This window comes from Bufo gargarizans, chromosome 4, assembly GCF_014858855.1.
Source record: "Bufo gargarizans isolate SCDJY-AF-19 chromosome 4, ASM1485885v1, whole genome shotgun sequence".
In the NCBI taxonomy this organism is placed as follows: Eukaryota; Metazoa; Chordata; class Amphibia; order Anura; family Bufonidae; genus Bufo; species Bufo gargarizans.
Window position 1 is genome coordinate 296,556,675 of NC_058083.1, and position 288,358 is coordinate 296,845,032.

General features: G+C 43.5%; 6 protein-coding genes across 7 annotated transcripts; 3 read left to right on the forward strand and 3 right to left on the reverse strand.

Moving 5' to 3' along the window:
* Positions 1-20,567: 20,567 nt before the first annotated feature.
* TRAPPC3L (trafficking protein particle complex subunit 3L) lies at positions 20,568-117,292 on the reverse strand. The gene is made up of 6 exons (XM_044291377.1): positions 117,180-117,292; positions 68,411-68,458; positions 66,161-66,258; positions 64,432-64,531; positions 36,771-36,956; positions 20,568-21,516 (listed from the first exon to the last, which is right to left on the reverse strand). Exons 1-6 carry the CDS (start codon positions 117,219-117,221, stop codon positions 21,397-21,399), a joined length of 594 nt encoding a protein of 197 aa, XP_044147312.1. The 5' UTR covers positions 117,222-117,292; the 3' UTR covers positions 20,568-21,396.
* On the forward strand, positions 48,977-52,432 carry CALHM5 (calcium homeostasis modulator family member 5). The gene is made up of 2 exons (XM_044291376.1): positions 48,977-49,555; positions 51,561-52,432. The coding sequence occupies exons 1-2, from the start codon at positions 49,016-49,018 to the stop codon at positions 51,939-51,941; spliced, it is 921 nt and encodes a 306-aa protein (XP_044147311.1). The 5' UTR covers positions 48,977-49,015; the 3' UTR covers positions 51,942-52,432.
* Positions 117,293-132,901: 15,609 nt separating the features above from the next.
* CALHM4 (calcium homeostasis modulator family member 4) lies at positions 132,902-148,132 on the forward strand. Its single transcript, XM_044291785.1, has 2 exons — positions 132,902-133,514; positions 147,541-148,132. The coding sequence occupies exons 1-2, from the start codon at positions 132,954-132,956 to the stop codon at positions 147,961-147,963; spliced, it is 984 nt and encodes a 327-aa protein (XP_044147720.1). The 5' UTR covers positions 132,902-132,953; the 3' UTR covers positions 147,964-148,132.
* A 10,323-nt stretch (positions 148,133-158,455) lies between these two features.
* Positions 158,456-179,013, forward strand: RWDD1 (RWD domain containing 1). Its single transcript, XM_044290550.1, has 7 exons — positions 158,456-158,676; positions 159,802-159,867; positions 162,696-162,826; positions 171,005-171,148; positions 173,359-173,491; positions 175,945-176,007; positions 178,741-179,013. The coding sequence occupies exons 1-7, from the start codon at positions 158,604-158,606 to the stop codon at positions 178,848-178,850; spliced, it is 720 nt and encodes a 239-aa protein (XP_044146485.1). The 5' UTR covers positions 158,456-158,603; the 3' UTR covers positions 178,851-179,013.
* Positions 179,014-201,603: 22,590 nt separating this feature from the next.
* Positions 201,604-223,055, reverse strand: LOC122935386 (amine sulfotransferase-like). Its single transcript, XM_044291157.1, has 7 exons — positions 222,937-223,055; positions 222,677-222,857; positions 217,952-218,163; positions 216,754-216,883; positions 208,293-208,387; positions 205,949-206,129; positions 201,604-201,794 (listed from the first exon to the last, which is right to left on the reverse strand). Exons 2-7 carry the CDS (start codon positions 222,852-222,854, stop codon positions 201,604-201,606), a joined length of 987 nt encoding a protein of 328 aa, XP_044147092.1. The 5' UTR covers positions 222,855-222,857; positions 222,937-223,055.
* Positions 223,056-235,474: 12,419 nt separating this feature from the next.
* LOC122935811 (amine sulfotransferase-like) lies at positions 235,475-274,246 on the reverse strand. 2 transcript variants are annotated; one of them, XM_044291710.1, is made up of 7 exons: positions 274,109-274,246; positions 273,706-273,876; positions 271,379-271,584; positions 269,994-270,123; positions 254,744-254,838; positions 247,941-248,121; positions 235,475-235,753 (listed from the first exon to the last, which is right to left on the reverse strand). In XM_044291710.1, exons 1-7 carry the CDS (start codon positions 274,116-274,118, stop codon positions 235,632-235,634), a joined length of 915 nt encoding a protein of 304 aa, XP_044147645.1. In that variant the 5' UTR covers positions 274,119-274,246; the 3' UTR covers positions 235,475-235,631. The 2 variants fall into 2 exon arrangements, with proteins under 2 accessions (XP_044147645.1, XP_044147646.1); XM_044291711.1 differs by lacking the exon at positions 235,475-235,753 and adding an exon at positions 247,067-247,305.
* Positions 274,247-288,358: the final 14,112 nt, after the last annotated feature.

Below are 288,358 nucleotides of genomic sequence, written 5' to 3' on the forward strand. Positions count from 1 at the left end.
TCTCTAGCTTGCTAATGGCATCATCAAATATGCACATCAGCTTAGCAAGTATGTGAAGCTGCTTGGATGTTTGTTTCAAAACTCCACGCTTAGCAATGTGCAACTTGTCATAGGAATCAGCTTGGTCTACTAGAGATTCCCATAACATTTGCACAGATTCATTTGTTCTAGGCAATACAGGGTTAAACGTACTGTATCTACTTAACTTTAAAAAAAGTCCCATGTCCTGCTTTGTCACTCATGGTTATCCCTGTGATCTGTGTTACTCCTGTTCTCTTGCTTGGGTCCAAGAAAGCCTACCAACCAGCAGGATTCTACTGAAGGACTGGGAAAATGTAAAAAACAAAAATACAAAACAAACACCTCACAGGTTATAATGGGAAATAAAGGAAACAGTCAGTAACCAAGGAACTGCTTTTAAATCGCTTCTCTGTAATTAATTGCTCTCACATTAGGAGTCAGTGAAACTGTGCTACCTGTCCGAATCTCCTAGGTCGAAAAACAAATAAACCCTAAATTCACAGTATATCAGCAATTTCAACACTGTATCCTAATAGAGATTAATTAAACCAGTTGAGCATGGCTCGCCATTGAATACGGATATATATTGCTTATTAATATCAATAATTGTTATTGAAAGCAATATATGACCTTACTGGTATAAAAAGGTGAAATATTACCAATTATCATAAGTCAATGGTCAATATTCCCCTTGCCCCCCTAGCTTGTGGGATTGTTCTCAGTTCATACCACAGCTACAGTATGTTGCCTTGGTATCACCAGGAATAACACACAACCCCCTGTAGATATAACATAAAAGACACCTTGACTTAACTACAAAGTATACAAATACTTTCAATATCATGGTCATATCAGTATACATACACCATGTAACTGGCCAATAGTCTAACAATATAGACAAAAGATACTTAGCCTTAGAATGTATGGTGGTCCTACTTTCTCCACCTAAGACCTCACAGGAAGCTGGTCTTGCTCAGGAAATCCCCAGTGGCCAGGTATATTAACACCTGCCTCCCCCCATTTCATTGTACGTGTGATGTAAGCACAGGAGGGGGCGGGATCATGACTATGGAACCCCATGGCAAAGTGATGTTACTCACACAACCATATGTCTAATTTAAATATCAAGAGTATTGAATCTCAGCCCTGTAATAACTGCAAAGAAAAAATACTGTTTCCGCATCACTGTTGGCATTCCACCTCATTTCTTCAACAGAACAAAAGGTTTCTCCACATGTCAAATGCCAACACAAAAGGAGAATGGTAGCGCAATATGGGATCATTACTGATTACAACAATTTCTTGAAAGAGGTCACAGGGTTTACTACACATTTGCAGTTAAAAAAGCTGGGGGATCTTGACACCTAATAATAAATTTGACTTACCTAAACAAACTTTTTAGTCAAAAACAGATTAAAGATGGAGGCCATTCAGTCTGTCTTACTGTCCAACATGATGATTATGCAGTTCTCAGGGACGCATATCTCCATATTCCTGGTTCTCCAAAATTCAAAAGAATTCTGAACCCTGTGAGTCAACGAGTTTCTTCCTTCTGATTTGCAGTGAAAATTCTAGGGTATCTTACATCCTTAACAGAAGCTGTACCTTGGGTGGATCACAGATTTTTTTTTAAATACTGGAACAAAAATCGCATGTATTTTCACTTGGTGGTTAACTCTACACCATCCCACTCAGGGATACTCCATACAATCCTTTCTTCCAAAGACGCTCACTGAAGATGCCTCAGGCTAAAGGTGGAGTGGCCATATAGAGACTTGTTGGGTACAGAAGAAATGGAGCAGAAGCAGTGCTCTTTTTAAACATGAAAGAGCTCAGAGCAATAAAATTAGCCCTCATGTATTTCCATCTTCTTTAACATCATCATGTCCAAGTCCAATCGGGCAATTGCCTTGCTGTTTTTTACCTAAACAAACAGTAGGCACCTGTCATTGTCTAGCGAGGGTCCTACTGATCCCTAGAACATATCTCAGGCGAACAAACACAAGGCAATTAATCAGACAATGCAAAGGCCAACACAAATACTTTATTCAGAGAGATTTAGACATGGTAGGAAACTGGACCAGCAGGTAAGGGACCAGTAGCAGGACACCATTGGACCAAGTGCACCGGTTTGACTTGGGGCCAATCCCAGAGGGCTGAAACTCAGTGAGCCCCGTTCTTTAAAGAGTCCCTGTTGGTGTGGATAAACTTAGCCGAGGTGGCACCTCTAGGATGGTCCCAATGCACTTGGCCACTTAGCTGCAGAGACAGACGTTGGTGCAAGCTTCAACAGTCCAGAAAGACATAAGGACTGGAATCCATGAACACGAACTGAAACCCAAACACCCACACAGGACGCAGTTCAGACAAGACAAACGAGAACCAGAACACAAGCAGATGTCTGGACCCCATGTGAAACGGATGCATGGCGGTCACAGGCAAAGCTGCCCACACAGGCATACAAGCAGAGGCCTGGACCCATGCGGAATGGATGCATGGCGGTCACAGGTAGAGCTGCCTAAACAGGCAGACAACAGATGCCTGGACCCCATGCAGAATGACACATGGCGATCACAGGCAGAGCTGTACACATAGATGTCCTCCCTCTGGAGAAACCAGGAGTCCCCTCCCCAAAGGCATATATGTACTTGGACTAGAAGATGCCTGTTCCCCATGCCGAGTTAGTCCATGGGCGAACCAACAGAGCTGCACACAAGACACAGAACCAGACTAACAGATGCCTGTTCCCTATGCAAAATTAGTCCATGGGCAAACAGACAGCTGCACCACAAGACACAGAGCCAGACTAGCAGATGGCTGTTCCCCATGAGGAGTAAGTCCATGGGCGAACAGACAGCTGCACCACAAGACACAGAAGCAGACAAAGTGACCTTGATGTCTCACTAGGTGACCACACAGACAGGGCAGAGGGAATATGCCCAAGTCAGGTGCATAGAACCTTCACCCAGCAAAGCTGGAAACAGACTGACCCCAAACCCACAGCACACAGGATATTATAGCAGGGCGACGAGGTCATCTGAACACCTAGCAGACACACCCAAATCAAACCATTAACCCTACAAGAACCAAACAGGGAGGGGAGCATGCATTAACAGAGAACAGTACACACACACAGGCTGCCATCCTGGCAACCAGCCTACACGGAATCCACCGTAGTCAGTATGCCAGAGCACAAACGTTAGTTAGTCTACTTTCACACTCGCGTTTTGGCTTTCCGTTTGTGAGATGCGTTCAGGGCTCTCACAAGCGGTCCAAAATGCATCAGTTTGGCCCTAATGCATTCTGAATGGAAAAGGATCCGCTCAGAATGCATCAGTTTGCATCAGTTCAGTCTCCATTCCGCTTTGGAGATGGACACCAAAACGCTGCTTGCAGCGTTTTGGTGACCATCTGATGAAACTGAGCCAAATGGATCCGTCCTGGCACACAATGTAAGTCAATGGGGATGGATCCGTTTTCACTGACACAATCTGGCACAATAGAAAACGGATCCGTCCTCCATTGACTTTCAATGGTGTTCAAGACGGATCCGTCTTAACTATGTTAAAGATAATACAAAAGGATCCGTTCTGAATGGATACAGACAGTTGTATTATCTCAATGGATCCGTCCATAACGGATACGCCCAAAACGCGAGTGTGAAAGTAGCCTAAAACGGCAACCCCTGTTACAGTGAACTACACTGTGTCAGCACCAAAATCATCTCGCTGAAGAGAGAACTCAGCCAGATTATGCACTGGGCAGAGGCCAACCTACTTTTAATATCTGTAGTGCACATTCATGGGCAGCTTAACTCAGCAGCAGACTGGTTTAGCCGAAAATGCCTGCCTCCTGGTCAATGGAGTCTTTATTTAACACAATGATCTGGTTATTAGTGTTCGGCGGGCATGCTCGGCCGACTACCATTTTGACTCGAGTACTGGCACTCACTGTAATGCCATAGCCATGTTGGTTACTGGCATTACACTGATTGGCTGGCTGGAACGCGTCATCAGGTGCTATATAGAACCCGATGACACGTGGTTCGGCTCAGTCTTAGTCAGGGCGAGCTGCACAGGGCTGGCCTTAGGTGTTCAGGTGCCCTGCGCAAGCTAATCTTTTGGCGCCCCCTCCCCCCCCCCCCCCCGTTCACCTAAACATACACAAAGAGGAAAACAATCTTTGTAACAAACAGTTTTTTTTTATTACAGATAATTTAAGTGCAAGTGCAAACAAGTACAATCATACCCAGTGTCACCCAGAGCCAGTCTCCTGCCCCCCTTAATCATACCCTGTCACCTTTACCCAGTCCCCTGCCCCCTCAATTAGATCCTGCAGGGGACTGGATAAGGGTGACACTGGGTATGATTAAGGGGCAGGGGACTGGCTTTGGTTGACACTGGGTATGATTAAGGGGGGGGGGGGGCAGGAGACTGGGTAAAGGTGACAGGGTATGATGAAGGGGGGCAGGGGACTAGCTATGGGTGACACTAGATATGATTAAAGGGGGCAGGGTCTAATTGAGGGGGGAGGGGACTGGGTAAGGGTGACACTGGGTATGATTAAGGGGGGCAGGGGACTGGACAAAGGTGACAGGGTATGATTAAGGGGGCAGGAGACTGGCTATGGGTGACACTGGGTATGATTAAGGGCACCCTTATCCAGTCCCCTGCCCCCTTAATCATACCCAGTGTCTGTCACCCTTATCCAGTCCCCTGCCCCCCTTAATTAGCCCCCATTTAATGAAAGGTTAAAAAACAAACAAACAAACAAAAAAAAAACAATAAGAACAGGTACTCACTATTTGAAGTCTTCTGCTCTCTCCCTGTCTGCAGAGCACCGGCCGCCGCCTTCACACATTGAGTGGATCCTTCCGCACTTGGACGCTGCGCCTGCGCCCCTAAGCTCCTCCTCCACGCTCCGGAACCTGACCTGGCAGCTATATGCTCGCTTTGCACAATCTCAGGCCAGCCTGCTGTAAGAGACCGACTGCGAGCTGTGTCGGGGGCCGGGCGCCCCTGTTGCCATGGCGCCCTGTGCGGCCGCACAACTCGCACACCCCAAAGGCCGGCCATGGAGCTGCAGCAGAAGGGACAGATAGTGTAGGGACAGGAATTGTTTTTTTAGGCAGGGTTTAGTGTTGATAGGTGTTAGAGACCCAAAAGTCCTTTTAAGGACTATTGTTTTATCTGGCTGCAATATATATTATTAGCGCAACCTGCGCTAAATTGCGTGCAATTGTTTTGCCGCTGCTGACAGTGACACAACCTCTGCTACATCTGTTGTGTTACATTTTCGCATCCTAAATATCTGTGACATTCAGCGCAATTGTTTGGCCGCTGCTGACAGCGACATTACCTGCGCTACATCTCCTGTATAATGTTTGGGCATCCTAAATATCTGTGACATTCCGTGTAATTTTTTGTTAGCCGTTGGTGTCAGCGACATTACCTGCGCTACATCTCCTGTATAACGTTTGCGCATCTAAATATCTGTGACATTCAGTGTCATTTTTGCTTAGCCGCTGGTGACAGCGACATTACCTGCGCTACATTATATTTGCGCATCCTAAATATCTGTGATATACAGTGTAATTTATTTGCGCATACACTCACAAATCCTACGCTACTGTACGTGTGACATACTTGCAAGCATATATACCATTTAATATGCTCAAGGCGAGCAGTATAGGACGGGGAAGTGGCTATGCTGCTGATGGTGCACGCAGAGGCCGTGGCCCTGGGTGCGGTGAAACTGCGCCGGTTGCCAGAGCACAAGAAACACACTCATCCACGATACCTAGCTTCCTCTCCCATTTTGCAGGGCAGCGCAGGACACCACTCTCAAAGTCACACCAGTGCGACCAGGTGGTAGGTTGGATTGCAGCAGATATTGCTTCCAGTCGGTTAAGCACCACCCTGTCTTACACAAACTCCAGTCTCAGTAGCTAAGAGTGTGGTCAACAGAATCCTCACCCTGATCCTTCTTCCTCCCACCATGTAAAGTCTTGGCAAACAAGTGATCCCACACTCTGATCTTCCGAGGAGCTCTTTTCATCACCATTCCTTGATTTGGGCCTCTCGCCAAGCCCGCTTGAAGAGGGACATGAGGAGATCTTGTGCACTGATTCCCAAACGCTTGAGCATCCACAGTCAGAAGAAGATGACGGTGGGAAACGGCAATTAGTGTTTCACCAAGTGGATGATGATGATGATGAGACACAGTTGTCAATAAGTGAGGTTCTTGTTAGGTCAACAAGTCAGGAGGATGATCAGAGGAGGAAGTGGAAGAGGAGGTGGTGGACGATGAAATCACTGACCCAACCTGGGAAGGTAGCAAGGACAGCAGTACAGAGAGGGAGGGATCTGCAGCACAGCAACAGACTGGAAGAGGAAGTGGGGTGGCAAAAGTGAGAAGGCGGGCCACACCAAACAGGCCCGCAACTGTTCTCCGGAGCACCCCTTTGCGCAATCTCCCTTGACAAGGGGTAGGTGTTCCGCAGTCTGGCGCTTTTTTGAGGAAAGTGCAGACAACTAAAGAATTGTCATTTGTAACCTGTGCCGTACCAAAATGAGCAGAGGTGTGAACAATAGCAACCTCACCAGCATGATCCGCCACATGGAATCAAAGCACCTTAATAGGGTCCACAATCAGTGTCTGGGGGTCACACCACTGCCTCCTCTTCCCTGGGTTACGAGCTGGCCAAGACGCAGGCCCGGATGCCTCCCGCCCTGCACCTGAACCTTCTCAAGCACCTTTATCTACCACATCCACTTCTGTGTCCCAGCCCAGCATACAGATGTCCATACCCCAGGCCTTTGAACAAAAGAGCAAATACCCAGCCACCCACCCTCAGGCCATAGCACTAAATGCGCACCTTTCCAAATTGTTGGCCTTGGAAATGTTGCCATTTAGGCTTGTGAACACTGAGGCTTCCTGCAGCCTGATGGCGGCAGCTGTCCCTCATTACTCAGTCCCCAGCCGCCACTATTTTTACTGGTGTGCCATCCCTGCCTTATACCAGCATGTGTCCTGTAACATCACCCGTACTCTGACCAACGCAGTTATTGTGAAGGTCCACTTAACGACTGATACATAGACAAGTGCTTTTGGCCAGGGACGCTACATTTCCCTGATGGCACACTGGGTGAACGTTGTGGAGGCCGGGAGCGAGCCGTACCCTGGGATGGTATAGGTGCTACTTACGCCAAGGATTGTGGGCCCTACTTCCATCAGGATTTCCGCCACCACCTACATTAGTGGCTGCAACCCCCCTTCTCCTCCTCCACCTCCTCCTCCACTTCTACCTCTGAATTCTTATCTTGCAGCACCAGTCAGCCATCAGTCAGTAGCTGGAAGCAGTGTAGCAATGCAGTGGGGAAGCGGCAATCGGCCGTGCTGAAACTAATTTGCTTTGGTGACAAACTGCACACTGTCGCAGAGCTATGGCAGGGTATAAGGGACCAGACTGAGCTGTGGCTCTCCCCACTTAACCTACAACCAGGCATGATTGTGTCTGATAATGGCCGAAACCTGGTGGCGGCTTTGGAGCTCTGCAAGCTCACATACATACCATGCCCACGTGTTCAACTTCAGCGGTTTCTCAAAACCTACCTCAATTTACCTGAGCTACTGGTAAAGGTGCGCTGCGTGTGTGCCTATTTCCGAAAGTCATCTTCAGCTGCCGCCGGTCTGGCAACGCTGCAGAAGCGCTTGCAATTGTCATCTCACTGACTGTTGTGCGACTTGAGCATGCGCGCTCTGGAACTCCACGTTCCACATGTTGGCCAGGCTTTGTGAGCAGCAGAGGGCAGTAGTGGAATACCAGCTGCAACATGGTCTTCGCCTTTGCAGTCAGCTTCCACTCTTCACAAGCGACGAGTGGGCATTGATGTCTGACCTCTGTGACGTTTTAAGCAACTTTGAGGAATCAACACAAATGGTGAGCGGCGATGACGCTATTATCAGCGTAACCATCTCACTTCTTTGTCTAATGAAACGCTCGCTGCTCACAATGAAGGTGGACTCTTTGCATGTAGAAGAGGTGGAAATAGGGGAAGACAGTACACAGGGTGATATCCAGACCACCTTCAGTTCGTCTTCTCAGCGCGAATTGGATGATGATGAGGAGGAGGAGGAGCAGGAGACGGTTGCCTCTGCTACAGAGGGTAGTACCCATAGCAGGTTTATTCCATCTGTATAGCATGGATGGGCTGAAGAGGAGGAAGAGGATGAGGAGATTGAGAGTCATCCTCCTGATCAGGACCGAGAAGTCTTGTCTGTTGGGACTCTGGCACACATGGCTGACTTTATGTTATCAACACCAATCAAAAAATACACCCAAAAGACAATAATGGCTGAAGATAGAAACTGAATAACACCTATAAATGTACAACACAACCGTATGAAGTATAAAATACCAAATCTTTATTGTTACATAAACAACATACTAATAAAAAACATATGTATGCGTGGCAATGTAGACACAGGAATGACACCGGACTACCAATGGTATATCAATACAATAAATGCAGTAAATCCCATATACCCCCGGCGAATACCAAAGAGATAACAGCTCAATAGATAATAATAAAGTGCAAAGTGCATTGGATAGGGATAAACATGGGAGAGATAGCTGCTCAGTATATACAGACCAATAGTCCTGACCCCAGCTGCTCAGTATATACAGACCAATAGTCCTGAACCCAGCTGCTCAGAATACACAGAGGTGGGTCAGGACTATTGGTCTGTATACACTGAGCAGCTATCTCTCCCATGTTTATACCCTTTTCAATGCACTTTGCACTTTATTATTATTTGTGTTCGGATCGGCTATCAGAAAGGTGTCCCTAACCTATCTAACCCTATCTTCAACAAGCAGTAGAATTGTGCCGTAACTGCTGCTGTAGGGTAGCCTAAAGGGGGCCACCCCTATATGAAGTGACTGTAAGATGGCGTGGGTGGGTGGGTGAAATCAGCTGACCCGTCGTCAGCCTAGGCCTACAGGAGCCTATAAATAGCCTAGTACCCACCCAGCCTGGCCTCACAGGTGCAAGTAAGTAGCCGTGTAATCAGCCTCTCCTCTCACAAATACTAGTATTTTGCTTAACACTTGTGTTCGGATCGGCTATCAGAAAGGTGTCCCTAACCTATCTAACCCTATCTTCAACAAGCAGTAGAATTGTGCCGTAACTGCTGCTGTAGGGTAGCCTAAAGGGGCCAAAAAGCATGGACCGTATTTAGAGTAAATATATACATACCATTACGATGCCTGCTTTGAACGCCGAAAACTCTGCCCGATGAAGGTGCGGAATACACCGTACATAACAGCGACTTCTATATACCTTACCTCTTTGTCAAGTGCCGTTGTTTTAGGAGGTAGCTAAAGTTGATGTTTTGAAAGAGCGGTCGGTAGTCAGAAACGATTTACCCCTATGTTGACGATCATATGAACATATTGCAAGAAGGTCTGAACCCGGGAGCTGTGGACTGAAATGACAATGGTGAATGTGATAGAAGACTTAATGAAGTCCAACCATTCGCTAAGGGCCCTGCTCGGACACCAACTATTGCTGGTAGCAAATACTACACCTATACTTATCCCCCAGGCCACTGCTTAAATTATTTCTTATTATTAATATAGGACCCAAAAACTTAGAGGATGGCATATGCCGCTTAACTCTGATAATGGATCGGGACGTAATCGCCTGTAGTCGTGACAGGACCCATTAACCTGTAGACGTGACAGGATTCCGTAATTGCCTGAAGACGTGACAGGACTTATTAACCTGTAGACGTGACAGGATTTCGTAATTGCCTGAAGACGTGACAGGACTTATTAACCTGTAGACGTGACAGGATTTCGTAATCGCCTTTAGTCGTGACAGGACTTATTAACTGCCAGGCGCGAGAGACCCTAATGGCGGGGCCAGGCATCTGCGAGGGAAGAAATGTAACCTGAAGGAAGCAGCTATGTTCATTAGGAGAACGGTATCAGAGCGGTGCACCGACTGCCCCCGAGAAAATACTGAGTAACCATGATGTAGCAATGAAAAGAAAAATGCGGCCTTAAGTGGAAGCCGAAGTGATGTATGAACAGGTGGGTGAACGCAGCTCTGGATGTGAGTAGTGCCTGAAACATGGTATGGGCCCAGCTGTGAGCATGAAGAGCACTGTATAACGCAGCTGTGAATGCAATCTGAGCTAACAGGGTATCAATGTTATGCAACAGCAACGCATGAACGCAGCTCTAGTGGTGAACAGAGTATAAATTGTAAATGCAGACACATGGACATAGCTATGAAGGTAACACCCCCACATAATGCTGCAGGCTTTTTTTTTTTTTTTTTCCAGGATGGTCACCACAGCACCACCAAAAAATAAAACCAAAAAATAAAAACATAAACGTGTATGAACATGAACCTTGAAGCAACGACAATAAGGCAACATAATGCACCTGTCCCCCAGCACAGAACCGCTGACACATGTGTGCCCATAACATACAGTTTATAGATAAACCACTCTTACCTATAGGAGCATCAGAACTCAAATGCAGGCGCCTCGACTGATCTGCATGGATCCCCACATGCAGACCCCTGGTATACATACCCCAACTCCTTGCCTGTTTGGCATTAGCTACGGATGTGCCCCTGCATGTTAAAAACACACATTTTTTTTTTTTTTTTAAATAGAGGAAACCTGCGACCATACCTACACCAGGCGCCTGCTAGGCCAACAACTATATGCAATGACCCCCAACAAGCCCCTGGACAGCCGAGCATTCACTAGACCATAAGCACCCCGCTCTGCTTTGAACCAGAGTACTGCACATCGCATGCCGCCCTGTAGGCACCATGCCATCAAATGCAATACCACAGCATTTTTTTATTTTTTTTTTTTCCTTACCATTGATATAAAACACAGCGTGCATGACTTGAACCAACTAACAACCCTCATTCAACCGTTTAGCACCCGACTCTGCTACATCTCAGAGCGCTACATGTCGCGGACCGCAGCGTTGGTCCCGTGCAAACCACTCCGATCCTACCGTGAATACCAGCGCCCTGCTAAGACATTCTGCCATCGCCCAGCCGTAAGGAGCCTCCACACCATGCTGCTGTATCCTAGAGCTGACTCACAGGTAGTGAAATCAGCTGAGCCGTCGTCAGCCTAGGCCTACAGGAGCCTATAAATAGCCTAGTACCCAACCAGCCTGGCCTCACAGGTGCAAGTAAGTAGCCGTGTAATCAGCCTCTCCTCTCACAAATACAGCCAAATACTAGTATTTTGCTTAACACTTATTGAGCTGTCATCTCTTTGGTATTCACCGGGGGTAGATGGGATTTACTGCATTTATTGTATTGATATACCATTGGTAGTCCGGTGTCATTCCTGTGTCTACATTGCCACACATACATATGTTTTTTATTAGTATGTTGTTTATGTAACAATAAAGATTTGGTATTTTATACTTCATATGGTTGTGTTGTACATTTATAGGTGTTATTGACTTTATGTTATGCTGCCTTTCCCGTGACCCTCGCGTTATACGCATTTTGACCAACACAGATTACTGGTTGTTCACCCTTCTGGCCCCCCGCTACAACGAGAACTTCTCATCTGTCATTTCTGTGGTGGAGAGGACTAGCAAAGTGGTGCAATACCAGAAGGTCCTTGTGGAAAAATTGCTCCAAAAATTTCCAGCTGACAACACTGGCTGCAGAGTATGTAGTTCCTTGGGCAACCGAGGAGGGGGAAATGAGGGGAACACACAGCAGTTCTAACAGAGTCAAGGCAACACTCTCCAAGGTCTAGGACAGTTTCATGACACCCTGCCAGTACCCTCACCCTGATGCACGGCCTAGTGTCACAAGGAGAGAAAAGTTTTGGAAGATGGTAAAGGAGTACGTAGCAGACCGTGTCAGCGCCCTCAGTGATCCCTCTGTGCCTAACAACTATTGGGTGTCCAAGCTAGACACGTGGCATGAACTGGCGCTCAACGCCTTGGAGGATCTGGCTTGCCCTGCCGCAAGCATTTTGTCAGAGCGTGTATTTAGTGCTGCTGGGGGCATAATAACTGATAAGCGCATCCACCTGTCCACTGAAAATGCTGATAGGTTGACTCTTATCAAAATGAACAAGGCCTGGATTGCCCCTGACTTCTCTACTCCACCAGAGGAAAGCTTCTGAACATAAAGACACTTTAAATGTGGCTTTTATGGTGTATTGAATGCACTGTATTCCCATGCACCCCTTTCACCACAAATAAGGGTATATGGTTCAATCTTCCTTTTCTCCTCCTCCTCCATCATATCAACATGCTTATTAGGCTGCCCTCGCTCCTAATGTTTTAGAGCAGGGATGTCAAACTCGTGGCCCTCCAGCTGTTGCAAAACTACAACTCCCATCATGCCTGGGCATACTACACTCATCAGGGAATGATGGGAGTTGTAGTTTTGCAACATCTGGAGGGCCATGAGTTTGACATCCATGTTTTAGAGGGTCAGCTCAGCAACAGACTCTCACCCCTAATGTTTTAGAGCAGTGATGGTGAACCTATGGCACGGGTGCCAGAGGTGGCCCTCTCTGGGCACCTGCCCCCTGGAAAAAGTCTATGGTGTACCAATATGCCTTAGACTTTTCCTGCCATTCATCAGCTCAGGGCGCACTGTGAACAGCACAGGCAGCGCACTGAATGTAGGCAGGCTATTATAGCTACATGATAAAGTACATGGAAGATATACAACATTGGTATTCAGGTTATTGCCGTGTTGGCACTTGGCGATAAATAAGTGGGTTTTGGGTTGCAGTTTGGGTACTCGGCTTCTAAAAGGTTCACCATCACTGTTTTAGAGGGTCACCAACAGGCCCTCGCCCATAATGTTTTAGATGGTCAGATCAGCAGCAGGCCCTCACGCAGGGGCGGACTGGGCCGGGGGGCAGGGAGGCAATTGCCCCCCAGGCCGCCCTAAATAAACGGCCGCTGGGCCGCCCGTCTACAAAAAAAAAAAAAATTTTTTTTTTTTATTCTTCAGGGCCGCACCGCCGATCACCACAGGCGGCGCGGCCCTGGATGTAATTGCGCTGCGGCCGGGCTGTGGGGCAGGGGAGGGAGAGGCGTGTCCCTCCCCTGTTCTTCTGATAGGCCGCAGGCACTAATGCCTGCAGCCTATCAGAGGCCGGCTCAGGAAGCGTGATGACGTCATTATCATCGCGACGCCTGAGCCGGCAGCACACGCTGCTGATGGAGGTAAGTATTTTTTCTTCTTTTTTCTTCTTTGCGGAGATCTGGCACTATGGGGGGGGCGGAGATCTGGCACTATGGGGGGGGGGCGGAGATCTGGCACTATAGGGGGGGAGATCTGGCACTATGGGGGGGGATCTGGCACTATGGGGGGGAGATCTGTCACTATGGGGGGGAGATCTGGCACTATGGGGTGCACTATAGGGGGAGCTGGCACTATGGGGGGCACTATAGGGGGAGCTGGCACTATGGGGGGCACTATAAGGGGAGCTGGCACTATGGGGGGCATTATAGGGGGAGCTGGCACTATGGGGGGCACTATAGGGGGAGCTGGCACTATAGGGGGAGCTGGCACTATGGGGGGCACTATAAGGGGAGCTGGCACTATGGGGCGCACTATAGGGGGAGCTGGCACTATGGGGGGCACTGTGGGGAGCTGGCACTATGGGGGGGCCTATAGGGGGAGCTGGCACTATGGGGGGGGACTATAGGGGGAGCTGGCACTATGGGGGGGGACTATAGGGGGAGCTGGCACTATGGGGGGGACTATAGGGGGAGCTGGCACTATGGGGGGGACTATAGGGGGAGCTGGCACTATGGGGGGGACTATTGGGGGAGCTGGCACTATGGGGGGGGACTATAGGGGGAGCTGGCACTATGGGGGGGACTATAGGGGGAGCTGGCACTATGGGGGGGACTATAGGGGGAGCTGGCACTATGGGGGGGACTATAGGGGGAGCTGGCACTATGGGGGGGACTATAGGGGGAGCTGGCACTATGGGGGGGACTATAGGGGGAGCTGGCACTATGGGGGGGACTATAGGGGGAGCTGGCACTATGGGGGGGGACTATAGGGGAGCTGGCACTATGGGGGGGACTATAGGGGGAGCTGGCACTATGGGGGGGGACTATAGGGGGAGCTGGCACTATGGGGGGACTATAGGGGGAGCTGGCACTATGGGGGGGGGACTATAGGGGGAGCTGGCACTATGGGGGGGTATATAGGGGGAGCTGGCACTATGGGGGGGGGACTATAGGGGGAGCTGGCACTATGGGGGGGACTATAGGGGGAGCTGGCACTATGGGGGGGACTATAGGGGGAGCTGGCACTATGGGGGGGGCACTATAGGGGGAGCTGGCACTATTGGGGGAGCTGGCACTATGGGGGCATTTCTTACTGGCACATTATGCGGGGGCACCATGGGGGAGAGGAGCACTATGGGGGTAACTGGGGGCTCTAAAGGGGCTTTTTAAAAAAATTATTGGCACATTCTGGGGGGCACTATAGAGGAGAGCAGCACTATGGGGCATCTGGTGCTACTATAGGGGCATTATTTGGGGGCACTATGGGGAAGTGGGGGCTCTAAAGGGGCCTTTTGTATTGGAACATTATGGGGGGCACTATGGCATTTGGTGGCACTAAGGGGGCATTTTTTACTGGCACATTATGGAAGGCACTATAGGGGAGAGCGGCACTATGGGGGAGTGGAGCACTATTGGGGCATATGGTGGCACTAAGAAGGGGTATTTTTTTACTGGTACATTGTGGGGGAGAGGAGCACTATAGGGGCATCTGCTGGGGGCACTAAGGGGCATTTTTTTACTGGCATATTATGGGGACACTATGGGGAAGGGGGAGAGGAGCAGTATGAGGGCATTTACTGGGGCACTATATAGGGGTATTTTATACTGGCATACATTATGGGGACATTAGCTCAACTGCGGGCACTAAGCGGGGGTATTTCATGTACTGTCATATTATAGGGAAAATTAGTACTACTAGGGGGTATTATGGGGAGCTTTACTACTACTAGGGGCTATGAAGAACATGATTACTAGGGCACTATAGGGGCATTATTACTACTAAGTGTGCTCTGGCAGAGAATTATTTCTATTGGTGGGATTTTGGGGAGCATTGTTACTTTGGGGGCACCCTGGCATAGTATCAGCTTAGCACAATTATTTTTGGGGGACATTATCTTTATACTATTAGTGTCTGTCTAAATCATCATGGCGGTCTGGTCTGAATGGAGAAGATGAGGAAAGAGAACGTCTACAACAAGGGTGACATCACTGGATGTAAGAGGTATGTGGTGCTATGTAGGAGAGGAGATGCTCCAGCTCCTCCTCCTGCCATTTGCAGAAGGAGGATTCAGAACTGGGTGAGGACGGTCAAAGGGGGGCAGCAGGCCACGGGCGGGTGGCAGATGGTGGGGGGAACCACAGGCCTTGAGCAGGATCAGGGTAGGGAGGAGAGCGGAGGAGCTTCCTGGCTGTAGCTTGTTATATAAGCAGGCAGTGCAGCCAGGACAGACCTCCCCTCTCCGTATGATGTGTAGAGACAGGCCGCAACTATAAAATGTCAGCTGTACAGTGTGTGTTGGGAGTGGCCTATTATATGTAGGAGGGGCTTTTAATGATGGGCGGGGCTAAAAATGGGCCACTTGACTAGATTTGCCCCCCAGGACTAAGGCTGCCAGTCCTCCCCTGCCCTCACCCCTAATGTTTTAGAGGGTCAGCTCAGCAGCAGACCCTCACCCCTAACGTTTAAGATGGTCAGATCAGCAGCAGACCCTCACCCCTAATGTTTTTGAGTGTCAGCTCAGCAGCAGACCCTCACCCCTAATGTTTTTGAGTGTCACCAGCAGGCCATCAATCATAATTTTTCAAGGCTGTGTATGATGCCCTCCTTTATGTGTAATAAAGGGTGTATTGGATTGCCGATTCCTTGTCATTTTTGGCAGCCCTTTCACTTAGTGCATAGGCTTTATGAGTGTAGGAGTCCCACTACCTGAACAATTGTACCACCATGCGAATGAGGCCCTCCTTTATGTGATATACAGGTTGTATCGGAGTGCCTCTTCCTTTAAAATCGATTTTATCTTCGGTTTTGTGCATATTATTGTCAGTCTGTAAAAGTGGCGTACTTCTCGGACAACATCGTTCCCAGCAGCAACCTGGGAGTCCAAGATGCATCCAGACATCCTCCTCCCCATGCTTTTCCCGAACCATTTCAGTGGTGTTTCCTTCAATTTCTGACCTTTTCCTGTGAACCAGACACCCTCCCCTCTTCAGAGCAGAGGGTGTCTGGTTTAATGCTCTAGTTCTCCCATTGACTTATATTTTGCTCTGGTGCTCTATAGCACCCCAAAGTGTTCTACTCGAGCACCAGAGCACTTTGGTGCTCAATCAACACTACTGGTTATCTATTGTGTTAAAACACCTCTTTCTTCAGTCCTTTGAGCCTCTTCAGGAGTAAACCTTAAAATGTATTATAAAATACATATTATTGACATAACTTTCACTACAAGAATCTCTAGTTAAATGCTCAGTCCTGGAAAGAGCCATATCTTAGATGCCTTCCAAATGTCATGTGATTCAAATAAATGTTTTTATTAATATATTTTATTAAGAATCAAACAATAATTTTCAATACATATTATGCAACATCATTAATACTTTTCTCAATTTTTTTTTAACCCACCCACCCAGGTATCCTCCCCACCCACCTCCCCTTTTGCGATGCGTCTCTCTAGAGGAGTAGTTAAAAACTGAAAAACTGATAAGGGACATTATTTCCACATGCCCCATATTCTAGTCCATTTTTCCTCTATGTTTCTCTGTTTGTAGAGAACCCTCTTATATCTCTTGATCTTGTTCACCAAATTTAACCATACAGCTACATTTGGTGTAGTCCGTGAAAACCAGACCAAAAGTCTTGCCAAAAAACATTACTCTTAAAGGGGTTGTCCGGGTTCAGAGCTGAACCCGGACATCCCTCCATTTTCACCCCGGCAGCCCCATGACATGAGCATCGGAGCAGTTCATGCTCCGATGCTCTCCTTTGCCATGCGCTAAATTGCACAGGGCAAAGGCATTTTTAGGAGTTCCGGTGACGTACCGGGGCTCTCCATGGGGCTGACAGGAACCCCGGTGACATCACAGGCACTGATGGGCGGGATTTAGCTCTGCCCTAGCCAGTAAAACGGCTAGGGCAGAGCTAAAGCCCACCCCTCAGAGCCGGTGATGTCACCGAACACCCTGCCGGGCGGAAGTTACCAGCCGGCAGTGTGTTATTGAAAACAAAATAGCCCGTGCCCTGCGCGATTTAGCGCAGGGCACGGGAGCGCATCGGAGCATGAGATGCTCCGATGGTAGGCTCAGGGATGCTGCCGGGGTCAAAATAAGGGTATGTCCGGGTTCAGCTCTGAACCCGGACAACCCCTTTAATAAAAGGATCTTTTCGTCTTTATGGCAATTTACCTTGGAGAGGTCATCCAAGATCTAGCTTTTTATCATGAAGGGGATCACTATTTTCAATTTTTCCGTAATAACTATATCAATTGCTCCCCAATACTGTTCTAATTCTATTTGATTTAAATTTGAGAACCATCATTACTTATCTTCAAGCAACTCAATTTTTCAATCAGAGTCCTTATATCTGCAGTTCCAGGGTCCAAACAAGGGAAAAGGAGCTAGTAAATCATCTCTTGCTTAATGGATGTGACCAAATTAAATGTTGCTATTCCTTGGAAGGTATAGATTCACCACTCCAATCGTATTTAGGCTAGAGGTGGCCCAACAGGGTACTAGAGCCTTCTTTCAATTGTACAGTTTTCCCCAACAAACATATCCTTTCGCTGTAATATTGTAATCACTTACATGTATCATCATTACATTCACCCATATAAAGTTTAACTTGATGCCAACAACTCCTTCTTGGTGCATTTTTTTCAATGAGCACTGGCCACTGGTGAATTGTAGCACTGGTGTCCAAGGTTCAAATCTGTCCAAGCACAACATTTGCATAGAGTTTGTGTGTTCTCCCCGTGTTTGTCTGATTTTCTTCTGGGTACTTTGGTTTCTTCTCACACTCTAGACATTCTGATAAGGAGATTGTATCCTACCATGGTATGTCATTCCAAGCTCTTTCAACTTGGAGTCGGCTGTTCGTTCAGTGAAGGAGACCGTTGCATGTATGCTGCATTTACATGGAGTGATATCCTATACCAGGGATCAGCAACCTTCGGCACTCCAGCTGTTGTGAAACTACAATTCCCAGCATGCTACATTCATTTTTGTGAGAGTTCTGGGCAGAGCAGAGCAAGTATGCATGCTGGGAGTTGTAGTTTCACAACAGCTGGAGTGCCCGAGGTTGCCTACCCCTGTCCTATACAGTATGACGATGTGGGATCGCTATTGTGATCCCTAGTCCCCATACAGAATCATTGTTTCTGGGCAGCAGATCGCTATTTAGACAGCACGATTTGCTGCCCAGAAACAATGATTGATGTGTCTGCACAAACGACAGAATACCCTTGATGAACCTGCATTTCGCTCGTTCATCGGGTGATCTGCGGCACATTTAGATGGGCAGATTGTCCTTAACGTGTGTTTGTTTCTGAAAATCTGCCTAAAGATCAGGCAATCTAAATCTATCTTTGAACTATGTCTCCGCCTGCCATTCATCCGCTTCATCAAAGTTCTTGCAGGGCACAGAGTGTTCAACAGAATTGACATTTAGCAAATGTGATGCCCATATTCAAAAAGGGCTCAAAAACAGCGCCCGGAAACTATAGGCCGGTAAGTTTAAAGGGGTTGTCCGAGTTATTTTTTTGTTCTTTGTATGTTCCTAACTAGGCAAATATAACAACTTTACAATTAACTCACTTTATCTGCAGTGCCTGGTTTATCAGATTTGACTGAGGGTCACATGACTTGTTATGTCAGCTTCTCTCCCTGCTCTGATAAAGGTTGTTGCACAAGCCTGTAAACGAGACGTCACTGTGCTGGCCACGCCCCCTTCACTGCCAGGCTCTCTCCTAGGATGCTTAACCCCTTCAGCTGCACAGACTGGGTAGCTGCAGACAGTGACAATTCTGGGCACAGGAGCTGACAGACTAGAGAGAGCATTGCACAAGAAGGTAGGGGGAAGATCCTGTGTGTATTAGCAGTGTCATTATACAGCTGGGACTTCTACATATACAAGAGGCTGCTGATTCTCCCAGAACTCAGGGCAGCACTTGTATTCACTCCCTTAGCAGAGCGGGGGAGGGGCAGATGGTATTTTTATTGCATGTAAACAAAGGGCCAGAAAAGAACCAGGGAAATGAGGAAATATATATATATTTTTTTTTTTCTTAAAAATTGCTTAGCTTAGTTATATATTGCTGCCCATCACATTTTCAGTGCTATATATTTTTTTTTTTTTCATAACTCGGACAACCCCTTTAACATCTGTTGTGGGTAAACAGTTTGAAGTTTTTCTAAGAGATGCTATCTTGAATTACCTCAATGAAAATAAGTTTATAATACCGTATCAGCATGGCTTAATGAGGGATCGGTCATGTCAAATTAATTTAATCCGTTTCTATAAGGAGGTAAGTTCTAGACTTGACCGCAGTGAGTCAATGGATGTCGTATATCTGGACTTCTCCAAAGCATTTCATTCTGTGCCACATAAAAGGTTAGTATATAAAATGAGAATGCTTGGATTGGGAGAAAGTATGGCTGTATGTGAGTAAGTGACTGGCTCAGTGATAGAAAACAGAGGGTGGTTATTAACGGTACACACTCAGATTGGGTCACTGTCACTAGTGAGGTACCACAGTGGTCAGTATTGAGCCCTCAATATATTTATTAATGATCTTGTAGAAGGCTTGCATAGTAAAATATAATTTTTTTCAGATGACACTAAACTGTGTTAAGTAATTAACACGGAAGAGGACAGTATATTGCTACAGAGGGATCTGGATAGATTGGAGGCTTGGGCAGAGAAGTAGCAGATGAGGTTTAACACTGACAAGTGTAAAGTTATGCACATGGGAAGGAATAATGCAAGTCACCCGTACATACTAAATGGTAAAACACTGGGTAACACTGACATGGAAAAGGACTTAGGAATTTTAGTGAACAGCAAACTAAGCTGCAGAAACCAGTGTCAGGCAGCTGCTACCAAGGCCAATAAGATAATGGGTTGCATCAAAAGGGGCATAGATACCTGTGATGAGAACATAGTCCTGCCACTTTACACATCAGTAGTCAGACCACACATGGAGTACTGTATACAGTTCTGGGCTCCTGTGAACAAGGCAGACATAGCAGAGCTGGAGAGGGTCCAGAGGAGGGCAACTAAAGTAATTACTAGAAAGAGTGGACTACAGTACCCAGAAAGATTATCAAGATGATCAAAATTAGGGTTATTCACTTTAGAAAAAAGATGACTAAGGGAAATCTAATAACTATGTATAAATATATCAGTACAGAGATCTCTCCAATCAACTATTTATACCCAAGACTGTGACTGTGATGAGGGGACATCCCCTCATGTGTCTAGAGGAAAGAAGGTTTCTACACAGACACAGAAGAGGAATTTTTACGAGTTATTCTGATTGCCTGATCGGAGTTGGGAGGAAATGTTTTTCCCTAAAATTAGGAAAATTTGCCGCTAACCTACAGGGGTCTTTTTTGCCTTCCTCTGGATCAACTTGCAGGACAGCAGGCTGAACTGGATGAATGGATGTATGTCTTTTTTCAGCCTTACTGACTATGTTACTGTGTTACTTTGTTGGTTCTACAAGCTTGGTCCAGGTTTTGACCAAGGAACTGACTGGTTTAGATACACAGCTTTTATGGTACAAAATAGGATACTTCTGCAAACCACTGGTTTTCACATTTTTATTTTCAGATTTGTTTAAACATAAATTGATGTCACATAACCTCTTGTTTTGAGTTTTAATGCTATGCAACATAAAATTTACAAAACAAAAAGTTACAAAAAACCCTGAAAAATATTCTTAATTCATAACACTTCTTTTTAATGAGATCTAATCTACTAACATTACATAGCATTGCATATTAACTTTGCCATAATCTTTTTTGTACTACATCTATTTCTTGTGGTGTGATAGGGTGATATAAACAGTACAGGATCCTTTACTATCCTCAAAAACATTTCAATTAAACAAAATGATTTCTTATAATACTTTGATGTTGTTTTTAATGTACTTGATAGTAGATCATATTAGTAATGACTAATCAAACTAATCAATGAAAATTGACAAAAAAAAGTCTTTCTTTGGAAAATACTTTCACAGATAAGGGGCATGTTCTTCTAGCAATTGAAAAGGTGTTCATTTATGTTTCTTTGATCTCTTTTCATCAGTCTTTCTCAGGAATGTTATTCCTATTTCTGTGACATCATCCCCCTTAAGTCTGTCTTGAACAAAAGTGACATCAGCCGGTAAATTAATCTGTAAAATGAAAAGACTGTATTTTATTTTCACGTTCTTCATTCCATGATAAAACAATGAAATAAAAATGTTACCACACTGTATTAGACATTGTATTTGATATCATCTGTCAAATGTTTGCAATGTTATTTAATTTTAAAGCTTCTTAATGCTGGTATTACTACCCAAAATTACTACTCCCAAACCCAGAGATTTACAAAAGGTTTTTTAAGGGATGAAATAACAGCCATGACCATGCATTTACAGTCCATACTTTTGCATAACACATGCATATATACACATAAGGCTTATATACACACATATACACACAACAAACATCTAAATCCAGTGAAGCATAGGGGAAATTTAGTAATCGTGTCTAAAATGTAGGCAGCATTAACTTAAACAAGCAATATAAGAATGTAAGAAACATCCCAGTGGCTTACCGTATGCTGGATGATAAATTTGGTGCATGGCTAGACCACTTAGTGGTTTACTTTGAGAGAGAATTTTGAAATCATTTGCTATTTTGGTGTACATTTTTGCATTTTTGACCACGACTTTTAAATAAATGCCCTGTTCCTGCTTAGTCACCCCCATCATCGAGTGGGGCACAGTAAATTATTCTTTTTGCCAAATTTGCTTCTTAAATACAGTATTTTTAAAACTTAGTGTAACATTTTGCCCCAGAAATGCACTATATTTTAATGCATTATATGTCGCATTCTAAGGTAACAGTAGATTAGTAAATGTGGGCCATAATGTATACACTCTGTGACACATTGTCTTTGCTGCAGGGGAGCTACCAGGACGCTATCTCTTGGAATAGTCTTGGAGTAGTTTGTGACTGACCCACAAGGAACACTCATGGTCAGGAAACAGGGAACAATCAGGGCAGGCAGGCTGTGTGCCTATCCATAAAACAATCTTAGGTTAGGACAGGCAGCAGAGAGTCAACACAGAAAACTGGCAGAAGTCAGGGCAGGCTGCGCAGAATCAGAATCTATAAACAGAAGGACTAGTAAAACCCAGCTTCCAGGCTAGAAGGTGAATGATGCAGTGCCCTTGATATTGGGGCTTCAATGGGCACAAAGTGTTGTCATAACATATATGACATATAGACAGACAGATCTTATACACACTGTGGCACATACTTTGCTGCTCTGCTGGATTTCTTTCACAGAAAGAGGTGAACACAAGACAGGCTAATCGAGCCACCCGTCATGTGAACAGGGCCGGCGCTTCCATAGAGGCAAGGGGGGCAATTGCCCCCGGGCCCCCAACTCCTTAGGGGCCCCCAGCCCCGGCTCGCAACTACTATCTATAATTCTATTCTGTGTGGGACGGACAGGAGTGTGTGGTGGCGCTGCACTGTCTGCAGACAGTGCTAATAAAACCCTGCAGGAGTCCCAGGCGGTCCGGTCTGGAGACGGAGTAATGTAATTAAACTGGACTGGAGGGGCCCCCCTGCTGGGCGCCAGCGGCCGCTCTGCCTGCACTGCGCTGCTTGTCTCTTTAAGAGATTCGAGACTGGAGCGGCATTCATGGCACAGGCAGGCACGTCTCGCGTCTGGCTGACGTTGCCACAGGCTCCACCCCCCAGAGCAGAGAACTTGGTCTTGAAAAAGGAGCAAGCGCCATTCGCAGCCAGCCAGCGACAGCCCAGTCTGACTCTGCCAGTGCCAGGGAAGGCCCGCGGCTGCCGCCCACAGAAGGCAGCCAGCCAAGTTCCACTGACTTCCAAGTAGTGTACAGTCTACAGAACACAGACCAGTTACAGTTACTGTCTGGTAGGTTGGTTATATTGTTGTTAATTAAACTGCATCGGATCCATGATCCATCCATTCCCAGTTTCCCACTCACTTACTTAGTCCCAGGCACCATCTCACCCGTCCGGGCCGTCCCAGTGTACTAATAGACCGCCCTGCGGCCCTGGTTCTGTTTGTGTTTGCAGTCAGTTGGACTGGAGAAATGTGCATTTGGGGGGGTCAGTTACTGGTACTACCAGTAAGGCAGTAACTACCCCCCCCCCCCCCAAATCCCAAATGCACATTTCTCCAGTCCAACTGTCCAAACAGAACCAGGGTGGGCTAGTATACTGGCACTGGGACGGGTGAGATGGTGCCTGGGATGGATCCGATCCAGTTTAATCAACCAACCTACCAGTAACTGGTTGGTTGATTAAACTGGATCGGGATCCATCCCAGTCTGGTAGGTTGGTTGATTAAACTGGATCGGATCCATCCCAGGCACCATCTCACCTGTGCCAGTGTACTAGCCCACCCTGGTTCTGTTTGGAGTCAGTTGGACTGGAGAAATGTGCATTTGGGGGGGAGGGGCCAGTTACTGGTAGGTTGGTTGATTAAACTGGATCGGATCCATCCCAGGCACCAACTCATCCATCCCAGTGCCAGCAGTGTACTAGCCTGCCCTGGTTCTGTTTGGACTGGAGAAATGTGCATTGGGGGGGGGGGGAGGAGAGATGTGCTGCTGCCAAGTGACGTTAAAGTCAACCTTATTGTTTTCCACCCCAGGGCCCCATTTCACCTAGAACCCGCCCTGTTTGTGAAGACACTGGAACTGCAAGGCTTTAAAATGTGACCCTATGCATGTGGATTTCATGTGGATTTCACACAGATTTAAAATTGCTGAAATCCACAAGAACAATGTGTATGTGAAGAAATCCTAAAGTTCTTCCCCACACACTCCTCTCCAGCTCAATTGTTGTCTGCCATCTGCTGGTGAAAGGTGAACATACTCTATATAATCTAGAAAACTCAAAATGGTGGCTCACCTCAGGCGGTCTTCTGGATAAGGTGCTTCTAGCCCAATATAGAGGAACACCCCTCCTCAAATAATAAGTATAACTAAAATTAAAATAAGGGCGAGCACTCTGCACTTGGACAGTATTGGAGTAAAATTTAATTAAATCACAATAGTATAACACGTGTATATTTATACTGTAAAACCTAAAATCTGAAGATAAAATACATAAAATATATAACCACAAATAGGGATGAGGGAATAATGGTAACAGTCTATTATAGAAACAGCTGTAGTATATATATAACTGAATCCAAGGAATTGTTAACAATGTTGCGCTTCACTGTCCAGTGTGCACACTTGAAAAGTTTGTGAGTTTACAGACTCATGTGCGCTACTCCAATGTTAATATGGCACTCGGACAGGCAAACAGAGCAGTTCCTGCTCATATGAAAATGCGTAAATAGTAGATGAGTTTACAAGCTCATATGCGCTAGTCCCATGTTAATATAGCACTCGGACAGGCAAACAGAGCGGTTCCTGCTCAGATGAAAATACGTGTCTTAATATCCTTAGATACCGATAATACAGTTCAGTTGCCGTACATATTAGAATAGTATGCCGGTTCACAGCTGCAATGTTCCTACCTTCCACTCGATGTAATTCGTGGGCGCCTCTATGGACGTAAGCGGTGGATAAACGGCATGGAACAATTCCGGCGTTTAGCTTGTAGCTCCTGCAGTTTGCTGTTCCCGGATCTCGCGGGATTTCGGAAGTGGTCTGAGTCCGGGCAATGAAAAGCAATAATAAGCAGATTCTATGCTCCGTATCCTAAAAAATCCGAATTCTTCCGTTATAGTAGTATTAGCATGGCCATGCTTTGGATGCGGAGATACTTCTTTCACAGGTGTGCAGCCCAGACGCGTTTCGGGAACTCCTTCCCTTCGTCAGTGGTACAGCAACACCTGTGTTCCTCCGCCTTTTATATCCACTACTTATTCAAAGTCCTGGATTACTGGATTACTGGAATTGAATCTCAGCACCAAAAAATCGCATGCGTTTTTTTGCGTGCGTTTTTAATGCGACTTTTTTTTTTTTTTTTTAGCGCTTGTGCGTTTTTCCATCTTTTGGATTCTTTTGGACATACTATATGTCATGCAAGGGTTCAATTTATAATTACCAATTGCACCTAAAGATTCTTGGCATTTTACTAGATCCTTAGCAAAGAATCTAGTATAGTGTCCTTTTGTTGAAACTCTGACATAATTTAGTACAAGTGATTAATATTCCTCCACATTTTTTTACTAAATATGCCATTCTTAGTCTATTTTACCATAATATTCACAATCTATTTGTGGTATAACAATATAAATATAGACATTTAAAACCCTACTTATACTTTAATGTACATATAAATATTTATTCATGTAATAAAATGGATAAAAAAAAAAAAAAAAAAAAAATAATATAAAAGATAGTATAAAATGCATGTAATATGAAAAAATAATAATATGGGTAAAAATGAGTAAAAATGAGTAAAATGTCGGCTGGGAGAGAGAATTAAAAAAAAAAAAAAAAAAAAAAAGGATGTGCGGTCTGGTTTGATTGGAGAAACTCAGGCATTAAGGTTCAAACTACAAAGAGTTTGCTGATGATGTATGAGACTGGGGGCCCACAACCGAGTCCACGACTCAGTGTCGTTAAACGGCCTGACTGAGTCGAAAGAGTCGGAATGGGGGCACCCAGTCTACAAGAACCCAAAAATTTCCAATTCAGCATTCAAACCCACTGGTAACAGAGATCCAAACTGATAAATATGTTTGGATTCTGTCCTAGACATCTGTTTGATGTAATTTCCACCCCTCCAATGTCTGTCTACCTTTTCCAGGGCCATGAAAATCAGGCCGGAGGGATCTTTATTATGTATGTCTTTATAGTGCTTAGATAGACAATGCTTATCATATCCCTTCCTTATATTAGCTATATGTTCAGCCAGCCTGGTTTTCATGGGACGTTTCGTTCTCCCTATATATTGTCTACTACAGGGGCACTGAATAAGGTAGATGACTCCTGACGTATTGCAGGTTAGGCAATCTTTAATCTCCCATATATGTTTATTTTGTGTTGAGGAGATAGTAGTGGTCTTTCTAGATGTGGGATTGACCTTACATGCCATGCACTTCCCACATTTAAAAAAACCTTTTAAATTCATCCAGGTACCCAAAATTGTATTTTCCTTCATTCTTTTAGATGCTTTAATCGAAGGGGCTATTTTTAGACCTAGATTAGGTGCCTTAGTAAATATTAGTGCCGGGGTGGTTGGTAATAGATGACCTATCTTTTTATCACTTAAAATATGATGCCAGTGGGTTTTAATAATTTTCTGTAGCCTCTTGTGGCTATTGTTGAATGGAAGAATGATTTTATTATTGATGGCCTCACTATCTTCCATTTCTCCAGTCCTACCTATCTTATTCGTAAAGAAAGTGCTTCTGTCTAATTTTCTAGTTTTTTCTAGTGCTATATCAATCACCTTTTCTGGATATTTTCTTTCCATAAATTGATCTCTCATTTTAACCGCTTCCTCCTCAAAATCTCCATCTTGTGTACAGTTTCTTTTTATCCTGCGAAACTGGCCGTATGGCACATTTAACAGCCAAGTCGGCAAGTGGCAACTTGAGAACTGTATGAAACTGTTTTTTGAGGTGGGCTTTGAGAATGTATTGCATATATATCTTTGTTCTACTGGTTTTATTTTTAAATCCAGGAATTCTATTTCCTCTGCAATAGTTGCAGTAAATCTCAAATTTAGCTGATTTTGATTGATTTCTTCCAGGAAAGAATCCAGTTCCTCTCTACTTTTATTCCAGATAAAGATGACATCATCTATAAATCTCCGCCACAGGACCAGATCCACCCCCAGCCGGGGCTTTATGATGTTATATTCCCATTCCGCCAAAAATAAATTAGCATAGCTGGGGGCGAATCTGGTTCCCATGGCGGTCCCGCACTTCTGTAGGTAGAAGTTGCCTTCAAAATAGAAGTAGTTGTGGGTCAAGATGTAATTTATACCCTCTAAAATGAAATCAATGCATTTGTCATCCATTGTTCCATCTCTTCTTAATTGTTCCCCTACTGCTAATATACCTTGTTGATGGTCAATCACAGTGTATAGTGACTGAACATCAAGAGTACCCATAATCCACCCTGTCTCAATTCGCATTTCTTCCAATGTTTTAATAATATGAGTTGTATCCTTAATGTAGGAGGCTGTTTTCTTCACTACCGGTTGTATTTGCACATCTATGTATTTGGACAAATTAGATGATATTGAGTCAATCCCCGAAACTATTGGTCGCCCTGGTGGTTTATCCAGGCTTTTATGAACTTTGGGGAGACAGTAGAAGACTGGTAGTCTCCTCTGTGTCCCCAAAATAAAATCATGTTCTTGTTTGGATATTATTAAGTGTTCCAAACCTTTCATACATAATAGCTTCAGGTCTTGCTCAAAGCCATCCAGTGGATCATTTTTCAACTGAATATATGTCTCAATATCTGTCAGTTGGCGTAGACATTCTTCATTATAATTTACTGTATTCAGGATGACCACTGCCCCACCTTTGTCTGCGGGTCGTATCGTGATGGCCTCGTTTTTTTGTAGTTGTCTCATTGCCTGATGTTCTTGTCTCGTCAAATTATCCTGGTATGTGGGTCCTACTTTTAATCTACGTATGTCTTCTTCCACATTCCTTTGGAAGGTAGCCATTTCTACACTGATTTCATTCCTAGGGAAGAATGTGGATTTGTTTTTCAATATGGGTTTGTCCTGGTCTATTGGTGTGTTCCTTATCACTGGATTTTTTAGAAAGTGCTTTTTCAAACATATATTTCTTATGTATTTTTGGATCCCTATATATGCAGAAAATTTATCAATTTTTTCGGTTGGTGCAAATTTCAGACCTTTTTCTAATAATTTGATTTGTGCATTAGTGAGATTAATTGAACTTAAATTAATAATTGTGGTATCTTTATTTATCAGTGTCTCCTGTGCTGTCTTGTTCTTCCTACAGCTTCTTCTGGTTTTTTTCTTGCCTCTGTGTATTCTTGATGATACTTTTTCCGGAAGTCCCTCTGATTCCTTGGGGAATATGTGCTGTGTTCTCTGGCTTGGGAGTTGTGATATTGATAATTCTCTAAAGTCTGTGTGGGATAGTGATTCTTGTGCCTTAAATTGTAGTTGTGTGTTGGTGATTCCTGATTGCGGGTTGGGGGGGTATGTTCCCTGTGTCTTATTCGTGTCTTGTGATGTGCTGGAGTGTGGTCTAAAAAATGTTGATTAGATAGTTGGTCATATCTATTATTAACCGTTACTGCATATCTATTTTGTATAGGATCTTCTTCTAGTTCTTTATTATTAGAGGGATTATCCACAAATACAATAGGGTGTTCCCCACTATTATCTGCCTGATAATTTCTCTGGGAATTAGGATGTTTCCTCCCTTTTCTGTTTATAATTTCACTTTCTGTCTTATCCAAACCCCTACATAATACTTCTTGCCAATTATCAAATTCTTCATTTCTAGGCAATTTCTCAATTTGTTCTTTCAGTATATTAATTTTAATATTGAGATCGCCTAATATTTCAGTTCTTCTTTTGATAATTAGTTTAATCAGTGACACTGAATGTGAAGCCAATAAGGCATTCCATTCCTCTTCAAATTTGTCACTGAGTAAGTCTTGTGCAGGAATTTTATTGCATAGGAGGCCTTTGGGTATATTCTCATTCTCTAAATATTGGTGGAGGGATCTTATCTCCCAATGTTGTTTTAGCTGTTTTTGTAAGAGTCCCTCTAATTCACGGAAAATATCTGACATATCTCTATCTCCAGACCGTGCACCTTTTGTATTATTAAATTTGTAAGTCTCAGCTCGCAGCCTCTTTGTCTCCAAATGCTGCCAAATGTCCATAATCCCGTCTGAAGGAGCTCACACAAAGGGTGATTGGACAGGTGAAAATCTAGAAAACTCAAAATGGTGGCTCACCTCAGGCGGTCTTCTGGATAAGGTGCTTCTAGCCCAATATAGAGGAACACCCCTCCTCAAATAATAAGTATAACTAAAATTAAAAATAAGGGCGAGCACTCTGCACTTGGACAGTATTGGAGTAAAATTTAATTAAATCACAATAGTATAACACGTGTATATTTATACTGTAAAACCTAAAATCTGAAGATAAAATACATAAAATATATAACCACAAATAGGGATGAGGGAATAATGGTAACAGTCTATTATAGAAACAGCTGTAGTATATATATAACTGAATCCAAGGAATTGTTAACAATGTTGCGCTTCACTGTCCAGTGTGCACACTTGAAAAGTTTGTGAGTTTACAGACTCATGTGCGCTACTCCAATGTTAATATGGCACTCGGACAGGCAAACAGAGCAGTTCCTGCTCATATGAAAATGCGTAAATAGTAGATGAGTTTACAAGCTCATATGCGCTAGTCCCATGTTAATATAGCACTCGGACAAGCAAACAGAGCGGTTCCTGCTCAGATGAAAATACGTGTCTTAATATCCTTAGATACCGATAATACAGTTCAGTTGCCGTACATATTAGAATAGTATGCCGGTTCACAGCTGCAATGTTCCTACCTTCCACTCGATGTAATTCGTGGGCGCCTCTATGGACGTAAGCGGTGGATAAACGGCATGGAACAATTCCGGCGTTTAGCTTGTAGCTCCTGCAGTTTGCTGTTCCCGGATCTCGCGGGATTTCGGAAGTGGTCTGAGTCCGGGCAATGAAAAGCAATAATAAGCAGATTCTATGCTCCGTATCCTAAAAAATCCGAATTCTTCCGTTATAGTAGTATTAGCATGGCCATGCTTTGGATGCGGAGATACTTCTTTCACAGGTGTGCAGCCCAGACGCGTTTCGGGAACTCCTTCCCTTCGTCAGTGGTACAGCAACACCTGTGTTCCTCCGCCTTTTATATCCACTACTTATTCAAAGTCCTGGATTACTGGATTACTGGAATTGAATCTCAGCACCAAAAAATCGCATGCGTTTTTTTGCGTGCGTTTTTAATGCGACTTTTTTTTTTTTTTTTTTAGCGCTTGTGCGTTTTTCCATCTTTTGGATTCTTTTGGACATACTATATGTCATGCAAGGGTTCAATTTATAATTACCAATTGCACCTAAAGATTCTTGGCATTTTACTAGATCCTTAGCAAAGAATCTAGTATAGTGTCCTTTTGTTGAAACTCTGACATAATTTAGTACAAGTGATTAATATTCCTCCACATTTTTTTACTAAATATGCCATTCTTAGTCTATTTTACCATAATATTCACAATCTATTTGTGGTATAACAATATAAATATAGACATTTAAAACCCTACTTATACTTTAATGTACATATAAATATTTATTCATGTAATAAAATGGATAAAAAAAAAAAAATAATAATATAAAAGATAGTATAAAATGCATGTAATATGAAAAAATAATAATATGGGTAAAAATGAGTAAAAATGAGTAAAATGTCGGCTGGGAGAGAGAATTAAAAAAAAAAAAAAAAAGGATGTGCGGTCTGGTTTGATTGGAGAAACTCAGGCATTAAGGTTCAAACTACAAAGAGTTTGCTGATGATGTATGAGACTGGGGGCCCACAACCGAGTCCACGACTCAGTGTCGTTAAACGGCCTGACTGAGTCGAAAGAGTCGGAATAATCCCCGGATAATCCCTCTAATAATAAAGAACTAGAAGAAGATCCTATACAAAATAGATATGCAGTAACGGTTAATAATAGATATGACCAACTATCTAATCAACATTTTTTAGACCACACTCCAGCACATCACAAGACACGAATAAGACACAGGGAACATACCCCCCCAACCCGCAATCAGGAATCACCAACACACAACTACAATTTAAGGCACAAGAATCACTATCCCACACAGACTTTAGAGAATTATCAATATCACAACTCCCAAGCCAGAGAACACAGCACATATTCCCCAAGGAATCAGAGGGACTTCCGGAAAAAGTATCATCAAGAATACACAGAGGCAAGAAAAAAACCAGAAGAAGCTGTAGGAAGAACAAGACAGCACAGGAGACACTGATAAATAAAGATACCACAATTATTAATTTAAGTTCAATTAATCTCACTAATGCACAAATCAAATTATTAGAAAAAGGTCTGAAATTTGCACCAACCGAAAAAATTGATAAATTTTCTGCATATATAGGGATCCAAAAATACATAAGAAATATATGTTTGAAAAAGCACTTTCTAAAAAATCCAGTGATAAGGAACACACCAATAGACCAGGACAAACCCATATTGAAAAACAAATCCACATTCTTCCCTAGGAATGAAATCAGTGTAGAAATGGCTACCTTCCAAAGGAATGTGGAAGAAGACATACGTAGATTAAAAGTAGGACCCACATACCAGGATAATTTGACGAGACAAGAACATCAGGCAATGAGACAACTACAAAAAAACGAGGCCATCACGATACGACCCGCAGACAAAGGTGGGGCAGTGGTCATCCTGAATACAGTAAATTATAATGAAGAATGTCTACGCCAACTGACAGATATTGAGACATATATTCAGTTGAAAAATGATCCACTGGATGGCTTTGAGCAAGACCTGAAGCTATTATGTATGAAAGGTTTGGAACACTTAATAATATCCAAACAAGAACATGATTTTATTTTGGGGACACAGAGGAGACTACCAGTCTTCTACTGTCTCCCCAAAGTTCATAAAAGCCTGGATAAACCACCAGGGCGACCAATAGTTTCGGGGATTGACTCAATATCATCTAATTTGTCCAAATACATAGATGTGCAAATACAACCGGTAGTGAAGAAAACAGCCTCCTACATTAAGGATACAACTCATATTATTAAAACATTGGAAGAAATGCGAATTGAGACAGGGTGGATTATGGGTACTCTTGATGTTCAGTCACTATACACTGTGATTGACCATCAACAAGGTATATTAGCAGTAGGGGAACAATTAAGAAGAGATGGAACAATGGATGACAAATGCATTGATTTCATTTTAGAGGGTATAAATTACATCTTGACCCACAACTACTTCTATTTTGAAGGCAACTTCTACCTACAGAAGTGCGGGACCGCCATGGGAACCAGATTCGCCCCCAGCTATGCTAATTTATTTTTGGCGGAATGGGAATATAACATCATAAAGCCCCGGCTGGGGGTGGATCTGGTCCTGTGGCGGAGATTTATAGATGATGTCATCTTTATCTGGAATAAAAGTAGAGAGGAACTGGATTCTTTCCTGGAAGAAATCAATCAAAATCAGCTAAATTTGAGATTTACTGCAACTATTGCAGAGGAAATAGAATTCCTGGATTTAAAAATAAAACCAGTAGAACAAAGATATATATGCAATACATTCTCAAAGCCCACCTCAAAAAACAGTTTCATACAGTTCTCAAGTTGCCACTTGCCGACTTGGCTGTTAAATGTGCCATACGGCCAGTTTCGCAGGATAAAAAGAAACTGTACACAAGATGGAGATTTTGAGGAGGAAGCGGTTAAAATGAGAGATCAATTTATGGAAAGAAAATATCCAGAAAAGGTGATTGATATAGCACTAGAAAAAACTAGAAAATTAGACAGAAGCACTTTCTTTACGAATAAGATAGGTAGGACTGGAGAAATGGAAGATAGTGAGGCCATCAATAATAAAATCATTCTTCCATTCAACAATAGCCACAAGAGGCTACAGAAAATTATTAAAACCCACTGGCATCATATTTTAAGTGATAAAAAGATAGGTCATCTATTACCAACCACCCCGGCACTAATATTTACTAAGGCACCTAATCTAGGTCTAAAAATAGCCCCTTCGATTAAAGCATCTAAAAGAATGAAGGAAAATACAATTTTGGGTACCTGGATGAATTTAAAAGGTTTTTTTAAATGTGGGAAGTGCATGGCATGTAAGGTCAATCCCACATCTAGAAAGACCACTACTATCTCCTCAACACAAAATAAACATATATGGGAGATTAAAGATTGCCTAACCTGCAATACGTCAGGAGTCATCTACCTTATTCAGTGCCCCTGTAGTAGACAATATATAGGGAGAACGAAACGTCCCATGAAAACCAGGCTGGCTGAACATATAGCTAATATAAGGAAGGGATATGATAAGCATTGTCTATCTAAGCACTATAAAGACATACATAATAAAGATCCCTCCGGCCTGATTTTCATGGCCCTGGAAAAGGTAGACAGACATTGGAGGGGTGGAAATTACATCAAACAGATGTCTAGGACAGAATCCAAACATATTTATCAGTTTGGATCTCTGTTACCAGTGGGTTTGAATGCTGAATTGGAAATTTTTGGGTTCTTGTAGACTGGGTGCCCCCATTCCGACTCTTTCGACTCAGTCAGGCCGTTTAACGACACTGAGTCGTGGACTCGGTTGTGGGCCCCCAGTCTCATACATCATCAGCAAACTCTTTGTAGTTTGAACCTTAATGCCTGAGTTTCTCCAATCAAACCAGACCGCACATCCTTTTTTTTTTTTTTTTTTTTTAATTCTCTCTCCCAGCCGACATTTTACTCATTTTTACTCATTTTTACCCATATTATTATTTTTTCATATTACATGCATTTTATACTATCTTTTATATTATTATTATTTTTTTTTTTTTTTTATCCATTTTATTACATGAATAAATATTTATATGTACATTAAAGTATAAGTAGGGTTTTAAATGTCTATATTTATATTGTTATACCACAAATAGATTGTGAATATTATGGTAAAATAGACTAAGAATGGCATATTTAGTAAAAAAATGTGGAGGAATATTAATCACTTGTACTAAATTATGTCAGAGTTTCAACAAAAGGACACTATACTAGATTCTTTGCTAAGGATCTAGTAAAATGCCAAGAATCTTTAGGTGCAATTGGTAATTATAAATTGAACCCTTGCATGACATATAGTATGTCCAAAAGAATCCAAAAGATGGAAAAACGCACAAGCGCTAAAAAAAAAAAAAAAAAAGTCGCATTAAAAACGCACGCAAAAAAACGCATGCGATTTTTTGGTGCTGAGATTCAATTCCAGTAATCCAGTAATCCAGGACTTTGAATAAGTAGTGGATATAAAAGGCGGAGGAACACAGGTGTTGCTGTACCACTGACGAAGGGAAGGAGTTCCCGAAACGCGTCTGGGCTGCACACCTGTGAAAGAAGTATCTCCGCATCCAAAGCATGGCCATGCTAATACTACTATAACGGAAGAATTCGGATTTTTTAGGATACGGAGCATAGAATCTGCTTATTATTGCTTTTCATTGCCCGGACTCAGACCACTTCCGAAATCCCGCGAGATCCGGGAACAGCAAACTGCAGGAGCTACAAGCTAAACGCCGGAATTGTTCCATGCCGTTTATCCACCGCTTACGTCCATAGAGGCGCCCACGAATTACATCGAGTGGAAGGTAGGAACATTGCAGCTGTGAACCGGCATACTATTCTAATATGTACGGCAACTGAACTGTATTATCGGTATCTAAGGATATTAAGACACGTATTTTCATCTGAGCAGGAACCGCTCTGTTTGCCTGTCCGAGTGCTATATTAACATGGGACTAGCGCATATGAGCTTGTAAACTCATCTACTATTTACGCATTTTCATATGAGCAGGAACTGCTCTGTTTGCCTGTCCGAGTGCCATATTAACATTGGAGTAGCGCACATGAGTCTGTAAACTCACAAACTTTTCAAGTGTGCACACTGGACAGTGAAGCGCAACATTGTTAACAATTCCTTGGATTCAGTTATATATATACTACAGCTGTTTCTATAATAGACTGTTACCATTATTCCCTCATCCCTATTTGTGGTTATATATTTTATGTATTTTATCTTCAGATTTTAGGTTTTACAGTATAAATATACACGTGTTATACTATTGTGATTTAATTAAATTTTACTCCAATACTGTCCAAGTGCAGAGTGCTCGCCCTTATTTTTAATTTTAGTTATACTCTATATAATGTTCACCTTTTACTAGCAGATGGCAGACAACATTATACTAAAATGTACATAAATCAGATGAGGAGAACAGATGAGACAAAAGGAGTTAGGACAAATGTGGAAGATCTTAAACACCATAACCCACCTTATGTACACTCTTGCACTAACCGTGACCCTGTCATGACCAACCGATCAGAACAAAGTTAAAATCACAACCATGACCTTGTGTCTGGGTCTTCTACTGTACAGTTGAAATTTTTTAATATTGTGCAAAAGTCCATTTATTTGGGGTTTCATAAGCTGTAAGCCATAATCATCCAAATTATAACAAATAAAGGCTTGAAATATCTCGCTTTGCATGTAATGAGTCTCATATGTTAGTTTCACCTTTTGAGTTGCATTACTGAAATAAATGAACTTTGTACCATATTCAAATTTTTCCAGCTTCACCTGTATATAAGAAAGCCCATTTTGAAATACACTGGTATGGTATTTTGAGTGACTAGAACAGTCTGTACACCACTAGCCAGAGCAGAGAGTGGCGACTGACAAGAATGTCTCTCTCCAGGACGTGACTCATCCATGCATTACATGAACAGTCCATGTGTAATGCTCCATTTCTCCTATACTGGTGCTGCAAGCGAATTGAACATTGGATGCAGACACCTTGTGATCATTTTATTTTCAGGGAGCCCTTTTGACCAAAGTGATTATCCACAGGTCGAAAACTCTATATTTACTCTCAGCAGATGGTATCTTAGGATGAGCTTTTTATAGTATACATAGATTATATAAGCATGATATATAGTGAACGTGTCACTATTGGTAGTTTCATGGCTCCAGCTATAGGGTTTGCAATAGGGCCCAGAACCTGTATCTTGACCTATCCAACCCACAACATCAAAAAGGGGTTTCTAAAGGCACCACAACAAGTTAGCCCATGTGTAGCCCAAACATAGTGGATTGGGGCCTAAAATAGTACAGTATGCTATGCTGCTAATAATACTTTATAATAATCACTTTATGCAAACTGGGTTACACAACTCAGCCCTTTGTTTCTAGGCTGTGGTGTCCTGGAGAAACCTGGGAAACATGCTAATCAAACTACTCATAATATAACACAGAGAAGATCAACAGATAATACTTGAAGGGGTTATTCAGCCTTTAAAAATGTATGTCTTACCTTTAAGCTAAGCCATCAATATTAGAATGGTTGGGGTCCAATTCTCAGCACCCCCTTCGATCAGCTGTTTGAAGAAGGTACAAACCAGCTGTAAACCAATGTAAACATTGAAGAGGCTGTAGGGCTCACCCAAGCGCCATGGCCCCTTCAAAGAAAACTGGTGGATTATAAGAATATTGATGACTTTTCCTAAGGATAGGTCATCAATTTTAAAAAATGTTAGACAAACCCTTTAAAAGTAATAATATTAAGCATAAAAATAGTACCATTTCCAGTGCTCCTCTTAGGACTCCAGAAAGAAGGTTACAGTAGCTCAAGGATGACCTGCCTGTTGGAAGTTCTTCAATAAAGTCAACCAACGGATTTTTATCCAGTATGAGAGAAAATCCATTTCCATTGTCATTACCCCCAATTGTAGAAGGAGTGATCCCAAGATACATTTTGAAGGCCACCTGTGTAATAAATATTTAATATAATACACAAAGTAATGTAATAGTACTTATAATAAACTCAGTCCAGTTACAAAACAGCAATTATGCAGACAGTAATATCACAGTCGTTTTATCATGTGGACACTGATGTCACACTATTAGGGGTAGACACTGACAGGACAGGGCTTCCGTGCACAAAGTATGTTTGGACCCCCCTCCTTTAATTGCTAAAAAAAAAACTGCAATAAGATTTCTACTGTTTTTGTAAAAACTTTGCTTATGATGCTGGCTACCCTTACACAACAACGGCAGTGAGTCCATCTCCACTCCAGTGTCAGACATGTGACCTAACATTGCAGCACTGTGTAACTATTATTTGATCTCCCATTGCATGCAGTTGAATCAAAATGAAATCTTGGTTTAGTTACTGGTTTCCATTGTAGCAGATCATTCGGGTCACCTGTGCTGCCTTATCCAAGGACAGAATAGAGAACAGGGCAGAGGTGCTACCCTGAGCCTGAGACTGCATTCCTCGCCCCAACACCACACAACACAAAATAATAAACACCATTCAAAAGAATAGCAAAGCAAAGGTTTTCACAAACCAGTTATCTCTCTTTACTAAATCTACTGGTAAGGTTGAATGCATACGGACGTGAGCGGTCCGTGGTATCCCGGCCTGGCATCCTGCTGACAGCAGGAGAGCTTGGCGTCATTGGTTGCCATGACTCTGTGCGCTTGATGCCGCCGCTGCACTACAGTAATTCACTCGTATAGATCATACGAGTGTATTACTGTAGTGCAGCGGCGGCATGAATGGCCCAGCGTCATAGCAACCAATGACGCCGTGCTCTCCTGCTGTCAGCAGGATGCCAGGCCGGGATACCACGGACCGCTCATATCCGTGTTCCATGGCTGTGTGCATTCGGCCTAAGGCTGGGTTCACATCATATTTTAGGCCTCCGTTTGACGTATACGTTAGAAAAAAAAGGGTACAAAAACGCAGCACACCATGTTCTTGTATCCTGCAGAGTCCGGTAAAAAAAAAACATATATATTTTTTTTTTACAATGGTAAAATAAAAAGTATACTTTTTTTTTTTTTAATGGAACTCTATAGTGAACGAATTACACTGTATGGCATCAGTCTGAGACATCTGTTTAATGTATACGTTTTTTGTCTTCGTTAAATGGATGGGAAAAAAGCAATGTGTACCCAGCCTAAGTCTTTCTTGAAAGCTAATTCATAATACAGTAAAATTCTTTAATTTTGAAACAGAAATCCTAATAGCTCACCCCTTGTTTCTAGCGCAAAACTTCATGACCTGGAAACTGATCCACAGAAACAAGGCTCCTTCACAAATTTTTCCCTTTACAGCACTGCTCCCATTCACTTGAACTGAATTTTATTGCATGCAACAAGTGGATGAGACCCATGCAATGCAAAGCAAATGCAGAAGGGACTTTTACCTTGGGATCCAGAGGTCAGATTACACCGACCAGGAAGTGATAGCATATCCTCGTGTACACTGTTCTTTTTAGGACATGGTCAGATATCATTTTCAAGTATTAGAATAATGCCAGAGTGACAACTGACCCTGACATCTGACCCTGACCCTGACTTTGTTATTTGACTCTGACTTATCGTCTTCATAGGTCAGGGTCAAAGTGAGAATGAGTTATAGATATACTGTGTATTTGTATGCTAAATCACACAACCAAGAAAATCCTCCAGTTTGCTGTCTGAAGCTATAGCTCAGTGGTTTAGATGCTCGCCTCACATGTAGTGTTTTTGGGTTCAAAACCACTGTCAGTCTTCAAAAATAATTGACATTTTATTGAGCCCTAGAAAAGAGACAAATTCAAGTGATGTGTGAACCTGATGTCTTACTTTTCTCTTCTCACTAGTCAGCGTCACATTGACTTTTAGCTTCATTGTACTTTTAATATGTTCAATCACATACATAAAATAAAATCTTTCAGCTTGCTGTCTGAAGCTATAGCTCAGTGGTTTAGATGCTCGCCTCACATGTAGTGTTTTTGGGTTCAAAACCACTGTCAGTCTTCAAAAATAATTGACATTTTATTGAGCCCTAGAAAAGAGACAAATTCAAGTGATGTGTGAACCTGATGTCTTACTTTTCTCTTCTCACTATTCAGCGTCACATTGACTTTTATCTTCATTGTACTTTTAATATGTTCAATCACATACATAAAATAAAATCTTTCAGCTTGCTGTCTGAAGCTATAGCTCAGTGGTTTAGATGCTTGCCTCACATGCAGTGTTCTTGGGATTTTTTTTTTAACATAAAACATATGACAGAGTACTGTAAGTAGTCCATTTTTATTTTATTAAAGAGTACATAGGCACCACTATAGTAAGGCAGGCACTAATTTACTGTATCTTTATCTAATTACAGGTGACCAAAGGCTATTTTGTTTTCTGTTGTCTTGAAAGAGTCACTGTACAATACATTAATGTATTCTTATTTCTTAGGAAGGGGTCTAAATATCAGATCTGTAAATAACTTTACTGAAATTGTTTGTCGGCATCCACCCAAACATAAGCTGCAAAGATATGACCACTAGGGGTATCACTAGTCCACTTTTTTACCAGTTAGGAGATATGGCATGCCTACCTACTGTCCCTCTTTTCGACCAATGTCACTCTTCCACTTTTTGCAATGTAAAAAAGTTGTCCGAGTTCAGCTCTGAGCCCCTGTATTCACTCATATAGCCTGTATAAGTGGTGCATCAGAGCTCCCCTTTACCCTGCACTGCATAGCGCAGGACAAGGGCTTTTTCTTTACTACCGGTGACCGAGCTCACTGCTAGGCAGAAGTCTCTACCTAGTATACTCATGTGAAGCCCTTTATGACCTGTTTGCAAAATGGCAGTAAATATCTCTTATGGTTTTTTGATTTTTTTTGTACTTGTAAAGATGCATTGATCTAATGGGTAGCAACACCCTAAGCGGAAATGCACGCTATCAGGTTTGCTTACACAGAAGTTCAGGTTTGAGATCGGTGTTGTGTAGATTTTATTATTTTCCCTTATAACATGGTTATAAGGGAAAATAATAGCATTCTTAATATAGAATACTTAGTAAAATAGGGCTGAAGGGGTTAAAAAATTATACTGGTGATGGATCATGTGACGGACCATGTGATGAGCGCAGTGACGTCACCACAGGTCATTTTCCTCCTGCACAGCAAAGAAGAAGAAAGAAGAGAAGCCGGGCTGCGCGAACAAGTGGATTAAGGTGAGTTAAATTATTTTTTTTAACCCCTCCAGCGCTATTTTACTAAGCATTCTATATTAAGAATGCTATTATTTTCCCTTATAACCATGTTATAAGAGAAAATAATAATGATCGGGTCGCCATCCCAATCATCTCTTAGCAACCATGTGTGAAAATCGCACCACATCAGCACAGATTTTCATGCAGCACCATTCACTTTTATGGGGCCTGCCTTGCGTTAAAAACGCACAAAAGATTTGATGTGTGAAAATCACCGCTCATGTGCACAGCCCCATAGAAATAAATGGGTCCGGATTCAGTGCGGGCGCAATGCGTTCACCTCACGCATTGCACCCGCACAGAAATCTTGCGCGTGTGAAAGGGACCTAAGGGTAAATGCACACAATCAGGTTTGCGTGAGGATTTTCTGTGCCGATTTGCGTGCGGAAAATCTGCATCGTAGGTCATGTACATTGTATTCTATGAGAATTTGAAATTCTCATGCACACGATGAGGATTTTTTCCTGGCGGATTTTGACCTGCGGTGCAGCTTTTAAAATCTGCATCATGTGAATTTATTTTATTTTTCCTGACCGGATTTTCTCCATTCACTTCAACGGGAAGAGTAAAATCTGCATCAAATCCACACGTAAATCAGCACCAATTGATGCGTATTGATCGCATGGATTTCCCCGCGAACATCTGCGGATTTCAGTGCAGATTGTCCATACATAAATCCTGAATGTGTGCATTTACCCTTAAGGCTACTTTCACACTAGCGTTCGTCGGTCCGCTCGTGAGCTCCGTTTGAAGGAGCTCACGAGCGGACCAGAACGCAGCCGTCCAGCCCTGATGCAGTCTGAATGGAGCGGATCCGCTCAGACTGCATCAGTCTGGCGGCGTTCAGCCTCCGCTCCGCTTGCCTCCGCACGGACAGGCGGACAGCTGAACGCTGCTTGCAGCGTTCGGGTGTCCGCCTGGCCGTGCGGAGGCGTGCGGATCCGCCCAGACTTACAATGTAAGTCAATGGGGACGGATCCGTTTGAAGATGCCACAATATGGCTCAATCTTCAGGCGGATCCGTCCCCCATTGACTTTACATTGAAAGTCTGGACGGATCCGTACGAGGCTATTTTCACACTTAGCTGTTATATGCTAAAAATAATGCAGACGGATCCGTTCTGAACGGAGCCTCCGTCTGCATTATTATGATCGGATCCGTTCAGAACGGATCCGATCGAACGCTAGTGTGAAAGTAGCCTAAGCTGGGTTTACACATAGTATTTTAAGAGCTTTTGGAGTTCTTTTTTTTACTGCTGATCTAATCTCTGGATAGATCATCTGTTTGAGAAGGAGCGGTGCTCCAGGAGCGCCGCGGCCTCCTCTCTGTTTCCCTCAGGCCCATTGATGTTACAACTAGTATCACTATGTAGCATTGTGGATCTTCCCTTCCCGTGAGGGCGCCTTGCGAGGTTGAAAGTGCTGACCATTCCTAACCATATACAACTAGTATCACTGGCCTGGGGGCGGCTATGCCAAGTTCACTGGAATAGAGCTTAGCCGCGCACAGGCCAGCGATACTAGTTGTGAGTCACTGGGCCTGAGGGAAACAGAGAAGAGGCCTCGGCGCTCCTGGAGCACTGCTGCCTTCTCAAACAGATGATCTATCCAGAGAATAGATCATCAGTAAAAAAAGAACTCCAAAAGCTCTTTAAATACTATGTGTAAACCTAGCTTAAGGGTAAATGCACACATTCAGGATTTATGTGCGGACAAATCACACTGAAATCCGCAGATATTTGCACGGAAATCCTTGTGGTCAATATGCATCATTTGTTGTGGATTTACATGCAGATTTTACTCTCCCCATTGAAGTGAAAGAAGAAAATCCGGTCAGGAAAAATAAAATAAATTGACATAATGCGGATTTTAAAAGCTGCACCGCAGGTCAAAATCCGCACAGAAAAAATCCTCATCGTGTGCATGAGAATTTCAAATTCTCATAGAAAACAATGAACATGACCTACGGTGCAGATTTTCCACACGCAAATCGGCACAGAAAATCCTCACGCAAACCTGATAGTGTGCAGTTACCCTTAGGGTGTTGCTACCCATTAGATCAATGCTGCTTCACAAGTACAACAAAAATCAAAAAACCATAAGGGATATTTACTGCCATTTTACACACAAGTCATAAAGGGCATCACATGAGTATGCTAGGTAGAGACTTCCGCCTAGCAGTGAGCCCGGTGATGTCGCTGGCACAAATGGGCGGTCTACAGTACTGCTCTAGGCTCTAAAACAGCCTAGGGCAGCGCTGTAGATCGCACATTTGTGACGGGGACATCACTGGGCTCACTGCTAGTATGTCACCAGTATGAAATAAAAAGCCCTTGTCCTGCGCTATGTAGTGCAGGGCAAGGGGGAGCTCTGATGCTCCACTTATACAGGCTATATGTGTGAATACAGGGGCTCAGAGCTGAACTCGGACAACTTTTTTACGTTGCAAAAAGTGATAGAGGGACATTGGTCGAAAAGAGGGACAGTAGGTAGGCATGCCATATCTCCTAACTGGTAAAACAAAGTGGCTTATATGATGCCTAAAATGCCTATTATTGCAACTGCACAACAAATTAGAGGAAGCTATACAGTAAAAACAGCATGACTAGACATTTTTCAAAACTACCAGAAAAATCGTGATTCTTGCTCATATGAAACTGCATACACACTTGAGGGAGGTGAATCAATGTATAAGCCGTGTAAGATAGCAGAGGGAGAGCAGACTTACAGTAAGATAAGTTTGTTTGCAGATCTGTGAAGAGGCAGTGAATCTGGCAAGTCTCCTTATCAGCTATTCCAGAACAGGCCCAAACTTCCTCCTGCTTGTATTTGCTGGGAGAGCTGGACCATGCCTAACCACAGTGGACTAGTGAGACCCCTAGTGGTCATATCTTTGCAGCTTATGTTTGGGTGGATGCCGACAAATAATTTCAATAAAGTGATTTACAGATCTGTTATTTAGACCCCTTCCTAAGAAATAAGAATACATTATTGTACAAACCGGATTCCAAAAATGTTGTGACACTATACAAATTGTGAATAAAAACTGAATGCAATGATGTGGAGATGGCAAATGTCAATATTTTATTTGTAATAGAACGTAGATGACAGATCAAACGTTTAATCCGAGTAAATGTATCATTTTAAAGGAAAAATACGTTGATTCAAATTTTCACGGTGTCAACAAATCCCCAAAAAGTTGGGACAAGTAGCAATAAGAGGCTGGAAAAAGTAAATTTGAGCATAACGAAGAGCTGGAAGACCAATTAACACTAATTAGGTCAATTGGCAACATGATTGGGTATAAAAATCACTTCTCAGAGTGGCAGTGTCTCCCAGAAGCCAAGATGGTTAGAGGATCACCAATTCCCACAATGTTGCGCAGAAAGATAGTGGAGCAATATCAGAAAGGTGTTACCCAGCGAAAAATTGCAAAGACATTGCATCTGTCATCATCAACTGTGCATAACATCATCCGAAGATTCAGAGAATCTGGAACAATCTCTGTGCGTAAGGGTCAAGGCTGTAAAACCATACTGGATGCCCGTGATCTCCGGGCCCCTAAACGACACTGCACCACAAACAGGAATGCTACTGTAAAGGAAATCACAGAATGGGCTCAGGAATACTTCCAGAAACCATTGTCAGTGAACACAATCCACCGTGCCATCCGCCGTTGCCAGCTGAAACTCTACAGTGCAAAGAAGAAGCCATTACTAAGCAAGATCCACAAGCTCAGGCGTTTTCACTGGGCCAGGGATCCTTTATTTAAAATGGAGTGTGGGAAAATGGAAGACTGTTCTGTGGTCAGACGAGTCACGATTCGAAGTTCTTTTTGGAAATCTGGGACGCCATGTCATCCGGACCAAAGAGGACAAGGACAACCCAAGTTGTTATCAACGCTCAGTTCAGAAGCCTGCATCTCTGATGGTATGGGGTTGCATGAGTGTGTGTGGCATGGGCAGCTTGCATGTCTGGAAAGGCACCATCAATGCAGAAAAATATATTCAGGTTCTAGAACAACGTCATCTCTTTCAGGGAAAACCCTGCATTTTTCAACAAGATAATGCCAGACCACATTCTGCATCAATCACAACATCATGGCTGCGTAGGAGAAGGATCCGGGTACTGAAATGGCCAGTCTGCAGTCCAGATCTTTCACCTATAGAGAACATTTGGCGCATCATAAAGAGGAAGGTGCAACAAAGAAGGCCCAAGACGATTGAACAGTTAGAAGCCTGTATTAGACAAGAATGGGAGAGCATTCCTATTTCTAAACTTGAAAAAAATGGTCTCCTCGGTCCCCAGACATCTGTTGAGTGTTGTAAGAAGAAGGGGAGATGCCACACAGTGGTGAAAATGGCCTTGTCCCAACTTTTTGGGGATTTGTTGACACCATGAAATTCTGATTCAACATATTTTTCCCTTAAAATGGTAAATTTTCTCAGTTTAAACTTTTGTTCCGTGATTTATGTTCTATGCTGAATAAAATATTAGAAGTTGGCACCTCCACATCATTGCATTCAGTATTTATTCACGATTTGTATAGTGTCCCAACTTTTTGGGAATCCGGTTTGTATTTGTACAGTGACTCTTTCAAGACAACAGAAAACAAAATAGCTTTCAGTCACCTATAATTAGATGAAGATACAGTAAATTAGTGCCCCCCCCCCTCCCCCTTACTATAGTGGTATCCATGTACTCTTTAATAAAATAAAAAAGGACTACTTATAGTACTCTTTGTTAGTAGGTGAATGAGAGTCAGACAACCCACCAGTAAGCTACAACTCTACCTATTGTTAGGTAGTGATTTTCTCTAGCTATGTGATTCAAAAGGCAAATACACAGTAAACTTCAAAGTCTCTTTTCTAGGGCTCAATAAAATGTCAATTTTTTTTTAAAGACTGATAGGGGTTTTGAACCCAAGAACACTGCACGTATGACAAGCATCTAAACCACTGAGCTATAGCTTCAGACAACAAACTGAAGGAATTTCTTTATGTATGCATTAAAAGTACAATGAAGCTAAAAGTCAATGCGACGCTGACTAGTGAGAAGAGAAAAGTCAGATATCAGGGTCACACATCACTTGAATTTGTCTCTTTTCTAGGGCTCAATTAAATGTCAATTTTTTAAAGACTGATAGGCAAGCATATAAACCACTGAGCTATATCTTCAGACAGCAAGCTGAAGGATTTTCTTGGTTGTGTGATTTAGCATACAAATACATAGTATATCTATAACTCATTTTCACTTTGACCCTGACCTATGAAGACAATAAGTCAAACTCAGATGTCAGAGTCAAATATCAAAGTCAGGTCAGGTGTCAGGGTCAGGTGTTAGAGTCGGGTTTTAGGTGTCAGGGTCAGATGGGGAAAAGGGAGTGGCAAAGAGTGAAAGGCAGAGGTGAAGTGGTGGTCCGTGGGGCCAGGCCTGCCCCTCGGTGCTCAAAGCACCTCATTAGCATACAAAGAATATCGGACCTATAATCCATGTATCTATAGCCACACACACCAGATGATAAATTTTGGATCATTAATCGGTTGTTGATGCAACTTTTCTGTGTGCCAGTACCTATGGTTCTGTAGTTAACCATGCTTTATCAGACATGATGTATACCACTGGGTCTAAATCTCTGCATCAAATCTAGTAGCAAATTACAATACACCCAAAGCTTCTGTTTATCTTACACAACTGACACACGGTATGGCTTGAGGTGAAACTATTTCATTACACGTAGTACTCCTGACGTGTGCTGCTGGGATAAAAAAAAAATATTGCCAATGGATCCTGTGTTACACTACTTTCACACCAAACCATATACTGCTTCTTGCTGGAATGGGAAGGTCTGGATAATGACCAGCAAAGCATTGCTATGTTTATTCGAAATAGCTAGTGCATACACAGGTCTCCACCATCGCAGTTCTTAGTTGAATCAAATACGGCATGTTGGGCACATTGTCACAGACCACTACTGCTCTCGGCTGGCAGGAAAGGCAACAGTGGGCCTCATTCATTTCTTAAACTGATTTGGTAAAATGAAAGCTGATATCTGATTGGTTGTTATGGGCAATAAATATAGGTTTACTGTAACCCAGTTTTGATTAATGAAACCTGATAAGAATTATCCTGTACCTGACACACAAGAGTTATTTTTCTTTAGAGGCCTACCCTGTATAAGGCTTGTGTTCAAGCCGATAGTAACCTACACAAGTGTATAAAGATTATTGCCCCTAGTGGTAACAATAGGCTGTTAATATTTTATTTTAAAAAGATATGAGGAAATATAGCAATTCCTATCAGCTTTATTTGTGACACAACTACCATAATGGGAACCACTCTCACAGTGGCCTTCCATTCTGTATTTGATAGCAACAGGTTTGTTTTGGTTCTGTTGGTTCAGGATGCCACCTGCTTGATGAGAAAAATGATTGTTATGCAAGCGAGTGTGGACCCACTGCACCACTGACCGGCTATACCCTGGAGGGACGTGACTAAGTAACTACCTGGTACCACTCCAGAGCAGTCCCCGGAGTAGTGGCAGCTGACCTGGGGATCACAGATACCAGTGCAAAGCACTGAGGGGAAAGACGTGGTCAGGAATTCCAGAATCAGGGCAAGCAGCAAGCAAGCAAAGTCAGTAATCGAAGTCCTAGGTCAGGGGCAGGCGGCAATCAAGCAAAGTCTGATTAATCCAGAAGCAGGGTCCGGTACACAGTAAAGCAGAAACTTCTAAACACCTTCATACAAGGAACTAGACTAGCTAGTGACCAAGATTGCTCAGGCATCTTCCTGAGGCAGGATGTGCCTTTAAATACATCCTACAACCCACCCATAAGCCGGGGAGATAGAGGGCTTGCACATGCTGCCTCACAAAGGAGGACAGACACGCCCGTGCACCCCTTTACAAACAGTACAGGACTCAAAGCAGGAAGGAGGATGGCAGAGACAAACAGCTGTACTCAGGCCAGCAAGGAAGAAAGCTCCTGCACGGGGCGCAGATACAACAATTTAGGCTACCTGCTGCCCACGCTTGTCAGCATGGCACATGGCAGCAGGAGGGAGTAAGGGAGCATGGCGCCTGTGCTCACGTGTAGGGCAAAAATTATTTTGAGGAAGCTTCTGGAGGAATAAAAGATTCTATCACATAGAAAAATAAAAAGGACTGTATCTTATAGAAAAGGAACAGCAAACTGACGTGTATTACACAGAAGTGTAATAGCACATTACACATTGTTAATAAAAACATTTGTAATACCTCCTGTATTTCTTCTAGTATTATTGTCGCTTTGTCATCCTTCTTTTATCCCCAGGTATTAGTGAGACTTTGGTGGGTGATATATGTAAGTGGTCACAATATTAGATCAAAATGGTACATTTATTAAGGAAAACTGTACAATTGAAAGGAGCCTGTTGGGCAACCTATAGCCTGGATACAAGAGATACGGTTGTGCAGTGGTGTAGCTACAGGGAGTGCCTGAGGGGCCCCAAAGACCCCATAATAAGATAAGAAGATACTGGTATTATAGAAAGTGCATGCTGGGAGGGCTCTGTTAAAGATTGTCAACTGGGTCTCAGAATGTTCAAGTTAGTCCCCTGCCTGGAGGGAAGGGGTTAGGTCAAGAATTTGGCATGGGGGGGGGTTGCTGTTTAAATTTTTGCCTCAGGCAGCAGGACTATGTACTCCCCTGACCCTTGACACAAAGCTCTGAGGGAAGGGGGACCCAAGTTGAACTCTTGCACCAGGGCCCAAAAGCCTTTAGCAACGCTCCTGCAGTTGGGCATGGAGGCATACAGGTTTTGTATATTATGCTGTAACACATTTCCCCACAGATGTTGGACCTGTACACTAGTAAGCTGCTGACACTGGCATTCCAGCTGGTCCCATAAATGCTCATTGGCGATAAATCTGGTAAACAGACATCTAGTGGAGACATTCTTGGGAAACTGTTGTTTGTGCTTGCTGGTGGATCAAACAATCCTCTCTACTGGTGGTCTGTCTGGAGCCTGTTCTCATACATATAACCACTGCTACGAACACTTCCTAACAGCTAGGTCAGAATGGCCTAGATGTTGGGTAATTCGTTGAAAATTATTATCCTGCTTCTTTCAGTCCCTTCAAAGTCTGTCAACCTGGCAAAATGTCTTTGGATGCATCGTAGGGACATATCTAGCAGTCAATGATCTCTCACCAAGAGGTACACTACCAAAAAGGAGCCTCTGAGAGACTTTTTATAAGGTAGCAGAGGAAGCACTTTTATGCCCTCCTGTGGTCATTTATCTGCATGAGACAAAACTTTACTCCAAAGTTTTGCAGCAATCCAACATTTCTATCTGGTGTGTGTGTGTTTTCTTTTTGCCAATAAGTGCAATAAGTGAAATCTGGCTGTTGGAGATGAGCATGGTAAGGTACAGGACATTACATGTACATACAGTAAGTGAAGTTTATTAATGATGCTTTTCATGAAGCCTATAGGATTATACATGTACTTATAGCAACACATCATTACTTATCCCAGCTCCATAATTCAATATACAGCACCTATTAGCCATATTAGTAAATGATGACAACAACCCACTCAACAAATTAAAAGTCAATATATATACGGCACAACATGTTTCATAGGCGCTTGGGGGATAGCTTTACTGCAAAGTGACATCAGGTCTGAGGACTTGAAGACTTGACAAACTGGTTTCATACTTTGAATTTCTTGCTGCAGAAAAGCTTATATTACGTGAAGACAGTCACTTTCTAGTACAGCATTCACATTTTAAACATCATGGATGCCTTACATAAATTGCTCAAGCTTTGTGCAGATAAGAAATCTGCCATCGGCTACGGCTTTTTGACCATTCTTACTGCTGGTGGGCAGCATCTGTTTTCTCTGGTAGTTTTCCAGTGCCCATGTACCGAACATAACTTGATGTATGGATGTGTTTTTCTCTTTGCTCCTGCTGTAGTTCTTATGATCATCAGTTATTTCCTAAACAGTAGAACTTGGAAGTTTGTTACAGGATGCTGTCTTAAGCCAAAGAAGATGTGCCCCAATGGTTACCGCTGCTACGGGCTGCATGTTTTCTTACAGCTGCTACTGAATTCTCTGATAGTTCCGGTCATGTGGATTTCTATAGCCTTGCTTCATGGAACCTTCTACACGTGTGCAATGAGCGCCTGGCAGAATGCAGAGTTTGTGCAGCATCTGTGTAGGAACAAATCTGAACAGTGTCAGACACAACTCTACAAAGTGACCTGTGGCAGAGCAACATTGCCCGCCTACGAATCACAAGAGGTTGTCCTGGTTCTTCAAGCCCAGTCTCAGGTACGTAAAAGGACTCCTTAAATATTGACGCATCACAGTGGAGGTTGGTATGGGCTTGTTACTTGGTATATATCACAATTTATGTAGCTTTTATACTACTGCAGGTAAAACTACTACATTATCTTAACTGAGAGTTATCATAATGCAGACTGAAAAACCCATCACTCCTTTCTCGGCACTTCAGTCACAGTTCTTCTATGTGACATACAGTAAGTAAGGGCCCTTCCTGTAGACAGGCAGCATTCTCTAATCTGATCACATTCAAGTACATGGCTATTGTCTCTGATGTTATTTTCTACTAGTTTAAGATTTTCTAATAAAAGTGTGCAAGATGGTGCAGTTTTCTGAAGACATGGCTAAGAAGGTTCTCACTCCTCCTGTCTTTTTTGCTTTGATCGCTGATGACAAGCACAGTTTACGATGACATTAAAGACTTGTCTGCTAGAAGATGACAGGCATAGTTGTTTGCTGCATATTATAAGAAGTACTTACTGCATTTAACAAGAGGATATATTATGCATCTTCTTAGGTACATGGCTAAACTATTAGGTAAAAAATAAAGTTCAATAAGCATTTATATAGCGTCAAAGCTCACATCTATTTATTGTTTTGGGACTGTCTGACCATCAGTAATTTTTAGTAGGGACAGCAGAGCAGCTTTACGTCTAAAGAGGACAATGTTAGGCTGAGTTCAAATCACTGTTTCCTTCAGAGGAGCAGATCAATGAAAATAATGGAAGTGCTGGATAGGGCACATAACTGATCAGAGCTAAACAGACTTCATGGATTACAATGACTACAACTCCACTGACTACAATGGAGTCTGATTCCAGTTTTTTTTTTACTGGACAAAAAAGTCCTGCATGCAAGACTTTGTTGTCCGGTCTCTTTGACAGAATCTGCAAATAAGGTGATGTAGCAATTAGGGGCTGGCCTAGTCACCGATGATGGCATTTGCAGATCCCAGTGGTAAGAGCCTCCAGAGATCATCTGCACATGAGCCATTGAAAACTCACCTGTGCAAGCACAAGATTTCAGAGCCAGGCATCTGAGCAGTGAGGATATCTGGCCCTGTCAATCAGGCTAGGAAGATTAGTGGTGATGGGGAGAGGGGGAAGTGAAGCTGTGAGGGTTAATTTTATTCACCATAGCCAGACAGCATGCCTGGTTTAATAGGGTTGATCATGGTGACAGGTGCTTTGTCAATAGCTCTCTTAGACCTAATGAGGCTGGTGTACTTACTTTAAAAATCAGAGTCAGAATGGCTGTATAATCCTTTTTGAACATGTCCCTGGTAATAAAATGAGGATTTTAGGAAAAGCAGGAAACATGACTGTTCTGTGTCTACAGTAAATAACAGGAGCTTTGAAGGAGTCTTCGCACTTTCTACTGACCATGTGATGCCTAAGACACAGGGTACAGGGCTCTAACTTTTCTAATGGTTACAGGAGTGTACAGCACATGTGTCTGTGCTGATCAGTGATGGCCAGTTCGCCGTGTTCGCCCGCATGTGTGCCTGTGCGCAAGCCAGTCTGAAACAAATGCGGTTACCAGGTGCAGGCAGTTTAGAAAACAGCCTGATGAAGGCCCCCGGCGGCTGTTCTCGGAACTGCCTGCTCCCGGTGACCGCATTTGTTTCAGTCCGGCTCGCGCACAGACACAGGTAAGGACTTACCTGTGCTTCGCCGGACTTGTGAGTTAAGATGGCAGCCCGCGTGTGTTCGCGGGCGAACACGGCGAACTGGCCATCACTAGTGCTGATACAGCTTTATAGTTAGTTGCTGGAGTGTGCAGCATACTTCTGGAGCTCATCTAATCAACTACATTGCAAACCTTATAGCAATTACTGTAGCATAAGATGATAAGAGTCTCACTGGTAAAATGTTCTGATATGCTGCATGTGACTCAGAAGTGACCTTCACTTTAATATGATGATCAATGTGAGCTAATCTACTTAAACATGATATGTAACTTTATGTTAATGCTGTTCTCATGCATTTTCCAGGTTCTAGGCTGGTGTCTCATTGCTGTTCTGGCGTCAATTTCTCTTCTATGTACATGTTGGTCTAGTTGTTATTCTAAAGTAAGTTCAATCCAAATGTCATTCTGGAAAATTTATATTGAGAAAGAAAAAGATAAGTTTGATCGACTGGCTCAGGAATACGCAGACAAACTTGCAGAAAGGAACCTTAGAAGTTTCTTTGAAAACAAAGAGCCGACTGCATTTGAGTTGCCCAATAATAAAGCATGGGAGAAGATCTCTGCACTATATACATTTAATGCAGATCACCAATACTACAGTACTCTCCACAAGTTTGTGGAACATGGAGTCGAAAATTTCAGTGGAAAAGAAGTAATGATGGACTTTGTAGATGCACAAGTATGATAGACGTTAGGACATCAAAGAAGAATATGACTACAAGTGAGTTGATGTGTTCTATGTCAGTTCATTGAAACACATAGCAATATTTGTAAAATGTGTGGAATATTAATTTATGTTTTTGATCTGAGTAAAATACAGAAATAGACATTGTCTGGGATTAGGGGAAATTATCAGACTGTTTTTCCCAGAAACAGCGCTATTTTGTCCACAAACTATGCTATAAAGAGTCTTCTTAGTAAAGCTTAGTAAAGAGTCTGTCTTCAGTCTTCAGTTCTACTGAGCGCTGAAGATGCCTGTGTGTAACATACAGAGGCTTCCAGCCTGCCTCTTGTCACTACCTCCCTGGCTGTACCCTATCACTGTCCATCTCTCTACCTACCTGACTTGTTACACACAGGTGTCTTCAGCGCTCAGTAGTAACTCCTTAGTAACTCTCAGTTACAGCTTTGCTAAGAAGACTCTTTAAACCCTGTTTTCTATAATAAAGAAACATCTTTCCCTAATAAAAGTATACTAAAACATTTTTAACCCCTTAGTGACCACACACATTTTTTTTTTTTTATCACATTCCAAGAGCTATAACTTGTACGAGGTCTTATTTTTTGCAGGACAAGTTCTAGTTTTTAATACACCATTTTGGGTACATGTAAACATTGATTAAAGCCAGCTGTTTAGCTAAAACCCCCTATGTTTATGTCAGTAAAAAGGCATATTAGTGGTCACTTAGGGGTTAACATCTCTGCCGTCCATATACAAACTGAAATGCCAAATTACATTTTAAATTGAGCTGACATACCAGCCACAGCCCATCGACAATAGTGCTGCTGACTATTTTCTATTTGTTCAATGTATTTTAACCTATATATACCCAAAAACTGTATTCTTCTAAATAACATTGTGGACTATATGATGTTCACTAAACAAAGAGCATGGCAAACAGGTATAATGATTTAGCTATATTACTATGTGGGCAGATGATGAAGGGGAACTTTTCAGGAACCACAGATATAGCTGATACTGATTTGGTAGATGATGATACTGATGGTGATGATGATAAGGTTAATGTGGACAACAGAAGAACAGTTGGTGATAAATACTGTATATTATACTGTGATTTTGTCATCCTTTTTTGGGAATATTTTTTGTGTCTTGCGATATCAATAGCCATAACAATGGGGTTACCTCCCATCTGTAAATTCATGGACAGTTCTAAAAATAGGGGTCTATTAAACCGTGTATCCTTAGTTTAGATAGAGATGATTCTTTGACTTTGTGAAGCTAGAAGAGCTTTTGAAGGTTTATGCATTAATAATTTTCATCACTTTACATCCCATAAGTTTCCAACTTTCCTTTTCCTCATCAGTGCAATATCAAGTGTGCTCAGCAAACATGGGGCCCATAACGAAACCTGGAATGGGGCCACACTCCATCATGACCACCATCATGAAGCAAATTCAGAATGTAGAAGGTTAAACTATTATTTTGGTTTTGCTAGTGCACAGAGATAATGCACACAGCAATATCACAGTGAGGGGATAATTCTCACAGTGATTTCACAGTATGGGGAAAATGCTGACAGCGACAGGAACGATGTCACACTAGTATAATAATGTGCACAGGTATGTCATAATAGTGGGATAATGTTCACACTGATGTCAAAGTACAGGAACAATGCACATAATAATGGAATAATGCTTACAGGTATGTCACAGTACAGGGATAATGCACACAGTGATGTCACAATACTGGGATATTGTGCACAGTGATCGTCTACTTGGTGATGTTACATCACAAGAATTATACAAACACACAAGGATAATGTACAACATGATATAGCAAACAATGTAATGCAAAACAAAAAAAAGTCACTATGGGGCACATTTATTAAGACCGGCGCTTTAGAAGTCGGTCTTAATAAAGCCTTAAAGTGTTTTCTTACATATATAATCTGACAGAAAAAAACATGAATTAACAAATTGGATGTCATATTAGAGTAATCCCTCTGTGGGGAGAATTTCCATACCATGGCACTATATGATGCACCATACAGCAGCACATGGAGTGCTGCAACTGACATGCATCTCTTATCTACAGCATAGGCTATGTGTGTTATTTGCTAGGGGGGCCACCGTTGGGAACCCCGCAAATCATGAGAATGAGGATACTGTATCTCCTGTTCCTCCTAATTATAGTCCACAAAGTAAGGAGGAGATTCAATGGAACCGCGGTCAAGTATAAATGTCGCCATTCCATTCTAGGGTATAGCAGTGATGGTGAACCTTTTACAGACAGAGTGTCCAAACTGCAGCCCAAAACCCACTTATTTATCGCAAAGTGCCAACACATCAATTTAACCTGAATATAGTTCAATATAGTATATCTTCCATGTACTTTATCATTTAGCTATAATGGCCTGCCTACATTCAGTGTCCTGCCTATTCTGTTCATAGCGTGCCCTGCGCTGATGAATGGCAGGAAAAGTCTAAGGCATATTGGTACACCATAGACTTTTTACAAGATGTGGGTGCCCACAGAGAGGGCTCTGAGTGCCGCCTCTGGCACCCCTGCCATAGGTTCGCCACCACTGGTCTATAGGAATGATGCAGTGAGGAGCAATGGGGCGGGGTTGGGGAATGGGACCCCCATTCTTTTGATCAGTAGGGGTCCATCAGTGTGGCTCCCAGTGATCAGACAATTATAATCTTTTCACTGTGGATAAGTGATCAATGTCAATTCCGCAAAAGCCCCTGTATGGTCCCCTTGCATCTTTATGAAGCAAAAATAAAAATAAATGGTGCCATGAAGGTAGAAGGGTTTCTGAAATGAAGGCTGCCTTGTATGACAATTTAGCAATGGTAGGACCCCAATTTCGGCCCAAGATCACCGGTCAGGACAGATGTAGATATAATAAATATTTCTTCTTTAATGGAAATTGCTTATCAGATAAAACAAATAAAACAATGCGTTTTGGGGGTACTTAGGCCCCCTTCATCAGGTTAAGAAGAAGCATATAAATGTATTCAATATTGCATATATTTATACACAAAAAAACGTACCTGTGGGCGGTACTATGGGGAGGGAACACCCACAAGGTGTTTGCATATTTGCATAAATTGTGACTGACTCATATATTATAAAATATTATATATACAGAAATGTGATGCATTCATACATCTTTTATTTAAAAAAAAAAACAACTAAAAATGGTGTGTATAAGGGGGAATAAATGTATATTTTTGGAAAAGGTCACGCGATCGTAGTCCCGGTGACCACGTGGCCTTTCTAGTTGGTGTAGCATGGCTTCCAGGAGGCAGGGGAAGGTGAGCACGTGATTGATTAGTCACGTGATCACCCCTCCTCTAGTTGTCATGGAGAGGAAGGAAGCTAGGCCCAGACGCGATTCTCGCCGGGCGAGTCACGTGATCGCTGTGGTCGCGATCACCTGACGCTGCAGCGCGATCACCCGACTTGTTGTCAAGGTGATCGACGCTGTAGCATCAGTTAGAGAAACAACACTGGATCTTATTAGGACTAAGAAGAGATACCAAGAAGTTGCCTATTTAAAGAATATTATTTAGTATACCCTGTATATATTTAGACATTTAGATGTTATACCCTGTATATTATTTGGTATATTTAGACATGAGTTAGACTACTGGTAAAATGCATTATTTGTTAGCATGATAAAATGTAAATTGAAAGTATAGGAAGAAGAATGTATAAAAGATGGTTATTAAAATAAATTGTTTTAAAAATATTTTTTGACTTTTTTTATATATTATTTAAAAGGTTACTGGATAAGGTACTATTATCATGCTAATAAAGGGAGATCCTATAATAGCGTGATAATTTTTTTATTTTTATAAAAAATACATAAAGAAAATATATAAAGAAAAATAACAAAAAAAACATAGTGAAAGAAAAAAAGGCTTAGTTCGTGAAATATTATATACTTAAAGAGATTCAAAGATTGATCTCAAATGCTTAATTTAGACTGTATGGGTTAAGACTGTTCAATTTGTAGATCCAGTACATCTCGCGACGTCTTATACATTGTAAATTCTTACACTGATGTACTGGTATTTGTTCAATGGGGTTAATTTTTAAGCTGAAAAAGCTACCCCCATTATAGTTTGCAGCAAGTCTGGAAACACAATGTTTTTTAAATTTCTTTTTTATGTTTGACCTGTGTTTATTAAGCCTATTGTGCAATGTTTGGATAGTGTGCCCAACGTATTGTAGGCCACATGGGCATTCTAAAATATAGATCACGTATATGGAATTGCAGTCTAGGGACCCATATATTGGAAATGTTTCTCCATCTCTTTTGTTTGTAAAAATAGTTGTTTGACAAATAGTTTCATAGCACAGGCATCTAGATTGTCCACATTTTTTACTGCCTTGTTTTTGTAGGGTATCCATATATTTATTCATTCTGACTGCATTTTTTATTTCACTCGGAGCTAGAATATTCTTAAGGGTGCAGGCCCTTCTATAGGTAAGGAGGGGTACTCTCAGTATAATTTAACGTAAGATAGGGTATTTTCTTAGTAAGTGCCAATGTTTATTTAAAATAGATTTCCCCAAACTGTGATTCTGATTGTAAGTCCTAATGAAGTTAAGTGATTGCATACTCTCCTTCGGAGTTACTTTGCTTTGTTTTTCAAAGTCCCTCTCCAGGGTGCAGTTCCGTCTAATACTCTTAAATTGACATTTTTATAATGTGTACTTTTGTAATGGAGATAGTTATTGCTGTCGACTTTTTAGAAAACATGCAAGTCAAGATTTCGCGGCCTTGTATGAAGAGCTCCAGATCAAAATATTATTTTCCAATATTGTGGTGGGTACCCGTAAATGAAACTTAGTCCCCACTCCTTGTCATTCAAATGTGACACAAATTCATCGATGCTTACATTGCCCCCTTTCCAGATAATGATAAGATCTTCGATGTACCTTTTAAAAAAGATGATGTTATCCATCCAGTATTTGGTTTGATATATATAATTCTCCTCAAATTTACCCATAAATAAATTAGCAAAACTGGGCGCGAACTGTCTATAGATCTGGTCCTGGAATTTAATTGTATTGTGTGTTAGTACAAATTCAATACTATTAGTAATAAATAGTGTTGGTCAAGCACCAAAGTGCTCGGGTGCTCGAATAGAACACCTCGGGAGGCTGGGGTGCTCTACCGAGCACCTGAGCACAATGGAAGTCAATGGGAGAACCCGAGCACTAAATCAGGCACCCCCTGCTCTAAAGAGGGGAGGGTGTCTGGTTCATAGCAAAAGGTCAGAAATTGATGGAAACACCACTAAAATGGTTCAGAAACAGCATGGGAGGATGTCTGGATGCATCTTGGACTCCCAGGTTGCTGCTGGGAACAATGTTGTCCGAGTAGTATGGCACTTTTACAGACTGACAATAATACACACAAAACCGAAGATAAAATCGATTTTAGAGGAAAAATTGTTAGGAAACATTTTTTTCTGTATATTTACTTGTATATAAAGTGCAAGTGCTGCCAAAAATTACAAGGAAGAGGCACTCCGATACAACCTGTATATCACATAAAGGAGGGCCTCATTCACATTGTGGTACAATTGTTCAGGTAGTGGGACTCCTACACTCATAAAGCTTATGCATTAAGGGAAAGGGCTGCCAAAAATTACAAGGAACCGACACTCCAATACACCCTTTATTACACATAAAGGAGGGCATCATACACACCCTTGAAAAATTATGATTGATGGCCTGCTGGTGACCCTCAAAAACATTAGGAGCAAGGGCCTGCTAGTGACCCTCTAAAACATTAGGGGCGAGGGCCTTCTGCTAATCTGACCATCTAAAACATTAGGGGTGAGTGCCTGCTGCCAAGCTGACCATCTAAAAATGTTGTGGGCAAGGGCCTGCTGATGAGCTGACCATCTAAAACATTATGGGCAAGGGCCTGCTGCCGAGCTGACCATCTAAAAAATTTTGTGGGCGAAGGCCTGCTGCCGAGCTGGCCATCTAAAACATTATGGGCGAGGGCCTGCTGCCAAGCTGACCATCTAAAACATTAGGGGGTGAGGGCCTGCTGCCGAGCTGACCATCTAAAAACTTTTGTTGGCGAGGTTCTACTTCCGAGCTGACGATCTAAAACATTAGGGGGGGAGGGCCTGCTGCTGAGCTGACATCTAAAAAATTTTGTGGGCGAGGGCCTGCTGCTGAGCTGACCATCTAAAACATTATGGGAGAGGGCTTGCTGCCGAGCTGAACATCTAAAACATTTTGTAGGCTAGGGCCTGCTGCCGAGCTGACCATCTAAAAATTTTTGTTAGCGAGGGCCTGCTGCCGGGCTGACCATTAAAAACATTAGGGGTGAGGGCCTGCTGCCGAGCTGACCATCTAAAAAAAATTGTGGGCGAGGGCCTGCTGCCGAACTGACCATCTAAAACATTATGGGTGAGGGCCTGCTGCCGAGCTGACAATCTAAAACATTATGGGCGAGGGCTTGCTGCCGAGCTGAACATCTAAAAAATGTTGTGGGCGAGGGCCTGCTGCCGAGCAGGCCATCTAAAACATTATGGGTGAGGGCCTGCTGCCAAGCTAACCATCTAAAACATTAGGGGGTGAGGGCCTGCTGCTGAGCTGACATCTAAAAAATTTTGTGGGTGAGGGCCTGCTGCTGAGCTGACTATCTAAAACATTATGGGAGAGGGCTTGCTGCCGAGCTGAACATCTAAAACATTTTGTGGGCGAGGGCCTGCTGCCGAGCTGAACATCTAAAAAATGTTGTTGGCGAGGGCCTGCTGCCGGGCTGATCATCTAAAAAAATTTGTGGGTGAGGGCCTGCTGCCGAGCTGACCATCTAAAACATTAGGGGTGAGGGCCTGCTGCCGAGCTGACCATCTAAAAAAAATTGTGGGTGAGGGCCTGCTGCCGAGCTGACCATCTAAAACATTATGGGTGAGGGCCTGCTGCCGAGCTGACAATCTAAAACATTATGGGCGAGGGCTTGCTGCCGAGCTGAACATCTAAAATATTTTGTGGGCAAGGGCCTGCTGCCGAGCTGACCATCTAAAAAAATTTGTTGGCGAGGGCCTGCTGCCGAGCTGACCATCTAAAACATTATGGGCGAGGGCCTGCTGCTGAGCTGACCATCTAAAAAATGTTGTGTGCGAGGGCCAGCTGCTGAGCTGACCATCTAAAAAATGTTGTTGGCGAGGGCCTGCTGCCGAGCTGACCATCTAAAATATTTTGTGGGCGAGGGCCTGCTGCTGAGCTGACCATCTAAAAAATATTGTGGGCTAGGACCTGCTGCCGAGCTGACCATTTAAAAAAAATTGTGGGCGAGGGTATGCTGCTGAGCTGACCATCTAAAAATTTAGGGGTGAGGGTCTGCTGCTGAGCTGACCCTCTAAAACATTATAGTTAAGGGCCTGCTGGTGACCCTCAAAAACATTATGGGTGAGGGCCTGCTGGTGACCCTCTAAAACATAATGGGTGAGGACCCGCTGCTGAGCTGACCATCTAAAACATTAGGAGCGAGGGCAGCCTAATAAGCATGTTGATATGATGGAGGAGGAGAAGGAGGATGAGAAAAGGGAGATTGAACCATATACCCTTTTTTAGTGGTGGAAGGGGTGCATGGGAATACTGTGTATCAATACACCATAAAAGCCACATTTAGAGTGCCTTTATGTTCAGCCACTTTCTTCTGGTGGAGTAGAGAAGTCAGGGGCAATCCAGGCCTTGTTCATTTTTGTAAGAGTCAACTGGTCAGCATTTTCAGTTGACAGGCGGATGCGCTTATCAGTTATTATGCCCCCAGCAGCACTAAATACATGCTCTGACAAAATGCTGGCGGTGGGGAAGGCCAGCAACTCCAAGGCGTAGAGCGCCAGTTCGTGCCACGTGTCCAGCTTGGACACCCAATAGTTGTAAGGCACACAGGGATCACTGAGGACGCTGACACAGTCTACTATGTACTCCTTCATGTAAACCTAAAAGTGTTGCTAAAAAACAACCATAGAATGCCCAATTAAAAATATAAATACTTTATTATATCATAAATTGATCAAAAATTCATAAGACATTTTCACAGAATTAATTTGGAGAGCAGTCAGCCAAACAACCTGGATGCCGTAGTCCCCCCCGCCGGTGTCTCAATAACCCGCCAAACAGTTAGAATACATGTAAGATGTATGTACGATATGCAGTGAGGTGATTTACGAGTAGATAATATCTGGTACATAGCACCTACAAGTAACTGTGATATTCACTACACTGCATAACCTTGAGGAGAGTCAGTATATGGTAATAGGGCCCTAAATGATATATAATATAAAGCTTTATATTATATATCATTTAGGGCCCTATTACCATATACTGACTCTCCTCAAGGTTATGCAGTGTAGTGAATATCACAGTTACTTGTAGGTGCTATGTACCAGATATTATCTACTCGTAAATCACCTCACTGCATATCGTACATACATCTTACATGTATTCTAACTGTTTGGCGGGTTATTGAGACACCGGCGGGGGGGACTACAGCATCCAGGTTGTTTTGCTGACTGCTCTCCAAATTAATTCTGTGAAAATGTCTTATGAATTTTTGATTAATTGATGATATAATAAAGTATTTTTAATTGGGCATTCTATGGTTGTTTTTTAGCAACACTTTTAGGTTTACATGATTGGTTCTCTGTTTGCCCTGAATTATGGTGTTATAGTGAGGCCTTTTTCTTTTTTCGGTTCTATATGTACTCCTTCAGTATCTTCCAAAAAATTTCCCTCCTTGTGACACTAGGCCACCCATCAGGTTGAGGGTGCTGGCAGGGTGTCATAAAACTGTCCCAGGCCTTGGAGAGTGTTGCCCTGCCTCTGTTGGAATGGCTGTGCGTTCCCCTCATCTCCCCAGCACAACCGAAAGCGAAAGCTTTCAGGATTGACCACGGCATCTGAAGGGTTTAATGTCCGCGATCAGCATTACTGCCGGTTGCGGACATTAGCCGTGGGTGTCTTCTAGAAGAAGCAGGTGGCCAACTGCGTCTATGGCTCCCGCAGCGGGTTAATAAAAGATGTATGAATGTATCACGCTTCTGTATATATGATATTTTATGATATATGAATAAGTCACAATTTATGCAAATATGGGAACACCTTGTAAGTGTCCACTCCCCCATAGTACCGTCCACAGGTGCGTTTTTCATGGCGTTTTTTTTGTGTATAAATATATGCAATATTGAATATGTTTATATGCTTCCTCTTAACCTGATGAAGGGGCCTAAGTACCTCTGAAACGCATTGTTTTAATTGTTGTATCTAATAAGCAATTTCCATTAAAGAAGAAATATTTATTATATCTACATCTGTCCTGACCGGTGATCTTGCGCCAAAACTGCGGTCCTACCATATTGCTATTACACTGACTTTGGAGAGAAGGGGCCTCTTCTCCTGAAGAAACCGACGCTTTGGCTGCACACCCGGAGACTGGACAATTGCTCATAATAAGCCTGCAATAGTGTTGTGCCTATGCTTAGCACAACCACTTAAAGTGAGTCTCCACTTTTCATTCTATCCACCAGTACTTTAATCTGGAACCTACTTCCCTATGGTGCGCTTTTTTGTATATATCGCCACAGTTTCTTTACGCCTAATTATTTAAGTTATATGAAAATTTTACGCCCTGCCCATTCTGAAGATGAGAGAAATTTCTAATTGTGTCAAATGAGCCATTTTGACACTAGACTAGCTTTGATTGAAAGGGTTTTGCCTGGTAACAGTACCTTTACATCTCTGTCACCGCACACATAATTTGTTGACTTGGTAGTAAATGGTAATATTTTCAGGCAGGAATCATCCAACAAGATGTAACGCAACTTCAAAGTTGTTAATCTGCGTTTTCATATGAAAGACTGTAATGACTTAAACTGTAAATGAATAAGGTGTATATAACAGCAGAATTAAGATAATTGCAGTGTTTCTGACATAAAATATCAGATGAGAGTATTCTCATACAGACAGGTTTATTGCTTATGTTGTGCTTGAGAACCAGCTTTATAGGTTAGGCGTTACTGAACAGAATGACAACACAAAATGCTATTAGATATTTAATCCTGGATACAAAAAATCATAAGGGGTTTAGGTTGGGATTCTCAAAACCATCCGTCATAAAGGTTTATGATTAATCATGCATCATTATGGTTGGGATATGTGCATTTAGGAGAGAACACACAATGGAAGACAATGTGGTCATGTGGTTTCAGGTCCACTTGATTGCTCCCTGACTGACCTCTGGGAATCCCTTATGATCAAGTTTAGAGAGATGCTGCTTAAATACTAATTTTGAAACAAAAATGTAAATGACACTCGGCATACCAATAATGTAATTCTGCTGGCTACTCTAAAGACCGGTAGTTATTCTGAGCAAAGGGCTCTCTTGGTGAAAGGACTCCCCTCTCATATACCATCTCCCAGTAAGGCACATAAAAAGAGGTTACCGAAGACAGATGACTTCTCAGGGACTATGGTATCAGACAGGGGACTTTAGTATACTGTATCAGATAAGGTATTTTGTATCAGATAGGCGCTATGGTTGTGTAGGGACAGGTCAGCTGAGGTACATGGACAGAGTACTCCTACCATCAAGGCATATCTCTGGGCTGAGCAGTTTCTCCAAGAAAAATATAGGGACAGAGAATTTCCCCATTTTAACTGTGTTTCATCTGCGGTACCAAGGTTACCTACTGCTGACCGTCCTCATGTGACAGCTTTATCGACTTGGCTGCTGTACTACAATTATATTGGTCCGGATTGAATTTTGTTGACTGGATGTTTTTTTGACGATATTTAACTTAAAAGTGATGTTTTAGGTAGTTGCCTTCAGCCTTCTCTTCCTACACTTGATTGGCAGGGGTGCCAGGTGTCAGAACCCCGCCGATCCGATATTGATGAACAGGGCCGGCATCAGCACCCGGCATACCCAGGCAAGTGCCGGGGCCCATTGCTCCTGGGGGGGGCCCACTGAGCTGCTATGAGCACTTCCATCAATGACACTGCTGCCATTTCACTTACGCAGTACCACTCTGGTGGGCCCTCTGATGTGCTGCCTGAGGAGAGAGACCGCAGGGCTGCAGCAGAAGTGTGAACACAGTCTGTGAGTCTGCACTGAGACTGTCTTCTTTGTGGGACAGGAGGGTGGGCAGGCTGAACTCTTCGAGTTGCTGCTGGATGCTGTATACCAGCAGCTTCATGCTATTTGGTTGTTTTACTGACTCATTAAGTAGTTTGCCTCCATTACACCTGCCCCCCCCCCCTCCTTCATATCCTGTCCTATCTCATCCTCATGGAGCCCCCTGCTGTCTCCTGTCCTCCCTCATGTATCCAGAGCTCCTGTTCCACCCTCCTATCTCGCATTGCCCTGCACAGACCTCCTGCCCCTACGTCTTGTATGAATTCCCCTCAGGGCCCCTTCCACCTACTTGCTGTGTCCACCCAGGGCCCCGGGCTCCTGTCTCACTCCTCTGCCTCTCATTATGGTGTGTCTAAACTGCATGCACCATAAGGACCTTCTAACATCACATGGTCACGTGACTGTGCCCCCCATCCCGTACTATGCCCCCTTATACCCTGCATTGTGCCCTCTTACCACACCCTGTACAGTGCCCCTCGTCATTCCCTGTACTGTCTTGAGAATAGGTCATCAATATTAAAAAGCCTGGAAAATGAGGAATAATAAGAATATTTTGGATCAAATAATGGTACAGCCACATAACGCTTTGGACATGGTTTCTGCTCAGCCAAGTACCGCATGGCAATGCAAGCGGCAGCAGGATCATAAGGGTGCATTCACACAAAATACGGTTATGTGAATGGAGCCTTATTGATTAGAACCAAACTGTTTATTCTGTCTTTATTGTTAATGGCCAGGCATGCAAAACCTAATGGACATTAACTAGGAAACTTAGGTGGGTTGCATGGTTTCTGCAACCCAGCCATGGCACAGACGCACTGTGTACACAATCCTTGCAAAGAGGCCATCTATAAATCAGTTACTCTTGATTGTTTCTCTTGTGAATCAGTTACCTTTGTAGGGGTGGAACAATTTACAATCTTGGAAGGCAACAAACTAAAGCAAAGTTTTAATCTGTCTGCTAGACCATATCTAAATATACAGGAAATACAGAGGGGCACATTTATTAAGACCTGCGTTTTAGACTCCGGTCTTAATAAGCCCCTGCGCTGGCGATCATCCCACTGTTCTCACCACTAGGGGAGCTTTTGGTGTCATTCCCAGGCATGGCAGCTGAGATGAAGTTTGGGGGGTGAATGTGAGACATGTACAGTATGTACTGAACATATGATATACAATATTGCGGCCCACATATACGGCCAAGTTTGAAACCCCTGCACTAAATTATGGCCATATTATGCAATGTGAAAACAGCCTAAAATGAGTTTTATATTATAGAATATATATAGCATGAACATGCATTTACAGTACCTTTGCAATTATGTCCACTGTTTCACTATAACTGCGACACTTTTTTATGCCAGAGTTAGCCAAAAAGTCTTCTACTAGTCGAACTCCAATATTATATCCCCTAAAAGTAAAATAAATAATGATAAAAATGAGTGCTATTAAATAAAAGGCTAATACAACTGTACTTAAGGCATAAAGCATTTATAGCTATAATTGAGTATAAAGGTATTTTTACGCCATGAGTCATGCTCCTTTTATGCACCATTCTGGGTTCTAATCTGCATTTTTGCTTGGACTCTAGCAGCTACACAGTTTCTTTAGGCCAGTGGCTATATGGAAACCACTTATGCTACCTTAGCCCATCTGCCAGCTTCTGCATGCAAGCTGATACGTATTTGTTCAGTGTTTCGCAGGTGTTGGATTCAAATTTTTAACAACAGGTTCCCTACTCAACGGCGGACACGCAGAGTCACAACACACGTTTACATATACATACACCATATAAATGCAACACACATAAATACACCATATACATGGTACACACACCGCCTGAGCACCAGATCAGGATGCAGCTGGTAATACGGTTCTCCGATCCAGTTGTAATTTTAACAACCGAATCTGGGAAACTAGAGGGAACTGGCTGAATCCCATGCCTGGTGTCTCATCTTCAGTCGGTCCATAATTCCCAGCATCCTCCCTTCCTATAGTGGTTTGCCTTAGCATATGGAGATGCTGCTGCATTTTGTTGGGCCTTGTGCTAGTGTCCAGCTCCAGTTTGCAATTTCGTGATCCTACAACCACTTTTGGTTTGCTCGCTATGTATGTAAACTACAGTACAGATCAATAAATTCATTGTTAAAATCAGATCATTAATTTTGTATAGAAGTAAGGAACGTATTACAGATTTCTGGCATGTCACCAGCACAATTTATGACTTTTGCTTGTTTAAGGACCTTCACACTAGCAGATAATTGCCCAAATGAACAGCCATATAACACTTCAGTTATTTGGTTAGTTATTTCCATCAGTTATTGTAAGCCCAAACCATGAGCGGGTCAAAAACACAGAACAGGAGGAAATCTTTCCCTTATACCTTATCTCTGAGTAGGCTCCACTCTTGATTTTGGCTCACAATTACTGATGGAAATCACTGACCAAATAACTGAAATGTGTACTAGGCCTAAGCATCGGGTCATTTCTGTGGCATTACAGTCAGCAGCATATGCCCTGTTTAGGCTACTTTCACATCATAGGATCTCAATAGCGGGGGAAATGCTTCAGTTTTGTCCCCATTCATTGTCAATGAGGACAAAACTTAACTAAAGGGAACAGAGTGACCAGAATGCATTCTGTTCCATTTCATTGCGTTCCCATGACGCACACAAAAGTGCTGCTCGCAATGTAAGTTAATGGTGACGGATTTATTTTCTCTGACACATAAGAAAACGGATCGTTCACCCCTTGACTTACAATGGTTTTACAGACTGATCCGTCATGGTTCTTTTAGTGATAATACAAAAGGAACTGTTCATAACGGATGCAGACAGTTGTATTATTATGATGGAAGAGTCTTTGCTGATCCATGATGGATCCAGAAAAAACGCAGATGTGAAAGTAGCCTTACAAAGAAATACTGGTATAAAAGATATCTTCAGGTCTTGACATTTTTAAAAATATTAGCGTTATTACTAAAATATTTGTTCCATAAAGCAAAGTGTGTTATAAAATAAGTCATACACTACATACTTACATTGCATCCAAGTATTTGTTAACTTCCTCATCACTGTCATAGTCTTTGCACAATTGTGCTACTAAAGTACCATAAGTGAGAGCAAAAAGATCTCTGCTCTAAAAACAAAGGAGAAAATGTGTGGTGGTAAGTCATATGCATTTGTAACAGGGCCATAGAAAAATATGGTCACGTGAAAAGCTGTAGCAACAAACATAAGCTTACATGAGGATTTTCTTGTGTGAAAGTGACCTTAGGCTACTTTCACACTAGCGTTCTGCTGTCCGCTCGTGAGCTCCGTTTGAAGGAGCTCACGAGCGGAGCAGAACGCCTCCGTCCAGCCCTGATGCAGTCTGAATGGATGCGGATCCGCTCAGACTGCATCAGTCTGGCAGCGTTCAGCCTCCGCTCCGCTCGCCTCCGCACGGACAGGCGGACAGCTGAACGCTGCTTGCAGCGTTCGGGTGTCCGCCTGGCCGTGCGGAGGCGTGCGGATCCGTCCAGACTTACAATGTAAGTCAATGGGAACGGATCCGCTTGAAGATGACACCATATGGCTCAATCTTCAAGCGGATCCGTCCCCCATTGACTTTACATTGAAAGTCTGAACGGATCCGCTCAGGCTACTTTCGCACTTAGAAATTTTTCTAAGTTATTAATGCAGACGGATCCGTACTGAACGGAGCCTCCGTCTGCATTAATATGATCGGATCCGTTCAGAACGGATCCGATCAAGCGCAAGTGTGAAAGTAGCCTTAGTTAAAGGGGTTTTCAAAAACAGAGAATGTAGTCAATGAGAAAAAAAATGGCAGATCAGACAGAGAGGAACTAAAGCACTAACTTACACACTGCAATAGATGGGCATGCGTGCAGCTATAAAATAGAGACAGTAGTACTTCACATTCGTATTTTTCAATTCTTTTTAAGCTCGTAGACCTTATTTAAGACATTTTAGTTATGAGCTTTACATCATTTTTAATTTTCCAGAACAATGATGTTTTTCTTTCATACATTTCTCAAATAAAAACACACCTCATTGTATTTACAACCTATTGTCCAAGAATGTGTACTAATAAAGTATCTTATCACAGACACTCCCTTCTGGCCACTTGTTGTGACAGTTATAAAGTGCATCATCTTGGACTGCTGAAGAAAGCTTATCACAAACACGACGATACAGTACAAAATAAAGTCCTAGAAGGAACACAACCTGTCTTTGTATCAATCTTCATACAGTAATAAGTCTTTAAGGTTGCATTCACAAGTGCAATATTGGTGTGATATTGTAGCCAAAAGTGCACTGTGTGTAGGAGCAATGCAGAGGAAGTCTGTCTCTTATGTTGGAGATATTCTACCCCAAGAGCAATCTAAGGAAAAAGAGCAGAGACCCACAAAAGTTTTATTATATCTCTGTACAAATATAAAAGTAGCCCCATGCTGTAGGCGGGTCCAAATTGACTGAAGAAGGGCCAACACAAGTGGGCAGGGACAACAGAAGTAGGTGGGGCCTGCAATACCATAGTGCAGCACAAAATACCACCCCAGCAGAACCAAATATCACAGTGCAATGCAAAATACTGCTGCCCTCGCCATAGTATTCAACTGTATAACTGTCCTGATGATGGTGATACAGATGAGTTCAGGAGGGCACCTACGGCCGTTGGACAGATGCATAAGTAACTGATGCTCCCAGCATTAATTAATCCTGAGAGTATCAGATCACTATGTTCCCAGCCAAAAGGTGCAAAAAGTCATATTCAGAAATCAGACACATAGCAATGCCAATAGTAAAATCCACATCTGTAGCACTTTTCACCTGTGCTTTGCAATATTGCCACAAAATGTGAGCCCGAACCTCCCAAATGATGGGTCGGAACATGTAATAATGGCTATATGGTATGTGCCATTTTAAAGTGCATGATGATGCAAAACCTGTCTGTGACAGTGTTTATAGAGTAGATGTTTTCCATGGCAAACCTAAAAAAAGAGGTTTGTAAGAACTAGTTTTTTAAAATAAGAATTCAGCATTCAGACAAACATGCTCCATTTAAGTACAGGTAACCAAAATTTAGCAAGAAAGTAAATAAAAGTTGATTTATCTAGTGCAGGCATGCTCAAGCTGCAGCCCTCCAGCTGTTGCAAAGCTACAACTCCCAGCATGCCTGAACAGCCTACAGCAGGGCATTGTGGGAGTTGTAGTTTTACAACAGCTGGAGGGCCGCAGTTTGAGCATGCCTGATCTAGCATAATAAACAAGCAGAAAATACTTACAATATTATGTGCTGAGGCGGAGGTTGAGATAGCTGGTAAATGCCAGTCCTGAATCAATAATAAAACAATATAGATTAGTAATTATTTGGTTTTGGTTACACACAAACTTGCAATAGAAACTGTAACTGAGCAATTGCAGTCCATTTAATTGCTCAATTTAAAATAAATGAAGTGAAAAAGTAATGCAATAAAAACTGTGTGGTGGACATTGAAAGTGGATTAAGAACTCAAAAAGAAGGCACCGCTTGGCTATAATCCCAAACATCACCTTTGGAGGTGGCTTGTCTTTAGTGAGCATAAAGGATCCAACATGCTCAAGTCTTCTCTCATTGAGGGAGAGTCAGGACAGCCCCAAACTCATTAGATGGTTGGGCTGGTCTTGCTGAAATTAGTAGGTTCAGCTATCATTAATCTAATGTGTTGGGCACCTTAAATTAACATGGACATATGTATATGTGTTTATCGTACCATAAAGGAGTTAGTCTACAGCATCAATTCTGGCAGGCTGCTCCGGCAGAGAACAGCCTGCTGGAGTTCTCTGGATCTGGCACTGGTGGATTCTACTGGAATGCCCGTTGGTCCCATTAAGTATAATGTGGTCCGGGGGAGATCCGGGAGCAATCCGGCAAAAATGTCAAGAATGGCTGAATAGAAACCGCTGCACATAGAGTTTTTTGTCCAGCCAATTACCGTGATTTCATGCAGGAACAGCCTGCAGGAAGACTGTAGCAGACATGTGAAAGTACACATTCAGGTTTTCAAACTGATGGCCTGTCCTCTATATAGGCCATCAACATTAGATTGAGGGGTCCAACTTTTAACACCCCAGCCAATTAGCTGGTTGGATAGGAAAAAGCTACAATATCAAGCAGAGCCACTATGAGAAGTAAAGTTTTGTGCAGTACAGACAAAAGTAAATAATGAAGAGGCCACAGCACTTACATAAGAACCACTAGGGGTGCATCATCCACGAGGCAACCCCTTGCCTCAGGCTGCACTATGCTAGGACTGCAGGGGGTGGTAATTTAGATTACAGGCCTGCACACATGTATGTACATAGGGTTGTGTCTAAGCTTAATGTACTCCATATGACATGCTAAAGTCACATGGGTTTGAAGCAGTTGCGGGGTGTACCAGCAGGAATATAACTACATCCCATGTGCGTTGGTAATAAAGATTAGTAATATGAAATAATAATAACTAAATCTATTGATGTTGTTAGCGGTAAGGCGCATGGTCACTTTGGGATTGAGGCTTCTAATGTCACATGACCTTGAGACGTCAGAAGATCCTTGGGGCACTGGAGTTTAGACACTACTACCCATACCAAGTGTGGTGAAGGGTAAAGGATCTTTGGAGATCACACATGAATGCCACATGATCATTCATCTCAAACCACCTAAAAGACCATGTAGAAATAGCACCAAATGGGGGAAATTTACTATTCTGAAATATGCCTAAATTAGGCGTATTTCAGGTGCAGATGGCAGCGCAACTTTTAGTTACACCACTATCTGCGATTTCGCCCTGCTCAGATCTAAAATTGTGGGCGTGGCGTGCGTGGAGATGGGGATGGGCTCGCAGGTCCATCTCATTTACCATTCTCTACGCCTGTACGCGTAAAAAAAGGTCTAGGAAGCTGTCTTACATGTAGAACTAGCGCTGGATGCGCCAAAGTTATGGAGAGGCCTGTGAGTGCAAGCAAGTGCAAAAAGTCACAAAAGCCTTATTTTTTGTGACTTTTTGACGCCAGAATTCTGGAGTAAAGGTATGATAAAGTTTTTACTACTTTTACTACTTTGCAAAAATAACTTTTTCACACACACAAAAAATTAAATGTTTTTTTCCGTCCTTGCATCCGAAGGTCCATAACTTTTTCATTTTTCTTTTTACAAAGCTGTATGGGGGCTTTATTGTTGCATGGCAGCTTGCAGTTTTCAATAGTCCTATTTTGGAAGGCACATAAGCAAATACATTTTTGTACACTTTGCAAGATAAATAATATTATAATTGTATAGTTCAGATTGTTACAGATGCGACAATACCAAATATGCTGACGGATTTTTATTTTTTCTACATTTTTTTATTTAAAAACTCTTTTCAAGGCGAAAGGTGGACATTGTAGTACAATGTAATATGTAATATGCTGTCAGTGGCAAAATGGCAGTCTATAAGGCGGTGCCTCTGGAACCATCTAATAGGCATTTACAGAAGGCAGCCATGGGACTTCATTTAGACCCAGAGCTGCCATGTAAAGGTATCAGCATCTAGCAATCACATTTGTGAGGAGGTGATAAGTGGCAAAAGGAGCCCCCTCCCTGTAAAACCACTTAGATACTGTTGTCATTATTGACTGCGGCATCTAATGGGGTAAATTGTTGAGTTTGGAGGTTTCTACACTTCTGACTATTAGAGCAGGTCCACGGCTGTCCCCAGACAGCCAGACACCTGCTCTACACGCCTGCCAGGTTTAACTTGCACCGTCATGAAAATGCGTATGCGCAGGTTTAAAGCCCATTAATAAGCAACATAAAAACAAATACTGGTATGCGCTTTTACTTTGCCGTCAATAACAATCACAACACAGCTTCCATTTTTCAAGAGCAAAATAAGACAAAAGCTATGCTGTGATTAGATGCTGAGGGCAAGAAAGTCGAGATTTGTTTTACACCATTTTACAAATCTTTCCAATTGAATTGGAAAAGGGGATTCTTTCTTTTTCCCATGACTCTATTTAAATGCATTCATTGATATAAGTTAAATCTTCTGACACGTGAATGATAAAATAAAGAAATACAATTCTAGTGAAATCTCCCTTTTGTTCATAGTAAAACCCATGAATGTAGTGTGCACATACTGGGCAGATCACATGGCTGACGTGGGACTCTCATGCAGGTTAGCACCCACAATGCAAGCTTTCAGATACTACATTCATCTCAGAGTGTAGATAATCACTTTACATCAGTACGTCAGGAACCTTTCAATTCTCTCAAGCTATAAAAATCTTTATAAATCTGTTTAATGAGCATATTTAAATTAATGTTAAATAAAGAAGCAATATACAAGCATTTGCTGCAGATATTTAGTTATCCAACCCCTAGCATGGGGTAAGAATTATCTGATACTTTGGGGATCATTTATCACACTGGTATAAAGTAGAACTGGCTTAGTTGCCCAAAGCAACCAATCAGATTCCTCCAAAGGAGCTGTCCAAGATGGAATCTGATTGGTTGCTATGGGCAACTAAGCCAGTTCTACTTTATACCAGTGTGATAAATGACCCCCTTTGTGTTTAAACCTAAAGGACACTGTATTAAAATGCACTGAGCCCCTGCTCTACGAATGAACTGTAACTAACAACTTTGGTTCTTAGAGCAGCCTTTTTGCTCTACAGTCAGAATCAGAGGTAGCTCCAATCCCAACTGTTAACCCTCTGATTGCCACGGTCTGTGACCACAGAGTGATCAAAGGGGATTTCCTCCTCTGATTGGGCCCTGTGTCCTGATCTAAGCTGGTTAAGTCCTCTGCAGTCAGCCATGGGGATTTAGAAGGAACCCGAGGACTGCAAGTCCAGTAATCCTACTGGAAAATAAGTTATACAAAATGTAAATAAAAAAATAAATCTTGCAAAAAATATTAAATAAGTAGTTATTTCTTATAAATACATTATTGTGCACAGATTTGGTATCCACATGACCAAAATGTCCTGCACAATATCTGTACAATGTAAACAATAAGGTAAAAAAAGCAATGCTAAAAATCACATTTTTTTATTTGCAATGCAAAAAATGGAAGTGTATGAAAAGTGAAATTTTTCTTGCATAAAACTAGGCCTTGTACAGCCATGTGAAATGAAAAATAACAAAACAAAAGTTATGCCCGCTTAAACATGGAGAGGCAAAAAACTGGAAAAAGTTCATCATTAAGGGGTTAATAAGCCTGGGGCTATACATACTTTTAGCACATGACAGTTTTAAGAGCAGATGTTACTTTCTACCCTCTGTCCTTCTTTTTGATGTTTGTCACTTGTCAGTCACATGAAAGTTCCACATGTTCCATGTTTCAAAGAATGCACATCTGTCAAGCCGCCATCAGTGTGCTTTCCCATCCTCAAAAAACGTATTTAAATCCACTGTGATTCAATGCTATTAACTAAGCATTAAAACATGGAAAAGTCCACAGAGATGAAGCTTTTTTAAGGATCTGAAACAGGCCGAGAGATAAATGAATGTCGACAATACAGTTTCATGAAGGTGCAGATCTGCAGATCTTTCGATTTTTGATGGTCTACAAAAAGGTTTAGACCATTGTAAAACAAACACTGGGCCCCCACACTAGTTATGCCCACATTGCGCCCTCATAGTAGCTTTGCCCCTTTTTCACTATTGCCATTCCTGTTAATAAACAAATACTAAATCTCGATGATCAGGGTACATCCTGCTCTCCGTAGCAGACATGACGAGGTCAAGCACAGGCTGATTCCCAGGCCTGCACGATCCTCCTAAACAGCCCAGCAACATGATATGTGTGTGACCGCATCATGTCTGCTATGGAGTGCCAGAAGTTGAATGGTGAAGCATGGAGCGTACAGCTCCCTGCTTTTACATTGCAATCAACTGTGGGCATACCTCTGCCCTCCTGGGACTGCGGGACATCTGCCGAAGTCCAGGACTGTCTTGTTGCATCTGGGAGAGTTGGGGGTACGTAAGAGATTTTAATAAAAAAATTAAAATAAAATAAAAATTGCAAAAGAAAAGTCTCTCTCTCTCACTCTCTGCCTCACTCACTTTATCAACTTCTACAGTATGTTGGAAAATGTGGAACTGGTGGTTCATAAATATGTTGATCATTCTGACATTTCACTAATTTACTCACATAGTAACCTGCAATATTGCTAAAAGGCCTCATGGACATGAGTATATATTGGACTGTTAATTAACTACAATATTAGCAGATCGCACACTGAACCATTCATTTCCATGGGGCAGAAAACAATGTGGACACCACATTGATATCATCCGTGTGCTGTCTACATCTGTGCGGCCAGTCCACAAATTATAGAATATGTCCTATTCTTATACGTTTTCTGGACAAGAGTAGCTAGTTCTATAATAGGGACCAAGGAATGTGAGGGATGCATATGGCCAGTATCGCCATTTTGAGGATCTGTGATTTGTGGACTGCAAAATACATACTGTATAGTCATGTGCAGGACGCCTAAGGAGGAGACCTAGGGACTAAAGTGATGTCTTCAATTGAAAGTCTTGGTACCTCAGGCAGGGTTTTTTCAAATCCCCCTGCCAAAGGAAGGACAGAAACTTAAAGTGGCCCTAGAAAAAAGCTAAAGGTGGCCCCACATTATAGACGAGTCCACATTGACAGAAGGTGGGGCAACATAAGTAGGCAGGGCTAACAAAAAACACAAGTAGGCAGGGACAACAGAAGTAGACAGGACCAGCAATACCATAGTGCAGCACAAAATACAGCCCCAGCAAATACCACAGTGCAGCATAAAATACTGCCTTATCACCATAGAGAGGAGAGTGCTACAGTTGAATTCAGAAGGCTACATGGTTGATGGCAATGTGCATAAGTACATAATGCTTCTAGCATTAATTAACACTAAAAACATCAGATCATTATGCACCTGGACAATGGCCATAAGTAGGGCTTGGGCCACTCCCCAGGAAATTTCCCTGTAAGGAAACAGGTTCTTGGCAATAACCAAAGACAATTACCTTTCGCAACTGGTTCAGGACCCAACTAGAGCAACGGTCATACTGGACTTAGTGCTAACCAATATACCTGACAGGACAACAGATGTGCAGGTTAGGGGACACCTGGGAAATAGTGACCATAAAATAATAAACTTCCAATAGTAATTCAAAAGAGTGTTTCTTCAGGGTGACACAAAAATACCAAACTTCAAAAAAGCTAAATTTAGCCAACTAAGAGAGGCCATTGAGCTAACTGTCCTCAAAAATAAAAATGCAACCACAAAATAGGATATTTTTAAAAGCATCCTAAATGCTAATTGTGAGAGGTACATACCTTGAGGGAATAAAAGGGTAAGGAACAAGAAAATATAAATAAATGACAAAAAGAAAGCATTTAAATAACTAAAACAGGAGGGTAGCGAGGAAGCATTGAAAAATTACAAAGAAAAAAATGGAATATGTAAAAGACAAATAAAAGCAACCAAACTGGAGACAGGGAGATTCATTGCCAAAGAGAGTAAAACAACCCTAAAACATTCTTCAATTATATGAATGGAAAAAAGTATAAATCTGAAGGTGTCAGACCTTTGCAGAGTGATGGGGAGGAGTTGCAGACAGTGATGAGGAGAATGCAAAGCTATAAAAAAAATTTTATCCATTGCATTCACTGAAAAAATAAACTGTCAGATGAAATGCAGAATGTAAAACTATGAGGAGGTAAGTTCTAGATTTGACCGTGGCAAATCAATGGATGTCGTGTATCTGGACTTCTCCAAAGCATTTGACACTGTACCACATGAAAGGTTAGCATATAAAATGAGAATGCTTGGACTGGGAGAAAACGTCTGTATGTGGGTAAGTAACTGGCTCAGTGATGAAAAACAGAGGGCGGTTATTAACAGTACACACTCAGATTGGGTCACTGTCACTAGTGGGGTACAACAGGGTCAGTGTTGGGCCCAATTTTCTTCAATATATTTATTAATGATCTTGTAGAAGGCTTGCATAGTAAAATATAAATTTTTGCAGATGACATTAAACTGTGTAAAGTAATTTACACTGAAGAGGACAGTATACTGTATATATACTACAGAGGACCATATACTGTATATATACCATAGAGGACAGTATACTGTATATATACTACAGAGGACAGTATACTGTGTATATACTCCAGAGGACAGTATACTACTGCAGAGGGATCTGGATAGATTGGAGGCTTGGGCAGATAAGTGGCAGGTGAGGTTTAACACTGACAAATGTAAGGTTATACACATGGGAAGGAATAATGCAAGTCACCAGTAGATACTAAATGGTAAAACACTGGGTAACACTGACATGGAAAAGGACTTAGGAATTTTAGTGGACAGCAAACTAAGCTGTAAAAACCAGTGTTAGGCAGTTGCTGCCAAGGCCAATAAGATAATCGGTTGCATCAAAAGGGTCATAGATACCTGTGATGAGAACATAGTCCTACCACTTTACAAATCAGTAGTCAGACCACACATGGAGTACTGTGTACAGTTCTGGGCTCCTGTGAACAAGGCAGACATAGCAGAGCTGGAGAGGGTTCAGAGGAGGGCAACTAAAGTAATAACTGAAATGGGTGAAATACAGTACCAAGAAAGATTATAAAAATTAGGGTTATTCACTTTAGAAAAAAGACGACTGAGGGGAGATCTAATTAATATGCATAAATATATCAGGGCTAAGTACTAGTGATGAGCGGCAGGGGCAATATAAAAATTTGCGATATTTGGTAGAATATTCATCATATATTTGTAAATTCGAGAATTCGCGAATATGGTTTTGATTGCGAAAATCAAAAATGTAATATGTACGTAATGCGCACGCAATACAGGCGTGGGTCACTATAGCTACATTTTTTCAAGCTGCTAGAAGTTTCCTGAGACTGGAGAAAATGGTTGGCATGGCAGAACTTTACAATAGCTTTATATGCAGATAGAGTGCTCCGATATATTTGCGAATGCTCCAATATATTTGCAAAATCGGCACTAATGATGCGAATATTTCGGCGCAATACGTGCAACTTCACATTTTAACAGGTCTGACTACAAACCAGATTCCAAAAAAGTTGGGACACTAAACAAATTGTGAATAAAAACTGAATGCAATGATGTGGAGATGGCAAATGTCAATATTTTATTTGTAATAGAACGTAGATGACAGACCAAACGATTAATCCGAGTAAATGTATCATTTTAAAGAAAAAATACGTTGATTCAAATTTTCACGGTGTCAACAAATCCCAAAAAAGTTGGGACAAGTAGCAATAAGAGGCTGGAAAAAGTAAATTTGAGCATAACGAAGAGCTGGAAGACCAATTAACACTAATTAGGTCAATTGGCAACATGATTGGGTATAAAAAGAGCTTCTCAGAGTGGCAGTGTCTCTCAGAAGCCAAGATGGGTAGAGGATCACCAATTCCCACAATGTTGCGCAGAAAGATAGTGGAGCAATATCAGAAAGGTGTTACCCAGCGAAAAATTGCAAAGATTTGCATCTATCATCATCAACCGTGCATAACATCATCCGAAGATTCAGAGAATCTGGAACAATCTCTGTGCGTAAGGGTCAGGGCCGTAAAACCATACCGGATGCCCGTGATCTCCGGGCCCCTAAACGACACTGCACCACAAACAGGAATGCTACTGTAAAGGAAATCACAGAATGGGCTCAGGAATACTTCCAGAAACCATTGTCAGTGAACACAATCCACCGTGCCATCCGCCGTTGCCAGCTGAAACTCTACAGTGCAAAGAAGAAGCCATTTCTAAGCAAGATCCACAAGCTCAGGCATTTTCACTGGACCAGGGATCATTTATTATGGAGTGTGGCAAAATGGAAGACTGTTCTGTGGTCAGACGAGTCACGATTTGAAGTTCTTTTTGGAAATCTGGGACGCCATGTCACCCGGACCAAAGAGGACAAGGACAACCCAAGTTGTTATCAACGCTCAGTTCAGAAGCCTGCATCTCTGATGGTATGGGGTTGCATGAGTGCGTGTGGCATGGGCAGCTTGCATGTCTGGAAAGGCACCATCAATGCAGAAAAATATATTCAGGTTCTAGAACAACATATGCTCCCATCCAGACGTCATCTCTTTCAGAGAAGACCCTGCATTTTTCAACAAGATAATGCCAGACCACATTCTGCATCAATCACAACATCATGGCTGCGTAGGAGAAGGATCCGGGTACTGACATGGCCAGTCTGCAGTCCAGATCTTTCACCTATATAGAATATTTGGCGCATCATAAAAAGGAAGGTGCAACAAAGAAGGCCCAAGACGATTGAACAGTTAGAGGCCTGTATTAGACAAGAATGGGAGAGCATTCCTATTTCTAAACTTGAGAAACTGGTCTCCTCGGTCCCCAGACGTCTGTTGAGTGTTGTAAGATGAAGGGGAGATGGCACACAGTGGTGAAAATGGCCTTGTCCCAACTTTTTGGGGATTTGTTGACACCATGAAATTCTGATTCAACATATTTTTCCCTTAAAATGGTACATTTTCTCATTTTACACTTTTGTTCCGTGATTTATGTTCAATTCTAAATAAAATATTAGAAGTTGGCACCTCCACATCATTGCATTCAGTTTTTATTCACGATTTGTATAGTGTCCCAACTTTTTTGGAATCCGGTTTGTACATATTACTGATTGGTGCACTAAGTATTGTTGTGAACGTGTGACATCACAGCACTATGTATGTATGTATGTAGCATACATACTTTACATACAGACAGCATTATGTATGTAGCATGTATGTATGGACAGCAGACAGCTACACTATATCATTATCTAACCTACACTGACTATCTCCCACTATCTGTATTATATATATAAACTAGCTAACTATCTAATGTAATGACACAGGAAAGCAGAGAGCACAGCAATAACACTGCTGTCTCTCTCAGATGTGCAAAATACTGCATACAAGGGCTGCTGGGGAGGTTCTTATATAGTAAGGGGTAGAAAACATTCCTATTGGTTGCTAGGGATGTTGCTAAGCTCAGACAAAGACATTGCAGACTTCTCATTGGCCCACAAGCAAGAAGGGAGGTTACTGATGAAAAAAAAAAAAGTAGAATATTCGAAATTATTAATATATATCACTATATTCCAAAAATTTGCGAATTCTAGAAGTTCCGATATTTTCGCGATTAATATTTACAATTCGAATATTTGCACCCAACACTATTAAGTACAGAGATTTCTCCCATCATCTATTTATCCCCAAGACATCCTCTGCGTCTGGAGGAAAGAAGGTTTGTACACAAACATAGAAGAGGGTTCTTTACGGTAAGAGCAGTGAGACTATGGAACTCTGTGCCTGAGGAGGTGGTGATGGTGAGTTCACGAAAAGAGTTCAAGAGGGGCCTGGATGTATTTCTGGAGTGTAATAATATTACAGGTTATAGTTACCAAAGATGGGTTGTTGATCCAGGGAGGTATTCGGATTGCCTGATTGGAATCAGGAAGGATTTTTTCCCCCTAAAGTGAGGAAAATTGGCTTTTACCTCACAGGTTTTTTTTGCCTTCCTCTGGATCAACTTGCAGGATAACAGGCCGAACTGGAAGGACAGATGTCTTTTTTCAGCCTTACAAACTATGTAACTATGTGTTTAATACAGCCATTTTTAACTAATTTATAGCAATCTGGAGATGCCCTTTAATATATGGACAGATACAGTCTATTGTCTAAAAATATGGATAAAAGACAAGCTCTCTATTAAATGCAGAGGCTTACAGTATTTCCTCACAACACCCAAAATGCACTTGTTCTTTTATTAATACTATCTATGGTTAGGCAAAGGAAGTATCAATATTTAACAAGCTACAACTAAAAGCATTTGGATATGACACAGCAATATAATTGTTCTTTTTGCTACATGACTTGAATATAATCCATATCTAGACACTTGCTGCAGAGTTCAGGGTAAATTAAATGTCCTTGAAGAAATGTAGACTTTAGAAAATGTACATATATGCAAATGTATAACATATATATGTTAAAATAAATGTCTTAAAACTGACAATGGCAACAAGGTCCCTGCATGCTACTAATGAACAACCAACCAAAAACCTTACGTCTATTATGTCCAACACATAGGTCTTTCAGATGATTTGTGGATTGTGTGTACTAGACCTTCATTGGTAAGATTGTTAATGTTAAAGCTTCTATGTGACAGAGGTATTAGTGGGCACATCTGTATTTTGAAGCCTTTTTTATGGCCACTCAGCTACTGTACAGTCACATTGTAAAACTTGGTCTGGAGTACTCTACTGAAAATATATAGCAGTGGGTTCTCTATCTGTCTCTAAGAATTAATTTGCTACAGGACAGATACCACATCTTTGTGATTGAGATGGTGGTCAGCTTCAAGTATGTTCCTATTTTTAGTGGGCATTTTATCCTTTTCAGTGCCAGCTGTCCGTGTGAAAGACATTACTCTGCCAGCACAATGATATTCTCGTATCAATCTTCTACAACATGTGTTATCTTTAGAGATGGAACTGTTAAAGAAAAATGCTTGGGAAATTATACTTTTAGGTACCAGGGTTCATTCAGGTTTTTTGTAGGGTCACTCTTTGCCATATGGATGTCTTATAGAGGGCTATGGGTGAGGGTCTTTTTTCTCCAAAGGATAAGGGAATTATCATTATGGAACTGACCTCTCAGGATCTTATTACTCCAAAGGATAAATTAATTATCATTAAGGAATTGACCTTTCAGGTTTGCACACAAGATGTTCTTTTATATTTTTTAAGTAATACTTTAACCTAGTTGGTTTACAATGGATTCTAAGGTACAGGAATACATAGGCTTAAACAATAGCTAAGTGAATAAAAAGTTTACTAAGCAGTAATAAATACATATACAGAAAAGACATATACAGATCACATACAGCATAAGATACAGAAACAGTCACTTAACCTGCACTCGATTCTCTGGAGGCTCTTCACCAGCCAGTGCCCAAGATAGTGGAATACAACGAGAGAGGTGGGTAGTCTCAGAGACATCTTCATTGGAGCTTAGTTCTCTGTTACATACATACAGCTTTATAGCTTCTAGCCCAGTGGCCCTCATGTACACTGCCCTAAGCTATTACGAAGACTCATGGGTATAAGTGTAACCACATGAACTATACTATATATGCTTTTTGTTTAATTACTTTTCAGTGTGTTGCACTTTATTCATAGTGATTGTGAAGAAGAGTTCTGTTTTACCAGGAAAGAAAACACTACATATATTTTAAACAATTTACTGAGTATGTTATTTCATCAGGGAGGTCACCTGGATTGAGTCACCAGATGCTGAAACGGCAAGAATAATGAGCGAGTGCTAAGTGGATCAACATAGGCCACTTAAACACTAAGCAAATTTTAGTTTACTTGGTCATAAGAAAATTGTGATAGGTGATAATTCGAGATGAGCAAATTTCTCAAAAATTCGATTCGGTCGGTTAGGCGAATTTTCTGAAAATATTAGATTTGGTCTGAATTTATTTGTGGCGATTCATGTTAAAAACAGCTATTTCCTGGCTGCAGAGAGACTGTATAGTGGTGTAGAACACTGTGCCTTGTAGTACCGCTGGTAGTTATTTGTAGGTTTTATGTTATATAGTATACAACAGGCTTATGTGTGTAGTTCTATTCATGTGTTTGAATAGTCAAGGAATCGCTGGTTGGGGCATATATTGGTCAGTATGACACGCAGATGACAGGCGTCACTTTTAGAATCACTGCACACTTCATTTATTTGGGCAGTTATAGGGCCAAAACTGACCAAATAACTCAAGTGTGAACTCAGCCTTACAGGTCAATGTTAGCGTCAAAAAGAAGTGACTCGTTTTACACCATCATCAGCTGATTCCACATAGATGTCTACAGAACCTGTTCTATTAAACACCTATACAAGTAGAGCCCCCGACAGACTAGAGAGGTTGTCAGCAGAAAGTTTGTGTTGACGTCAATGATTATTTTGCCCTCCCTCTGATCCGTCAGAACAATAACCCCCAAAAAACAGATCCTGTCTGTTGAGCATCCATTCACTATCACTCGGTCAACATTTGGTCAGTAATTCATCAGTATTGCTAAAGCCAAAATAAAACAGGAGTGGATCTAAAACAGAGATGACACGTTAATTACATTTTTGCATGTCTTCAGTGTTTTGTACCCGCTCCTGCTTTTGGCGACCAAATCATAAGCCAATTCTGAGGCAAAATAGGGACCATGTCATACGGCCTTACAGCTGCTACATAGACAGGATCTGTTGTGCGTCTCATTTTTCCTTCCTTCTAACAGATCAGAAGGATCAAATAATTGATTATGTCAACCAGGCCAAAAAGGCAAATAATGGCCCAGTCATGGAGTGGGGAGGGTGGGAACAACACGAGAAGTCCACAGAGTGGCCAAATGACAGAGTAGTTAGGTGGCAGAAGCATGAGTAGACCACAGAGTGTCCCTATGACATAGTGTTGAGGTGGCAGCTGCATGAGAAGACCACAGAGTGGTGGAGTGGCAGCAGCTTCAGGAGACCACAAAGTGGCCCAGTGACATAGTGTTGAGGTAGCAGCAGCAAGAGGAGACCACAGAGTAGTGATGTGGCAGCAGCATGAGGAGACCACAGAGTAGTGATGTGGCAGCAGCATGAGGAGACCACAGAGTGGCACAGTGACATAGTGGGGATGTGGCAGCTGCATGAGGAGACCACAGAGTGGTAAAGTGGTAGCAGCATCAGGAGGCCACAAAGTGGCCCAGTGACATAGTGTTGAGGTAACAGCAGCAAGAGGAGACCATAGAGTACTGATGTGGCAGCAGCATTAGGAGACCACAAAGTGGCCCAGTGACATAGTGTTGAAGTGGCAGCAGCATGAGGAGACCACAGAGTGGCCAAGTGACATAGTGTTGAGGTGGAAACTGCATGAGGAGACCACAGAGTGGTGAAGTGGCAGCAGCATCAGGAGACCACAAAGTGGCCCAGTGACTTAGTGTTGAGATAGCAGCAGCAAGAGGAGACCACAGAATAGTTATGTGGCAGCAGCATGAGGGGACCATAGAGTGGCACAGTGACATAGTGTGGATGAGGCAGCAGCATGAGGAGACCACAGAGTGGTGAAGTGGCAGCAGCATGCAAAGTCCACAGAGTGGCCTAATGACAGAGTGGTTAGGTGGCAGAAGCATGAGGAGACCACAGAGTGGCCCAGTGACATAGTGTTAAGATAGCAGCAGCAAGAGGATACCACAGAGTAGTTATGGGAAGCAGCATGAGGAGACCATAAAGTGGCACAGTGACATAGTGGGGATGAGGCAGCAGCATGCAAAATCCACAGAGTGGCCCAATGACAGAGTGGTTAGGTGGCAGCTGCATGAGGAGACCACAGAGTGGTGAAGTGGCAGCAGCATGAGGAGACCACAGAGTGTTGAAGTGGCAGCAGCATGAGGAGACCACAAAGTGGCCCAGTGACATAGTGTTGAGATAGCAGCCATATAAGGAGACCACAGAGTGGTGATGTGGCAGCAGCATGAGGAGACCACAGAGTGGCACAGTGACATAGTGGGGATGAGGCAGCAGCATGAGGAGACCACAGAGTGGTTATGTGGCAGCAGCTTGAGGAGACCACAGAGTGATGATGTGGCAGCAGCATGAGGAGACCACAGAGTGGTGAAGTGGCAGCAGCATCAGGAGACCACAAAGTGGCCTAGTGACATAGTCTTGAATTAGCAGCAGCAAGAGGAGACCACAGAGTAGTGAAACGGCAGATGCATGAGGAGACCACAAAGTGGCCCAGTGGCATAGTGTTGAGGTGGCAGAAGCATGAGGAGACCACAGAGTGGCCCAGTGACATAGTGGGGAGGTGGCAGCTGCATGAGGAGACCACAGAGTGGTGAAGTAGCAGCATGCATGAGGAGACCACAAAGTGTTGAAGTGGCAGCAGCATGAGGAGACCATAAAGTGGCCCAGTGACATAGTGTTGAGGTAGCAGCAGCAAGAGGAGGCCACAGAGTAGTGATATGGCAGCATCATGAGGAGACCACAGAGTGGTGATGTGGCAGCAGCTTGAGGAGACCACAGAGTGATGATGTGGCAGCAGCATGAGAAGACCAGAGTGGTGAAGTGGCAGCAGCATAAGGAGACCACAAAGTGGCCCAGTGACAGTGTTGAAGTGGCAGCAGCATGAGGAGACCGCAGAATGGCCCAGTGACATAGTGGGGAGGTGGCAGATGCATGAGGAGACCATAAAGTGTTGAAGTGAAGTGGGATATTATAAGAAATTCTCAAAAATTCTGGCTCCCCACCTTGCTGCCTGGTGCAATGAGCTCCTGGGTGGCTCACGGTTACATAAACAGTCCCTGGAGGCTACAGTCACTATTCTCCCCAAACCCGGGAAAGACCCTAAGTTGTGTGGCAGCTATAGACCAATTTCGCTTTTGAACGTTGACATTAAGGTCTGGGCGAAACTACTTGCAAGTAGAATCAGTGCCCTTCTTCCGAAACTCATTAATCCTGAACAAGCAGGCTTTGTCCCCGGCAGGGAAGGCAGTCACAACTCCTGCAGAATCCTGTCTACCATACAGCTAGCAATGAAAAAGCGTCTCCCTCTGGTCCTGTTGGGAGTAGATGCGGAGAAGGCCTTCGACCGGGTGAATTGGGCTTATATGATAAAAACCTTGCATAAGTTTGGCTTTCCTGCGCAATTTCAGAGAGCTATCATGTCATTGTATAGCGACCCTAGCGCCCGGATCAGGGTTAATGGCACCTTATCACCTCCCTTCCCTATCAGGAATGGGACGAGGCAGGGATGCCCCCTATCCCCTGCCCTGTACATATTAGTCATGGAAACTTTGCTACAAGCCATCAGAGATCATCCTGGCATCAGGGGACTTAAGTTAGAGAATAGCCCTACAGAATATCTTAATGCAGCTTACGCAGACGACCTTCTAGTCATGGTCTCCAACCCGGTCGGGGCCTTCCCGTGTCTGTTATCCCTGTTCGAACAGTATGGACAAGTGTCCAATTTTAAAGTAAACTACACAAAATCAGAGGCCATGAATATATCAGCTCCGACCAAACAGATCCACTTGCTGAAAAAGAAAACTCCTTTTTATATGGCAAACGTCCCACTTGTCCTACCTAGGGATTAAGATCCCTTGTAGAATGGATGAGCTTTTCCGACTGAACTATGCTGCACTGCTGAACGACGCCCAACAACAACTGCACACGCTGAGAATTCCGTATATTTCATGGATGGGTCGAAAAAATCTGCTTAAAGCATTTATTATGCCCAAAATACTATACGTCATGCAGATGCTGCCTGTCTTTCTCCCCTCCTCCTTCTTCACATAACTTAGAAGGCTCTTCAGCACTTTTCTTTGGGGGGGAGCGAGACTGGCACATCGCACGCTGATTCTGAGGAAGAATCAGGGAGGTATGGCGTTACCTGACGCCCAGTTATACTACAAGGCCATTCATCTGAAGAGGTGGCTGCATATCCATGCCCCCTGGTCTACTATCCTGGGTAGAGAGCTTGAGATGTCCCAGCTTGACAAAAAACAGAGAGCGGGGCTATGGGGTCTGAACTCATCCTCACTTCACTCACATGTGCTGCTTAAAGGCACAGCGGCCGTTATCAGACAACTGAACAAGGACAAAGGCTTGTTACATACTCTATCACCACTGATGCCGGCTGACCTTGCTCCATTCATTGTAAGACCCACTGCTGACACTGTATCACCTGTGTGGAATAAACTGCGCAGTTACACTGTCACAGAGTTTTTAGATGGGGCTTCGGGAGCTCTCCCTACCTATCACCCACTGAATCACATTTTATACTCTAGCAACTTTCTGGACACCATAGAATATAACTCTGTCAGTAAACCATTATTAGCTTCTAGACAGCCCGCTCCAGAAACAACATGGTTTGAGAAGTTGCTACACTTAAAATCCTCCCCTAGCAAAATAATATCTAAGCTGTATTTGGCTCTCAATGTCCAGACTCCTATGGGGGTCCCACAGTACCTGAAAATCTGGGCATCCGAGCTCAATTTAGAATTCTCGGAAACAGACGTATTACGAATACATGCTCATTCTCACGGATTCTCAAGATGTGTGAAAGTGCAAGAGCACTCATACAAAGTGCTGACCCAGTGGTATCAGACCCCTAAACAACTGTTCTTGAAAGGTTTTAGTCAGTCCGACACGTGCTGGAGGTGTAAGGAGGCGTCAGGGACGCAAACACATATTTTTTGGTCCTGCTCAAAGCCCCGCCAGTATTGGGACGGGGTATCAGCTATGATAAATAAAGTAATGAATGCTAGTATTCGGCTATCGCCTGAACTGGTGCTTCTCTGGCTTCCCACACCAGCCCTAACACCATCTAAAAAGAACTTAGCAACGCATTTGATACAGGCAGCGAGGCTACTCATACCACAGAAATGGCTCAGCGAAGATCCACCGACACTTCCACATTGGGAGCAAAAAGTAGATCAGATATGCAGACTGGAGGAGTTGGCTGGTTGGGAGGCCAGACAGCACGAGAAATACCTAAAAGTTTGGGGACCATGGCTGGCATTTCGTAACAATAGAGAGGGTTGCACAGACCCACTGAGCATTAGTGTGACAAGTTAGCCTGATATTGCCTGTGATCCCCCCTGTGGTCTTGCCACAATGCCATTTGACCTCACCCACGGCTGCTAGAATAATGCTTAGATCAAAATGCTTGAACGAGAAACATCATTATTGTGCGTGCACAGGAGGGCCTCATTTTGGGGCCTGTTCACCCCGTCCCTCCTTCCAACTCATTCCAAGTGGCAGGAATGTAGTGTTACACCCTCTCCCCTCCTTCCTCCCCCTTTCCTACCCTAGTTTGGGTTTAAACCCACATAAGGTTGTTCTTAGTTGGCTGACATAAGGACTGACAAGATTCGCACAACCTGCACTTAACAGATATCTACTGAATAAAGTCTTTAAGCGTCTTTTGCACATTAAGTTCTTTAACTAACAGCATTTGATAGCACCTTACAATGTATAATTTAACCTTGCAAAGATTTATTGGTCTTCATCAGAATTGTAAACACCATGAAGTTAGCATCTGTATACATTGCCATGTGCTCTGTATGTGCAAATGTGGTATGGGGTTGGATCCTTCCACCCGATTTTGTCATTGTCCAATAAAAAGAAATTTGACAAAGTGTTGAAGTGGCAGCAGCATGAGGAGACCACAGAGTGTTGAAGTGGCAGCAGCATGAGGAGACCAAAGTGGCCCAGTGACATAATGTTGAGGTAGCAGCAGCAAGAGTAGACCACAGAGTAGTTATTTGGCAGGAGCATGAGGAGACCATAGAGTGGCACAGTGACATAGTGGTGATGTGGAAGCAGCTTGAGGAGACCACAGAGTGGTGATGTGGCAGCAGCATCAGGAGACCACAGAGTGGTGAATTGGCAGCAGCATGCAAAGTCCACCAAGTGGTTCAATGACAGAGTGGTTAGGGGGCAGCAGCATGAGGAGACCACAGAGTGGCCCAGTGACATAGTGTTGAAGTGGCAGCTGCATAAAGAGACCACAGAGTGGTGAAGTAGAAGCAGCATCAAGAGACCAAAGAGTGTTGAAGTGGCAGCAGCATCAGGAGACCACAAAGTGGCCCAGTGACATAGTGTTAAGGTAGCAGAAGCAAGAGGAGACCACAGAGTGGCACAGTGACATAGTGGGGATGTGGCAGCAGCATGAGGAGAATACAGAGTGGTGATGTGGCATAAGCTTGAGGAGATCACAGAATGGTGATGTGGCAGCAGCATGAGGAGACCACAGAGTGGTACAGTGACATAGTGGGGATTTGGCAGCAGCATGAGGAGACTACAGAGTGGTTATGTGGCAGCAGCTTGAGCAGACCACAGAGTGGTAAATTGGCAGCAGCATGAGGAGACCAAAAAGTGGCCCAGTGACATAATGTTGAAGTGTCAGCAGCATGAGGATACCACAGAGTGGCCCAGTGACATAGCGGGGAGGCGGCATTAGCATGAGGAGACCACAGAGTGGTGATGTGGCAGCAGCATGATGAGACCACAGAGTGGTGATGTGGCAGCAGCGTGAGGAGACCACAGAGTGGTGATGTGGCAGTGTGGCAGCAGCATGAGGGGTCCACAGAGTAGTGATGTGGCAGCAGCATGAGGAGACCACAGAGTGGTGGAGTCGCAGCAGCATGAGGAGTTCACAAAGTGGCCCAGTGACATAGTGTTTAGGTAGCAGCAGCATGAGGAGACCACAGTGTGGTGAGGTGGCAGCAGCATGAGGAGACCACAGAGTGGCCTAGTGACAGAGTGGGGAGGTGGGGGGGGGCAATACCAGTACCAGCTGAAGATGGTCGCTGACAGTAGGAGCACCTGGCATCGGGAAGGGTGCAAGCATCAGAATAGTAGCTGTAGCAGGTAGCCAGAAGAAACAGGTCTCTTTTGTCAAAGTGTTGGTGTGGCACCATGGATGATCTAGTCTGATGAATTAGGCACTGGTGTCTGAAAATCCTGGCTGATCCACGCCTGATTTATCTTCACAAAGGTCAGTTTCTCCACATTTTGGGTGGACAGGTGAGTTCTCCTTGGGGTAACTATGGCTCCCGCTGCCACAATGCTGGCAGGCAGGAAAGCTTGTCCAGGGTAAACTCGGTCAGTTGCGGCCACAAATTCAGTTTGGCTGCCCAGTAGTCCAGGGGATTTTTGATGTGGGGTGGCAGGGTGCACTCCAAGTATGCCACAACCTGCTGGTTCAGGTTCTGCTCTATGCCTAGCTGCTACTGCTGGTGAGTACTTTCTTCAGTAGGAGGGTGAAGAAAACTGTTCATCAGCGACTCTAGACTTAAGTTGCTGCTGATGGAGCTGATACTGCTCCTGCCCCCCCAGCAGCCATGGCAGTGTAAAGTGAGCACAGAGGGACCCCCCAGTCAGACCTGTGTGAGGATGGGAGATGGTGCACATAGGCAGCGGCCAACTGACTACATAGGATGTCTCGATAGTAGTTTAGGGCTCTTTCACACTTGCGTTCTTTTCTTCCGGCATAGAGTTCCGTCGTCGGGGCTCTATGCCGGAAGAATCCTGATCAGTTTTATCCTAATGCATTCTGAATGGAGTGAAAGCCATTCAGGATGCATCAGGATGTCTTCAGTTCCGGAACGGAACGTTTTTTGGCCGGAGAAAATACCGCAGCATGCTGCGCTTGCCGCAAGGCCGGATCCGGAATGAATGCCCATTGAAAGGCATTGATCTGGATCCGGCCTTAAGCTAAATGTCGTTTCGGCGCATTGCCGGATCCGACGTTTAGCTTTTTCTCAATGGTTACCATGGCTGCCGGGACGCTAAAGTCTCTGACGTCATTCTGGAGTATACTGCTCTGACGTCATTCTGGAGCGCCCCAGGAGCTGCACGGACTGTAAGTATACTGCTCCCCCGCTCCTACTATGGCAACCAGGACTTTATTAGCATCCTGGGTGCCATAGTAACACTGAAAGCATTTTGAAGACGTCTTCAAATGCTTTCAGTACACTTGCGTTTTTCCGGATCCGGCGTGTAATTCCGCCAAGTGGAGTACACGCCGGATCCGGACAACGCAAGTGTGAAAGAGGCCTAAGTTTGTCCTCCCTCTCAGTGGGTGTAAAAAAGGCCCCCATTTTCGACCGTTAGAGAGGGTCTAACATAGTGGAGAGCCAGTAGTCATCCCTCTGCCGAATGGTGACAAAAGTCACTATGCAAGCAAATAAGCATGCATCAGGCCATTTGCACAACTGACTTGGAGGGACTCCCTGCCCCTATCTCCACTGCATACTAACACAGTGTGTCTGAATCCTCTGCCTCATCTTCCTCATTGCCCTGTAGCTCCTCGGTATGGTCCTGCTCCTCCTCTTCTGTCACCTATGTAGAAAAACCACCCATTTCTCTACACATTGCTTGTGCTCAAATGTCCCCCTCCTCGAGTTCAGCCCCCACAGGACTCATGTGGCCGTGAGATGTAAATCGCCACATCTCCTATCCCCTGGCCAGCCAGATTTAGCAGCATCTGTTCCAGGACATGAAGCAGTGGAATGACGTTGTTCATCCCGTAGTCCTGGCGACTGACAAATAAAGTGGCCTCCGCAAAGGGTCCGAGCAAATGGCAGGTGTCACGCATGAGCTGCCACTGGCTAACATCGAAGTTACACAGGGGAGTTCCTTTGTCTGCCTGTATCATCAATAAAATCGTTTATGGCCTTTCTCTGTTCATATAATCGGTCCAAAATATGCAGGGTGGAATTCCAATGGGTGGAAACTAGTGTTGGGTGAGCATACTCGGCCGAACACCATTTTGACATTTTTGAGTCTCCTCCCCGCATGTTTGATGGCTGCTACGCAGCTAATAAACGTGCGGGGAAGTACTGGCACTCACTGTAATGCCGTAGCCATGTTGGTTACTGGCATTACAGTGATTGGCTGGCCGGAACGCGTCATCGGGTGCTATATAGTACCCGATGACACATGGTTCGGCTCAGTGTTAGTCAGGGAGAGCTGCAGCAGAAGGGACAGATAGCGTAGGGACAGGAATTTTTTTGTAGGCAGGGTTTAGTCATGGAAGGTGTTAGAGACCCAAAAGTCCTTTTAAGGACTATTGTTTTATCTGGCTGCAATATACACTCACCTAAAGAATTATTAGGAACACCTGTTCTATTTCTCATTAATGCGATTATCTAGTGAACCAATCACATGGCAGTTGCTTCAATGCATGTAGGGTTGTGGTCCTGGTCAAGACAATCTCCTGAACTCCAAACTGAATGTCAGAATGGGAAATAAAGGTGATTTAAGCAATTTTGAGCGTGGCATGGTTGTTGGTGCCAGACGGGCCGATCTGAGTATTTCAAAATCTGCTAAGTTACTAGGATTTTCACGCACAACCATTTCTAGGGTTTACAAAGAATGGTGTGAAAAGGGAAAAACATCCAGTATGCGGCAGTCCTGTGGGCGAAAATGCTTTGTTGATGCTAGAGGTCAGAGGAGAATGGGCCGACTGATTCAAGCTGATAGAAGAGCAACGTTGACTGAAATAACCACTCGTTACAACCGAGATATGCAGCAAAGCATTTGTGAAGCCACAACACGCACAACCTTGAGGCGGATGGCTACAACAGCAGAAGACCCCACCGGGTACCACTCATCTCCACTACAAATAGGAAAAAAAGGGCTACAATTTGCACAAGCTCACCAAAATTGGACTGTTGAAGACTGGAAAAATGTTGCCTGGTCTGATGAGTCTCGATTTCTGTTGAGACATTCAACTGGTAGAGTCCGAATTTGGCCATCCCTCATGACCATCATGTACCCATCCTCTGATGGCTACTTCCAGCAGGATAATGCACCATGTCACAAAGCTCGAATAATTTCAAATTGGTTTCTTGAACATGACAATGAGTTCACTGTACTAAAATGGCCCCCACAGAAACCAGATCTCAACCCAATAGAGCATCTTTGGGATGTGGTGGAACGGGAGCTTCGTGCCCTGGATGTGCATCCCTCAAATCTCCATCAACTGCAAGATGCTATCCTATCGATATGGGCCAACATTTCTAAAGAATGCTATCAGCACCTTGTTGAATCAATGCCGCGTAGAATTAAGGCAGTTCTGAAGGCTAAAGGGGGTCCAACACCGTATTAGTATGGTGTTCCTAATAATTCTTTAGGTGAGTGTACATTATTAGCGCTAAATTGCGTGCAATTGTTTGGCCGCTGCTGACAGTGACACAACCTCTGCTACATCTGTTGTGTTATATTTGTGCATCCTAAATATCTGTGACATTCAGCACAATTGTTTAGACGCTGCTGACAGCGACATAACCTGCGCAATCATATATACACCATTTAATATGCTCAAGGCGAGCAGTAAGGGATCGGGAAGTAGCCGTGCTGCTGATGGTGCACGCAGAGGCCGTGGCCCTGGGCGCGGTGAAACTGCGCCTGCTGCCAGAGTACAAAAAACACACTCATCCATGATACCTAGCTTCATGCCCCAGTCTGCAGGGCAGCGCAGAACACCACTCTCGAAGTCACACCAGTGCGACCAGGTGGTCGGTTGGATTGCAGCAGATAATGCTTCCAGTCGGTTAAGCACCACCCTGTCCTCCACAAAGTCCAGTCTCAGTAGCCGAGAGTCTGGTCAACACAATCCTCACCCTGATCCTCCTACCTCCCACCATGTAGAGTCTTGGCAAACAAGTGATCCCACACTATTTTCATCGCCATTCCTTGATTTGGGCCTCTTGCCAAGCCTGCTTGAAGAGGGACATGAGGAGATCTTGTGCACTGATTCCCAAACTCTTGAGCATCCACAGTCAGAAGAAGATGACGGTGGGGAACAATTAATGTTTCACGAGGTGGATGATGATGAGTCACAGTTGCCAATAAGTCAACGGCGATTAGTGTCTCAAGAGTTTGATGATGAGGTTGAGACACAGTTGTCAATAAGTGAGGTTCTTGTTAGGTCAACAAGTCAGGACAATGACCAGAGTGAGGAAGTGGAAGAGGAGGTCGTGGACAATAAAATCACTGACCCAACCTGGGAAGGTGGCAAGCCGAGCGAGGACAGCAGTACAGAGGGGGAGGGATCCGCAGCACCGCAACAGGCTGGACGAGGCAGTGGGGTGGCAAAAGGGAGAAGGCAGGCCACACCAAACAGGCCTGCAGATGTTCCCCGAAGCACTCCCTTGCGGCAATCTCCCTTGCCAAGGGGTAGGTTTTCCACAGTCTGGCTCTTTATTTAGGAAAGTGAAGGATAAAAGAATTGCCATTTGCAACCTGTTCCGTACCAAAATGAGCAGGGACGTGAACACTAGCAACCTCACCACCACCAACATGAGCTGCTACATGGCATCAAAGCACCCTATTAGGTGGGCCGAACGCCTGGGTCCACAATCTGTGTCTGCGGGTCACACGACTACCTCCTCTTCCCCTGTGTTACGTGCTAGCCAATCCCCTGTCCAAGAAGCAGGCCCGGATGCCTCTCGCCCTGCACCTAGACCTTCACAAGCACCATCATCTACCACATCCACTTCTGTGTCCCAGCGCAGCCTACAGATGTCCATACCCCATACAAAAGCGCAAATGCCCAGCCACCCACACACAGGCCGTACCACTAAATGCGCACCTTTCCAAATTGCTAGCCCTGGAAATGTTGCCATTTAGGCTGGTGGACACTGAGGCTTTCCGCAGCCTGATGGCGTTGGCCGTCCCTCATTACTCAGTCCCCAGCCGCCACTATTTTTCCCGGTGTGCCGTCCTTGCTTTACACCAGCATGTGTCCCGTAACATCACCCGTGCCCTGACCAATGCAGTTATTAGAAAAGGTCCACTTAACGACTGACACATGGACATTACAAGTGCTTTTGGCCAGGGACGCTACATTTTCCTGATGGCACACTGGGTGAACGTTGTAGAGGCCGGAAGATCGCCTTGGATGGCACAGGTGCTACCCACGCTAAGGATTGCGGGCCCTACTTCCATCAGGATTTCTGCCAAAACCTACATTAGTGGCTGCAACCACCCCTTCTCCTCCTCCACCTCCACTTCTACCTCTGAATTCTCCTCTTGCAGCACCAGTCAGCCATTAGTCAGTAGCAGAAAGCAGTGTAGCACTGCAGTGGGGAAGCGGCAACAGGCTGTGTTGAAACGAATTTGCTTAGGTGACAACCAGCACACCGCCACAGAGCTGTGGCAGGGTATAAGGGACCAGACTGAGCTGTGGCTCTCGCCACTCAACCTACAACCAGGCATGGTTGTGTCTGATAATGGCAGTAACTTGGTGGTGGCTTTGGAGCTCGGCAAGCTCACACACATACCATGCCTAGCCCACGTGTTCAACCTAGTGGTTCAGTGGTTTCTCAAAACCTACACCAATTTGCCTGAGCTACTAGTGAAGGTGCGCCGCGTGTGTGTCCATCTCCGAAAGTCATCTACAGGTACCGCGGGTCTGGCAACACTGCAGCAGCGCTTGCAATTGTCAGCTCACCGACTGTTGTGCGACGTGAGCACGGACTGGAACTCCACGTTCCACATGTTGGCCAGGCTTTGTGAGCAGCAGAGGGCAGTAGTGGAATACCAGCTTCAACAGGGTCATCGCCTTCCCAGTAAGCTTCTACTCTTCACAAGCGATGAGTGGGCACAGATGTCTGACCTCTGTGAGGTTTTACGCAACTTTGAGGAATCAACACAGATGGTGAGCAGCGATGCCGCTATTCCATCCTACTTCTGTGTCTACTGAAACGCTCGCTGCTCACAATGAAGGCGGACGCAGGGTGTCAACTGAAAATGCTGACAGGTTGCCTTATCAAAATGAACAAGGCCTGGATTGCCCCTGACTTCTCTACTCCACCAGAGGAAAGTGGGTGAACATAAAGGCACTTTAAATGTGGCTTTTATGGTGTATTGAATACACTGTATTCCCACGCACCCCTTCCACCACAAAAAAGGGTATATAATTCAATCTTCCTTTTCTCGTCCTCCTCCTCCATCATATCAACATGCTTATTAGGCTGCCCTCATTTCTAATGTTTTAGAGGGTCAGATCTGCAGCAGACCCTCACCCCTAATGTTTTACAGGGTCACCAGCAGGCCCTCGCCCATAATGTTTTAGATGGTCAGATCAGCAGCAGGCCCTCGCCCCTAATGTTTTAGAGGGTCAGCTCAGCAGCAGACCCTCACCCCTAATGTTTTAGATTGTCAGATCAGCAGCAGCCCTCACCCCTAATGTTTTAGAGGGTCGGCTCAGCAGCAGACCCTCACCCCTAAAGTTTTAAATTGTCAGATCAGCAGCAGCCCTCACCCCTAATGTTTTAGAGGGTCAGCTCAGCAACAGACCCTCACCCCTAATATTTTAGATGGTCAGATCAGCAGCAGGCCCTCACCCGTAATGTTTTAGAGGGTAACCAGCAGGCCTTTGCTCCTAATGTTTTTGAGTATCACCAGCAGGCCATCAATCATAATTTTTCAAGAGTGTGTATGATGCCCTCCTTTATGTGTAATAAAGGGTGTATTGGAGTGCCGGTTCCTTGTAATTTTTGGCAGCCCTTTCACTTAGTGCATATGCTTTATGAGTGTAGGAGTCCCACTACCTGAACAATTGTACCACAATGTGAATGAGGCCCTCCTTTATGTGATATACAGGTTGTATCGGAGTGCCTCTTCCTTGTAATTTTTGGCAGCACTTGCACTTTATATACAAGTAAATATACAGGAAAAAATGTTTCCTAAACAATTTTCCTCTAAAATCGATTTTATCTTCGATTTTGTACGTATTAGGTTACATGCACACGAACATTGTTTGTTTCCGTGTCCGTTAGTTATTTTTTTTGCGCATAGTATGCGGACCCATTCATTTCAATGGGTCCGACAAAAATGCGGACAGCACACCGTTTTCAGCAGTGACCTGGGAATCCAAGATGCATCTAGACATCCTCCCCATGCAGTTCCTGAACCATTTCAGTTGTGTTTCCTTTAATTTCTGACCTTTTCCTGTGAACCAGACACCTTCAGAGCAGGGGGTGCCTGGTTTAATACTCTGGTTCTCCCATTGACTCCCATTGTGCTCGGGTGCACCAGAGCAGCCGAGCACTTTGTTGCACGATCAACACTAGTGGAAACATCGCATATGAACCTATGTTAGCAGATGCCGTTCTGCCGCTGCGGCTCGAAGAGGGTGTGCTTTACAGTGTACGAGTGGCTGAAGTGCATGCAAAGATTCCTGGCCATGTTCAGGATGTCTTGCAGATGGGGTGGAGACTTCAGGAACCGCTTTACAACCAGACTGAACACGTGCGCCATACAGGGCACATGGCTCAGCCCTCCTTGACACAGCACCGACCCCATGTTCTTCCCGTTGTCGGTCACCATGGTTCAGATTTTCAGTTGTCGAGGAGAAAGCCAGTGTAATAGATCCCCCTGTTTAAAGTTAAAGATGTTTTTAGCCAGGACCTTGGATACCTACTTTTAACAATGGAGCAGACATCTATGTGTATCAGGTACATAGGTGTAGACGCACTCGCAGACAGTCAGTCTACTCTAACCTCAAGACTGACCTACTTAATTACAATACACAAGATAACACTCTGGTCTATTGTCTGGGTAAAGACACAGTGTCTACTTGTAAGCTATGTGACCAAGCCCCTGTTTGTGAGTGCATTATCTGTTACTGTATATTGATTGGTTGCTGTAGTTTGTGTTCCTGCATAAAAGGCCGAGCTGTGGCCATCAATAAAGAGAGTTCTTCTTCACCCTCAATCTAGAGTCTTGTCTCTTATTGGGGGTAACAAATATACAGCTATCACACTAGCACTTTAAAAAGCTTCTTCACTTGGATCACTACTGGATGCTGAGCAGACTCCTCAACGATCGGAAAAAGGACACCCTCCAGAGGTGGAAAACCCTCTATGCTCCAGGGGTAGCCGCTACATAGGTGGCAGCAGTGGGATTTGTCCTATCTTCCCAGAGGAGGTACTACATCCATGGAGAATCGGTATGAGAAACTGAAACGGCTAACGTTGAAGGATTTGCTGGAGAGCCGTGGATGTTCGGCTAGCAACCGACCACGACAGGAACTAATAGCTGAATTGGCTGAATTGGACCAAAACAACACCATGGCTAACTCCAACCCACCGAACAGAGAAGAGGACGAGATCCAGAGAATCGTACAAAGGAGGCTGACACTCTATGGGCCAAATCCCCCTGTGGAACTGGTAACCCAACTTCTCAATGCAGCGATAGAGTAGGCAAGAGAGAAAAGAGCCTATCACCTACAGGTACTGATCGCCTAAAGACCAGAGAGCTCAACGGTACTACCGATTGTGACCCCCAGCGAGCGGAAAAAGGTACCATTTGGAGCATTTAACACATACCAAGAGACAGATGGGGAGATAGATGGATATTTGGCCGACTTTGAAAGGCAATGTGCGCTACATCAGGTGCCACCCGAGGAATGGGTTACAATTTTGTCGGGCAATCTGTCGGGAAAGGCCAATAAAGCTTTTCGTGCCATCCCAACCGAGGATGTTACAAATTATGCCACGGTAAAGGAAGCATTACTGTTCTGGTATGCTTTAACCCCTGAAGCATACAGGCGACGGTTTAGGGAGTCCAAATGGAAAGGAGGAGATACCTACTCAGAGTGGGCCTGTACGCTACACAGGGCTGCATCACATTGGGTACATGGATGCCAAGCCACAACAGGAGAAGGAGTTTTGCAGCTGTTCCTGCTCGAACATTTCATAGGAGCATTACAACCAGGCCTGAAGGAATGGGTTCAGCATCGACAGCCACTCACCCTACAAGACGCAGCGCACCTGGTAGATGAATATACGGATTCCCGACTGCCAGAATCAACCGCTGTACGTCCTCATCCTGAGCCGTCCATTACAAAACCACCTCCTAGGGCAGAGTTCCGTGACCCCCCAGGTTCCAGCAGAACCAGTCCCGAGTACAGTGCCATGGATGTCAACAGCGGGGACACATCAGGAGCAACTGCTCCCTGGAACCCCCCGGGTCCAACTGGGGACGACCCTCCAACCGGCCCCAACCTACACCAGCTGCCCATTGTCTGGAAGCTGAAGCCGAGGCGGAGGAATACTTAGGGGTCCTATACGAGGCCAACGCCATCCAAGCCGCTGCTCATGACAACAGACAACAGCACCGCCAAGAGGTACTGGTCAATGGGCAATCAGCGCATGGCCTGCAAGACTCTGGGGCCACCCTGACTCTCATACAGCGACACTTGGTCCACAACAATGATTGCATCGGGAAGATTGTTGCCGTCCGAGTCGCCAGAGGAGCTATTTATCGTCTCCCCACTGCCCGGGTTCATCTAAACTGGGGAGCTGGATCAGGTATTGTACAAGTGGGAATAATGGACAACCTCCCAGCCGAAGTATTGCTGGGCAACAACCTTGGGCCCCTCGTCTCAGCCTATTCTCCTACTGCAGCCGCTCATCCAGTCACCACCCAGTGCTCAAATCCGCACCACAGAGAACAACCCACCAGTCGGGGAGACCCAGATAAGACATACTGACTCCTTGACTAAGATATTAGCCATGACGACCCTAGAAGAATTTGGTAGGGAGATTAAGGCTTACTCCTCCCTGCAGAAGTATCTCCTTAGGGCTGAGACAGGTCAGCCAGGTTCAGAAGGGGAAAAATATGTATGGGAACAAGACAAACTATACCGGGTGTCTAAAATCCGTCACCCTGGGGGCGCCCCTTGCCAGGCACCAGTTTGTAGTTTCAAGAAAGTACCGACGGGAGCTTCTCCGAATAGGGTATGACATTCCCTTAGCAGGACATTTGGGAATGACTCGCACCTCTCACCGAGTAACCCAGCACTTCTTTTGGCCGGGTGTCTCCACAGATGTGCGACATTATTGCCGGACCTGTTTGCCAGCAGGGTTGGAAAAAGGGGGGATCTACCCCAAGGTGAAGCTGCTATCCATGCCCATCCTAGAAGAGTCCTTCAGCCCAATAGCAGTCGACCTAATAGGGCACCTTAAACGACTATGCCACCCGCTGTCTCAAAGACGTTGCCTTATCCAATATTCAGGCAGACACCGTTGCCAATGCCTTGGTCGCGATATTCGCTAGGGTGGGTTTCCCTAGGGAGATCCTCCTCGACCATGGGAGCCAGTTCACCGCTGAACTGAAGAAACAATTGTGGAAAGTCTGCCAAATTAAGTCCCTACTTAGCTCCCCGTACCACTCCCAGACCAACGGCCTCTGGGAGCGCTTCAACGGTATCCTCAAACAAATGTTGAAAACATTCACAGACGAATACCGTGATTGGAAACAGCTCCTGCCTCACCTCCTGTTTGCGTACAAAGAGGTGCCACAGGAATCCACAGGGTTCTCCTCTTTTAAGCTACTGTATGGGCGAAGTGTGCGAGGCCCCCTGGACCTCATCAGGGAGCACTGGGAGGGAACCACCGAACAAAAGGGAGCCCCCATTGTGTCATATGTGGTGCAGCTCCGGGACCACATGGAACAGCTGACATGGATGGTTAAGGAAAACCTCCAGGTGACCCAGGAGCGGCAGAGGGTATGGTACAATCGGGTGCTCGTTCCAAGTAGGACAGAAAGTCCTAGTGTTGAAACCGACCAAACATGATAAATTGCAAGCAGCCTGGCAGGGCCCTTACACGGTGATAGACCAACTCTGCGATACCACATATGTAATCGCCAGCGACAAAGATGAGAGGGTACATAAAGCATTCCACATTGATATGCTCACAGCATATCAAGAAAGACCCGAGGAAATAGCAGCCGTCTGTGCCCCTGCCACTGACGATCCAGACAGCTCACGTTACCTGACCTCTTGAGTAGACAGCCCCAGACCAATCCCCTTAGTCAGATAAAACATGGGGACCAACTGACGGCCACAGAGAGGGAGCAGATAAACTGCTTAATAGCCAGTAAGAGCCACACGTTCTTCCAAAAACCAGGGTTCACCACTCTAGCTACTCATATGGTAAAAACCCTAAGCCAGGCGCTGAATAGGCAACCCCCATACCGGATACCTGACGCCATCAGAGCCGGCATGAGTGAGGAGATACAGGAAATGTTAAGGCTAAGAGTCATTGAGCCCTCCGCTAGACCCTGGGCATCCCCAGTAGTCCTGGTACCAAAGAAGGATGGGACTACCCGATTCTGTGTGGACTATCGGCGGCTAAATGACAAGACTGTGACAGATGCCTACCCCATGCCCCGAGTGGATGAGTTATTGGATCGCATTGCCAGTGGACGATATCTGACCACTATTGACCTCTGTAAGGGGTACTGGCAGATTCCCCTGGCCGAGGAGGATATCCCTAAGTCGGCTTTTGTCACCCCGTTTGGCTTGTACCAATTTAGGGTCATGCCATTCGGGATGAAAAACGCCCCAGCCACGTTCCAACGCTTGGTGGATAGACTCCTTGATGGCTTCCAGGATTTTGCTTGTGCGTACCTGGATGACATTGCGATCTATAGTGAGTCCTTGGAGGAGCACTTGAGGCATTTGGAGCAGTGCTGGATCAGATTCAGACTCTGAAACCAGACAAATGTCATACAGGCATGGCAAAGGTCCAGCATTTGGGCCACCGCGTCCTGGCCTTCCTGGCGACAGCAGGGTATTACAGACAGTTTGTACCAGACTACAGCACCCTAGGTAAGCCCCTGACTGACCTCATGAAAAAGAACCTTCCCTGACAGGTCCTATGGTCTCCCGCCTGTGAAACTGCTTTTCAAGCCTTGAAAGATGCTCTTGTACATGCTCCTGTGTTGTCTGACCCAGTCCCTAACAAACGTTTTACCGTCCACACAGACGCTTCCATGTTCGGACTGGGGGCAGTTTTAAGCCAAGTGGGAGAGGACAGAGGAGAGCACCCGGTCGCCTACATCAGCCGCAAACTATTGCCCCGGGAAGTGAGCTATGCGGCAGTTGAAAAGGAGTGTTTGGCTTTAGTGTGGGCACTGAAGAAACTCACCCCCTACTTGTATGGGCGAGAATTCACATTAGTCACGGAACACAACCCCTTGGTTTGGTTAAACAGGGTGGCCGGAGACAACGGACGATTATTGAGATGGAGCCTGGCACTACAGCCATATAACTTTAACATTCAGTACCTCCCCAGGAAACAGAACGGTAACGCTGAAGCGCTGTCCCGCCAGACTGAACTCAGTCCTTGATCTACCATGAAAAAGAGTGCAAAACACACCATTAAAGAATCATAAAATGTAATATTTATTGATAACAATAATTAAAAAATATATTATTCACAATACTAGCTTGTGAATGAGCAGGGACAAAAACACAGTTGCACACCACTGCGATTGTGGACTCTCAACTAAAACAAGTTGCAACAATGAAAACGACCTCTAAAGATATTAATAACAGATCCCAATACAGGGTAAAGCGGTCAAGTATATATAAAGTGCATATGCATTAGAAAATGTGCCAAAAAGTGACTAGTGCATATTAAGAGCAGCGAAATAACAAACAAGTATACTCGCTAATCTACAAATGCGACATGAATGGCGACATACTAATGGAAAGAGAGGTAAAGACAGGGTGGTGGCGCTCCTCGACAAGGGTTTTGCGTGTGATCGCTTCCTCAGGAGGAGTGAAAAGTCAGGGGGAAATGACAGGTTTAAAAAGGTAAGCCTACCTATGGATGAACAGAACCATAGACATGTGATAATTCACAGGTGTCCTCGCCACACAAACAGCGCATGACCAATCAACACCAGCCATGTCATACAGCTTCCGCCATTCCCCTAAGGCTGGTGGAGGAGAGGGCAGTCACACCGTGATGACGTGGATCGCCGTCGCCACCATCGCATCTGAGCGGAGAATGGGCAGAAGCAGACGTGCGGGCCGAACAGTCATGCGCACAAGTGACATCTATGTTAGAAGCTGCAATTGGAATCAGAAGAAATTGGAAGTCATGCGCACAAGTGACATCTATGTTAGAAGCTGCAATTGGAATCAGAAGAAAGCCAAAGGAAGTATCTTATATTGTGAAATTAGGTATATTAAAGATGGGGTACATCCTTAGATGACTACAAACCGGCTAAAAAATCATATTCAAACCAGACAAGTCAAAAATTACACCATATCCTATACATAATACATGAATTACGAACATTACATGATAAGTGAAAGTGCATGAGTGCTAAAGTATACCTATTCAATGACAAACGTGCTACATTATTTGATCATACAACCGTGATAACAGAACATATTTACAATAATAGTAATGCAATAATAACAATTGATACAATTGTGATATATAAATACATAAATAAATACCATTATACCAATTATCGTGATACATAAATTATTTAATGATTGAATAATATAATCAAGATGCAAATACTATAAAATACTAAACACCCTATATTCCTGATACCTGCACATAGGCTGGACAGAGTACCAATTATACATAGAGTAAAATATCACTACACAAAGTGCCAAAAACAAAAATAAATAAAAAATTAATTAAAAATTTGTGTTGTTCACTGCCAATATAGGATTAATGACGTTTTCTGATACCCAACAAAAAAGGAAGGGATTTCATCCAGTTGTACAATTGGCTTCACCTCCAAAGACGGACATTCATGAAAAAGATCAAGTTCATAGTAAGTAGGCAAGCTAAAAATGGAAAAATAATACAATAATATGTGCGAGTTAGTCATAAGGCAATACCACTGTTACTTAAAAATGAAAAAATAAAAAAAGCCTTAAAACTACATATAACCCCATATACCCCTAAAATAATGCCACTGTTTAAAGAAAGGAGCCAAAGCCAAGACTTTCATTCAGTCCCTTAGGGGTCAGGGTCTTGAGCCTAAATATCCACTTGCTTTCTATCTGTGCCAGGATTTTACTGTAATTGCTCCCTCTAATACCTAAATGTACTTGGTCAATGCCCCTGAATCGTAATCCATTTGGATTACTTTGATGATGAAGCTTAAAATGTTTAGGTAAGGTCTTCAAATCAATGAGATCCTCTATGTCTTTTGCCTTTTCTATGTCCCTAACGCGCTCCTGTATTATTTTTCGAAATTCTCTAGTTGTTAAGCCAATATCAATTTTATCACAAGGACATATCGCATAGTATATAATCCCAGTCGATGTACAGGAGATTTACTCTCTGATGTCGAACGTTCTTGCTTTATCAGATTCTGTAAATTGCGTGGATTTATCCATGTTGATAAAGGCTTTACAGGAACCACACAGAAAGGACCCTTTGATGGATGTTTGGCCCTCTGTTTTCGTTGCTGGTACATAGTGGCTACGGACAAGAAGGTCCTTCAAATTTCTATACCGTCTAGCAGTCATCAATGGTCTCTCAGGGATGCACGTTCTCAATTTGGGATCTGTTTTTTATATGCTCCAATGTTTATTTAAAATCTCAGAAAGGAGCTTCCATTGATTATTAAAATTGGTAATAAATCTGATATCCTGTCTTTCAATTTTTGTTGTTTTTTTCTCATTAGGGCATAGAAGTTTTTCTCTTTTGCGTGCATTAGCCATCTGGATACCTCTTTCTATCTGTCTATTGCTATATCCTCTTTCTTTAAATCTTCTTTTCAGTTCTTTTGATTCAGCAAGAAAGTTTGTTCTATTGGAACATATTCTCTTGAGTCTCTTATAAACTGACCTTTCAGGATTCCATTTAGTGTTGATCTTGGATGTGCCAAATTGGCATGTAGAATGGAGTTAACAGCAGTTTTCTTCCTGTAAATCTCAGTCTGTAATTTTCCCTCAACATCTGCTTTGATCTTCAAATCCAAGAACTCGAGTTCCTGTCCTGCTTTAAAAGAAAGTTTGATATTAAGCGTATTGTTTTTCAACATACACATAAATTTATTGAGATCTTCCATGGTTCCCTCCCATATAAACAGATCATCGATATATCGAATCCAATTGTGTACTCTATCGATGTGTTCTAGGGGTCCATCATGAAAGATCAGTCCTTGATCTGTCATCCAGGCAGCCTCCAGTTAACCCGAAAAGGATCAAACCGGGTCTGCTGGAGTATTCCACAAAGAGGGAGCCATGTAACAGATCCCCCTGTTTAAAGTTAAATATGTTTTTTAGCCAGGACCTTGGATACCTACTTTTAACCTCAAGACTGACCTACTTAATTACGATACACAAGATAACACTCTGGTCTATTGTCTGGGTAAAGACACAGTGTCTACTTGTAAGCTATGTTACCAAGCCCCTGTTTGTGAGTGCATTATCTGTTACTGTATATTGATTGGTTGCTGTAGTTTGTGTTCCTGCATAAAAGGCCGAGCTGTGGCCATCAATAAAGAAAGTTCTTCTTCACCCTCAATTTAGAGTCTTGTCTCTTATTGGGGGTAACAAATATACAGCTATCACACTAGCGCTTGGAAGAGCTTCTTCACTTGGATCACTACTGGATGCTGAGCAGACTCCTCAACGATCGGGAAAAGGACACCCTCCTGCGGTGGAAACCCCTCTACGCTCCAGGAGTAACCGATACAGCCAGGATTTGATTTCTTGATGAAGGACGCAGAGCAGTTTCTCCCCTGTGTGACTCCGCTCGCTCAGGCAAACTAGGTGCAGAACAGTGTGACATCGCCGTGCCCTGCACATATGGTATGCTGGAAGGGCACTGTGAATTGTCCCTGCAGTGGAGGCTGAAGACATGGTGGAGGATAAGGAGGCAGAGGCAGACATTGTCGCAGGACCAACAGCGTGAGAACGTGGAGGCAGAAGCGGAATCACCTAGCCAAGTTGCTTGTGTGGCTGGGCAGGAACCACATTTACCCAGAGGACCATAAAGGACATATATTGTCTTTGACTGTAGTTACAGCTCCACACGTCGGCGCTGCCGTGCACTTTGGCAGACACCGACAGGCTAAAGGACTGGCCCACCTTCTGCTCTACATATTTGTGCAGGGCTGGTATTGCCTTTTTGGCAAAGAAATGATGGCTTGGGACACTCCCACTTGACTTTGCACAAGCCATCAGTTATCTGAAACGTGCAGGGTCCACCACTTGGAAAGGGAGGGACTGCAGCACCAGCAACTTGGACAGGAGCGCGTTCAGCTTCTGCGCCATTGGATGAATGCTCGCAGACAGTTGTCTCTTGGCAATCGCTTCAGTGATCGATTGCTGACAGAATGACTGACGAGGAGTAGGAGGAGCAGGAGCTTTAGGACTAGCAGATGATGGGAAGGACAGACAGCTCCCTTCAGCTGAGGTGGTGGAGCCTTGACTGCATGAAATTGTGTGTTTGCCACTGGGTGATGCAGCGGTTGCTGTGGCAGGCTGAACCACCACATCGGAGCCACGGTTCTCCCAAGCCACTTTATGGTGACGCTGCCTGTGTTGACGCACGGCTGTGGTGCCAACATTGGCACCCTGGCCATGCTTCGCCTTCTGCCCACAAATTTGGAAAATGGCCATGTTCACCTCCTTCGACGGCCTAACAAAAAATTACCACACCGCCGAGTATGGCATTTTTACCGCAACACTCCACGCTGACTGCCTGCTACCGCTGCTTCCGTAAACCCCTGGACCGCCACTTTCCGGGCCGGTAGGCTCCTGTGAAGTGGGTGGTCTACCCTGGGCACGTTTGGCTCCTGACCTCCCACTGCTGACACCCTGCTGACTCACAGCCACGTGCCACCCTGCTGACTTAGCCTCTGCCTCACGCACAAGCAGCCACCCTCTTCTCCTGATGATGAAGTCCCTTCTTCTCCTGGCTCCCAAGGGCGATCGGCTACATCATCATCATCCGCTACTGTCTGCACGTCATTGATGTCCCCCTCAACGATCTCAGGGCCAGGAGCATGACCACTCACAACAACATCTCATCATCACTACTTGCCCGCCTACCGGAGGAAGCGGTGGATGTCTCCTCCAGATCTTGCCTGGGCAGTAGCTGCTGACTGTCCTCACTGAAAAGTGGAGCCGAGCATACGGCATATAAAACTTCTTGCGCCGACTCTTGGCTGGGGGTGTCTGATGTCACTTGCAACAAAGTCGAAGACCGAGTCATCGATTCAAGCACCGCTGGGTTGCTGGTCAAGACACGACCGCTAGATGACACCGGGAGCTCAGGCCTCTCGCTGCGGCTCCTGCTGCCAGCCCCCTCCCCCTTCTTCTGGTGCCTGCGACAGAAACATTTTAGCCACTGCCCGTTCCGTTCGAAGGGCCTGTCATCTGTCTGTCTGACATGCTGTATAATAAAATAATTAAATTAAAATTAAAATAATACCCCTTAAAAAAGGGTGTAGTACAATGTTACTTCACAGATGAACGGCAATTAAGACATATATTTTTTCTGATTAATAAACTCCCCCCCTCAAAAAATAAATAAAATAATAATCACAATTTACTGCAGAAGGTCAATTAAGACGTAATCTTTTTCCTATAACTACACCTCAAAAAAAGAAATATAACAATCACAATTCACTGCAGAACGGCTAACGGGACGTACGTATATTTCCTTTTTCTACACCACGTAAATGGCTGTAGTACAATGCAACTTCACAGCTGAATACCAATTATAACATAAATATTTTCCATTTTTTTCCTATTTCTACTCCCCAAAAAAAGAAATATAACAATCACAATTCACCCTAGAATGGCTAATGGATAGTGTTGAGCGAACCCAAACTGTAAAGTTCGGGTCCGTACCGAATTTAAAGATTTTTGGTACCCGGACCCGAACCCTAACTTTGCCGGAAAGACAGCCAATCAACAAGCTTTTAAGCTGTGTGCCCTTAGAAGCCATCACAGCCATACCTACTAATGGCATGGCTCTGATTGGCTGGTGCATCATGTGACCCAGCCTCTATATAAGCTGGATCACTGTAGAACCACCCATAAGCTCTCAGTAGTGAAGTGACAGAAAGCAGGCAGCTGAAGTGAGGGACAGTGTTAGTGCGATTTTTTGTAGGTGCAATACACCATCTTTGCACCCCTGACACAGGAAGAGAATCATAAATCTGGCTGTTAATTCTGTGGGTGATGTACAGCGATTTTTTATGTGGGTGCAATGCCACATTGTACTTTGTACCCCTGACACACAACTAGAATAGTTAATCCATCTGTTAGTTAGACGCACGTCATATACCCATTTATTGCATGAAGTACACCTGCACTGCATACGTGACAGGGAAATTGATATAGTTAATCCGTCTGTTAGTTAGGCCTAGTTCACACGAACGTATGGCTTTTATAGTTTTTTGCGGTCCGTTTTTCACAGATCCGTTGTTCCGTTTTTGAGTTCCGTTGTGTTTCCGTTTCCGTTCCGTTGTTCCGTTCCGTTTTTCCGTATGCCATGTACAGTTTACAGTAATTACATAGGAAAAATTGGGCTGGCCATAACATTTTCAATAGATGGTTCAGAAAAAACGGAACGGAAACGGAAGACATACGGATGCATTTCCGTATGTGTTCCGTTTTTTTTGCGGATCCATTGACTTGAATGGAGCCACGACCCGTGATTTACGGCCAAATATAGGACAAGCTCTATCTTTCAACGGAACGGAAAAACGGAAAAACGGAAACGGAAGGCATACGGAACACATTCCGTTTTTTTTGCGGAACCATTGAAATGAATGGTTCCGTATACGGACCGTATACGGAACACAAAAAAACGGCCCGTACACCCGCAAAAAAAACGTTCGTGTGAACTAGGCCTTAGGTGCACGTCATATACCCGTTTATTGCATGAAGTACACCTGCACAGTAAAAAAAACGGAATGTACTCTGTATGCATTCCGTTTCTGTTTTTCCATTCCATTCAAAGATAGAACATGTCCTATTATTGTCCGCATAAAGGATAAGGATAGTAGTGTTCTATGAGGGGCCAGCTGTTCCGTTGCGCAAAAAATGGAATGCACACGGAAATCATCCGTATTTTTTGCGGATCCATTTTTTGCGGACCGCAAAATACTGAAAAAGCCATTCCAGTGAGGCTGTCAGCTTGACATAGATCTAGCAGAGCAATGAATGGGGAGATCTCTGGAATCCATGTGAGGTACAGGGCTGGTTCTAGCTTTGTTGTCTAGAGGTTGTCATGTAATATATGAAGTCTGATTTTAATTTTTTACATTATTCATGGAATAACGCTTTTAATTGAACTAGGCCCATCCTCTGACAATCCGTGCGCCTAGATTGAATCTGCTCCAGCCTCTAGGTGAAATAGATTTCAGTCATCATTTATGCTAGGAAACTGGTTTGAATAATAGTGAATGTGCAGGGCAAGGGTGGGATAGTCAATGTGCCCAGTGGCGAGGGTGTTGTAGAAATATCACTTGCACATAAATTCAGGTCCAGTGGCTTTCAAAGTCATAAACCAGGGGTGTAGGGTCATAATAAATGACCTGCTTTCTCTTTGTCTGCATTTTAGGCCTCTTTCACACGACCATTTTTTTTTTCCGTTTGCGGGCCGTTTTATGCATACTATTTCCGTTCCGTTGAAAGATAGAACATGTCCTATCATTGCCCGCAAATCACGTTCCGTGGCTCCATTAAAGTCAATGGGTCCGCAAAAAAAAACTGAACACATACGGAATGTACTCCGTATGTCTTCCGTATCTGTTCTGTTTTTGCGGAACCATCCATTGAAAATATTATGCCCATCACAATCTTTTCTATGTAATTACTGTATACTGTATATGCCATACAGAAAAACGGAACGGAAAAACAGAACTAAAATGGAAACACAACAGAAACAAAAAGTGTAATAACGGATCCAGGAAAAACGGCCTGCAAAACACTGAAAAAGCCATACGGTCATGTGCAAGAGGCCTTAAACAGGATTAGTAAATCTGCCCCAATGTGTGTGAACTGCAACTGGCTCTATGCTAGTGTTTAGGTCTCTGGTATTGGTGCTTTGGTGCTTGTACAGGTGTAATCTCTGTCTGCGTCACATCTGTAACTCTTTTGTTAAAAAAGTCCCATCTTTTTATATAACTGTATATTTTGCTGTTCCTTTATTATTCCGGCTAAATCTTTATGCAAGGGGTTATGACTGGGTGTAAATAGTTGGGTGTGGGGGGGTGTCCCTGTATAGCCTCACACTGACAGTACTGATTGACTGTGCAGGGACAACTCCTCAAATGGTAGCACCCAGTTGTACCTTTATTCAAAGTTCTAGAAGGAATAATAGAGGAACGGAAAAACATACAGTCATAAGAATAAATGCTCCACAGTTGTCATGTCATGTAGAATATGATTATTTACTAAAACATACATGGCAGGAGAGGTGACAGCTCCTCTTTTGGTATACTCACCTACCTATTTGGCTATATCCAGTAAATGTACACAATCTACTGTAGGTAAAGTATGCCTTAGGCCTCTTTCACACTTGCGTTGTCCGGATCCGGCGTGTACTCCACTTGCCGGAATTACACGCCGGATCCGGAAAAACGCAAGTGTACTGAAAGCATTTGAAGACGGATCCGTCTTAAAAATGCTTTCAGTGTTACTATGGCAGCCAGGACGCTATTAAAGTCCTGGTTGCCATAGTAGGAGCGGGGAGCGGGGGAGCAGTATACTTACAGTCCGTGCGGCTCCCGGGGCGCTCCAGAATGACGTCAGAGCGCCCCGTGCACATGGATGACGTGCTTGGGGCGCCCTGACGTCACTCTGGAGCGCCCCGGGAGCCGCACGAATGGTAAGTATACTGCTCCCCTGCTCCCCACTACACTTTACCATGGCTGCCGGGACTTTAGCGTCCCGGCAGCCATGGTAACCACTCTAAAAAAGCTAATCGTCGGATCCGGCAATGCACCGAAACAACGTTTAGCTTAAGGCCGGATCCGGATCAATGCCTTTCAATGGGCATTAATTCCGGATCCGGCCTTGCGGCAAGTCTTCAGGATTTTTAGCCGGAGCAAAAAGCGCAGCATGCTGCGGTATTTTCTCCGGCCAAAAAACGTTCCGGTCTGGAACTGAAGACATCCTGATGCATCCTGAACGGATTTCTCTCCATTCAGAATGCATTAGGATAAAACTGATCAGGATTCTTCCGGCATAGAGCCCCGACGACGGAACTCTATGCCGGAAGAAAAGAACGCAGATGTGAAAGAGCCCTTACACATCAAACCTACCACCCAAAAACAATAGCACTATTTGTTTTCAGTCTTATAGGCACAATTGCTAGTGTTAGGGTACTTTCCCACTTGCGTTTTTATTTTTCCAGTATAGAGTTCTGTCCCAGTGGCTCTATACCGGAAAAGAACTGATCAGGTATATCCCCATGCATTCTGAATAGAGAGCAATCCGTTCATCAGGATGTCTTCAGTTCAGTCTTTTTGACTAATCAGGCAAAAGATAAAACCGCAGCATGCTACGGTTTTATCTCCGGCCCAAAAAACTGAAGACTTGCCTGAAGGACGAATCCGTCATTTTTTTCCCATAGGAATGTATTAGTGTCGAATCCGTCCTTCCAGTCTACGCATGTGCAGACCGGTAAAAATGTGAAAAAAAAATCTAAACGGATCCTGATACGGATCAGTATCCTTATCCGTCTTAAAATGCAATCAGTTTGTATGCGTTTTGCCAGATCCGGCAGGCAGTTCCGGCGACGGAACTGCCTGCCGGATTCCTCTGCCTCCTCTGTGACAGACAGCCATGAAGAAGCAGAACTACCCTCACTCACCCACACCCGCCTCTGAGCACCATTGCTGCCTGCCTGCCTGTCAGTCAATGCCACAACCTCCTGCTTCAGACTCCCAGCCTGACCAACATTAGTGAGTCTGATACCCTGTACGGTGCCCCCTACACTGTACTGTGCCCCCTTATAATACACTGTAGGAGGTACAGTACAGGGTTTTAAGGGGATTCCCCTGTACTGTGCCTCCTAATCTTTACTATGCTCCCTTATACCCTATATTGTGCCTCCTAATCTGTACTATGCCCTCTTATACCCTGCATTGTGCCCCCTTACCATACCATGTACAGTGCCTCTAGTCATACTCTATACTCTGCCCCTTTATACTCTGTTATCCAGTCGCTGTATGGCGGTGTTATCCAGTCACTATATGGCGGCATTATCCAGTCACTGTATGGCAGTTAAATCCAGTTACTGTATGGTGGCGCTATCCGGTCACTGTATGTTGGTGCTATCCAGTCACTGTATGGAAGTGTTATCTATTCATTGTATGGCGGTGCTATCCGGTCACTGTATGGTGGTGTTAATAAAAAAATGAAAAAAACTTTTTTTAACCAGACTCTGTAGGATAAAAAAGAGTGGTTTGCTGCGTTTTTCTCAACATATACATCAAACGGATGGCAAAAACGTGATGTGAATCCACCCTTACATATGAACACATGCAATGCCCATATGGTCATGGGGGGGGGGCATAAAACAAAATTTTCTGTGGGTCCCAGTCAATTCTAGCTATGCTCCTGACTCCTCTCGTACGACCACACGTTCAGCTTTCCGGATGCAATTTTGGAAGTCAAAACCAGGAGAGAGTTAGAAATAGAGAAGTCCAATCTGTCCTTTATACTTTTCTTTTATGATCCACTTCTGATTTTGCCATCCAAAACTGCATCAGGAAACCTGACCGTGTCGCTGTACCCTAAGGCCCCTTGCAGACGAGCGTGTCCGGATTAGGTCTGAATGCGTTCACTGAAAAATGCGCAATTTCGCAGGCAAAGTCATTCAGTTTTGCCTGCGATCTCTTAGCAACCATCCGTGAAAAACGCATTGCATCCGCACTTTCTTGCGCAGCTCCATTCACTTCTATGGGGCCAACGTTGCGTGAAAATCGCTGAATATAGAACATGCTGCGATTTTCACGCAACGCACAAGTGATGCATGAAAACCAAAGCACATGCACACAGCCTCAATGAAGTGAATGGGTCCGGATTCCGTGCGGGCGCAATGCGTTCACATCACGCATTGCACCTGCGCGGAATACTCACTCGTCTGCAAGGGGGCTAAGGCGTGCAATATTTTAATGCTTCCTTTACGGTCACCTTTAAAACAGATTGATCAATAGGATCCAGTGTGAAAAAGCAGTGTTCTTCTGATCTAAAGTCTAAAGTTAAATGTACTTGAGGTCTGCCACTTAATAAATAATGCATATTACATATAGGCAGAAAGTACTTATTTCCTTAATATTGAAAGAAGGATTTACACAAAGGATGGTCAGAAAGCAAAAAAACACAACAAATGAATATAGATATAATATAGTATTGGATAGTATTATATACGTATTAACCTCCTTGTTTAGAGGGGATTTCTGGAATTACTATAGTAATTAAGAGAAATGCTCTTGTAGTATACCTGAGCATGTTTTTTTTCATGTTTAGACTCTCCTGATCCATTTTTACCATATAATCACATCCCTGTTTTGTTTCCATCCTGTATGCAACAATTCTTGTTGCTGTATCCAACCAAACCCATGATGCACTTCTCCTTTCTCTGGCACAGCTCCAGCACCGCCCCTAACAACGCCCAGCAAGTTTATAGCTCCTCCCACCAGCTGGCTACATAGACACTCCCCTATCACTGTGTAGTGTCCCACTAGGTAAAGGTGGGCACTACACAAAAGGGGTTAACGTGTATGCATTTTCTATGTGTTTTTACATGCAATGTTTTCCCTGTATTGTGCATGTCAGGCCTGTCAGGGTGCAGTTTAGCCTCCCAGATGCTAGAGGGAGCTAGAGAGCTAGACATATATAGGAAGGCCCAGACAGAGGAGTGAGTAGTGTATTCCAGGGGACTAGAGGAGTTACCTCGTCAGCCTGAAGCTCCTGAGGCTAAGGATAGCTCAGTTGAGACACCCCAGTGGTAGGACAGCACCTCCTGGGAGCAACCTGCAGTCACCTGTCAGCGGAAGCAGAGAGAGAGATACAGCTAGGAAGCAAAGGTATTTGTAACCTTAAGCAAGCGCCAATACTGGAGGAAGGAATTCATACCAAGGATTTAAGCCAGCGAATAGGCATCCGGGCCTTGGGATACAGCCAGCTAGAATAGCTGTGGGGATAGAGCAGCATAGCACTGCCAAGCATTAACTATATACCCTCCAAGTATCTTGCAAGATTGCAACCTGCTGTGATATCAACCTGCTGTGCTTTTGGAACTGTAAAGGACTGCATTAACCTCTTCTGTACTTGATGTATAAAGTTGGACTGTTAAGTAAAGCAACGTTTGTTTCACTATACCACCTGTGTACCTCACTTATTCCAACTATAAACCGGTGTGCCACCGTCACAGGCACTGGCGTCACGAACCTTAAAGGGACCTTGCCTCAGGCACTCTAAACACCTGCAACAACCAGGGCACCTCATCCAACATCAGGCCAGGTCTCCACACCCAGAGTGTGCCCCAGAGGAATTAGTGTCTGCCTCTCATTCACTGCTACATGCCTGCCCAGGGTCCTCCAGAAAGTGGGTAACCCTCGATTGCCCATACCGTGACCTCACTGTCGCTATACCCTGCAGGTCTGGTGTGCTGCAACTGTCCCTAACACCCAGCTAGTTTATAGCTCCTCCCACCAGCTGGTTACATAGACACTTCCCTATCACTGCTCCTGTTGCTTCTTTGACACACCCATGGACAGAACATCACAGGAAATAAGAAAGAGCTGCATGGACATGGTCATGTGACCACAACCCCGAACAGAAGATAGGAGCAAGAAAGGTAAAAGAAATACATTCTTTAAAGTGGTTGTGCATTCATTTCCAGACCTCTCAGGTTGGTGGGACCCCTATTGGACTGAGGAGGGGGTGATGAATTCACTAAAAGAGTTCAGGAGGGGCCTGGATGTATTTCTGGAGTGTAATAATATTACAGGCTATAGCTACTAGAGAGGGGTCGTTGATCCAGGGAGTTATTCTGATTGCCTGATTGGAGTCGGGAAGGAATCTTTTTTCCCTAAAATTGCCTTCCTCTGGATCAACTTGCAGGATAACAGGCCGAACTGGAAGGACAGATGTTTTTTTTTAGACTTAGCCTTAGCCAGTTGGGGTTTGCGCTAGCCCTGCCCACTTTTGGCCTTGGATAGTGCAAATTTGCCAGGACTGTCTCTTAACCCCTTAAGGACCGAGGACGTACCGGTACGCCCTATTTCCCGAGTCCTTAAGGACCGAGGACGTACCGGTACGTCCTGACTTAAAATCTGCATTCCGGCGCCGCGGGGGTTAATCGGAACGGGACGCCGGCTGAAATCATTCAGCCGGCATCCCGTAACAATGCAGGGGGGGGTCATTTGACCCCCCCGTGTCGGCGATCGCAGCAAACCGCAGGTCAATTCAGACCTGCGGTTTGCTGCGCTTTTTGCAGTTTCTGATCCCCGCGGTCCCTGACCGCGGGGATCAGAAACTTCAGAGTGCCTAAAATCAATATTGCGCACCCCCCCCCCTGCACCCCTGCATGATTTGATGGCGGCGGGTGGTGCAGGGGGGGTGTCGCAGGCAGTGGGGGCGTTGCGGGAGGCGGGCGGTGCGGCAGGCGGGATCGCGATCCCCCGCCCGCCTCCCATTGCATAATCGTTGGCGTCTAGTGGGTTATACCAGGGTGCCAGCACATTGCTGGCACCCTGGTATAAACGGCTGACATCGGTGATGCGATGTCAGCCGTTTAACCCTTTCCATGCAGCGGTCCGTACGGACCGCTGTATGGAAAAGGTTAACAGCGCAAGGAGCTCCCTCCCTCTCCGATCGGGGGGCTGCTGTGCCTTTGCAGCCCCCCGATGGGAGAGGGAGAGAGCCCCCAGAGAGCCCCCCGAAGCCCCGTCCTCACCCTTCCCCGTCTGCGAAGTTGTGACAGACGGGGAAGGTTCCCATGGCAACAGGACGCCTGCTCAGGCGTCCTGCTGTCCATGGTGCTGAACAGATCTGTGCTGAAAGCATAGATCTGTTCAGTGTAAGTAAAATACAGTGCAGAAACCTATATAGTTTCTGTACTGTATTTTACAGACATCAGACCCACTGGATCTTCAAGAACCAAGTGGGTCTGGGTCCAATTTTTTTAAAAAAAGTGAAAAAAGTTAAGATAAAATAAAAAAACATTTATCACTGAATAAAAATAAAAATAAAAAAATACACTACACATATTAGGTATCGCCGCGTCCGTAACGACCTGATCTATAAAACGGTCATGTTACTTTCCCCGCACGGTGAACGCCATAAAAATAAAAAAATAAAAACTATGAGAAAATTGAAATTTTGCCCACCTTACTTCCCAAAAAAGGTAATAAAAGTGATCAAAAAAGTCGCATGTACGCCAAAATAGTACCAATAAAACCGTCATCTCATCCCGCAAAAAATGAGACCCTACTCAAGATAATCGCCCAAAAACTGAAAAAACTATGGCTCTTAGACTATGGAAACACTAAAACATGATTTTTTTTGTTTCAAAAATAAAATAATTGTGTAAAACTTTTATAAATAAAAATAAAGTATACATATTAGGTATCGCCGCGTCCGTATCGACCGGCTCTATAAAATTATCACATGACCTAACCCCTCAGGTGAGCACCGTAAAAAAAAAAGAAAAAAAAAGTGTAAAAAAAGCAATTTTTTGCCATCTTACGTCACAAAAAGTGTAATAGCAAGCGATCAAAAAGTCATATGCACCCCAAAATAGTGCCAATCAAACCGTCATCTCATCCCGCAAAAAATTAGACCCTACTCAAGATAATCACCCAAAAACTGTAAAAACTATGGCTCTTAGACTATGGAGACACTAAACAATTTTTTGGTTTTAAAAATGAAGTTATTGTATAAAACTTACATAAATAAAAAAAATTGTATACATATTAGGTATCGCCGCGTCCGTGACAACCTGCTCTATAAAATTACCACATGATCTAACCTGTCAGATGAATGTTGTAAATAACAAAAAAAAAAACGTGCCAAAAAAGCTATTTCTTGTTACCTTGCCGCACAAAAAGTGTAATATAGAGCAACCAAAAATCATATGTACCCTAAACTAGTACCAACAATACTGCCACCCTATTCCATACTTTCTAAAATGGGGTCACTTTTTTGGAGTTTCTACTCTAGGGGTGCATCAGGGGGGCTTCAAATGGGACATGGTGTCAAAAAAACTGTCCAGCAAAATCTGCCTTCCAAAAACCGTATGGCATTCCTTTCCTTCTGTGCCCTGCCGTGTGCCCGTACAGCAGTTTACGACCACATATGGGGTGTTTCTGTAAACTACAGAATCAGGGCCATAAATAATGTTTTGTTTGGCTGTTAACCCTTGCTTTGTAACTGGAAAAAAAATATTAAAATGGAAAATCTGCCAAAAAAGTGAAATTTTGAAATTGTATCTCTATTTTCCATTAAATCTTGTGCAACACCTAAAGGTTTGACAAAGTTTGTAAAATCAGTTTTGAATACCTTGAGGGGTATAGTTTCTTAGATGGGGTCACTTTATGGAGTTTCTACTCTAGGGGTGCATCAGGGGGCTTCAAATGGGACATGGTGTCAAAAAAACTGTCCAGCAAAATCTGGCTTCCAAAAACAATACGGCGCACCTTTCACTCTACGCCCCGCTGTGTGGCCGTACAGTAGTTTACGGACACATATTGGGTGTTTCTGTAAACAGCAGAGTCAGGGCAATAAAGATACAGTCTTGTTTGGCTGTTAACCCTTGCTTTGTTAGTGGAAAAAATGGGTTAAAATGGAAAATTAGGCAAAAAAATGAAATTCTCAAATTTCATCCCAATTTGCCAATAACTCTTGTGCAACACCTAAAGGGTTAACGGAGTTTGTAAAATCAGTTTTGAATACCTTGAGGGGTGTAGTTTATAGAATGGGGTCATTTTTGGGCGGTTTCTATTATGTAAGCCTCGCAAAGTGACTTCAGAGCTGTAGTGGTCCCTAAAAATTGGGTTTTTTGTAAATTTCTGAAAAATTTCAAGATTTGCTTCTAAACTTCTAAGCCTTGTAACATCCCCAAAAAATAAAATATCATTCCCAAAATAATTCAAACATGAAGTAGACATATGGGGAATGTTAAGTCATCACAATTTTTGGGGTATTACTATGTATTACAGAAGTAGAGAAACTGAAACTTTGAAATTTGCTAATTTTTCAAAATTTTTGGTAAATTAGGTATTTTATTATGCAAAAAAATTATTTTTTTTACTTTATTTTACCAGTGTCATGAAGTACAATATGTGACGAAAAAACAATCTCAGAATGGCCTGGATAAGTCAAAGCGTTTTAAAGTTATCAGCACTTAAAGTGACACTGGTCAGATTTGCAAAAAATGGCCTGGTCCTTAAGGTGAAAATGAGCCCGGTCCTTAAGGGGTTAAAATCATGGAAAGTCCCACCAAATTCGTCCAGGCTGCTGCACTGTGTGCTTTAGCAGGTCGGTACTCTAAAAGTACTGAATCCCATCACAGCAGTACCAGACTGCAGAAATCAGTGCGTATGTCACCACACTGTACTGACCTCAGTGGTGGCAGCATAAAGGAGCTGATGGGTTCCCTTTAAAGGAGGTTGTCCATGATTAGAAAAACATGGCTGGCATGGGTTTTGTCTGGTATTACTGCTCAGCTCTACTGAAGTGTCATACCACACTCAACCTGTGGACAGGTGTGGTGCTGTTTCTGGAAGAAATCAGCCATATTTTTTCAGATACTGGAAAATCCCTTTAAACATTAGATACTTTCGAAAAAAGGAAGACTAAATTACATTCTATCAGACACACATTTTGTTGGGCTATATGCAGTTTTTTTGTTGCTCTTGTTCTCCGGAAGTTATTTAAAATGGCTGCCAGCAACCTGCCCTAGTATTTGAGGGGAACTGGTTGCTAGCACTTGCAGAGCTGCAGCTCACTACACATTACACTCTGGCACTAGCGTATACTACATATCGGTAAGTTTTCCCATCAGGCCCCTCAGCCATGAAGACATATCGTAGTCAGGACCACATCATTACCATCTATTGTAGAACAGAGTAGTGTGTAATGAGGCCCTGCCTCCTCCGCCCCCCAGGCAGCTTGGCTAGTGGTGGCAACTAGTTCTGCTCATTTTCTAGGACAGAGATCAGCAACCATGGGCACTCCAGATGTTGTGAAACTACAGATCCAAGCATGCTCTATTCATTTCTATGAGAGTTCTTAGAAAAGCAGAGCAAGTATGCATGCTGGAAGTTGCAGTTTCACAACAGCTGGAGTGCCGGAGGTTGCCTGCCCCTGTTCTAGGACATGTTGCTAGCGGCCATTTTGAATCATTCCCAGAGACCCCCTAATTACAACAATCAAATTAATATGGCACATGGTTATTAGAATCACTCTAACCATAGGATGTCCAATACATATGGTCTACGCTGATGTCTACATTTGTCATGAAGAAAGACTCCGACTCCTACGAATTATGCAATAGATTCAAGTAAGTGAGATTCCTTCACATGGTTTGTAGGCCATATGTAATGAAATGAAATCATGGAAGCAAATTGCAGAGACAACAACAAAGATGTAAATGTAATATATAGTATATCATCACAATCTTGTCATAGAATGCTAGCTGTACAGTCTTACGATTTTGAAGATTTCTTGCTTTCGGTTTGATGACCTTGCCATCTCAAGGATCTGTAAATAGGACAGTAAGGGGCTCGTCGGTACTTTGCTTGTCTGTATCCTCTGCTTGTTTTTTGTTCATTGCATTGATCTAGCGTTTCGTCTTGTCTCTGGTGATGTTGGACACTTTCCTGCTCCTCCTACAATGTGCATGCATTTAGCACTGGAAAGCAAATTGATTTCCAGCAAGATGTTCTGAAAGCACAATAACCTGACTCAGATTGGATAATGTGGCTGTTTCATTTGGGTAAAAGGAAAAAAAATACTAAATTAGCACTAAGCATTCGGTTTCCTGCAGATATTTTATGATGTATTAGCAACCAAAAAGCCGTAATGGATCTTTAAATAAATTAAAGGGATGATGATGATAGGTTATGGTAATAAATATAAGGTAACTTGTTCAAGTAAAATCAAATGATGTAAATGTATGCCTTTATCGCCTTTAGTCCCTAGAATCATTGTGAAAGGGCATCTATAGGTTAAATAAAAAGGGATAAATAAATAAAAAACTAGGCTTGATTTATCATAAATTTGCGCTTGTTTTCTGGCATGAAAAAGACACAACACTACCTTTCGCAAGTGAGGTTTCTCCTCTGCCTCTGCCTTTTTCCAGAAAAGGGGGTGTGGTGAGGGCCAGCAGCCCCACCACATTTATCTTCTTTTCCGCCAGTTTTCTGGCTGGCGTAGTTTCAGTTTAGGCGATGCCTCATCATAAATTAGGCGCAGCCTACGGCAACTCGTAGGTTATCATAGACGGTCATATACCACCAGTTTACGACAAATCAGGGCCATGATCTTGGTAAAAATTATGTGGTTGGTCCCATCTCCAGTAGTAGTGTTATATAACTGATCAACAGTACTCTTATTGCCACTATTTTAGAGTAACCTCGTGGCTGAGTCTGAATTTGCTAAATCTAATTTTTAAGATATTGCAAATTGGTCAGATGTAGTCTACTCACAAATCACATGGAACTTCACTCATATCATGCAAGTAAACAGAACAGCAAAATAAGCTGATCGCGATAATTACAATTAATACAATCATCTTTGATGTGGCCCCTCAGGACAATCATGTTGGAGGCTCCAGCACTACACTGCTATCATGTGTCCGCCCCACCCAACTTAATACCTTTCCTTCATCACCTTGATATCCTTATGAAACCTCTCCCCTCGCTCCCCATTGAATTCACCAAGATTTTCTGGACATCTGTGTAAGCAGCCATTGGGAAACCACCTGCTCATATTCAGGGGCGTAACTAGAAGTGACTGGGCCCCACAGCAAATATTTGCAAGGGCCTCCCAGCGCGCTTCGCATCTCCCTCCTCCTGTGTAAACCCCACTCCTTTGGCACAGTGTAGCGGTATACTGTATATTGTGGGGCACAGTGTAGAGGTATACTGTACAGGGAGTGCAGAATTATTAGGCAAGTTGTATTTTTGAGGATTAATTTTATTATTGAACAACAACCATGTTCTCAATGAACCCAAAAAACTCATTAATATCAAAGCTGAATATTTTTGGAAGTAGTTTTTAGTTTGTTTTTAGTTTTAGCTATTTTAGGGGGATATCTGTGTGTGCAGGTGACTATTACTGTGCATAATTATTAGGCAACTTAACAAAAAACAAATATATACCCATTTAAATTATTTATTTTTACCAGTGAAACCAATATAACATCTCAACATTCACAAATATACATTTCTGACATTCAAAAACAAAACAAAAACAAATCAGTGACCAATATAGCCACCTTTCTTTGCAAGGACACTCAAAAGCCTGCCATCCATGGATTCTGTCAGTGTTTTGATCTGTTCACCATCAACATTGCGTGCAGCAGCAACCACAGCCTCCCAGACACTGTTCAGAGAGGTGTACTGTTTTCCCTCCTTGTAAATCTCACATTTGATGATGGACCACAGGTTCTCAATGGGGTTCAGATCAGGTAAACAAGGAGGCCATGTCATTAGATTTTCTTCTTTTATACCCTTTCTTGCCAGCCACGCTGTGGAGTACTTGGACGCGTGTGATGGAGCATTGTCCTGCATGAAAATCATGTTTTTCTTGAAGGATGCAGACTTCTTCCTGTACCACTGCTTGAAGAAGGTGTCTTCCAGAAACTAGCAGTAGGACTGGGAGTTGAGCTTGACTCCATCCTCAACCCGAAAAGGCCCCACAAGCTAATCTTTGATGATACCAGCCCAAACCAGTACTCCACCTTGCTGGCGTCTGAGTCAGACTGGAGCTCTCTGCCCTTTACCAATCCAGACATGGGCCCATCCATCTGGCCCATCAAGACTCACTCTCATTTCATCAGTCCATAAAACCTTAGAAAAATCAGTCTTGAGATATTTCTTGGCCCAGTCTTGACGTTTCAGCTTGTGTGTCTTGTTCAGTGGTGGTCGTCTTTCAGCCTTTCTTACCTTGGCCATGTCTCTGAGTATTGCACACCTTGTGCTTTTGGGCACTCCAGTGATGTTGCAGCTCTGAAATATGGCCAAACTGGTGGCAAGTGGCATCTTGGCAGCTGCACGCTTGACTTTTCTCAGTTCATGGGCAGTTATTTTGCGCCTTGGTTTTTCCACACGCTTCTTGCGACCCTGTTGACTATTTTGAATGAAACGCTTGATTGTTCGATGATCATGCTTCAGAAGCTTTGCAATTTTAAGAGTGCTGCATCCCTCTGCAAGATATCTCACTATTTTTGACTTTTCTGAGCCTGTCAAGTCCTTCTTTTGACCCATTTTGCCAAAGGAAAGGAAGTTGCCTAATAATTATGCACACCTGATATAGGGTGTTGATGTCATTAGACCACACCCCTTCTCATTACAGAGATGCACATCACCTAATATGCTTAATTGGTAGTAGGCTTTCGAGCCTATACAGCTTGGAGTAAGACAACATGCATAAAGAGGATGATGTGGTCAAAATACTCATTTGCCTAATAATTCTGCACTCCCTGTATATTGTGGGGCACAGTGTAGAGGTATACTGTATATTGTGTGGCACAGTGTAGAGGTATACTGTATATTGTGGGGCACAGTGTAGCGCTATACTGTATATTGTGGGGCACAGTGTAGAGGTATACTGTATATTGTGTGGCATAGTGTAGAGGTATACTGTATATTGTGTGGCACAGTGTAGAGATATACTGTATATTGTGTGGCACAGTGTAGCGGTATACTGTATATTGTGTGGCACAGTGTAGAGGTATACTATATATTGTGGGGCACAGTGTAGAGGTATACTGTATATTGTGTGGCACAGTGTAGCGGTATACTGTATATTGTGTGGCACAGTGTAGCGGTATACTGTATATTGTGGGGCACAGTGTAGCGGTATATTGTATATTGTGTGGCACAGTGTAGAGGTATACTGTATATTGTGTGGCACAGTGTAGAGGTATACTGTATATTGTGTGGCACAGTGTAGAGGTATACTGTATATTGTGGGGCACAGTGTAGAGGTATACTGTATATTGTGGGGCACAGTGTAGCGGTATACTGTATATTGTGTGGCACAGTGTAGCGGTATACTGTATATTGTGGGGCACAGTGTAGAGGTATACTGTATATTGTGTGGCACAGTGTAGAGGTATACTGTATATTGTGGGGCACAGTGTAGCAGTATACTGTACATTGTGGGGCATAATATAGAGGTATACTGTACATTGTGGGGCACAGTGTAGCGGTATACTGTATATTGGGGGCACAGTGTAGCGGTATACTGTATATTGTGGGGCACAGTGTATCGGTATACTGTATATTGGGGGGCACAGTGTAGCGGTATACTGTATATTGTGGGGCACAGTGTAGAAGTATACTGTATATTGTGTGGCACAGTGTAGAGGTATACTGTATATTGTGGGGCACAGTGTAGAGGTATACTGTATATTGTGTGGCACAGTGTAGCGGTATACTGTATATTGTGGGGCACAGTGTAGGCTATATGTGTATAACATAAACATATTTCATATGAACACTTACAATTACTTGGCTTGGCCCTTGGGGATCTCGAACGCCACTTCCACACTTTGACCGGGGGCTCGGCGGAGCTGATGTTGTGTTTTATCCTAATGAGAAAGATTTTATAATAAGGATTTGGAGAAGGGGCAGAGGGATAGCAGATCTGGGAGAGGCTGGTGCTGCTACTAGGGGGTCATACCATGGGGGAGTAATAAAGCCCACCATAATGCCCACCCAGTAGTAATAATTCTCCTTATAATGTGACAGTGCAAAAATACCCCCTTGTAATGCCCCCAGTTGAGCTAATGTCCCCATAGTGCCCCCATAATGTGCCAGTATAAAATACCCCTATATAGTGCCCCCAGTAAATTCCCCCATAGTGCTCCTCTCCCCCCTTCCTGCTAGTGCCCCCCATAATGTACCAGTATAAAATGCCCCATATATAGTGCCCCAGTAGATGCCCCTCAGTGTCCGGCCTCTGATAGGCTGCCGGCCTAGTGTCCCCCATAATGCCCCCCAATAATGTGCCAGTAAGTGTCCCCATAGATGCCCCCCCATCATGTGCCAGTATCAAGTGCCTCTCCCCCCCCCACATGTCCCAGTATCCTAGTGCCATCTCCCCCCATGTGCCAGTATCAAGTGCCTCTCTCCTTCCCACCCCCATGTGCCAGTATCATAGTGCCAAACCCCCCATGTGCCAGTATCAAGTGCCTCTCTCTTCCCCCCCATGTCCCATTATCATAGTGCCATCTCCCCCCCAAAAAAGTGCCAGTATTAAGTGCCTCCCCCCCATGTGCCAGTATCATAGTGCCAACCCCCCCCCCCCCACATGCCAGTATCAAGTGCCTCTCTCCTCCCCCCCATGTCCCAGTATCATAGTGCCATCTCCCCCCCCCCACAAAAAAGTGCCAATATCAAGTGCCTCTCTCCCTCCCCCTCCCCATGTGCCAGTATCAGGTTCCTCTCTCCCCCCCCCCATGTCCCAGTATCATAGTGCCATCTCCCCCCCCCACAAAAAAAGTGCCAGTATCAAGTGCCTCTCTCCCTCCCCCCCACCCCATATGCCAGTATCAGATGCCAACCCCTCTCCCCCCCATGTGCCAGTATCAAGTGCCTCTCTCCCTCCCCCCCCCACCCCATATGCCAGTATCAGGTGCCAACCCCTCTCCCCCCATGTGCCAGTATCAGGTGCCTCTTCCCCCCGATGTGCCAGTATCAGGTGCCAACCCCCCTCCCCCCCAGGTGCCAGTATCGGGTGCCACTCTCCCCCCCCCATATGCCAGTATCAGGTGCCACTCTCCCTCCCCCCCTATGCCAGTATCAGGTGCCACTCTCCCTCCCCCTCCTATGCCAGTATCAGGTGCCAACCCCTCTCCCCCCCCCCATGTGCCAGAATCAGGTGCCTCTTCCCCCCCCCCATGTGCCAGTATCAGGTGCCAACCCCCCTACTCCCCCAGGTGCCAGTATCAGGTGCCAACCCCCCTCCCCCCATGTGCCAGTATCAGGTGCCACTGCCAGTATCAGGTGCCTCCCGCTCCCCCATGGCAGTAACAGTCGGGTATTAAAAAAATAAAAATAAACATTTCTACTTACCTCCATGTCAGCGATGCGATGCGATGCGATGCAGCCTCTTCCTGTGTCCCGCCTTGTATGTCCATATATGGAGTCAGTGCTTGTATTTCAGAAAAGATTCTGCTGGTATTCGAACCCACAACCTTCTGCTTCAGAGGCAAAGCAGCTAACCACTAGACCATACCAGCTGCCTTGCTGCTGACTGAAAAAATATGAGACTTCTACTGTTATAGCTGGCTAAGTGTACATCTATACACATGACAGCTGCTCATATATAGAGATATAGCAGAGCTGAATGTGCTGATACAGCTGTCATATACAGATATAGCAGTATCTCAGATATATCTCTATATGACAGCTGTTCCAGCACACTCAGCTCTGCTATATCTCTATATATGATAGCTGCCCCAGCAAACCCAGCTCTGCTACATCTATGCATATGACAGCTGCCCAAACACACCCAGCACTGCTATATCTCTATATGACAGCTGTCCCAGCACACTCAGCTCTGCTATATCTCTATATATGACAGCTGCTCCAGCACACCCAGCTCTGCTACATCTATATATCTCTAAGTATTGCTATACAGTAGATAGATATATAGAGATATAGCAGAGCTGAGTGTGCTGGGGCAGCTGTCATGTGTATAGATGTAGCAGAGCTGGCTGTGTTTCGGCAGCTGTCATGTGTATAGATGTAGCAGAGCTGGGTTTGCTGGGGCAGTTGTCATATATAGAGATATAGTAGAGCTGAGTGTGCTGGTGCAGCTGTCATGTGTAATAGATGTAGCAGAGCTGGGTGTGTTTGGGCATCTGTCATGTGTATAGATGTAGTAGAGCTGGGTTTGCTGGGGCAGCTGTCATATAGAGATATAGCAGAGCTGAGTGTGCTGGTGCAGCTGTCATGTGTATAGATGTAGCAGAGCTGGGTGTGTTTGGGCATCTGTCATGTGTATAGATGTAGTAGAGCTGGGTTTGCTGGGGCAGCGGTCATATATAGAGATATAGCAGAGCTGATTGTGCTGGGACAGCTGTCATATTGAGATATAGCAGTGCTGGGTGTGTTGGGGGCAGCTGTCATGTGTATAGATGTAGCAGTGCTGGCTGTGTTTCGGCAGCTGTCATGTGTATAGATGTAGTAGAGCTGGGTTTGCTGGGGCAGCTGTCATATATAGAGATATAGCAGAGCTGAGTGTGCTGGGACAGCTGTCATATAGAGATATAGCAGTGCTGGGTGTGTTGGGGGCATCTGTCATGTGTATAGATGTAGCAGAGCTGACTGTGTTTTGGCAGCTGTCATGTGTATAGATGTAGTAGAGTAGATTGTGCTGGGGCAGCTGTCATATATAGAGATATAGCAGGGCTGAGTGTGTTGGGGGCAGCTGTCATGTGTATAGATGTAGTAGAGCTGGCTGTGTTTCGGTAGCTGTCATGTGTATAGATGTAGTAGAGCTGGGTTTGCTGGGGCAGCTGTCATATATAGAGATATAGCAGAGCTGAGTGTGCAGGGACAGCTGTCATATAGAGATATAGCAGTGCTAGGTGTGTTTGGGCAGCTATCATGTGTATAGATGTACAATTAGCCAGCTATAACAGTAGAAGTCTCAATGAGTTGTAATGCAGCCTTTATGGCTGTGAGGGTAAATGCTTTGCCACTGATACACTGCTAGATTGGAGGTTGTGGGTTCGAATCCCAAACCAGGAGACTTTAGCAGACAGTAAAATTAGATCACACTAGCGGCTGCTGTGAAGGGGCCCTGAACACGATATTTAACTAACTGCTTCCTCGGTAGTTACGCCACTGCTCATATTAATATACACATTAGGCCGCATTCACACAACCACATGACAGCTGTGTCCATTTTGTGGACTGCAAACACGAGCACTGGCCATGTGCACCCCGCATCACAGTGTGGACCCATTGACTTCAATAGGTCCTCGATCTGCAAGATGCGGCCAAAGATAGGACATGCATTATCTTTTGCATTGGTACAGACCCGGAAGCAGACATGGGATTCAGCCAGTTCCCTACAGTTCTCCAGATCTAGTTGTTAAAATTACAACTGGATCGGAGAACCGTGTTACCGGCTGAGTCCCGATCTGGTGCTCTGGCAGCGGCAGGGCAGCTGGAGATGTTCACTTCTATTGCTTTGCGCTCCACTGTTAGTTTAGCTCCTTAGTTGGGTGGTATATGTGTGCAGTGTATATATGGTGTATTTATGTGTGCGTACCATGTACAGTTGTTTTCAAAATAATAGCAGAGTGTTTAAAAAAGTGAATAAAGCTCAAAATCCTTCTAATAGCTTTTATTTCCAAACACACAAATGCATTGGGAACACTACACATTCTATTCCAAATCAAAACATGAAGATAAATATCAAATTTGTATTGTTCCTCTAAAAATTTTAAGAAAAGTGAATATTAGACTGTTCAAAAAAATAGCAGTGTTTGTATTCTTCTTTACAAACTCAAACATTCACTGTATAAACTGAAAAATGTTTGAAGATTTTGCTTTCCTTTGAATGACGTAACTAATATTTAGTTGTATAACCGCTGTTTCTGAGAACTGCTGTACATCTGTGTTGCATGGAGTCAACCAACTTCTGACACCCGTGAACAGGTATTCCAGCCCAGGGTGATTGGACCACATTCCACAGTTCTTCTCTATTTCTTGGTTTTGCCTCAGAAACTGCATTTTTTATGTCACCCCACAAGTTTTCTATTGGATTAAGACCCGGGGATTGGGCTGGCCACTCCATAACGTCAATCTTGTTGGTCTGGAACCAAGATGTTGCCCGTTTACTGGTGTGTTTGGGGTCGTTGTCTTGTTGGAACACCCATTTCAAGGGCAGTTCCTCTTCAGAATAAGGCAGCATGACCTCTTCAAGTATTCTGATGTATCCAAACTGATCCATGATCCCTGGTATGCGATAAATAGTGAACATAACCCAGTTCAAGGGAATATAGTAGAATATGGTCAATTAGTAACGAGACTTCACAGAATTACCATTAATTCTAAGACATAACTTTTAATAATTCATTGTTAAAAAACAATTGGGCCCTTTAGATACAAAAATAAATAATAAATACGAAAATAAATCAAAAAACCTGTGTGGAGAGAGTATATTCCACTGGCCTCTTCTTTTTGCAGGATGGGCAGCCAAATATAGTTTGATAGGCTATATGGGCAATGTCCCTAATGCTCACCCTATTTTTAGGTAGCCCTGCCTGTAAACGGAATAGCTGCCCTGATAGGGGCGATCCCGTGTCTCGTACCTCCTGTTAATCCCTAAAGGGCCCTAATGTGAGTGACAGATATAACAGGCAGAAGCTATTCTTAATATAAGACCTGGTCTATATATATAAAAAAAATAACAAACAATATGTATAAATAACCCCCCAGTGAGGTGGTAATTGAACCATCCATTAACATATGGTGCAAAAAGAAATAGTGAATGATATAGTCAAGATGCAAGTCATGTGTCACTTTGACACTCCTGACCATCCCGTCCCTACGCGTTTCGCCTCGTTGGTTTCAGGCTCCTCAGGGGACAAAAAAACATAACATAGCAGAGTGTCCTACACCAAAGAAAATAACACCGGAGTAAAGAGAGACCCCGATAGTATTTCTCTCAGAAAATAGTAGTCCCTAAGATTTAGGACCACTTATAAACATTTGATACAAGATTGTATCACACAATAATCAGGTATAGGGACCAGTTAAAAGTCACATTTTCAGAGACCACTGTTTGCAACACTACAGAGATGAAACTGCAGTCTGTCTGGATAAACATTTATGTAGTTAGTGTATTTATATCAATATCATCTGTGTCCTCCAATAGTCAAAACTAAACAAAAGGGGATATACATACAAAATACTGACTGGCTTCTATAGTGTCAATAAGCCTGGTAAATGCTTGTATTATGATATGTAGCATACATAGCAAATGTCCTTGGGTGATAAAGCAAGTAGATATATAAAATAGGTTAAATAGGACAGCAAGCTGGTGAACCCAGCTATACTTGCGTAACCATCAGACGTCCCGTGTGGCTAGATCCAGTAAGTCTCCACTGGTAGTGGGTATACAGGGTCTCCAAATACAGATAAGTTGTGTCGCGGCGTACCCGCAGTCAGGATGGAGGCGAGGCAGCATGTGAGGCTGCTTACATGTGAGGATGGTTACGCAAGTATAGCTGGGTTCACCAGCTTGCTGTCCTATTTAACCTATTTTATATATCTACTTGCTTTATCACCCAAGGACATTTGCTATGTATGCTACATATCATTGCATAGGGACGGGATGGTCAGGAGTGTCAAAGTGACACATGACTTGCATCTTGACTATATCATTCACTATTTCTTCTTGCACTATAGTTTAATGGGTGGTTCAATTACCACCTCACTGGGGGGTTATTTATACATATTGTTTGTTATTTTTTTTTATATATAGACCAGGTCTTATATTAAGAATAGCTTCTGCCTGCAATATCTGTCACCCACATTAGGGCCCTCTAGGGATTAACAGGAGGTACGAGACACGGGATCGCTATTCCGTTTACAGGCAGGGCTACCTAAAAATAGGGTGAGCATTAGGGACATTGCCCATATAGCAAACTATATTTGGCTGCCCATCCTGCAAAAAGAAGAGGCCGGTGCAATATACTCTCTCCACACTTAGTTTTTTTTAATTTATTTTCGTATTTATTTATTTTTGTATCTAAAGGGTCCAATTGTTTTTTAACAATGAATTATTAAAAGTTATGTCTTAGAATTAATGGTAATTTTGTAAAGTCTATTTGCCATGTAGAAATATAATTTCTACCAAAAACAGTGATTTAGGGGGGAGGGGGAGGGGAAAAAGTTGTAGGGGAATATGTTTTAAAAAAAAAAAATAAAAAAAATTGTATACTGATGTACTCTGGAGTATTGTGTACCTTGTCAATGCTGTCTTCTTCAAATAAAGAGAAGTTTAAAAAAAAAAAAAAAAAACTGATTTATCAGGTTAGTGATGTCGGACTGCTATTATTTTGAACACAATGGTATATAGTGTATTTTTGTGTGTGTGTTGCATATATATGGTGTATGTATATCTAAACTTATGTCGTGACTCAGCGTGTCCGCCGTTGAGTAGGGAACCTGTTGTTAAAAATTTGAATCCCACCCCTGCCAGAAGCCCATGGAAATACACAGAAGCCTTTCCTTGTGCTTCCGGGTCCGTGCCTCTGCACTGCAAAGGATGTCTTACCTTTGTCCACAACATGTAGATTGCAGACTCATTGATGTAAATGGATCTGCACTGCAATGTGGGGTGCAGAAGGCCGGGGCCCCTGTTTTGCAGATCTGTGGTCCTCAAGACCTACAAAGCCATCACACGTGTGATTACGACCTTAGTGAAAGTTTGTGAGCCTCTTTCTCACCTTTTTTTTAAAATAATTGTTAGCTTTGTGGTTACTAAAGAAGTCCTTTACAACTGAGACTCTTTTAGGAAGAGGCTCATAACCTTTGTAAAATGCAGTGATGTCACAGCACATGGCAATAAAGGTTGTTTTTGTCACAGCACAAGAATATTTACAGTGATGTCACAGTACATGGATAATAAACACAGTATACCAAATACAGTGATGTCACAATACGGAGAACATAAAAGCCAATCACAGAACGGGGCACTGTCTAGTATAAAGTAACTATACAAGAATAATAGTCACAATAGTGTCACAGTGCAGGGATGGATATGAATTACAATGAAGTCACTGGAAAAGAGGGTTTCCTTTATTCTGCAGTTTGGGACCTACACTTTCTCCACCTTTGAATTAAAGAGGATCTATCACCACTCAGATTTGTTTTAGTAAATGCTTGCACTTCCTGTTAAATAATCACTGTGCAAGCGCCAAGACACTGAGCCTTGGCGCTGCAATGAGAACACTGTGCTGGACGAGATGTCTATCCCTGTCACTCAAAGGTAAAGTCGGAAGTACAGGCTGTAGAGCATAAGGGGTGTTGTGATAGTGGTGCTCCTAATGCTATGGCCATCCCCTTGGTGCTCCAACTAGGTGATTTACATAAATATAAAAGTTAAAGGGGTTATCCAAAGTCTAAAACATGCCCCCCAATGCTTGGGCCCCTCATATAGATTATACTTACCCTGCTCCCCAGCACCCACGTCGCACCTGATCCCTGCAGGGCTGCCTCTGCATCTCCCTAACACTCTGATCAAAACATTCACTGACGGGGGAACAGCCAATAGCAGGCTGCGACGGGGATGAGCCTCCCTAGTGTCACCCAGTGAGTGCCGCGGCCTTCCATCTGCTTTTCCAAGGCCGAGTGATGACACGCTTATGTGTCATGTGACCTAGGAGCAGCGCCATACCAAGCACAGCCACTATAAAATGTATGGCGCAGTGCTTGATAAGCTGCAAGAAGGCCATGGTGCTCACAGGAGCCCTGGTGCCTTCTCAAACAGCTGATCGGTGGAGATCTGAGGTGTCAAACCCCCACCGATCAGTTACTGATGACCTATCCAGAGGAAAAACCTTTTAAGCTTAGTGAGCAAACAATGGACAAAGAAAAGCGTAATTTTTCTAATTAAAGTGACCACTGGCAAACACAGATTTTTTTACCATTTCTTTGGACATCTTGCTACCATTTCCTATGTGCTAATACATAATATATAATGTATTTTATGTCATTGCCTAATAACGTGCATATTTATTCCTGAAACTGTTATGTCAAGTGTAATAACCTGGTCCAACAGCAGATGGCGGCAGCAACATTGGCAAGATTAGCTTTCCTGGAGAGGAATCTTTTGCTTCCTCCCAGCCCTCTGTAGCTAGAGGGAGGAGTTTAGTTAGTTAGAAGTCAGTGTCTTGCCACCCTGCTTAGGGAGAAGGATGTGTGCTGGCTAGCAGGGCACTGCCTGCTCTGCTAGGCCCAGAGGCCCTGCCTCTGAAATCTACATGGTTGATTGTCCCATCCTGGGCTTGTATTGCCTCCTTCCAAGCTGAGCCAAACCTTGAGGTACTCTAAAGCCAGGACAAGAAGTTCCTAGGATCATAAGTAAGAGACAGACTACAGCTAACTTAACTTCCAGCAGAAGAGGAAGAGTTTGCTATTTATCCAGCCAAGTATAGCAGAGCTGAGAGAGCTACCGCATAGCAAATCTGAGATTGTTGCAGAGAAGTATTTGCCTGCCTAAGTTAAGCCGATACCTGCTGATGACCAAGATATCGTTTGAAAGCTGTTTGGATTACCAAATTATGCCAAGTAAAAGAAACTGTTCAAGATTACTACAAAGTCTGGACTCCATTTATTCCACTTGTTCATCATCCAAGTTCAACTACACCCTTTTGCAAAAAATGGTGACTTATCAGTGGACTGCTGTCTACGGTTATTTAAGGCAAACTCAGCCAAAGACAAAAATGAAAACCACTCCTTCTAATTCTCTGAGACAAAACAGCTGAAAGAGGTTTCCAGATTCTGGTTAGTGCGCTCAGTTTGTCCATTCCACTGAGGGTGGAAAGCCGAAGAGAAGGACAACTGAACTCCCAGACGAGTACAGAACGCCCTCCAGAACCTGGAAACAAATTGCGTCCCCCTATCAGACACCACATCAGAGGGCATGCCATGCAATTTCACGATATTATCAATAAACACCTGCGTGAGAGTTTTGGCATTGGGAAAACCTGATAATGGTATAAAATATGCAATTTTACTGAAGCGGTCCACCACCACCGTCTTCCCAGAGGAACTAGGCAAAACAGTGATCAAGTCCATGGATAAATGCAATAGAAGTAGGCAGGGCCTGCAATACCATAGCGCAACACATTATACCGCACCAGCAGAACCAAATACCACAGGGCAGCACAGAATGCTGCCGCCCCAACCACAGTATTCAACTGTATCACTGTCACCTGTGGCCATTGAGCATCAGATCATTATGTACCTGGCCTGCGGCCATCAAGAGGTCTTGAGTGGCCCCATGAGCATTGGAAATTTCCCTGTAGGGTCTATGGCCAATTTCAAAACTGACGGGACCACTGTTCTCGGGATCGGTAGGGTTGCCTGCCAATCACTTAGTTATACCCTTATCCTTTTAATGTACAGTACAGACCAAAAGTTTGGACACACCTTCTCATTCAAAGAGTTTTCTTTATTTTCATGACTATGAAAATTGTAGATTCACACTGAAGGCATCAAAACTATGAATTAACACATGTGGAATTATATACATAACAAAAAAGTGTGAAACAACTGAAAATATGTCATATTCTAGGTTCTTCAAAGTAGCCACCTTTTGCTTTGATTACTCCTTTGCACACTCTTGGCATTCTCTTGATGAGCTTCAAGAGGTAGTCGCCTGAAATGGTTTTCACTTCACAGGTGTGCCCTGTCAGGTTTAATAAGTGGGATTTCTTGCCATATAAATGGGGTTGGGACCATCAGTTGCGTTGTGGAGAAGTCAGGTGGATACACAGCTGATAGTCCTACTGAATAGACTGTTAGAATTTGTATTATGTCAAGAGAAAAGCAGCTAAGTAAAGAAAAACGAGTGGCAATCATTACTTTAAGAAATGAAGGTCAGTCAGTCCGAAAAATTGGGAAAACTTTGAAAGTGTCCCCAAGTGCAGTCACAAAAAACCATCAAGCGCTACAAAGAAACTTGCTCACATGCGGACCGCCCCAGGAAAGAAAGACCAAGAGTCACCTCTGCTGCGGAGGATAGGTTAATCCGAGACACCAGCCTCAGAAATCGCAGGTTAACAGCAGCTCAGATTAGAGACCAGGTCAATGCCACACAGAGTTCTAGCAGCAGACACATCTCTAGAACAACTGTTAAGAGGAGACTGTGTGAATCAGGCCTTTATGGTAGAAAATCTGCTAGGAAACCACTGCTAAGGACAGGCAACAAGCAGAAGAGACCTTTTTGGGCTAAAGAACACAAGGAATGGACATTAGACCAGTGGAAATCTGTGCTTTGGTCTGATGAGTCCAAATTTGAGATCTTTGGTTCCAACCACTGTGTCTTTGTGCGACGCAGAAAAGGTGAACGGATGGACTCTACATGCCTGGTTCCCACCGTGAAGCATGGAGGAGGAGGTGTGATGGTGTGGGGGTGCTTTGCTGGTGACACTGTTGGGGATTTATTCCAAATTGAAGGCATACTGAACCAGCATGGCTACCACAGCATCTTGCAGCGGCATGCTATTCCATCCGGTTTGCGTTTAGTTGGACCATCATTTATTTTTCAACAGGACAATGACCCCAAACACACCTCCAGGCTGTGTAAGGGCTATTTGACCATGAAGGAGAGTGATGGGGTGCTGCGCCAGATGACCTGGCCTCCACAGTCACCAGACCTGAACCCAATCGAGATGGTTTGGGGTGAGCTGGACCGCAGAGTGAAGGCAAAAGGGCTAACAAGTGCTAAGCATCTCTGGGAACTCCTTCAAGACTGTTGGAAGACCATTTCAGGTGACTACCTCTTGAAGCTCATCAAGAGAATGCCAAGAGTGTGCAAAGCAGTAATCAAAGCAAAAGGTGGCTACTTTGAAGAACCTAGAATATGACATATTTTCAGTTGTTTCACACTTTCTTGTTATGTATATAATTCCACATGTGTTAATTCATAGTTTTGATGCCTTCAGTGTGAATCTACAATTTTCATAGTCATGAAAATAAAGAAAACTCTTTGAATGAGAAGGTGTGTTTAAACTTTTGGTCTGTACTGTATGTGCCAGTAGCTTTTCTGCCACAGACGATAAACCTGCAGTGTGAATAGACCCTTTCATTGCAACTGTAATATGCTGAGAATTACATTTGTAAAATAGTATCCATGGGATATACCATAGCAACCAATCAGATTTTTGCTTTCACTTTCTAAACTGCTGTGAAGGCTGTTCTGTGTCACTATGGTAACAAGGCTACTTTTCCTCAAAGTAGGACTTCATGCCCAGTTCTCATTTCTCTCCTGGTAGATTTCAGTGCCCAGGACTGTGACACCTTCAGTGGGCAGGGGAAGGGGGTGTAGTCAGTAAACTGCAGATGGGGTAGGGTGGTGTTTTCAGTAGTATACAATTACACACAATAGGTACAGGAATTGGGGCTGGTTTGGGAGGCAGGACGTGTGTGGGGCACACCCAGAGAAGCCAGAAAGATCACATAACTCTGGGACAGCCGGCAGAGGAGTGCACAGGACGCTGCAGACATGTCTTTAACCTCCCTTATAGCATTCCTCAAAAACAAAGAATCCATCATCTTCAATGCTATAGTGGCCCTGCTGACAGTGGGAGGGCAGCAGCTCTTCTCCTTCTTCGCCTTCAGCTGCCCATGCAGCCCCACAGACAATCTGAGGTATGGATTGGCATTCCTGGGAGTACCAGCCTTGATCCTGCTCATTGTGGGCTTCGTGTTCAATGACAATACATGGAGGCTATTCACAGGCTCCACCTATGACTTCAGCATCCAGGAGAGAAGCAGGCAGAGCCTCCTCTTGAAGTATAAGCTCATCTGCTTTGTGCTGGGCAGTATCACTGGCAGAGCTCTGGTAGCGCCAGTCACTTGGCTGGCAGTCACCCTGCTAAATGGCTCCTACTATTCCTGTGCTGCCAGCGAGTTTGCCAATGTGGATCACTATGATATCCTTAAGAACATGAGTCCTGACGCCAGAAAGTTCACCCTGGCACAGTTCCCCTGTGCCCAGCTGGTTTCAAGCAATCTCTCCAGGGTCAGAGAAGAAGTGTTACTGGAGCTCAAGTACCAATCACAGGTATAAGTGCATGTCAGGCTTTGGTGCCAACCTTCATTGCTTTTAGTCACTCACAATGTGGGCAGTAAACGATCTTAAGGTTACATCACATAACAGAAGTTACAAGTTGGGACATTTCCATAAAGGAAGACAGTTTGTGTGCAACTACACATGTAGCAGAGCTGGATTTGCCACTTAACCAAGTGCATAGTAATTGGGCAATTGCCATGACAGTAATTCTGTAAATACACATAAAAATAATAAATGATAACATTTTAGTTGATCCACATTGCTCATGCAGGTGTAAAAATCACTGCCGCCCCTGGCAGTATGAGTGACTGTATTTGGCACGTGGCTTAGCACGTGTTTTTTGTGACACCGGTTGGGGGTGATGCCCCCTACCCTGATGCATACTGAGCATCCACCAGTCTTTTATACATAGGGGGAGATTTATCATGAGGGCCAATTTTGAAGTCAGTTTTCTTTTGAGTCTGCATTGCTGTAATTTGCGACAAATTCATCAAACGCTGGGCGTCGTTTGATAAATCTGGTGCATCTTTAACACTAATATTCTTGTCTAAGAGATGTTTCTCCTGTTTTTTTGCCACCGGTTTACTGGAGTGAGATTCCAGAGTTTTGTTTTGCAATTTCTTAAAGTCATGTTTTATAAATCTGGCATACACTTGCTGTTCAAAGCTGCGCAGCCGTATTTCCATCCCACAAAAAAAAAAAAAAAGAACATGTCCTATTCTCGTCAGTTTTGTGGACAAGAATAGGCATTTTTAAAACAGGGCAGGTTCTGGGCGCACAGGGCGGTTTCCATGTTTTGCAGATCCGTGGTTTTCAGACTGCGAAACAGAAAAGGTCCTATGCCTGAGGCCTTAGTCACCTAGCTAACCGCATTCACATTCCTAATCACTTTTTCAAAAGTGACGAGAGTGACATAAAAATGGTGTACGCCAAAATTTTTGATATTGTTATGACAGAAAGATGGATTCAGGGCTTCATAAATTCCCTTCTTTGTTTTCTGTAAACAAGCCTTCAAAAAACGTATCATAGCGACATATCAAAGGTTTTGATCGGTGGGGTTCTGAGTGCTGAGACCCCCAGTGATCACTAGAACGAGGACAGAATAGAGATCACATAGTGTTCTATGTCTATTCTGACTCCTGCAGTGAGGAGAGTGCTTTGTAAGTACCTCTCTCTCCTCGTTCTAGTGATCGTCAGGGGACTCAGATCAAACCCCCGATATGACATATCAAAGGTTTTGATCGGTGGGGGTCTGAGTGCTGAGACCCCCAGTGATCACTAGAACGAGGACAGAAAAGAGCTCACATAGTGTTCTATGTCTATTATGACTCCTGCAGTGAGGAGAGTGCTTTGTAAGTACTTCTCTCTCCTCGTTCTAGTGATCGTCAGGGGACTCAGATCAAACCCCCGATATGACATATCAAAGGTTTTGTGAAAGCTCTGTGACACTTTAAAGGAGTATCCTATCTAGGTCATGGATATGCAATAAATGCTTAATAGATCGAGGTCCCATCTCTAGGACCCACACCACCTATGTGCAGACGGAAGGTACTGCTTGGTGAGATGGTAAAGATGGTCACTGACTGCTGCGTCCAGGCAGAGAGCGAATGCAAAGGTGGTTGTGCATGTGTACAGCTCTCCATTCACTTTTGTGAGAGTCATGGAAATGGGTGACCTGTGACTCCCATAGCAGTTAATATACACGCTCATGTACAGCGGCTTCTCAATTCACTGTCTGCCCAGATACGGCAGTCAGTCGCTGCCTCCATGGTAACGACTACCCTGTGATCATCAGTGGGGTCGTACTTGCACACTATAGCCCTAGCCTATCTGTGCTCCCACGGTTCCGGCCATCAGAGAGGACATCGCTTTTTCCTATAGTGTGCAAGCACGACCATCACTGATGGATTGCAGGGTGGTCGTAACCATGGAAATGGAATAATGAATCCAGTCAGCAAAGGAAGCAATATGGATAATCACAATACATTAGTAAGTGCCTTGTATTTACTTTATCTCCATGATAAATGCCAGTGCTGAAGTGGGACAACCCCTTTAAGGCCTCATGCACACGACTGTTTTTCGGGTCCGCATCTGACCCGCAGTTTTTGCGGCTTGGTGTGCGGACCAATTCACTTCAATGGGGCCGCAAAAGATGTGGACAGCACTCCAATGCGGACAAGAATAGGCATTTATATTGAAAGCTGTCCACGCCGTTCTGCAAACTGCGGAACGCACACAGACGCCATCTGTGTTTTGCGGATCCGCGATTTGCGGACCGCAAAACACACCACAGTCGTGTGCATGTGGCCTAAAGCAAATACAAACTAACAGCAGGAAGATAAGATTATTTTTTTCCTGGACCAAATGTGTAAAAAGGAAAAAATTGCATTTAGCTATCATTGCCATCTTAAATGTTGGGGAGTGATAAGCTATCTTCCACTGTAAAATGCAGCGGTTGCAAGTACTGGTGGCATGCTACCTGTCAGGGGCGTAACTACCATAGAGGCAGGCCATGCGGCCGCTATGGGGCCCAGGGGAAGACGGGGCCCAGTTGGGATCATTCCCTCTTCTACTGGAGGCGGAAATCCTTCTGTCCTGTGTGGGGGACCTGGTTAGATCCCTGCTATGGGGCCCTTGCTTCTCTATGTACGTCACTGCTAGCTGTATTATACAGCGGTCAGTTGGGGGCTGCCTAGAGAATTCATTAAGATCTGCCAAAATTTAGAAATCCAGCGGAAAATTCCCTTTTTTTAGAATATGCAGTATGTGGTAGGTATAAAGCCTCTTTCACACGTCAGTGTTTCATTGACGTGCGCTGCACGTGTTCTCCGCGGACAGCACACGTCCCCATTCATTTTAATGTGTGTATTCAGACCTTAGTGTTTTAGCACGGTCCGTGGGTCAGTGTGTTTAGCATGGATGCATGTTTTATTTTGTCCGTGTTCATGGATCCATCACGTTCATTATAGTTTACTGGTCTGTGAAAACCACGGATACAACATGGATGCCATTCATGTTGCCTCTGTGTTTCACAGATCATTAAAAAGAGATGCTTTGAAAATAAATTTTCAGCTATGCAGGATCAGTGAAACAAGGATGCAACACGGACAGCAAAAAAACGGACACACGGACCCAACATGGATCCTTCACGGACATCTTCAAGGATGCATCACTGACCACCTACTCACGGATTTGAGCATGGACAATGACGTGTGAATGAGGCTTAAGGGCTCATGCACACGACCACATGTATTTTGCAGTCCGAAAAAACGGATCCTCAAAAAAATACGGATGACGTCTGTGTGCATTCCATATTTTGTGGAATGGAACAGCTGGCCCCTAATAGAACAGTACTATCCTTGTCCGTAATGTGGACAATAATAGGACATGTTCTATTTTTTTGCGGAACAGAAATACGGACATAAGGAAACAGAATGCACACAGAGTAACTTCAGGTTTTTTTTGTGGATCCATTGAAGTGAATGGTTCTGCATACGGTCCGCAAAAAAACGGAACGGACATGGAAAGAAAATACGTTTGTGTGCATGAGCCCTAACACATATTGGTTGTGCCAAGATAGAAACTCAGATCTTCTGCATCTGCACATCATGTACATGCAGCCTTTCATTCATTTCCCATGTGGCACATGTATGAGGGCACACAATAGTAGTAGTATGTGCTGTATGTTTGTAAAATGTGTGCCAATATATACTGCCCCTTTTCAGTACATTCCCCACTGACCTGCAAGTTCATGAAGCACTATACAATTCATGGAGGTCCTTCTTGTGGTTGATGGGGTCCCAGTGTTCAGGCTTGACTTCTCCACAGGAGAATGAACGTTTGTTCGGTCCATAATTGCCCATTTGTTGGCCAATATGAAGTTTTATGTGAGCCCAAAAAATGCTCGCTGGTTGGCAGGGGGCAGGGGATGTGCTGCCTACATAATGTAAACTGTATGGGTGGTGAACATTCATAGTTTTGATCGTTCGCTCCCCTGCACTTTCTATTGACCTGTAGTTGACTTGTTTTATCATCGATCGGCACTCATTGTGTCCCCACATTTCAAAGGACTCTTACCCCAAGTTCACACCTGAGTGTTTTACAGCGCGTTAAAACGCGCTGTAAAACGCTATACACGTGAAAACCAATGCTTCCCTATGGCCCTGGTTCACACCCGACGCATAAACAAGTTATTGAGCTTTTTTTGGGCGTTTGTCGCGCGTTTTGGCCCATAGACTCATTGGACAACACTGCAGTCAATCACACAAACGCGCGTCAAACGCGCGTTTACTATTGCAAAAAACGCGCATAAAAACACGCGACAAATACGCACGTAAAACGCGCGTCTCAGAAACGCTCAGGTGTGAACCCAGGATGAGGCCTCTTTCACACGGGCGTCATGTTTTTTGCCCGGATAAGAGGCGGGTGCGTTGCGGGAAAATGCGCGATTTTTACGCGCAAGTGCAAAACATTGTAATGCGTTTTGCACTCGCGTGAGAAAAATCGCGCATGTTTGGTACCCAAACCCGAACTTCTTCACAGAAGTTCGGGCTTGGGATTGATGTTCTGAAGATTGTATTATTTTCCCTTATAACATGGTTATAAGGGAAAATAATAGCATTCTGAATACAGAATGCATAGTACAATAGCGCTGGAGGGGTTAAAAAAAAAAAAAAAGTGAACTCACCTTATCCTTTTGATCGCGTAGTTCCCGGTCTGTTCTTTACTAGCTGTGGGCTAAATGACCTGTGGTGATGTCAGATCACATGCTCCAATCACATGGTCCATCACCACGGTGATGGAGCATGTGATCTGACATCACCACAGGTCCTTTAGCCCACAGCTAGTAAAGAAGGGATCGGGAACTACGCGATCAAGAGGATAAGGTAAGTTAACTTTTTTTTTTTTTTTAACCCTTCCAGCACTATTATACTATTCATTCTGTATTCAGAATGCTATTATTTTCCCTTATAACCATGTTATAAGGGAAAATAATACAGTGAATAGACTGTCACCTAGAACCCATGCGTGAAAATCGCATCCGCACTTGCTTGTGGATGCTTGCAATTTTCACGCAACCCCATTCATTTCTATGGGGCCTGCGTTACGTGAAAAACGCAGCATATAGAACATGCTGCGATTTTCACGCAATGCATTAGTGATGCGTGAAAATCACCGCTCATGTGAACAGCCCCATAGAAATGAATGGGTCAGGATTCAGTGCAGGTGCAATGCGTTCAACTCACGCATCGCACCCGCGCGGAATACTCGCCCGTGTGAAAGGGGCATTAGGGCTGTAGCCGTTTTTGAGGATTAGAAATTTGCGGATCCGCAAAACGCGGAGACTGACTGCGTGTGTTCCGCATTTTGCAGAACGTCTGGGCCATAATAGAACGGGCCTAGTCTTGTCTGTAATGTGAACAAGAAGAGGACATGTTCTATATTTTTGTGGATGCTACGGAACAGACATACGGATGCAGACTGAACGCGGAGTGAGGTTCACATTTCTTGTGGCCCCATTGACGTGAATGGGTCCGCGTCCGACCCGCAATAAATGCGGATCGGATGCTGACAAAAAATATATGTTTCTGTGCATGAGCCCTTAGGCTCCATTCACACGTCTGTGGTGTGTTGCGGACCCGCAAATTACAGATCCGTAACACACCCGCCTGGCACCCCTATAGAAACGCCTATTCTTGTCCGCAGCTGCGGACATGAATAGGACATGTTCTATCTTTTGCGGAGCTGCGGACCCGAAGATCGGGGCCACGCTCCGCAAATGCGAATGGCACACTGTGTGCTGTCCACATCCATTCCGTCCCCATAGAGAATGAATGGGTCCACATCTGTTCCGCAAAATTGCAGAACGGATGCGGACCCATTTGCGGACGTGTGAATGGAGCCTTAGAGGTAAGTCATTAATATTTATCAATATTAATTTATTTCTGTGATTTCATAACTGGCACATTAACAGCATTTCAGAACACACATTCCTGCATGTCATTGCCTCACATAACTTATGCTGTTTTCACACCTTAACTCCGGAATATTTCCAGATAATCAGGTCCAGAGATTTACCAGAGTTCATACATGTAGCTATCACCCCTGAGCAGTGATGGCCAGTTCGCCCTGTTCGCCCGCGAACACATGCGAGCTGCCATCTTGACTCAAAAGTCTGGCGATGCACAGGTAAGCCCTTACCTGTGTTGGGAGCCGGTCTGAAACAAATGCGGTCACCGGGAGCAGACAGTTCCGAGAACAGCCCGATGAAGGCCCCCGGCGGCTGTTCTCGGAACTGCCTGCACCCGGAGACCGCATTTCATTTCAGACCAGCTCGTGTACAGGCACAGGTAAGGGCTTACCTGTGCCTTGCCGGACTTGTGAGAAAAGATGGCAGCTCGCATGTGTTCGCGGGCGAACATTGCGAACTGGCCATCACTGCCCCTGAGATGTTCCATGTCAGGTGTGTTCTCACTACAGAGGAAATGTTCCAGGTGCCTAGACAAGGGGCTCGGACATTAGGCGTGGCCACTGTGATTTTCTGGAACATTTACTGCTGTTTTCACACATGCGCTAATTTTACTTTCACACTGGCGTTTTGGCTTTCCGTTTGTGAGATCTGTTCAGGGCTCACAAGCGGTCCAAAACGGATCAGTTTGCATTCTAATGCATTCTGAATGGAAAAGGATCCGCTCAGAATGCATCGGTTTGCCTCAGTTTGCCTTAGTTCCGTCTACATTTCACTTTGGAGGCGGACACCAAAATGTTGCTTGCAGCGTTTTGGTGTCCGTCTGACGAAACTGAGCCAAACGGATCCGTCCTGTCACACAATGTAAGTCAATGTGGATGGATCCGTTTTCACTGACACAATCTGGCACAATAGAAAACGGATCCGTCCTCCATTGACTTTCAATGGTGTTCAAGATGGATCCGTCTTGGCTATGTTACAGATAATACAAACTGATCCGTTCTGAAAGGATGCAGACAGTTGTATTATCTGAACGGATCCGCGAGTGTACCAAGGCTCTTACAGGTTAGCTACATGGAGATGGAATAAATCAGGCATACTATGTTCCTTCTGGAGGAGAGCTAGCATTTAAGTATGCATCATGACTTTAAAGTGGTTATCTGGGAATGAAATATTACTTTATTATAAATATATTCCCAAATATATTTCATTAGTTATAATGGCTCATTTTGTCTCGGGAGCAATCATTAGGAGAAATAAAATGGCAGCTGTCCTATCAGTACACACAAAACCTGTCCTAATCACACAGCAGGACTTCACCACAATGAGCCATAGTGCTGCCTCATCCTCCTCTCTGCTCTGCTTGTCAGGAATCATGATCCTGTATGCAGGTGAATCTCTGTGGTAATGGAGAAGATGAGGAGACATGAGAGGAGGGTGAGGAGTGGCTAATGAGCTGCAGCACTTGTTTACAGTCTCCATTACCACAGTCTGTCCTGTCTATCCTCTCTGTACTTCATGTCTCCTCATGAACTAAATTCACCAGAGATTCAGCTAAGGCTACTTTCACACTAGCGTTTTGCTGGATCCGGCAGGGTGATCATTACTGATAATACAACCGTTTGCATCCATTATGAACGGATCCGGTGGTATTATCTTTAACATAGCCAAGACGGATCCGTCATGAACTCCATTGAAAGTCAATAGGGGACGGATCAGTTTTTTTATTGTGTTAGATTGTGTCAGAGACCCTATGACGGATCTCAATACCGGAAAATATTAACGCTAGTGTGAAAGTAGCCTAAAGTTATCATCTGTATTTAGGATCATAATCCCTGATAAGTAGAGAGGAGGAGGAGGAGGCAGCTATTTACTTTAGTGTTGTAAAGTAACTTGTCCTCATGTGTGATTAGGACAGGTTTTTGTGTGAACTAATAGGACAGCGGCCATTTTGTTTCCCCTAATAATTGCTCTCCAGACAAAACAAGCCATTATCAATAATGAAAGGTATTTGGTAATATATTTATAATAAAGTAATATTTAAGTATTTTCATTTTCTTCATTCCTGGAAAACCCCTTTAATAGAGTACGATTCAGACACATTTGTACACAACACACTACCATTTAATCACCAGAGATAATGAATCACTGTTGTTACTGCAGCCAGAAGCCAGTAAAACATGTATGTATGAACCCAACCCAGGCCTGGGATTTCAGACAAGTAGTTACTCATACGGAGAACATAAAACTTCAGATTCAGGGTGATATTGCATAGAGTCTACTCTGTATGTCTGGTGGAGACAGGTTAGGTTTGACCATAAGTGTGCATGCAGCAATAGGACCTCACTTATGGACATCCGTAACAGGAAGCAGGGTATTAGGGGTATAGGTCATCAGTATGTGGGGGTCTGACACCCGGGACCCCTGCCATTTTACAACAGCTAAAGGCCCCCAGGTTGAGCATCCCTGGCCTAGGCAATACCAAGCACAACCGCTTTACAATGTACGGCTCTGTGCTCGGTGAGCAGAGAGAAAGCCGCGCTGCTCACAGGAGCGCCGGTGCCTTCTCTAAACCGCTGATCAAAGGATGAGTCATCAGTAGTCAAATCTCAGAAAACCCCTTTAATATGTATGATACTATTTTTCCCGTATTCTACAAACCATTTTCCCTAGTTTTTTTTCCTTCTCCTGTACTCTCAAGTATTATAAGGTCCCTTTCACACGAGCGTGATTTCCGCGCGGGTGCAATGCGTGAGGTGAACGCATTGCACCCGCACTGAATCCTGACCCATTCATTTCAATGGGTCTGTGTACACGAGCGTCATTTTTCACCCATCAGTTCTGCGTTGCGTGAAAATCGCAGCATGTTCTATATTCTGCGTTTTTCACGCAGCCCTGGCCCAATAGAAGCGAATGGGGCTGCGTGAAAAACGCATTGCATCCGCAAGCAAGTGCGGGTGCAATGCGTTTTTCACTGATGGTTGCTAGGAGACGTTGTTTGTAAACCTTCAGTTTTTTATCATGCGCGTGAAAAACGCATCAAAACGCATTGCACCCGCGTGGAAATAAATGAACAACTGAACGCAATCGCAGACAAAACTGACTGAACTTGCTTGCAAAATAGTGCGAGTTTCACTGAACGCACCCTGAACGCATCCGGACCTAATCCGTCACGCTCGTGTGAAAGGGACCTTAGGGTGTTATTCCATGAATAGTCATAAAACATGCAGATGTTTAAAATGCATTTAAATGATTGATTTAAAGGCTATGGAAACTTTTGGGCCCAAAAAATGAATAGGATTTGATGGTTTCTCTCTCTCCTTGGGGAGAGCACCTTAATCAGCGTGAGGAATTCTGGGAAGAAAGGGATGCAAATGAGCTCTTAGCCAGCTCTGTGTCTAATGCCACCAGATGTATAGGTAGTCAGTGTTCAACCCTTTAAATAGGACCTTGAAACATGAGGGGCAATCACCCCGAAACAGCTGTCTGCAGATGAGATGCTGGCTTATTTAATATCCAAGTCATGTCTCAAGGCTTATTTATAGGGTCGAACATTGACTTAGAGGATAGCTGCCTTACATCTGGTGTCATTAGAGGCAGAGCTTGTTAAGAGCTCATTTACATCCCTTTCTTCCCAGAAAATCAATAAAAACGTATTTTACTAAAATGCAGCAGAAAATAAAATTGCACTTATTGTTCTCTTGTGATGCACTTAGCAATGCTCATCCATTCTGTCCCTGTGGGCGTTTCCTCAGCACTGATCACATGGTCTCTTCTCCACACAGCAGCTCTCCCTCCCCCTCCCGCACCCTGTTACACAGCACATCTTCAGTCACTCTGTCTCTCTTTGAACAGTGAGATGTGTTTTCTGCCACAAAATAAGATTCGGACATTATCAATATCCGCCATGTAAACATAGCCTGCAGCATCTCTCTTTTCTGATATGCAATAGGTATAAAGCATATTTCTTGATTTACAGCTATAAGATAACTTTTATAATACTTGCTGCTCACACACTGACCTATAAATGCTGCTGAGGAGTGGACTGGGCAGCATTAACCCTTTCTACCCCGTAAGTTTTTTTTGACTTTGCGTTTTCGTTTTTCGCTCCACGCATTCCCAGAGCCCTAACTTTTTTATTTTTCCATTCCCTTAGTCATATGAGGGCTTATTTTTTGCGGGACAAGTTGTAATTTCCAACGTCACCATTTAATATTGCATAGAATTTAGTCGAATCCGGCGATACCACATATGTATACTTTTCCTTGCATTTTGATGCAGACATTTTTTTTTTTAAACTGTGTGCGGAGTTGTATGAGGGCTCATTGTTTGCAGGGTGATCTGTACTTTTCATTGATACATTGGGGCGTGTACGACTTTTTGATTACTCTTTATTAAAAAAAAATTGTCGGAGGAGAAGCGACCAAAAAATAGCAAATCGGCCATTTTGACCCTTTTTTCGTCTTGCTTTTTTCTGTATGGATTTACCACTTTTATATTTTGATAGCACAGGCGTTTACGCACGTGGCAATACCCATGATGTGTATTTTTTTACATTTTTTATTGTATTTTTGGGGAAAGGAGGTGATTTAAACTTTTATATTTTTTTATTTGTAAAAACTTCATTTTTTTTACACTTTTTTTTTATAGTTCAGGGAACTATAACAATCAGTCATTCAATTGCTATTATCATAGACTCTAATTCACTTGCATTGGAGTCTATGATGATTTTACTACTTTCCTATGGAGCCCTATTACAGGCAAGGGCTCCTTAGGAAAGACTGTGCAGCAGCCTCCTGGGCAGGGGCTACTGCACACAAGCTCCAGCTCCTCAGATCGCCACACGGGGGAGCCGGAGCATAACTGGAGGCGCGTCCTTTCGGTTTCTAGCGCGCTCAGATGCCGTGGTCAGGTTTGACAGCATCTGAGGGGTTAAATGTCCGTAATCTGCATAAACGCCGGTCGCGGACATAAGCCACAGGTTTCTGCTGTAAGGAACAGAAGGCACCCGGTTGTTATGGCGCCTGCTCTGCTCAGGAGCGGGTGCCATCTTCAAAGACCCAACATGTGATGTACAGTACTATTACATAACATGTCGGGAAAGGGTTAGGAGCACCTCCGCAAAGTAGAGAGGAGTGGAGAGCTGGCTACACACGCATGGGCAGCTGTGGGGGAAAGTGAAAGCTGTGCATGCATAGTACCCCACTAAGACCTTTTTCACACTTGCGTTGTCCGGATCCGGCGTGTACTCCACTTGCCAGAATTACACGCCGGATCCGGAAAAACGCAAGTGTACTGAAAGCATTTGAAGACGGATCCGTCTTCAAAATGCGTTCAGTGTTACTATGGCAGCCAGGATGCTATTAAAGTCCTGGTTGCCATAGTAGGAGCGGTGTGCGGTATACTTACAGTCCGTGCGGCTCCCGGGGCGCTCCAGAATGACGTCAGAGCGCCCAATGTGCATGGATGACGTGCCAATGCGATCACGTCATCCATGCGCGTGGGGCGCCCTGACGTCACTCTGGAGCGCCCCGGGAGCCGCACGGATGGTAAGTATGCTGCTCCCCACTACACTTTACCATGGCTGCCAGGACTTTAGCGTCCCGGCAGCCATGGTAACCATTCAGAAAAAGCGAAACGTCGGATCTGGCAATGCGCCGAAACGACGTTTAGCTTAAGGCCGGATCCGGATCAATGCCTTTCAATCCAATGCCTTTCAAGTCTTCAAGATTTTTGGCTGGAGCAAAAAGCGCAGCATGCTGCGGTATTTTCTCCGGCCAAAAAACATTCCGTTCCGGAACTGAAGACATCCTGAACGGATTTCTCTCCATTCAGAATGCATTAGGATAAAACTGATCAGGATTCTTCCGGCATAGAGCCCCGACGACGGAACTCTATGCCGGAAGAAAAGAACGCAAGTGTGAAAGAGCCCTTAGGAGTGCACAGTGCTGCTTCATAGACAAGAGACTCATCTGCGTAAGCGCAGGGTTCAGATGTCTCTGTTCCTGAAGCACTGTGTTCTGAGCAAGTGAACTGCCTTTCATCATGTTGAGACTCGTCGATCCTATTCTTGCACAGCCGAGGCTCTTCTCTTTGAAGCAGTGCTGTGCTCTACTAGTTACCTACTGCCGTGTATGTACAGAACACCAAAGAGCTGCATTGTGTGCATATATCAAAGTAGGTAATAAGAAGAGCCCAGCGCTGCTTCATACAGCAGAGACTTGGCTGTGAAAGATTAGGATCCCCGTGTCTCAGGGTTCAGCTACACGGCAATCTTGGTTGGGTGACAGCTGTAGCGCCCAAGGATTGCAGTGCAGCAGTGCTAGCCTAGACATGAATGAGGTCACAGCACGATTTTCACGTTTACTCCAACTTCAGAATTGCAAAAAAAAAAAAAACATCCAATGACCCCATTCATTTCTATGCTAGCACTGCTACACTGCGATCTTTTGCCGCGATAGTTGTTGTGCGACCAAGATCTCTTTGTAGCCGAACCCACAGTTACATGATGAAGCACTGTGTAAGGAGATGACAGCACATTGCAAGTGAGACTTAGTGAGCCTTACACTGCGCTTGCGCAGTCAAGTCCCAGTTACATGATAAAGCCCAGTATTTAGTATGGATGCGTCCTCCCATGTGGTGACAGCAGGAGTTTACAGGCAACCCATCAGATGACGGATTTTGCTATAAAAACAGAGCAGCCTGCTGTGCATAGGAAGCACATGCAGACTGTAGAAGAAAAACAAAAAAAAAAATGTTTAAAGGGAACCAGTCACCGGGATTTTGGGTATAGAGCTGAGGACATGGGTTGCTAGACGGCTGCTATACCCAGTCCCCATAGCTGTTTAATTTTAATCAGCAGACCCAACCCTGTCAGACAGTTTGCAAGATCTAAATGGGGCGGATCCTGTTGACCTTACAGTTATATACCTTACATAGTTAATACGGTTGAAAAGAAAAAAGTCCATCAAGTTCAACCAAGGGATAGGTGGGGATGCTTTTTATGTAGACTTATAGACAAAATCATGTGTCTTGCCCTAAGAGGGCGCGTCAAACTGCTTCCCCTGTTCCCCTAAAAAAAAGACTCTCAGGGGCTACCTTTGGGTAGAGTACCTTTTGGTGAAAAATTGTTGACTGCCAGACATGCGTCTACAACTCACATTTTGCCCAGTTGACAGACTTTTAGAGGGGGCCCATGACTGAACTGAGAGAAGCAGGATGGTGGCTTTGACGAATGGCCTGCCTTCTAGGACCTTCTGACCTAGCTGTCAGAAGGTGTGTGCGGCAGTGTTTACATGAGGGCATGCACCCTCGACGAACAGGCTCCAGGGCGGCTCAGACAGACCACCAGAGAGGATCCTTAACACGATCAGCCCCCAGTTTTGTTGCTCACATCCAGACACAGGTGGAACCTTCATTACACACCTCTATCTCTGTTCCAGGTGTTTAGCAGAAGGAAATTCGGCGTCATGGCCCCCCATTACTTACAGTGCAATTGGAAAGTCTTCAGAACCTTTCCCCTTTTTTTTACATTATACGGTATGTTGTTGAGGCTTGTGCTAAAATAAAAATGGGCTGATTGATTTCAACATGCTCAGTCCTTTTTGTTCTCCAGGGAGATTAGCTGGTGTTTGACAGCATCTCATTCCCCTCTCCCTACTGAGAACACACGCATGCTCGGATGAGTGTGCATGTGTATGGAGTGTCGGGACGAATAGCATTGCGCTGACATCTATCTAAAGTGTATGGCCAATTTTGAGGGGTGACTTTGTACATATTAGCAACTTTCCCGAAATGTCTGAGAAGCCCCTGGAAAAAAAAAAAGAGAGGCCTCCTCAGTGTCGAAAAGAGCAGTGAGGAGGTGGAGTAGCAGCACGGGAAGGGGGCGCAGCCAAGCAAAATGGAGCATGGCGTTGTGCCGAACGCTCGTTTGTCCTGGAGTCCAAGTTTTAGAAGTTGGCAAGTGGGACTTAATTTAATTATGTCAATTTTCCTAGCTGGTTAAATATGAATTAGCTTTTTACTTGTTTTTACTGTGATTTCTTACAGCTCAGTGGATGGCTCTTGATAGCATTTGTGGCAGTCATTTTCTTCATCACCCTGTGTGTCGCTAGGTGTTGTTCTCCTCTTACTTACCTTCATCTGAGGTACTGGACCAGCTACGTCAACAATGAACAGAATCTGTTTGATCAAGCAGCAGATCAGCACTCAAAGGTTTTTGCCATGGAAAACATCAAGAGGTTTTTTGGGTTCTCGCCTGGGAGTAAAAACATTTCTGAAATTCGCATCCCTTCACGTATGGACTGGAAGACCATCTCTGGGCTTGACCTGTTAAAGGTCATCAATCAGGACTACTGTCATTACAGTCTTCTACATGCATGGTCAGATGAGGAGCCAATGGATGGAAAAGTTATTTCTATTGATGTAGGACAAGTTCCTGTGAATGCAACTCCCCAAGCTTTATCTTCATAAAAGTCTTATCGTGTACTATATTTGTCAAATGGTGGCTCAGTGAGTCAAAATGGTATAGGTTCCTGGATACTTGCATGGATGGGGGCACGGTTTTAGGTAAATCATTTTCCGCAAAAAAAAGACTGTGGACAGAAATGATTGGCTTCAAACAATAAAAATTGTTCTTAAACGAGTTGTCCTATTATTAATGTAAAAAAATTATAATCAGACTACATGACAATTTCTTTCTCGCACAGCTAGCACCAGCCCTGTACCTCACATGGATCCAGAGATCCCCCATTAATTGTTCCAATTGCTGTGCTAGATTTATATTAACCCCTTAGGCCTCTTTCACACGGGCGAGATTTCCTTGCGGGTGCAATGCGTGAGGTGAACGCATTGCACCTGCACTGAATCCGGATCCATTCATTTCTATGTGGCTGTGCACATGAGCGGTGATCTTCACGCATCACTTGTGCGTTGCGTGAAAATCGCAGCATAGAAGTGAATGGGGCTGCGTGAAAATCGCAAGCATCCGCAAGCAAGTGTGGATGCGGTGCGATTTTCACGCACGGTTGCTAGGAGACGATCGGGATGGAGACCCGATCTTTATTATTTTCCCTTATAACATGGTTATAAGGGAAAATAATAGCATTCTTAATACAGAATGCTTAGTAAAATAGGGCTGGATGGGTTAAAAAAATAAAAAATTTAACTTACCTTAATTCACTTGTTCGCGCAGCCCGGCTTCTCTTCTGTCTTCATATTTGCTGTGCAGTAGGAAAAGGACCTTTGATGACATCACTGCGCTCATCACATGGTCCATCACATGATCCATCGCCATGGTGATGGATCATGTGACGGACCATGTGATGAGCGCAGTGACGTCACCACTCCAGCACTATTTTACTATGCATTCTGTATTCAGAATGCTATTATTTTCCCTTATAACCATGTTATAAGGGAAAATAATACAATCTACAGAACACCTAACCCAAACCCGAACTTCTGTGAACAAGTTCGGGTTTGGGTACCAAATATGCAGATTTTTCTCACGCGCGTGCAAAACGCATTAAAATGTTTTGGACTCGCGCAGAAAAATTGCGCATTTTCCCACGACGCACCCGCATCTTATCCAGCCAAAAACCATGACGCCCGTGTGAAAGAGGCCTTAAGTAACAGGCCCATTTTTAGTTTTGTATTTTCATTTTTTCCTCCCCACGTTCCAATATCCATCATTTTTAAAATTTTCCATTCATATAGCCATATGACGGCTTATTTTTGGCAAAATACCGTAAGTTGGATTTTTTTTAAGGGCACCATTTAATTTACCACGTCTGCTATTCAAAAATGGGGAAAAAATATATTTGTGGGGTTAAATTGACAAAAAAACGCCCATAATTTCACAGAGGTTTTGACATCACGGCGTTCGCTGTGTACTAAAAATGACATGACGTCCTTATTCCGTAGCTCAATAAGAATATGGCGATACTAAACTTGTATAGGCTTTTTTTTTTTTTACTAGTTAAAATATCAAATTTTTTATATTTCCGCCCACAAAGAGGACACTGCACGGGGCATGACTTATTCCAACCAGCACAGTCCACAGTGACGTTCTGTGCACAGAGGCAGACCTGCTCATCAGGCTTGTGCATGGACTGTCATCAGAGAAGGGATGGTCATGTGACCTCAGCTAACTAGGAGAACAGGGCCACTGTAGATGAAGGAAGTGAACTGGAAACCCTGTACATTTGCTTAGTTAAAAACATACAAAAAAAGTTTCACTCACATCCAACAATTTCTTCTGGATATTTTTGCTATTTTTTGAATTGATGTGTGTGTTTATATCTCCCGAAAATTGTGAGCCAATAAACATACAATAAGGTCTCTTTCACACGGGCGTCCCGGATTTGCTCCTGATGCACTGCGTGTGCATTGCGGGAAACCCGGGTGAGTTTTGACTGCGATTGCGTTCCGATGTTCAGTGTTTTGCACGCGCATGAGAAAAAACTGAATGTGGTACTCAGACCAGAACCCGGACTTCTTCACTTGGGTTAGGTGTTCTATTCATTTTATTATAAGGGAAAATAATAGCATTCTTAATACAGAATGCTTACTAAAATGTGGATTGAGGGGTTAAAAAATAACTCACCTCATCCACTTGATCGCGCAGCCGGCATAGTCTTCTTTCAGGACCTGCAAAAGGACCTTTGATGACATAATTGCGCTCACCACGTGGTGAGCACGGTGACGTCAGCGAAGGTCCTGTTGAATGAAGATAGAAGATCCCCTTCTATCTTCATTCAGCAGGACCTGCACTGACGTCACCGCGCTCACCACGTGCTGAGTGCGATTATGTCATCAAAGGTCCTTCTGCAGGTCCTGAAAGAAGAAGAAAGAAGACATGCTGGCTGTGTGAACAACAGGATGAGGTAAGTTAATTTTTATAAAAATTTTACCCCCTAAAGCCACATTGTACTATGCATTCTGTATTAAGAATGCTATTATTTTTCTTTATAACCATCTTATAAGGGAAAATAACACAGTAAATAGATTTTTATCAATTTACTTCCATCATCTCCTAGCAACCGTGTGTGAAAATCGTACCACATCCGCACTTGTTTGCGGATGCTTGTGATTTCCACGCAGACCCATTAATTTCTGGGCCTGCGTTGCATGAAAAACGTAGAATATAGAACATGCTGCGATTTTCACCCAACACACAAGTGAAGTGATGCATAAAAATCACCGCTCATCGGAACAGCCCCATTGAAGTGAATGGGTCCGGATTTAGTGCGGGTGCAATGTGTTCACCTCACGCATTGCACCCACGCAGAAAACTCGCTCGTGTGAAAGGTGCCTAAGAGTCTGTGCTCGTATAACCCATGCAAACAATAGTAACATGTGTGCCTATGGTAAAATATCAAATATAATCCAATAAACATTACCAGACCGCATACAGAATACAATTACTCTTTATTATATATTACATAGAAAATACATAAAAAAATAAAATAAAAAACTGAAAAGGCGGCATCCACAGGATAAGGGTACTTTCACACTTGCGTTTTTCTTTTCCGGCATAGAGTTCCGTCACAGGGGCTCTATACCGGAAAAGAACAGATCAGGCATATCCTCATGCATTCTGAATGGAGAGTAATCCGTTCAGTATGCATCAGGATGTCTTCAGTTCAGTCGTTTTGACTGATCAGGCAAAAGAGAAAACCGCAGCATGCTACGGTTTTCTCTCCGGCCAAAAAAACTGAAGACATGCCTGAACGCCGGATCCGGCATTTTTCCCCATAGGAATGTATTAGCGCCGGATCCGGCATTCAGAATACCGGAATGCCCGATCTGTCGTTCCGGCATGCGCATGCGCAGATCGGTAAAAATGAGAAAAATGTACAAGACGGATCCGTCGGTCCGCATGACAAGTGGAGAGACGGATCCGTCCTTGCAATGCATTTGTGAGACGGATCCGCATCCGGATCCGTCTCACAAATGCTTTCAGGCAGCAGCAGATCGGCGGATCCGGCGGCCAGTTCCGACTACGGAACTGCCCGCCGGATCACACTGCCGCAAGTGTGAAAGTAGCCTAAGGGTACTTTCACACTTGCGTTGCTTGATTCCGGCAGGCACTTCCGTTGCCTGAACTGACTGCCTGATCAGGCAAACTGTATGCAAACGGATGTCATTTTTTCTGACTGATCAGGCATTTTTCAGACTGATCAGGATCCTGATCAGTCAGAAAAATGCCTGATCAGTCAGAAAAATGCATTGCAATACCGGATCCGTTTTTCCGGTGTCATCAGGCAAAACGGATCCGTTTTTTTTTTTTTTTTTCATTTTTAAAGGTCTGCGCATGCGCAGACCGGAAGGACGGATCCGGCATTCCGGTATTTTGAATGCCAGATCCGACACTAATACATTCCTATGGAAAAAAATGCCGGATCCAGCATTCAGGCAAGTCTTCAGTTTTTTTTCGCCGGAGATAAAACCGTAGCATGCTGCGGTTTTCTCTTTTGCCTGATCAGTCAAAACGACTGAACTGAAGACATCCTGATGCAAACTGAACGGATTACTCTCCATTCAGAATGCATGGGGATATGCCTGATCAGTTATTTTCCGGTATAGAGCCCCTGTGATGGAACTCTATGCCGGAAAAGAAAAACGCAAGTGTGAAAGTACCCTGAAGGCAACAGGGCAATGATTCAATTACAATGTCCACATAAAAACATACTAAAGTGCAAGTGCAATAAAGACATCACAAACATATAATGTGGCAGAACCCATTACCCATGCTGTGCATACTCCGGGATGCTCCCTGACACGAATCTTCAATTTTCTCGTGGTAAGATCTACATATATTTTCGAACATGGACAGTTTGCCTAAAATACAACCGCAGTACTTGAACACGTTAAGCGATGAGTAATCCGAAAAGTTCTCACCAGTGATGTCATGAAATTCCACAGCACTCACCATATTGGTGCAGGCTTATCATTCAAGATGGCACGAGATGAGAACCTGTCTGGAGAAAGTTTGTCCGAGTCTACTTACGGATCCAGTGATTGCGAAGTATGTTGCCTCTGGTCCCTCATTGGTAGCAAGAAGATCAAAAAATCTGAGGGACCACTTGGTGAAGAATTTCTATGTGAGACAGGTTCCTCCTGTCGTTCCTGGGATCAGCAGACCAAGGTGGGGTTTTGTGATAGCCTGCACCAATATGGTGAGGGCTGTGGAATTTCATGACATCACTGGTGAGAAAACTTTTCGGGTTACTCATCGCCTAACGTGTTCAAGTACTGCGGTTGTATATTATGTGAACTGTCCATGTTCGAAAATATATGTAGGTCTTACGAGAGAATTGAAGATTCGTGTCAGGGAGCATGTTCGTGACATTATATCTGCCCGAGATGAGCAAGACGAGTCCAAATTTAAACCGGTCGCCAAACACTTTAAATTCCACCATGGTTGTGATCCAAAGGGTCTGAAGGTCCGGGCAATGGTATTATACATTTCAATACATAAAATAATAGTATACATTTTTAGATTCCTCACAGCCACACCCTTTTAGATGCTAATATGTGTGGAAAATGCATAATAAAATTAGCACATACTATTATTTTATGCAGATTCCATCAGATTTCTGCTATGTCTATGCTTTAAAGTGCACAGAACAGGTTTTAAAGGCTATGGACACTTTATTATTGCATTGTACTAATTTTGAGCTAAAAATATATTTTTTAGATTGGTCAAAATTTTGAGTCCCTTTCTCTGTACAGGCTTCAGATTCTCTACTGGCGTGCTCTGTGTTTTACTGTGTTCCGTCAGGCAGCTTAGCTGATGGCTCCTTATCTCTGATCTTATAAACACTCATTATAGCTAAACTCTTATCTTGCTGATTAGAATGTGGCTTAAATAAGTGTTTTTGAGCTATTAGTTATTTAGGTCTCTTTCAGATGGGCGAGATTTCCGCTGGTGCAATGCGTGAGGTGAACGCATTTCACCCGCACTGAATCCGGACCCATTCACTTCTATGGGGCTGTGCACATGAGCAGTGATTTTCACAAATCACTTGTGCGTTGCATGAAAATCGCAGCATGCTCTATATTGTGCATTTTTCAAGCAACGTAGGCCCCATGAAAATCGCAAGCATCTGCAAGCAAGTGCGGATGAGGTGCGATTTTCATGCATGGTTGCTAGGAGATGATCGGGATGGGGACCCGATCATTATATTATTTTCCCTTATAACATGGTGATCAGGGAAAATAATAGCATACTTAATACAGAATGCTTACTAAAATAGGGCTGGAGGGGTTAAAAATAAAAATAAAAATTGAACTCCCCTTAATCCACTCGAGCAGCCCGGCTTCCCTTCTTTCTTCTTCTTTGCTGTGCAGGAGGAAAAGGACCTGTGGTGACATCACTGCGCTCATCACATGGTCCGTCACATGATCCATCACCACGGTGATGGATCATGTGATGGACCATGTGATGAGCGCAGTGATGTCATCAAAGATCCTTTACCCAGGTTCTATAGAAAGAAGACAGAAGAGAAGCCAGGATTAAGGTGAGTTAAATTATTTATTTTATTTAACCCCTCCAGCCCTAATTTACTAAGCATTCTGTATTAAGAATGCTATTATTTTCCGTTATAACCATGTTATAAGGGAAAATAATTACATCTACACAACCTTTAACCTAAATCTGAACTTCAGTGAAGAAGTTCTGGTCTGGGTACCACATTCCGTTTTTTATCACGCGCGTGCAAAACACATTGCACCTGCACGATAAAAACTGAACAACGGAACGCAATCGCAGTCAAAACTGACAGAAATTCCGTACCTACTCGCGCGGGTTTGCCGCAATGCACCCGGGACGCATCCGGAGCCAAAACGTGACGCCCGTGTGAAAGAGGCCTTAGAGATATGAGTTATTAGATGACCAACACAAAGTGAAACTAAAAGTACATTCTCACAGCTAGGCAGTAGTTAACCCTATATGACAAAACTGCTAAATATTTTTAACAAAGACCAATTAAAAAAAAATACTTCTAGCCCAAAATTAGCAAAAAGCAATAATAACTAAAACATTGCCCCCAAAGGTGTACATAGCCTTTAAGTGTACCTGATGTGTACCTGAATAAGCATTTGTGTGTACATGTGCAATACTACTATATCTGTCCATTATATGATCAACAGGAATGTTGACATTGACCCTATGCCTACCATAGATTTCCATGGATGCTGACATCACTGCTATAGACCAATGGCAAACAACAGTGTTCAGTGATGAAAGCAGGTTCTACCTTGGTACCAACAATGGCAGCATCAGAGCTCACAGGAGGGTTGGAGGGTACCTCTTGCCATCATGCATAGTGTGAAGACACACAGGGCCAACACCAGGTGTCATGGAATGGTGCACCATTAGCTACTATAGCTGTCCACTTCTGGTATGCATAGGGGGAACATTGACCAGCCTTCTGTATGTCCAGAACATTGTGGAACCAGTCTGACTGCCTTTTTTGACTCAATGAGGATACGTGGCGCTTCAACAAGATAACACCTGCCCACACACTGCCTACATAACGTGCTCTTCAGGGTATCAAGCATCTTCCTTGTCCAGCTCAATCGCCAGATCTCTCCCCTCATGGGGAAAGTGTGGGACTAAATGGGGCAAAAGATCTCCCATGCACAGCAGCCAACAACCACCTTGGCTGGCCTACAGGTCCATGTTGAAAGACCACAGAATGACATACCACAGGAGGATATCCAGCATCTGTATGACCAGGGCTTTTTTTCTCAGAGAAAATGTGGTGGAACTCACCCCCCTGGTCACGCCTCTACCCACCCCTAGGACCGCCCCCTAAAACCACCCCTTTAGAGAACAGGGATGCAAGTAAAATTTGGGGGGGCTATAAAAGTCCAGCCCAGCAAAGAAACCCCCCAGATGGGGATGGCACTGTTAATGGGGGATCTGGGGATGGCACTGTTAATGGGGTGGAGGATCTGTGGATGGCATCCACAGATCCCCCATCCTATAACAGTGCCATCCACAGACCCCCCCATCCTATAACAGTGCCATCCACAGATCCCCTCCATCCTACAGACGTGGACAAAATTGTTGGTACCCTTTGGTCAATGAAAGAAAAAGTCACAATGGTCACAGAAATAACTTTAATCTGACAAAAGTAATAATAAATTAAAATTCTATAAATGTTAACCAATGAAAGTCAGACATTGTTTTTCAACCATGCTTCAACAGAATTATGTAAAAAAATAAACTCATGAAACAGGCATGGACAAAAATGATGGTACCCCTAGAAAACACAGAACATAATGTGACCAAAGGGACATGTTAATTCAAGGTGTGTCCACTAATTAGCATCACAGGTGTCTACAACCTTGTAATCAGCCATTGGGCCTATATATATGGCTCCAGGTAATCACTGTGTTGTTTGGTGATATGGTGTGTACCACACTCGACATGGACCAGAGGAAGCAAAGGAAAGAGCTGTCTCAAGAGATCAGAAAGAAAATTATAGACAAGCATGTTAAAGGTAAAGGCTATAAGACCATCTCCAAGCAACTAGATGTTCCTGTGAGTACAGTTGCACATATTATTCATAAGTTTAAGATCCATGGGACTGTAGCCAACCTCCCTGGACGTGGCCGCAGGAGGAAAATTGATGACAAATCTAAGAGACGGATAATCCGAATGGTAACAAAAGAGCCTAGAAAGACTTCTAAAGAGATTCAAGGTGAACTTCATGCTCAAGGAACATCAGTGTCAGATCGCACCATCCGTCGTTGTTTGAGCCAAAGTGGACTACATGGGAGACGACCAAGGAGGACACCATTGTTGAAAACGAATCATAAAAAAGCAAGACTGGAATATGCCAAACTACATGTTGACAAGCCACAAAGCTTCTGGGAGAATGTCCTGTGGACAGATGAGACAAAAATCGAAGTTTTTGCCAAGGCACATCAGCTGTATGTTCACAGACGAAAAAATGAAGCATATCAAGAAAAGAACACTGTCCCTACTGTGAAACATGGAGGAGGCTCTGTTATGTTCTGGGGCTGCTTTGCTGCGTCTGGCACAGGGTGTCTTGAATCTGTGCAGGGTACAATGAAATCTCAAGACTATCAAGGAATTCTAGAGAGAAATGTACTAGCCAGTGTCAGAAAGCTTGGTCTCAGTCGCAGGTCATGGGTCTTGCAACAGGACAATGACCCAAAACACACCGCTAAAAACACCCAAGAATGGCTAAGAGGAAAAAATTGGACTATTCTAAAGTGGCCTTCTATGAGCCCTGACCTCAATCCTATTGAGCATCTTTGGAAGGAGCTGAAACATGCAGTCTGGAAAAGGCACCCTTCAAACCGGACACAACTGGAGCAGTTTGCTCATGAGGAGTGGGCCAAAATACCTGCTGAGAGGTGCAGATGTCTCATTGACAGTTACAGGAAGCGTTTGATTGCAGTGATTGCCTCAAAAGGTTGCGCAACAAAATATTAAGTTAGGGGTACCATCATTTTTGTCCATGCCTGTTTCATGAGTTTATTTTTTTACATAATTCTGTTGAAGCATGGTTGAAAAACAATGTCTGACTTTCATTGGTTAACATTTATAGAATTTTAATTTATTATTACTTTTGTCAGATTAAAGTTATTTCTGTGACCATTGTGACTTTTTCTTTCATTGACCAAAGGGTACCAACAATTTTGTCCACGTCTGTATAACAGTGCCATCCACAGACCCACCCCATTAACAGTGCCATCCACAGACCCCACCCCTTAACAGTGTCATCCGCAGACCCCCTATTGCCGCTCCAGTACAATTATAAAATGTGTAATTTAATAAATAATGGTTCATGCTGCCCCCTCTGTAGTATAACATTCAATATATCCTACTCACAGGGCTACTGTTTCATCGTAATGCAGGGCGGCCGGGCAGACGAGCGGCAGCGTCACTGACTGACGTCACGTGCCTGCTTCATTCATAAAGTAGGCAGGGCAGCCCTATAGAAATGAACGGGTTCGGATTCAGTGCGGGTGCAATGCGTTTACTTTACGCATTGCACCCGCGCGGAAAACTCGCCCATGTGAAAGAGGCCTAAGGGTACTTTCACACTAGCGGCAGGACGGATTCTACAGGCTGTTCACCCTGTCGGATCCGTCCTGCTGCTATTTTGCCGTGCCGCCGCTCCGTCCCCATTGACTATAATGGGGATGGGGGCGGAGGTCCGGCGCAGCACGGCAGTGCGTGGTGAGAGGCCAGTACTTTGCAGTACTTTTAGTCCGGCGGCCTTTCACCGTGCACTGCCATGCTGCGTCGGAGCTCCGCCCCCGTCCCTATTATAGTCATTGGGGACGGAGCGTTGGCATGGCGAAATAACAGCAGGGTGAACAGCCTGTCGGATCCGCCCTGCCGCTATTGTGTGAAAGTACCCTAAGTGTCCCTCTTTGAACGTCCAAAAAGTTGGGAGGTATGTATTACAGCAGTCAGTGCCTGAAGATCTTATACTGCCATGCCAGTCCTTACTGGTGGTGTCCTGAATGGGCCATTTCCCAGGCAATGTTATGAACTGGCCACTAGGGGGCACTGACAGGTCCTTTACAAGGACGGGAAGTAACTCTCCTACATGTGGTGACTACAAAGGCTACAGGTCATTTCCCCGCAGAAGACATTCTAAGGCACTGACTACTATGTAGGCGAGGCCTACACCACTGACGGGACGGCATGCACACGGTTCACAACCAGCGCACGTTTCCGACGTCACAGAACGCGACATTTAAGGCTCAATCAATCGATAACCCGTATGATCGATGCACGACGACTGTAGCGATAACAATACGTCAACTAATGACGATACAGTGTGAATATCGACTAAATACTGGTGCCCGGGTCATTGAATGCGATGTCCTCTAGTTCTCGAGAGCAAACCACGAGCACGAGCGGCTCCTGCAGTTGAAGGGTGACTAGGGCGGCGCAGGAATCCAGGCATGAGCAGTCAATGGCAGAGTCATCGATCCTTTCTGAGCGTGGCCGGCTGATCCTCAGCGGCTGCCAGACACCGGCGGGGTCCTGAGAGCGCCTCACGCATCCCGTACGTGTCCGTCCCGCCGCCGCTGCTCGCTTCCATGGCCTATAAACCATGACGGACTACGCCGAGGAGCAGCGCAATGAGCTGGAGGCTCTGGAGTCTATCTATGCGGACTCTTTCACAGGTCAGGGGCTTCTCGGGGTATGCTGCAGCATTCGGGTCACTTAGAGGGGTATATATAAAGCATACCTAATACCCAGCTTTACTACAGCTCTGACCAGTTGCACCCATCATCCAGTCCTGATAGTCATCAGATGCCCAGTGGTAACCTCCATTACACATTGCCGGTGTGGCGTAGGCTCCTCTGCAGTGTGCAGGAGTTGGCCATTGGTCACACAGGGAGAAATCCTGGTCTTCCAGTCAGGTTATGACATCCCAGCTTTTCAAAAGCCAAGGAGGTAGAACGGTGGCAGAGTGCTTTGTGCCTACCTGTACACACACAGTCCCCTGTGGTGCCCCCTTGCACAGTAGTTATGCCCCTGTGGTGCCCCCTTGCACAGTAGTTATGCCCCTGTGGTGCCCCCTTGCACAGTAGTTATGCCCCTGTGGTGCCCCCTTGCACAGTAGTTATGCCCCTGTGGTGCCCCCTTGCACAGTAGTTATGCCCGTGGTGCCCCGTGCACAGACAGTAGCGGTGCCCCGTGCACAGACAGTAGCGGTGCCGCCCCCCCCCCCCCCCCCCCCCGCTGCACAGTAGTTACACAGTAGTTATGCCTCTGTTGTGCCCCCCTCACAGTAGTTATGCCTCTGTGGTGCCCCTCCCTGCACAGTAGTGTTGCGGGCAGGGTCCTCTTCTCTGTAACAGTCTGTTAATAATTTTTTCTTTATTGTATTTTTATACATGTATTATCGCGGGATCAGAAGTTCAGGAAAAGTTTAGGAAACTGTGGTAAAATAAGTCTGGCGACAGTTGAGTTTTTAGACATGGTGCCCATTCAGGAGCTGAGCCGGCGTAATAACTGCAGGGTTTCTGCACTCGGAGCTAATGTCTGTGATCTGCAATAATGCATATCGGAAACATTTAACCCCTCAGAAAATGTTGATAAATGAGTCAAAACTCTGAACCCCTTCCCCCCCCCTTCTTTTCTCTCATCCAAGTGAATGAAAAGTCAAAATGCCACGTTTTTCCAATATACTTATGGCAGAAAACTGATAATACACTTTTAGTGTTCACCGTTATTGGGGATGATGGTAATCTCTGCTCGCGCCATGCTGCCAATGGGTAAACTTGCTATTTCTTTTCTTGCAGTCTTCTCTACGTCTCCAGAAAGTTTCTCCATCACTGTGTCATCGGAAGCAGGAGAAGAAGAAGAAAGTAGGTTCTGGAGCTTTCTGCTGTGTATCTTCTTCAGTTCTGTACAGTCTTATGTAGGAGATGGGAAATATGACACTTATTTTTTATTCTTTGGGATGTGATCAGTTGAAGTTACATGCTCAAGACCTGGAATTCTGATTACTTCATTTCCTGAGCAGTACTGTACTTAGATCCACAGAAGTCCTAACAGAACCCAGAGTGAATGCCCCCCAGAGGGGGGGAGATGATGGCCCAGATTTACGTATGTGTCTGTGCCAAAAATAGTTGTTATACAGTCAGAGAGGGGTCTATCCCTACCCCAGATTTACCATCCAGCCTGAGCCCCTTGGATTAATCTGGTGCAGGTCTAGACAGCCTGTCTAAGCTTATATCATCTACAGCAGGGGTACTCAACTGGCAGACCGCGGGCCAAATACGGACCACAGACGCCAGCTGTCCGGACCCCTACCATCCCTTCCATAGGAAGCAGCTCTTTAGGCTGCTTCCTAATCTGCCAGTGCGGCGGAAAGAGCTGGGGCACCAGCTCCTCCCGGTGCAGGAGCTGGATGGAAGGCGAGGAGTACGCTGAGGGAGACAGGTCCCTCCACATGCAGCCACCGGGACTTGTCTCTCTCAGCGCTTTCTTCCGGTGCCTGCACGTGAAGGAAGCTGTCTCTCTCAGCGCTTTCATCCGGTGCCTGCACGTGAAGGAAGCTGTCTCTCTCAGCGCTTTCATCCGGTGCCTGCACGTGAAGGAAGCTGTCTCTCTCAGCGCTTTCATCCGGTGCCCGCACGTGAAGGAAGCTGTCTCAGCGCTTTCATCCGGTGCCCGCACGTGAAGGAAGCTGTCTCTCTCAGCGCGCTCAGTCCCCCCTCTCCGGCAGCAGTGGAATGTAAGGGAGCTTCAAGCTCCAAAGGACACTTACCTGCTGCTGGAGATGAGGCTGGACATCACCACTGCCACCAATGGAATAAAGTCCACAGTTTGGGGGGGTCATGTCTGAGGGGTACAGACAGGGCGGGAACGCATCACTGACTGCAGGAAAGGACTCCACAGTGTCAGTGGCATATTCCCATCTTGCCTGTGTCTCTCTCTGTATTGTTGACCTAAAGATAAGTCTTCATTCACACCATGATATTTTTGTTCCACATCCAATCCCCATTATTGGTGGATTGGCTGCGGACCCCTTTATTTCAATTGGGCCGCAAAAGATGCAGAGAGCACACCATGTACTGTCTGCATCTTTTGCGGCCCCTTTGAAATAAAGGGGTCCGCATCCAATCCACGAATAATGGGGATTGGATGTGGAACAAAAATACATGTGTGTTCTGCGGCTAGGGTTGCCGCCCGGCCAGTAGCTCACCGGCAAGGCCGGTATTTTAGTGGCCCTCCCAGTGGCGGTAATTTTTTTTTTTCCTGTATGGACTGTTACCAATGAGCGCTTCCATTGTGGGGCACTCATTAGTACAGCCTTTACCTCCACCGCCACTTGTTTTAATAAAAAAACAAAAAAAAACTCAGCTCCTCCATTAGCTTGCGCTGTAGGGAATGCTCACTGCTGACTGGATGTAAAGGACAGGACCTGTGAGATCACGCTGGAGCGCAGGTCCTGTCCTGAGCTTCCAGTCAGCAGAGAGTGTTCACCGCGTTGCGAGCAAATGGAGGAGATGAGTGTTTTTTTGCAAAAGCAGAGAAGGGGCATTATTCTTACTGGGGGCACTAATGGGGGCGTTCATCTTTACTGTCAGCTCGCACCATTGCCTGACTTCAGACCCAGGTATGTGGACCTTTAATAAAACTAGTTGAGTACCCCTGATCTACAAGATTAGTAAATCTCATCCATTCTGTTAAACAAAATATGTAATTACCCAGATAAAAAAAAGAAAACAAAATACTAACGTAAAATACAAATATAAAAAATGTATTTTTTGTAGGTACTAAGTAAAAAAAGAAAATCTATAAAAAAAAAAAGTAGCCCTATGTGTTATAAAACATGCTGCAAAAAATATTTTGGTAGCTTAGGCCAGGGATGCTCAGCCTGCGGCCCTCCAGCTGTTGCAAAACTACAATTCCCAGCATGTCCGGATAGCCTACAGCTTTTGGCCTACAGCAGGGCATGGTAGGAGTTGTAGTCTTACAACAGCTGGAGGGCCGCAGGTTGGGCATCCCTGAGTTAGGGTACTTTCACACTTGCGGCAGAGGAATCCGGCAGGCAGTTCCTTCACCGGAAACTGATGGCCTTTTAAGACCGATCAGGATCCTGATCCGTCTGACAAATCCATTGAAATGCCGGATCCGTCTTTTCGGTGTCATCTGGAAAAACGGATCCGGCATTAATTTTTTTTCAATTTTTGGGCGGGTCTGCGCATGCCCAGACTGGAAGGACGGATCTGGTATTTTGAAGGACGGATCCGGCACTAATACATTCCTATGTAAAAAAAAAATGTCGGATCCGGCATTCAAGCAAGTGTTCAGTTTTTTTGGGCCGGAGATAAAACCGTAGCATGCTGCGGTATTTTCTCAGTCCAAAAAACGTACATTGACTGAACTGAAGACATCCTGATGCATCCTGAACGGATTGCTCTCCATTCAGAATGCATTAGGATAAAACTGATCAGTTATTTTCCGGTTTTGAGCCCCTAGGACGGAACGCAGTGCTGGAAAAAAAAAAACGCTAGTTTGAAAGTACCCTTAGGCCATTAAACCACTATATTCGCAAAATTGCTAAAGAGGTTTTGGTCATTCTGGTTAATAAGAGGTTAAGTGTCTACTCCAAGTACCTTATAAAACAATGTAAACCCTGCAGCACCAGGTTGGTTTTAGTGTTACCATATACCTTGTTCTACAGATGTAGAGGTGACTCTGAAGTTTACATATGTGGAGTCCTATCCAGATGCAGCTCCTCTCTGTGAAATAGTTTCCCAAGAGAATCTGGAAGATGTGGATGCTTCTGCTGTGTTGGCCTTATTAGGGGAGCAGGTAAGTCCTACTCTTACCCAGAACCTTATTTTATATATCTGGTAAAGCTGCAGCAATAGGCTTTCATTCAGAATGAATATTAATGCACAAGGGCTCCAGTCCCTTTCGGCTGCTTTTTACATGGCTGTTTGCTGGGTCGAACTCACAGCACCATAGTGATATATGATGCTGTGATCTCCCGCCTGGCCGCGGGTCTACTGCCCCGTACTCAAATGATGCAGAGAGTACAGGACACCAGCAAATGGCTATTTCACCCTCAAATCCATTTGACTTCAGACTGATGCCATCCTCTTAACACTCAATTTGAAAACTGCAGCGGATCAGTGCCGCCTTCTTTGTCCGTACCTGAACAAGTCCGTATCTAAGGTCAGACGCACAAACCATGTACTGCTGCTGAGGCCTCAGTACCATTTTTTCCTGACATAGGGACAGATTTATCATTAGCTGAAGTCAGAATAATGGAGTGAGAAAGTTGAAATTTTTTGCGCAATCGCTTAAACTGCGCAAAAATTTGCGACTTTTATTGGCTCTGCGCTATGCTCTCCAGTTTTCTGAAAGTGGGCGTGTTTTCTTATGTAAATGAATCTCTAGACAGGATTACTATTGCGACTATTTAAAAAGTCGCAAAAAAATGCGCAATTTCACTCCAGTGAGGACCATGCTCATCTTTTGCAACTTTTTAATAGAACATGCAACTTTTTTGTAAAGATGTGTTTGTAAAGCTGCTTACTGACGGATAAACTGCTACCGTCAAACCACATTTATCACAGTTAAAGGGCCGATCATAAATCTGACTTGGCTAAAACTGACTTTAGCCATATGTGAAAGTGGAGTGAGCTGTCAGAGTCGTGATAAATCTGACCCATAGATTTTTGCTCAGAACTTATCTACAATGCCAAAGGCAGAATTCAGGATGTTGTGTTCTGTCACAGAGCTATAGTGAGGAAGTTTACTATAGTGATTACACAATAAAAGTATATACTGAATAATGCAATCACCTTGAACTTTTGTGGGGGAAAGGATAACTATTTTTGGTCCCCTGTCCCAAAGTGGTTCAAGTCTTGACCCATCAGCTGCTGCGGTATGAACAATACCCCACATCGCACAAGACTTCACTCAGTTGTAAATGTAGTTTTTTTTCAGGAAGAGTGCAACTTGCACTTGTGATGTGTTTGGTATTGCAGCTCAGTCCTAGTCACACTTTTAACCCCTTAAGGACTCAGCCCAATTTCACCTTAAGGACATGGCCATTTTTTGCAAATCTGACCAGTGTCACTTTAAGTGCTCATAACTTTAAAACGCTTTGACTTACCCAGGCCGTTCTGAGGTTGTTTTTTCATCACATATTGTACTTCATGACACTGCTAAAATTGGATCAAAAAAGTAAATTTTTTAGCATAAAAAAAATACAATTTTTACCCAAAATTTTGAAAAATTAGCAAATTTCAAAGTTTCAGTTTCTATACTTCCGTAATACATAGTAATACCCCCAAAAATTGTGATGACTTTACATTCCCCATATGTCTTCTTCATGTTTGTAGCATTTTGGGAATGATATTTTATTTTTTTGGGATGTTACAAGGTTTAGAAGTTTAGAAGCAAATTTTGAAATTTTTCAGAAATCTTCAAAATCCCACTTTTTATGGACCAGTTCAGGTTTGAAGTCATATTGTGAGGCTTACATAATAGAAACCTCCCAAAAATGACCCCATTCTAGAAACTACACCCCTTAAGGTATTCCAAACTGTTTTTTCAAACTTTATTAACCCTTTAGGTCTTCCACAAGAGTTAATGGCAGATTAAGAAACAATTTCAAAATTTCAGTTTTTTTGAAAATTTTCCAATATAATCAACTTTTTTCCAGGAGTAAAACAAGGGTTAACTGCCAAACAAAACTCAATATGGGTTGCCCTAATTCTGTAGTTTGCAGAAACACCCCATATGTGGTTGTAAACTACTGTTTGGCCGAACAGGAGCACATAGAAGGAGGGGAACACCATATGGGTTTTGGAAGGCAGATTTTGCAGGACTGGTTTTGTTTATCCCATGTCCCATTTGAAGCCCCCTGTTGCACCCCTAGAATAAAAATTTCTAAAAAGTGACTCTATCTAAGAAAGTACACCCCTCAAGGTATACAAAACTGTGTTTACAAACTTTGTTAACCCTTTAGGTGTTCCACAAGAGTTAATGGCAGATGGAGAAACAATTTTGAAATTTCTGTTTTTGGGGAAAATTTTCCATTTTAACCCTTACTTTATTACTGGAAAAAATGGGTTAATAGCCAAACAAAACTCAAAATGGGTTGCCCTGATTCTGTAGTTTGCAGAAACACCCCATACGTGGTCGTAAACTACTATTTGGCTAAACGGCAGGACATAGAAGAAGGGGAACGTCATATGGTTTTTGGAAGGCAGATTTTGCTGGACTGGTTTATTTACACCATGTACCTTTTCAAGCCCCCTGATGCACCCCTAGAGTAGAAACTCCATAAAAGTGACCCCATCTAGGAAACTATGGGATAAGGTGGTTGTTTTGGGACTATTTTAGGGGTAAATATGATTTATGGTTGCTCTATATTACTCTTTTTTGAGGCAATTTAACAAAAAAATTAAATTCTAAAATTGTTTCTACATTCGCTATTTAGTTTTGTGGAACACCTAAAGGGTTAACATAGTTTGTAAAGTAACTTTTGAATACCTTGAGGGGTGTAGTTTCTTAGATGGGGTCACTTTTTTGGAGTTTCTAGTCTAGGCTACATCAGGGGGGGCTTCTAAAGGGACATGGTGTCCAAAAAAAAACTGTCCATCAAAATCTGCCTTCCAGAAACCGTATGGAGTTCCCTTCGTTCTATGCCCTGCCGTGCGGCTATATAGCCATTTACGACCACATATGGGGTGTTTCTGCAAACTACAGAATCGGAGTAATAAATATTTACTTTTGTTTGGCTGTTAACCCTTGCTTTATTACCGGCAAAAAGGATTCAAATAGAAATTTTGCCCCAAAATTTTGCACAGTTTTTATTTTATATTTTTAACACCGTTCAACCGAGGCGTTTGGTCAAAAGTTATTTTTTATAGCGACGACTTTTACGCACGCGACGATGCCCAATATGTATGGCTCTCAGACTTTGGAGACACTAAGCAGGCATCCTAAAACTGCAGCCCTCCAGATGTTGTAAAACTACAATTCCCACCATGCCCTGCTGATGGCTGTAGGTTGTCTGGGCATGCTGGGAGTTATAGTTTTACAACATCTGGAGGGCCTCAGTTTGAGGATGCCTGCACTAAAACTAATATTTTTTGGGGAAAAAAAATTGTTTCCATGTCTCCAAAGTCTGAGAGCCATAGTTTTTTATGTTCTCTAGTGGACTGTTGGGGATTATAAAAATGTAGTACTCCATGGAAGTGTGATATTCCCTGAAGCAATCGATAACGCAGAGGCCCGGATGATCGGGGCACGTGTCGCACTGAGTGGTGGTGTCCTTCCGTATCCCCCTCCTGTGACACACTCTGCACTTTTTTGGGGTTCGTCCCTTCTTTCCAGTATGGGGGACCACACCTGGAAAGTGTTGGCCAGGGACGATCCGGGCGCCTCCAGTTCCCGAGGTACTCCGGCCTGCTCTTTCCCGGTCCGAAAAGATCAGGGCCTTGAGGACTGCCTCATAGAACTGGAGGAATGTCCCTGTGCTGCCAGCGCTTCGGGATAGTACAAAAGAGTTGTACATGGCAACCTGCACCAAGTAGACCGCAACTTTTTTGTACCATGCCCGGGTCAGAGAGATCAACTCCTCCCATATACCGATTGTAGTCGACGATACAATCGGGCTTGAGGACCGTTGCCGTGGTACCTCGCACAGAGACGGGCGTGGTGCTGTTACCGTGGATTGTGGACAGCATAAGGACATCCCTCTTGTCCTTATACCTAACCAGCAGCAGGTTTCCACTGGTAAGTGCACGGGTCTCACCCCTGGGGATAGGTACCTGGAGGGGGTAGGCAGGGAGGCCGCGTTGATTTTTCCGCACGGTCCCACAAGCGAACGTGGATCTGGCGGCAAGGGACCTAAACAAGGGAATGCTGGTATAAAAGTTATCCACGTACAAGTGGTAACCGTCATCCAGCAGTGGGTACATAAGGTCCCACACAAGTTTCCCACTAACACCCAGAGTGAGGGGACATTCTGGGGTTGAATACGGGAATCTCGCCCCTCGTACACACGGAATTTGTAAGTGTACCCTGAGGTACTCTCACAAATTTTGTATAGCTTCACGCCATACCTCGCCCGCTTTGTGGGAATATATTGGCGGAAACTGAGTCTCCCCTTGAACGCAACGAGAGACTCATCAACCGCGACCTCCCTTCCAGGTACGTAGGCCTTCATGAATTTGGCCCCAAAGTGATCGATGACCGGCCGTATCTTACACAGCCGGTCATAGGCAGGATCACCTCGGGGTGGACATGCTGCATTATCGGAATAATGCAGACATTTCCGTATGGCCTCAAACCAGGGACGTGTCATGACCATACTGTACAGTGGGGTCTGGTATAGGACGTCCCCACTCCAGTATTGACTGACACTGGGTTTTTGGACTAGACCCATATGCAGCACGAGGCCCCAAAATGTCCTCATCTTGGCTGCACTGACCGGCGTCCAGCCACCGGGTCTAGCCATAAATGAAAGACCTATATACAGCCCTAACAAAATTACGGGCTCACCCCTAATTAGAATATATATGACCGATTGAAGGAGTAAGGTAAGTAAAATACACTTTAATTCAAAAGATATATACTACAGTAGTCCAAAAATAACTCAATTTTATTATGAAAATCACAAAGAAGACACATGATCAGCACTGGTCACAAATAAGACAATACACACAGGTTACAGTACATATTAAAAACCAAGCGAACCGAAGGTGGGCTGCCAATACATATATCCAAAGGTAAAGTGCAGGTGCATAATTATACCCAATTGGTCATCAATAGATGGGCGTATAGTATCCACAAGCTGTAGCTATTGGATACCAGAAAAATATCCACATGTATATATGTCAGAGTTTGCCACAAACTGGTGTGAAAATATACACCAAGTTTGTCAAAGCTAAGGCAATAACAATAATCAAGATTACATTTGACACATGATGGAAACCATTATATATACTGACCAATTGATTTAAATGTATCGTGCAGCAGCACCACCGGTCCACTCCCCAACGCACGTTTCGCGTACAGCTTTTTCAAGGGGTATTGTTATTGCCTTAGCTTTGACAAACTTGGTGTATATTTTCACACCAGTTTGTGGCAAACTCTGACATATATACATGTGGATATTTTTCTGGTATCTAATAGCTACAGCTTGTGGATACTATACGCCCATCTATTGATGACCAATTGGGTATAATTATGCACCTGCACTTTACCTTTGGATATATGTATTGGCAGCCCACCATCGGTTCGCTTGGTTTTTAATATGTACTGTAACCTGTGTGTATTGTCTTATTTGTGACCAGTGCTGATCATGTGTCTTCTTTGTGATTTTCATAATAAAATTGAGTTATTTTTGGACTACTGTAGTATATATCTTTTGAATTAAAGTGTATTTTACTTACCTTACTCCTTCAATCGGTCATTTACTAGCCAAAAATGAGCCTGGGTTTTGAGCGACGAACTGTTGGGCGTACAGATTCGTCTGCTCCACCATCAGAATCACCAGTGGGTTACTGAAAAAAAAAACTAAAATAGTCAATTTTCGTCGCTCAAAACCCAGGCTCATTTTTGGCTAGTAAATGACCGATTGAAGGAGTAAGGTAAGTAAAATACACTTTAATTCAAAAGATATATACTACAGTAGTCCAAAAATAACTCAATTTTATTATGAAAATCACAAAGAAGACACATGATCAGCACTGGTCACAAATAAGACAATACACACAGGTTACAGTACATATTAAAAACCAAGCGAACCGATGGTGGGCTGCCAATACATATATCCAAAGGTAAAGTGCAGGTGCATAATTATACCCAATTGGTCATCAATAGATGGGCGTATAGTATCCACAAGCTGTAGCTATTAGATACCAGAAAAATATCCACATGTATATATGTCAGAGTTTGCCACAAACTGGTGTGAAAATATACACCTTACTCCTTCAATCGGTCATTTACTAGCCAAAAATGAGCCTGGGTTTTGAGCGACGAACTGTTGGGCGTACAGATTCGTCTGCTCCACCATCAGAATCACCAGTGGGTTACTGAAAAAAAAAACTAAAATAGTCAATTTCAGTAAACCCCACTGTGGGAATCTGGATTCCAGGATTGCCAGCAAAATCCAGAATCTCAGGCTCAAAGTCCACTGGGGGACACCAGCTAAGTTCATCGGCAGGGGGCTCCGGTGGACTTATTTGGTGGGCCGGGAAACCAGTACGAACCCCAGGGCGGCTCGTACAGAAAGTTTAGAATAAAAGTGCTTTTTTTTTTTTTTTTTTTTTTTTCCTAACTAACTTTTACCTTCTTTCCCTGCCTAACGGTGCCTCTCCCTCACTGACCCTAACCTACCTGGGTGGCGATGGGTGCAGGAGGGTGATGGATGGCGATTAGGGGGACTCGGGAGCTGGTGCTGGACGATGCTGCCGGGTGCTCGTGCAGAACAGGAAGAGGAGGGGAGAGAGTAGCGCAGGAAGTTTGAATCTCGCGCCTCTCTCCCCTGCACCAATCAGCACCCTGGACAGCAGTGTTCAGCACCAGGGCCAGCACCGCCTCTCCAAATCTTCGCACTGCGATTGGTGGTGTGTAAGCACGCCACCGATCGCAGTCTTTTTCCGGTTCATCGGGTCACAGGACACCCGAATGGACCGGAGACGCAGAAATCGTTTTCTGCGATCGCCAATACGGGAAGGGGGGGGGGGGGTCAAATGACAATCTAAGGGGTCAAAGCTGGCAATCTGAGCTTTAAAACAAGACTGGGATTTCAGAGCTAGCCACTATAAAGCTGGAGATGGAAGCTGTAGAAACTGGGTCAGGAGTGAGAGCTACAGATACAGTGTATATGCCGCTCCCAATTCACTCGACACTAATTCTGGATGTATTGCAGCAAGTTCAATGGTCTTGTTTTATAGCTTAGATTGTCAGGTCTTGGTTTATATCTCTAGCTGATATACAGCCTGAGATATAGTTGGGTGTTAAAGGGGTTTTCTGATTTTTTATTTTTTTATTGTTCATGCCCTTTCCTCAGGGATAGGTCATCAATATTAGATTTTTTTTAAGGGAACCGACTCTCGGTACCCTGTTTTAAAGAGGCTGCCTTCTCTTCACTGTACCTGCTCGCCATCGCATCTGCAGTGGTGAGCAGGTGCAATTACAGCTCTTCTGTCCCCATTCACTTCAATGGCCAATTCACTTGAATTGGAAGGAGGTGTCCCATTAAAGTGAATGGGGCGACAGAGTTGTAATTTACACCTGCTCTCTGCTTCAGTTGCAAAGATATATAAAAAAAAAAAACAGACAACTTCTTTAATAGCAAGAAAGCATCTCATACGTCCTTGGCTACTGAAGTGCCATCCTGTGAGGACATATGATACATCCTTGGCAGAGAATAGGTTAATCCACATTCATGAATATATTGGACTGGTAAAAACACTGACTAATGGTTATATTCCATAAAGGTATAGATAAAGAGTAAATAGGTGAAGGCCATTTTGGGTAATCCCCTTGCTTCCTCAGGTGTACATGAATTGTGAACTCTGTTAGGCCTGCTGAGCAGTTCTGACATCTTGGCTTATTACCAGATCCGTGTTATAATTCTATTTTTTCGTTGAAATTTTTTTGCCAGCGCATTTAAATTATTATTTTTTAAGGGGATTATTTTATGCACATGATTTTTGCGCCAGATCATCCACCAAATCTGTATTCTTACAGGTTTTAGCCCATAAGTCGGTGGGTGGAATTTTTATAAACTCGTTTTTACATCTGTATTTCAGCAACATTACAAACACAGCAGTCCCAATTCTTGGGACAAATAAGTTTGAAAAAAACAGACACCTTGTAGAAAATATGGAACAAACATGTATACAACGTGAAGACCAAAAAATGGAACATGGAGTAAAGAAAAAATATCCGTGTTGCACATGTGTTTTTGATCTGTAAGGACTGATAACGGTTATTAAAAATATATATATTTTGCAGGCTCAGGAGAACCTGGGAATGGTGATGATTTTCACTTTGGTGTCTGCTGTCCAAGATAAACTAAATGAAATTGTAGACCAAATAAAAACCAGGAGAGAAGATGAAAAAGTAAAAAAGGAAAAGGAGGTAGAAGAAGCAGAAAAGGTAAGTGTTATTATAGGAGCATGCCGCTTAAAGAGGACCTTTCACCGATTATCACACTGTGAACTAAGAATACAGACATGGAGAGCGGCGCCCGGGGATCTCACTGCACTTACTATTATCCCTGGGCGCCGCTCCGTTCTCCCGCTATGCCCTCTGGTATCTCCGGCCACTAAGTTATAGTAGGCGGAGATTTCAGTCACTAAGTTATAGTAGGCGGAGTCTGCCCTTGTTCTGCTCTAGCGCTGGCCAATTGCAGCGCAGAGCTCACAGCCTGGGAGGTTATTTTCTCCCAGGCTGTGAGCTCTGCAATGCGATTGGCCAGCGCTACAGCAGAACAAGGGCAGACTCCGCCTACTATAACTTTGTGACCGGAGATACCGGAGGGCATAGCGGGAGAACAGAGCGGCGCCAAGGGATAATAGTAAGTGCAGTGAGATCCCCGGGCGCCTTGCTCCATGTCTGTATACTTAGTTCACAATGTCATAATCGGTGAAAGGTCCTAATGGTAGTGGTTATGTCAGCATAGCATGCCTGGTGGTGGTTTTGACCTCTGGGAACCCCACCTGTCATAACATCCTGGGTTCACTGGAATGAATGGAGTGGCGCTCCAGGAATACATGCTGCTATTTGGGAGAGAGTACTTGGTCTCTTCAGCAGGCCCATAGTGTAGCACACATGCTCACCCGCTGCTCTGTTGTTGGACCCAGACGCTTGTCCCCCTATCCTGTGGATAGGAGATAAGTTGAAATCTTGGCACAACCCCTTTGATTTGCACCAATTCCACCCCTTTTGGAATCTTGCTTTCTCCAGGTTGTGAAGGGTCCCATTGCTGAACTCCATGATCACTGAAAACTCTGACTGTTGCATTTAGAATTGGTGCTTCCACTACAGCTTGTTCACATACTTGTCTCACCAACTAGTGATTGAGTATATGTTTTGACCAAGTGTTGGGCTGGCATGTTCTAAGATGTGTTGTACATGCAGTTTACCCACTCAGATGCTGCTCCTTAATCTCCCACCACCCTGTGTTTCAATTTGCTGGGTGTCTGAGGGTCCCCGCTACAGCCAGTGATTGCTGATTGAGAGACACCAGGAAGCAGGGACCCTTTTAACGTTGGAAAATGTGCAACAGTCCCTTAGACTACATTGAATTGCTGTTGCAGCCTAAGAGAGTTGCTCTATGTTTCTATGAAGCTCTGTCACCTCCAGGCATCCATAGAAACTAGGAACTACTGCTGTAGTAGTCTTGGATCCTTCAGAGGGACTGCGGTTACTACAAGGAACAAACAGCTTCCCTGATTGCCACACTGGGAGCCCTTTGGGCCCATGGAGCGCAGTGTGCCTGTGGAAAGCTGCCTCAGATGTAATGGTCACAGTTGACCAAGGCACCCGATGAGTTAAATGTCTGTGATCTGCCTTTTTGCCAATCACAGACATTAGCTTCAAGGCTCTGCTGTATAAAACGGCAAAAACCTTGCAGCTATCTTGCCCACTTTGCTCGGGACTGGGCGCCATATTTTAAAGACCCATCCAACACCGATTAGAAAGGGTTAATTGATTTTTATGTCAATTTGCAAAGTTAAAGAATAGCTATAGAAGAGCTATGGTTTAAAAAAAGATTTTATTTTGTATTTTTTTGCCAAAAGAGAAACCAAAGAAAAACATATTCATAAACAGCCTTAGTGCCCATGCACATGACCGTATGCCCCTAGAGACATGCGGTCCATATGTCCCGGATCAGCACTGATCGTGTGCACGGTAGCGCACAGCTTCATAAGTTACTATGATGCTGTACGCCTCGGACTGCCCATGAGACTGCTTTTCTGCACTTATACGTTTTATGAGTGCAGGACAGTAGTTTCGCGGGCGGCCCAACGCGCAAAGCGTCATAGTAACCTATGAAGCTGTGTGCTCCTGTGCACACGATCAGTGCTGCTCCGGGACATATGGACCGCTCACGGGCTGTATGTCTCAGAGGGCATATGGTTATGTGCATGGCCCCTAATACTGTGTCATCAAATTTTTTTTTTTATAAAGTCACAACTTATTTTGGTAACTTATAAAAAAATACATAAAAAAATAAATAGGGCCATTAAACCAACATGTGCGCTAAATCACTAAAATGTTTAGTCATCCTGGTCATTAAGGGGTTAATGTCAATCAGCTTATCCAAATTGACGACATTATTTTTCTGTAACTGCTTCTCCTAGCAACGTTTTCATGGAACTCCTGTAACGATTGAAAACTTCCTTAATTGGAAAGCCAAATTTGATGGAGAGATGATAGAAATGAGAAGAAAAAGACAAAAGGAAGAGGAGCAATCAGGAAAAATTAAATTAAGCGGTAAGTCCTTGAAATGATCTTTTGGGCCTGGTTAAACAGGAGGGGAACAAAACAGGTGCCCAAAGAAAAGAACACTAATAATCCTGTATCCATAACTAAATGTCCACTAAGTCTCAAAATACGGTATATCTTTTATTGATATGCATTAAAATAGGTGGAATTATTGGCAAGACAAGTTTAACAGGTCAGACCTGTTAGTGTATATAATAACCTAATGAATATTTAACCCCTTCAGCACCCTGGGAACTTCCATTTTTGTGGTTTCATTATTCAGTTCCAGCTTTCTCGAGCCATAACTTTTTAATTTTCAGTTTACATAACCGTATGAGGACTCGTTTTTACTGGAATCTGGAAAAAAAAATCCAAATGGAGAGAAACTCTATTCCGCCACAGTTTTGTGGGTTATGTTTTTTTGTGTTTTAACTCTTAAGACTCCCAGCACCATGCCTGTATGGCACTGGGAGGGGCTTTAAATATGGCGCCCGCTCGTAAGCATAGCAGGCGCCATAGCCAGCAGGTCTCTGCTGTTTCAAACCAAAACTATGACATATTGTAGTTTTATTCTGGCCGCCTCTTGGCGTGTTTGCTGTGCTGCGGCCGGACCTCTGGCCCGCCCCCAGTATAGTGAATGGGGCTGGAGCGGACCTCCGGCAGCACAGTGCACTAGCACGGATCCGGCAGGCTGTTTCCCTGCCGTAACAGCCTGCCTGAGTAGGCCGCTGCTAGTGTGAAAGTAGCCTGACTGTAGTTTTATGGAACTAGTCTAAGCAAAAATAAATCTGACTACTGCATGTTGTAGCCCCCTAGAGGGGCTAAAAAAAAAAAAAAGGAATACATAAACAAGAAAATGTAAAGATCATGGGCATCGCTGCATCCAAAAACGCCCGTACTATTAAAATATAAAAATATTTATCCTATGCGGTGAATGGTGTAACAGAAAAAAAAATCAAAATGGCTTGCCACTGGATTTGCAATTTTTTAATCGCTTCACTTACCCAAAAAATGTAGTAAAATGTAATCAAAAAGTCACACACACTCCAAAATGGTATCAGAAAAAACTACAGATGATGCCGCAAAAGAGCCCCCACACAGTTCGGAAGACATAACTTCAAAGTTTTAATTTTTTTCTGTATTTAAACACAAGGCAATCTATACAAATGTGCTTTCTTTGTAATCTTTCTGGCCCAGAGAATGAAGGGCACAGGTCCATTTTGCAACATAGGGAACGCCGTAGGGACGAAAGCTGAATTGCGGTTTTTTTCCTACCCCCAATTCGTTAAATACTAAAAGCTATGGACATTTATTTATTTATTTATTTATTTATTTATTTTTTTCATTGCCATATTCTGCCCCCCCCCCCCCCCATAACTTTTTATTTTTTTATAGTTAATTCTTCGGAGATGTTTGGGGGGGGGGCGGGCTCATTTTTTGCTAGATAATCTGTAGATTTTATTAATACCATTTTGGAATATGTTTGACTTTGATCACTTTTTATTAAATTTTTGCTGATGAGGTGAAGCAATGAAAAAATGATGAATAAATATGGGCATTTTGGGACGCAACAATTCCTATGATGTTTTTTCTTTTGGTGTGCGCTGTCAGCTTATTTTGGGGTTTATTTTTTATTTAATTTTTTTATATTTTTTTTGCAGCCTTATAGAAAGGAAGGAGTCCATGTGCAATTCCCAAAAAAAGATCAGACGCAGATCCAAAATATGATCATGTGCAAGAGGCTTAAGGTTAGGTCTACACGCGCGATAAAAAGTGTACGACATTCATGTCGCACCAATGTCGCGTGACATTTATTGTAATAATAGTCTATGGTGTCGCACTGCGACATGTTGCGGCGCGACAGTCGCACAAAAATCCAGCTTGCAGTCGTAGCATGTTGCAGTGTGACACCATAGACTATCATTACAATATATGTCACGCCACATTGGTCCAACACATGTTGCCGTGTAGCCCTAGCCTTATAGTTCCGCCTATTTTTAATGCATATCAATAAAAGATATATTTTGAGATTTAGTGGGTAGTTGGTTATGGACACAGGATTTATATATATATATATATATATATATATATATATATTATTATTTTTTTTCTTGCTTAGTGGCAATTTGGGTATTTATCACTTCCTTGTAACATGGGCCTCACTAGTGTCAACCAGGGGCGTAGCTATAGTAGAAGCAAACTAAGAAGGGGCCCACCAAGGAGGAGGACTAAAAGTTTTTATTGTCAGGGCCCCCACAAACATGATCAACAGCAGTTTATGGGATAGTAAGCACTAGTAATGATTACCTACTCATTGGCAGTACGTGTATAGGTTTTGGAAAGTACAGTGCATGTGTCGTGAGGTTGAAATCTTATATGTAACAGTGTTTTATGTTACGTCTTCTCCGTTCAGAAAGGACTCATTTATAATTGTCTGTGGGAAATGTATTTTTCTTTTCCAGGAAAGCAGCTGTTTGAAACTGATCATAACCTGGACACCTCCGACATCAAATTTCTGGAAGAAGGTAATTAATGTCTGCACCATGTGTAGCAGAGTGTGCACAAATCAGCCATAAAATAAGATGGATGAAGTGAATAATAATAAATTGTATCATGACAATAGCCCTGTAGAAAAAGAGTGGTCAGTGCCCCTGCTGATCCCTTTCCACCACCAATGGCACCTCTAATGGTCACATGTGCATTTCATAATTGAGCAACAGAAAAGAAAAATGTTGTCTCGTCTAAAACTAAAGTTTTCTTTTCTATCGTGGTCAGCTGGTGGAATGTGAATACTTGGGGTAGATGGTACCAGGATGCACTGAGAAGCAAGCCAGGTGGAGGAAGTGTGATCCTCCGGGCAATGTTCTGCTGTATCTTGGCATTAATGCATGCATATGTTACTTTACCACGTACCACCTCCCTAAACATCGTTGCAGACCAAGAATACCTCTTAGTGGCAGTGGCCTCATCAGGATAATGCACCTTGACATACTGTACTGCAAAGATTGATCATTAATGGTTTGAGGAACATGTTGACTTGGCCAATGCATGTAGGCCCCACAACTTACAGGACTTTACAAAGGTTATCCCACAAAAAGCATTTATCACCTCTCCACATAGGTGTGTATTTTAGATTGGGGGGGGGGGGTCTTACCATTGGCATTCCTAGCAATCCCAAAAACAGGGGTCCCCAAGTCAATCGAGTGGTAGTGTGCATGTTGCTCCACCTCTCAGTTCTCTTCTATGGGACTGATATAGATGGCACTCCGTCAGTGGATGGAGCAGTGGACCTATGTGCACACCACAACTCCACTTAGAGCAGGGGCCCCATGTCAAGTACATGCGGTCCTATCTGTGGGCAGCATGGTATAGGGATATAATTTTTCTCCTTTTTGTAGTTCAAGCCTGCTAGTGTATTATGTGGTCTGTAGATATCTTTTTTTTTTTTTTCTCCAAGTCCCTATTTTGAGGGGGAAGGATGCCTTGTTACTTGGTGGAGAAGGAAGCTGGCTTGCTCATTTCCTATCATACGCACTAAATGACAACTATTAGACCCTGCCATGTCAATGTGTTATAGTACACCTATTGTATGCTATGGCATAGTAAGCTATTAAGTAGGGATCGACCGATTATCGGATTTACCGATATTATCGGCCGATATTCAGGATTTTGAACGCTATCGGTATCTGCAATTATTTTGCCAATATTCCGATAGCGTATGGGGAACACGGATCGCGCTGCTGACAGCGCTCTCCGTGTTCCCCTTAGCAGCACAGGGGAGAAGGAAGCAGTGTCTCCTCCCCCTGTTCTGCCGCCAATGAAAGGACAGGGGACAAGAGGAGGGGAGGAGCTATGGCCACTGCGCCACCAATGAAGCTTAATCTCTCATTTATTCATATACAGGAGGCGGGAGCTGCAGAATCACATAGCCGGCTCCCGGCCTCTATGAGCAGTAGCTGCGATCTGCGGTAGTTAACCCCTCAGATGCCACGGATCGCAGCTACTGCTCATAGAGGTCGGGAGCCGGCTATGTGATTCTGCATCATCATCCGACACCCGGCACCCCCTCCGATCTGCTGTTTGAAGAGGAGACTCGCACGGTGTCAGCGCTGCCTCCTCTTCACTGTTTACCTTCTAGCCGTTGCATCTGCAGTGGTGAGCAGGTGTAATTACACCCAAGTCGTCCCATTCATTTCAATAGGAAGGCTTGGGTGTAGTTACACCTGCTCACCACTGCAGATGCAACGGCTAGAAGGTAAACAGTGAAGAGGAGGCAGCCTTGACACCGTGCGAGTCTCCTCTTCAAACAGCTGATCGGAGGGGGTGTCGGGTGTCGGACCCCCTCCGATCTGATATTGATGACCTATCCTGGGGATAGGTCATCAATAAATATAACTTGGACAACCCCTTTTAATCTTCATTGGTGGCGCAGTGCGCCCCCCCCCCCCCCCTGGTATTAAGCATTGGCGGCACATTGCGCCTGCCCCCCCAATCCCCCCCAGTATTAAGCATTGGTGGCGCAGTGTGCCCCCCCACCCCAGTATTAAAAACATTGGTGGCGCAGTGCGCCCCTCCACAGGATCCCCTCTCCCCTCCTCCTCCGATCGGAGCCCCAGCAGTGTAATGCTGGGGCTCCGATCAGTTACCATGGCAGCCAGGACGCTATTGAAGCCCTGGCTGCCATAGTAAGCTCCATGCTGCTGTGTGCACAAAGCACAGGGCAGCAGGGACAGTGTGAGCTCCTATTCACCCTGATAGATCTCTATCAGGGTGAATAGGACAAGGGTTCTAGTCCCTAAGGGGGCTAAAAGTTAGTAAAAAAAAAAAAGTTACAAAAATAAAACACCAAAGTAGAAATGAAAAAGAAAGATTTACAAAAAAAAAATACACATTAACAATAAACATTAATTTTCAGCAGATTTGTGGGAATTTCAAATTTTCAAAAATAAAAATTCCCAGAATATCGTTATAAATTATCGGCTATCGGCCTGAAAGTTCACAAATTATCGGTATCGGCCCTAAAAAAATCTTAAGGCACTTAAAGTAAGGCAATAACTGCTCACTTATTTAGTCTAAAATGTGACTAATTGACAAAGCATTATAATGATTGTGCACTATACTTGAGCAGCCACTAGGTGGCACTCATGCGTAAAGAAATGTGTTTTCCTGTCATGCTTCAATTAGAAAAAGTGCTGTCATAGTCTTGTGCGTTATGATGTATGTTGTCAATACATAAAGCTTTCCTCTTTACCTTGCAGCTGGTAACAGCGTTGAAGTGGACGAATCTCTATTCCAAGAAATGGATGACTTAGAATTGGATGACGAAGATGATTTAGATTACAATCCTATTGATCTAGAAAGTGACTGATCACCTTGGACTCCCACTTCAAGAGTCAGGAAAGTCACAGTATCTGTGACTTAATAAATATACATCCACTGCTGTTAATTTTTTAAGTCATATTTTAATTTTCAGGAGATTCTTCTTCTGAGCACTTCCAAGATCACACTGAATAAAAGTGGCTTAAAATACATTTTTGTGCTTGATAGAAGTGAATGAAAAATGTACCAAGGATAGAGCAGATTGTGGTTGAGGGGAATAAGTTGCCATGGTTTTACATGTAATTGTATATTTTACATTGTCTCACACCACACAACCACATGTTGGGGCCGCATTATTGGTTTCCAGTAACAATATATATTGTGGGGATTAATATAATTGACACCGTATGCCATCTTCCTCCGTCTTTTTGCATAGAGCTAATCAATTACACCTTCTTCTCTTTTTCTTTAGTTTGTAATTCCTTTATCTAGATGCATTGTTTTTGGGGTATTTGAAGGGGTTCTCCAGCCATTTCACCAAAGAGGTAGTTTGCACTAACCTGAGAAGGAAAATCTTTTACATAGTGCTTACCTGTTCCTTGCTCCATGCTGCTGACTACTTCGCTGCACTCAACGGGCGGCAAGCTCTTCCACCAAGGTCCTGACCACATGTGGCTGCTTCTTTTTCTCTTCCCCTTCACAGTAGTAAATGCGGCTAAAGAGGAAAAGAAGCAGCCACATCCACTTGGGACCCAGGCGGAAGAGCTTGCAGCCCATGCGAGCGCTTTGGAGATGGCGGCATCAGCAGAGGCTGGGAGGGGTAATCTTCCTTCCACAGGTTAGTGCAAACTACCACTTACGTGACATGGCTGGAGAACCCTTTGAACCACTTTCTTCATTTGCATTTTGCACCTAATTGTCCAAGCAAATTTTTTATTTTTTTATCGTTGCTTCCAAGACTTATAACTTTTTTATTTTTCTGTCAATGTAGCTGTATGGGGGCTTCTATTTTATTATTTTTTGCAGGACAAGTTGTAGTTTTCAAGGGCACCATTTTGAGGTACTTATAATATAGTAATGTACAGTCGTGGACAAAAGTTTTGAGATTGACACAAATATTAGTTTTCACAAAGTTTGCTGCTAAACTGCTTTTAGATCTTTGTTTCAGTTGTTTCTGTGATGTAGTGAAATATAATTACACGCACTTCATACGTTTCAAAGGCTTTTATCGACAATTACATGACATTTATGCAAAGAGTCAGTATTTGCAGTGTTGGCCCTTCTTTTTCAGGACCTCTGCAATTCGACTGGACATGCTCTCAATCAACTTCTGGGCCAATTCCTGACTGATAGCAACCAATTCTTTCATAATCACTTCTTGGAGTTTGTCAGAATAAGTGGGTTTTTGTTTTTCCACCCGCCTCTTGAGGATTGACCACACGTTCTCAATGGGATTAAGATCTGGGGAGTTTCCAGGCCATGGACCCAAAATGTCAATGTTTTGGTCCCCGAGCCACTTAGTTATCACTTTTGCCTTATGGCACGGTGCTCCATCGTGCTGGAAAATGCATTGTTCTTCACCAAACTGTTGTTGGAAGAAGTTGCTGTTGGAGGGTCTTTTGGTACCATTCTTTATTCATGGCTGTGTTTTTGGGCAAAATTGTGAGTGAGCCCACTCCCTTGGATGAGAAGCAACCCCACACATGAATGGTCTCCGAATGCTTTACTGTTGGCACGACACAGGACTGATGGTAGCGCTCACCTTTTCTTCTCCGGACAAGCCTTTTTCCTGATGCCCAAACAATCGGAAAGAGGCTTCATCTGAGAATACGAGTTTGCCCCAGTCCTCAGCAGTCCATTCACCATATTTTCTGCGAAGATCAATCTGTCCCTGATGTTTTTTTTGGAGAGAAGTGGCTTATTTGCTGCCCTTCTTGACACCAAGCCATCTTCAAAAAAGATGCGCTCACACCTGCCTGCTGCCATTCCTGAGCAAGCTCTGCACTGGTGGCACTCCGATCCCGCAGCTGAATCTTCTTTAGGAGACAATCCTGGCGCTTGCTGGACTTTCTTGGACGCCCTGAAGCCTTCTTAACAAGTTCTTGATGATCCTATAAATTGTTAATTGAGGTGCAATCTTAGTAGCCACAATATCCTAGCCTGTGAAGCCATTTTTATGCAACGCAATGATGGCTGCACGCGTTTCTTTGCAGGTCACCATGGTTAACAATGGAAGAACAATGATTTCAAGCATCACCCTCCTTTTAACAGGTCAAGTCTGCCATTTTACCCAATCAGCCTGACATAATGATCTCCAGCCTTGTGCTTGTCAACATGCTCACCTGTCCTTTAATGACAGCAATGAAATGCAGTGGAAAGTTTTTTTTGGGATTAAGTAAATTTTCATGGCAAAGAAGGACTATGCAATTCATCTGATCACTCTTCATAACATTCTGAAATATATGCAAATTGCTATTATAAAAACTTAAGCAGCAACTCTTCCAATTTCCAATATTTATGTAATTCTCAGCTTTTGGCCACGACTGTAGTGTGTAAGGTCCCATTCACACGTCCGTAGTGTGTTTTGCGGATCCGCAAAACACGGACACTGCAATGTGCGTTCCACATTTTGCGGACTGCACATCGCCGGCATTAATAGAATAGTTTTTTTTTTTTTTTTCGGGAACGGAAATGCGGATCCGAAAGTGTGGGTCCGCATCTCCGGAGCCGGGCTGCACATCGTGCGGCCTCATAGAAATGAATGGGTCCGCAATTCCATTCCGCAAAATACGAAACGAAATTGCAGACGTGTGAATGGGGCCTAAGGCTGGAAAAAGGTATACATCCACCCATTTCTGTCTGTTATTTCTGCATGTGAGTCCAGAGGAAGGTAAAAAAAAAAAAAAAAAAAAAAAAAAAACATGCGTTAGAAGCCATGTCCCCCCCCCCCACACCTCATTTTAGAGGGGAAAAAAAAAATCCTTCCTGACTCTCAGGCAATCGGAATAATTCCCTGAATCAATTACCCTTCTCCAGAAATCTAGTAACCTGCACTGTTACACTCCCGAATTGCATCCAGGCTTCTCTCACCAACACAACTTGTTCTGTCAAAGAGCTCCATAGTTTCACTACTCTTACCGTAAAGAATCCTCTTCTGTGTTTGTGTACAAACCTTCTTTCCTCCAGATGCAGAGGATGTCCCTTTGTCACAGTCCTGGGGATAAATAGATGGGAGAGATGTCTGTACTGACCCCTGATATATTTATCCATATTAATTAGATCTCCCCTCAGTAGTCTTTTTTTCTAAAGTGAATAACCCTAATTTTGATAATCTTTCAGGGTACTGTAGTCCCCCCCCATTCCAGTTATCACGTTAGATGCCCTCCTCTGAACCCTCTCCAGCTCTGCTATGTCTGCCTTGTTAACAGGAGCCCAGAACTGTATACAGTACTCCATGTGTGGGCTGACTAGTGATTTGTAAAGTGGCAGGGCTATGTTCTCATCACGGGCATCTAAATTTTTTTTTAAAAATAGTACTTTTCCATGTCAGTGTTACCCAGTGTTTTACCATTTAGTATGTACGGGTGACTTCCTGAGGACGGCGATATAGATGAATATGGAGATGAGCGCTCATCTCCACTCCTGCTGCCTCCGGACAGAAAGGGCCCACCGCAGTCACATGAGCAGATCTGCGGGCCGGATAAAAAGGTCCGCCGGGCCGTAGTTTGCCCATTACTGGTCTAGAACTTGCCTCCTCTGATAAGATTAGTTTGGCAGGACCAATCCCTCATGAACCCGTGCTGATACAGCATAATACACTTAGAGATGCATTGAGATACTCCAGGATACTATCTACTGGAAAAACCTTCAAACTATTTGCCAACAACATATGTTAGACTTGCCGGCCTATAGTTCCATGGCACAGTTCTTGACCTTTTTTTTGGATATTGGCAACACATTTGCCAAGCGCCAATCCTGCGTAGAAGACTCGTGTCATTATCGAGTCCTTAAATATCAGAAATACGGGTCTGTCTGATTACATTACTTAAAGGGGTTGTCCTAGTTTTTTTTAATTCTTTCTATGTTTCTAACTAAGCAAATGTAACAGCTTTCCAATTAACTCACTTTATCTCCAGGGGCTGGTTTCTCAGATTTCACTGAAGGCAGGGGCATAGCTATAGGGGAAGCGGCTGCTTTGGGGCCCATCAAGGAGGAGGAGGACAACTAAAAGATTTTGTCAGAGCCCCCTCAACAGTATTACACAATTAAATTATATACAGTGGCAGTATAGACGGATGGAACAGCTGCTGGCCCTGGTCTGAGAGAGTGATCTTTACTAGCCACAGGAATGGGGGTGGCATGAAAGGAAGGGGTTGCAAAAAAATTACTGGGGGAGGGGGGCCCCATTCAAAAATTTGCTGTGGGGCCCAGTCATTTCTAGCTATGCCACTGACTAAGGGTCACATGACCTGTGATGTCAGCTTCTCTCCCTGCTCTGATAATGTTTGTGCACAAGCCTAAGAGATCTGTACACCAAACGTCACTGTGCTGGCGGCCCCCTTGCTCTCTCCCAGGATTGTTAACCCCTTCAGCTGCACAGACTCAGGGTTGAAGTGTTTACTGTGTAGCTGCAGGCAGTGAGGAGACAAATGCTGGGCACAGGAGCTGAAAGAGAGGTTCTGCAGAGCATTGCAGGTAGGGAGAAGATCCTGTGTGTATTAGCAGTGTCATTATACAGCTAGGACTTGTAGTTATACATACAACATGCTGCTGAGTATCCCAGCAGGCAGACATGTCACTCCAGGGCAGCTCTTGTAACTCCCTTAGCGATCTCATTGTACAGGTGGGACTTGTAGTCCTACACATACAACATGCTGCAGAGCCTCCCAGCAGTCAGACATGTCACTCAGGGCAGCATTTGTATTCACTCCCTTAGCAGTGTCATTATACAGCTGGGACTTGTAGTTCTACACTTACAACATGCTGCTGAGTCTCCCAGCAGGCAGACATGTCACTCAGGGCAGCATTTGTATTCACTCCCTTAGCAGTGTCATTATACAGATGGGACTTGTAGTTCTACACTTACAACATGCTGCTGAGTCTCCCAGCAGGCAGACATGTCACTCAGGGCAGCATTTGTATTCACTCCCTTAGCAGTGTCATTATACAGATGGGACTTGTAGTCCTACACATGCAACATGCTGCAGAGTCTCCCAGCAAGCAGACATGTCACTCAGGGCAACTCTTGTATTCACTCCCTTAGCAGTGTCATTATACAGCTGGGACTTGTAGTTCTATACATACAAGATGCTGCAGAGTCTCCCAGCAGGCAGACATGTCACTCAGGGCAGCTCTTGTATTCACTCCCTTAGCAGTGTCATTATACAGCTGGGACTTGTAGTCCTACACATGCAACATGCTGCAGAGTCTCCCAGCAAGCAGACATGTCACTCAGGGCAACTCTTGTATTCACTCCCTTAGCAGTGTCATTATACAGCTGGGACTTGTAGTTCTATACATACAAGATGCTGCAGAGTCTCCCAGCAGGCAGACATGTCACTCAGGGCAGCTCTTGTATTCACTCCCTTAGCAGTGCAGGGGGAGGGGCAGAGATTGTTTTTATTGCAAGTAAACAAAGGGCCAGAAGAGAACCAGTAAAATGAGGAAATAGATGGGTTTTTTTTTTTTGCTTAAAACTTACTTGGCTTAGTTATATATCGCTGACCATAAGATTTACAATGCTATATATATATTTTCCATAACTTGGAAAAACCCTTTAATTCTCATAGATTACGGGGGGTGTATGCCATATGGACCCTGGTAATTTGTCTATTTTAGTCTTTTTAAGATGCCGCTTGCACTTCTTCCTGGGTCAGATAGGCCACATTTAATGGGCAGTTTATTTTAATGCTCTGCATTTCATCTGACATTTCATTTTCCTCAGTGAGTACAGTAGAGTACTATAATAAATTCGCTTTCTCCTCATCGTCCTCCGCCCTCCTCACTCTTTAAGGGCCAACACTTTATGGTTTAAACTTTCTACCATTTATATAATTGAAGAACATCATAGGGTTAGTTTTACTATCTTTGGCAACGTCTTCAGCTTTACTGTCTTTATCTTTTATTTACATGTTCAATTTTTCCCACCTTGTATTTGTACCCACAGGGACTCCACATGTTTATTACTCTCACTTATAACCTTCTGGAGTGTGGACTTTAGACAGGACTTTATATAAAACCTTTCCGGTTTTTGCGATTCTTTCGAAACAGCCTGTAACCCTGTAAGATAACTGCTCAGTCATAGCTATCAGCCAGAAATGTCTGTTATTTCCACTATCATAGTCGTCCTTAGACATTGGAAATCCCTATTCACCAATTTTATAGGTCAGACTTCTGGCATTAGTATACATAGAATGAAGAGGTTTTTTTTTTTTGTACTGTTCTATTCCCTCTCCAGTTCCAGTGCAGATCGTGATCTGAGGCAATATCTTCCCCTTCTTTACTTACCCTCCAGTCCCTAGTTTAAACACTTCTCCAACCTTCTAACCATCCTGTCCCCCAAAACAGCTGCAACTTCCCCAGGTGCAGCCAATTCCTACCGTAGAACCTGTACCCAACAGAGAAGTTGGTCCAATTCTCCAGGAAGTCAAATTCCTTTTTCTTACACCAGTTCTTGAGCCACTTGATTACCTCCCTAATCTACCACTACCTTTTTCTGTGGCTCGTGGTATAGTTAGTATTTCAGAAAATACTACCTTTTGAGGTCCTTGCCTTAACCTTGCAACCTAAGTCCCTGAAATAATTTTTAAGGACCTTCCATCTACCTCTAACTTTTGTCATTGGTGCCAATGTGCACTATGATCACAGGGTCTTCTCCAGCCCCTCCCAGTAATCCCAACCCGATCCACAATATGTCGAAGTTGAGCACCAGGAAGACAGCACACTGTTCGATAAACCTGGTCTTTATGACAGATTGCCCTATCTGTACCCCTAATTATTGAATATCTCACTAACAGTACCTGTCTGGCCTTCCCTGCACTCCTAATACCTCCTTCCTACTGGAATTGACATTCCATTGACTGGCAGGGGTAGTACAGTATCTTGCTGCAGCAGTGCTATCCCTGAACTAAGATCCCCCTCATCTGACAGCTTGGCAAACTGGTTGGAGTGTGCCAGATCAGGGCTAGCCTGTGTGGTACTCTTCCCTTAACCCTACCTTTTATTATGCAGCTAGCTACCTCACCTCCCTGTTCCTCAGTACTACCCCCCCCCCCCCCCCCCCAATCTACCTCAGTGAATCTCTGCTCAATGAGCAAAAAACTCCTTTCTATAATATTAAGGCATTGCAATTTGTTTATTTGTATGCAAGATACGGGCTTCCAAACGTGCAATTTGTTCACATTTTGTTCAGCTAATGACTGCTGAAGGACTACATACATTGCAAAAAAGGTGCACTGGACTGCATTTTCAAACCATGCCATTGATATCATTTTGTGATGCATGAGATTTTTTGATCGCTTTTATTTCATTTTTTTGGGTGGTGGATATGAAAAAAAATTATTTTTATTTTTTCTTATGGCTTTCATTACATCAATTGTATAGGTCAGGTCGTTAAAGATGTTGTAATACCAAAAATATGGAGAGGGCTTTGTTTCTTAATATTTTTTTTTTCATTGAAAAGCATTTTTTTCAATGGTAAAAAAGGTGTATTTGTTTCCCACAAGGGTACTTTGGGATCCTTTGGTCGCTTACATAATGCACTCTACTACTTATGTAGTGCAGTGCGTTATGCTGTCAGAAGGAAATTGACAGCCAAACTATCAGGGCAGGACTGGGATCCTGCATTGGACCCCTGGTTGCAGTGTACACACTTTGGCAGGTTCCCCCCCCCCCCCCCTCCCTCTCAAACCACTTAGATGCCATGATCGCTATTGACCAGGCATCTAAGGGGCTAAATGACCTGGGATCTGAGCTGTTAGAGGCCACTGTAAAAAAAAAAAAAGGCTGCAGCCTACAATAAGGCCCCTTAATATCTCAGTAAAAAGGCATATAGGCAGTCATTAAGGGGTTAATAAGGGTAAATATTTAGTAGTGCTTATAATGTGATCATCTGTTGATGTATTGTCGGTTCACCTAAGGAGAGATTATGCTGTAAAGCAATTCAATGGTAGAGTCACGCAATGGCAATACATGTCAGAAAAACCTGACGAGTATTTCCCGTGCAAACCATGGCAGCAATCTAAGGGTGACCCTCAAATTTCTGCTGCCTGTTTGCTGTTTTACGTAGATCTGACTCACACGGATTAGACCCATTGAATGGTGCTAAATCCGTGTGCAGAACTGGATTATGTCTTTGGTGCACCGAGAGGTGGGCCGGACACCAGTACTCCCCTGCTCTGCACCTCTTGCCTCTCCCCTGTCCCAAAATCCAGTCCAGAAATCTTGCCTGGCCCTGTAACCTTGTGTCTTTTGTGTAGTCTACACTGTCAGTGCATACACAGTACATCTGGCTCTGATTTCCCAGCAGCATCCAATGGACGCCCCGCCGTTATGGCTGGATGGACTATGATGAGCTCCGGTTGCTGATGGAGCCCTGATCTTCCACTTCTGCGCTTAGTAGTGGGTGGAAAGTGGATTTAAATTGGCTTTCTGACTGTATAGACAACATACAGTTGCACAGTCCTACATTATTGTTCTTTGAGCATCACACAATGCTTTTCTGATTAGTAGGTATTCTCTACCCTACTGAGACATCATATATTTGTCCTCAGATAAGTCTAATGTCTAATAATTTTATATAAAGATTGGCACTGCCTATTTCTTTGGCCTTAGCTAGTACTGATGCTGTATATCTGGTGTTATCGAGTGTATCAATATGACCTGACTATCAGGCTAAAGGGAAACACAGGCTTTTGTAGCCACCAGTGTAAGATCAGACCACTAAGTGGTGATATATAAGTCTACCATCTATGAACTAGTACCATCTGACCCCTTACCCATGAGAAACTACAAATGTGCAACCCCTCTCTTGTGAGTGATATTTTTTTCTTTCCTCGGATAGAGACATCTCAGTGCATGTTAGGACACACTTCGAGATAGTGGGATTGTCTTCATCAGGGTGACCATCCTGCTTTAGGCAGGGATACAATAGAGGTGTTAATGTACTCTTCTACCATATTTCAGAACCTGTTGGTCTCTAACCTACTTCAGTGTGATCCCACTTTTTACATCTACCCACTTCTTTCATATCCCATTTAGGGAGAGGTTAGGAATTTTTAGGCTTAGGTTCCAGTTAGTATGACTGCCCTTATCAGAGCAGGTGTTCCGCTTTAGGTAGGGCTGTCTGGGGACTCACTAGGCGACAGTTTTATCTGTTATTTTCTATTTTTTAGATTTTTGTTGGATACTCATAGCTTTTTTAGCTATACCATTAAATGTTATGTATTAAGGGAAACATTTTTCTCTTTGTGTTTGGTTCCTGTATGGATTCCCAGTATCCTTGTTCTGACTTTTGGTAGTGGAGATTGCTTGAGAAAGACCGAGAGGTCGAAACGTTGCAATTTTTGGTGAATAAACTGGCATGAATTGAAGACCGGCGACTGCTGCAGTTTGATTTTTTATTTATTCTGAATGTCAAACCGGATGTTTACAGCGGGGGAGCCCAGCAGAGCATTGCAGGCCTGGAGGAGAAGAAGCGGGGAGCCAGCACCGGGAAGCAGGTAAGCTTCTCCTTACAGATCCAAGCAAGTGTGTGTGTTTGTGGGGGGGGGGGGGTCAACTCTCCATTTCATTTTTTCACAGCCCCTTTAATGTAAATGTACCCACAAGAATTCATAGCTCTTCAGTAGAAGTTTTGGTTTGGGTCCAGCACCCCCACTGATCAGCTGTTAGCATCCACCACAAGTTCCGGAAGTAAACAATGTACACTGGAACACTACAGCTTTTTACACTGAGTAGTGGCTGTTCTCAGCTCCCATTCGCTTGTATTTGTATCAGCTGTCGTACTCGAGAATGGGGTGATCCAGGTCTGTGCACTGTTTACTGCTGGAACCCTTGGCTGCTGCTAACAGCTGATCAGTGAGGGTGCCAGACCCCCACCAATCTTCTTTTGATGACCCCTTCCTCTGAATTCTTGTGGGTACATTTACATTAAACCTTCCCCTAAAGAACAGTGTTTCCCAACCAAATGATGGGGCATCCTGCATGTGGTAGCTGCAGATATTGTGCAACAGCAGCACAAGTGTTAACACCATATAACTGTCAGATGGTAAAAGCCATATGACTGATAGATTTTTTTTCACCCCTATGGCTCTGCTTCAAGTGTCATATCTGAAAGTAGCTCACAGGCAAGAAAAAGCTGAGAAGTTTTGCCCTGGGTTATACAGGATAATGTATATGCAGGTTAACAATAAGGCATCTATAACTATACAAAGACATGAAAGTCAGTAGGTGTAATTAACTGAAGGTTAATTAACTTGCATGTATAATGGCAACACATGACTTTATTAATTTACTAGTTCCTAATATAGATGAGTATTTGGTTCCAGTCAAAATCTTTGCATGTTAAAGCTGGTGTTAGAAAATTGAAATGCTACATAATCTTTATAATCTCTTATTAATCTCTTAAAGGGACTGTGTCACTTTAGCAAATAGCATTTATCATGTAGACAAACTTAATACAAGGCACTTACTAATGTATTGTGATTGTCCACATTGCTTCCTTTGCTGGCTGGAATAATATTTACATCAGATTTATACTTTGTTCATTTCCATGATTATGTCCAATCTGCAATCCATTAGTGGTGGTCATGCTTGCATGCTGCGTTTTCTCTGGACGGTCCCCATTTTAGTAAATTGGGCCAGGCGGACTTCCGGCAGCGCACGTATGCAAACGGTAGTACACACACCGACGGAAGAGCCTGTCAGAAAAGCCTAACACCAGTGTGAAAGTAGCCTAACAACAATAGAAGCAGTGTAACATTATTATTTCTATTTTTGTTAGCCATTAAAAGGTATCATACCTGAAAGACTCTTATTTTGTTTCTCTTAGGGCTCAGGCACACAACTGTTGGGTGTTTTGCAGTCCGTAAATCCGTGTGCATTCTGCATTTTGCCCCTAATAGAACAGTCCTATCCTTGTCCGTAATCCAGACAATAATAAGACATGTTCTATTTTTTTGCGGAACAGCTATGCAGACATACGGAATGCACATGGAGTCTTTTCCGTTTTTTTTGGGGGGGCCCCGTTGAAGTAAATGGTTCCACATACAGGCAGCAAAAAAATGGAAAAGACTCACAAAAAAAAAGTTAATGTAAATGAGCCCTTAATGAGAGCACTAAGATAGTTTTCTACTGGTGAACAGACTTTTTCTTTTAACTTTTGTTTAAAAGTTGCAAAATAAAAAAAATAAAAAATAAAATTGGTTTCTCTGTAATCGTACTGACCAGCAGAATAAAGGAAATATGTCATTTTTCCCACACTGTGTGTACCGCAATATCAAAACCCGAAAAGCAATGGCATAATTATTATTATTTTTTTATCCTGTTTCCCAAAAAGCTAAATAAAAAGCGATCCAAAAAGTCATATGTACCCCAAAACAGTACCAATAATAATGAAAAATATAAGCTCCACAAAGAGAAAAATAAAAAACCTATGGTTGCCAGAAAATGACTATACTGGTACCCCAGAAGATAATTGAAAGAAACGGCGCCCGTAAACCAATCCATTAAAATATCCTCTGCATCATCACCCCGATCCAGTTCCAAAGTCCTGTCCAACACAAAATCAACATCGTAGCCCTTACCCTCCACGCCACTTTGATCAGACTGTGATATGTCATTATGAGCTCCTTGCCAACTACTGGTAAGTGACAGGTCTGTGCGGCGCATTGCTTAATGATCTATCACTTACCAGTAGGAGGAGCGCCCGGCCGGTCACAGACAGCGCAGCAGGTAAGTATGATGCTTCTAATATTGCTAAGCAACCATGGCAACCAGGACTGCAGTAGCATCCTGGTTGCCATGGTTACCGATTGGAGCCCTGGCAATTAAACTGGGACTCCGATCGGAACTCTCCGCTGCCACCAATGATCGGGAGGGAGAGGGGAGGCCACACACTGGCCACCAATGAAACTAATACAATACAGGGAGGGGGGACTGGGGGGGCCGCACTGGCCACCAATGAAATTAAAACTGGGGAGGGAGGGGGGTCTGCCCCCTGCTGCCTGGCAGCCCCTGATCTCTTATAGGGGGCTATGATATACACAATTAACACCTCAGGTGCGGCACCTGATGGGTTAATTGTGCGGATCACAGCCCCCTGTAAGAGATTGGATGCTGCCAGGCAGCAGAGGGCAGTCATGTTTCGTAGTATATTCTAACTAGAAGCGTCCCCATCACCATAGGAACGCCTCTGTGTTAGAATATACTGTCGGATCTGAGTTTTCACGAAGTGAAAACTCAGCTCTGAAAAAGCTTTTATGCAGACAGATCTTCGTATCCGTCTGTATGAAAGTAACCTACAGACATGGATGCCAATCTTGTGTGCATCCGTGTTCTTTCACGGACCCATTGACTTGAATGGGTCCGTGAACCTTTGTCCGTCAAAAAAATAGGACAGGTTCTATTTTTTTGACGGACAGGAAACACGGATCACGGCCGCTGATGAGCAACGGTGCATTTTCCGAGTTTTCAACGGACCCATTGAAAGTCAATGGGTCCGCAGAAAATCACAGAAAACTGAACAACGGCCATGGGTGCACACAACGGTCGTGTTCATGAGGCCTTACTGAAAAAGACTGCTAAAAAAATGGAGGGTATATTCAAATTAAAAAATATACTTTAAATTAAAAAATCATGAAAGCCAAAAAGCTCATTAAAAAAGTAAAATCAAATTCATTACTAGACACATCTCCAATCACTTTTTTTTCCGGTAAAACTGTCAGTGTGGAAGCTAGTTTATTTACTTATAAATTCTGTAGCCAGTTTTCCTGAGTTCAAGAAAGGAGAGGGACAGCGAGAAAATCATGCAGCAGCGGGAGGACTGGTGGTGCAGAGAATAGTGCCAGAGAAAGAGGTAAGCATTTATTTATTTTATTTTTTTCACAGCATTCGGGTTGGGTGCATGTCTGATATTTTTAGGCATCTCAGATAGCATAAGACAGTTTAAGGCATTTAAGATAGCATAGACAGTTGGCAAATTAGCAAAGAGTTATTCATTTTGGCCCGAGGGTAAAGAACTAAATACAAATGACAATAACTAGTATAGAAATATAGCTATGTGTTGTCATTATATGCATATACAGTACAACCGTTTATAATAACCTTCAATTACAGACCTCTATATACGGTATACGTATTTACATTATGAATTCTAAGAAACTTTGAATTTCCATATGTAAATATTAACTTAAAATATTCTCTCTCATGCTTCTCCTATTGTTTAGTTTCCCACATAAATACATTTTACGGAAGATATAATTCTTGCTTACGAGCCACTTTCAGATACTGAATGACATGTGATGCAGTGCCATAGGGAAAAAGTATTTCAAAGATAGATAAGTCACCATGCTCTTACCCTATCTACCAGTGATATGGCTTTGACCCTAGTGCTAAGTTTCATTAACACTATACTATCCTTGATGCCACTAGTGTACAATAATATCTGCATCTGCCACATGCAGGTGTCTGAGCAATTGGTAGGGAAACACTGATCAAGGTGGGGGGGTTTTGTACCCAATAGAATAAACCCTTCTATTTCAGAAGGTGTATTTAAAATATCATGAGCTTAGATGATTAATGTAACTAGAACATTAAAGGGGTTGTCGTGACCACAAAAGAAGTTTGCTTTCTTCTAAAAAAAACATGTATATGCAATGGTGGTCTTTACCACAATGCAATCCATGCAATTGCCTGGGGTCCCCGTCTGTCCTCCTACTTAGGATACAGATACAGTTGTGGAAAGACAGGAAACCACCAATGGTGGTGGAACCTTTAACAATCAGGGCTGTGTCAGCACGCATGCTGGACACTGTGCATGATGTAGTAATGCACAGGCCTGAGTCTGCGGGAGCAGAGCGTGGGAGCTGCCCGCACCGTTATGTATTGACTCTGCTGTACCTAATCCTGGCTCTAGGGGTGTGTAAAAGGGTGCATGACCCTGTCCTAGTAAGAGGGGCATCCGATTAGTTTCTCCTACACCAGCAGACTGAGCGGGGCTGCCATCAAATAGTTCATTTATAGCGCAGCAGGTGGTCTGCAAGCATCACCACTGCTGCTAGTAACAGCAGTGCCTGCAGATATTTCCAGTCTGGAGCTCTGTGAGGCTGTGACAATGTCATGGAGGAACCTCCAGCAGAGCTCAGACCCAACATGTGATGGTGGTGTCAGCGCAAGGGAGGCTGTAAAGACCAAGCCCGCTGCCAGCTGCTGACAAAAAACAAGCTTCCTGTGAAGAAAAGGCAGATATGTCCCTACCCTGGGAAGCAGACACAACTTAATATTAAAAAGGTTAAACTACCAGGCCTTTCTGACCCTGGGCTGCATGACTCTTCTTCTGCCAGTGTCATGACTCTCTGATAGTTATCGTGCAGGTAAAGGTGCCTGCTCACTGATGTGAGTTATCATGAGCTTAAAGTTTAAATCATGATAATCACTCACTGTGCTCTCTGAGCACAACACCCTTTCACCCCCTCACTCCTTGTATAGAAGATGGCTTCCCTGACCTGGAAGGGACACAGCACCTTCCCTTTCCCCCCAAGCTGCTGTCAAACACCTCTCAAGAACCTGGTCTTTGGCGATGGGTTTCCCCAACCAAAGCCCCAATGTTAATAAGACCTCAGATCAGACCCCCAATCAGACCTCAGCTCAGACCCCAATGTAAATGACCCCCGAACAGACCTCAGATAAGAGCCCCATGCCTGAGGAGCCAGTTCTTTCCCGCTCCCCCCCCCCCCCAACTTAGAAGATTGGATGATTGGGTGTCTTGGCTGGTGCTATCGTCAGCATCGTCCTCTTACTCCTCCTACTCCATGTCAGATTCCTTTTTTGTGTCCCCAACAGGGCGGACAACAAGATGCGTTAGCGGTTCTTCTTCCGCCATCGTCCCCTGATACATGAGTGTCAGCATCTGTTCTAAGATAAATATAAATGGTGACAAACGTTAAGGCCTCTTCGAAGGGTTTCAGCACCCGGCAGGCATCTTGGATTAACTGTCACTGCCTGACCTCGAAGCAACACATGCTCCCTGCTGCTAAGGCTGTCTAGTGCATAACAAAATCATTCATGGCTTTCCGCTGCTCATACAGACGCTCAAGCATGTGATGCAATTTAATATCAATCATGCACAAATAAAACAGACTTTCAGGAAGAACTGAAGAGTTTTCGAAAATGTCCCCTTTCGTGTGAGAGTAGTGGAGTGATACATGTTTTGGAATGCCTGTGTGCAGTGGCGTACATACAGGGGTCGCACTTGCGACCGGGCCCGGCACTCCAGGGGGCCCGGCTGCCTGTGGACCCGCCCTGCAGTAGTACTGTGCCTGTATAACCCGGGCGGCCGGCCCGGGGCCCGCCCCCCAGTGTTGAGTTTCCTTGCTGCCAGCCCTACCCTCCCTTGAGTCTCCTCCCCCTGAGCAGTGGCTACCTACCATATAGGCAGACGGGGCCCGAAGTGGAGGAGAGGCCCCGCCCCCTAATTGCTCCTATTTATCTTTTTAAAGCTAAAGGACCTTTGATGATGTCATCAGAGGTCCTGTAAGGGAACTGCACAGTGTAAAGTGTAGTTCCCAGGTTAGAACAGTGCATCTGCCAGGACCTGTGATGACATCATATTCAACATCACAGGTCCTGCAGAATCTAGCAAAGGAACTGCACCAAAAATGGTGTAGTTCCTAGGTTTCAAAGGTATATCTGCCAGGACCTGTGATGACATCATCCCAGGTCCTTCAACCCCTAACAGCAAGTATTAGAAGGTCACAATCAGCTCTGCGTTAATTCATACAGACTGGACTGGAGTGGTAAGAGGAGGTCCTCCACTTTTCATCATTTACCCCCCCCCCCCCCCCTCCATGCCCTGTTTTTACTCATTGCTTACTCATATATAATACTTCAGACAGTTACAGTGACCACTACTACCTCATGTACCTCACACACACAGTGACCATAATGTATAACTGACCACATATATCTGTAAACACTGCATCTACAGTATTATACCTTCTATGTCTCACATCAATACACTGCTCTGTGTGTGTGTATGTATATATATATATATACACACACTGCATATATTACACAGTATTATACATGCAATATGTACAGATATATAGTATATACCGCAGTGCACTGATATGTGAGGTACAAGGTATAATAGATGCTGTGTGTACAGATATCAGTACACTGCTGTATATACTATATATGTGAGGTACGAGGTATAATAGATGCAGTGTGTACAGATATATAGTATAAACAGCAGTGTACTGATATGTGAGGTATGAGGTATAATAGATGTAGTGTGTACAGATATATAGTATATACAGCGGTGTACTGATATGTGAGGTACGAGGTGTCAATACACTGCTGTATTTACTATATACCTGTACACACTGCATCTATTATACCTCACATATTACACTACTGTATATACTGTATACACTGCATATATCTATTGAGCTTCTAGTATATGCTTGGATGTAGCAGAGCTGGTTTTGTCATGCATTTCTTTTGCCTTCATATGGTAAAATACTTCATTGGCCTATCAATGGCTTTATAACTAACTCTGCTATATTTCTGTAGCCTACAACCTCTGACTGCCCAGTTGAAACTACTACACCCAACATGTTCTGGCAGTAATAGTAAATTAATATTGGTGCAATTCTGAGCTACTAGTCTATATAATACATACGGAGCTGGGAATGTCCCACAGGATTGGCGCCTGGCATATGTGGTGCCAATATTCAAAAAGGGGCCAAAAACAGACCCTGGAAACTATAGGCCGGTAAGTTTAACATCTGTTGTGGGTAAACTGTTTGAAGGTTTTCTGAAAGATGCTATGTTAGAGCATCTTAACGGAAATAAGCAAATAACGCCATATCAGCATGGCTTCGTGAGGGATCGGTCATGTCAGACTAATTTAATCAGTTTCTATGAGGAGGTAAGTTCTAGACTTGACAGCGGCGAATCAATGGATGTCGTATATCTGGACTTCTCCAAAGCATTTGACACTGTACCACATAAAAGGTTAGTCTATAAAATGTGAATGCTCGGACTGGGAGAAAACATCTGTAAGTGGGTAAGTAACTGGCTCAGTGATAGAAAACAGAGGGTGGTTATTAATGGTACACACTCAGATTGGGTCACTGTCACTAGTGGGGTACCTCAGGGGTCAGTATTGGGCCCTATTCTCTTCAATATATTTATTAATGATCTTGTAGAAGGCTTGCATAGTAAAGTATCAATTTTCGCAGATGACACTAAACTGTGTAAAGTAATTTACACTGATGAGGACAGTATACTACTACAGAGGGATCTGGATAGACTGGAGGCTTGGGCAGATAAGTGGCAGATGGGGTTTAACACTGATAAATGTAAAGTTATGCACATGGGAAGGAAAAATGCAAGTCAACCGTACATACTAAATGGTAAAACACTCGGTAACACTGACATGGAAAAGGATCTAGGAATTTTAATAAACAGCAAACTAAGCTGCAAAAACCAGTGTCAGGCAGCTGCTGCCAAGGCCAACAAGATAATGGGTTGCATCAGAAGGGGCATAGATTCCCGTGATAAGAACATAGTCCTACCACTTTACAAATCGCTAGTCAGACCACACATGGAGTACTGTGTACAGTTCTGGGCTCCTGTAAACAAGGTAGACATAGCAGAGCTGGAGAGGGTCCAGAGGAGGGCAACTAAAGTAATAACTGGAATGGGGCAACTACAGTACCCTGAAAGATTATCAAAATTAGAGTTATTCACTTTAGAAAAAAGACGACTGAGGGGAGATCTAATTAATATGTATAAATATATCAAGGGTCAGTACAGAGATCTATCCCATCAGCTATTTATCCCCAGGACTGTGACTGTGACGAGGGGACATCCTCTGCGCCTGGAGGAAAGAAGGTTTGTACACAAACATAGAAAAGGATTCTTTACGGTAAGAGCAGTGAGAATATGGAACTCTCTGCCTGAGGAGGTGGTGATGGTGAGTACAATAAAGGAATTCAAGAGGGCCATGGACGTATTTCTGGAGCTTAATAATATTACAGGCTATAGCTACTAGAGAGGGGTCTTCCTCTGGATCAACTTGCGGGATAACAGGCCGAACTGGATGGACAAATGTCTTTTTTCGGCCTTATGTACTATGTTACTATGTTACCGTGGGTTATACCGAATATCATCCTCTTGTATATAGTAATATACAGTATATTATATATATATATATATATATATATATATATATACATATACACATATACACACACACATGCATACACGCGCGGCAGCGGGTTGGGGGGGGGGGGCGTCGACAGGAAGGGGGCCCCATGGATCAGTTTCGCATCGGGGCCCTGTGGATTGTGTGTACGCCACTGCCCGTGTGAGCTGCAATATGTGGGAAGAACTCTGAGAAAGTTGAATACAAGGATTCAGGAACACATGCAAAATCTTAGGAAAGGTTTGGAAACACATAGTGTATCAGTACATTTAAAAATAAAATCATGGAAAAACCCTAAAGGTCTGAAGGTTATAGGGGTAGAATTGGTTCATAATAATTGGAGAGGTGGGGATCCAGCTAAGAGTATTAATAGGAGAGAGGTGGAATGGGACTGTAACCTACAGTACATACCCTTCAATCGATGGGGCTTAACCCCTTAAGGACCTGTGCCATACATTTGGGGCTATTTTATTATCAGAAATAGTGTGTTTATGAATTTTTATTTGACACTGCAGAATGCAATTGCCCAGGAGGCAGTGCTGTGCTTTACTGTGAAGCGCTCTTTGCATTCAGTTGCCTTACAAGTCCTTCCTTCTGCTCTGAGTGACAGCTGAGTGACATCATTTTATCCCCATTGAGAGAAATCTGCGAGAGGAAGGGCAGGGCCGGCTCAAGGTTCATGTGGGCCCTTGGGCAATAAATCTCAGTGGGCCCCTTAAGGCATTATTTTTTTTACATGTCTCCCTATGGCTTCCACACCGTATAATGACCCCCACAATGCACTCCCACACAGTATAATGACCTCCTGTGGCCCCCATATAGTATAATAACCCCCAGTGGCCCCTTAACTGGGGTCATTATACTGTATGGGGAAGCTGACAGAAGGAGATGGCTGCCTGGCAGCTACATGCCAAAGCGTTCCGCATGCAACTGCCAGGTAGCCATCGCAGCCTCTGCCCACTCCTTCCTCTGCCGGCCTCCTGTTCTATAGCATGGATCCAGCTAAACTGAATGAGGAGTCTCTGGGAGAGCGGACCTGTAATGACCGACGTCACGCACAGGGAGGAAAACAGGGAAAGCCCTGCCCAAGGGAGAGGGAAAGATGGTGAGCCCTAACTCACCTTGCGGCTGGCACCTGACTGCCCTGACGTCCCTAGATGGGTTCCTCACCCGTGCGGCGATCATGTGCCTAAACCCTGGCTTTCCCTAAAATGAGCCCTAGATAGTGAACGGGCCGGTGGGATCGCTAGTCCGCACCACTGACACTAAGAGGGAAACACCAGGGAGAGGACAGACAAATACAGACAAACACATACACCCAGGTGGGCGACCACAGCAGTCCACAAAGGTCCAACAGGGATCCGGAGGGTAGCGTTCTGAATCAACAATCAGAGAACGCAGCAACACAGCTCCAGTGGGTCAGAATAGATGTCCAGGCAGGAAGCTCTATCTCTGGCAACCAGAGAATTGTGAGAGAGGAATATAAGGAGGTTTGGGAGTGCTGGACAAGGAACAGCTGAGGAGAAGGAGCTACGGATCCCTGAGTGAGCCAAAAGGGTTTGCAAAGCAAACCCAGAAAGCTACCATAAGGAAAACAGCCCTATCTTAAATAGAGCGTGCAGCCAACCGCTGCGACTTCCTGACCCCGGGTATAACGGAGTCAGGCGTGGTTCTCGATACCCTCGTGACAGGACCCACTAAACTAACAAACGGGGTTATCGAGGGGTCAGAGAGCCACCAATTGAAAGCAATTAGCCAAGATCTATATGTCGCTAGAAAAAGCCTTTTGGAATCCCCCTTTTCCTACCGCTGTATGAACATGCCACTTGATATGTCCACCTGTAGTCCATTTTCGTCCAGGATGAGTATGCTAGTTTCTCTCTTTCTATGGCGGTCACAGATCAGTGCCACAACACCATGCCTGTGTAGTCCTAACAGGTCCAGTAGACGCAACGCACAAATACAGTATATATATCTTGTTGCACAGAAAGCTAGCTGTCAGGAGGGATCCATATTCTGTAGATTAGTCATTAATGCATTATCTCAGTTTTTTTCTCTTTACCCTCCATGACTGCTGGGTTATCACAGACTGTAGTATCCCCGTCCTGCCCAGAGACCGTGCTGATAACGGGAGTGTGCTGTGGTGTCCCTAACACAGGTCAGGGACGTCAGGAACTGGGACACCCGCGGTGCAGAGACAGGGACAGTGGTAAAAACAAGCCTATTCAGGTCGGGGAGGTTAGTGAGAGCTTCGCTATGTAAAGAGTTACGGCCCTCCTGCACTGGGGCCATCTGTGAAGCGTGCTGTGGGGGATGGGGGATGGGGGCTCAGGTACTTCATTACACACAGAAGCAACTTACCCCGTCAGATGTCAAGCTTCGCTTATCCTCTGCCCCTCACTCTCTCTCTGCTCTTTCTCAAGCAAAGAGACAGAATACACATAGGGGGCCCGGGCAATGAATAAACACTAAGTAGCTCTGACGGAAGGCTAATCCGACGCTGCCTTCCTTTAATGAATTAAGGCAGCCTGACAAAATTATAAAAGTACTGATCCTGAGCCCCTTGTCAGCTCAGGCCCGAAGCAGTTGCTTCCCCTGCTTCCCTGGTAGCTAGGCCACTGAGCACTGCCCTATATATTGATGGAAGCGCTTATAGCAGCGCAGTGGGCCCCTCTCCCCCAGAAGCAGCGGCATTTGCCGGGGTATGCCAGGTGCTGACGCCGGCCCTGAGGAAGAGTATGCTGCTTATCGAAAAATAAAATAAATTATGCTCTGAATACCACAAAATGTATTGAAACACTAAAGAGAAGCTGTAGTTATATAAACGGCTATAAACCACAGAGAAAGTTAAGCCAGCCAATGGCACACTCACTATGGAAGGTGTCCACGTCACTGCGATGGGGTCAATGGTGAGTGCAGCTCCACACTGAACTTATTTTTCTGCTTCCTGATGTTACACAGTGAGTGTGTATCCATTGTGTTAGTTGAACAGATTTGGCTTGGTGCTACATTCAAAGGCGTTATCAAAGTGCTCCCTTGGTTTCCACCCTTTAAACCCTATACAGGGATCTGGACTTTGCTGCAGGGGAACCACTAGGACATTACCTCTTGGAGTAGTCATAGTTGAAGTGACTGCTGACCTATTTAGGTCAAGAGACAGCAGGGTGGAACACTGAAGGATCAGGCAAAACTGTAGTGAGGGAGAGATTGAGGCAATGGCAGACAGTATTTGTGCAATGTAATAGAGAAAAGCATATAACATAACACTTTTGCATGACATAAGCAGAGTAGAATCTATTGGTCAACCACCGTCCCACTGGGGAGGGTGCATGAAGTACACCAAGGTGGCCAGTCATTGGCTAATGAGCTGGGGGAGGCATGTGCCCTACAGGTACAGCGAGAGGGGCTTAGCTGGAACAGGGGGACAGAGCTACCTCACAGGCTGGGCTTGCTGGGAAAGAGGGGACAGCAGGAGGTGGGTCTGTGCCCTTGGAATCAGAGTTCTGGAGCCGGGGAGCAGATTGGCAGCGCCCACCGTCTGCTGCTATAACACTCAACATGAAACAACAGCAATGTTTTCCATCCATCACTAAGGGGAGTTCATAGAGATTTTACAGCTCACCCTGAGTTCGATTGTAACTGGGTAAATTGTTATGTACTGAGCTCCCCCTAGTGGTTGCTGGAGGCAGCCAGTTCTATAATATACTCTGTGGGGGTAAATAGGGATATACAACAGTATAAATGAGATTTATCAATGCATTTATGCCAGTTATCAGATTGAAATACACTGAGAAATGTCCTGTTGAGAATGAGCACAGTATTTATAAGGCATCTGTTTCACTTCTTCAAATATGGAAGTCAGGTAAATTGGGTTAGGCAAAGCACCACTCTAGGGGAGGAGGCCATTAATTAATTTTGCTAATGACACATCTGTGTCCATAAGGGAAGCCATTACACATAAGATGACCGCCATCTGCTGAACAGGTAAATGTTCTCTGTAGGAAGAGGCGCAAGAAGCTGCCACCAGATACCTCTCTCTGAATACAAAAGGCTCAGGCAATGCTCAAGCAAAAATCCAACATGGCTCATCCTTATCTCCTTAACATCTGATGTTGGAGGAGAGATGGGGCAGCACCCATACACATTAGAAGGCGCCAGGCTTTATACATACCTATAAAAAATGTACTCAGTTGCGCACAGTTCTACATATGACCTATTTATGTTTTAGCTATAATAAAATGGGGGCACATAATTTTATGCATATTTTGAAAATATTACAAAGAGAAATGTTAGACTTTTTGCACTTTGAGTCCCTTATGGGTAAAACGCATTACAAATGATTGTACTTCTTTCAGCTACAATATAGATCATACTAAATGGTTAACAGTAGATAAAAGATGTCAAGTTGTAATTGATCTCCAGACAAGAAGGGAAAAGGTTTCATTTCTTCATCAATGTCCCAGATAAATTTGAGTGGCAGATCTTCTAACTTCTCTTTCACAGCTTTATCAATCTTCTCACTTTGTGCCACAGTCATGATATTTTTCCAGTCCCCAATAGTACCTGGAATAAGAGACATTCCTATATTATGACTACATTTAATGGACCATAGTTCAGCTGCTGCACAGTTAAAGGAGCCGATGGGAGAATGAATATATCATATGCTTTGTTTCTAATGAACTAAGAGATTGACAGTGTCATGTGGCATTATAATTTGCTGTTGTTAATTTCAAAGTTAAAAGGGTATTCCCATCTCGCATATGCCCCTAATGTCTGATAGGTGCGGGTCACACCTCTGAGACCCGCACCTATACTTAGAACAGGGCCCAAAAATTGCCAGAGGGTGGACCGCTCATGCACGGCCACCGCTCGATTCAATTCTATGGGGCTGACGGAAATAGCCGAGCCAGCGCTCGGCTATTTTTCTCCTCCCATAGGAATGAATGGAAGGTGGTCGCACATGTGTGGTGCACCCTCCAGCACTTTGTGGGCCCTGTTCTATTTTTTTGAATCAGATAGTTTTTATTAGTTTAAAATACATATCACATAGAATAAAAAAAATCATACATTAAGGTTACGTCAAGAAGTAAGTCTCAACAAATCAATGTAGCGGGCTCTGTTCTTAGTGCTCTGGGACCCCCATCTACCAGACATTAAGGGCATATCCTAGCGTTATGCTTCCAATGTCCAAGATGGGAATACTCCTTTAAGTCTGTTTTAGTAAATGCTTGTATTCCTCATAAAATAACTGTGTTGGAGCATATTTTATTATACATTTTTTAGGTTGTTTTTGTGTCAGTTTTATATCTGGATTTGCTTTGTAAGCCTACACCAAATTTATGAAATGGTGCACCTTAATAATATATGTGAGTGCAATGTCGTTTACACCTTTAAGTGTAAAAGTAGACCGGGGGCTTGCCTGGCGTAGTTTGCAACTTTTTTGCAACTTTTGCAAAAGTCGCACTTAGTAAATGAGCCATAATCCAGGTCTAATCTCACTTTTAACTCTTAAACATAGACCACTGTGAAGAGCAACGAGGATCATGAAATGTCACAAATTTAATCAAATGTTGTAGAAAATGTTGCAGTTGACGTATCTGATTTGATAAATGTCCCCCAAAGTGTTCAAATAGATAACATAAAAGAACTCAACCTATACTCTTCGACCAGCCTATTTTGGGATTTAGTGACCTTTTTTTTAATCATCGTATTCCAAGAACTATCATTTTTTTCCATCAATGTAATTGTATGAGAGATTGTTTTTTGTGGGACAAGTTGTAGTTTTTAATGGGGTACACATAATTTACTAATTAATGTTTATTAACTTTTATGGGGGAAATGGGAAAAAACTGTAATAAAAAACAGCAATACTGCCACAGAGTTTTGCGGCATTTATTTCTTGAGATAAATAACATGATAACTTTACGGTATTCTCTGGGTCAGTACGATTACTACGATTACAGTGATACCAACATCCATAGTTATAGGTATATATACCTGTATATATGTTTTTTTTTATGTTTTACTACTTTTGCACAATAAAACCCCTTTAGATAAAAAGAGAAAATGTTTTTGCATCGCTGCATTTCAAGATAATTTTTTTTATATATTTTTTTATATATTCTACAGACCTATGTGAGGGCTTGATTTTTGCATGACAACTTGTACTTTTCATTGGTATCATTTTGGGGTTTGCAATTTTTTATCACTTTTTATTCAGTTTTTTTGGTGGTGAATATTTGGAGGCGATTACATTTTAGCAATTTTTTTCCATTGAAAAGGTGTACTTAAAAAACAGTAAGTAAGAACATGTTTTAAAAAATATTGAAAACTTATTTAAATCACCCCCTTACCCAAATTTACACCTAAAAATAAATAAACAATAAAAAATTATGATAGGTAGCACTGCAGCTGAAAAGCTCTAGGAAGATGGCAAGGAAAAAAATAAAATGCAAAAATGTAAATTGTCTACATCCTCAAGGGGTTAAAACTACTGAAGTGATGGAATAGCATTCATTATTTTGTGACAAAGCATGGGATTCATTAGGCAGCAAGTAAACAGTCAGTTTTTGAAGTTGACGTGTTTAAGATGGGAAAAATGGCCAAGTATAAGGATCAGAGTGACACTACCAAGGGCCAAATTATGATTACATGAGCGTCTCCAAAATGGTATGTCTATAATGGGGTATTCCCATTGTATAGTTGTTAATATCTTCCAAAGGAAGAACCACCAGGGAAATGGCAACAGGATCATCACCAAAGCTCATTGATCCCAGCAGAAGCACAACCACCCACATGATCACCACGGTGTACATGTGCAATCTGGTGCCTTAGGGTGGGATCACACTAGCGTTAGGGTTTCCGTTATGGCTTTCCGTTATAACATGGTTATAACTGAAAATAACGGAATGCCCAGACAGAATGCAAAACAGAAGCCTTTAAAAGGCATTCCGTTTGCTTTCCATCCTAATAGAAGTCTATTGGAAAGCATAACAGATCCGTCTAGGTCCCGTTATGCAAGACGGAACCCAGGGGGGCCTCCCGGGGAGAGGAGATCCCGGGGAGAGAAGTCAGCTTAATATGTGAGGATACAATTATTCTACACATTTTGCATGACTAAAACTAAAAACCAAAATAATCTCATGTATTTATAATAGAAAAAAGGAGTAACCCTTCAGGGATATTGCAGGGTTCTTTTAGAATGCAAATAATGAACAAAACACAAAAAACGCATGCAAACTGCATCCAAAATGCAGATCGGTTTTGGGGATTTTTTAAAGATTTTCTATGTCTTGTAACCTTTGGTATTATTGATATTATTGGAATTATTGCTATTTTGGAAAATGAATACTCTAGGTGTTAAGATGTTTCTAAACTTCAAATTCCGGTCCAGAGTTTCATAAAGACTCAATTTGATAATTACATCGCCCTCTTGGAACGACTATTTAAAAACTCTCACTAGTAATATCAGATAACTATGAGCCAATGAAGAAGGATTATATTGATTCCTGTGGACCGGCTGACTGCTGCCAAAACCTACTCCTCCCTGCTAAAGTAAAAGGTGTTCAAACTTCTATTCAAGTGCAATTGAATCATTCAGTGCTCCAGGGAAGAACAAGCAGAACGCCCTACACTGACATCTAGCGTCCATGTGGGACGCCATGTGAGACGCCAAACAGAGCAAGCTCGCCGGTTTCTTTCACAGGCTGAATTTAGCCGTATTCCTTGCCTAATCCAGTGAGACAATGGAACAGTAATGTACTGTGAATATACATATCAGCTACTGCTAGTTCAACATTAAGTTACTAATTATGTTTCAATCTATATATTGACTCCGGTCAAATAACCAGCCAGCGGACGATTACTAATGATCCATTGTGGCTGACCACATGTTTAAATGCAAATGATTCTTTGGAACTATAATTAATGTGTAAACACTACATTGGGGTATATGTTATAAAAAGGATCTAGGCACCGTGCCACACTGTTCGTTCATTTAAGTGGACACAGCTATTAATCGAATGATCTGTGGAAATCTTCTTTTAGCACTATGATGTGTTCTATGGTCTAAATACCCCAATTGGAAATACGCAGTGACCAGAAGAATTGAAAAATAGCACCTTATTGTATATATAGACACCATATGCATTTTTATGATTGTTTGCTTTTTATTTAAATTTTTTTTGTTTGATTTGGCCTATATTTGGTATTTTAGGATCAAATCATATCTGCTGATATTTGTCGCTATATTCACAACAGCCAAGACTTGACCTCAGCGATTTTGCTGCATGTCTAGAGACTATAGACAAATATAGGATCCATCCATAATTGATAATACCATATATCATATTGTCTATTATTATTTTATTATTTTTATTTTATTTGGGGGGGGGGGGCTATATGGTATATTTTAATTCTAATATGTTGAAAGGTTGAGTAATGTCGATATACAGTAACCTATAAAAAAACTGTTTTAATAAAGGAGCTAATTATACAATCAGCTTACATCCATTTGCTCCGTGCAGCATCAAATGTGAGTGTGCCTTCATATATATACTTACCTACATACCTTAACCGAACGGCTTTGGGTGTGCTGATGATAGTGCCATTCTGCCCATAATACTAAACTGGTGAGCCACTGTATTATTACCTTGATTATCTTCATGACTTACATGTACATCATGACGTATCAAAGGATTAATTACTTTGTATATTACCTTTGTGAAGAAATGATCCTTTACTTTGTCCTACAATACCATTTAACATCAGTTTATATTTATCAAGTAGGTCACTCTTCATATTCTTAAATGTTGCTTTTTCCACAATTCTGTTTACTGCTTGATTATCAAGCTTTATTTCCAAAAAGTCACACATTTTTAACACTGCTGATTTTGGGTCCTAAAAATAGTAACATTTATCAAATGTAAAATACTTTTATCTTACACTTAGAAAGCAGAGAAAATAAACTATGCAAATCTTATGTATGTATCCCTGAAGGGAAATAAAGCATATTTATCTTGCATACCATTTATTCGAAAAGTCTTCAGACCCTTTCACTTTTTTCACATTTTGTTATGTTGCTGTCTTGTGCTAAAATTAATTTTAATAAAAGTGTTTCCCCCATCAACCTGCACTGAATACCCCATAAGGAAAAAGTGAAACAGAATTTTAGAAATCTTTGCAAATTTATTTAAAACTAAAATATTGCATTGATATAAGTTTTCAGGCCCTTTACGTACTTAGTTGAAGCACCTTTGGCAGCGATTGCAACCTTCAGTCTTCTTGGGTATGAGGCCACAAGGTTTGCACACCTGGATTTGGGGATTTTCTCCCAATCATCTCTGCAGGTCCTCTAAAGCTCTGTCAGATTGGATGGGGACTGTCAGTGGACAGCCATTTTCAGGTCCCTCTAGAAATGTTTGTTTCAGTTTAAATCAGGGCTCTGACTGAGCCACTCAAGGACATTAAGAGTTGTCCTTAAGCCACTCCTGTGTTGTCTTGGCTGTGTGCTTAGGGTCATCGTCTTGTTGGAAAGACTTTCCTCCCAGTCTGAGATCCAGACCACTGTGGGTTTTCATTTAGAATATTTCTGTACTTTGCTTCATTCAGCTTTCCCTCAACCCTGACCAGTCTTCCTATCCCATCTACTGAGTACCCACCCACAGCATGATGCTACCGCAACCTTGCTGCATGTAGGGATGGTATTGGGCAGGTGATAAGCAGTGCCTGGTTTCCTCTGGACATGATGCTTAGAACTGAGGCCAAATAGTTCAATCTTGGTTTTATCAGACCAGAGAATCTCGTTTCTCATAGTTTAAGAGTCCTTTAGGTGATTTTTTTGAAAACTCCAAGTGTGTCTTTTACTGAGGATAGCTTTCTTTCCAGCCACTCTGCCATAAAGCCCAAATTGGTGCAGTGCTGCAGTGATAGTTGACCTTCTGGAATTTTTTTCCATCTGCACACAGGGTCTTTGGAGCTCAGCTTGAATGACCTTTGAGTTCATGGTCACCTTTCTTACCAAGGCCATTATCCCCCGATTACTTAGTTTGGTGGGGTGGCCAGCCCTTGAAAGAGTCCTGGTTGTTTCAAAGCTCTTCCATGTAAGAATTATGGAGAGCGCCTAGGAACTTTCAGCGCAGCAAAACTTTTTTGTACCCTTCTCCAAATCTGTGCCTTCACACAATCCTGTTTCTGGTCGCTACGTGCAGTTCTTTACTCCTTGTGGCATGTTTTTTTCTCTAATATGCATTGTCAGCTGTGATACCTTATAAAGACAGGGGTGAGTGTTTTTCAAATCATGTCCAATCGACTGACTTTACCACAGGTGGACTTCAATCAAGTGTAGAAACATTTTAAAGGTGATCAAGAAAAATAGAAGGCCGGAGCTAAATTGATGGTGTCATAGCAAAGCGTCGGAATACTTATGTCCATACCAAATTTATTTTCCTTTTTCAAAAATGTCAAAAACTCTGTTTTTACTTTGTCATTATGGGGTACTGAATTCAGATTAAAGTGGAAATCTATTTTGTTAAATTTAGCACAAGTTCACAACATAACAAAATGTGAAAAAGGTAAAAGGTCTGTAGACTTTCCAAATGCATTGTAAATTGGCATTGTAAATTGCTTGAGCTTTGAGCAGCTGAGATTTTGGTAATTCTTCCCTCCTATAGTAGGGCCACATGGCGCACAACATGTGCAAGCTGCAGTGGGATCAAATAACTGATTAGGGATAAAATATTTAGATGGTGCTAATTGTTAAGGACTATGAAGTTTTGTGGTTTCCGCACATCCATTTACGATGGACAGCGAATAAAAAATTCTGTCCTAATTAGTTAACTTGATTCTGCTGCAGCATGTGTCACCACACAGTACTTGGCTGCAAGGCCACTCCGTCCCAACCACAACATGGCTTTAGCAAAGTGGTAGGTCAGAATGATTTGTTTAATACAAATACAGGTTATGAGAATAAGATAAGTAAAGCTAATAAAATTAACTTGAAGAATTGTACACTATATTTCACTTTTATATATTCTTTAAATTATTTGAAAGAAAATTGCTTACCTGTATCATCTCTTCATAAGTTAAAAATAGGATATTAAATTCCTCCTTATGGCAGTACCAACCTCTAATGTGATCAAACCACAGGCCTGCTGGTGCTGTAAATTAATATTTAGAGATGATTGAAGTATTGGAAAAATCGATTCTTGCCATATTTGACAAAAAAAAATTGCTTCATGATGAATTACTTCGTCACGAAGCACATTTCTTTGTAAGTTGTGGGTGCAATGACAGGGAGCTGTGATTGCGCTGCTCCTCGTTATTGTACCCCTCGATGCCTCAATCATACATAATAGTGGCATCTGATAATAAATACACAGTGTAAAATTAACAGAACAATAAATTAAATCATACTTACCTCCTCCATTTACTCGTGATGGGCCAGCCGCTGCCATCTTGATTGAAGATCTGGCGCAAAATCTTGCACGGCCCGAGATGACGTCATCACGGTAGGTATGATTTTTTTTTTTACACTATTTCAGATAAAATTGATTCGCTACCACGAAGCACAAGGAAATTCGGCTTCGCAGCGAATCGAATTTATCCTTATCCATTTACTCTATGACTTTAGAGTAGGAGGAGAACATCCATAACCTGCAGATTGAGGTGGGAGAGAGGGGAGATCACAAACATACAGGTAACATCAGTGTAGAGAAAGGAGAGAAGCGATGGCATAATCCTCGGGAGTGGGGGGGGGGGGAGGAAAAAGTGGCAATAAAAATTCATCTGTGTCACTTTAAAAAAAATTGTAGGTGCCACTTTTTACCGTCCTCCCCAGGGGGCATGGTAACAGTGGTGAAGGGGGTGTGACCAAAAGCTGGGCCTCTACAGATAAACCACCTTTATGATTTCACTGAATCAGGTTGTTATATTATAGACATGCTTTACATTGCATATAATACCTTCTCCTGCCATAGACTGTTCAAAGAAGTGTCCCCAAGTCATTTGAAGATCATTCAATGATTCCTGAAATTCTTGGACATTTATCTTCGTGAATGCCAGTTTTTTGGTTTAAATGAAGCCAGAAATCTACAGCAGCTCTGAGCTGTCTTAGGTTTCTGGTTAGACGCATGGACTGCAGGAGAATACGCCTAATTTATGACGAGCTGTATGCCTTGTCATAAACTAGGCCCATCCTCCAGCAACGTAGGGGATATTAAGACTGGAGCAGAAAGCACCAGTCTTGGTCAAGCTCCCCCATTGTGGGCAGCATCATTGTATACAGAGTAGAAATGGGATCACTTAAGGACTTTATTAAAAGGGAAACCACTACAGGAAGATCACACAATGGCTGTACTAGAAGGGGAAAGCACCAAAGGAATAACATTTTGCTAGTACTTAAAATCTAGTGAACATCCAGCATATTTTACTGGGAAGGACATGCACATGAGAACTAAATCTAGAAGCATTTGCAATGTGTATATTAAAGGGATTATCTTATTCCCTATTTTACCTCTTTTACCTCTTTAGTTTGATTGACAGGAAAGTGGCACTGTGGTGATGTCATAGCACCACTTGCCTACATGTGTGCACTCCCGATGCACAATGTTTTCTCTATATTTAGATATATCAATGCCTTAGAGTAGGTGTACTGTCTAAACCTCGAAAAGCTTTTCAGAGCTTAGCAGCTGCCCTCACTCTGCGTCGGTGGAGTGAACAGCTCTAGAGCTACTGTGCAATCACTGGAGTTTTTCCATTGAGATTGGAGGAACTACAGAGTAGTGGCTGGAGCAGGAGCTACAGCGTTTGTGCCAATATGCGCACTGCTGCATTCCCAGCCACTAGGCTGAGGAGAGATCATCTTACCTCAGAAAGGTGGCCACTGCTGCTGGATCACAGCGGTGTTCATAACCAGTGTTCCCTCTAAGCCTTGGCAGCTGCTGAGCGGGGTCGGCTCAGAGCTGGGCACAGCGCCATCAAAGGTGGGCGCTAGGAAAACCTAAGATAAGTGTCACATCAAAGAGCATACAGTGTAACCTCTGCACCATGCCGTACAATACAGTGTAACCTCTGCACCATGCCGTACAATACAGTGTAACCGCTGCACCATGCCGTACAATACAGTGTAACCGCTGCACCATGCCGTACAATATATAGTATAGTTCATACACAGTGCCGTACAATATACAGTATAGTTCATGCACCATGCTGTACAATATACAATATAACCCCAAAACCATGCAATATGATGTACATTATAATCCCTACACCATGCTGTACGATGTACGTTATAATCCATACACCATGCCGTACAATATACAGTATAGTTCATGAAGAAAAGAGAGAAAATCCAGCTCTTGATAGCAGGGAATACTTTATTCACAGCGGTATTAAAACTTCCACATACGCAGGGCAGTCAAATCTATGCATTTCGGACATTTACATGCTGGTCCTTAATCATGATAATGAACAGTATAGTTCATACACCGTGCTGCACAATATAATCCATACACCATGACGTATAATATACATTATAATTCATACACCATGCCGTACAATATACACAATAATCCCCCAGTGTAGGTGGTATACTGTATATTGTACGGCATGGTATCTGAACTATACTGTATATTGTACGGCACGGTGTATGAACTATACTGTATATTGTACGGCACAGTGTATGAACTATACTGTATATTGTACGGCATGGTATCTGAACTATACTGTATATTGTACGGCACGGTGTATGAACTATACTGTATATTGTACGGCACAGTGTATGAACTATACTGTATATTGTACGGCACAGTGTATGAACTATACTGTATATTGTACGGCACGGTGTATGAACTATACTGTATATTGTACGGCATGGTACAGGGATTATAATGTACAGTATACTGTACAGCAAATGACAATATAACCCCTGTGCCATGCTGTACAATAAACAGTATAACCCCTACACGGTGTCCCTACACTGCACCTCTCTGTATATATTTCATTATTTTGCCCCTCTCTCCATCTCTGTATATATTCCATGATAATGAAGGATTTGCTGCCAGTGGGCCTGCCCTCATATGGCCGGCGTGGGCTCCCTTTTCTGAATTCAAGTGCGGCGTGCCCCCCCCCCCTCCCTATGAAGCCGGTGTGTGTGTGTGTGCATACATAAATAAATAAAAATACCTTCTCTGCTCCACTCATCTGTCAGGACAATCCCGTCATACCCTCTCCGGCGCCGCGCCATTCAGTCATCCCGCCATTCGGTCATCCCGCGTGATCCTGCGAGACCTGTGACCTCAGTGCCGAGTCTCGCACTGTCACAGCTGGTGGCGCAGGCGCAGCACCGAAGAGGGTATGGGTTACTTAATGTGCGCACTGGGCCGGTAGCGCAGCCGGCCAATCGCACTGTAGGCGTCATAAAAATAAATTGCACAGAGAGGCCCCGAGCTCCTTACATAAAGTCCGGGCAGCAGCAGTGAGCGGGCCAGCAGAGGTGCTGAGCGGAGGCATAAAGGAAGCTGCGCGGCCGCGCGCCCGCGCAGCTTACAGGGAACACTGTTCATAACCCTTGACAATAAGCAGTATGTGAAGACAGAGAAGAAGAGGCCTAACAGGAAAACGTGGCACTTCTAAAAAGTGCCACATTCTATGTATTTGGTAAGTGCCTATTTTTGAATTTATCTACACGATTTAAGTTTATCTACAGGATGGCATCCAATTATGGAGATCAAGGATTTGCAAATAAATGAAGTTTGCAAAACTAAATCTTAGTGTACTCTCTGCATAGGAATATGCAGGATAGGACTGGCCCACCAGAGTAAACTCTAATTACCATAGTAGGCCCCAAAAGTCTAGGAGAAAAAAATCTTGCCTTTAGAGCCAATCATTTGCCACTAGGGTCTGTTTCTCTAGTTAAAAATCTATTAGGCTTAATTGATGGTAGAAAGGTTGGGCCTTGAGAATTTTTATTACAACTCCTCCAGCCCCTCTCACTTCAATGGGAAAAAAGGGATGCAAATTAGCTTTTAACAAGCCTCTAATGCCACCAGATGTAAGGCAGCTATCCTATAAGTCAATGTTCAACCCTTTAAATAGGCCTTGAGACATGACTTGTATATTAAATAAGCTAGCACCTCATCTGCAGAGGATAGCTGCCTTACATGTGGTGGCATTAGACACAGAGCTTGTTAAGAGCTCATTTGCATCCCTTTCTTCTCAGAATTCCAGAGGAGTGTGTATGGCCTATAAGTCTCCTCATGCCGCTTAAGGCGCTTTCTCCTCAAGGAGAGATAGTACCCCCCCAAAACTTCCATGGGAAGGAGCAGGACTTTTTGTCTGACATTTATGCAGGAAAGTGGCTGGATCCCCATGGGATCCCATTGTAGTTAATGGGGATCCAGTGGTGCATGGCCCTATCCAGCTATGTCGGAAATTGTTATATTAATTCTGTCTGATCTAATAAATAAAATAGGGGCTAGGTAAGTATATTACAACCCCGGGCATTTTCTGCCAATCTCTTTTGCAGAATTAATTTATCCCAATCTCCTCCTCTAGCTGGTGTTCTTTTTCAATGGCCTTGTGACTTTCTTCCTTGACCAGAGTTAGTAGTAGATACTCTGTGTATCCTAGATACACCCGTAGCGCTGTACAGTATTGTTGCAAAGTTTATGTTATGCAGACTCCAACATTTCATCCCAGGATTTTTAGCTGCAGCAGCTGGACTTATATCTTGAGCTTTCCCATACCTATCCAATAAGTTTCCTTTCATAATATTGCACTACACACTGTACTGTATTTCCCGCACTTTACAAGATTGTGCAGAGAGAGAAATGGATAAGGACTGTGTGCATCTGTGTATGTCTAGTGGAGATGATCTGTGGCCTGTGTAATGTGAACACCTCATAGAGAGAAGTAATGACCTAGACAGGCAGCATAGTCATCCATAATCGACAACAGAGGAATGCGTTAAAGTAGAGTGGTCTATGAGTTGGGTACCATGCCAGAGGAGCAAATAAGCCTGTTGTCACCAAGTAAGGGCTGTTTCACACGAGCGAGTCCATTGCGGGAGTGAGTGATCCTTTGCTCAGGACTTGCAGGAGCGCACGGCATTATCATGATTTATAATGCTATGTGTCTCTGCATGGCCTTTTTTCCACAGAATCATAGTGACATACAGCTGTCAGTGTGATTCTGTAGAAATAAGGTCAAGCAGAGACACATAGCATTATAAATCATGATAATGTTGTGTGTTTCTGCAAGTTCAGAGCGAAGGATCACACTCACACATGGAGCGTGATTCCCGCAATGGACTCGCTCGTGTGAAACAGCCCTAAAGACATTGTTTATAACCACCAGGCCTGGTGCCTCTGAGAAACTCTGTAACCACCAAGTTAGTTGCCTCTTATAAGACTGTATAAACATTAAGTCAGTTGCCTTTGCTAAACATCATACTTGTTGCCTGTATCCGTTAAGTAAGATCATTGTTCCAAATAACCACTGTGTCTGCCTTATTCCACCTGCTATGCTTGAGTAGGGAGCCAGCAACTTACTGGCCAAAGAATCTTGGGTAAGGCCTGATGACCTTAAAGGCTTTAATACTTTCATCCTACTGCTCTATTATGTGATCTGTCATACCTATAAAAGCATTATACACTGGCCTATATAAAATGTTTTACTTGACTAATGTCTGGTGGTTCACCAGCATTAGTAATTATGCCTCACTGAGTTACCCTAAATGGAGCTTTTTGTTTTCTTATGTAGCAACAGGTGTACAGGGCTACCCCAGCTGTAGCAGTCCAGTATCATAGCCATTCAAATAAACAGCCAAACATATATGGCTCTTCGATAGGGATGAGCGAACCCGAACTGTATAGTTCGGGTTCGTACCGAATTTTGGGGTGTCCGTTACACGGACCCGAACCCGAACATTTTCGTAAAAGTTCGGGTTCGGTGTGCGGCGCTTTCTTGGCGCTTTTTTAAAGGCTGCAAAGCAGCCAATCAACAAGCGTCATACTACTTGCCCCAAGAGGCCATCACAGCCATGCCTACTATTGGCATGGCTGTGATTGGCCAGTGCAGCATGTGACCCAGCCTCTATTTAAGCTGGAGTCACGTAGCGCCGCACGTCACTCAGCTCTGATCAGTGTAGGGATAGGATGCAGCTGCTGCTGTTAGGGCCAGATTAGGCAGTGATTTAGTGTTCAAAAACAATTACTGAAGTGACAGATGTACAGCTGTGGATCATTCAACCTCTGCTATTTAAATGCTCACTGTTTGAAGGCTGCCCAGAGCGTTTGTCTGTCACTTTTTTCTGGGGTGATCGGCGGCCATTTTGTGTCTTGTGGTGCACCAGCACAAGCTGCCACCAAATCCATTTAACTATCAATAGTGTGTTGTTGTTTTTTTTTGCTATATCCTACATCAGGTGCTTGGCTGTGCTTGCTATTGTATTGAGGGGTGAAATACAATTGCCAAAATAGCAGTACCCTAAATCTGGTGTTTCAGCTGTGGCTAGCCAATTGTAATACTGTCTGCTGTCTGGCAAAGGATATATTTTTGTTCTGGGTTGAAATACAATTCCCAACTTAGCAATTCCCTAAATCAGTGGTTTCTGCTGTATCAGGCCAAGTTTAAATCTATCCATAAAAGGGTATATTAGATTAAAGGTGCGGATAGGGTCATCCTCAATAACTTCACACGCTACCGTGCATTTCCAAGTCTAATTCTGTTCGTAAAAGGGATACCTGTCATCCAGGGCATAAATACTAGGCCTACAATTTATTTTCAGCTAAATCTGTGGTTATTGCTGTGGCTGGTCAAGTTATTTAGTGTCCGTCAAAGCACAGTTTTTGTTCTGGGTTGAAATGCAATTCCCTAAATCAGTGGTTTCTGCTGTATCAGGCCAAGTTTAAATCTATCCATAAAAGGGTATATTACATTGAAGGTGCTGATAGGGTCATCCTCAATAACTTCACACGCTACCGTGCATTTCCAAGTCTAATTCTGTCCGTAAAAGGGATAGCTGTCATCCAGGGCCTAAATACTAGGCCTACAATTTATATTCAGCTAAATCTGTGGTTATTGCTGTGGCTGGTCAAGTTATTTAGTGTCCGTCAAAGCACAGTTTTTGTTCTGGGTTGAAATACAATTCCCAACTTAGCAATTCCCACGTGGCCAGAGCTAGCCTTTTATGCCTTCGAGGTTCGTTTTGTCTGAACGTGTATTCAGCACGGCAGGGAGCGTCATTACAGACAAATGCAGCCGCCTGTCTACAGCCAATGTGCAGATTAGACATTTATAACTACCTCCCCTTAACCATATATTATTGTACTCCAGGGCACTTCCTCATTCAATCCTCTTTTTATTTTCATTTTACCACTATATTGCGGGGCAACCCAAAGTAGAATGAACCTCTCCTCTGTCTGGGTGCCGGAGCCTAAAAATATCTGACAGTGGCCTGTTCCAGTGTTGGGTGACAGGAAGCCTGATTCTCTGCTATGACATGAAGCCTGAATCTCTGCTATGGGACCTCTCTCCTCTGTCTGGGTGCCGGGGCCTAAAAATATCTGACAGTGGCCTGTTCCAGTGTTGGGTGACAGGAAGCCTGATTCTCTGCTATGACATGAAGCCTGATTCTCTGCTATGGGACCTCTCTCCTCTGTCTGGGTGCCGGGGCCAAAAAATATCTGACAGTGGCCTGTTCCAGTGGTGGGTGACATGAAGCCTGATTCTCTGCTATGACATGAAGCCTGATTCTCTGCTATGGGACCTCTCTCTTCTGTCTGGGTGCCGGGGCCTAAATATCTGACAATGGCCTGTTCCAGTGGTGGGTGACGTGAAGCCTGATTCTCTGCTATGACATGAAGCCTGATTCTCTGCTATGACATGAAGCCTGGTTCTCTGCTATGACATGAAGCCTGATTCTCTGCTATGGGACCTCTCTCTTCTGTCTGGGTGCCGGGGCCTAAATATCTGACAATGGCCTATTCCAGTGGTGGGTGACGTGAAGCCTGATTCTCTGCTATGACATGAAGCCTGATTCTCTGCAATGGGACCTCTCTCCTCTGTCTGGGTGCCGGGGCCTAAATATCTGACAGTGGCCTGTTCCAGTGGTGGGTGACATGAAGCCTGATTCTCTGCTATGGGACCTCTCTCCATTTGATATTTAATTTTTATTTATTTTATTTTTATTTCGATTCATTTCCATATCCACATTTGTTTGCAGGGGATTTACCTACATTTTGCTGCCTTTTGCAGCCCTCTAGCCCTTTCCTAGGTAGTTTTACATCCTTTTTAGTCCCGAAAAGTTCGGGTCCCCATTGACTTAAATGGGGTTCGGGGCGACGTTTGGGTCGAGTTCGGATCCCGAACCCGAACATTTCCGTGAAGTTCGGCTGAACTTCTCGAACCCGAACATCCAGGTGTTCGCTCAACTCTACTCTTCGACTCTATAGATAAACCACCTATAGAATTTCACTGAATCAGATTGTTATATTATAGACATGCTTTACATTGTATATAATACCTTCTCCTGCCATAAACTGTTCAAAGAAGTGTCCCCAAGTCATTTGAAGATCATTCAGTGACTCCTGAAGTTCTTGGACATGATAGGATGATACCACATTATCTTTTGGATTTTTAGACACATAGATGACCTACAACGTGGGAAACACAAGTTGGCACCATCATCATGTATTCATCAAAGAGAATTATATAGAAAATACATTATAATTCAGGTAAGGAACATAAGAGATGAGTAAAGTATCCCCATCCAAATTAACAAATAGGTAAGAAAAATATGGCACTCGCTATTCAGTAACATTTATAGCTTTTATACTGGTAGCTGAAGTTGTATTTTTTCATGACATTATTTTGTATACCATATCCTTTGACTCAAAAAAACGTTTTTGTGGTGTGAAATCAATAAAAAAAGAAAAACATGCTCTGACTTGATTACCTTCTTCTTCAGGTCAAATTGTTTGTATTACTGTATGTTTTACTACTTTAAAAAAAGTATAGCAAAACAGACATACTTTAAGCCAATAAAAGGGGTTGTCCCATGAAAAATATTCTACAGTTTTCAAACCAGCACCTGCATCTAAATACTTTTGTAGTTGCATGTAATTAAAATTTAGCATAGCTGCTGAGTTATTCAATATTATATATCAGTATAGCGCCACCTGCTGTTTGTTTTTTCCCCCTCATTTCTTTGTCCTACTCACTGAGATGGCCGCACATGCTCAGTTTCATCCTTCAACTGCCTCCTGAGCTGTGATAGGGAGAGCATGGACACGCCCCCTGAGCTGTGATAGGGAGAGCTGAGACACACCTCCGTAGCTGCAGCAGAAAAGACACTCCCTTTGAGCTGCCAGCTTGATAAAAATCTAGCAAAGCAATGAATAGGGAGATCTCTGGATCCATGTGAGGTACAGAGCTGGTTCTAGCTTTGTTAGAAAGAGGTTGTTATGTACTATATGATGTCTGATTTTCATTTTTTTACATTAGTAATGGGATAATCCTTTTAACCTCTGGATAGGTCATCAGTATCTGAATAGTGGGGATCCAACACCTGGGACCCAAGCTGATCAGCTGATTGAGAAGCGCTCCTTACAATTCAGAAAATTACAGAGATCTACAACGTTTTTTGTTAAATTGTTCAGTGGCAGTGGTAAGCAGATCCCAGTTGATCTGACAGATAGTCTATAACATTGTAATAGAATTACCTTTCCTCCTTTATTTTCTTTCAACCCTTTTGGCATTAGGTAATATGGCAGATGTGATAAGAAGAGACGAGGAGAAGGACAACTCTCAAAGTCAACATCGTATACGTTATATTCAAGCCCAAGACCTCCAGCAATATCATCCGTGCCATCTGTTACATTTCCTTTACTTTCCTGAAGTATCAGAAAGATAATTTGTTGGGTCCAAATAGTTCCTATGAAAACAAATAATACAGTGTTAGGCCTTGTTCACATCTCCCTTTCTGGATCTGAGCATTGCCAGATCCTCTACTTCACCACCGGGTCCCCATTGACTGGAAGTGATCCAGATGATTTTTGGCAAAAATGCCGGGTTTGGCTGGAATAAAACTGCTTGGGATGGGGATCCAGCATTGAAATAGAGGATCCTGCAGAACCTGGCACAAACAGAGATGTAAACGAGGCCTTACAGAACCTGGGACAACTTTTATAACCATATTTTTTTTTGTTCCTCAGTCTACCACAAAACTTATCTTTATTTAGTAGGATGCAAGGGACTTTCTTATCAGATAAAATTGGAGCAGCAGATTTTCAATATTTTTGTTGTTTGATTGAAAAAAAGTCATAAATAGGAAAAAATTTAGATTTTTACAAATTTCCTCCTGCTATGTTTAAAGGGGTTGTGCAGTGGAGCATTATTGCTGACCAATACTCAGGATAGGTCATCTATATCAGATTGGTGGGGGTCTGACTACCAGCACCACCACCAATGAGCTATTTTTAGGTGTAGCGTCACTCTTGCGACCGCTGCTTCCTTTGAAGAGGAAACAGCCCTTGCACAAGCATCACGACCCCTTCAAACATTTGCTGATCTTATATTGATAACCAATTCTGAGGATAGGTCATTAATATGACTCTACTGCACAACCCTTTTAAAGTATTTTTTTAAAACTAATATTTACCCCAAACACTAATCCTTTCATTCTCCCATCCATAGCAATGACAAATATATGGACATTTTGTAACGTGTGATGTTGCTATAATGCCAAAGTAGATTTGCCAGGGTAGAACAGGAAAAACCTGTTGGTCAGGCGGAATTATTATATGTAGTGCTGAGCGAATCGAGCTTCTGATCATAGATCCGAAGTTGATTGGTTCAAATACTTTGATTTTAATGCTGTCTCCTCCACAGCATTAAAATATATTTGCTCCATGGAGCCAAACTTTATTTCACCCCAATTTGCGAGAGACATCGTGAATTAATTCATTTCTGCATCTTTAAAAACATTTAAAATTAGGAATCCGAAGTTTGGTACCGGCTGGTTCCTCTGTACCGAAGCAGACTTCGCATTGCTATTTTTAAATGTTTTTAAAGATGCAGGAATTAATGCCAAATTAATTCACCGAAGTCTCACGGGACTTCGGGTGAAATTTATTTTGTCTACATGGAGGCAATACATTTTAATGCTGTACAGACACAGGTCTCCGAACAGCATTAAAACCAAAGTGTTTGAACTAATCCACCTGGGATCTATGATCCGAAGCTTGATTCGCTGAAGCCTAATATATGTTCAGTATAACATATATTCTATCTGACAAGAACTTATAAATGCCTAAGCACTTGACACCCTTGCAAAACCTATTTACTCCCCACAGAATGTCTAAAATTGTGAGTGCACTTTTTTTTTTGGTGTGTACCCCCTGGTATTATTTTTATTTTAGAATTTTTACATTTTTTACATATTTATTTTTCACAATTTTCTGTATATGTTTAATAACTACCTTTTACTATAGGGGTAAAGGTTAGCAGGAATGCACCTCTATGTGTTCCTGCTGTCTCTATACTCAAATCACTGATGATCTCATGGTAACTTCCAATAGCTCACTGCGCTGCATAGAAAGTGGAACATCTGAGGAAAGAAGTGCTAGACCTAAATGTATTAAAGAGATTGACCCATCTCAGACATTGGGGGCATACCCCACCTCTAGGACCTGCAGCTATACTTAGAATGGAGCCTGCAAAGTCCCAGAAGGCGCACAGCGCATATGCAGCCACTCTCCATTCATTGCTATGAGAATGCTGAAAATATATGAGTTCTTCGCTTGGCTATTTTCGGAAGTCCCATTGAAATGAATGCGAAGTGCACCTCGCAAACGCAGCCACTGCTCAGTTCATTTCTATGGGGCTGAAGGAAATAGCTGAGCTGACCTTGATAATTCCATATACCAGGTGGGTAAAAACAAATGCACTGTGTCATTCCTATTCCAAGGCTCGAATGGGAATAAAAAACTAAGGAAAAAAAAAAAACACTAATGGCATCATTTATCAAACTGGTGTAAAGTAGAACTGGCATAGTTGCCCATAGCAACCAATGAGCTGTAAAAATTGAAGGTGGAATCTGGTTGCTATGGGCAACTAAACCAGTTCTACTTTACACCAGTTTGATAAATGATCCCCTAAATATAGAAGTCCAGTACTGCCACTCTGTGTAATAGTGCAGCAGTGTTTCCTGAAGTGTACCTTGGTAACATATTTGGGGAGGTTTATCAAAACTGGTATAAAGGAAAACTGGCTTAGTTGCCCATAGCAACCAATCAGGTTCTACCTTTTACTTTCTAAAGGAGCTCTTGAAAGATGGAATCTTTTATACCAGTTTTGATAAATCTCCCTTATACCTCTACTGAGTATATATATATATATATATAGTACAGACCAAAAGTTTGGACACACCTTCTCATTCAAAGCGTTTTCTTTATTTTCATGACTATGAAAATTGTAGATTCACACTGAAGGCATCAAAACTATGAATTAACACATGTGGAATTATATACATAACAAAAAAGTGTGAAACAACTGAAAATATGTCATATTCTAGGTTCTTCAAAGTAGCCTCCTTTTGCTTTGATTACTGCTTTGCAAGCTCTTGGCATTCTCTTGATGAGCTTCAAGAGATAGTCACCTGAAATGGTCTTCCAACAGTCTTGAAGGAGTTCCCAGAGATGCTTAGCACTTGTTGGCCCTTTTGCCTTCACTCTGCGGTCCAGCTCACCCCAAACCATCTTGATTGGGTTCAGGTCCGGTGACTGTGGAGGCCAGGTCATCTGGCGCAGCACCCCATCACTCTCCTTCATGGTCAAATAGCCCTTACACAGCCTGGAGGTGTGTTTGGGGTCATTGTCCTGTTGAAAAATAAATGATGGTCCAACTAAACGCAAACCGGATGGAATAGCATGCCGCAGCAAGATGCTATGGTAGCCATGCTGGTTCAGTATGCCTTTAATTTTGAATAAATCCCCAACAGTGTCACCAGCAAAGCACCCCCACACCATCACACCTCCTCCTGCATGCTTCACGGTGGGAACCAGGCATGTAGAGTGTCATGGTTTGAATCTCTCTGTGACAATGGCCACACCCATCTGCCTCCCAGCCAAGCTCTTGAACTAATCTCTGCTTACCTCATTTGCATAGCCAATCAGAGGGGGTTTTACAATTTACCAATTGAAAGAGGTGTTCCAACTGTCAATATAAATATATGTGATGCATTCAATAAAGAATTTGTCAGTTTGAACTCACATACAGCCTGACTGGTGTTAGTTTTGTGAGAATTAAAATGACACGAGCGGTCGTTTGAGGCTGGATCATCAACGGCGGAATCAGCAGATATTGTGGTCACATCAGGGAGTGCCGTGAGAGCAGAATAGAGCGAGCAGGGGCTCGTTACATAGAGTCCATCCGTTCACCTTTTCTGCGTCGCACAAAGACACGGTGGTTGGAACCAAAGATCTCAAATTTGGACTCATCAGACAAAAGCACAGATTTCCACTGGTCTAATGTCCATTCCTTGTGTTCTTTAGCCCAAACAAGTCTCTTCTGCTTGTTGCCTGTCCTTAGCAGTGGTTTCCTAGCAGATATTTTACCATGAAGGCCTTATTCACACAGTCTCCTCTTAACAGTTGTTCTAGAGATGTGTCTGCTGCTAGAACTCTGTGTGGCATTGACCTGGTCTCTAATCTGAGCTGCTGTTAACCTGCGATTTCTGAGGCTGGTGACTCGGATGAACGTATCCTCCGCAGCAGAGGTGACTCTTGGTCTTCCTTTCCTTGGGCCGTCCGCATGTGAGCCAGTTTCTTTGTAGCGCTTGATGGTTTTTGTGACTGCACTTGGGGACACTTTCAAAGTTTTCCCAATTTTTCGGACTGACTGACCTTCATTTCTTAAAGTAACGATGGCCACTCGTTTTTCTTTACTTAGCTGCTTTTTTCTTTCCATAATACAAATTCTAACAGACTATTCAGTAGGACTATCAGCTGTGTATCCACCTGACTTCAACCCCATTTATAAGGCAAGAAATCCCACTTATTAAACCTGACAGGGCACACCTGTGAAGTGAAAACCATTTCAGGTGACTACCTCTTGAAGCTCATCAAGCGATCGCCAAGAGTTTGCAAAGCAGTAATCAAAGCAAAAGGTGGCTACTTTGAAGAACCTAGAATATGACATATTTTCAGTTGTTTCACACTTTTTGTTATGTATATAATTCCACATGTGTTAATTCGTAGTTTTGATGCCTTCAGTGTGAATCTACAATTTTCATAGTCATGAAAATAAAGAAAACTCTTTGAAGGAGAAGGTGTGTCCAAACTTTTGGTCTGTACTGCATTTATATATATGTATATATATATATATATATATATATATATATATATATCAAACAGTAAATGACTAATATAATAAGCAATTAAACATACCTGACTTTGGATAAGTGACAAGAAAAATATCATCGTCTCTTACATTGATGTGTTCTACAGAGTCAATGATTTCAGGTGTAGTGTACTTTGTATCAAAGTATGTGCCCTTATATTTGAATAAGCCTGTGGTGGAGATGTCATCCAGTACTTTTTCATCCATCTCTTTGCTGTTGTGCATAGCCTGTATAGAACAGATATGTTTAGTGAAGGATATGGATGGATATTGCCATGTATCATAATCAAAAGTAATGTAGTATTACCTTAATTCCTGAAGGTTTCCTGGAAATATGCGATGGACAAAGATGATCAATAATCACCGAACAGTGTAGCAGGAGCGCTGTCTTTTTATAATGGAGTCTTATTTCTGGACGACTGCTAGTTTCAGGAAATACAATACTTGAAATAAACTAATGTTTATGCTACCTATGAGTATATATATCAGCTATTTAATCTAGCCACACCTACAGTCACGGAACTACCTGCCTACTATCCTGGACCATTGAAAAAAGAGCTCCAGGCAAAAATAAACAAGCCTCAAACAGTAATAAGGGCATCTCAATATATCAATAACACCTACAGAAGTGTCCCCAAGGGAACAAATAATGATATATCCAGAAACAGTATATACTAGAATATAAAGCTTTTTTTTAAATAAAATCAAATATTATGAAAAAAGCATGATAGTGGCAAAAAATAACATCAGACAATGTTACCACAATTGTAATCCCTAGTACCTGGCCCACAAGTCACATATCCTCCTATAAGATGTACCACATGTCATATAACCACAGGTGGGATACAACAAAAATCGAAACTAAATAATAATACTAATCAGGAGTAGTGTTAAGCGCGAATATTCGAAAACAAATTTTTATTGCGAATATCAGCACTTCGAGAATTCACAAATATTTAGAATATGGTGCTATATATTCGTATATATTTTTTTTTTTAACACAGTACACATAAGGTAATCATCCCTCCCTTCTTGCTTGTGGGCCAATGAGAAAGCTTTGTCACAGCTTAGCAACATCCCTAGCAACCAATAGAAAAGTTGCCTACCCCTTACTATATAAGAACCTCCCCTGCAGATATTTTCTGAAGTTTATTGCAGTTATGAAAGAGACAGCAGTGTCATTGCAGTGCTTTGTGTTATTACATTAGACAGTTAACTTATATACAGTATATAATTCAGATAGTTAGAGGGAGATAGTCAGTGTAGGTTAGATTGATCTATAGTGTAGCAGATATTGCCGAGAATATATTGGAGCACTCTATCTGCATATAAAGCTATTGTAATGTTCTGCCGTGCCAACCATTTTCTCCAGTCTTCTAGCAGCTTGAAAAATGTAGCATAAGTGACCCACGCCTGTATTTTACACACATTACGCGAATATGACATTGCCGATTTTCGCAATCAAGAATATAATATATAATTCTCGAATATATGACTAATATTCTACAAAATATTTGTGAAATATCGCTAATTCGAATATTGCCCATGCCGCTCATCACTAATCAGGAGCTTCCATATGGTCATCACTATAAACTGCCCAAGTGGGACGTCCCAATACAGTCCCAATTCACTAAAGATGAGACATTTCTAAAGTTACAAAAAAGATATATTTAGGAAATTAGATAATGTAAAACAAGAAATTATACAGAAAGACAAAACACATTCTCTATAACTTCTAATAAACATCATACATACAGTACTATTCAAGCGACATCCAATGGGGATTTACCAGCTGATCAAGTAAATGCACAGACTCAAAATAGATATCAAGTGTTGGCCAGTCCTTTTTAGAGAAGAAGAAAAATCAAATCAGCCACGGAAAAATATAGCCATAACATACAGAAAACTTCAAAAGAAATATCCAACCAATACTATACAAACCAAACATCAAACAACCATTCCTCAGAATACTGAATACATTTTCATTCAGCAAACAAATTCCGGTATCATTAACTACACAGACAATACAAGCCAACATACCGATGGCACACAATGTAACGACTACAGCACAAATAGACTCACAACCGGGACATAAATTGGGGGGAAAAAAGAGAATACGAAGAGGTGGAGTCAAACGAAGGCCCAAAATTGAAAGTGGGAAAAAAGTTTGGGACAATATTATGAATTTAAGCTTTGTAAGTTTAAATGAGAGGCAATTAAATCTGGAAAGAAATTTGCACCAAGTGCACCCCTGAACAGATTCGATGTATATGTAGGCATAGAAAATGGAAAGGAAACTTGGTTGCAAAAAATATTATATGAAAAATACTAAGGTTTATCAAAATCCCACAACATCCACTTATCAACAAGTAGATCTGAAATTGAAATCTAGGATGTTTCCAAGGCAAGAAATAGGGAAGGAAATGTCGGGGTTGCAGTAGAAGCTGATATTAGAAAGCTGAGAGTCACCAAAAACAGTAATTAAAATTTGAAAAATGAAAAAATTAGAGTAGATATAGTGAGAAATTAGCATGTATATGTAAGAAAGCTATGGAAAGGGGGATTCTTAATAAAGCTGAGTTTGATTTTATCTTAGGTACCCCAAAAAGGTTACCAGTGTTCTATTGTATCCCCAAGGTTCACAAGGACCCAGTTAATCCTCCAGGTAGCCCAACATTCTCTGGGATTTTTTATGAAACCCTATGTCAGAGACATACCGTCCTACCTAAAGGATACTTAGTCAGTAGTGAAGCTTTTCGAAAATCTATCCTATCAACCCAGTATATATTATTATAAGTTGTGTTAAATTCCCAGATTGCAGACTCTCTCTAAATACAGCACTACAATGCCCAGCTAGTTCAATAAGTATATGGTATTTCTGCTGTAACCACTGCAGGGGCCGTTTATAACAGGTGACCAAACTGTCTCTGAATTATGGTGAGGGCCCTGCGGTATATCACCCTAACCAAGATGCAGGAAAGTCTTAAGCCCACAGTGTAGCGTTACCTTTTTTTTTCACAGCACTTTCCTTTGTAGATGGCCACTATACTCTTTCGTGAGTTAAGTTTTCTTCCTCAGAGGCTGTTACTTGTTCCACAGGGTTTGTATTCTGTAGATAGCTCTGCTGATTTTTGGCTCATTCTCCTTCTTGATACTTTTTCTCACACACTGCTCCAGACTGCTAGCAGCTTCCAGCTACTACAGACAGGCTGAGATGCTTCTAACTAGAGGAAAAGGGGTGGAACCTGCCCACACCCAGTAACCACCTAGCAACTGAGATAGGGGCTGGATAATTAACCCCATACTCCCCAAACTTCCCTATATCCAGGGTTTAGGATGTGCAGAGCACAAATACAATGTCACAAACCCCTTGCAGTGGGCTTCCAGGACACTGCACATACACGTTACACGTATTCCTAGCTGTGTCGCACCCATTCATATGCAGGATATCTGTAAAAAATAAATCAAGGCAACTGGACGTACTGTAGATTTCTTGAAAATGTTTCACTCGTTCTTCCAACGAGCTTTCTCAATTCTGAGGAATTTTCTCAGAATTGAGAAAGCTCGTTGGAAGAACGAGTGAAACGTTTTCAAGAAGTCTACAGTACGTCCAGTTGCCTTGATTTATTCTTTACAGATATACCATGACCTGGATAAATGAGAATCTTCACAGACATTCATATGCAGGGTTAACAAAGGGACACTGCTGAGTACAAGTTTTGATGTGTGTTTGCACTAACATATCACATCACAAAGGAATTGTGTAAATTCTTGATAATTACAGAGGTTGGTTGCTTAAAACTTGTATTAGGCTAGCAAATGCATTATATATATATATATATATATATATATATATATATACATACAGTACAGACCAAAAGTTTGGACACACCTTCTCATTCAAAGTGTTTTCTTTATTTTCATGACTATGAAAATTGTAGATTCACACTGAAGGCATCAAAACTATGAATTAACACATGTGGAATTATATACATAACAAAAAAGTGTGAAACAACTGAAAATATGTCATATTCTAGGTTCTTCAAAGTAGCCACCTTTTGCTTTGATTACTGCTTTGCACACTCTTGGCATTCTCTTGATAAGCTTCAAGAGGTAGTCACCTGAAATGGTTTTCACTTCACAGGTGTGCCCTGTCAGGTTTAATAAGTGGGATTTCTTGCCTTAAAAATGGGGTTGGGACCATCAGTTGCATTGGGGAGAAGTCAGGTGGATACACAGCTGATAGTCCTACTGAATAGACTGTTAGAATTTGTATTATGGCAATAAAAAAGCAGCTAAGTAAAGAAAAACGAGTGGCCATCATTACTTTAAGAAATGAAGGTCAGTCAGTCCGAAAAATTGGGAGAACTTTGAAAGTGTCCCGTAGGGCAGTCACAAACACCATCAAGCGCTACAAAGAAACTGGCTCACATGCGGACCGCCCAAGGAAAGGAAGACCAAGAGTCACCTCTGCTGCGGAGGATAAGTTCATCCGAGTCACCAGCCTCAGAAATCGCAGGTTAACAGCAGCTCAGATTAGAGACCAGGTCAATGCCACACAGAGTTCTAGCAGCAGACACATCTCTAGAACAACTGTTAAGAGGAGACTGTGTGAATCAGGCCTTCATGGTAGAATATCTGCTAGGAAACCACTGCTTAGGACAGGCAACAAGCAGAAGAGACTTGTTTGGGCTAAAGAACACAAGGAATGGACATTAGACCAGTGGAAATCTGTGCTTTGGTCTGATGAGTCCAAAATTTTAGATCTTTGGTTCCAACCACCGTGTCTTTGTGCGACACATAAAAGGTGAACGGATGGACTCTACATGCCTGGTTCCCACCGTGAAGCATGGAGGAGGAGGTGTGATGGTGTGGGGGTGCTTTGCTGGTGACACTGTTGGGGATTTATTCAAAATTGAAGGCATACTGAACCAGCATGGCTACCACAGCATCTTGCAGCGGCATGCTTTTCCATCAGGTTTGCGTTTAGTTGGACCATCATTTATTTTTCAACAGGACAATGACCCCAAACACACCTCCAGGCTGTGTAAGGGCTATTTGACCATGAAGGAGAGTGATGGGGTGCTGCGCAGATGACCTGGCCTCCACAGTCACCGGACCTGAACCCAATGAAGATGGTTTGGGGTGAGCTGGACCGCAGAGTGAAGGCAAAAGGGCCAACAGGTGCTAAGCATCTCTGGGAACTCCTTCAAGACTGTTGGAAGACCATTTCAGGTGACTACCTCTTGAAGCTCATCAAGAGAATGCCAAGAGTGTGCAAAGCAGTAATCAAAGCAAAAGGTGGCTACCTAGAATATGACATATTTTCAGTTGTTTCACACTTTTTTGTTATGTATATAATTCCACATGTGTTAATTCATAGTTTTGATGCCTTCAGTGTGAATCTACAATTTTCATAGTCATGAAAATAAAGAAAACTCTTTGAATGAGAAGGTGTGTCCAAACTTTTGGTCTGTACTGTATATATATATATATATATATATATATATATATATGTGTGTGTATATACAGCCCTGCACATGATCCACATGTATCCAGAGCTCTACCTATTCATTGCTTCAATAGCTCTGCTAGATTTTTCCAGGCTGGCAGATCAGGTGGTGTGTCCTTTGTCAAAGGGATGTGTTCTTTCTGTTGCAGCTCATCAACTATGAGTGTCACAGCATCTAACAGGGGGTAAAGCTGGTAGCAGATAAAGCATAGAACTGAGCATGTGTGTCCACGTCAGTGTTGTTACAAACGTGGACAGAGAAATAAGGAAAAGAACAAACAGCAATTGAAGGCATACAAATACATTTTATTGAATTACTCAGTGGCCTACTAAATGTTTTATTACATGCACTTACAAAAGTATACAGATCGAGGAGCTGATTTGAAAATGTAGATTGTTTTTTAAAGAAGACATTAAAGAGGTTGGTTAGGAAGGATGGGAAGGACTGGGACTGTCTTTACCTTTTGATGTTACAGTTCATGAAGTTCCTAAATTATCCACAGGTTTCTCTCTATTAGAGCATGTATATGACATACATCTATAGTTTGCTTGACTTACTGTAGTAAAGGAAACCTGGGAACATGTGCACACACATAGGAGTATAACTGAGCACATGATACTTGCGCAAGACAGAATTACTGCTGTCATGCTAATACAAACCGGATTCCAAAAAAGTTGGGACACTATACAAATCGTGAATAAAAACTGAATGCAATGATGTGGAGGTGCCACCTTCTAATATTTTATTCAGAATAGAACATAAATCGCGGAACAAAAGTTTAAACTGAGAAAATGTACAATTTTAAGGGAAAAATATGTTGAATCAGAATTTCATGGTGTCAACAAATCCCCAAAAAGTTGGGACAAGGCCATTTTCACCACTGTGTAGCATCTCCCCTTCTTCTTACAACACTCAACAGACGTCTGGGGACCGAGGAGACCAGTTTCTCAAGTTTAGACATAGGAATGCTCTCCCATTCTTGTCTAATACAGGCCTCTAACCGTTCAATCGTCTTGGGCCTTCTTTGTTGCACCTTCCTCTTTATGATGAGCCAAATGTTCTCTATAGGTGAAAGATCTGGACTGCAGACTGGCCATTTCAGTACCCGGATCTTTCTCCTACGCAGCCATGATGTTGTGATTAATGCAGAATGTGGTCTGGCATTATCTTGTTGAAAAATGCAGGGTCTTCCCTGAAAGAGATGACGTCTGGATGGGAGCATATGTTGTTCTAGAACCTGAATATATTTTTCTGCATTGATGGTGCCTTTCCAGACATGCAAGCTGCCTATGCCACACGCACTCATGCAACCCCATACCATCAGAGATGCAGGCTTCTGAACTGAGCGTTGATAACAACTTGGGTTGTCCTTGTCCTCTTTGGTCCGGATGACATGGCGTCCCAGATTTCCAAAAAGAACTTCGAATCGTGACTCGTCTGACCACAGAACAGTCTTCAATTTTGCCACACTCCATTTTAAATGATCCCTGGCCCAGTGAAAACACCTGAGCTTGTGGATCTTGCTTAGAAATGGCTTCTTATTTGCACTGTAGAGTTTCAGCTGGCAACGGCGGATGGCACGGTGGATTGTGTTCACTGACAATGGTTTCTGGAAGTATTCCTGAACCCATTCTGTGATTTCCTTTACAGTAGCATTCCTGTTTGTGGTGCAGTGTCGTTTAAGGGCCCGGAGATCACGGGCATCCAGTATGGTTTTACGGCCTTGACCCTTACGCACAGAGATTGTTCCAGATTCTCTGAATCTTCGGATGATGTTATGCACAGTTGATGATGATAGATGCAAAGTCTTTGCAGTCTTTCGCTGGGTAACACCTTTCTGATATTGCTCCACTATCTTTCTGCGCAACATTGTGGGAATTGGTGATCCTCTACCCATCTTGGCTTCTGAGAGATACTGCCACTCTGAGAAGCTCTTTTTATACCCAATCATGTTGCCAATTGACCTAATTAGTGTTAATTGGTTTTCCAGCTCTTTTTTATGCTCAAATTTACTTTTTCCAGCCTCTTATTGCTACTTGTCCCAACTTTTTGGGGACTTGTTGACACCGTGAAAATTTGAATCAACGTATTTTTCCTTTAAAATGATACATTTACTCGGATTAAACGTTTGATCTGTCATCTACGTTCTATTACAAATAAAATATTGACATTTGCCATCTCCACATCATTGCATTTAGTTTTTATTCACAATTTGTTTAGTGTCCCAAGTTTTTTGGAATCCGGTTTGTAGTTAAAGGGGTTGCCTGACCTTAGAGTCAATAACCCCTGGGGTCCTAACCTTTGCCCCATAACATAAAAAGCACCACTAACTTGTTCACGGCTGCTCTGTTCCTCGCCGAACAGAACCCGGGAAGCTGCTTGGTCTCAACGGCGCTGCGGCCAGTCACAGGCCTCAGTGGTCACATCAGTTTGAAAGCCACATAACAGCTCTGTGTTTGTATATATTGTAAGGATCGCTCTCTCTGCTTCGGGTAGCAATGCAAAACGTCTCATCAAACAGGTGGTTTTCAAGAACAAACAGTGTCACACAGCACATCAAACTTCCAAGTTTGGCATCACTTTGCACGATTAAAACAATTCCAGTGTCACACAACAAAAATAAGCAAACCAGTCTAGTCTCTCACTAACACCGCACTTGCCTATCTCACCTGTAGGTCAATGTTCACACTGGGAAATCCAGCTTCACACAGACATATGGTTCAGCAGCCTCCTGGCTGTGACCAACACGACACATTGGGATCTCGGTCCACCAGTTCTGTTGACTGTGACCATGCTATACCTTGGGGGAATACAGTCCAACAGTCCTCCTGAATCTGACCACGTGATGCCCCTATTCTCCATGCATCACTAGGCCCCCCATATTCAAGCTTTACTGAGCCTTGTGGTGCCCTCAGCCCTCCTGGGGGCGCCTCTGCAGGCTTCCTTCTCAATTTCTACACCACACACACACTGAGGATTGATTTATCCCTGAGTGATTATAACAGCTGGCCTAATTTCGGGCCAGGGGAATGCTTGTAGTGAACTAGAGGTGTGGACTGAGAGACTCCCACTACCAACCTGCCTCCCAGTCCAAAGAAAACCAGCCCATGCAACTTTAAACAAAAGATCTCCAGCAAGCTAGAATGCCTCAAAATAATTACACGATAAAGAAAAACCCATGGGTAAGGCTTTATCATAATAATAATTACCCTCAAAATAAAAGCCTAACAAATTGTAACCATTTGGGTTCATAGGTAATAACCTAAATGCTGACTTAATGTCAGTTTTTGATAATAACACGTCTCCCATCTTTTTTGAGATATGACAAGGCCTGATCAAATAATGTGTATTGTACCGAAGCAGATTTTTTGTCAATTAAATCATTAACTGAATTGCCCTTTGGGTAGGAAAAATGGTGTATTAATCTGAAGTTATTAGCTTTTTTGGGGAGTAGACCTAGAGGAGACAATGGTCCAGAAACTCTATTTTCAGAGATTTCTGTCTTTATTTTCTCTAAAACCACTTCCTTATTTAAGTTAACCGATGTTAAACTGTCTGAAAAATAATAACCTGTACCTTGAAAAGAGGGAACATAGAATCCATTAGAGAAATCGTCAATTAGTAGCTCCGCTCTCTGTCTGTCTGGATATGTTTTTAAGCATTTTATTAGTCTTGGTAGGTTCAGCGGTGTCACTTCCTCTAATGGATTCTTTGTTATTGTTGAATTTCTTAAAACATTACAGTTACCTTGCCATTTGCATGATGTTTCGTTGAAAGAGAAACAGACTTCTTTTTAGGGAGTTGGGGATGAAAATTGTGCTATCTTTGTGGGAGCATAAGATTAATCCATAATTCTACGTCCTTATGACCCCAGTTTAGATCTGGATAAACTGCTAGTTTATGACGAAATGACTCATGGTATGAGCACAAAGCTGTTCCTTCTAAATTTCTGTAAGCTTCTAAAATGCAGTCTACGTGATGGAGTAATCCACTACAAAGTTTTGGATGTTTTTCCCCCTAATACCGTCGAGTATATACTAAATCCTTGCAACCAATTGAAAAAGGATTTTTGAGGACTTTTTCTTGAGGTTTCAGGGTAAATTTGGCATTCTAAATCAGAATAAGAATCATGTGATGACCTAGCATATTCCTGATTAGGCATTAATTCCTTCTGAGACATGAATGCCAGAATTTCCAGAAAAAGTTGTTTCATATCCTGGTTAATGGACTGGACAATTTTTAACTTGGGGGAATAAGGGGGTTTATTTTACTGCATTACCGCTTCACTGTTAATGTTATTGACTGTATGCTCACCATCCTGTGCGCTGACAGATGGGTATTCTTTTGCAGCTGCGCAAGATTTCCTCTCTGACGTTGCAGCTGACTGTCGGTGAGTTGAACTGATGTGCCGTTCTTCTCTTCTCGCGTTTTTAGTTGTTTTTGAAGTCTCCTCCTCCCATTGGTTGCTTGATGCACATGGAGGTTACTAGGAGCAGCACACCATATGTGCGGGGTCTGCGCTCCTGAACATAGAAGCCCAACGGCTTAGGTAGGTTTAGCGTAGGACCGCCTGACCTGAGACCACCTTGGCGTTCGGTAGGCGGCTTAGATGTGTTTTGATCAAAATATATTGACTAAGTGTCTCAGACATTATCATATCAGAGTGAGGACTTAGTACATATATAGTGCTTGCATCTGCTTTAATAAGTGCATTATTATCTTATTTCTGTGGTTTTCTTCAATAATATGGCCAGGGACATCCGCAAATTTGTATCATATCGTGCAGGATGTTTTTATCTTAGTTTTTTCTGTGATTTTTTTGTTTATGTAGTGTTTGCTTGAGGGAGTGGCACCTTCAAGTGTGAATGCGCACCTAGTATCTTGGGAGTAGCATTCCTCTGCACTTTTGCCCCCATCCTCTATCCAATGAGCGCCTTAATTAGGTGGTACATATGGCTGTGCTTGCTCCTCCTCCCATTGGTTGCTTGATGCACATGGAGGTTACTAGGAGCAGCACACCATATGTGCGGGGTCTGCGCTCCTGAACATAGAAGCCCAACGGCTTAGGTAGGTTTAGCGTAGGACCGCCTGACCTGAGACCACCTTGGCATTCGGTAGGCGGCTTAGATGTGTTTTGATCAAAATATATTGACTAAGTGTCTCAGACATTATCATATCAGAGTGAGGACTTAGTACATATATAGTGCTTGCATCTGCTTTAATAAGTGCATTATTATCTTATTTCTGTGGTTTTCTTCAATAATATGGCCAGGGACATCCGCAAATTTGTATCATATCGTGCAGGATTGTGATGAATATGAAAGCTACTGCTTCAGACTAGGCTTATGAAGTATGAAAGTCTTTAACTGGTACAAACATCTTGCCTTAGTCTAACCTTGGTTGAAGGTGCTTTTCTGAATCCTTGAACCTCTATTCCAGTGTTGTTCTGACAGTTGGCCTAAACTGTCCTCAGAGTTTGAACTGGCAGTGTGGCTGCCTGAAGCTGTCTCCTACACCTGGTACAAAGGTGCCTAGTAAGCTCTCAAGTAATGGTTGTCTTGCTGATCTTTTGTCTTGAATAAATTGACACTGCCCCATCTTGTGGAGAAACAAGTGTAGTGCATCCTAACTAGGCCTATGTAAAGGTTCTTACATGTGAATCACATTGTGACATTGGAGAATATGACATGAGATGAAATACAGCATACAGGCATAATACAAGACATTAAAACACAATAAAAAAAAGTTTGCGGTGCCCACAGTCATGTAGTGGGACACTGCTGTTCTTTCTTTTACAGAACCCTTGAGACTTCCGTTACCAGAACCACCAATCAACATCTTCGTCCAACCTCGTGAACCCCACAGACTGCACCACTTGCATCTGTAACCCAGGTAAGTTTTTTAACCATCGTGTCATATTGCACATGCAAAATTTGAGGGTTCATGACCCCCCTTATTTGCATCCGCAACAAGGTTTGCTCAAAACACATCTCTGGATTTCTACTACCTCACCCAACTAAACTGGAAACCCCGGGTGAGATATACACCCCCACCACACCTCTACTGTACACTTCACCATTATAAATAAATAAATAAATAATGAATATATATATATATATATATATATATATATATATATGTATATCCCAATTAAATCTACAGTTATAGTTTGGCAATCAGTGCAATGCTCAACTGCCCCCTCACTTGGCTATGAGGCCCAGTTGCAACTGTGAACAATGTGACTCTATATATATACCACTGCCACCCTTTCAACCAGTAGAACTCCTTCATGCTGTGGGTAAACCATGTTGATGGATCTATTGGTCCTTAAAGTCACCCATGGCTTAATGCATAGAGACCATTTCACAGCAAAACTCCCAACCATCTAATATCCGGCAGGACAGTCCTGGACTTCAGCGACTGTACCAGAATTGCTGAGGTATGTGCCGATTTCAACTGTATCTGTATCCTGAGGATGCAGATAATGTTGAATGCTGCAATGAAGCAGGGAGCATTCAAGTCCAATCTCCATTCTTAGCTATCCCCAGCAGCAGGCGTGATGTGGTGATGTCATTGCGTCTGCGGACCTGAGCAGGTGAGCTCACAGAGTGGCTTAGCTACTGTATGAGGGCACTAAGGGGACATTTTACAGACAGTGTCTGGCTACTAAGGATACATAACTACTGTGAAGGGGGCACTAAGAAGGCTTAACTACAGTCTGGAGGCTTTAAGGGGGCATAACTGGGAGCATAAGCAGGGCTTTTTACTGTGAGGGGGCAATAAGTGGACATCGTGGGGCACTAAAGTGGCATAACTACTGTGAAAGGGGCACTTAGAAAGCTTAACTACAGCGTGGAGACACTAAGGGGGTATAAATGGGAGATTTAGCAGGACGTTTTTACTGTGAGGGGACAGTAAGGGGAAATTATTTTATGGACCACTTAGGTGGCATAACTACTGTGTGGGGACAGTAAGGGACATAACTGTGGGAGAACTAACAGGGCATTTTTACTATAAGGGAGCACTAAGGGGGCAAAACTAATGCGTGGGGACACAAAGGAGCATAACTACTGTGTGGGCACACTAAGGAAGCATCACTACTGTGAAGGGAGCAGTAAGAGGGAAAAACTCCTGTGAGGCACTAAGGAAGAATAACTACTGCGTGTGTGTGTGTGTATGGGGGCGGCATTTTTGGGAATAATTACTGTGGCATTGCGTGGAGTGGAGTTAGAAATCTACTATGGCCTAATGTATTGACCCTCCTTTCAAAAGCTAGTAATATTGATCATATACCACTTTCATAGTTTTTTTTGTTTTTTACTTGATCATTTATTGTTAAGACCAAATCAACATTCCTGGTACATGTGTAAAATGCAGGATAAGTAAATGAAGTATATGGTAATTTGACAACAAAACGGTTTAATGGTTAATATAATGTATTGCTTATGTATTTGTACATCATTAATTATTGAGTAGATTAGTCCGGCTTCTATTCTTCATTGATGTCCCAGATAAATTTCAGTGACAGATCTCCTAACTTTTCTTGGAGCACTTTATCAACCTTTTCACTTTGAGCAACAGTCAATAGATTTTTCCAATCCCCAATTGTCCCTGAAAGTTAAATATAAACATGAAAACTTCTTAATAGCACAATATAATTTTTATTTTAGTATTTTCAGCTGGATCACAGATAAGAAACAATGTTTTTGATGAAATAGCAGCCTTAGGCCTCATGCACACGACCGTTGTGTGTTTTGCAGTCTGCAAATTGTGGATCCGCAAAACACGGATGGCGTTCCTGTGCGTTCCGCAATTTGCAGAACAACACGGACAGCCATTGGTATAACTGCCTATTGTTGTCAGCAAAACGGACAAGAATAGGACAGGTAATATTTTTTGCGGTCCGCAGAACAGAGCAACGGATGCGGACAGCACAATTGCGGCCCAATTGAAGTGAATGGGTCTGCATTCAAGCTGCAAAAACTGCGGCTCAGATGCGGACCAATACAAGGGTTGTGTGCATGAGGCCTTAGGTTGATGAGCCGAACCCAATTTACTTTTCTCATTTTTTTTTTGTACAGTGTATTTTTACCATGTTCTGTGACATTTCCATTAAGTTCTAACCTTCAAAAAAAAAAAAAATTAGCGAAAAACTGCATGTGTGAATTCAGCCTTACAGCTGTGGCTCACAATAGACTCCCTCTAACTAAGCTGTGAAGCTGGCTGCATGCAAACATACAGGATTTTCTTTTCTTACCCCTTCCCAACATTTACCATACATGTACAGTGGATGGTGGGTCTTTAGTGTCATACTGTAGCTGGCAGGTGCCTGCTGTTTTCCACAGAAAACATCCTGCAGCAGTGTCAATGCTTGGAAAAGACTCTGATCAAAGACATTTAACCTCTCAGATGCCGTGGTCACTTGCAACCATGGGATTCTTCCCATGACCAAACACCCCTTATTCCCACAACAAGATCGCAGGAGTCTTTCGGTTACTGTGGCAGCCTCGTAAATGCTTTGTAAAGTTCCTATTAAGCCCTGCCTTAGCGCTTTTGCCACAGACTGCAAGAATATTTGAAGGCATTCTATGGTTCTGCACAATGTTTATGCTAAAAATACAGTAAAAAATAAAAATAAAAAAATCTCTAGAGATGAGCAAAGTTTTCAAAAATTCAATTCGGCTGGTTTAAAAAAAAAATAGTTTTGATCCGAATTTATTTGATGCGAATCACTTAAAAAAAACTGCTATTTCCTGGCTGCAGAGGGCCTTTATAGTGGTGTAGAACACTGTGCCTTGCAGTAACACGCATAGGGAATCTGCTGTGATAGTGATATATTACTGTGAGTCAGTATGACATGTAGATGACAGGCGTCGCTCTTTGAATCACTGCAGACTTCACTTATTTGGGCAGTCACGGGGCCAAAACTGCCCAAATAACTCAAGTGTGAACTCAGCCTTACAAGTCGATGTTAGCACCAAGAAGAAGCGCACTCCTTTTACACCGTCATCAGCAGATTCCACTTAGATGTCTACAGAACCTGTTCTATTAACTGCTTATACAAGTAGATCTCCCCCGACAAGGTGGAGAGGGTGTCAGCAGTAAGTTTGTGTTGACGTCACTGATTATTTTGCCCTTCCTCTGATCCATCAGAACAATAACCCCCCAAAAACGGATCCTGTTTGTTGAGCATCCACCTTCACTCGGTCAGCATTTGGTCAGTAATCCATCAGTATTGCTAAAGCCCAAAAAACAGGAATGGATCCAAAACAGAGATGACCGAGTCAACCTTTCAAGAACCGCTGGGTTTCTGGTAAATTCAACAGGAAATCCCAGCAACTGTGTTAGTTTTAATCCATGTTATTCTTTATTCCATAGACTATAAATACAAAATTATCGTCCAGCCTTCCTCAACTGCCGAAACGCGTCCTGTAATCTTGTATTTATACTCTATGGAATAAAGAATAACATGGATTAAAACTAACACAGTTGCTGGGATTTCCTGTTGAATTGATTGATGTGGACTGCCCTTTCCCGTGCAACAGTTGGAGGATCGTGAGCTGTCTGTTTGGTGTCCGGGTTTCTGGTCAAGACACAACCGCTAGATGACACCGGGAGCTCTCACTGTGATTCCTGCTGCCATGCCCCCTTACTCTGCTGTGACCAGTGGCGTACCTACCAGTGAAGCAGGGGAAGCAGCTGCTTCGGGGCCCGGGCTGACAAGGGGCCCGGAGCAGTAGTAAACAGACTGGCCACACCCCCTCTACACTCACTTCACTGCTGCTTTAGAATGTCCTCGGAGCTAAGCCCCGCCCATCAGCACGGACCATTAATAGAGGAGCCTGGCTGCTTAATAGTGCAGCCAGGGCTCAGTACAGTGTGCTACAGGGAGATCCTGTCTCCCCTCCTTCTCCTAACTATTGGTACAGCCCAGCTTCTGCTACAGAAACTGCTCTGTAGTCGGCAGTAACAGGAGGGAGAGGGGAGACTGAATAGTGACAGGAAGTGCTGCAGAAAGAAGATGCTATGCCTGTCACTATCAGGAGCCCATACATTCCAGGCTTATCCCTGCCAACCCTAGCTGTCCTACATCTCATATAGCCCCCCAGCTGCATTCATCTGCTGTCCCCCCCCCCAGTTCTGTCCTGTGGGCCCCCTACTTATCTGATGCCCTGCCCTCTAGGCCCCCTATCCATCTGATGCCACACTCCCCTGGGCGCCCATGTGCAGCTTGGGGACACCAGTATGAGGCCAGAATGGGGACTGGAAGATCACGGAGCGGCGGGGAGCAGGCGAGTATGGTTTTTACCGCTAGTTCACATCACATTTTTGTCCCACATTTAAAGGGGTTGTCCGGGTTCAGAGCTGAACCCGGACATACCCTTATTTTCACCCAGACAGCCCCCCTGAGGCTAGCATCGGAGCATCTTATGCTCTGATGCGCTCCTTTGTCCTGCGCTAAATCGCGCAGGGCACGGGCTCTTTTGTTTTCAATAACACACTGCCGGGCAGAAATTTCCGCCCGGCAGTGTGTTCGGTGACGTCACCGGCTCTGAGGGGCGGCTTTAGCTCTGCCCTAGCCGTTTTACTAGGGTCCCTGGCAGCCCCATGGAGAGCCCCGGTATGTCACCAGATCTCCAAAAAAATGCCTTTGCCCTGCGCAATTTAGCGCAGGGCAAAGGAGAGCATCGGAGCATGAACTGCTCCGATGCTCATGTCAGGGGGGCTGCCGGGGTGAAAATGGAGGGATGTCCGGGTTCAGCTCTGAACCCAGACAACCCCTTTTTTAAGGCTGGGTTCACATCACGTTTTTCCCATCCGTTTAACGTATACAAAAAAACTTATTCGGATGCCTCATACTGATGCCATGACAGTGACATCCGTTCACCATAGAGTTTCATTGTAAAAATAAAATAAAAAATCCATTATTTTTTTTTACCGGATTGTGCAGGATACAAGAACGTGGAGTACTGCATTTTTGTATTGTGTACGTCATAGTCCAGTAAAAACACATGTATGTTAAAGAATCAAATGCCACTGTATGACGCCTGCCTGCCCATTTAAAAATTTGCTGTGGGGCCCAGTCATTTCTAGCTACTCGACTGGTTACCAGGGGCTCAGACCATGGGGACACATACTACATTCGATGTCAGCCCTGCAGCAATACATAGAATGGGCGTCTATGCTACAGCCGAGGTCATACTGTACATACAGTGTAGTATGATGTCATGTTCACCTGGAAAGCACAATTCTGCAAAAAGGACATGTTCTATCTTTTGGTGGAACGGAAGTGCGGAATGGAACCCCACGGAAGCCCTGCGTAGTGCTTCCTTAGTGTTCCGTTCCGTGATTCCGTTTCGCACCCTTCCGCATCTCTGGATTTGCGGACCCATTGAAGTGAATGGGTCCGCATCCGTGATGCGGAATGCACACGGAAGGGTGCCCATTTATTGCTGATCCGCATGTGGTCCGCAATACGGGAATGGCTGGTCCCTTTCACACAAACGATACGGGTTGGCTCCAGGTGCGTTCAGGGTGCATTCAGTGAAACTCCCACCATTTTTCAAGCTAGTTCAGTCAGTTTTGTCTACGATTGCGTTCAGTTTTTTCTGCGCGGGTGCAATGCGTTTTGATGCGTTTTTCATGCACGTGATAAAAAACTAAAAGTTTACAAACAATATCTCCTAGCAACCTGGTGTTGAGCGTGGTGACGTCGGCGCAGGTCCTGCTGAATGAAGATAGAAGATTTCTATCTTCATTCAGCAGGACCTGCTCCGTCGTCACCACGCTCACCACGTTGTGAGCGCGGTGACGTCACCAAATGTACTTTTCCTGCCAGGTCCTGAAAGAAGACGAGCCGGGCTGCGCGATCAAGTGAATGAGGTGAATAATTATTTTTCTGTATTAAGAATGCTATTATTTTCCCTTATAACCATGTTATAAGGGAATATAATAAAGTTCGGGCCCCTATCATCTCCTAGCAACCATCCGTGAAAATCGCATTGCATCCGCAATGCTTGCGGATGCAATTTTCAAGCAGCCCCATTCACTTCTGTGGGACCTGCGCTACGTGAAAAACGCACAATATAGAGAATGCTGCGATTTTTACGCAACGCACAAGTCATGCGTGAAAATCACTGATCATGTACACAGCCCCATTGAAGTGAATGGGTCCGGATTCAGTGCGGGTGCAATGCGTTCACATCACGCATTGCACCCGCGCGGAAAACTCGCCCGTGTGAAAGGGGCCTAAGACTTTGACACGGCCCCCACAACAGTATGATAGAATGACACTACATGACAGATAGGGTGTGTGTGTATGTATATAATATATATAATAGGAAAAGGATGGCATGGCAGCCTAGTCTGGTCTAGATCGTGACTAGCCAAAGGAGCGGGGTTTACAAAAATTTGCTGTGGGGCCCAGTCACCTCTAGTTACGCCCCTGGCTGTGACCTGTGCAATAAAAAAGGAATTAAAAACACCCCAAAAAAGTAATTTTCTCACTTCACCACACAACGGCCTTTTTTTCTCACTAATACACACAAAATAGGGCTTTAGAACATGTAACTGCACCGCTGAACAGCAAATATATTTTACTTTTGCCACTAATGAACAACGAAAACAGGCTTTAGAACAGATTCAGTATATTCCAATGCAGTAAACTGATCTCCTCCAGGGGAAGTCGGCCATGACCAGAAAGAGCGTGGCTTCCAGCTTTAGCTCTCACATTTGACCACAGCATCTGAGAGGTTAAATGTCTGCGATCAGCATTAAGCCTCATTCACACATCAGTGTTTCATGGACGTGTGCTGTACGTGTTCTCCACGGACAGCAAACGTCTCTATTCATTTTAATGTGTGTATTCAGACATTAGTGTTTTAGCACGGTCCGTGGATGTCACGAGGGTGTCAAGAGCCACGTCTGACTCCGTTATACCCGGGGTCAGGAAGTCGCAGCGGGTGGCTGCGCGCTCTATGTCTAAAGATCACGGTGTTTCTTAGTGTTTGTTTTCTGTGTTTGCCTTGCTATCCTTTTTGTCTCACTCAGGGATCCGTAGCTTCTCCTCCTCAGCTGTTTCTTGTCTGCCACTCCCAAACTCCTTATATTCTCCTCTCACACTTCTCTGGTTGCCAGTTATAGAGCTTCCTGCCTGGACATCTATGCTGACCCACTGGAGCTGAGAATCTGGTTGTTGTTCCAGAGTGCTACCCTCCGGATCCCTGTTGGGCTTTTGTTGTCTCCTGTTGTTGCCCACCTGGGATTATATGTTTAGTTTGTATTGTCTGTCCTCCCCTTGGTGTTTTCCTTTAGAGCTAGTGGTGTGGACTAGTGTTCCCACCGCCCTGTTCACTATCTAGGGCTCATCCTAGGGAAAGCCAGGGTTTTAGGCACGTGATCGGCGTACGGGTGAGGAACCCGTCTAGGGACGACAGGGCAGCCAGGCGCCAGCCGCAAGGTGAGTCAGGGGTCACCACCTTCCCTCTCACTAGGGCAGGGCCTCCCTCTTTTCCTCCCTCCGTGTCACGTATGTGACAGTTACGCCGATCGTGATATTATAACTGGCCCTTATTTTTTTTGAGAAAAAAAAATAAAATAAAAAATATATAATTTTTTTTTTTTTCTCTACTTAGAATCCAATATGGATCCTATTGCTGCTTTGGCAAAACAGCTTCAAGGCCTGTCTTTGGAGGTGGCAGGATTGAAGGCGTCTGTCCTCCAACAGCAGCAGCAAATGCAGCAGACCGTAAGCCCAGCGGTTGCTATGGGTAACCAGGTTGTTACAGAACCCAAGGTTGTTCTTCCTGACAGATTCTCTGGGGGAAGGGACAAATTTGTGTTGTTCCGTGAGGCCTGCAAATTATATTTTAAGCTGCGCCCTTACTCCTCAGGTAATGAAGAACAGCGGGTGGGGATTGTTATTTCCCTGCTTCAGGGGGACCCGCAATCCTGGGCGTTCTCGTTACCCCCTGGTTCCCAGGCTCTCCGGTCAGTGGAGGGATTTTTTGGGGCTTTGGGTCTCATATATGATGACCCTGACCGTGTCGCCCTGGCTGAGTCGAAGTTACGGAGACTCCTACAGGGAGATCGGCCAGCAGAGGAATATTGCTCAGAGTTCCGCAGGTGGGCTACGGATACTCAGTGGAACGACCCGGCTCTCAGGAGTCAGTTCTGCTCTGGGTTATCTGAAAGGGTTAAGGATGCGCTGGCGCTGTATGAGACCCCCCTTTCCCTTGATGCTGTTATGTCCCTCTCTATCAGGATAGATAGACGTCTTAGGGAGAGATCGAAAATTCCTGAGCAATCGGTAACCTCTCCCAAGCAGCAGTTAGTCTGTACTGACTTGGATGAGCCTATGCAGCTAGGAGGAACTTCTCGTCAGGTCCGTCCTCCTGAGGTTCGCCGTAGGTGGGGGGCTTGTTTTTTCTGTGGGGGGAAGGGTCATTTCATTAATGTCTGTCCCTCCTTTCCCAAAAACAAAAGACCGTCGGAAAAACTACTAACCCCAGGCTGTGCGGAGGATGTCAGCCGGGGGGTATACGTTTCCTCCATACGAACATCTCAATTTGTGTTGCCAGCGGTTATTGTTTTTGGTGTTAAGACGGAGTCTATTTCTTTTTTTCTAGACAGTGGTGCAGGGGTAAATTTGATAGATGCCCATTTTGCCCGCACTATGGGTTTGTCTCTCTGTACGCTGCAGAGACCCATTCCCATATTCGCTATTGACTCTGCTCCTCTGTCTCAGAGAAACCTCACTCACGTTGTCCATAACTTACATCTTCGGGTAGAGGACCACCATAAGGAGCGTCTTTCATGTTACGTTCTGGAGGGCCTTCCCTCCCCTGTGGTATTGGGTCTTCCCTGGTTGGTAGCGCACAATCCAGTGGTGGATTGGCAGGCCAGGGAGATATTGGAGTGGAGTGAGCATTGCAGAGAGAATTGCTTAAATAACAATTGCTTAATCGCCTCCATAGCTTCCCTACCTACATTTATTTCGGACTTTGAGGACGTTTTTTCTGAAAAGGGTTGTCAGAAGCTACCACCTCATCGTCCTTATGATTGCCCGGTTAACCTGATTCCCGGTGCAAAATTACCCAAGTCCAGGTTGTATAATCTTTCGGGTCCCGAGAGACAAGCCATGAAAGATTATATCTCCGAGAGTCTGGCCAAGGGACACATCAGACCCTCTTCTTCACCCGTGGCTGCAGGGTTTTTCTTTGTTAAAAAGAAAGATGGGGGCCTGCGTCCTTGCCTAGATTTCCGTGAGCTAAACCGGATAACCGTCCGAGACCCATACCCTCTTCCTCTCATTCCTGACCTTTTTAATCAGATTGCGGGTGCTAGGTGGTTCTCCAAACTTGATCTTAGGGGGGCCTACAATCTGATTCGTATCAAGGAAGGGGATGAGTGGAAGACAGCTTTTAACACCCCTGAGGGGCATTACGAAAATTTAGTCATGCCTTTCGGTCTGACCAATGCCCCTGCTGTCTTCCAACATTTCGTTAATGATATTTTTAGTCATCTCATCGGCAGGTTTGTAGTCATATACCTAGATGATATCTTAATTTATTCGGCTGATCTGAAAACACATGAAGTACATGTCAGGCAAGTACTGCAGGTCCTACGGACGAATAAATTATATGCGAAAATTGAAAAATGTGTCTTCGCCGTTCAGGAAATACAATTCCTGGGATATCTATTATCTGCTTCAGGTTTCCGTATGGATCCTGGGAAGGTCCAGGCAATTTTAGATTGGGATCTTCCTGAGAACCTTAAAGCTCTACAACGGTTTTTGGGTTTCGCAAATTTCTACAGAAAGTTTATTAAAAATTATTCAGTGATCGTTAAACCCCTTACTGACATGACTAGGAAGGGGACTGATTTTTCTAAATGGTCTGACGCCGCTAAAATTGCATTTTCCTCTCTAAAAGAGAGATTTACCTCGGCACCTGTCCTAATTCAACCTGATGTCTCCCAGCCTTTTATTGTTGAAGTTGATGCGTCGGAGGTGGGAGTGGGGGCTGTATTGTCTCAGGGTCCGTCTCCTGGCAAATGGCGTCCTTGCGCTTTCTTTTCCAAAAAATTATCTGCAGCAGAAAAGAACTATGATATTGGAAATAGGGAACTGTTGGCGATTAAACTGGCGTTTGAAGAGTGGCGTCACTTCTTAGAGGGAGCAATCCACCCCGTCACGGTAATTACGGATCACAAAAACCTTCTGTACCTAGAATCGGCTAAGCGTCTCACCCCTAGACAAGCTAGGTGGTCGCTATTCTTTACCAGATTTAACTTTGTAATCACCTATCGTCCTGGGGCAAAAAATACCAAGGCAGACGCATTGTCTCGTAGTTTCCCTGGAGGGGGTAATGTTAGTGATCCGGTACCTATTTTACAAAGAGGAGTGGTTGTCTCTGCTGTACACTCTGTTCTAGAGGGAAAGGTGTTAGAGGCCCAGGGGGACGCCCCGGCCTCTTGCCCCTCAGAGAAATTGTTTGTACCGTTAAACCTGCGTCTTGAGTTATTGAAGGAACATCATAATTCGGCACTTGCTGGGCACCCGGGTAGTAAAGCAACCTTGGAGCTATTGTCTCGTCGTTTTTGGTGGCCAAGGTTGCGTCAGGATGTAATAGATTTCGTGTCTACTTGTTCTACTTGTGCACGCGCGAAAGTCTCTCATACACGTCCAGCAGGGTCTTTATTGCCACTTTTCATCCCCAATAGACCATGGACACATCTATCAATGGATTTCATCACTGACTTACCTTTGTCTGCGGGTAAAACAGTTATCTTGGTAGTAGTAGACAGGTTTAGCAAAATGGTACACTTTATTGCGCTACCCGCACTTCCTAATGCTAAGACTCTTGCTCAGGTGTTTATCAGTGAAATCGTGAAGCTTCACGGGGTCCCTTCCGATGTGGTTTCGGATCGGGGAACCCAGTTTATTTCTAAGTTTTGGAAAGCTTTTTGTACCCGTTTAGGGGTACACTTATCCTTTTCCTCAGCTTTCCATCCTCAGTCGAATGGACAGACTGAGCGTACCAACCAAAACCTAGAAACATATTTAAGGTGTTTTGCGTCTGAAAACCAAGAGGTGTGGTCATCATATTTACCGTTAGCCGAGTTTGCCATAAATAATCGCCGTCAGGAATCCACTGGCAAGTCACCATTTCTTGGTGCATACGGTTTTCATCCCCAATTTTGTACTTTCAAAGAGGGGGGGTCTTCTGGGGTTCCCGAAGAGGAACGGTTTTCTTCATCTCTTTCATCGGTATGGCAGAAGGTGCAAGCTAACTTGAAAAATATGAGTGGTAAATACAAATGCATGGCCGATAAGAAACGGTCGCCAGGTCCGGACCTAGGAGTGAATGACTATGTGTGGTTGTCTACTAGGAATATTAAGTTGAAGGTTCCCTCTTGGAAACTGGGTCCTAGGTTCATTGGTCCTTATAAAATTGTAGCCGTCATTAACCCTGTGGCTTTTCGCCTGGAGCTACCTCAGACTTTTAAGATCCATAACGTCTTCCATAAGTCGTTGCTCAAGAAGTATGTTCCACCTCTAGAACCATCACCGCTGCCACCTCCTCCTGTTGTTGTGGATGGTAATCTGGAGTTTCAAATATCCAGAATTGTTGATTCTCGTCGGGTCCGCCGCTCTCTTCAGTATCTGGTGCATTGGAGGGGTTACGGTCCCGAGGAAAGAATGTGGGTTCCAGCGTCAGAGGTAAACGCCAACAGGTTGATTCAGGCTTTCCATGTCTCTCATCCGGAGAGACCTGGTCCTGAGTGTCCGGAGGCCCCTCGTGAAAGGGGGGGTACTGTCACGAGGGTGTCAAGAGCCACGTCTGACTCCGTTATACCCGGGGTCAGGAAGTCGCAGCGGGTGGCTGCGCGCTCTATGTCTAAAGATCACTGTGTTTCTTAGTGTTTGTTTTCTGTGTTTGCCTTGCTATCCTTTTTGTCTCACTCAGGGATCCGTAGCTTCTCCTCCTCAGCTGTTTCTTGTCTGCCACTCCCAAACTCCTTATATTCTCCTCTCACACTTCTCTTGTTGCCAGTTATAGAGCTTCCTGCCTGGACATCTATGCTGACCCACTGGAGCTGAGAATCTGGTTGTTGTTCCAGAGTGCTACCCTCCGGATCCCTGTTGGGCTTTTGTTGTCTCCTGTTGTTGCCCACCTGGGATTATATGTTTAGTTTGTATTGTCTGTCCTCCCCTTGGTGTTTTCCTTTAGAGCTAGTGGTGCGGACTAGTGTTCCCACCGCCCTGTTCACTATCTAGGGCTCATCCTAGGGAAAGCCAGGGTTTTAGGCACGTGATCGGCGTACGGGTGAGGAACCCGTCTAGGGACGACAGGGCAGCCAGGCGCCAGCCGCAAGGTGAGTCAGGGGTCACCACCTTCCCTCTCACTAGGGCAGGGCCTCCCTCTTTTCCTCCCTCCGTGTCACGTATGTGACAGTTACGCCGATCGTGATAGTGGATCAGTGTGTTTAGCACAGATGCATGTTCTATTTTGTCCGTGTTCACGGATCCATCATGTCCATTATGGTCTATGTGTCTGTGAAAACCACGGATGCAACACAGATGCCCTCCATGTTGCATCCATGTTTCATGGATCAATAAGAAGAGATACTTTGAAAAAAAATATAATCAGCTGTTCGGTGTCAACACGGATGCAACGCTAAAAACTAAAACACACAGACCCAACACGGATCCTTCACGGACAGCTTCACGGATGCATCACTGATCACCTGCTCACGAATTTGAGCATGGACACGGACGTGTGAATGAGGCTTTACTGTCCATTGCAGACATTAAACCCAGGCCTCTGCTGTTTAAAACAGCAGAAACCTGGTGGTTATTATGGCACCCACTGCGCTCACGAGTGGGCACCATCTTTAAAGACCGGACAGTGGAGGTCAGAAAGGGGTTAAAGGTTTGTATTTTTCTTAAAGTAATCAAACATTATAGAAATATTAAGGCTAAGGCTATATCATTTTTAGTGCACAGCAAATGCCATAAGCACAAAACAAAACAAAACAAAAAACATGGTGGAATTGTGTTCCTTTGTTTAGTTTTTGTTTTTAATTTCACCCATGAGAACATTTATTTCCATTTTTCCAATACAAGTTATGGTAATTTGTGTCATCAAATACAACTTGTCCTATAAAAAAAAAATAAGCCATTTATATGGTTATGTGAACAAAAAATTATTAAAATAAACCAAAAGCAATGGAAATTTGGTATCACTGTAATTGACGGAACGGGCGGCCCATTGTAGACATGCCTTGTCCGCAAAACGGACTAGAATAGGATATGCTATTTTTTTTGGCAGGGCCATGGAACGGTGCAACGGATGCGGACAGCACACGGAGCGCTGTCCGCATCTTTTGTGGCCCCATTGAAGTGAATGGGTCCGCACCCAAGCCGTAAAAATGGCGGCTCGGATGCGGACCAAAACAACTGTCGTGTGCATGAGGCCTAAAGGTAACATGCCATTTCACCACCCAGTGAATACACAATTGTTTATTTTCCTGTTCTATCCATTAATTATTTTTTCCAGCTTTCTAATGCAACTTATGGAATATTAAAATGGTGCCATTAGAAAGTACAACTTGTCCCACTAAAAAACAAGCTTTCATATGGCTATATGAACAGAAAAATAAAACTGGAATAATGACTTTGGAAGGCAGGGAGTAAAAAATGAAAATGGAAAATGGCTGCAGTGGGAAGGGGTAACTCCACTCCTAATGTTTTCCTTTAATTTCCTCCTAAGAGCTTATGATATTTCTATCTTACCTTTGCGTAGAAGGCTTCCTTCCTGTTGATCTAAAAATTGTTTTTTAACAGACTCATAATTGGCAAGTGGATCTTTCTTCATATTTTGAAATGTTGACTTCTCCACAACTCTGTCCACTCCATCATCATCAAGTTTAATTTCCAGAAACTCACATATTTTCAAAACAGCAGATTTTAGATCCTTTAAAGAAAAATAAAGAAACTGCCAATGATGCATAGAATAAAGTCTAAAGCCTTATAAAATATAGTGGTTAGGTTTCAAAAATGTACCTCAAAAGGCTGGATTCGCACACAGTATGGTAGATATACTAATGCAAATGCTCCATAATTATGGCTCAGTATGAGCCAAAATTCTGACACCAAGACCATGCACCAAAACTTATTGTCTCAGACTTTTTGTTCCTTAGCTGAGGGGAGTGAAAGGAGTGTGACTTAATGTTGATGGTGCATGGAATTAGATGAACTAAAGTTGTGCCAAAATTCAAGTGCACAATTCTGGAATAGTCTAAGGCCTCTTTCACACGGGGGAGTTTTCCGGGCGGGTGCAATGCGTGAAGTGAACGTATTGCACCCGCACTGAATCCGGATCCATTCATTTCTATGGGGCTGTGCACATGAGCGGTGATTTTCACGCATCACTTGTGCGTTGCGTGAAAATCGCAGCAAGCTCTATTTTGTTCGTTTTTCACGCAACGCAGGCCCCATAGAAGTGAATGGAGCTGTGTGAAAATCGCATAGCATCCGCAAGCAAGTGCGGATGCGGTGCGATTTTCACGCACGGTTGCTAGAAGACAATCTGGATGGAGACCCGATCATTATTATTTTCCCTTATAACATGGTTATAAGGGAAAATAATAGCATTCTGAATACAGAATGCATAGTACAATAGGGCTGGAGGGGTTAAAAAATAAATAAAAATAATTTAACTCACCTTAATCCACTTGTTCGCGCAGCCGGCATCTCTTCTGTCGTCTTCTTTGAGAAATAGGACCTTTGATGACATCACTACGCTCATCACATGGTCTGTCACACGATCCATCATCATTGTAAAATATCATGTGATGGACCATGTGATGAGCGCAGTGACATCATCAAAGGACCTATTCCTCAAAGAAGAAGACAGAAGAGAAGCCGGCTGCGCGATCAAGTGGATTAAGGCGAGTTAAATTATGATTATTAATTTTTTAACCCCTCCAGCCCTATTGTACTAAGCATTCTGTATCAAGAATGCTATTATTTTACCTTATAACCATGTTATAAGGGAAAATAATACAATCTACACAACAGCTAACCCAAACCTGAACTTCTGTGAAGAAGTCCGGGTTCGGGTCTGGGTACCACATTCAGTTTTTTATCACGCGCGTGCAAAACATATTGCCCCCGCACGATAAAAACTGAACAACGGAACGCAATCGCAGTCAAAACTGACTGAAATTGGGTACCTACTCGCGCGGGTTTGCCGCAACGCATCCGGACCTTATCCGGACACGCTCGTGTGAAAGAGGCCTAAAGGTGTGCCAGATTTATCATCCAGCATCCAGCATGAACTACTGTAATAAGTCTGGTACATTTTCATAGGTTTCCATATTGTGCTTTTTTAATTTAAAACTTTGCTGCCAGATGTTACTCTGAAATCATTAGCAAGCTATTGAAATGCCTACATTACCAACTTTTTTTTTTTTTTTTTTTTTTGGGGGGGGGGGGGGGGGGTCAGAGGCCTATTTTTTTTCAAATCACATCATCAGGTCTGAAAGTGCATGTACAAATTAGGGCTCGTTCACACGACCCTATGTCTTTTTCAGTGTTTTGCGGGCCGTTTTTCACGGATCCGTGGTTCCGTTATTTGTTTCCATTGTGTTTCTGTTTCTCTTCCGTTTTTCCGTATGGCATATACAGTATACAGTAATTGCATAGAAAAAATTGGGCTGGGCATAACATTTTCAATAGATGGTTCCGCAAAAACAGAACAGATACGGAATTCATACGGATGCATTTCCGCATGTGTTCAGTTTTTTTTTGTGAACCCATTGACTTGAATGGAGCCACGGAACGTTATTGCGGGCAATAATAGGACATGTTCTATCTTTCAACAGAACGGAAATACGGAAACGAAATGCATACGGAGTACATTCAGTTTTTTGGACAAAACCATTGAAATGAATGGTTCCGTATACGGACCGTATCCGGAACGCAAAAAACGTTCATGTGAACGAGCCCTTACATTCAGTTTTTTAATTTTTCCCAAATAAGGCTACATGCACAAGACCGTATGTGTTTTGCGGTCCGCAAAAAAACTGGATGATGTTCCATTTGGCATCCGTTTTTTTGCGGATCCGTTTTTTGTGTGGATCCATTGTAATAATGCCTATCCTTGTCTGCAAACTAGAAAAAAATAGGACATGCACTTTTTTTTTGCGGGGCAACGGAACAGACACACACTGTGTGTGCTGTCCGCGTTCATTGCAGACCCATTGAAATGAATGGGTCCGCATTCTATCCGCAAAAAAAACGGAACGGACACGGAAACAAAATACGTTCGCGTGCATGAGGCCTAAGTGTGTGGGAGTGCAAACTGTTTATTATTTGGTGAAAAATCAATTAAAGTAGATTTTCATAATTTTGTAGCTACCAGTATGCAGTTAATTAGTGACATTATTCACATGTTGTGCTTTTATCATGGTTTTTGCTGCAGTTTTCCCAAAATGCTATTTACTTTTTTTTATTTTTATTGGTCAATGTTGCCATACGATCTTAAAGAATAAAGAGTAAAGGAATACTTTATTCTGCTTCCCTCTTTTGAACTCAATCCAACTTACATCTATCTGTAGCAGGGATATTAATCTTGTTTTCCCCCAGCTGTTGTAAAATTGCCACTCCCAGCATGCCATGGTAGCTGTAGGCTGCCCAGGCATGATGGAAGTCGTAGTTTTGCGACAGCTGGAGGACCACAAGTTTTACATCTCTTATCTATAGCATATCAGAAGATAGTTTTGACATAATTTTAACCTTTTAAAGGGGCTACCTCACTACTAGTGATGGATGAACATCGGCTGGGACATTTTGCAAACCGCGAGTTTGTGGTGGGCCCCTTCACTTTAATGACAGGTGAACCTGAAAAACCTCAGGTCAAATTTGCAGCCACTAAATACTTACTAGAAGTGCACAAACAGTCCCACAACATGGACAGTGACATACCAGAGGGGGGTCAATGGCAAAAATTCCCACAAAACATATGTATTTTAATCAGGGGCCATTTTTATGAGTCCTAAAGGGAAACCACTAAAAAAATATGTGCCCTGCTGGAGCCTAGAAATGTTTTATTTTAGGTGTACAGGAGTACAGGCCCCAAAAATTAGGCATTCACCTGACAGAAAAAAACGGATTATGTGGCTGGAGGTACATTAGGCGGTCACTGGATAGAAATTTTACTGTAGACTAGTGGAGTATAGGCCACAAAAATTAGGCATTTACATGACAAAAAAAGAACAAGTAATTATGTGGCTGGAGGTATATTAGACGGTCAGTGGATACCAATTTTACTATAGGACAGTGGAGTATGGGCCCACAAAATTAGGCATTCATCTGCCAGAAAAGAACAAGTGATTATGTGGCTGGAGGTACATTAGGCGGTCACTGAATAACAATTTTACTGTAGGCAAGTGGATGTACAGGCTTGCAAAATTAGGCATTCACCTGACAGAAAAGGCCTTTTATGCCGCTCTATATACATAACACAAGGACCATCCTTTGTTCTGGGTGATGGAGGATATGTGTGGGCTGGCATGAGGAAATTCAATTACACGTGGTTGTCACAGGTGTTGAATTCCTCCGAGATCCATGCCTCATTCATTTTTAGAAATGTGAGGTAGTCCACACTGTCGTGAGCTAGGCGAGTGCGCTTATCGGTCACAATCCCCTCCCCTGCGCTGAACGTCCTTTCGGACAGGACACTCGCCGAGGGGCAAGCCAAGAGTTTCATGGAAAATTGTGCCAGCTCTGGCCACAGGTCAAGCCTGCTCACCCAGTAGTCCAGGGGTTCCTCGCTTCTCCCGTTAACCCTATGTAGTTGGACACCTGTCGGTCTAGGAGTTCCCTGAGGCTGGATCCGGAAGGCAGCTGTCGATGGGTTGGCTGCACGAATGGTCTAATTTCCGAAGTGACCAACACATCTTCAAACCGCCCTCTTCTTGCAGGCGCGGTAGGATTGGTACCTGTACCTGTTTTGCTGTGGGTAGAAATTCTTCTGCCAGTGCCCGCAACAGCAGAATGCAGCATCTCTCACAGCAAGGCCTGGAAATGCTGCATTCTGCCAGCCCTCTGTGATGCTGGTAACATGTCCGCAATTTTGTGTTTGTACCTGGGGTCTAGGTACGTTGCCACCCAGTAGTGGTCCTTTTTATACGGGGGTCCCTCTGCAGTGGAGCATGAAGGCCCCCATTTGTACTAAATTGGAAGCGGTGGAGCGCCCTGGCTCCTGCTCATTGCCCAGGAGAAATTCGTCCTCAGTCTCCTCCCCCAAGCCACAGACAACACCAGGGATCCCCAAAAAGTTTAAAATCCCCCTCAAAGCCTACTCTTCTTGCTCCTCTTCCTCCCCCAGACACCATCCTCCTCTGACTCCTCGTCACACTCCTGTTGACTTGTCTCAGATAGAGTAGCCCTCCCGGGAATTCAATGACACAACATAATGCACGCTCCAGAAAGAAGGCGTAAGGTACGATGTCACTGATGGCGCCCTGGCTGCGACTGACCAGTTTGGTGATCTCATCAAATGGCCACAGAAGTTTGCATGCGTCACGCACGAGCAGCCACTGGCGCAGTGAAAATAAACCAAGCTCCCCAGAACCTGTCTGCTGCAGAGTTCACAAAGGTAGTCGTTAACGACATGTTGCTGCTGGAGCAGCCTATCAAGCATATACAAGGTGGAGTTCCAGCGCGTTGGGCTGTCACAAAACAGACGTCTGACGGGCAGGTGGTGTCGCCGCTGAATGTCAGCAAGGCGAGCCATAGCCGTGTAAGATCTTCTAAACTAGCCAGAGATTTTCCTGGCCTGCCGCAAGACGCCCTGGACCCCGGGGTATTTGGCAACGAATCGCTGCACGACTAAGTTCAGAACGTGTGCCATGCATGACACGTAAGTCATTTTGCCCTGTTTCAGTGCAGATTGGCACCGTTGTCGCACACCACTTTACCAACTGTCAAATTGAGCGTGGTTAGCCACTGATCGGCCTGTGACCGCAGAGCTGAAAGCAGTGCAGGACCGGTGTGGCTCTTTGCTTCCAGACACAACAGCCGCAGCACAGCATGTCAACGTCTCACCTGGCACATCGAATAGGTTCTGGGGAGCTTGGGGGGGTGCAGCGGAAGAGGCGGTAGCAGTGGAAAGGGAGGAGTCAGCTGAGGAGGAGATGGAGGATGGAGTAGGAGGAGGAGAAGAAGAGGCAGGCCTGCATGCAATCCGTGGCGGTAACACCAAATCCACACGGGTTCTACGGGTTACATGCTTGACGGCCGTCAGAAGGTTCACACAGTGGGCAGTAAAAGTTATGTACCTTCCCTGCCCATGTTTCCTGATGTATCTTGGCACAGACACTGTGTGCCAAAGATATATTCGCTTGTCACTGAACGTGGCCATTTAGCTCTTGGATGCCCTTCTGGGAGAAATATTTCCTGGAATCAGGTATATCGCTTTCAATCTGTATTTTGTGAAGGCAGGTATATCGCACCCCTCAATCAGTATTTTGTGGAAGTAGGTATATCGCAGGCCGCAATCAATATTTGGTGGAAGCAGGTATATTGCACCCCTCTATCAGTATTTTGTGGAAGCAGGTATATCACACCCGTTGCAAATAGTATCGTAGCAGAACCGCACACAACTGCTGCACAATACAAATGCACTATATACTTTCTATGTTGGAAAGAATATTATAGGTATATCACACCCCTCAATCAGTTTTTTGGGGTGGCAACAGGTATATCACACCAGTTGCAATTAGTTATTCCATTAGCGTTTGTCCCTCTATATAGCTGCGGTATCGCAGCAGAACCGCACACAACTGCTGCACAACACAAATGCAGTATATTATACTTTCTATCTGCAAAGGAAAAAGGGGGTCAGTCAGCACATCCCAAAGTGCAGGAGCACGTTGCTATGACTGAGAACAAGACTGTTAAACAAGACATACAATGTAACAGCTCACTGCAAACCAAATAAAGTACTATGTTAGAAAGTATATTATAAGTATATCACACCCCTCAGTATATCACACCTATCGATAGCACACCTATACCAGTCCTTAAAAAGGACTTTTGTGGCCCTAGTAGCTAGCGTTTGGTGTTCCTAACAGTCTGTCCCTTCTCCACAAAGCAATCTCTCCCTACACTGACAAAATACAGAATGTAAAATGGCTGCCAGATCGGGTTCTGTTATAGGGTGGGGGTGTGTCCATGTGCTGAAACGTCTCAATTGGCTGTCCTGTCTCACTTGATGGATGTGTCATGGGTCAAAGTTTGGCGCAATGCAAAAGAATATGGCGCCATATGTTCGGCGAATCGCGAACGAGCAAAGTTCACCGCGAAACGACCGCCGGGCGAACAGCAAGGCCATCTCTACTCACTACAGACAACCCTTTCAATATGGTAGCCTCAGCAGCTTCTGAAACCCCTGATAATCAGATGATTTTTCTGGGGCAAGTATAGTAAAATATAGTATTACATGGTGGCCATTCAGATAAATGAGTGTAAGGGGGAGGGGGCTTCCCATGTATGATATCCAAAAAACCCTTTATAATATTGTGGCTTACCTTTATCATGTCCTCATAGGTTAAAAAAATGCAATTAAAGTCTTCCTTGTGTGTATACCAGCCCCTGAGATGATCAAAGTACAGTCCACCATATACTGTAAAAGATACAATGACTTAATATAAAACATGTTGTTTTAAATTCTAATCCTTTTATGTGGGAAACTGAGAATATGTTAATGGTTCCCACAATGTTACAGGCAATTTATAGCACTGGTTTCCTCTTCTATAACAAATGAAAAAAGTTTGGTAATCAGCTCATTGCCTTTCTGCGAAGTAAGTGTAATGCCAGGACTGTCCTGGTCCACAGAGAGGTAGCACTGAGTTTCAGTGGGAATAAAACAAAGTTAGTGAGGTTAGATAGATATGCATATGTGGGTCCTGTTTTATGGGAGCCCATGTTTTTATTGTATTCTTAAATAGGTTAACTAATCATTAAAAAATTGCACACTATGAAAAACTGAGCAACTACTGTCATTTAATCTGGTTTCTCCATGCCCTCAAATATGTGATGTCTATGATTCTTCTCCCATATGCCTTGTTGAAGCAAACTGTTCAGTCAGATACTCCTTGAACAGCACAAAGCTATCAAAGCCATCTAGTATATAGGCTTTCTCTCAGAAGGATGCTATTGCAGTAACAGGTTGAGATATACAAATTATAATCAATTCGAGGGGAAAATATGTGTACAGTTAGAAATGCTATACATGTGATAACTTAGGAGTGAGAAAAACAAACTGACATACTGTACCATTAGGGTACAGTGCCTGCGGGTAACTAAATTTGTAGTAACTAGTATGTACTTAGTATGACCACTTCCTATTTTCGATGGTTGGCAGTGCATAGCTCATGAAGGAAGTCATGTGTGGTGAGCTCGTTTGGTGGGTATGTAAGGTGCACACATATTCCTCGATGCTGTAATTAGTAAAAGGGGCAATTTATCAGAGTTGCAAAAAGAGATGATTATTGGCTTTTGGGTCAATAGTGGTAGTATTTCTGAAAGTGGGCAGTTTGTGAACTGTTTGTGTACTGCTGTGGTGAAAGTGTATAGTAAGTGGATAAATGGCATCATTGTGAATAAGACATAAGGAAACTGTGGAGCATTACATGCCACTGATGTGAGAGGTGAACCTAGGCTATGAAGGTGTGTAAGGGAAGACTGACACGCTACAGTGGAGCAATTCACCGCCAAAATAAAAAGTTTCAGTAAACCCTACTGCCTATGGGGCTCCGAAGCAGACAGATGGTCACAACACCTCTGGTTACGAAGTTGCATCTGTAGAAAAGGCTTCAATTTTTACGGCAGTATTGGAATTGGACCTCTGCTGAGGCAAAGGGTTGACTTCTCTGAGTCACATTTTCTGCTTCAACCAAATGATGGACGTTGGCATGTCAAGTGAGAAACATACTTGAACAGACAACCTGCAAACATTGCTAGAAGAATTCAAGCTGGTGGTGGCAGTGTTATGGTCTGGGAAATGTTTGTTGCCATTCTCTGGACCCACACATCCATGTGGAAGGCGCTCAAAGCTGATTTGGCTATGAATCCATCCTTGCAGATCCCATACACCCATACATGTCTTCCCTGTGGTGGATGGGATCTTCTAGCAAGTCAATGTGACATGTCACATGGCTAGAAATGTCTGACACAGGTTGAAAGAGCATGACCAAGACTTTCAAGTTCAAGTGAACCCAATTGAGCATCTGTGGGTCCACCTCAATCATTGTTCTCGCCCTATGGATCGTCCCCCATACACCCTCCAGCAGCTGTGGGATGCACTGCAGGCAGCATGGTACCAAATACCTGTGACAACCTACCAGGACCTTATTGAGTCACTTCCAGCCCGTAGGTATATATATCGCCTGAAAAGCCTAACTCCTTTGGGGTTGAATGAAGGATTTACTCATTCCCTATTCCTGAACCCAAAAAGTAGAACCACACATGTAGTACAAAAAAATATCTTTATTACACATTTAGAGTTGTAGCACTTTTTACGTGCCATTTATTGATGTGTATATATCATTTGTATAGTTTAAATAGACCCATAGTTATCTGTGTGGGGGGAGGGGTGATTCCTGCTCTGTAGCTCTCACCCGAAAATTTTATATTGTATTGTATTTTTGTGTAATAATTATATGTGTAATAAAGATAATTTTTTGTACTACATGTGTGGTTCTACTTTTTGGGTTCAGCTATTGGCATGGTTCCACACATGATGCATAAGCTCTTGTATATGGTCATTTTTGGGTGTTCTCATCCCTTATTTCTCTGACTCTATATGGTTACATTATCTATCTATACATTAACCCCTTAGGGACCCATGACGTATCGGTAAGGCATGGTTCCCGAGTCCTTAAGGACCCATGGCGGGCGGTGATCGGAACAAGGTGCCTGCTCAAATCAGTGTGTAGGCACCTCGGCTAAATGCGCGTGACCCCCCCGTGTCGGCGATCGTCACAAACCGCAGGTCAATTCAGGCTTTTACCTGGTGCGGCGGCGGTGGTGCCATAGGGTCCCCATGGGGCTGTGGGGGGGGACCCGATGGCATGGAAGGCAGCGCGATACCTTCCTGAGGCATCTGCGCTGCCTTCTGGTGAAGAGCCTGTGAGATCCAGCCCCCTGATCTCACAGGCCGGAAGCTGTATGAGTAATACACACTGTATTACTCATATAGCCAATGCATTCCAATACAGATGTATTGGAATGCATTATAAAGGATTAGACCCCCAAAAGTTCAAGTCCCAAAGTGGAACAAAAAAGAAAGTGAAAAAAAGTTGAAAAAAAGAAAGTTTCAAGTAAAAATAAACAAAAACGTCATTTTCCCCAAATAAAGTGAAAAAAATTGGTAAAAAATAGGGGGGGGAGAAATATACATATTAGGTATCGCCGCGATCGTATCGACCGACTCTATAAACATATCACATGACCTAACCCCTCAGATTAACACAGTAAAAAAATAAAAATAAAAACTGTGATAAATAAACAATTTTTTTGTCACCTTACATCAAAAAAAGCACACCAAGCGATCAAAAAGGCGTTTGCCCACCAAAATAGTACCAATCTAAACGTCACCTCATCCCGCAAAAAATGACCCCCTATCTGAGACAATCGCCCAAAAAAATAAATAAAAAAAGGCTTAGAATATGGAGACACTAAAACATAATTTTTTTCTTTAAAAAAAACCTGTTATTGTGTAAAACTTACATACATAAAAAAAAATATACATATTTGGTATCACTGCGTTTGTATTGACCGGCTCTATAAAAATATCACATGACCTAACCCCTCAGATGAACACCGTAAAAAATAAAAAATTAAAACTGTGCTAAATAAACAATTTTTTGTCACCTTACATCACAATTTTTTTTATAGCAAGTGATCAAAAATACATATACACCCCAAAATAGTGCCAATCAAACCATCATTTCATCCCGCAAAAAATGAGACCCTACCTAAGATAATCGCCCAAAAACTTAAAAAACTATGGCTCTCAGAATATGGAGACACTAAAAAATGATTTTTTTTGTTTCAAAAATTATATTATTGTGTAAAACTTACATAAATAAAAAAAAGTATACATATTAGGTATCTCCGCGTCCGTATTGACCGGCTCTATAAAAATATCACATGACCTGACCCCTCAGATGAACACCGTAATGTCGGGTTGCATCAGGGGGGCTTCAAATGGGACATGGTGTAAAAAAAAAACTGTCCAGCAAAATCTGCCTTCCAAAAACCGTATGGCATTCCTTTCCTTCTGCGCCCTGCCGTGTCCCACAGTACAGTAGTTTACGACCACATATGGGGTGTTTCTGTAAACTACAGAATCAGGGCCATAAATATTTGGTTTGGCTGTTAACCCTTGCTTTGTAACTGGAAAAAATTGTTAAAATGGAAAATGTCAAAAAAGGGAAATTTTGAAATTGTATCTCTATTTTCCATAACCCTGGGTTCACACCTGAGCGTTCGCGATGGAGCGCTCTGTATGCGCGATTGTAGGGGCGTTTACAATCGCGCATACAGAGACAAGCGAACGCCCATTGTCGCGCGTTCCCAAAAGTCTATGTACGGGAACGCGCGACAAAACGCCCCAAAGAAGCTCAAGAACTTTTTTGAGCGTCGGGCGTTTTACAGCGCGCGATCGTACGCGCTGTAAAACGCCCAGGTGAGAACCATTCCCATAGGGAAGCATTGGTTTCTCCTTGTTGAGCGTTTTACAGCGCGTAGGAACGCGCTGTAAGGCCTAGTTCACACTTCAGTGTTTGGTCAGTGATTTCCATCAGTGATTTGTGAGCCAAAACCAGAAGTGGAGCCTCCACAGACATGAGGTAGACGGGAAAGATCTGCTCCTGTTCTATGTTTAGAGCTGCACCTGGTTTTGGCTCACAAATCACTGATGGAAATCACTGACTAAACACTGAAGTGTGAACGAGGCCTAAAACGCTCAGGTGTGAACTTAGGCCTCGTTCACACTTCAGTGTTTAGTCAGTGATTTCCATCAGTGATTTGTGAGCCAAAACCAGGTGCAGCTCTAAACATAGAACAGGAGCAGATCTTTCCCGTCTACCTCATGTCTGTGGAGGCTCCACTTCTGGTTTTGGCTCACAAATCACTGATGGAAATCACTGACCAAACACTGAAGTGTGAACTAGGCTTTAGGGTTAAGGCTGGTTTCACACAGGTGTTGCGGATTGGGGCCGGATGCGTTCAGGGTGCGTTCAGTGAAACTCGCACTATTTTGCAAGCAAGTTCAGTCAGTTTTGTCTGCGATTGCGTTTAGTTGTTCAGTTTTTTCCGCGCGGGTGCAATGCATTTTGATGCGTTTTTCACGCGCGTGATAAAAAACTGAATGTTTACAAACAACATCTCTTAGCAACCATCAGTGAAAAACGCATCGCACCCGCACTTGCTTGCGGATGCAATGCGTTTGTCACGCAGCCCCATTCACTTCTATGGGGCCAGGGCTGCGTGAAAAACGCAGAATATAGAACATGCTGCGATTTTCACGCAGCGCAGAACCGATGCGTGAAAAACAAAGCTCATGTGCACAGACCCATTGAAATGAATAGGTCAGGATTCAGTGCAGGTGCTATGCATTCACGTCACGCATTGCACCCACGCGGAAATCACGCTCATGTGAAAGGGACCTAATTCTTGTGGAACACCTAAAGGGTTAATGACGTTTGTAAAATTAGTTTTGAATACCTTGAGGGGTGTAGTTTTTAAAATGGGGTCATTTTGGGGTGGTTTCTATTATGTAAGCCTCGCAAAGTGACTTCAGCCCTGAACTGGTTCCTAAAAATGGGTTTTTTGAAAATTTCTGGAAAATTTCAAGATTTGCTTCTAAACTTCTAAGCCTTGTAACATCCCCCAAAAATATAACATCATTCCCAAAATGATCTAAACATGAAGTAGACATGTGTAAAGTAAGAACTATTTTTGGAGGTATTACTATGTATTATAGAAGTAGAGAAATTGAAACTTGAAAATTTGCAATTTTTTTTTTTTTTGGGGTAAATTTGGTATTTTTTATAAATAAAAATGATTTTTTTTTAACTTCATTTTACCAGTGTCATGAAGTAGAATATGTGACGAAAAAACAATGGATACGGAAGACATTCAGAGTACATTCCATATGAGTTTTTGCGGACCCATTGACTTGAATGGAGCCACGGAACGTGATTTGCGGGCAATAATAGGACATGTTCTATCTTTGAACGGAACGGAAATACGGAAACGGAACAGCTGGCCCCTGATAGAACAGTGCTATTCTTGTCTGTTATGCGACAATGATAGGACATGTTCTATCTTTGAACGGAACGTAAATACGGAAATAAGGAAATGGAAGGCATACGGAGTACATTCATTTTTTTTTTGCAGAACCATTGAAATCAATGATTCTGTATATGGAACTCAAAAAAGTCCCGTATACCGAACGCAAAAAACGTTTGTTTGAACGAGCCTTAAGGCCTTTTTTTGCGCTCTGTTTTTTGTGTTCCGTATACGGACCGTATATGGAACCATTCATGTCAATGAATCCGCAAAAAAAAACGAAGGTACTCCGTATGCCTTCCATTTCCGTATTTCCATTTTTCTGTTCAAAGATAGAACATGTCCGTATTTTTGGCAGATCTGTTATTTGCGGACCGCAAAATACTGAAAAAAACATACAGTCGTGTGCAAGAGGCCTAAGTGTAAATAAATATATTGTGATAAATACGCCACACATTTGGGCTGGGTCTCCAGTGCTAATAAGTGCACTGTATTTGGCACTTCTGTTACACTTTATTTGCAGTCTCCTCTGTGCCTGTTACATTATAACAGGGAAACTTCCTGGTGGGCCGATGCCCAGGGGACCGCCAGCCAGGTACATAAAAATCTGATACTCTCAGCATTAATGAATGTAGGAGCATCAAGCACTTATGCACCCGGGCAGCATCTGCAAGTGGTATTTGGTTCTGCTGGGCCAGTACTTTGTGCTGCACTATGGCATTGCTGGCCCTGCCTACTTCTGTTGTCTCTGCCTATATGTGTTGGCCCTGCCTACTTGTGTTGCCTGCCTTCTGTCAATTTGTATCCAACTACAACATGGGGCTACTGTTAGTTTTTTTTTCCAGGGCCACTTTAAGTTCCTAGCCTGCCCCTGTAGAGGAGTAAGCACACTTTAAAGATGGAACTGTCCAGCCCTCGTAATCAGGGTCACCTTTTACTCCTTACATTACAGAAAGGGGTGAGCACTTTCCCCTGTCCTGCTTTCTCTATAGTGCAGAGCACTATTCTATTTGTGGTTCAATAGCACCATCTAATGGTTAGATATCACCAATACATTACTTTAAAGTTAAAAGGGTATTCCCATCACAGACAATGAGGGCATATTGCTAGGATATGCTCCAATTGTATGATAGGTGCAGTTCCCACCTCTGGGACCGGCCCCTGTGCTGAGAATGGGTTGGGTAGAGTGGTGGCTAGAGGACCCCTGGTTTCCTGGGGTCCAACCACCGCCAAGCGCTCTCCCCATACGAGTGAAAGGGAGTGTACCGCGCTTGCGCTGTCACCTCTCCCATTCATTTCTATGGAACCGACTGAAATAGCCGAGCTAGTGCTCGGCTATTTTCAGCAGCCCCATAGAAATAAATGTAGAGTGGCTGCGCATGTGCAGTGCACCCTCCGCCACCTTCCTCGCTCTGTTCTCAATGTAGGTGCAGGTCCCAGAGGTGGGACCCGCACCTATCAGACAGTGGGGGAAAATCCTAGCGATATTCCCGCATTGTCTGTGATGGGAAAACCCCTTTAATGAATGGCATTGGCATCTTATCCTGGCATATTACCACATACTACGTTGGAACGGCAGTGCCGTTCAATTCTTCAGGTGAATGGCACTCTTTTAAAGTGGGTCTGTTTCCCCCACCACCACATTACAAGCTGAGAGCAGTAGGGGAGTGGGGGACCTTTAAAACTGCCAATGAATCATGGGATTTGTGGTATGCAGTGACTGACATTTGGTCATCTGTGCTGCTTCCTATGCCCACCCAAAGCATACCTCCTTCAGCAGTGAGAGGAGGAAGAAACTGAAACCATTGACTTGAATAGGGCTGAGCTGCACCTAGGCCACCTGACAGATGTACAGTGACTTCACTGGCCTCGAAAGAGGCCGCAGCATTCACAGAGCACTGGACTCTTCTAACAGTTGTCCGGTGTGGGTCCCGGATGTCAAACTCCCACTGATCTGATAGTGATGACCTATCAAAAGAATAGGTAATCAATATACATTTCTGGATAGACTCTTTAATGTTAAGTTTGAAATTATTGTAATTTTAGAAGCTTAAGAACTACAAGTCTTAAAGAGGACCTTTCACGGGATTATGGGTTACAAACCGGTATGCTTACCAGATAGGGCGGCCCCTACAGATGCCAGCACTTTTCTTTCTCTAAAATACCTCTCCGTTCCAGCGCTGTGTCCCCTGCTATTTTTGGTGCCTCATATGTTAATTTAGAATATGAGGACAGGGAGGAGGAGATGGCTGGATTTCTCAATGGGTGTCTCCTTCTCCCTGGCTGTAGCACGGTTCAATCACAGAAACCTGGCCGTCTCCTCCTCCCTGTACCGATACTCTAAATGAACATATGAGGCACCAAAAACAGCGGAGGACACAGTGGCAGAACTTAAAAAAAAAATGTGCTGGCATCTATAGGGGCCGTCCTATCTGGTTAGCATACCAATTTGTAACCCATAATCCCATGAAAGGTCCTCTTTAATTTGATTCCTCTTACATGGCCGGAACTATTGGATCACCTCAGGCACTAATTACCTGACAACACTGCAACCTCTGCAGGTCATATAAATATGTCCCTAAAAACCCACACATTCATGTCTCAGCGATCCTGCACAGTAGGCTGGTGCTCAGTAGTGGGCACAGGCACAGCATCAAGATAAATTCATTTTATTAAAGGGTTTTTCTGAGTGTTTTATACTGATTACTGATTCCCAGAACAAGTCATCAGTATCTGATCAGTTGGGGTCCAAGCACCCCCACCGATCAGCTTCCTAGGCCAGTGATGTCATATTCATTGCTAATGTGGTCTAGGCACAGCTCAGTCCCATTCAAGTGAATGTGTCTGGGCTGCAATACCAAGTATGCCACTATACAATGAATGGTGCTGTGATTGGTAAGCTAGGAGGCCATTGGAGCACCACAGCCTCTTCAAACAGCTCATTGACTGGGGGTGCTGGGAATCAGTCCCCCATGATCACATACAGATGACCTATCCTAAGGCATCGGTATAAAACACTCAGAATACTCCTTTAATCAATCCTGTACCACTTTATATACTGTAGGTATATTCACAGAAACATTTCTGGCCAGTGCCAATGTTTGGTTCCTCCTGGACCTTGTTCACTTATAACAGTAGTGATTCTGATGTACTTTAGCTGACCAGAACCACATGTCGTACACACACTGGAAGTTTGTGAGCAAGATCCAGGAAGACCAAAATGTTAAAGAGGACCTTTCACTAGAATAAAAAATCTAAAATAAGCATACAGACATGGAGAGCGGCGCCCAGGGATCTCCCTGCACTTACTATTATCCCTGGGCGCAGCTCCGTTCTCCCGGTATAGCCTCCGGTATCTTCATATGTTCGGCTCAACTGGGTGGAGCCTGCCGGCGTCTCCTTCTCCCAGGCTGTAGCGCTGGCCAATCGCAACGCTCAGCTCATAGAGGAGGTTTTTTTCTCTCTCAGGCTATGAGCTGAGCGCTACGATTGGCCAGCGCTACAGCCTGGGAGATGGAGACGCTGGCAGGCTCCACCCAGTTGAGCCGAACATATGAAGATGGAGCACCCTGCCAGTGAACTAGTCTGGTGTAGCCCAGAGCGATACGAGCCCGTGATTCCTGATTTTGTAGGCCAATCAGGAATCCAGATTTCCACAGTGGGCTACACTGAATATGACTTTTTTTGTAATTTTTTCTGTGACCCACTGGTAAATCTGATGGTGGAGATGACGAACCTGAACGCCCAACAGTTTGTTTCTCAACACCCGGGCTCCTTTTTGGCCAGGCCCGGTGGCCGGTCAGTGCATCCGAAATGAGGACATTTTGGGGCCTCGTGCTGCATATGGGCCTGGTCAAGAAACCCAGTGTCAGGCTGTACTGGAGTGGGGACGTCCTATACCAGACCCCACTTTACAGTACGGCCATGACACGCTCCGGGTTTGAGGCCATCCAGAAATGTCTGCATTATTCCGATAATGCAGCATGTCCCCCCCGAGGTGATCCTGCCCATGACCGTCTATATAAGATACGGCCGGTCATCGATCACTTTGGGGCCAAATTCATGGAGGACTATGCACCTGGAAGGGAGGTCGCAGTTGAGGAGTCTCTCATTGCGTTCAAGGGGAGACTCATTTTCCGCCAGTATGTGCCCTCCAAGCGGGCGAGGTATGGCATGAAACTATACAAAATTTGTGAGAGTACCTTAGGGTACACTTACAAATTTCGTATATACGAGGGGCGAGATTCCCGGATTCAACCCCCAGACTGTCCCCCCACTCTGGGTGTTACCGGGAAACTTGTGTGGGACCTTATGCACCCACTGGTGGATAAGGGTTACCACCTGTACGTAGATAACTTTTATACCAGTATCCCCTTGTTCCAGTCCCTTGCTGCCAGATCCACGTCCGCTTGTGGGACCATGCGGAAAAATCAATGCATCACCCCTGTCCCTGTGCGAGGTACCGCGGCAACAGTCCTCAAGCCCGATTGTATCGTCAACTACAATCGGTATATGGGAGGAGTTGATCTCTCTGATCAAGTCCTCAAGCCATATAACGCCATGCAAAACCCGGGCATGGTACAAAAAAGTTGCGGTCTACTTGGTACAGGTTGCCATTTACAACTCTTTTGTGGTGCCCCGGAGCGCTGGCAACACAGGGACATTCCTCCAGTTCTATGAGGCAGTCCTTAAGGCCCTGATCTTTTCAGACCGGGAAAGAGCAGGCCGGAGTACCTCGGGAACTGTAGGCGCCCGGATCGTCCCTGGCCAACACTTTCCAGGGGTGGTCCCCCATACTGGAAAGAAGGGACGAACCCAAAAAAGGTGCAGAGTGTGTCACAGGAGGGGGATACAGAAGGACACCACAACTCAATGTGACACGTGCCCGATCATCCGGGCCTCTGCATTATTGGTTGCTTCAGGAAGTATCACACTTCCATGGAGTACTAAATTTATATCCTAATTTAGCACTGACATCGGATAAAAAAACTGGTTCTCAGACTTGAGACTAAAATAATTTATTAAAAGTAGACATATTAGGTATTGCCGCGTCGGTAATAATCTCCTCTATAAAAATACCCCATGACCTAACCCCCCAGATTAACACGATCCAGAAAAAAAAAGGTGCAAAAAAAGATTTTTTTTGTCACCTTACATAACAAAAAGTTTAATAGCAAGCGATCAAAAAGTCATATAGCCCACAAAATAGTGCCAATAAAACCCTCCGCTCATGTATGTATACTTTTTTATTTACTTAAGTTTTACACAATAACAGCATTTTTTAAACAAAAAAAATGATATTTTGGTGTCTCCATATTCTGAGAGCCACAGTTTATTTTTATTTTTTGGGTGATTGTCTTAGCTAGGGGCTCATTTTTTGTGTGATGAGGTGACTGTTAGATTGGTACTATTTTGGGGGCATACGCCTTTTTGATCACTTGGTGTTGCCCATTTAGTGATGTAAGGTGATAAAAGGTGTTTTTTTAGTACAGTTTTAATTTTTTATTTTTTGACGGTGTTCACCTGATGTCTTGTATGATCTTATGGGGGACACAAAGTGTAAAATAAAAAAATAAAATAAAATAAAGTGTTCTATATTTATAGAGCCGGCTGTCACGGACGTGGCAATACCAAATATGTCTATTTTATTTATTTTTTCCTATTTCCTATTTTTTTAAATAAGAATTGCAGCTTCAACACCCTGGGTCTCTTCAGAGAGACCCAGTGCATTGAATTCAATTACTGTCATCCTCATTGACCTCAGAGGATGCCCGTAAGAAGCCCGGAAGCATGAGTATTGCCGGTCGTGGTTATTAGCCGCAAGTCTCTGCTGTTTGAAACAGTGGAGACCCGCCGGCCATGACGCCCACTGCACACACAAGCTGGTGCAATGTTTGCACTTTGTTCCAGCGATGTACATATACGGCACTGGTAGCGAATGGGTTAAATGGATGAGATTTTCAAAATCTCATGTACACTGAAATTCGCAGCATGTCAATTGTTTGTGTGGATTTTCAGGGCAGATTTTATCTTTGCAATGCAAAGGGTGGCATCTGGGTCAAATCTGTGACAAAATCCAAACTTAACAGATGTAGATTTTTGTGTGGAAAATCCACCTAAACTACACTGGTGTGTGCATATACCCGTATAGGAAGTGCTGATATCATAGTTAATGGGTAAAATATTAAAGACCATAGTGAAGTCACAGCACTGAAAAACAAACACAGCATCATGAGACAAATATCATACTCATAGTGAAATCACAGTACAAACATAAGAGAAACTGATATTCCCTCAGGCAGCCTCTGCACCCTGTAGTTAAACCCCAGGTTAAGGCCTCCTGCACACAAAAGTATGCGCCCCGTGGTCGTGCTGCACGACTTTAATAGGTCAGCGATACGGCCGTTCCGCAAAAAGATAGGCCATGTTCTATCTTTTTGCGGAACGGAAGTATGGGACGAAACCCCACGGAAGCACTTCGTAGTGCTCACGTAGGGTTCCGTTCCGTACAATTCCGCATCTCCGGATTTGCGGACCCATTGAAGTGAATGGGTCCGCATCCGTGATGTGGAATGGCCACGGAACGGCGCCCGTATATTGCGGGCCCTCAATACGGAAACGGGAAGCACACGTTTGTGTGCAGGAGGCCTGATAAGGCTATAATAAACAGTTTTTCCTTTTAGCTTCAGTATTATTTTACTAGCAAATGTGTTGTCAAGATGGCAGAAGCATTTTGTTTTTCTATATATGCCTTCTTGAAAACCACTTTGTGTAAATTAAATAATTTGGAATGTGGGATGTCCTGAATGTGCAGTAATTTTTTTTTATGTAATAGAGCTAGGAATGCAGGATGCTACTTTACCCCTTCATGCATTATGACGTACCTGTACATCATGATGTGTGAGGGGTTATATGGAGCTCTGACAGAGATCTGCGATTGCGCTGTCCTTGTCATTTAACCCCTCAGGTGCTGCGATCAACGCTGATTGCAGCACCTCCCATCGGAGCCCCTGCAGTGAAATCAGTTGCCATGGCAGCCTGGATGCTGCTGAAATGACCCAGGCCTGCCATAGCAATCTCCATACTGAGCTATGCACGAGGCATAGCTCAGGATGGAGAGAGTAAAAATCTCTAATAGGTTGAATAGGAGAGGAGATCAAAAGATCCCATGTACTATGGGGGCTAATAATACAAAAAAAAAGTAAAAAACAAACAAACAAAAAAACACCAATATATAAAAAATTTAAATCACCCCCCTTTCCCAGTTTTACATATAAAAATATATAAACAATAAAAAACAAACATATTAGGTATTGCCGCATCCACAAATGTCTGAACTATTAAATATAAAATAATAATTCCTGTGCGGTGAACACTGTAACGGAAAAAAAATATTAAAAACATGTGATTTGCCATTTTTTTTCATCTTGTCCCCCCCAAAAAATGAATAACAGTGATCAAAAAGGTGTACATACCACAAAAAACAAGCACTCATATAGCTCTGTAGACCGAAATATAAAAAAAATAAAAGTTATGGCTGTCAGAATATGGCAATGCAAAGAAAATTTATATTTTTTTCAAAGGATTTTTTTTTAAAGTAGTAAAAAAAAAAAAAAAATATATACAAGTTTGGAATCATCGCATTCGTATTGAGCCACAGAATAGGGACCTCAGGTCATTTTTAGCGAAAGTGAATGCTGTGATGTCAAAACCCCCAAAACCTTGGTGAAATTCTGTCCCCCCCCCCCCCTCCATTTTTCAATACAAGACATGGTAAATTAAATGATGGCATTAAAAAAGGCATTGTGTTCCGCAAACAAATAAGCCCTCATATAGCTATGTGAAAGGAAAAATAAAAAAGTTATGGTTATTGGAATGTGGGGAGGATAAATCCAAAATGTAAAAATTTAAATAGGCCGTGATATTAAGGGGTTAAAGGGTTTTTCCTGGATTACTATGGTTTTTACCAGATATGCTAATGCAGTTGCTTATGTCATGTACATCTTCCCCATACCTTTTTTCCTCCATTTGGGTCTCCTGACCAGATTTCATCATGTGAACCAATCACTCTGGTTTGTTCACATCCTGTATATACTAGTTCCTATTGTTGTATCCAACCATACCCATGATGCATTTCTCCTTTTACTAGTACAGCTTAAGCAGTGGTAGTAGTAATAGCAGTAGGCCGGCAAGTATATACAGGTAAAACTCGAAAAATTTTAATATCGTGCATTTATTTCAGTAATGGAAATAATGAATGCATTAATGCAGCTTAACATTTGAATTTTGTGAGAGGTTCAATATTCTAGGCTCAAAGTGTCACATTCTAGTCAGCTAATTAATCCATACCCCCCTGAGCGATGGGTATCTCAAAATTGTGACTATAGGGTTTCATAAACTGTAAGCCATAATCATCCAAATTATAACAAAGGATTGAAATATCTCTCTTTGCATGTAATGAGTCTCATATATTAGTTTCACCTTTTAAGTTGCATTACTGAAATAAATGAACTTTGCACGATATTCTAATTTTCAGAGTTTGCCCTGTAGCTCCTGCCACCCAACTATTCACCGTACATAGACACTCCCCTCTATAGACATAACATCACAGGAAATAAGAAAGAGCTGTATGAACAGCTCAGAACGTAAAGTAGCAGGGATAAAGGTAAAAGAAATACATTCAGTTCAGGGTGTTCTATGGAAGTCACACCACAAAGAACTGTTAAAGCAATACTGTAGACCCTGTAATGCAACAAGATGACCACTCGAGGGAGAATGGGCATATCAGAGCTACCTTCATCAAATTATTCTTTTAAAAGATGTTGAAATCAGAAAACTTATTTAAGGTTTTAATTCCTTAAGGGTACTTTCACACTTGCGGCAGAGGATTCCGGAACTGCCTGCCGGATTTGGCAATCCGGATGCAAATGGATACTGATCCGTCTGACAAATGCATTGAAATACCGGATCTGTCTCTCCGGTGTCATCCCCAAAACCCGGATCCGGTATTTATTTATTTTTTGCATTTTTCAAGGTCTGCGCATTCCGCAGACCGGAAAACTGGATCCATTTTGCTGAAAAACTTAATACCAGATCGGCACTAATAAATTTCAATGGAAATGAATGCCGGATCCAGCATTCCGGCAAGTGTTCAGGATTTTTGGCTGGAGAGAAAACTGCAGCATGCTGCAGTATTTTCTCCGGCCAAAAAACGTAAGAGGGACTGAACTGATGCATCCTGATGCATAATGAATGGATTGCTCTCCATTCAGAATGCATTAGGATAAAACTGATCAGTTTTTTTCCAGTATTGAGCTCCTGTGACGGAACTCAACACCGGAAAAGAAAAACGCAAGTGTGAAAGTACTCTAAGTTTCAGGTACAGCATAGAAAAATTGGTAAGACATACCTTTTTTTTTTTTTTTACAAAAATAGTGATTAACAATATAAGATACTTTAAATTGTCATAGTTTACAATACCTTTTCCTGCCATGTACCAGTCAAAAAAAGCGTCCCATGTAATGTTTGCCTTCTTTAAACTGGGAAAAAGTTTACAGAAATGATAAAATGATACCATGTTATCCTTTGGATTTCTGTACACATAAATTATCTGCAAAGAAAAAAAAAATCTAATTTAGCCATGTGTTTAAAATATATTTTTGAATAGGCAAATAATCATTTTATTCAAACAAAATTCAAAATCATGTGTAGGTACTCCCAGAAATGTAGGCACATCATCAAAATAATAACGGGATGTCTCCAATAGTCTCCAACCTGTGCCTTTGCAGCTTTTGTAAAACTACAACTCCTAATATACTACCTTGATTATCAGTACCACCAATAGCCCACCTATGCCAGGCTTAAGCAGAGCAGCACTGGTACAGGTAGGGGCAGCAATGCTCCAGCTTGTACAGTTCTCAGTGCCGCCCCAAAGGAGTCCATACTCGTATACACAGCAGTGTACGAGAGGACAGATTCTAAACTTCTACACCTATTGCGCTAGGAAAATAAATAAATAAATAAATAAATAAAGTATATCATGCATTCTTCATAGCACATTTACAAAAGATTTTAATATTGTGGTCAAAATTCTGCCTCCTTTTTTCTCAGTGGGGGTGTTAATACACGCTTTCTATATAGTACAAATATCATTTAACGTCATATGTTTGTGGCGATGTGTGAAGGTTCCCTGACACTTCTGCAATATTTGTGAAAATGAGTGTGGTCTATTAGTTTTATACTCAGTTCTTCTTTAAATTATGGAAATACCCAACACCAAGTGAGATGTGGCATTGTTCGGTAACGTTGGCTGTAAACCTCAATCCTGGTGGCACTCTTCTTTTTAACTTTTTGTATATATGCCACTGGAATAATTTGAAGAGATACAATTATTAAAAGAACGGTTGTACTGTTTAGGAGAAATGTGCTACCTACATGTTACCAACATACAGTACTCTCAAAACTGAAAGAGGCAAAGATACTTTATGTGGGGCAGGCGGTCTTAAAGTTTAGGACATTCTATGGAAGTCACACCACAAAGAACTGCTAAAACAATATTGAGACCCTGCAGTCGTGGGAGAATGGGCATACCACACATGACATAAGTCAGCAACTGTGAGGCCCTGTACAGACACTGTAGGCCTTGGATTGTTGAACTATCACTCACTGCTCTTATCCTTGGTCATTTTTCTCAGTTGTAGGTATATCCCACTACTACTCAAGTGAATGTGGGCTGAGCTACGGTAACCCTGTACGGCCACTGCAAAAATAAATGGCCGGCAACTGTAGAGAACAACTAATTGGTGGGGTACCAGGTGCTCAGAAACCTTCTAATAGATATTTCTTGGTATACATGATGTTAGTACTTTTCCTTTTGGGGTCCTCAATTCCTCTGGTATCAGGTAATATGGCAGATGTGTAGAAAAAAGACGAGGAGAAGGACGGTTGTTAAAATCAAGATTTTCCAAATTATATTCAATCCATGGAGATCTTCTTGAATTGATATCTTCCGCCATATTTATATGAGCTTCACTGAATATCAGACATAGAATCTGTTGCAGCCAAACAGTTCCTGTGGGAAAAAAAACGTAGAACTTTTAAATGAGAGATACAGTCAGGTCTATAAATATTGGGACATCCACACAATTCTAACACTTTTGGCTCTATACACCACCACAATGGATTTGAAATGAAACGGACAAGATGTGCTTTAACTGAAGACAAGGGAAACATTTCAACACCAGGGAAAGAATTCTTTGGTCATCCACCACAGTTGTTTTCCGTCGTCTTCCGGGTCTTTTGGTGTTGCTGAGCTCACCGATGCGTTCCTTCTTTTTAAGAATGTACCAAACAGTTGTTTTGGCCACGCCTAATGTTTTTGCTATCTCTCTGATGGGTTTGTTGTGTTTTTTCAGCCTAATGATGGCTTGCTTTACTGATAGTGACTGCTCTTTGGATCTCATCTTGAGAGTTGACAGCAACAGATTCCAAATGCAAATAGCACACTTGAAATGAACTCTGGACCTTTCATTTGCTCATTGTAATTGGGATAATGAGGGAATAACACAGACCTGGCCATGGAACAGCTGAGAAGCCAATTGTCCCGTTACTTTTGGTTCCTTAACAAGTAGGAGGCACATATGCAAACTGTTGCAATTCCTACACCGTTCGCCTGTTCATCCGTTTGGATGTAAATACCCTCAAATTAAAGCTGACAGTCTGCAGTTAAATCACATCTTGTTTGTTTCATTTCAAATCCATTATGGTGGTGTATAGAGTCAAAAATGTTAGAATTGTGTCAATATCCCAATATTTATGGACCTGACTAAGTAATCGACAAAAGCATAATCACTTATCAAATAACATATAATTCATACAAATCCTAAATAAATGTCATACATATTGATCTGTTCGATAGAGTCATATATATGCAAGCATGACCACGGATCATGGTATAGCTATAAAGTACATAGAGAAATAATTTTAAATTAACCCCTGTAAGGCTAGTTTCCCACATGCGGTAAAACTATTTGGCAGGCTGTTTTGGCAGAGGAACGGCCTACCAGAGTTCACCATATCTGGCCTAGATACTATGGTACACTGCCAGACCCCATTAGCCATAGTCAAATCCCGCAGGTATCTGGCCACATGAGAGCCAGTATTTGGCCAGACAAAAACTGGTGCACGCATCGCTTTTTGTGCTGGGTTGGAAACCGGCCAAATCCCCACTGGATCTCATTATAGTCAATGGAATCTGGCAGTGCACAGCAGAATCCAGCTAAGCCGGATATGGTGAACTCCCGCAGGCTGTTCCTCTGCCAGAACAGCCTGCCAGCCTGCTTTACTGCATAAGTGAAACTAGCCTAAGACAGGCTTACTTTGAACCTTTAGAACAAAACAACCTTTTTTAGCTTTTCTATCGTCATATTCCAGAGCCATAACATTTTAGTTTTTTTGTGGAATGAGTTGTATTTTTCAATGGCACCATTTTGGGGTACAAATAATTTATCAATCAACTTTTATTAATTGGGAAAGGGGGAACGGAAAAAAACAGCAATTCTGCAATTTTCTTTTCTAATTTAAGTTTTGTGTGAATAAGTAGCCGTTCCTTTAAAGGGGTTACTCGAGACTAAATTCGACATCCATGCTTGGCTGACCCTTGGTGGTGGTGATACTCACCTAGTGCCATACCGACACTTCCGCTCCCCTCTGCGGTGATATCAATATCTGTCAAAGAGGGGGATATGTGACCACTGCAGCCAATCACAGGCCGCAGCAGGGATATGCTCCCCTTGATTACATGTGACGTCACATGTGACACAAGTGGAGCAAGTCATTGCTACAGCCTGTGATTGGCTGCAGAGATCACATTTTCCCCGTCGACATATTGTGATATTGGCGTAGAGAGCAGCGGAAGTGTTGGTCCGAGAGCCACACAGACCAAATCTAGCAGTGGGGACCCGGTGAGTTTCATCACCACCGCAGGTTGGCCATGCCTGGAGGTCGGATTTAGTTTTGAATAACCCCTTTAAGAGTTCAGGACAATAGAGAAGGTCCCATGTAAGGATCCACACAAATTTTTACTGAGCTATATTCCCTAACAGTATACATTAAAATAGAATGTGACTTGTTCAGTCAAAGGGAAGCTAAATTAAAATGCACAGTAATATTTTACTATGGTTGTAGAGATTACCTGATTTTGGAAAGGTGACAAGAAACACATCATTGTCTCTAACTGTCATATCCTTCAAGGAGTCTATAACTTGAGCCGTTGTATAACCAGTTTGGAAATATGTGCCTCCATATTTGAACAAGAAAGCATCATAAGCTTCCTGCAGTTCTTGGTCCATTGCTCTGTCAAAACCTGCAAAGTTTAGAAATGATATTAATTTTAACAATGTTACAAGCTTAGCGATGGATATGATACATGCAGTTGTGAAAATTGCTGGTATATTAAATACCTAGTTATATATACACTGTATACAGTAAATAGAACTATATAATTTGAGGCTACAATGATGCACTTTAGTTAAGGAATAAAGACATCATGCAAAACACTTAAATTTATAGGAAAAAGTTAGAGAGATGGTGCTCACCTTTAGACATGATGCCTAAACAAAAATTCAAAGGCAACTGAAAGCCTAATGCGTAAAGAGAAGGAACGGATCCAAGAAATTGTCATCACTTATAAGACAGAAGTATGACGAGAAGACTCAGCCCTGATCTGTGCGCACCCACTCAGGAGCTTCTACATTTTTACATGAACACTCCCTATTCTTGACATTACTACAGAGGATATGATCCTAAATGTGTTACTGCTCATAGTCATTTGTGCTGCCTGGAATAAATGCAGCTGTAATCACTGTAAAATATTTAGTGTCATGTAAAAAATGCATTAACATATGTTTTTTTTTTATGAAGGGTACTTATGTTTTGTGATTCTTCTTATAAAAATCTTTACTAAAATGTGACAGACAATAAAGTACCAAAACATTAAAAACTATATATAAGACCTATGATGTACAATTGAAAAGCAGTACAAGGTTCTATAAAATAGTTCTTATTACATTCATATTAAAATCCATAATCATACAAAGGTAAAAATACAAGTGCCAGGATACGGCTTGGTTAAGCAATGCATCGCCTGGGTGTAATAACCATGCAACATATATAATCAAAAGTTATTAAATAAATTAGTTATACAGTGTTATATGAGATAATCACCAAAACTTGCTGTACAAATTGTTCTATTAAAGGGTGGTACTCTCAAAAAAAAGAAGATGAGGCCAATATGTACAAAATGTAGGTGAATTGAAAATGTCTTGCAGTAAATTGGTTAACGGTAGAGATGGCCATGCGGTTTGCCCGGTGGGCGTTTCGCAGCGGACTTTGCTCGTTTGTGGTTCGCCGAACATGCAAACATATGGCGATGTCCGCCGGCGCTATATTCTACTGCATTGTGCCAAACTTTGACCCATGACATATCCATCAGGTGGGACAGGACAGCCAATTGAGACGTTTCAGCACTTGGACACAACCCCTTACCTTATAAATAAACCTGATCTGGCCGCTATTTTACATTCAGTTTTTTGCCAGTGTAGGGAGAGGATGCTGTGTGGAGCAGGGACAGGCTGTTAGGGACACCAAACGCTAGCTAATAGGGCCACAAAAGTCCTTTTAAGGACTGGTATAGGTGTGCTATTGATAGGTATGACATACGGAGAGGTGTGATATACTTATAATATACTTTCTAATATAGAAAGTATATTATAGTGCATTTGGATTGTGCAGCAGTTGTGTGCAGTTCTGCTGCGATACTGCAGCTACACAGAGTGACAAACGCTATTATAACTAATTGCAACTGGTATGATATACAGTGTATATAAAAAGTCTACACACCCCTGTTAAAATGTCAGGTTTCTGTGATGTAAAAAAATGAGACAAAGATAAATCATTTCAGAACTTTTTCCACCTTTAATGCGACCTATAAACTGTACAACTCAATTGAAAAACAAACTGAAATCTTTTAGGTGGAGGGTGCACGATGGGTCCGCAATTACGATCCCGAAAAAAATAGAACATGTCCTATTCTTGTCCGCAATAGCGGAACGCATATTGCCGGTTTCCGTGTTTTGCGGCTCTGCAGATCCGCAAAACACACACGGATGTGTGAATGGACCCTAAGTGTGCACACCCTTAAACTAATACTTTGTTGAAGCATCTTTTGATTTTATTACAGCACTCAGTCTTTTTGGGTATGAGTCTATCAGCATGGCACATTTTGAATTGGCAAGATTTGCCCACTCTTCTTTGCAAAAACACTCGAAATCTGTCAGATTGTGAGGGCATCTCCTATTCACTGTTCTTCAGATCACCCCACAGATTTTGCATATGCTTTGGGTCGTTGTCATGCTGAAAGATGAAGTTTTGTGCCAATATTGACTCATATTTGGAACTGTTCATTATTCCCTCTAGCTTAACTAAGACCCCAGTTCCAGCTGAAGAAAAACAGCCCCTTGGCATGATGCTGCAACCACCATACTTCACTGTGGGTTTGGTGTTCTTTTGGTGATGTGCAGTGTTGTTTTTGTGCCAAACATATCTTTTGGAATTATGGCCAAAATGTTCAACCTTGGTTTCATCAGTCCATAACACCTTTTCCCACATGCTTTTGGGAGACTTAAGCCTGTTTTTCTTCGTAAGAAAAGCCTTTCGTCTTGCCACTCCCCATAGCCCAGACATATGAAGAATACGGGAGATTGTTGTCACATGTACCACACAGCCAGTACTTGCCAGATATTCCTGCAGCTCCTTTAACCACTTCAGCCCCGCTAGGTGAAACCCCCTTCATGACCAGGCCACTTTTTACACTTCGGCACTACACTCCTTTCACCGTTTATCGCTCGGTCATGCAACTTACCACCCAAATGAATTTTACCTCCTTTTCTTCTCACTAATAGAGCTTTCATTTGGTGGTATTTCATTGCTGCTGGCATTTTTACTTTTTTTGTTATTAATCAAAATGTAACGATTTTTTTGCAAAAAAATGACATTTTTCACTTTCAGCTGTAAAATTTTGCAAAAAAAACGACATCCATATATAAATTTTTCGCCAAATTTATTGTTCTACATGTCTTTGATAAAAAAAAAATGTTTGGGCAAAAAAAAAATGGTTTGGGTAAAAGTTATAGCATTTACAAACTATGGTACAAAAATGTGAATTTCCGCTTTTTGAAACAGCTCTGACTTTCTGAGCACCTGTCATGTTTCCTGAGGTTCTACAATGCCCAAACAGTAGAAAAACCCCACAAATGACCCCATTTCGGAAAGTAGACACCCTAAGGTATTCGCTGATGGGCATAGTGAGTTCATAGAACTTTTTATTTTTTGTCACAAGTTAGCGGAAAATGATGATGATTTTTTATTTTATTTTTTTTCTTACAAAGTCTCATATTCCACTAACTTGCGACAAAAAATAAAAAATTCTAGGAACTCACCATGCCCCTCACAGAATACCTTGGGGTGTCTTCTTTCCAAAATGGGGTCACTTGTGGCGTAGTTATACTGCCCTGGCAATTTAGGGGCCCAAATGTGTGAGAAGAACTTTGCAATCAAAATGTGTAAAAAATGGCCTGTGAAGTCCGAAAGGTGCACTTTGGAATATGCGCCCCTTTGCCCACCTTGGCAGCAAAAAAGTGTGACACATCTGGTATCGCCGTACTCAGGAGAAGTTGGGGAATGTGTTTTGGGGTGTCATTTTACATATACCCATGCTGGGTGAGAAAAATATCTTGGTCAAATGCCAACTTTGTATAAAAAAATGGGAAAAGTTGTCTTTTGCCAAGATATTTCTCTCACCCAGCATGGTTATATGTAAAATGACACCCCAAAACACATTCCCCAACTTCTCCTGAGTACGGCGATACCAGATGTGTGACACTTTTTTGCTGCCAAGGTGGGCAAAGGGGCACATATTCCAAAGTGCACCTTTCAGATTTTGCAGGCCATTTTTTACACATTTTGATTGCAAGGTACTTCTCACACATTTGGGCCCCTAAATTGCCAGGGCAGTATAACTACGCCACAAGTGACCCCATTTTGGAAAGAAGACACCCCAAGGTATTCCGTGAGGGGCATGGTGAGTTCCTAGAATTTTTTATTTTTTGTCACAAGTTAGCGGAAAATGATGATTTTTTTTTTTTCTCTTTTTTCCTTACAAAGTCTCATATTCCACTAACTTGCGACAAAAAATAAAAAATTCTAGGAACTCGCCATGCCCCTCACGGAATACCTTGGGGTGTCTTCTTTCCAAAATGGGGTCACTTGTGGGGTAGTTATACTGCCCTGGCAATTTAGGGGCCCATATGTGTGAGAAGAACTTTGCAATCAAAATGTGTAAAAAATGACCGGTGAAATCCGAAAGGTGCACTTTGGAATATGTGCCCCTTTGCCCACCTTGGCATCAAAAAAGTGTCACACATCTGGTATCGCCGTACTCAGGAGAAGTTGGGGAATGTGATTTGGGGTGTCATTTTACATATACCCATGCTGGGTGAGAGAAATATCTTGGCAAAAGACAACTTTTCCCATTTTTTTATACAAAGTTGGCATTTGACCAAGATATTTTTCTCACCCAGCATGGGTATATGTAAAATGACACCCCAAAACACATTGCCCAACTTCTCCTGAGTACGGCGATACCAGATGTGTCACACTTTTTTGCTGCCAAGGTGGGCAAAGGGGCACATATTCCAAAGTGCACCTTTCGGATTTTGCAGGGCATTTTTTACACATTTTGATTGCAAAGTACTTCTCACACATATGGGCCCCTAAATTGCCAGGGCAGTATAACTACCCCACAAGTGACCCCATTTTGGAAAGAAGACACCCCAAGGTATTCCGTGAGGGGCATGGCGAGTTCCTAGAATTTTTTATTTTTTGTCGCAAGTTAGTGGAATATGAGACTTTGTAAGGAAAAAAGAGAAAAAAAAGAAAAATCATAATTTTCCGCTAAATTGTGACAAAAAAAAAAAAATTCTAGGAACTCGCCATGCCCCCCACGGAATACCTTGGGGGTGTCTTCTTTCCAAAATGGGGTCACTTGTGGCGTAGTTATACTGCCCTGGCAATTTAGGGGCCCAAATGTGTAAGAAGTACCTTGCAATCAAAATGTGTAAAAAATGGCCTGCGAAATCCGAAAGGTGCCCCTTTGCCCACCTTGGCTGCAAAAAAGTGTCACACATCTGGTATCACCGTACTCAGGAGAAGTTGGGCAATGTGTTTTGGGGGGTCATTTTACATATACCCATGCTGGGTGAGAGAAATATCTTGGCAAAAGACAACTTTTCCCATTTTTTTATACAAAGTTGGCATTTGACCAAGATATTTTTCTCACCCAGCATGGGTATATGTAAAATGACACCCCAAAACACATTCCCCAACTTCTCCTGAGTACGGCGATACCACATGTGTGACACTTTTTTGCAGCCTAGATGCGCAAAGGTGCCCAAATTCCTTTTAGGAGGGCATTTTTAGACATTTGGATCCCAGACTTCTTCTCACACTTTCGGGCCCCTAAAAAGCCAGGGCAGTATAAATACCCCACATGTGACCCCACTTTGGAAAGAAGACACCCCAAGGTATTCAATGAGGGGCATGGCGAGTTCCTAGAATTTTATTTTTTTTGCATAAGTTAGCGGATATTGATTTTTTTTTGTTTTTTTCTCACAAAGTCTCACTTTCCGCTAACTTAGGACAAAAATTTCAATCTTTCATGGACTCAATATGCCCCTCACGGAATACCTTGGGGTGTCTTCTTTCCGAAATGGGGTCACATGTGGGGTATTTATACTGCCCTGGCTTTTTAGGGGCCCTAAAGCGTGAGAAGAAGTCTGGAATATAAATGTCTAAAAATGTTTACGCATTTGGATTCCGTGAGGGGTATGGTGAGTTCATGTGAGATTTTATTTTTTGACACAAGTTAGTGGAATATGAGACTTTGTAAGAAAAAACAAAAACAAAAACAAACAAAAAATTTCCGCTAACTTGTGCCAAAAAAAATGTCTGAATGGAGCCTTACCAGGGGGGGGGTGATCAATGACAGGGGGGTGATCAATGACAGGGGGGGGGTGATCACCCATATAGACTCCCGGATCACCCCCCTGTCATTGATCACCCCCCTGTCATTGATCACCCCCCTGGTAAGGCTCCATTCAGACATCCGCATGATTTTTTACGGATCCATGGATCGGATCCACAGAACGCATGCGGACGTCTGAATGGAGCCTTACAGGGGGGTTATCAATGACAGGGGGTGATCAGGGTAATCAGGGTGATCACCCCCCTGTCACTGATCACCCCCCCTGTAAGGCTCCATTCAGACATCCGCATGATTTTTTACGGATCCATGGATACATGGATCGGATCCACAGAACGCATGCGGACGTCTGAATGGAGCCTTACAGGGGGGTTATCAATGACAGGGGGTGATCAGGGTAATCAGGGTGATCACCCCCCTGTCACTGATCACCCCCCCTGTAAGGCTCCATTCAGACATCCGCATGATTTTTTACGGATCCATGGATACATGGATCGGATCCACAGAACGCATGCGGACGTCTGAATGGAGCCTTACAGGGGGGTTATCAATGACAGGGGGTGATCAGGGTAATCAGGGTGATCACCCCCCTGTCACTGATCACCCCCCCTGTAAGGCTCCATTCAGACATCCGCATGATTTTTTACGGATCCATGGATACATGGATCGGATCCACAGAACGCATGCGGACGTCTGAATGGAGCCTTACAGGGGGGTTATCAATGACAGGGGGTGATCAGGGTGATCAGGGTGATCACCCCCCTGTCACTGATCACCCCCCCTGTAAGGCTCCATTCAGACATCCGCATGATTTTTTACGGATCCATGGATACATGGATCGGATCCACAGAACGCATGCGGACGTCTGAATGGAGCCTTACAGGGGGGTTATCAATGACAGGGGGTGATCAGGGTAATCAGGGTGATCACCCCCCTGTCACTGATCACCCCCCCTGTAAGGCTCCATTCAGACATCCGCATGATTTTTTACGGATCCATGGATACATGGATCGGATCCACAGAACGCATGCGGACGTCTGAATGGAGCCTTACAGGGGGGTTATCAATGACAGGGGGTGATCAGGGTAATCAGGGTGATCACCCCCCTGTCACTGATCACCCCCCCTGTAAGGCTCCATTCAGACATCCGCATGATTTTTTACGGATCCATGGATACATGGATCGGATCCACAGAACGCATGCGGACGTCTGAATGGAGCCTTACAGGGGGGTTATCAATGACAGGGGGTGATCAGGGTAATCAGGGTGATCACCCCCATGTCACTGATCACCCCCCCTGTAAGGCTCCATTCAGACATCCGCATGATTTTTTACGGATCCATGGATACATGGATCGGATCCACAGAACGCATGCGGATGTCTGAATGGAGCCTTACAGGGGGGTTTTCAATGACAGGGGGTGATCAGGGTAATCAGGGTGATCACCCCCATGTCACTGATCACCCCCCCTGTAAGGCTCCATTCAGACATCCGCATGATTTTTTACGGATCCATGGATACATGGATCGGATCCACAGAACGCATGCGGACGTCTGAATGGAGCCTTACAGGGGGGTTATCAATGACAGGGGTGATCAGGGTGATCACCCGCCTGTCATTGATCACCCCCCTGTAAGGCTCCATTCAGACGTCCGTATGCTTTTTGCGGATCCGATCCATGTATCCGTGGATCCGTAAAAATCATGCGGACGTCTGAACGGAGCCTGACAGGGGGGTGATCAATGACAGGGCGGTGATCAATGACAGGGGGGTGATCAGGGAGTTTATATGGGGTGATCAGGGGTTTATAAGGGGTTAATAAGTGACGGGGGGGGGGGGTGTAGTGTAGTGTGGTGTTTGGTGGGACTGTACTGACCTACCTGAGTCCTCTGGTGGTCGATCCTAACAAAAGGGACCACCAGAGGACCAGGTAGGAGGTATATTAGACGCTGTTATGAAAACAGCGTCTAATATACCTGTTAGGGGTTAAAAAATTCGGATCTCCAGCCTGCCAGCGAACGATCGCCGCTGGCAGGCTGGAGATCCACTCGCTTACCTTCCGTTCCTGTGAGCGCGCGCGCCTGTGCGCGCGCGTTCACAGGAAATCTCGCGTCTCGCGAGATGACGCGTATATGCGTCCAGGAGGAGTAAAGCAACCACCTCCCGGACGCATATGTGCGTACAGCGGTCGGGAGGTGGTTAAAGGGAACCTGTCACCGGGATTTTGGGTATAGAGCTGAGGACATGGGTTGCAAGATGGCTGCTAGGACATCCGCAATACCCAGTCCCCATAGCTCTGTGTGCTTTTATTGTGTAAAACAAACGATTTGATACATATGCAAATTAACCTGAGATGAGTCAGAGTTTGAAAATATGACTCTTCTTGGTCACACAAGATATGACTCTTTTATGTTAATTTGCATATGCATCAAATCTTTTTTTTACACAATAAAAGCATACAGAGCTATGAGGACTGGGTATTGCGGAGGTGCTAGTGGCCATCTTGCAACCCACGTCCTCCGCTCTATACCCAAAATCCAGGTGACAGGTTCCCTTTAATGTTGCTGTAGGCCTCTTGGTAGCTTCCCAAAACAGTTTTCTTCTCGTCTTTTCATCAACTTTGGAGGGACGTCCAGTTCTTGGTAATGTCACTGTTGTGCCATATTTTCTCCGCTTGATGATGACTGTCTCCACTGTGTTCCATGGTATATCTAATGCCCTGGAAATTCTTTTGCACCCTTCTCCTGACTGATACATTCATCAATGAGATCCCTCTGATGTATTGTAAGCTCTCTGTGGACCATGGCTTTTGCTGTGGGATGTGACTAAGAGAATTTCAGAAAAGACCAATTAGAGCAGCTGGAGTTTATTTGGGGTTAATCAGAGGCACTTTAAATGATGGCAGGTGTATACTGACTCCTATGTAACATGATTTTGAATGTGATTGCTTAATTCGGAACACAGCTACATCCCCAGTTATAAGAGGGTGTGCACACTAATGCAACCACATCATTTTAGTTTTCTTCCCTTCACCTAAAGATTTCAGTTTGTTTTTCAAGTGAGTTGTACAGTTTATAGGTCACATTAAAGGTGGAAAAAGTTCTGAAATTATTTATCTTTGTCTCGTTTTTTTACAGCACAGAAACCTGACATTTTAACAGGGGTGTGTAGACTTTTTATATCAACTGTACCTGTTGCCCCCTCAATTAAACTGATTAAGGGGTGCAGCTTCCACAAAATATTGATTGAGGACTGCGATACACCAGCTTCCACCAAATATTAATTAAGGGGTTTGATATACCAGCTTCCAGCAAATACTCATTAAGGGGTTCTATATACCTGTTTCCACAAAATACTGATAGAGGGGATTTATATTCTGGCATCCACCAAATATAGATTGAGGCCTGCGATACACCGTCTTCCACCAAATATTTATTTAAGGGGTTTGATATACCGGCTTCCAGCAAATACCCATTATGGGGTTCTATATACCTGTTTCCACAAAATACTGATAGAGGGGATTGATTTACAAGCTTCCACCAATTATAGATTGAGGCCTGCTGTCACGGTGGGGAGTGGGGGAAACAATGTCAGGTATAATTGGGAAGCAGCTAGGCCAGGTCACCTCCTAAAGCGTCCCTAATCCTCACCCTAACTCCTCACCGTATGAGCAGACCTGGATGGTAGGATGGCTCATACCAGGATACCGATGACACTGAGTTGCCCTGATAATCTCTCACATAGGAGCAGGGGAGAGACAACCTGTTATTCCCAGAAATGGATGAACAGGATTCTCAAATGGCCTAGCAGCAGGGAAAGACCATATGCAGCAAGAGGATCGGCAGGTAAGAACAACAAGACAACAAATTTACCTGCCGAAGCCTCCACAACTGGAACCCGTGCATCAGAGTACAGGAGCCCAAACACACAGCAGGTCACAGTACAAACAACCAACACAGGAATCCAGCATACAAACTGTGCCAGAGCCCCCCCCCCCCATGCTCACAGTGCATGGCAGCCCCAAGCAGTGCTGCATACAGGCTTATAGTTCACCACTCCGGGAAACCAGACCCCTTTCGGAACACACACAGGGAAAACATCTTGCACACATGCAGGGACAAACACCAACAACAGCGGAGACATGTAACAACAAACAAGATGTACAACAAACCCTGAACATAAACCCACAACAAACATACAACAAGTGAGGTTGGGTAAAAAGAGGATACAAGGGAGACAAAGGAATGACATCGCAGATGACATCGATGTCCAACAAGGTGGCCCTCAATGACTGGGCAGATGAAATAGCCACAGAATGGAGCAGAGCTTCCAGCCCGCAGCAAGGCTAGAGAACAACTAACCTCCAAGCTACAAGCTAAATAGCTAGAAGAGACCACACCCTTATCTAACCAAATCAGGATATTATCCCAACACACACCAGGGAGACACAACTTAAAGGGGAAGTGCACGTGCAAACCACAAACTACGTGTTGCGACAAGCAACTAGTCTGCACGGCAACCGCATCATGGTCAAACACCAATATGACCGTGACACCTGCGATACACCGGCTTCCACCAAATATTGATTAAGGGGATTGATATACCGGCTTCCACCAAATATAGATTAAAGCCTGCGATACACAGGCTTCCACCAAATATAGATTAAAGCCTGCGATACACAGGCTTCCACCAAATATTGATTAAGGGGTCTGATATACCAGCTTCCACCAAATATTGATTGAGGCCTGCGATATACCTGCTTCCACAAATACTGCTCTTCTATAGGGACTTTGTAACAGGGTAATTTTGAAAATGACAGGCAGAAGAAGAGGCAGGCCATTCCGCAGGGGTGGTAGGGGTCAGACAGATGCCCCAGGCCAGAGCCTAAGTGGGAAGTTGGAGAAGGTGCTCACTCAGCCTTCGCTTTTGCACCATCCTCATCCTCTGTTTGTGCACCCTCCTCACTCTCTGCTGTGTGCACCCCCAAAGATACCACCACCACTATAGCCCCTCCACTTGAGTCAGAGGAATTATTTTCCCATCCATTCCCAGACCTTACCAATGCGCAGCCATTCTTGGCATCGGATCTGGAAGAGAAGGTAGCAACTGCCGCCACCCAGCGGTCTGACGACAGTACCCAGATCAGCCCAAGGAGGGTGGTCCCAGCTGTTGCTGCTTACTCCGAGATCTCTAATGTCAGTGGTGGTGAAGGTGACGATGATGACGTGTCGATGGATCAAGCCGAGGAGCAGGAGAAGGAAGATGAGGAAGTCGCAATGCTGAATGAATTCCCATGGGGGCTAATCCATCTGGAACAAGTCAGCAGGAGTCTGAAGAGGAGTCAGAGGAGGAGGGTGCCTGGGGGGGAGGAGGAGCAAGAGCAGAAAGAAGAAAATTGTTATCCAATGACCGTCTAATATACCTCCAGCCACATACTCACTTGATCTTTTATGTACGGTAAGTGCATAATTTTTGGGGCCTGTAATAGCTGGCCAACAGTAAAATTGTTATTTGATGACCACCTAATGTACCTCCAGCCACATAATCCCTTGATGTTTTCTGTCCGGTGAATTCTTAATGTTTGTAGCCTGTACTCCACTGGCCTGCAGTAAAATTGATATCCAATGACCGTCTAATATACCTCCAGTCACATAATCACTTGATCTTTTCTGTTCGGTGAATGCATAATTTTTGGGGCCTGTACTCCACTGGCTTGCAGTAAAATTGTTATCCAATGACCGTCTAATATACCTCCAGCCACATAATCACTTGATCTTTTCTGTACAGTGAATGCCTATGTCACGACCATGGTCATGGTCGTGACTCAGGATCCGCATTCAGTTGCCTGCGGTTTGGTTTTATTGTCCACCACATGGTGAGGGCTGCTGTATGTTGCTTCACATGTGGTTGCCGCTGGTAACATGGTTGTACTTGGCAGTATAGCAGCCTGAGCTGTTGCTGGGCAGCTTGCTGTCAAGTGCATGCGGTAACTCCTGGTTGGGTGTATGTTATGCACTTTGTATGTCTGGTGTGCACTAGGTGTTATGTTAGGTGTGCACTGTGACACTTTCCTTCACTGTGGCTGCCCGTGGCAACGTTTGGTATGGTGTACATGTGGTGGCAGTGTCTCGGCCTTCTTGCTGACTCCCAGGACATGGTTGCCACCCATGTCGTTGCCTGCGGTAACAGCTGCAGTGTGATTTTCATTTGGACACTTCCCCTTTAAGTGGTTTCACTCCCTGGTTAGTGCTGGAAGGGTTAATTCTGTGTCTGTGTGGGTGTGGCCACTTTGGGCTATAAAGCCTCTTTGGAGATCAGAAGCTGAGGGGTTCTTCAGCCATGCTTTGCTGGAGACACCCTCCTGGTAATTCATCTGCCAGTGGGGGCCACCCTTGTGGTCATAAACAAATTGTTATGTATTGTTTATACACAATGTTATGAGGATGTGTTTGTGTGTCATGTCTATTCTTTGCAGCGTATGGTTTCCTGGTGTCCTGTGTGGTGTGTGTGCTCTGTCGTTTGTGTTTGTGGACAGCAGCACTGATACTTGGGTCCCAGGCTCTGTGACTGTGGCAGGTAGGTGTTAGTACTAGTTGCACTTACCTGCCATTGCCATATGCCTGTTTCCGTTTCCCCTGTCTTTATAGTTTGGCCATCTTTAGACTCCTATTTCTCCATGTCCAGGAGGAACAGGTAGTCTACCCAGCTCCTAGCTTAGGGACCTGCGGAGGGCTAGTAGGGACCCGAGGTTCCAGAGCATGAGCCCTCCTACCTTCAAGGTCCGCTCATGTCGCTAGGAGTTAGGGTCAGATTAGGGAAGCAATAGGAGGTGACCTGCTCCCTAATTCTGTGGTTCTGGCCAAGTCGTGACTACCATCCTCTGTCATTGCACGGCTGAGGGTTTTCCCCATCCTCAGCCGTGACAGACTAATTGTTGGGGCCTCAGAGGAATAAAACACTTGCGACGACCACGTATTATCGAATTTCACCTATTATCATTTGGCGTTTATTCAAGAGGGGGGATTTCGCTAGCCATGTTTTTAATCCAATTTTATATTCTTAGTTCTTTTAAACATATGTATTTGACATCTATTTGTACTTTGGCCAAAATGTACACCAATGCCTCATTCAACATCCAGCATAGAGGCAGGGCAGACAGCTGGTTGAAGAGTGCGATTGCATTTGTGTTTTTATGTTTGTATCTGCATTTCACCATAGCAATGTGCACCTGCATACAGGGTTGTGCGGGCTGAACCCCCCACATTTTTTTCTTTGAAGTATATATTGGAGGCGTGGCGATCTCCATGCAGTCATGCACACCTGACCAGTTAGTCTGCCCTGGAGGCTGGTTTTAAAGTCAGTATAAAACAGAGTCAGCTTTTATAGCGCCTACCAGTAGCCATTTGGCTCCAGGAGAAGTATATAGTGGGCTCAGCATGCATGTTGGTACTTGCATCCCTGGATCCGATGGAAGCTGTTATGGCACCGGACAGGGTTAAAAGCAGAGTGTGCCTGGCGTGTATGCTGTACCTGCGCTCCCTGGACTTTGTGTGGCTGTCATGGCCCATAACAGGTAGGAACTAGTGTTAGGGATCACTCATAGAGGCGACCTTGACGTGGTGAGTGGCTTATTACGCTTTGGCCAAAATGTACACCAATACCTCATTCAACATCCAGCATAGAGGCAGGGCAGAGTGCTGGTTGCAGAGTGTGATTGCATTTGTGTTTTTACGTTTGTATGTGTATTTTGCCATAGCAATGTGCACCTGCATACAGGGTTGTGCTGACTGAACCCCCCACATTTTTTTCTCTGACCTACAGTAAAATGTTTATCCAATGACCTTCTAATATACCTCCAGCCACATAATCACTTGGTCTTTTCTGTCAGGTGAATGCATAATTTTTGGGGCCTGTAATCTAACTGGCCAACATTAAGGTTTTCCAGGTTCGCCTGTTATTAAAGTGAATGGGTCCTGCGCAAACTTGGAAATGCGAACATTTGATCGTGATCGCGTTCACAAACCGTCTCGGCCGATGTTCGTCCATCACTAGTTACCTGTAGTCACCTCAGGGAAATGGTCTTTGGGATAGGTTTCACTGTTAAAGAAATGCAGTTACAGAAAGCAATCACTAGGAGGTATGTATACATTAATCAAAATTGTAAAGAGTATATACCATAAGTCATGCACACAGCCATGTCCTTTCTATGTCTGTATTGCATTCTACTTGCTCCTGCAGCTGTTCTATATGTCCGTTTAAATGGCAGTATTGCATCCATGTGTTATCCATATATTACAGCCACAAAACATAAAAGGAGTAAACATTGGTCAACATATTTTCCCAAACCACTTGAAACACCCACAGGATCGCTCCAGCACCATTTTCTATTGGTTTGACAGTATAGAGAGCTTTGTTAGATTGGACAGCTTTGGTTTCTGGTGATCTTTACTGTAGCTTGTATACATGTCCTTCATCCTGTGGATGATGTTCTCCTATACTGGCTTCTCTCTGTGATTTGGACAGCATACATAGATGCTGGAAGAAGAACCAAGTAAGAGGCATTAGGTTCATCCTATTGTCTTCCAACAGGCCAGTAAAGGCCACTTCTTATTCTGTACTTTATCTGCAACAGCACCCTGAAAAATTCCACAACTTACTATATGCCGCATTTTAATCGCTACCTTTAACTGTCTGCTGTCAGACTTGTTTTCTGGGTTCACGTTCCAGAACTAGCAGAATTGCCCCATTG

Excerpts from the sequence above, each read along its gene's own strand:
- TRAPPC3L (XM_044291377.1), bottom strand. The coding sequence starts at position 117,221 with ATGGCAAGGTCATCAAACCGAAAGCAAGAAATCTTCAAAATC. Across the intron at positions 66,259-68,410 it reads CCGCCTCAGCACATAATATT|AGCAGAGATCTTTTTGCTCT; the intron begins GTAAGTATTTTC and ends CTTTGTTTTTAG. Across the intron at positions 64,532-66,160 it reads AACAAATACTTGGATGCAAT|GGGATATAATATTGGAGTTC; the intron begins GTAAGTATGTAG and ends TTTTACTTTTAG.
- CALHM4 (XM_044291785.1), top strand. The coding sequence starts at position 132,954 with ATGTCTTTAACCTCCCTTATAGCATTCCTCAAAAACAAAGAATCCATC. Across the intron at positions 133,515-147,540 it reads AGCTCAAGTACCAATCACAG|CTCAGTGGATGGCTCTTGAT; the intron begins GTATAAGTGCAT and ends GATTTCTTACAG.
- LOC122935811 (XM_044291710.1), bottom strand. Across the intron at positions 271,585-273,705 it reads TGTCACCTTTCCAAAATCAG|GAACTGTTTGGCTGCAACAG; the intron begins GTAATCTCTACA and ends TTTTTCCCACAG. Across the intron at positions 235,754-247,940 it reads AGGAAGCCTTCTACGCAAAG|GGACAATTGGGGATTGGAAA; the intron begins GTAAGATAGAAA and ends TTTAACTTTCAG.
- CALHM5 (XM_044291376.1), top strand. The coding sequence starts at position 49,016 with ATGGATGCCTTACATAAATTGCTCAAGCTTTGTGCAGATAAGAAATCT. Across the intron at positions 49,556-51,560 it reads TTCTTCAAGCCCAGTCTCAG|GTTCTAGGCTGGTGTCTCAT; the intron begins GTACGTAAAAGG and ends TGCATTTTCCAG.
- RWDD1 (XM_044290550.1), top strand. The coding sequence starts at position 158,604 with ATGACGGACTACGCCGAGGAGCAGCGCAATGAGCTGGAGGCTCTGGAG. Across the intron at positions 158,677-159,801 it reads CTATGCGGACTCTTTCACAG|TCTTCTCTACGTCTCCAGAA; the intron begins GTCAGGGGCTTC and ends CTTTTCTTGCAG. Across the intron at positions 173,492-175,944 it reads AGGAAAAATTAAATTAAGCG|GAAAGCAGCTGTTTGAAACT; the intron begins GTAAGTCCTTGA and ends TTTCTTTTCCAG.
- LOC122935386 (XM_044291157.1), bottom strand. The coding sequence starts at position 222,854 with ATGCACAACAGCAAAGAGATGGATGAAAAAGTACTGGATGACATCTCC. Across the intron at positions 208,388-216,753 it reads ACAGTTTATGGCAGGAGAAG|CACCAGCAGGCCTGTGGTTT; the intron begins GTATTATATACA and ends ATTAATTTACAG. Across the intron at positions 206,130-208,292 it reads CTTATGAAGAGATGATACAG|GACCCAAAATCAGCAGTGTT; the intron begins GTAAGCAATTTT and ends TACTATTTTTAG.